Genomic DNA, 288358 nt, shown 5'->3' on the forward strand with positions numbered 1-288358 from the left:
TGAATTTCTATGTGTTTGCCATGGTACTAAGCAGGCTGAGGTCTCTGCTCCTTGTTTAACACCGGTGTTGGACAGTGACAGGGTCATGTTAACTCTCTGGGCCCATATATTCCATCTAAACTAATGGAACAGCGGAGAGAGAATTCTCATTCCTTGGAGGGTTGAAGTGCCCAACCGATCCTATACCTTTTCCTCCCCATTAAACAGGATCAGTCCGTGGTGCTGTCAAGCTAACATTTCATGAGCTCCAGATTATTTTTCATTTAAAAAGTTAGCCTGATGCTTTAAGGATGACCCAGCTGGTGACTGGAATGAGAAGCCTGGGCAATTTCTAGTAGAGGAATGGGGCATGGGACAGATTGGACACCTTGTTATGTTGATTTAAAAAATGGCACTTAATACTAAGCAATTGATTTGTTTTTAGAAACCTACCCACATAGGCGATGCATGGTGGTGGTGAGACATGTGGGTTCGCATGCCTGCCCCAGATTTCTGCCAGGGTAGGAGTCAAGAGGAGTGCGGCTGAGGGGATGTGCCTGGGAAAAGACACTGATACATGTGCTCCTCCTGAGTCCCACTAGGTGGCACCCAGAGCTGGGAAGAGGGATCAGGCTGACAGCAGGCTCAACAGGGGAGGCTGCAGAAAGGAGCTCAAGGCAATGGGGAGGGGGGAAAGCAGCAGGGACCAGCGGCAATGGGGGGGAATACAAGTGCAGTTCCCCTGAATTGTGACAATATTTTATTTCATTTTTTCTAAATGCCCTAGTCCAGCAGAGTACTTAAACGTGCTAAATCCAAGCATTTGAGCAGTTCCATTGATTTCAATGGGACTACTCCCATGCTTACAATTGAGCATATGCTTAAGAGTTTGCTCGACTGGGGCCTTAATGCTGGAATAGAATAAATAATTAAGAACCGGAGAGTCACACTATTAACTTTGTAAAGTTAATAGTAAAAGTGTGTGAGCTGTGAAGCTTTGATCTAAATTCAAGTTCCTAAACTTCAAATACAAACCCAAGCCAGTTCACAAGGGTGTTGGGATTTGGAGTTCTGAACTGGCCCATCATAAAAATAAACCTAAGCTGTGAAGTTGAAATCTGGACCTAGATCTGATCTGCCTCATGTTTCTTTCTGAGTGGTTTGAATTCTATGTCCTAGTTTTGGTCCATCTCTAGTTAAAAGTGAACTGTAAAGAGAAAATTGTAGGCAAGCTCAGAAACATGACTTGAATGTCTCTGTTAACTGGGCTGGGCACAGGAGGCTGGGCACAGGAATCTGTTTTAATTTACTTTCCAAAAATTCTTTCAAACCACTATCCTCCTGCCATGAAATCCGTTTTTACAGGTTTGCTAATGATGACCAATATTCAGCATTCTGTGGTACTACAGATACCAGCACAGACATCATAGCCACCAGTAGGGTTAGCATGAAATTTCTGGTACTTGTGATGCCCAAAAGATGTCTTCTTGTAAATCCAGCAGGGAGAGGGGATTCACATGGAGAGGGAAAATTTTATAGGGTTAAATTAGAACTGATTCTTGACATAATTATTGGGTACAGATATCACAAGAGCTCTAAAAGAGCATATCAACGAATTGGTTTGCAAATCTTTCTTCTTCAAATTGATATAGTACACCAGTGCAATCCAGAGCATCATGTGTAGCTCTCTTTTAGAACAGCCTCCATCTGGTATTACATACTATCATAAAACATGACATCAAAAATAGTTCTAGAAATTAAAACTCCTCGAGTACCTGTCCTGAAACCGCACTGCATGCTACCAGAAACTTTAAATTGTGCACCCCCACTATCAGCAGTTACTAGTCACCGCTGCTTACCCATGTGCTTAAATTACTCCTGGAGGCATTCTGCACCAAAAAAATTAAAAATTCTGCACACAGTATTTTAAAATTCTGCAAATTTTATTTGTCAAAATAACACTACATAATCACACCAGTTTCAATTATTTTGATAATTTATGTCAGCAAGTATGTCTGTCACAATTCAGACACAAACAAAAATGCCCCAGGAGTAGAGAGTTAAAGAAACATGACAACCCAGTTCCCGTTTCTCTGCCCCCTTCCCACCCCCAGAGCCCAGCTGGGGGGGCCAGATGCATGCACCCTTTCACCACCCGATACCTGCACCCTCCTCCCCTAGAGATCCAGAGGGACAAAAGGCTTGATGTTTGGTCCCAGGCTTGCATGGAGTTTCCTGTGCATCGCCCTCTCCTTCCCTCAGGACATACTGGGAACTGTAGCTGCGAGGAACCCTCTAGCTCAGTGATTCTCAAACTTTTGTAAAGGTGACCCCTTTCAAATAGAAAGCCTCTGAGTGCAACCCCCCTTATAAATTAAAAACACTTTTTTATATATTTAACACCATTATAAAGGCTGGATGCAAAGCAGGGTTTGGGGTGGAGACTGACAGCTCGCGATCCCCCCATGTAATAACTTCGCAACCCCCTGAGGGGTCCCGACCCCTAGTTTGAGAACCTCTCTAGCTCCCTCTCCCTCTCCCCAGCAGTGTCTTATGTGCAAACTGGGCTCTGCCAAGTCCAGTGGCCCCTAGCAGCACTGCAGGCCCATTTCTGGGGGGGACGGGAAATTCTGTGCACGTTAATTTTTGCAAAATTCTGCATTGTGCAGTGGCACAGATTTCCCCCAGAAGTATTACATTACATCCAAACCTCTGCTACTGCGTTTGAGTGCTGCAATTTAGCACTGTTATAATTAACAGAGTCACTGTTTCTATGCTAAGCCCTTGGAATGCAAAGAACAATCAGCCCAAGAGCAGTAGAAGTGTTTGACTTTTTTTAGAAGATAGGTTAGTGTCTGAATACTGCATTTAGAGTTTGTTATACTCCCTCTGGTCAGCAAATCTACACGCACCTCAAGGGAGATTCCTGGTACACCTTCCCCAAACTGGAGAGCCAGCTCAGTTGCACTGCTCTGCACTATCAGACAAGAGACCCACATAATCCTTTTGGCTGATTAGAGTGCAGCATTGTGAACTCAATTAAGAGGTCCATCCAGGCCTGCGTGGCTAGGAGGATAATGGTTGCTATGAGGGTGGTAATGATCAACAAGCAGGAAAAAATTGGAATCCTTGGGCGTGCGGGTGGAAATTCACATAAGAAGTATGTTAATCATCTAGAAGGGATAAAGTAGAAACTAGGTTTCTTCTAAACTTCAGCTGTAACCTGCCCCATTGTAGCCAAGTGCTGCAGCACATGGGGAATTTTAAAACAAAGGATTGTTCAAAATCCCTCAGTACAGTAGGCACAGTATGATGGGTTAAAACAATGGAACTTCAGCCTAGGCATTCAAATTCCCACGCTTTAACGTTTTCATAACAGTGTTTTTTTAGAACCACTGCATCTTCCCGACTTTCCTGCATCCACCACACCATTTAGAAGATGTTTGAACAGATATTGAAGTCCCTTCACCTACACCTCAATCCCCAAGAAATAATTGTTCTAAATATTTTAAAGATGCTAACATGAATCAGGGACTCAGAATGAAAATGATAATCCTTTCTCAGACGAAGGGAAGTTGCTGCAATTCCAGCAGCACTAGCAAAAGGTTTTTCTTTGCCATTAAACAAGTGCACAGAAATTCACATCTCTTTTGTAATGCTCATGAATGGCGTTTCAAAATATTTCTCATTCATTTTATATCTTAAGTTTTAACTGAACACAGTGAATTTATTATGAAACTAAATACAGTAAAGTATTTTCACATGTCAAGACAGACCACTATGAACTTTAAAACCTCCCTCTTCTGCTTTATTGACAGGTAAATTGTTCAAAAATGTTTTCACAATTCAATAATTACAAAGACTTAGACTTACATTAAAAAAAGTAAAAACCAGAAAACCCCCAAAGCAGTAGTGTCCAGCTCTAATTGAGCCCCCTTTACCAATAATCTGAGGAAAAAAGAGCAAGTACTGTCAAACACTTAATGTAACAGGATTAAATGTTGACTAGAACACTCAGTTTAAACTAAATATAAGTGCACGTCCTATACAGTGTTTCAGAAAAGAACATTAGCCATTGGTATATTATCATTAGCCCATTTAAACCAAATTTTAAATAAGTGACATCCAACTGTCATAAAATTGGCACAGAAGGCACACTAGTGTGACAATGACAAACTGGATATGCCAGCCACTGAATTAATTACAAGCTTTTAATGAAACATGGTCACAAATCTTTGATTACTAAATGTATAATACATGGAGGCATGAGATTAAATATACACGCAAGACCATCACCACTGCACGTGGGCCATAGCAAAATATACAGGAGTGTGTTGTGCATCTTTCTCCATGATCAATACTTGATTAATAATCATGGGGTCTTCATGCATGTGAGGATACAATTAATGAAAAAGCAGCACCCTCGCTTACACGTCCTTCATGTTCCACTTTGGTTACCAATAAAATAGACTGATGTTTTAGTATGATACAGTCCCTTAGTTCAAGCAGACTTTAAGGGTAGTGTTCCTGCAAGAATGCTTGCGAGCTTAAAAAAAAAAAAAAAAGTAGTGTATTTTACACTGAAAAACCAAGAGAAACTACATCTCAGAGGAGGATAGCAGGAACTAGAAGTAAAATTTGTTTTCACAGCATTATTTACTGATGTCTTAAAAGCCCTGACTAATGATCATGAATGATAAGGACTAAAAAGCAGGGTAAGAGTAAAACATTACTAGTAATAGTCCTATGTACAAGACTAAAAAGTTGGTAGAAAGATAGAAAGACAGTTATGCAGCTGAAATGTAATGGCTAAATGAGTTAAAAGGCCACAAAACTATCACCAACTTTCATTTGACTTCCTGATGATTCTGTTGATGCTGGGAACAACCTATAGCTTCCTATCATTCCCCTAAAGACTTAGGAAACAGTTACAGGAAAAAGGGAAAAGTATATTTATCTGAGGATGTAACTCAACCTGCTTGTATTTCCTATTCAGAGGTCCAAATTCTGTCTAAAAGGATTTCCTGCTAATGAGACATTACATCATTCTATAGAAAAATAAGATTTCTGATACTGTTTAGTAGTAACACTATCAGTACCTCTTCTCTATTTCTTTTTCAGCATAAGAATAAGACTATTTACTGGTGGCCTTTAATCCTACTATGCAATGAAACTGTGATAGCTGTGCAGAAATAAAACGAATGAATCAACCATAACTTAACAGTGAACAATTTTGCATAAAAAGCTTGATCACTATTGTAGTAAAGTATTTTTCTTCATTTCAATATTTTGTATCTACAATCTGGATATATAATTATTCTTGTGCAACACTAGATATTTAGCATCAGTCTTGGCACTAGCATCTGAGACAGCTTTGCCTTACTCTCGAATACTCCACGGAGTAGTGAATGATCGAAGCTGGAATGGTAGGAGCCGTAGTGTTACGCATCACAGGTTGACTGATCCAGTCCATCTAGTGTAAGCTGATTCCTATGTGGAGAATTGGGACTTGGGGGACCGCTTGGATTTGAGCTGTTAGAGGGAGTAGAGTGTTTGGTAGAATCTGAATCAGGCTGTTAAAGAGAAACAAAACGGATTCAATTTCTTATTTAAAATACTTTACACTCAGAAGCTTTCAAAGCACTTTACAAACATAATTAAAGTGCTACATTCATTTTTATATTAATTTACATTACACTCACGAAATGAGGCGGAGGTAGAAGGAATGAGCCAAAGCTAACAGAAGTTAACATGAATATTTCCATTAGTGCCAATAGGCTTTGGATCAGTCTCCTAAGTGACTTACCAATATCAACACAAGTAAGTGGTAAAGTCAGGAAAAGAACTCAGGAGTCCCTATTATTACTTTCCCCTCCTCTAGCCACTACAAAGCTTTTCCTGTTGGAAAACAAAGTTTATTTCTATTCAATGTAATTTAGGATTTTTCAGCAAATTTTTCCCAACTGATTTAAGTGGGCACAAAATAGGATTGGTTTGCACATATCATAAATGAACAATTTCATTCCAATTTTTTATCAACACACTGAAGAACAGAAATTATAAAATAGCTTACATATTGCATAAGCTTTTGGCAAACAATGGCCCTGGCAGCATGAGGAAACCTGTGGGAAGTGTTTTGACTGCATGACAAAATAATCAGAGAGTTGCCAAATAACAGGCTGGAAACCCACTGCAGAAACAACAAGTATTTACAGGAGACTCCTTCCACTCAATAACTCAGTTAAGACAGCTCTCTTCCATGGTCATTTTCCAGACACCCTACTGGTTGTTGGAACTCCGCCTCCAAATCTTGGTCTTCCCTCAGCTGGCCAGTTTCCCACTATTTTGGGGAGCTGTAACCCTTAACAGTACACAAATCTGTGGCTCATGAAAAGTTTCATAGGAAAACTGCTATCATTGCAGTCAGTTACTGCAGAAAAGGGAATTTAAATTTAGCTCATTGACTGAAAGGTGACATCCATGAGGACTGCTGTTCACAAGATTTTGCCACTTCTAGGATATACCACCGATAAGAAGATTATTCTAACAAGATACACAATTGAGTTCATGCTGTGATAAGGCAGCAAGCTATGGGAAAACAATGATATAAAGGTAGTGTTAGATCCTGATTTTGCATGTGTAATAATCTATTATATTGTAAATTAAAATTTCTAGGTAATAACCAATGTAAGATTTAACAAAAAAGTGAAAATTAAATACTTTTTAAAATTGGATATATTCCAGTATATGCATCTACAAGTAACAGCAAACAACTAGAATATGGAATGTGCAGGAGATCTAGGAAGAAGACTGAAATACATAATGAAGTCAACAAGAACTGTAGGTGGTCAGCACCTCTGAAAAATCAAGACGCTTATTTAGATGCCTAAACTTTAGCCACCCAATTAATATTTGTGTTTTGTTTTAGAGCGGCTCACCCAAGGCAACAGGAATCATAGAATCATAGAATATCAGGGTTGGAAGGGACCCCAGAAGGTCATCTAGTCCAACCCCCTGCTCGAAGCAGGACCAATTCCCAGTTAAATCATCCCAGCCAGGGCTTTGTCAAGCCTGACCTTAAAAACCTCTAAGGAAGGAGATTCTACCACCTCTCTAGGTAACGCATTCCAGTGTTTCACCACCCTCCTAGTGAAAAAGTTTTTCCTAATATCCAATCTAAACCTCCCCCATTGCAACTTGAGACCATTACTCCTCGTTCTGTCATCTGCTACCATTGAGAACAGTCTAGAGCCATCCTCTTTGGAACCCCCTTTCAGGTAGTTGAAAGCAGCTATCAAATCCCCCCTCATTCTTCTCTTCTGCAGACTAAACAATCCCAGCTCCCTCAGCCTCTCTTCATAAGTCATGTGCTCTAGACCCCTAATCATTTTTGTTGCCCTTCGCTGGACTCTCTCCAATTTATCCACATCCTTCTTGTAGTGTGGGGCCCAAAACTGGACACAGTACTCCAGATGAGGCCTCACCAGTGTCGAATAGAGGGGAACGATCACGTCCCTCGATCTGCTCGCTATGCCCCTACTTATACATCCCAAAATGCCATTGGCCTTCTTGGCAACAAGGGCACACTGTTGACTCATATCCAGCTTCTCGTCCACTGTCACCCCTAGGTCCTTTTCCACAGAACTGCTGCCTAGCCATTCGGTCCCTAGTCTGTAGCGGTGCATTGGATTCTTCCATCCTAAGTGCAGGACCCTGCACTTATCCTTATTGAACCTCATCAGATTTCTTTTGGCCCAATCCTCCAATTTGTCTAGGTCCTTCTGTATCCTATCCCTCCCCTCCAGCGTATCTACCACTCCTCCCAGTTTAGTATCATCTGCAAATTTGCTGAGAGTGCAATCCACACCATCCTCCAGATCATTTATGAAGATATTGAACAAAACCGGCCCCAGGACCGACCCCTGGGGCACTCCACTTGACACCGGCTGCCAACTAGACATGGAGCCATTGATCACTACCCGTTGAGCCCGACAATCTAGCCAGCTTTCTACCCACCTTATAGTGCATTCATCCAGCCCATACTTCCTTAACTTGCTGACAAGAATACTGTGGGAGACCGTGTCAAAAGCTTTGCTAAAGTCAAGAAACAATACATCCACTGCTTTCCCTTCATCCACAGAACCAGTAATCTCATCATAAAAAGCGATTAGATTAGTCAGGCATGACCTTCCCTTGGTGAATCCATGCTGACTGTTCCTGATCACTTTCCTCTCATGTAAGTGCTTCAGGATTGATTCTTTGAGGACCTGCTCCATGATTTTTCCAGGGACTGAGGTGAGGCTGACTGGCCTGTAGTTCCCAGGATCCTCCTCCTTCCCTTTTTTAAAGATTGGCACTACATTAGCCTTTTTCCAGTCATCCAGGACTTCCCCCGTTCGCCACGAGTTTTCAAAGATAATGGCCAAGGGCTCTGCAATCACAGCCGCCAATTCCTTCAGCACTCTCGGATGCAACTCGTCCGGCCCCATGGACTTGTGCACATCCAGCTTTTCTAAATAGTCCCTAACCACCTCTATCTCCACAGAGGGCTGGCCATCTCTTCCCCATTCTGTGATGCCCAGCGCAGCAGTCTGGGAGCTGACCTTGTTAGTGAAAATAGAGGCAAAAAAAGCATTGAGTACATTAGCTTTTTCCACATCCTCTGTCACTAGGTTGCTTCCCTCATTCAGTAAGGGGCCCACACTTTCCTTGGCTTTCTTCTTGTTGCCAACATACCTGAAGAAACCCTTCTTGTTACTCTTGACATCTCTTGCTAGCTGCAGCTCCAGGTGCGATTTGGCCCTCCTGATATCTTTCCTACATGCCCGAGCAATATTTTTATACTCTTCCCTGGTCATATGTCCAACCTTCCACTTCTTGTAAGCTTCTTTTTTATGTTTAAGATCCGCTAGGATTTCACCATTAAGCCAAGCTGGTCGCCTGCCATATTTACTATTCTTTCGACTCATCGGGATGGTTTCTCCCTGTAACCTCAACAGGGATTCCTTGAAATACAGCCAGCTCTCCTGGACTCCCTTCCCCTTCATGTTAGTCCCCCAGGGGATCCTGGCCATCTGTTCCCTGAGGGAGTCGAAGTCTGCTTTCCTGAAGTCTAGGGTCCGTATCCTGCTGCTTACCTTTCTTCCCTGCGTCAGGATCCTGAACTCAACCAACTCATGGTCACTGCCTCCCAGATTCCCATCCACTTTTGCTTCCCCCACTAATTCTACCCGGTTTGTGAGCAGCAGGTCAAGAAAAGCGCCCCCCCTAGTTGGCTCCCCTAGCACTTGCGCCAGGAAATTGTCCCCTATGCTTTCCAAAAACTTCCTGGATTGTCTATGCACCGCTGTATTGCTCTCCCAGCAGGTATCAGGAAAATTAAAGTCACCCATGAGAATCAGGGCATGCGATCTAGTAGCTTCCGTGAGTTGCCGGAAGAAAGCCTCATCCACCTCATCCCCCTGGTCCGGTGGTCTATAGCAGACTCCCACCACTACATCACTCTTGTTGCACACACTTCTAAACTTAATCCAGAGACACTCAGGTTTTTCCACAGTTTCGTACCGGAGCTCTGAGCAGTCATACTGCTCCCTTACATACAGTGCTACTCCCCCACCTTTTCTGCCAGGAGTCAGAGGGAGAGTTGGAATTAGAACTCAGGGCCAAGATCTTCAAAACTGACTGGTGATCTTGGGTGCACAACTTGAAACATCTTGAAGAGGCCTGATTTCAGAAAGCAGTGAGCACCTGAACTCTGAAAATCAAGTCTTTAAAAGATTTCTTAAATTGGACACCCAAAATCACTAGTCACTTTCAAAGATCTTGGCCCAGTCCCAGTCACATTTCCTAATATTTCACTTGCACAGGTCACATGAAAGTACCTGTACAAAGCTTGTAAAAAAACTGCACTGATGACAATACAGGTGAAAAATCCTATTTCACTAGCCTGGTGAAAGACACTTGATTTTCATGCAGTTTTATACTCCTGTGATGACAGGAAGTATCCACTTGCAATCTCTTTCACCTGCAGATAAAAACTGGCACATACTGCAAGACCTGCAAAAGAAATGGCATTACATATTTCAGTGAGTCAATGTATCACTTGTTTAAAAGGTTCTTGGCAACAGTCCCCCTGAACCAGTGTGGAAAACTGTTTAGTGTGGATGAGACCAATTGGTTTCAGCACTGTTAATGTGACTGAGTGGCTTCAGGAACACTTCAGCGATGGGTCAGCTTCTGACTGTAGACAAGACTTAACCATAGCCACTAGCACATCCTTGAAGCTTACTGTCAGAAACATCCCTTCAGTCCTCATAGCTGATACTGGCTTCACTAATTTGCCATTAGAGGCCTTGTGTGCTAGGAAGGCTCTTTGCAGAGGAAATGCAGAATGCAATCTTTATCAAAATGTTTCCTCAGTCACCATTTAATAAAAACTACGTTACCTCTTTGTCGAACTCCTGGTCAGTGTCGGACATACTTCTCAGAGGCACGGCTACTCCCAAATCACCGCCACCTGCAGAACAAAGGCATTTTATACCTCATGTTGAAACAATCTAAGCTTTAAGTTAGAACAGACCTGCTTGTTTTCAGTCTTACTTGATGAGGGCCATGAAATGTAGGTTTTGCTTCTCTGCTGCTGCCGTGAGAGGTTGGCTGTGGAGGGACATGCTTTTTCATCTTGGGAGGAAGGTAAGACACTCTGCAACACAAACCAAACATATCCTTAGTCAGGATCTTTCCAATTAAAGCTCCTCTCTCATGAAAATTCTAGCATAATTCAACACCCATGCGCTTGGAACCATTACACGGAATGGTTTGTAGAAACAAAAACTCAATGCTCCTACTTGATTGCATCCATACAGTATCAGAAATACACCCCTTTCAAACACCCTCAACGAAACACAAGGAAAGGACTGAGCCGCAAAGCAGCCAGCAGAAATTCCTTCCACCTGCTGGAGACAGGAGCCGGTGGAACTTGGCAGGCAGCAAACCCTTTACAGAGGGGCAGTGACATCACCAATTGCTGTTTTCCTGTCTCCTCCCGCTGGAAGGAAGCATATATTACCTTGCCTGGGCTAGCAGAGATGAATGAGAGAGGAAAGGTGGGAATTTCAAAACGGAAGGTATAAAAGATAAAGATGCATCTTCACATCTCATTCTCTTACCTTTGTTTTATTTTAGCCGTTGACATCACAGTACATTTGTTAAATCCAAGTACAAAAATAAAGCTGTGAACACTGACTTAGAAGCATGTTAGTAATTATCTTCCAACTGTGTTAGTTTTTGCTCTAGTATTGGCAAAGCGCCACAGCACACCATTCTAGTTCCTAAAGGTTTATAGCTACTCCTACCCTTGCCAAGGAGGCAGAGGAGGGACAGGAAGAGGAAGAAAGCAGAGGGGAGCCTTGCAATGAGGAATGGCCATTCTGGAGAAAGATTTCTGCAGAGATAGGACTCATGTGATAGACGTGCTCAAAGCTTGTTGGAGGGGATATCAGAGCAGAGTGACGAGAGGATGAGGGGGAAGGAAATTCATTCTGTTATTTTAACAAAACAAACAAGGAAGAGGAAGGGGGAAAGACTGATTATTTACAAAATACTATCAAACTCTTGGCAGTGATATTTCTTTCTTTCTTTCAGCTTTCCATTTTAAAGCCAGCTAACACTTCCTTGTATAAGACTGAGAAGCACTATGCATTGTAGGAGCACACATTTCTTGAAATCATAGCTTGAAAGTGTCTAACAGCTCTGAAAGATTTTAAAATATAATGCTGAAACCTTATACAGTCCATCTGCATAGGTTTTCAGTGCAAAACTGAACACATATGTATCCCTCCCCGTTATATTTATTTTACCAGTGGAAGATCCATGAGAACTTGCATTCCATCTCCTGGTCCCATATGAGCCACATGGTTGAAATTTGTTGGATTAGAAATCATTTTTGATCTTAGTTCAGGGTCTCTCAGCATCTCTCTGAAAGAGCAACACTTCATGATTAATATTGTTTCACATTCATAACCATTCCACTTCAATATGTACAAGCTGCTATGTACAGATATTAAACCCTTACCGTCTTTGTTGTAATCTCTCTTCCTCAGGAACCTTGAAGACAAATCTTCTTTTACTTCTGGTTCGAAGCATTTGCTTTTTGCTGTTATCAGAAGTTTCTGGCACACTGAGGACAGCTCCTACTGTAACAACACATAATGCAATTACACATACACACCTTCAAATAGTAGAATTTATTTTCCAAAGCATGTTGACTCTGTAAAGCACGCACTGCATGTTTGAAAGAAACTGGATTCTTACAGTCTTAAAAATTTTGTCTTGCTCACGAGTTTGTGATTGTTTCAAGCTGACTGGTCATCCCATCCTAATGTCATTACACCACTCCTGCCCTCCCTCAAGAAGACTAACCTGAAAACTTGTTCTTGAAATATATAAGCCGTGGGGGTTCACAATTAAGGAGATTCAGTGTGCCCTCCACATTTAATGGTCTGATCTGTTTTGGAGATAAAGGGGGGGAAAATTAACCCAGCTGCAGTGTACATTGTGAAGGAGCCTCCATTCCAAATCAGAGTTAATTAAATCGTGCAACAGAAGTGAACTACTTACCCTTCGTAGGCCAATTGTCTGAACCCATTCCATAGTGTTAACATCAAAGACATCAACGCCATATTCACTATACACTGTAACATAGGAAGGATTGCAACCTGGTACAGACAAAAACCAAAAGTCAAGGAGTGTTCAACAAGTTTGGAGTTAGCACACATTTGAGCATTGCTTTAACAGTGTTATATTTTTCAGCTATGTATGTTTAAGAGGAGATTAAAATATCCAGTTTTTAAAGCCATCTCTTAACACGTATCCCTGTCAAGTTCATGTTATTTTGGTGGAAATAGAGTTTTGCTGTGGCAAACAGCCACCAACCTGCAAATCTTATTATTATTAATTTTTGATACATTTACTACTTTTGACTTCAGATCTTGGTTTAATACTCTCAAGATGCTGTGTACAGTCTGGATAGTAAGTGTCAGGAATGTAAATGAGTTATTCTATAGGAAATGAACTGCACTTAACATCCTGTTTAAGGCTACCATGTCTAAGGAAGCAGCTTAGTGCATTTTGAAAGTGATGCACTGTCTATAACTCTACAGTAAGCACATGCAATGGAGTATTACTTGTGAGGTAAGTCATCAAGTTATGCTGCACAGCTTAATGTTCATTTCCTTCCTCCCTCTATTGGAATGGTTTACCTTTGGGTTTACATGTGCACGTTGCTCTACCCAGGTTAATGGAACATACTTCAAGAGCTTCAAACCTTGCCACTTGCTTTCTCTCTTTTTGAATCCTCTACATTAGGTGTGTCAAAGAACTTTATTTTAGCTCAGAAAAAAGAAAAAAAGCAATGATCAGGACATCTTAGCACCAACACGCCTGGGCCTGCTCCTGACAGAAGTTCCTCAGAAAGAACAGCCATTATAGATCACGTAGTATTTAGGAGAGAAAAAAAGATGTACTCAGCTGGCAGGATTGCCTCAATAAATTGCAGAGGGTAAAAACCCTAACAGGGACACAGAATTCAACGTGAGAGTAAATTCCTGCAAGGCAGTGATGTGTGCTCTTGTAGCTAAAAACTTGTTTTCTCTCAAAGGAAGCCTGGTATCATGGTATCATAAGCTAGCTATCATGAATCATGTCTTCAGAAGAAACCTCTTCCAGAAATGACTTATTCAGACAGACACCTGCTCCACTCAAATTAGTGTCTTCATGTCCCCAGCAATGACCTTTGGAAGATAAACATACTCCACCACAAGACATAATTTCTCTAGTAAACAATCCCTTAGGATTGAGTACATTGCTAAGGGAGAAAGTTATCCCATCATGAGATCATAAAACCAGAAAAGGTTCTAACAGGAAGGGATAGAAAGTCTTCACCGGTAACACATCAGGACTAAGGCAAGGGGAGTAGGCTGGTGAAAGTAACCAGGTTTCTTTAGGCAATCAAGCTTATGGTCTCTTCCCACAACAATCTGTGTCAATGCCAAACTGAAAATTGAATGTGCAAAAATCATTCTAAAAATGTTTATAATACTAAAAGTAAACAAAAAGAAAAGGAGTACTTGTCACAAGTACTCCTCTTCTTTTTGCGAATACAGACTAACACGGCTGTTACTCTGAAACCTAAAAGTAAACAAAAACCCTCCAACAAACCAGTGCATCTGGTTTGTTGAACCAGAGTTTTAAAGTAAATTTGCTGATGACATCCCATTCCTATGCCCTTTTCCAAACTGTTATATACAGAACGACGTCAGTAAGGCAAGCAAATAATTTCTATTCAGAATTAAAATAAAACAAACTATTAAGGTCTTGCAGTTTGAGGAATTTTACTATCAGCTGTAGCAGCTAGTGAACCGACTGGTTTAATTCATTATTTAAACAATGGCTTTTTTTGGTCTACAATCATTTGGCACATATAGTCATTGCTATTGAAACTCCAAATAATTTTAGGGCTTACTATAAGCAATCAATGGAATAATGCTTAAAAAAAGATTTCTAAGTCACTATATGTAGTTCACCAACTCACTTGTGCCTCTTTCAAACCAACAGACCTCAAAATTACAGCTGGTTGGAAAACATAATACAATTTTGCATATTTTTGTAAACTTCCTTTGGTTTCAGAAACAATTGATACAAGTTTTCTTACCAGCTCTGCCAAAAAGCAATATTTTTCCTGAACCGTGTCACCTTCTGTGTTAGTAGCTGAAAACTCTGATCTACAACTTTTGATAGGTACTGGATTTGAAATGCTATAGAAAGTGGCCTGAAGACAAAAGTACTTTTAAACCCATTGGCGGAGCAAAAAAGATTTTAGTAAAGAATTTTACAGTTTATGTGGTCTTTTGCTATCCTACATCCAGGTTACTCTCTTAGTTAATCAGACATGAACGTATTTAAAAGAAAGCGTCATCTTGCTTTATATTTTCGTTAATTTTCTGTCTCCTGTGACTAGTAAAAACGGCTTTCCTACAGTATCCAGGAGTTTTCCACAAAATGGTCCTTATGTGGAAGAATTACTATGCTGTTAACTCATCAAAACTTAAAGCTGTAAGAAATTGAAAGACAAACCAAAGCAAAATAGAATACATGCTGATTATTTTTAGACAAGTAAAGCAGCAACAGGGATATGGCAACAGAAAAACATATACATACTACAGGCAACAGGAGTTGCAGGCCACATTAGTTCCTGCATGCGTGACCTTCGACCTTGTGAATCGACGTACACTCCCATATGGCTGAAGCAAAGCAGGTATTCCTCATTACTGAGCTCCACAGCACAAAGGGCATCAAAAGACTGCTGTGAGAGGAACATAAGCGAGGGGTCATTAGGATTTACCAGGTTTATAGATTGTCCATCTCCCTGGATGTTCAACAGAGAGAACCCAGACTGGTAGCCAACACAAAGCTTGTCCTTGAACACTGCCATCCACTGTACATTTCCTGGAGCCTGAATTTCAGTGAATTTTTTATGGAAAGGTTTAGTTCTGTGAATTTCATAACAAAGAACCTGTCGTTTGACTGCCACAAACAAACAAGTCAAAGAGCTTTTCTTCAGTGTTCCAGTTATAATCAACTGGCAGCCTTTAGTTTCTGGAAGTTTCATGTCGAAGTTGCTTTCTGATCCATCCAGCGAGGCCCATGGATACAGGTGAACATGATGGTTCCTGCCACAGATGAGGATAATAATTTTCTCTTTGGGAGCAAGCTCAATCTGGTACACCTTCTTACAGTCAGCAACTCGGACTATCACTGCAATGATAACAAAAGCCACCATCAGTAAATGACAGCAGTATGTGTAAGCCTGGAAGTATTACACAGTAACGTACACATCAAAAATTTAGACTTATGCACACATCCACTAGAAAGGGACACCAGGCCCTGGCTCCAGGCTCTCCTTGCCAATTCTTAAACATACAACCAAGAAATAAACCACTCCAATAGTGCCTCCCACTTTTCAACCATGAAGTCGCATAGCTCCAGCAACCCTCAGCAGCAAAAAACACAGGTAAGATCTTTAAGATCTCCCTCCAGAGTTTTCACATTCCCTCACAGGTAGAGGAAAACAAACATGCCTTGTGAGAGACTGTATGAATGCCAGTTAATGACTCCACCCCCAGAGAAAAAACATTTACACCATTAATAAGTAAAGGAGAGAGATGGGAAAGGGGGGGGGGGAGGGAGAAAGACAAACAATTTTTTCTTTAAATGCCAAAGACAGGAAAACTCAAAGTACTGTGATATTAGACAACAGTTCTTTGACTGAAGTGCAGAAATGGGATGGTAGAGAGAACTAAAGAATATAAGAGAGTGATAAATAAGCATCTGCATAATAGTGACTGGCTCTAGCAAAGCATTCAGTATTTCATGAGGTTTGAATAGACAAGACCAAGCAATTATGAAATATGGAACATTAATATATTAACATTTCATAGTAATGTACATGTTATCTTACAAAACTTTAATCAACATCAGAGTTTTACTTTATTACTAGTGAAAACATTTAAGTAAATAATATTTAGAAATAATAAATACTGGTTAAAATAAAAAATAAAAATCCTCCTTTGGTGCTTGTACAGTGATTTGTAAAGTAGTCTGGCAAGGTATCCGGTTCTACAAATACCCCCCCACAAAAAACCCCTAGAATTTTGGACCACATGAAATTAAAAATCCTTGTAGATTTTGCTCCACTGGCACAGAAACACAATATATTTGCAGAAATGTTCTACGAGGTAAGTAGTAATTGCTCCGTTAACCATGTCTTGCCACAAACAAAATATAACTTTTGCTTGTTGTCCAAGCCTAGCAGTCAGATTTTAAGTTTAATGTACATGTAAGCGGTTTACAGGGATCTTGGTTAGAGCCATTAGATATAACCAGATTGCTAGAGGGATTTAAGAACTTCACTTACTGTATGATATTAACATTGGTGACCTACTTCTTGACACTGTAATTAAAGTACTATAAAAGGAGGTAATTAAAGATCTGTCCCTCAGGGAGTTTCAGGACACTACTCTGGCACACCCAGTGTTTACATTTTTCAAAACTATTGAAGTGTGCCCCTATTATATCTTTTAAATCTGCATAACTGCATATAACGGTCTCCAACACCACTTAATTCCTCCACAGCCTTTAGGCAACGGGCTTTGAATGGGTGGTTAGCTACTACGGTGAGATGAGATAGAAAAAGACCTACCATATAGTTCAGGCTGTAAGATCTTAATGGGCAAAAAAAGCCAGATGTAATATCACCTATCTTTCTGGTAGGAAAGTATCAGTCTTGTACCAGTTGTTTATAATGCCAGAGAAAACAAAAGGGCCTAAAAAATTACTTAGGGTGTTGTGGAAGATGGAAAAATGCAAGTGGCAGTAAATTAACTTTTAGCATGTATCCCTCCCCAGAAGGATAATTTGTCTAACACATATAATTCAATTTATTAACTAATCTGTTCTGAGCATAGACATCACTTGCAATACTTTACAGCATAATGAGGTGAATATAACACTGCCATGATTCTATCTTGCCACTGAACTATTTGTGCTTTGCAGTTTTATGGAAAAGGGGGCAGATATTAGGATTACTTACCACTGAGAAGTCAACATGTTCATGTCCATTAGTAACCCTCTCAGTTCACTTGCCTTCCCTGCTGGACTAAGGTACACTTTCCCCCCATGTTTGGTTTGTCTCTGGAAAATCAGGTTGCAGGGAAAAACACCTCCACTTCCTTAATATATGAGCTGTGATGGCTGGCAATTAAGGGCTAAACCCCAACACTGCCTGAAGTAAGGCTATGCAGGATCTCACTGAAGGGCTAAGTAGCAGTCTTCTTTCCACTATGTTGTCTGGGGCCTACTGTGTACGTGTGCTGCTGGCCCTGGCGACCAGTACTCAAGGAAAGGTCAGAAACAGCTGTGGCCAAATCCACGCACTGCTACCAATGTCAGAGGAAAGTGGAGGACAGCCCTTAGAATGAGAAGAGGGAGGAGTGGCAGAGAGAGGCTCTGAGTAGGAAGCTGTAGGGGAACCTCAGTGCAGGGAAGGAGAGGCAGATAAGAACAGTAGGCAAGGAGAGGTCCGCTACCTACAGATTCAACACTCTTTTTGACTGTCAGCTACCAGCATAGACTGGAATGGCAGCAGCAATCAAGTTTCTTTTATTGTGAGGCAGAAAAAAAATGGAAGAAAATGCAAAGGGCATGAATAATAGAAAGCCTCGCAAAGCTAACAACAGTATTCAACATGCTAGCAAAAATATAAACAGCACCATCCTAACATCCTATTATATTCCAGTCTAAGTTATGACTGTGCATGTTGGAACAAATCAGTCTCCAGGTTAACTTATTGAAGTTACCAGTTTTCTCTCTCAACTCATTCTAAATAAACCATGTATTTTTCTTCAATAAGTGCCTGGCTATTTATTGCACAAAAACTAGTGCTGTGCGCTTTGAATCCTGGAGCTTCAGTGAGGTTTGTGTCACCCAGTGAGTTGGCTCCTTAATTTTAGGCAGTCAGCTAAGTGTAATGGTAATGACCCAATTAGTGTTTATACGTCACATTCAAATGGCCATCTTTTGTCAGTTAACTGCATGCTGGTATAAGCGATACATGAAGGGCTATTATGTAATCTATATTAAAACAGCCCTAAAATTTATGGAGACCATTATTCATTATGCAATTGCTGTATACACTGAGATCTAACTTACCATCACGGGTCACCTCTATCACATACAGTCCTTCTTCTGAACCAATTGCTATTCTATCTCGATCTAAATGAGAGAGAGAGAGAAAGGAAAAAACAGAGCTATGAATCCAATTATGTATCAAGTTAACTTTAAAACTAGGCTTGTTCTCTTTGAAACACATTAGAAAATGTTTAAAACCCAGTAGTTGAAATAGCCTTGCAGAAAATAATTTTAAAATAGTTTTGTGTGATGTAAGTTTGTACTTTATTTTAGATAAAGAACACAATGTGTTAACTATTTTGCTCAAGAAAATAAGCAAAACAATAAGTACAACCAAATGGTTTAGGGCTTTTCTTTAACCACACTTTTTTTTCTAGTGAAATCAAAATTATATAAGTACTTCTTGCTGCACATAGAGTTAGTATTTTGAAGGGAAAATTAAGATTAGCATCTTAAAAAATGTTTCACACCATCAAACTTCTCTGGGAAGACGATTCAGCTGAGAAATTTATTTAAGGTATCAGCACATTCAAAATTGTAGTTCACCTTAAAGTTATAGCAGTGCACACAGTTAAATGTAAGGTTAAAGTGGACATACCTACAATAGCAGCAGCTAAACTTGTTTTAATAAGAGGCAGTGTACTGTCATAGGCTTCTTGTGTAATATGTACAACTTGGTTTTTAAGTTTGTTTTTGTGCAGGATAGATTGCAACCCTTCCAGGATTCCAACCCATTTTCTCTTTTCATTCTCATTTTCTGTCAAGATCAGTAGTGAACAGGTCTTTGAAGGGAAGCCTAAGAGAGAAGCTGTCACCTTAACAGCCAGAGAAAACAAAATTAACACCTATGCGACAAACACATGCTCTCTATATAGCAGGGGTAGCCAAACTGTGGCTCTTTTACAGTTAAAGTTTGGCTGACAGAGCCCCCCTCCCCATTCTCTGCCTACCAGACTGGGGGTGGGAGCTCAGGGCTTCCGTCCTGCGGCAGGGTGGTGGTGGTAGGGGCTTCTGCCAGAGATGACTGGCGCCTGCTGAGTGTGTGTGGGGGGGGAGGGGAGAGGGGGGCACAATTTAAAGGTCCCCCCTGCCCAACAGCCTCACCCTTCCTCTTACCCTCACCGGTCTCTACCAGCAGCTCCTAGGTGTTAGCTCCGAGGCAGTGGCAAACAGCTGCGAGTTGCAGGGAGCGGCTGCTGCTTTAGCTCTGTGGGGAGAAGCAGCCGCAGAAGCAGCTGCTCTCCATACAGCTCTCAGCTGTTTGCCACTGTGTCTCCCCACAAGCAACTCGCGGGCTCCAGCAGCCGCCATGCAGTGCGGGGGCCAACCACACCATGTGACCGAGCAGAGCCAGCAAACCCTGGGAAAAATCAGGGGGACGGAGGGCGAAACGTGACCCCTCCTCATGCCTGCAAAGGCTGAAGCCCTGAGCCCTGGCAGGCGCACCCCAACTCTCGAACTTCTGAAGATTGTCGTAGGTGACTTGGAGGATCACTAAGTTTGGCCACCCCTGATACTGTACAAAAACAGGACTTTACTTATAAGAGTTCTCAAAGTATCAGCTTCAGGATGTATTTTAAATGGTATATAACATAGTATGCATCTTAAATGTACATTGAGCACCATCGTACTTACTTTTTAAAAACAACGCAGTCTACAGTGATAATATTCAGGGCTTTCACACATTTAGTTAATGAATTTTGATCCACAGATATGAACAACAACAAAATTTACATTCTATTCCCCAAATGATCTATTTTAAGGCACGCTAGTAATGGAAACTTCTCTATCCTTTACTGGAATCACAGTAGCATACAATAATTCTTCCTGAAACACAAACCTTTAATTCTCAATTGATTTCTATAGAAAATGAAACCTTTTTGTATGTTGAGAAAGATGCATTTAAATTGCTACAAACTGTACTGAACTTCCACAGTTTTGTTGCTTACTAGTATATTTACAATATATTTAACTGGACAGAAGGAAGAAGTAACTCATTTCATAGAATCATAGAATATCAGGGTTGGAAGGGACAGGAGGTCATCTAGTCCAACCCCCTGCTCAAAGCAGGACCAATCCCCAATCTTTGCCCCAGATCCCTAAATGGCCCCCTCAAGGATTGAACTCACAACCCTGGGTTTAGCAGGCCAATGCTCAAACCACTGAGGTATCCCTCCCCCCATTTCTGGATGAAAAGTTACGGGAACCCACTCTGCAGCCCGGACATCTATACTGCAATTCTATAGCACCGCAGCTTGAGCCCTGTGAGCCCACGTCAGCTGACATGGGCCAGCTCTTTGTGTTTTATTGCAGTGTAGACATAACCTGAGGGGCGTGGCCAGGCCCTCTGTATTGTTGGCAGAAATGACCACACAGACTCAAATTTGTGTGGTTCCGAAATCATGCCCAAATTAGAACCTGGGTTAGAGATTTGTTTTCCTTTTGAGAATTTTCAGCCACTAGTTATCCAAAGTTTCCCCAAAAAACCCGCTATCCTGCAATTGCAAAGATGCTACTAATTGCTTTGCTTGTCAGGATCGTAAGTTGTCTTTCATCCACTACAATGGATGCCACAGACGTGGCAGAAAAAGAGGGTATTTACCAGTAACTTGAGGTTCTTAGACATATGCAGTCCCTATTTGTATTCCAAACATGGGTGTGCATGCATGCTACATGCCTGAGTCCGGAGTGTTTCTTAGCAGTGTTCATTGACCTGCATGTGTGCAGTGCATCCCCTCGTGCTCACAGCTGAGGGTATAGAAAGCAGTTTGGGTTGATGCCTCTCCAGTCTCCCTCTTACCATTGTGCAGTCCAGTCCACAGCAGAGGGGATAGAGGGCGGGTAGTGGAATACAAATAGGGACCACACATCTCAAATAACCTCCAGTTACTGGTAAGCAATCTCCTCTCCTTCTTCGAGTGATGGCCCCTATATGTATTCCACATGTGGGTGATTTGCGAGCAATGATCAGTGTGGAGGTGGGTGCAAGGATGTGACAGGAAGTGCAGTCTGCAGTACGGCTTGACTCACATCCGCTCTGTAGCTACTGCTTGTGAGATGGTGTAGTGGGTTGTGAACATGTGGACAGAGCGCCAGGTTGCTCCATGACAGATGTTTTGGCATGAGATGTTCGCAAGGCAGGCCAACGTGGCTGCTTGTGCTTGCATAGAGTGCGCTGTGACTATCAGGTGGGGTACGCTGGATTGTGTGTTGCATTCACAGATGCACCCAGAGACCCATCTGGAGATTCATTGGGAGGAGAGGGCTTGGCCCTTGGATCGTTTGGCGATGGTCACAAATAGCTTCAGTGATGCGTCAAATAAGCGAGTCCTGTGGAGGTAGAATGCCAGTGCATGGTGGACATCGAGGAAGTGCAGGACCCTGTCCATGTGGGAAGCATGTGGTCTGGGGCGGAAAAGAGGTAAGTGGATGCACTGATTTAGGTGGAACTCCGACCCTACCTTTGGGAGGAATTTAGCATGTAGTCATAAGGACGCTTTGTCCTTGTGGAATACAGTGTGAGTGTGTGTGTGGCGGGGGAGAGTCTGCCATCATGGCTGTCAGTCATGACTTTGGAAGGATCGGTCCACCAATTGAGGGAGGCCAGCGCACTCTAGGGAACTATGACCCTGACCTGCATATAGTCCATGTTGGGTCTGTAGACAGAGAGGAGCCACATCTGGAGGCAACGCATGTGCAGATGTGTGCGCGGTGTTATGTAGGCGCAGGCTGCCATATGGCCAAGGAGAGACAGACAATGGCAGACCGCTTGCGATAATGGTTGTCAGTGTTGCAAATCGGCCTGCCAGAAGAAAGGCCCTTGCCATGCTGGAGTTGAGTCGTACTCCAATAAAGTGGACCATCTGTGTAGGTATCAATACTGATTTTTCCTCATTGATGCAAATACCTAGAGATGCCAGAAGAATGTAAAGGGTGAGGATGACGGGGGTGACTTCTTATTGCGATAACACCACAAGGAGCCAGACATCTAGGCAGGAATATATCGAGTAGCCAAGGCGGTGCATTTGGACAGCCACCAGGGCAAAGACCTTTGTGAACACTTGCAGAGCCATTGCTATGCTGACAGGGAGGACCTGGAATTGATAGTGATGGTGCCCTATCAGAAAATGGAGAAACTTGCAGCGGGCTGGGACAATGTCCACGTGGAAGCAGGCATCCTTCATGTTGAGAGCCGCGAACCAGGCTCCCTAGGGGAAGGATGGGATAATCAATGCCAGAGTCACCATACAGAATTTGAACTTTCTGATATAGGGGTTTAGCACCTTAAGATTGAGAATGTGGTGGCACCTTCGTCCACTCTTCAGGATGAGGAAGTATGGGGAGTAGAAGCCTCGTCCTGTGTAGTGAGGTGGGATATGCTCGATGGCTCCCTTGAGGAGGACAGCATTTGCTTCTTGTTGGAGAATGCGTTGATGGAAAGGATTCCAAGGGGGGAATAATTGGGGGGGGGAGAGGGGATCAGATGCGGCAGGAATGAGAGAAATTCTATGCAGTATCCATGGTGGATAATCTCCAGTACCCAACTGTCTGTGGTGATCTTGCCCCAATTGTGGGCAAATAGGTCAAGATGGCTCCCAAAGACGGTATGGGGTGCCGCAAGTGGCATGGGGGGAGGTTCGTGGGTCTCGACTGCCACATCAAAACTGAGGTCTTGGTTGCTGTTGGGAGAGGGTCAAGGAGGTGATGGTGGCAGAGGTGGGGAAGCATGGTCGTTGAGAGCAGCGCAACCTACGTGGGGCCTCCTGCTGGCGTTGGTAGTAGGCCGAGCAGGGAGTGTGCGGGCACATATGGAATGACTGCCTCTGCTGTCTGTGTTGTGGGGTTGGTGTATGTATCCTGAAGGTCTGCAACGTGGCCCTGGAGTCCTTTCACAAGTGAAGGGATCTGTCCGTCTTGCTGTGGAAAAATCTTGTTCTTGTCAAAGATGAGGTCCTTGATCGTATTTTGGACCTTCCTGGGGAAGCCAGATGACTGGAGCCATGAGTCCTGGTGCAGGATGACCCCGGTTGGGAGAAAGTGAGAGGACGTGTCAGTCTCATCCACAGCCCCCCGGAGGCCCACCCTGGCGACCAGGTGCTCCTCGTCTACCTGCACCTGAATCTGCTGCTATTGGTCCAGTGGCAGCTTGCCCCTGAACTCTGCAGGTCTAGTGTAGTTATTACAATCATACTTGGCTAGCTGAGCCTGACCATTCACGATCTGGAACTGTATTGCTGCCGAGGAATATACTTTCCTCCCCAGCGGGTCCATGCACTTTGCTGCCCTATCCAGAGGGGTCGACTTCTGCGGGTGCTGGCGTGCCCATTCTGCTACTGCTTGGACAAGAGAGCTGGGGGGCGGATGAGAAAAAAGACAATCTCCCCCCACAGAGGTATGAAATACTTCCTCTCTACCTGCAGGCAGCACAGGAAGCAGGGGCGTACCACACTGCTTACACTGGTTGGAGGATGGCCTCGTTAATAGGCAGAGCTACCTTGAAGGCCCCTGAGGTTGAAGAATGTCCAGGAACTTATGTTGCTGGTCCTGAACCTCCTCCAAGGGAATCCCCAGCTCTGCTGCTACCCTCTGGAGCAAGTCCTGGTATTGGTGGTGGTTGTCCGGTGGAGAGAGGGTGGGGGAATAAGTACCTCATCCTGCTAAGAGGAAGTGGCTGTGGGGGCTGGCGGAATTGATAATACCGGTTCAATGTCTGCCTCTTCCTCAGACACTGACAGTGCTGGTGTGGGAATGGGAGAGGCGCGATAGGACGCCTGGGAGGGTGCATGGTGTTGACAGTATGGGTCTCAGGGTGCGAGTATGACCAAGGGGAAGGGTCCTGTGGATGCTGTGGGCCCCACGGGTAGCGGACGCTCACTGCTGGATAGTAAGCCGGGGAGCAAGGCGGTCAGGGATGCAAGTCCGAACTGTGGCATGACATCAGGGAGAACCAGGGTTCTGGCTCCAAAAACTCCTCAAACTCTGAAGACTATTCTGGCAACCGGGCAACTGGTGGTATGGGAGGACTAAGGTGTGGCAATGGGACGGGCCTGTCTGGCAACAACAGAAAAGGCTTGTCTTCCGAAGCGGGGACATCCCAGGTGAGCAGGGGTCCACATAGGAGTGGAGACAGTGGGTATGAAAGAAATCAGCTCCACTGCCAACAAGAGAGGCGACAAGCATCTGGGAGTTCTCGGTGTGCCTGTGGAGATGCGAGAGGGACCTGACGGCGTCTGTGGTGCCAGCTTGTCCAGGAGGTGTGGGGGTACCGGCAGGATGGGCAGCGTGGGCTGATGAGCATTCCAAACACACAGGTACCAGGTTACTGTCAGATCCTGTTTGTGCCAAGCTTTACCCTCCACAGGGGGAAGCTTGAGTGCTGGTCCGGTCGGATCCGTGTGCGACATCTTACCTGACCTGGCCCGGCTCAGGGAGGAAACGCTGCACTTGGAAGCAGTCTGCAGTAGGGATCTGTTCTTGTGCCTGTGAGAGTGTTTTTTACTCTCATGTCAGGACTTGTCCTTGGTCTCCAGTACTGACAGATCTGGAGCATGTGAGGTGCTCAGAGGGGAGCCTACCACTGGTGCTGGCTGCTGTACAGGGGGGTCCAACAGACTCAGATCCAAGTGTGCACCCGGTTGCATAGTTTCCTCCATTAAGAACGTACGGAGGTGGAGCTCCCACGTTTCCTCGGTTCAGGATGGCAAAGACTTGCAAATGGAGCAGCGAGCTGCGATATGAGCCTCACTGAGGTAGTAAAGGCACCTCTGGTGCTCGTCGCTCATGAAAAATGAGTGCAGGCAGGAGACACAGTTTTTAAATCTCCAAATCCAGGGCATAGTCCCCAGAGGGTGGGGATGTTCCCCAAATGGGGAAAGAACTTACTAACTCAACTATCTATAACTATATACAACTATTTACAACAAACGAACAACAAAAACTAAGTGCGAAGGAACAGCAGTTCCAGCTCAGGCCATGCAGCCGTCAGAGAGAACTGGAGAGGCACCGGCCTGCACTGCCGTTGGCTATGAGCACAAGGGGATGCACTATGCATGGGCAGGTCAATGGACATTGCTAAGGAACACTTTTGGACTCAGATGCATGGTGCATATACACATCCATCTGTGGAATACATATAGGGACCATCACTCAAAGAAGAATCCAAAGCACAGGATGTGGTGATAAGTATCTTTTTCAATGAAGACCTTGCTTCCTTATCCTGGTGTGGTGGTAATCCCGGAGCTTTAGGTGCCATACTAGAACACCACGAAGAGAGCAGGTAGCTGGCAGCAGCTTTGAAACCCTCTGGCAGAAGCCTCTGTTTTGTCTGAGGGCTGTATTGATTTTGTTGTCCACTTCAGCTGTAGAGAAGTCAACCTCAGTGTTTATGACAATGCTGCCGTTGTCTCAGCTGCATCTCTTCTCAGGAATGGAACTCTACGAATTTTGCCTATTTGCACTTCCCAGGGTGCATGACTGATGTGTGGAACTTCTCTTAGCTGGCACCTCCATCTCTCCCTTGACTGCATCTTTTCCTGAGCACTATTAGGGACAAATCTAGCTCCTAAAAATGTTTTCTAACTGGCCTGGGAAAGGAGTCTTTTTGGATATTGCCCTTGAACCAGAGAGTATAACTAACTGATTGGGGAAATCAAATAATTCAGAAAATAGCCTTTTTTTTAGGTCAAATTCCTCCTGGTCTTCCTTCCTGACTGAGGAATGAGGCATGTTCTTTTCTGCTCTTCTCCACTGTGACCAGAGAGCTTTACCATGTTCTTATTGGGAGACACTGTGATGGTAAGATTTTCCCCTTCTAGGCCAGACAGAGCCTTACGTTCAGGGGTGTGAGCACAGAGGTTACAGAGTCCAGACTCAGACAAGACCATTCTGTGTACTTTGCAAGTCTGGATCTCATGAAGCACTCTGCACAGCCTGACCGCCGTATTCAAAAGATCTCTCCTCATATCCCCCAAGAACCAGCTACTCAATGCACTGAGAAGAGGGGAGCAGGCAGAATATTAATTTTAAAAGTTGGAAGGAAGTGTAAGAAAAAAAAGTAAGAAAGGTGAAAAAACAGTAAATACAGGTACAAATTCTCACTGAAGAAAATATCCCCTCTAAGAGGCTAAAAAAGCTGCAGGCGCACTTAAGCTGCCTCTCCGATACAGAACATTTACAGCTTTGCTTAGGGGATGGGAACAAGTGATTGGGATTGCTCGCTCTTTTACTCCTGTGCTCCATGGATATGGGACTCCATCATATGGGACTCCATCTATGGGGATCCATCCAAGGATCACAGAGATATACTTGGAGAAATTAATGTTTTCAGATACAAAACTCAAGATATTAAAAGCAATGAATATTTTTTGTCTTTAAAAAGACACAATGTTCATCTTGTTCCAAATTAAAGATGATCTATAAAAAAATAAGACAATCTGTTTAGTACAAAGTCCTTAGATGACCAAATAAACACATTAAAGGTGAACTAAGAACCAAGGAAAGTTATTTCTTCCCTTTATTGATCTTCTAGAATATATAAATATGATTGTTAAATGGTTTTAAAAAGTATTCCTTATGTGGTTTTTACATTAGGTAATCAGAAATAGTGATGAGGAAGGGATGCTTCAAGTGGAAGTCTGGCAAGCCACAGCTCAGGTTTCACCCTGCGATGTCACCATCCAAGTCCCTAAGATTGTAGCCAGAGTTCTCCACAGCAAAGAGAGGAAAACCAGGATCTGATCATTCCAGTGTAAAAAGAAAAACCAAAACCACTTATTTTTAAAATAAAGGAAACTATTTAAACATGACAATTTTATAGATCATAAAGAGAACAAAAAATATTCTGCATTTCATGGTTCACCTTTAAGAAGAATGCCATAACCTTTTCTACCACCTTTAGAAACTCCTTTTAACTGGTTATTTGAGATACGTCTGCAAACTAATAAATATCATATTTTGCATTAAATGGTAATTGGTAACTGGAAACATCTATATGGATAACAATTAACGATGAAAATACAACATTAATATTTAACATGCATCTTTTCTAAGAAAGAGCAAATTAAAACAGTCATACCCTGAATATACAAGGGATGTCTTTACGGGTTGCATGTATTACATCTGATGCTAGGACAGAGCTCACACAAAAATCTTCATCTCTGGTAAGAAAATGAAAACTATAATCAGTAAGAGGCTAACATAATTTGTTAGAGAAACCTTCTCAACTGAGTGCCAACTATCATTAATATTTGTATTGTGGTAGCACCTACCGGCCACAATCAGGATTGGTGCTCCATTGTGCTAGGAACTGTATGCACACAAGACCAGACAAGTCCTTGTCCCAAAGAGTTTGCAATTTTAGGCCCAGATCCTGCAATTTACAGCAGGGCCTGCTGCATCTGTGAGGCCCACTGAAGTTAATGGGCTCCAGACATGCTCAACAGTCTATTGGGATGTCAGTGATTGATTAGGACTATTACCCTAATGATTTGGAGAGAGTTAGTTGTTCTTTGAAGCCAAAGACGACATTGGAAATATAAACAATTCACACCTAAGAGTGTACAAGGCAAGAACATTTGCAGAGCTTAGATTCAAAGGATTAAGCAACATATCTCACTTGTTTGTTGGATTAAAATAAGGGAATACTTAGATTTTCAAAACAGCTAGTTTCCCACTTTTTGTGATTGCAGAAACAGTGTAAATCACAACAAACTCATGTACTTTAGACGGTGTCCTTCTACAAAGGGATTGTCTATACTGGGATTTTTAATTGCATTGTAAATTTTCATGTAATCAGACACCATTACTTGCTCCTACCATAGTGAAACATAACCAGGAACAAACCTTGGTGTCCTGTCCACACAATAACTTACAATTGTATTGTTCAACTGGTGTTAAAACACAACTAAAAATTCCAGTGTAGACAAACCCAAAGAGGCAACCTTTCATCAATGGATAAAGCACAAGGCTGCTAGGAGTCATGTCTGGCTGAGCTGCCTCAGGCAATCTGCTAATGAGAATGCTGTTATTTGCAGTGCCTCCACATTTCTACTCTTGAACACTATGGATTGTCACATGCCCAGGAGATCATCAGTGTCAACTCTGAAACAGAATTACTGAGAGGAAAGAGCCAAGTATCTGTCACCCTATGGCACTAGGACTTATTAGAGGGGACTGTTCATCAAGGGAGTTGTGTAAGCAGATTCTACACTAAAGAAAGGCATAAAGGTGTTTAACATTACAGGATGTTCCACTTTTACTGCATCATAACCAAGAGAAATTTTATTTTTGTTTACTGGGTAAAAAATGGAGAGAAACAACTGGCCTGTTGTAGAAAAAAGTCTCCTGTGCTTAAAAAAAACAGTTAAATGTAAAAACATGATCCTTGTAAGCAATAAAGTCAGGGAGTGCTGGGGTAATCTACAGTCTAAATTGGCAAGCTCAAAGCTTCCTGGAGAACTGCTTTAATGTACTCAGTTTTTCCAAGGTTCCTGAAATTGCTAGCTATGTTTTACCTGCGATTTGCTTGTTTGGGATAGCTCTTTCCCTGTTCATAGCCTGCACATCCCCTGTGCCCTACTTTATCTTGATTAGTTTCCCCAAGACACACAGCAAACTCCAGGAGGGAACACACTAACATTATGTGATTTCAAAGAAAATGACGTGTCACACCACTTCTTACTGCTTAAATTAACCTTAAGTCCACATACAGGAGGCATAAATCATTTCAGAACAGAGTTCTTATGTTACAAGAGCTTCTTGTGTACTGATTACAGAGGCACTTGATGTAGGGAAAAATAATGGAAGTTTTCTAACTACCATGGCAACACAAACCTGAGATCCAACACCTGACTTGCAACAACTCCAGGCTGGGTGGATTTTCCTTCAGGCACATCATATAGAAATAGTTTGCAGTCACAGACAACTGCATAGGCCCTCTGCCACCCCTTCTTAACGCCTGTAGGCTTTGGAACCTGCATGTAAATAATGGATTGTTCATTATATGTAAAAATGGTTATATAGTCATAAAAGAGGAAATTTAGAAAGGCATGGAGACTCACATTTGAGCGAAGGGAACCAGAACACCAAATTTTGGTTATATTTAAAATTGGTGGAAAAGTGTCAGTGTACATGAAATTTCAAGAACAGAACAATTATTTATGAAGTTCCCCCATTCTCTGTCCAGGTTTAATAAATACGTTCAACTTTTCAAGTGGTAAACCCAGGACATGTATTTTCAGAGATTCCACAGATGCCAAATCGGTGACAGAGTTTACTTTTTAGCCTACATTTCTCTCTGAATTCTTTTTCCCTCAAAGGTGGTTTCTCTTTTTTATGTTTGTGGCAATTTCAGCAGCCAACTTCTAGTCCTCCAAGTAAAACCACCTGTTTCTCAAGGATTAGCATTAAGGGCATTAGTGTGAATTGTACACAATCCCAGGGCTTTAGCACAATCTGAGGATAGAGTTAAACATAGTTAGGGTTTCCAGCTACAATACAAGACCAAACAGCATCTGCAATTTAAGTTTGCAGTTATACTGGAGAAAAATACCACTCATGTCCAAGGTCAAATGATTCTTACCTTAACATAACCTTTGTATGCCATTCCTATCCCTCTTTGCACATCTACTCCAAGAGGCCTTTTGGCTTGCTCAGGGGGTATAGGACAGACCTGAGGCGCACTGTCCTTGCAGGAAACATGACATGCAAATGAACACACTGAGAACAAAAGAGAAAAACTATAATGAAATTATATTATGACGATGAATTCATCTTAATAGGCGGTGCATATTTTCTACTCTTGGAATCAGGAGACCAATGAGTTCAACTGAAATTGCCTGCAGAACATACATGTCAGCAGCACATTATTGTTTAATTATTTTGGCATAGATAAGCACTTGTTTTTTAAATACCATAAGAGGCCCCTAGCAAGCTCTTATTTCTTTTTTTCTGGCACCACATAGGGAAAGAGCCTTCTCACCACAATGCATGAGGTGGCTTATAAAATCTGCAGTTTTCTCAGGGAGATAAGGACTTTGGCATTCCCATTAATTTCAACACCACCAACCTCATTAATTCAGATAGAAATAAAGAGGGTTCAGCAGAGGGAAGGGGTAAAGATGACTTTTGGTAAGGAAGGTGGAAGATAGGAATGGGAGAACAGAGGATTAGATAAATCAATATAGGAAAGGGTTAATTTAATGAGTAAATATGTAGGGGATGGGATACAGTTAAAAATAAAAAGGGAAACCATCTTGTCCAGAAAACAGAAAAGGGTGATATGAAGAAAATGGGCTTAGATGTACAGTAAAATAGAGGCTAACAGACAATGGTTAAGATATCGTGCTATGAGAAAGGCATATGAAGAGTCAGTACTTAAAATAAGGAGTAAACACCTATAAAACTAAATTGTTGCCTCCTTTGTCTGTTGTCTATTTAGAGTGCAATACTTTAAGAGACAGAGACCTGTTATCTATAAAGCACCTAGCAAATTTTTGGGCACTGTAAATAATACTAAAAATACATGGTGCTTCACACGCTAAGGATACCTGGGGCTTCCCATACATACAGGAAGACAAGGTCTATGCACAGAGGAACGTACTCAGTTTGTAATATTGTAAAGCCATCAGCACTCTGAAGGTGTTGGGAGCTGGAGAGAACAAGACGACTAGAGCAGCTCTTGTTAAAGCAATTTGTTTTATGCACACATTTTACTATGCCATCTTCTCAATTCTTATATCCCTTTAGCTTATCTCTGGTTTCTTACGTCACTATCATGAGCTGGTGTCAGCCTGACAATGGGGAGATTAGTGGTTGAGTTCTTGCTGACAGACGTGAGGCAATAGGAGAACGAGGTTGTCAGACCACTGGAGACAGACTGTTCCAGGATTGAGGGAAAGGAAGGGAAGAAACAAAGTGCAGAGCTGCAAGAAGGAGACGACAAAGTATGACTACGGGTGGGTGCAGTTGGAGTAACAGGTGCTGCCTACAGAGAGGAAAGGGAGTGAGATTAGATTAGAAATAAATTATGACTGATGTGTGAAAATGTGCGAAGATGAGACTGAGGAGCCTGAATGTGATACAGAAGGTGTCAGTGGAGAGATGTTAAGTGGGGACTGAGCTGGGCATAGCGATCCAAGAGGACGCTTATTTCTACAGTGGTGTTTTGGACAGATCTGAGGAGAGATATGTGAAGTCAGAGGGGCCAAACAGGAGGAATGGCAGTAATCAAGGCAAAAGGTGATTAAGGCTCAGACAAGTATTTTCAGAGCGAAACTTCCCAATACTCATACTTCAGATGCAACCGTCAGGGTAGAAATTCCTATAAAAATTAAGTAACAGTGGAAAGGAAAGAAAAGAAAGGATTTCAGAGATACTGAACAGAAAACTGACATGATCTGATGACACCCTGGATCTAAAGGGTAAAACAGGAGGCAAATATGTTTCCAAATCTGTGGATTTTGGAGATGTGGACAGTGGAAATTTACAGCGTTAGATTAGTACAGCAATAGCATCGCTGCAATATGAGTTTCTCCATGTTCCAAAAAGAATGCTACTAAGGATTAATGGTTATACTAGTACGGAGAAATATTGCAGGAAGATAAACCTCTGAGCTTAAGAAAAACTTGAGAATTGCATTCCTTAACTGTTACAAGTCTGCATATGTAAAAAGGTAGGAGGAAAAGGCACAACAGTATTATTTTCCATTGAGTAAATTGTTGCTTTAAAATAAATGATTTTTAGGTTAGATGACTGAAAATTCAGAATGGTTTAACTGACTCACCATCGCAGGCATAGCCTTGTCGAACTAATCCCACCATGAGAGATGTGCAGTGACTGCACTGAGTAGGGCTTGAAAAGGACTTGATATTGAGTTGGTGAGCTTTAGGCTGCAAGATAAGTTCAGGATAAAATAAAGCTACATGATAAGGGAGATCAATCAACTCCTATCTCCGTACAATATGTTTATCGTTTCTTTATTTTATTAGCAGGAGGGAATTATAAAATACTGCTTTCTTGTAACTAACTGCCACTTGTCAGAAGTCCTGCAAGACAGAACTTTCTCTCAAAGTCATGTTGCATACTCTTTGATTTCTAATTTAAGAAAGACACACCCATGTTAGGAGCAGAACCAGACAGGTATTTCTAGTACAAAATAAAAAACCCTAATCTACTAACTAATCCAAAATAATTTTTTCTGATCTCTGACAAAACTAAACACTTAAATAATAATTACTTAGGAATATGAATTAAAAAACAGGCTTACAAACAAACAGCAAATAAAAGCCCAGACAGGACAAACCCAAACATATGGATAGCTAATTTATATAAAGCATCTCTTTTCTTTAGTTCTTACAAATAAGGTGAACAAGGTCCCCCTACCTTTGGTACAGCTAGAGAAATGGACTGAATGGTAGGGGAGGGAACAGCAGGCATCCTCTGAAGCCGTATTGGTTCCTGAATCACAAAAAACTACAGTTGAGCAAAATGAGGCTTCAATAATTTGTTTTACAATTGGGGTGTTATTAAAAATTTGTGAGGATCAGTAAGAGTTTAGATTTTAGAACGTATTGCCATTCCTGATTTACTGTGAATGAATTACATCTTAAAGCGCTCATAGGAAAGCCTGCATAACAAAAAACAAGCAGCAATACAAAAATGGGGTATGAAAATGGAGTACATCAACATACGTAGAGACTGGGGAAAGGTTCCACCTGCAACTGTTCTCAAAGCATGTGTGCTTATAACAATGACATGTCTGCAAATAAGCTAACACTCAAGGTTGGTTTAAGCCTCTTCATGGTGAGTAATGTCTGTGATATACATTTATAACAAACCAGAAGTGCTTAAAGACCTAAGTGAATTACTCTGACTAATAAAATACCAGCTGCCTTACTTCTTGCTGCTGTTCTGTAGTCATAACAGAAGTGGATGGTGAGACTTCTGGTTTGGGACCTTGTGTTTCCTGCTCGCTTATAGAACTTGTCTGCAAAAAATGTTAGCAAACAAATTAGATTAATACTATAGATCTGAAGTAGTGTTCTTGCATCAACATGAAATAAATCCTAGAATGGTTACAATTATTAACTCAGAGCAAAAATAATAGTTTGTGAAACACAACATTAAGAGCACTGCTAATGTCTATAAATGCTATGTAACATCTGTTTCTAAAAAAAAAAAATCAGATCCACTAAATGATAGCAAAAGTGTAGAAATGGAAGTATCATATTTTAAAAATTCCCAAATGGTAGGTGGCATAATAGCCATAAACATCAGCCTCCTTCTCCCTGAAATCCAAGAAGGACCCTTCATAACATGCTTGGACTTCACCAACCACATCTTTGAATGTTGCTCCTACATTCTTGTACGCTGGTATGAGAGGAAGCCAGGCTTCCTGGACAACCAACCATGAAATATTTACTACAATAGGATTTTTACAATGCAGAGCAGCCACCGATCCAAGCATAAGGTTTTTAAAGTGACTTCATCCAATTTATTTTTAGTATTTAAAAAAATATTTCAGGAATTTTATAGATAGAATTTTGTTACCATTTGGAATTCTAACAATAATTACAACACATTTCATTAATACTAGAAACTAATACCACACATCCTCTATTAATTAAATACATATTTACAATAACTACTACTAATTGCCAGCACAAGGGGTAGTGTGCTATAATTCTAGAGTTAAAACAGCTGGGTGGGGAATTAGGATATTATATTATTGTACTCTGTGGACATTGGGAAGATTATGATTAGCAAACATCAGATTAAACTTTCTAAAATATAATGTAATTAGTAGTAAAGGCCGTTGAGTAAGAGTCATACTCACTCCTCAGCTACTTTAGATTGGAAGATAACTCAACAGTTACACTAGATATGTGTCGACATTTTGTTATATGCTGACTGGTAGTGCTAGACTGAGGAATATCAAATAAACATGAAATTGTATCCTTGTGTAAAACAAAAGTATGTTACCATGATAAACAAGATTCATCTTTAGCCATGACTGTATTGTCAAAGTATCTTAAATTGTCAGCCTGTAAGGAGGTTTAAAAAAAAAAAAAATCAACTATTTCTATTTAGTGGGTTAATTTGTAGTAAAAAGTTATTAAGGAAGAAAAAAAATCCACTAGTTTTAGGATGCCAATCTTACAAATACAGGTCATAAATTAAGGAGACAAATGTATCAGCAAGAACTTACTTCTTCCCAAAAGGCTAGCAGAGAAGACGTAGACGAGGAAGAAAGAGAATCCTTTGTTGTAACAGATATGAGGGATAAAAATGATCACTTATCACCCATAAGAAACTTCAGAGGGATTATTTGTAGGCTAATTAAATGAATGTTTATGCAGCAAACGGATATTTACACAAACCAAAATAACCAGGAAGATCGGGGGAGGTATGTTATAAAATGTACCTTCAAAAAGTTAATGGAAATTTTGTTAATCAAAATATTCAGACTTCTAACAGTAATTCATTAGAAAATGATACTCAACTTTCCTTAGCACTTATTTATTTATGGTGGGATATATGACGTGGCCTTTTGGTTTATTATGCATTTAATTTTTTAAGCCCTACACTTTGTAATATTTGATTTCAATTATAAAAACAGTGATTCAATCCTTATTCAAACAAAGTGCTTTAAAATCTCATTTGTTGACTAAGTAATGTCAATTTGCTTTAAATGAGAAACTGTTGAGGTCAGTAGACCTAAGAACTCACACCATGGCAGCAGCACATTTCATACGCTTTTCATCTATTCCTTTTCTAAAGGAATGTCTAGGGAGTGGAAGTGGAATAGTATACACAATGACCTGCTGTGTTAATAGTAAATAAACTAGCAGACAGATACTCTAATAGGAAATAGCACACATTTATGGTTTATGTATTGCACATCTCACAGCATGTCCCTGTCTTCTTGGGAATAGCAACAATGTGAGAAATATATAGAAAGCACAGTAATCACATGGTAACACCACCTAGGTACAAATATCTATCTAGGTACACCAGGATTTAATCCCAACCAGTATAACTGCAGCCCTCTAGTTTATACTATCACAGTTCTTATGATTTTCATTCTTAACTGTCTGTTTTAAATGTTATACAAAACATGTCCAGAAACCCATCAAGGATCAAGAGTTCATAAAGTAAGGAAATGTGATTCACTGCAGTAATTAACAACTGTTTCCTCAGGGGATGTACAAACTTTATGCACCGAACCCACAATTTGTATGATTAACTTTCTAAAGAAAATCAGAGGGTGTGTCATGACAAAGCTGAGCTACAGTCCAACAAAAACCTTGAAAAAGTCTTATTTGGCCTACACCAACATGCTGGGTCTTCTGCATCTCTGAAGCTCTTCCCAGTTCCATCTACTCTAACCTCCACACTGAAGCCCAAGCTTGGAGACAACAATTTCACAGACTAGATGAGTCACCCTTTGGAGCTCATCAATGCATTTAAATCAGCCAGTCTGTCAGCAGATGCAACCATGTAACCAGCAGCTATACATGCTGCCCTTTAGTTTGTGAAGTGTGTTCAGAAAAAGTGAATGCATTATTTATCCAATAGAAGTTCTCAGATATTTTCCTATCCTGGTTCTTTTGCTTACCTTAAAGTGAGATTTTGCAACTATTTCAAAAAGTTATTGCTTTCTCTACTAGTGCCTAGCTACCTGACATCTATTATAGGGGCAATGTGCACTTGCTACATACTTTTAATTAGTCTTGCATATTTCATACTCATTTGTCAGAACCTAATTTACTGCATATTACCCATGCATAAACTTTAATTCAAAATCCTCATGACACATTTTTGTAGTCACTTGATGTTAAAAACTCACTCTAAAAGTCAGATCACGTGCAAGAGGTGAAGTGTTGAAATATTCAAAAATTGAATCTTGAAAGTCTGGAAGTTTGAGACCTGAAAGAAAATAATTACCTGATTTAGCTCAAAGAAAACACTACAGATAATAAACTCAAAATTAATTCTAAATACTAACTTTAGTTACCTGTATCTGTTCTGTATTTTTCTTCCAGCTTTTTCTTCAATCCCTCCATTTCTTCCAACAGTTCCTGATTTTTTGCTTCAGATTCCTTCAGCTTACTAGAACATGAAAACCATTAAATATTTGAAAGGCAAGAAATTTACTGCATAATTTTATATTCTTGTTTTTATTGGCAGTAGTCCCCCTTTTGCCTTTTAGCTTTGGCAAAACCTACCTTCTTTTTAAGGCAGATCATTTCCCCCAGCCCACCATTCCTGTGAATTACAATTTCACTACCATGCTAGATTGAGAGTCCTTTAGGTTATCTGCATCTCTCTCTGTGATGTTGCATGTGGTAGCTAACTGATGATAATCTCTTGGTAGGATGGTCTTCCCTTCCCCATACCACCATCCTCTTTCCAGCTGCTCTAAGAAAGGGGATTTCTGATGCTACTCCTAGTACCCATTTCTCCTGCATGGCAAAGACCCACATATTACAATCAATCCACTCACTTGGGCATGCTGCTTTATCTTAAAAATTACTTGAAGAAATCTTTAGAATTTTTAAATGGAGTTGGGGAAAAAACCTGTAATAGACCACATCATTTTCTGTCAGGGCGTAAGCTTCTTGGCATAAAGAAGGGTAAATTAATAAGTGTTTGTTATTTGAACAGGTAGCTAAGAGTGGCACATTAAGGATAACCCAGCATGTTAGAATGTTCAGATGAACAAGACTGTAGACTTCAGTAATTTATTACCTCTCAAAGGATATGTTTGCATCTTTAACCTTTCTTAACTCTTCTTGAATTAGCTGTTTGGCACGTATTTCTGCATCCAGAGCAGATTGCAGTTCCAGCCTTGCTGACATATCCAGCTTCTGACTTCGTCGCAGTTTCCAAAGTGGATCCTATTGCAGTAAGTTATTGTGCATTAACATCAACTCTCTAAAGTAATTTTCCTCCTTTGTTCACAAATACAAAGAGAACACAGAACCTCTGATCCCCCCAGATTTGCCCCAGAGATCTTAATTTAAAAATCACATACTAACACTTTTATTGTTATGATGAAACAGTTTAAATGGACCCTGTCAAAATTGGCCCAATATTTAAATTTTATAAAACAGGCTTTTATAAAAAGCTATGACCAATAAAAGTGTTCAGTCCATAGTTTTAAACCAATTAATGGGTCATCTGCAGTGGCTGAAACCCAAACCCTGCAACACTAAAAACTTGAAAATGAAAATGACTATGAACAAAGGTGAAAGTGACTTCACTGATTTTCATTTTCCGCGCTGAGAGAAAAGTAAAGAGTACAGTGAAACTGGAGTTTTAGAATGTTCACAATCAATCAAGGGTGTGTTATTACTGACATATGTACAAACTTCTGCTTGTTTACAACGAAAGGTTTTTAAGTTGTCAGCATCTCTTTGAGAAACCTAAAGACAGTATATATATATTTTTTAATCTTGTTGTACATTATACACCAATTTAAGATATGGATTAGTTCCTCTGCATTGTATTACCAGAAAACGGTATTTTTGATTTTTTAAGATAGATAATTTTTCAAGGTTTTTTTTTTTATTTTTCAAGGTTTTTTTTTATTTTAGGAGGTACTCAAACATTTTCATAATGTGGATTGTATCTTAACAGAGATTGTCTCGTGGACACCTATCCACCCACTCAAGATCATAACACTGTATAACATTCCCATGGCAACTGCAGCAATTTCTTGCACTGAAACAGAATATTAAAAATATATTTTTTGCTCGCCAATGAAGTTTAGCAGCTGAGACCAACGGAAGCAACACTATTTTAACATCCTGGTGACCTGGGGAGAGCTGAAAGTGTCCAAAGAATCGTAGTCGTCCAAGAACCACAATCTGAAAGGCAATGCCTTATTTCATTTCCATATATACACGAAGTCTGCTCCAATTACATGAGTATTAATTTAGAGCAAATTTGCTAAAGTCTATGAAACCTGCCTTGATATAGTATGTCATCTGCTTTTTATATTTTGACAGTAGGCAAAAAGCAAATGGTCACTGTCTGCCTTAAATTTGCCACTTCCTCCTCTTGCACTCGTCTTCACTTTCTACCCCAGTTCACTCTCTGCCCCAAGTAAGGGAGGGATGGTGCACAGCTGTACTGCCTTAGGAGTAGATCAGGAAGAAAATTACAAGCCACAATTTGCTCTCTTGCTCCCCACTTACTCTGAAGTGGGAAGGAAAAGGGAATGTAACATGTTACTAGCATGGGCGGAGACTGGGGAGCATGGGGGCACTGCCCCTCCAAATAGAGAAGTCAAACTATGCCTACGGTTACCAGTATAAACCAGTAGCAGGTTACTTTCCCCTTGTGTGCTGGTCAGTGTGTTGGATGAGTAGAGGCCCCATGAAGATTCTTGGACTTATCAGGTGCTAAGGACAAGAGAGAATTTTGCCCTTAGGACTGTAAGCTTTCCTTAGCAGGGGCTCCTTTCTTTAAGACCGCTAGACAAAATTATGAAATATAAATTAATATAACTTGCTGCTTAACATTTTTCTTCCTGATCCCAGATGTTGATCATCTTATGCCATGAAGCATGAAGAATGAAACCTCTTGTAGTTTTATTATTACTATCAGGGCAAATGGCTATTATTCATTTATGTGTCTAAACCTTTTGGGGTATGGTGTATTAAAAATATTCCCTTTTATTTCTTTTAGAAATGTTTATTTTATTGACTCTTTTCTTTAATCCTGTTTTAAGGCATAGTTTGCAATTAATGGCAGGTACTAGCAATAAGCAAAATACAGGATTTTATCAAATTTGGATTGTGTGACACAGAGACCCCTGGGCAAAGGTGCCCTGTTCTTTGCAATCAGCTCTCACCTCAGACCTGACAAACTCACTACAGCAAACATGTCTTTTTTATCCATAAAGAACAACATGTAAGGTATCTACAGAAAGTTCGTAACTTGTCATGACTCAGTCACTGAGAGATGTACGGATGGATATTATTAAAGGAACAATGAGTGTTGTAAGCAAGTCATGGGAAGTAATTCTTCTGCTCTACTCTGTGCTGATTAGGCCTCAACTGGAGTATTCTGTCTAGTTCTGGGCACCACATTAGGAAAAACTACTTAACCGTCAGGGTGGTTAAGCACTGGAATAAATTGCCTAGGGAGGTTGTGGAATCTGTGTCTTCGGAGGTTTTTAAAAGCAGGTTAGACAAACACCTGTCAGGGATGGTCAGCAATTCTCAAACTTATTTAATTGTGCCCCCCCCCCCCCCGTGTCTGTAGTAGTTTACATCCCCCTAGCACACAAGAACATATACCAATAAAAAATACCCCATGAAACTCATGAAATATTAAAAACAGTACGTCATTGATTCAAACCAAGCTAACGATCCACTGTAATAAGAGCTAAAGCAAAACTGTGATTGTGGTCAATGCTTACAATTAGATGTCCATACAACGTCATAGCAAACCGAGTAACATACAGATGGCAACAACTTTATATAACGCTATGCAAGCTTAACAGAAATCCATCAAAATGCACAGCATCATCTGAAGACCTGATACACCTAGAGGAATCAGCTTTGCTAGTTATTCACTGCTGCTAGTAAAATGTGGGCAGTGTTTTTTGTTTAACGCTTCTCATGACCACTCCCAGCCCCCAGTTTGAGAACCTCTTGTCTAGATAATACTTCGTCCTGCCATGAGTGCAGGGGACTGGACTAGAAGACCTCTTGAGGTCCCTTCCAGTCCTGTGATTCTATGATAAATCAGGTTTCAGAGTAGCAGTCGTGTTAGTCTGTATTCGCAAAAATAAAAGGAGTACTTGTGGCACCTTAGAGACTAACAAATTCATTTGAGCATAAGCTTTCGTGAGCTACAGCTCATTTCATCGGATGCATTCAGTGGAAAATACAGTGAGGAGATTTATATACACACAGAACATGAAAAAATGGGTGTTATCACACACACTGTAACCAGAGTGATCACTTAAGATGAGCTATTACCAGCAGGAGAGGGAAGAGAAAACCTTTTGTAGTGATAATCAAGGTGGGCCATTTCCAGCAGTTAACAGGAATGTCCGAGGAGCAGTTGGGGGTGGGGGTAAACATGGGAAAACAGTTTTACTTTGTGTAATGTCACATCCACTCCCAGTCTCTATTCAAGCCTAAGTTAATTGTATCCAGTTTGCACATTAATTCCAATTCAGCAGTCTCTCGGTGGAGTCAGCGGCACTGCTATGGGTACCCGCATGGCCCCACAGTATGCCAACATTTTTATGGCTGACTTAGAACAACACTTCCTCAGCTCTCGTCCCCTAATGCCCCAACTCTACTTGCACTACATTGATGACATCTTCATCATCTGGACCCATGGAAAAGCAGCCCTTGAAGAATTCCACCATGATTTCAACAATTTCCATACCACCATCAATCTCAGCCTGGACCAATCCACACAAGAGATCCACTTCCTGGACACTACGGTGCTAATAAGCGATGGTCACAAACACCACCCTATACCGGAAACCTACTGACCACTATTCCTACCTACATGACTCCAGCTTTCACCCAGACCACGCCACACGATCCATTGTCTACAGCCAAGCTCTACGATACAACCGCATTTGCTCCAACCCCTAAGACAGAGACAAACACCTACAAGATCTCTATCAAGCATTCTTAAAACTACAATACCCACCTGCTGAAGTGAAGAAACAGATTGACAGAGCCAGAAGAGTACCCAGAAGTTACCTACTACAGGACAGGCCCAACAAAGAAAATAACAGAACGCCACTAGCCATCACTTTCAGCCCCCAACTAAAACCTCTCCAATGCATCATCAAGGATCTACAACCTATCCTGAAGGACGACCCATCACTCTTACAGATCTTGGGAGACAGGCCAGTCCTTGCTTACAGACAGCCCCCCAACCTGAAGCAAATACTCACCAGCAACCACACACCACACAACAGAACCACTAACCCAGGAACCTATCCTTGCAACAAAGCCCGTTGTCAACTCTGTCCACATACCTATTCAGGGGACACCATCATAGGGCCTAATCACATCAGCCACTCTGTCAGAGGCTCGTTCACCTGCACATCTACCAATGTGATATATACCATCATGTGCCAGCAATGCCCCTCTGCCATGTACATTGGTCAAACTGGACAGTCTCTAAGTAAAAGAATAAATGGACACAAATCAGATGTCAAGAATTATAACATTCATAAACCAGTCGGAGAACACTTCAATCTCTTTGGTAACTCTATTACAGACCTAAAAGTTGCAATTCTTCAACAAAAAAACTTCAAAAACAGACTCCAACGAGAGACTGCTGAATTGGAATTAATTTGCAAACTGGATACGATTAACTTAGACTTGAATAGAGACTGGGAGTGGATGGGTCATTACACAAAGTAAAACTATTTCCCCATGTTTATTCCCCCCCATTGTTCCTCAGACGTTCTTGTCAACTGCTGGAAATGGCCCACCTTGATCATCACCACAAAAGGTCCCCCCCCACCCCCCGATACTGCTGGTAATAGCTCACCTTACCTGATCACTCTCGTTACAGTGTGTATGGTAACACCCATTGTTTCATGTTCTCTATGTATATAAATCTCCCCACTGTATTTTCCACTGAATGCATCCAATGAAGTGAGCTGTAGCTCCCGAAAGCTTATGCTCAAATAAATTTGTTAGTCTCTAAGGTGCCACAAGTACTCCTTTTCTTTTTATGATAAATCAGTCACCACAAGGTAATGTGTCTTAATGATGATCTATTCAAGCAAGTGGGAGTTGTCACTCCTCCCTAGTCAGTTGACAAGGTAATGCAGGGTTTCATTGTCTACCTTTACACATCCCGGAACAGTCAATGGGGAAAACACCAGACATTACAAACCACCAAAACCATTTAAAGGTAGAAAAGACACTCTACAACAAGGCAGGGATTTGCCTGGCCTGTGAGCAGAAATAAATGGCTGGTTTCAGTATACCAGAATAGGGAAAAGCACTAACCCCTCGCTGAGGAAAACCCCTGGCAGAGGTGGGTACTTTCATGAAAATTTGAATCCTGGTTCTTGAGAAACCAGCCAGCTCTGCAACAACTGGAACTTCGGTGAGAAAAATCTAGTTTATTATATGGGAAAGATAACTATTCATGTAAACTCAGGTTCACGTTTTATTATTTTGTTTTATACTGTAACCACTTGTTTCCATTGCGCTCTCTTGTTTCTAGTTAAATCTTTATTTAAATAAATAAATCCACCTTTATCATAAACGGTCACAAGTGCTGTGTGGTTCACAAGAGTGGTGGTTTAAGGTAAAACGAGTAAACTGGGGTACGCTGCACGTTTGGGTGCAGAGGATTTTGAATTTCTGTGAGTAGTCAGTGTCAGGGGCTGCATATCACAGGGGAATGATTCAAAGGGATTCGGTGCACCTATTGTTAACCTGCCTGGGGAAGGAAGGGCTGGCACAAGCCAGAGGAGAGAGTAGCTGAAAGGCTGACACTGTACTACGACAAGACTCCCTCTCTCTAGAGAAGATGGTAACAAGGTGACTCACAGGCCTGGGTATCCCAAGAACTGTCACAGTGGTGTAACAGATTCACACACAATGGGGCAAAGTAGACAGGATAATCAAAGCACACAGTCTTTATTAGAAAACACCTCTGGCTATTTGCATACTACACCCTTTCTTGATAAATAAGAGGATTTCTAAATGAACGTGGAAGTAAATGAAGCCAAGTATTAAGCATTTTAGGCATCCAGAATTAGAAAGCCTTCTGAATGCTTGCTGTTGACCTACCAATGTTCTTGAGCCCAGACTGGAGATTCTCAATGACTCTAATTCTTCTGTCATCTTGGAAGCTAAAGCCTGAAGATATCCACGTGCGTCCTTCTCATCACTTACCCTAGAGTGCAATTACAAAGCAGTTACTTAAACAAGATCTTGTTTAGAAGCTGGAGAAAATATAAAACTTTGATACTCAGGCTAATGCACCATGAAAGAAGTCATCTTGCTGCCAAATATCAACAGAGTATTTGTACTGAATTTAGGGTCACAAGCAGGGATAGAGCACTGGGGAAATTGCCAGGCCCAGGATGGAGCCTAGCTGTGCCTCCTTTAGGACCTACCTCCAGCTGGTTCCCCTATCCCTGGATGCTGCCAATTGTTTCATGATAGCTTCCTCTCTAGAACTCAACAGGAACCACACAGCATTTCACTACTACTGCATGGAGCCTGATCTGCTTGTTCCATGAATAGCCAGAAGCTGATTTCTATCGGCCTCCTCCAGGTCCCCTCCCTCTCAGTGCCCAGAAAAGCATATAAACATGCCCTCTGAGCCACTTTCCTCCCTACTTCACTACCTGAAAGATTCTTTTCAAGCCTATAGGTCACTCCAGGAACAAGAAACTCTTCTTTCTGAGAAGCACTGCTCTTTAGACCTAGGCTCCATCACCACCGAGTCTCAGGTGGAAGAAGAATGTGAGCACACCTTTATGAATGTGTGTATACATGCCTGCCTGTGTTCTTACACTCTTGAAACACTTGCACATACCCTGTCAAACCAGTAAGGTACTAATGAATAGAAACTGTGCGAGAGAGAGGCTGTCTTTCTGACTGCAAGTGCTTGTCTGGGTGAGGGTGGGAACACAAACTCAAAGGAGGAAATACAAGAGGCCCTAAGCCTTCTGGGGGCTGCAGGCAATGACAGTGGAGACTGAACTGCTACAAGGTAGTCTCCTGCTTTGAGTCTCCTGCTTGTCCTGAACCCTGTCAATTCTGGCAGTTGCCCTGAGTGAATTAGTCAGAAAATTCTATAGGAAATCAAGGATAGTGATTTCATGATTTAATAATCATTTTAAATTTTGACTTGAACTGACATTGAAATCGTCTTCTTGTGCATTTAATATTCTACGACAATAATTTGCTGCAAAATGAAAAAATCCTACTACTTAATCCACTGGTAAACAAAAGACAAAACAGATCGTCAGCAACCACATCCATGTATAGTTTTCCACTAATCTTCAAAATCCACAGAAGACTTGGTTATGTTAAAAAGGCCGTATCTGTATTTCAAAAGTTGAAGATTGCTATCTGGAATAGTACATACCACTGAATAATTTCTGCAATCTGAGCTTCCCAATGAGCAACCGATTCCTTCTTTGCTGCCAGGTCTTGGAGCTCATCTTCTAGCTGCCTGTTTTGTGCTGTTAATTTATCCACAAAGGAACAAAGCTGAAATGAAAAGTGATCAGTTGTTTTCATCTGCAATTTATGTCACTTTCAGACTCATTATGCATGTGGAATATACACAAACAAGACCACTAGAGGATATTAAGAAGCTCTGCCAAAACAATGTAGCCTTCAGAAACCATTTTTCTCAGGCTCTATGAGTGACTTCCAGGTCTAGTAGTACTCAGGTTCACGTGCCACTTCAAACAAGGGAAATGAGAAGAGGAGAAATGAATAGAAAAACCAATGAGTGTCAAAGACACTGTGCAGTCCAAGCTTGGGGATAGTTGGTATCACCCCTTTTATACTCTTGGAATACTCCATTGGGGGGGGAAAGGTGGAAAATCCCCAGTGGACAGCTTTTCATAAAATTCCACCACTCAGCATCAGGCGGCACCAATCCCACAAGTGTGAGTGGCCTCTGCATGCTACAAGAGGAAACTGATTTGCCCAGGTCCGTGGCATACATGTGTGACAGTCGGAATTACTCCTATCCATACTAATGAAAAAATCCCATTTTTAAAGCATGTTTATGGTTTCTTCTTTGGTCAGTGAATTTTATAGAGAACTAACAATATCAGAGTGACTTAAAAGGTAACAAGATTTAAGTGAAGAACAGAACACTAGTTTTCAAGAAGAGTAATTGAACTTTGTTCCAAAACAATGGCTCTACTAACTACCTTTTCATTTTCCGTTGTTAACTTTTTGTTATCTTCAAAGAACATGGTTCTTTCCCGTTCATATTTCTCTTTTATTGTTCCTACAGTCTCCTCCATCTCATTGTGCCTGAGGAAAAAAAATAGAGAATGTACAACTTTACAGACCACTGGGGGTGGCTGGGATTTTCAAGACGCTAGGGAGTTAGGTGCCCAAAATCTCACTACACAAGAGAAGCGGCGGCTGGTGGGGGGGGGATTTCTCCAGCAAAGTGGTTTCATACAGACCCTTACCTCTCTCGTTTTGCCTTCTCCAATTTATCTTTTAGCATCATGATCTCTTTCTGCAGTGCTAGCTGATGGCTTTCTGAATCATGCACCTCCTTTTTTATATTTTTTACTTCCAAGACATGGGATGCCTCTCGCCTGACTAACTCCTCTTCATAGAACAAGATTTTCTTTTCTAGCTCAGACTTCATTTTGGAAAGCTCCTGCTGATGTTCTAATGTGGCACCTGCTGCACGGCCTCCTTGCTTTAGCTGCAGAAGCAAGAGAGTGAAAACTATCAGGAAAAGACGACCCGAGATTTTTCTAGTGTTGCTTAAAAAGTTAGGAATAAATGTGGACAGGTAAAAGCCAAGAGATTAACATCAATAACATAGTTTGTGGGAAAACAATTTGAAAAAAGCAAGTAGATCTAACAGGCTGTGTCAGGTTTCTATGAAAACCTGATTTAGTTAAAAGACACAAAGTGCCACAAATGTACACGCTTAGATAAGCGAAGTTATTGGAGGCTTGGTCTTGTATCAGTAGTGAAAAGGGCATCTGTTTCCCCATATTTTGCATTTTTAAAATAATGGTACCTTTAGTGCTTCCAGTTCATTTTCCAGCTGCTTGGAGAAAATCTCACTGTGTTCACGAAGCTTGCGTTCCTTTGATGCTTCTGCAGTGGCATCCTCAAGTTGAGCTTCCAGCTGTGAAAAAGAAAACCTTAAATTATGTCAAAGCAGACAGACAGTTGTAGCTACCCTGCTCCTTTCCTCTCCTCTCAGGCTGCTTTTGGGTCCTTGGAAACAGCAGGACTCCCTTACCTCCCATCCTTATAACTCTTGCAGCCCACACTGTGACCATTATCTTTCTAGACAAGTCTTTCAGGCAAGATTTATTCCCTTTGTAGGCCAACCACCACCACTCTGTCAGCCAGTGGGGTAATAAAAAAGACAAGTTACCTTTTCCATAACTGGTGTTCTTCAAGATGTGTTGCTCATGTCCATTCCATATTAGGTGTGTGTGCGCTCGCCACATGCACCGGTGCCGGAAGTTTTTCTCTCAGCAGTATCCGTAGGGGACTGGCTCTGGCGCCCTCTGGAATGGCTCCCACATGGTGTGGTATAAGGGGCGCTGCCAGATCCCCCCACCCTCAGTTCCTTCTTCCCAGTGGGGAAGGAGGGGGGGGGAGTTGTGGAATGGACAGGAGCAACGCATCTCGAAGAACACCAGTTATAGAAAAGGTAACTTTCTTTTCTTCTTCAAGTGCTTGCTCATGTCCATTCCATATTAGGTGACTCCAAAGCAATGCCCCAGAAGTGGGTAGGAGTTTACGGACGTGTCGATTGCAACACAGCTCTGTCAAATCCAGCGTCATCTCTGGCTTGCTGAGTGACGGCATAATGAGCTGTGAATGTGTGGACAGAGGACACGTTGTGGCTCTACAGATGTACTGAATAGGGATGTGTGCCACGAAGGCCGCTGAAGACACCTGAACTCTCGAGTGGGCTCTGACAATTGGCAGCGGCGGAACTCCCGCCAGGTTGTAACAGTTCCTTATGCATGAGGTGATCCAACTGGAAATCTTTGTGAGGACACCAGAAGGCCCTTCATCCTATCTGCTGTAGCGATGAAGAGTTGAGTCGATTTATGGAGAGACTTGGTAAATTCTAAATAAAAAGCCAAGGCCCTTCGGACGTCTAGCGTGTGAAGACACCTCACTGGTCTTGTGCGGTTTGGGACAGAACACTGGGAGGAAGATGTCTTGGTTCATATAGAAGGTGGAGACCACCTTCAGCACAAAGGCCGGATGGGGCTGCAGATGAACCTTGTCTCTGTAGAAGACCATGTACGGCAGTTCTGAGGTCAAGGCTTTAATTTCAGAGACCTGTCTCGCTGATGTCACCACCACTAGGAACGCGACCTTCCATGAGAGGTGGGAAAAGGAGCAAGAACCCAGCAGCTCAAAGGGTGGGTCGGTGAGCCTAGAGAGGACCAAGTTAAAATCCCACTGAGAGACAGGAGCCCGCACCTGCAGGAAGAGTCTCTTGAGCCCTCTCAAGAATTCGACCGTCATGTCATGGGAAAACACTGTCTGTCCTTGGATTGGCGGGTGAAAAGTGGAGATGGCGGTGAGATGCACTCTAATGGAAGAGTGTGCCAGGTCCTGGTTCCTCAGATGGAGCAGGTAGTCCAGGACAGCCTGTATGGAAGAACGCGAGGGAGAGATGCCACGTTCGGACACTCAGAGGGAAAATCTCATCCACTTGGCCAGGTAAGTCAGTCTAGTTGAAGGCTTCCTACTCCCCAGGAGGACCTGTTGGACTCCTTCTGAACATGTCCGCTCCTCTGGGTTCAGCCACACTGCGTCCACCCCAAGAGGTGGAGGAACTCAAGGTTGGGATGTAGGAGCTGACCGTGGTCCTGTGACAGCAGGTCCTGGAGGTTGGGCAGGGGCCAGGGAGGGGCCGCTGACAAGTTCATGAGCATGCCAAACCAACGCTGGCGAGGCCATGCCGGGGCTATTACAACACCCTGCGCTTTGTCTCTCTTGATCTTTGCAAGGACCCGGCTGATGAGTGGAATCGGAGGGAACGTGTACATCAGGCTCCCTGATCGTGACAGGAGGAAGGCATCGGAGAGGGAGCCCTTGCTCAGAACAAAACTGGTGGTATTTCCTGTTTAGCCTGATGGTGAACAGGTCCACTTGGGGAGTTCCTCACCTTTGGAAGATCATGCAGGCTACCTCTGGATGGAGCGACCACTCATGGTGAGAGGAGAAGTCCCTGCTGAGCTGGTCCGCCAGAGTATTCTTGACACTGGGATGGTGACAAGCTTCCAGGTGGATTTCGTGGCTTCTGCAGAAGTACCATAGACGGAGTGCCTCTTGAATGAGAGCAGATGAGCGTGCTCCCCTTTGCCTGTTGATGCAGAACATCGAGGCTGTGTTGTCTGTCAGGACTCGTACCACCTTGCTTGACAGGAAGACTCCGCATGCCAGCTGGGCTGCTCAGAGCTCTTTGATGTTTATGTGCAACCTCGCCTCCTCTGGGGACCACCTCCCCTGTCTCTGGAGGTCGCAGAGGTGCTCACCCCACCCGAGGTCCAAGGCGTCCGATACCAACTCGATGGAGCGAGGGGGGTTGTTGAACAGAACCCCCTTCAGGACTGCCCTGTGGTTGGTTCAATATTGTAGCGATGTAAGTATCGCCTGGGGAATGGTAATGAGCTTTTCCAGGGGGTCTTGGGACTGGGAATAGACCATCCCCAGCCATTGTTGCAGGGGCCGCATCCGAAGCCTGGCACAGCAGATCACATGAGTGCACACTGCCATGTGACCCAGCAGGCGCAGACAGACCATGGCTGTAGTCAAAGGGAATATGGAGACTTCTGCGATGAGGTTTGCCATCATGTGGAAGCTTGCCAGCACAAGGAATGCTCTGGCGCAGGTAGAGTCGAGGACTGCTCTGATTAACTGTATCCTCTCCACAGGCAAAAATGTCGACTTTTTGTCGTTCACCAATAGGCCCTGAGACCGGTACGTGGCTTGAAGCACCGCGACATCCCTTTGGACTCAAGAACTGAAAAGTTGCCCTTGATGAGCCAGTCGTCAAGGTACGGGTAGATCCGGTGCCTGAGGTAAGCGGCTACCACTGCCATTCACTTGGTAAACACTCTCAGCGCTGTCGCCAGGCTGAACAGGAGGACCGCAAAGTGGTAGTGGTGGGGCCACACTGTAAACCGGAGGAAGCGTCTGTGTCCTTGAAAGATCGCTATGTTGAAGTATGTGTCCTTCAAGTCGAGGATGGCATACCAGCCTCCCGGATCCAGAGAGGGTATAACAGAAGCCAGGGAAACCATGCAGAACTTTAACATCTCACAGGTCCAGGATGGGCCATAGACTGCCCTTGGCCTTTAGAATTAAAAAGTACCAGGAATAGAATCTCTTGTTCCTATACTCGGGTGGAACTTCCTCCACCTCTCCCAGTTGTAGCAACCCCTTTACCTCCTGTGTCAGGAGATTCTCGTGAGAGAAGTCCCTGAAGAGGGACAGCAAAGTGGGGTTGAAAGGAACTGGATGGTATAACCCTGCTCCACCATACTGAGGACCCACTGGTCCAAGGTTATAGTGGTCCAAGTAGGGAGGAAAAGGAAAAGGCAGTTGGAGAACACTGGGACAGATGGATCTGGGGAACAGTCTGGTAGGTCGCCCTCGGGAGCGCCCTCAAAATGACTGTTTGGCCCCTTGCTTAGCACGAGTCGAGCCCAACTGGGCAGAGGGTGGAGGCAGGTGGCTCGGACGGCGCTTGTAGCCCTTGGCTCATTTGTGGGGGCTTGTCTGCCGAGGCTGGCTCCCCAGGCCCTGAAACTGCTGCGGTTTGAACCGCTTATGCACCGGAGCTGGGACGTAAAAACCCAGGGTTTTCAGGCTTTTTCAGCTTCTTGACTGGAGCTGTGACGGGGGACCAGAGCTGTGGCAAGCACACACCCCTAATATGGAATGGACATGAGTAAGCACTCGAAGAACCACCCATGTTAAAGTCATATATAATCAAGAATTTACAACATCTGTCTGGGAAAATCATGTAGCCCCCCCTTAACAATAATAGGAGGGGTGAGGTATGTACGTCACTCTGGCAATGACAATGGCACAGGATAAGCCCCTTAAGTTTATAGTTCAGTTGCATCTTAAAATACATACCAAACTCCAAATCAGCTTCCCCTAAAATGCTCACCTTTTATGCCAGTTAATTTGAAAGTAAAGTATTTGACTATTCTGTCTCATAAAATTGTGTTGTATAAAGTGATTATGCTATTTCTATGAATTATCTCTCTCTTATGAAGATATGGTCACTTTGAAATAACAGTAGAAGAGGGATTAGGAGGCGGAGGAAGGGGCAATGACTTTACAGCCTAGTTAAGGAAGAGCACTTGATGTGTTAAGGTGCCATGGAAGAGACTTGTTGGAGAGTGGATAAATGGGCAATCAACCACGGCAAAGGTGGTGGAGAGACAACTCTAAGTTACAAGCGCAGATAAGTCTATTACAGGAGCGGGTGGGTGAGGTTCTGTGGCCTGCAATGTGCAGGTCATCAGACTAGATGATCATGACGGTCTTTTCTGGCCTTAAAGTCTATAAGTAGGGGGCAGAGTTGTAAATAGCCTAAAATGTAGGATAAGCTTTAATTTGAAGAGAGCTAATAGAGACATTTTAAAAGGGATGTCACGTTCAAAATCATGGTGACTATTTTAGCTGCTGCACTTTGAATGGACTTGAGGGTCAGAAAACCAGAGTGGAAGTGTTTTGCAAGCACCTATATAGGACATTATGAGGGCCTGGATGGAAATGTTGTAAAGGAAAAAGCATCAACATTTGGACACAGCCAAGATGTTTGGGGGAAGACAGAGGGTGGGGTAAAAGAGGATAACAATGCCCTTCGACTTATCACCACCCAATCTTTTGCTCATGACTGAAATGTTTTCACAGAATCATAGAATATTAGGGTTGGAAGGGACCTCAGGAGGTCATCTAGTCCAACCCCCTGCTCAAAGCAGGACCAATCCCCAATTTTTGCCCCATATCCCTAAATGGCCCCCTCAAGGATTGAACTCACAACCCTGGGTTTAGCAGGCCAAAGCTCAAACCACTGAGCTATCCCTCCCCCCCCACAAGCCCAATTGGCCCACAATGCTCCAGCCTTCATAGCTCAACCTTTTAAATTTTCAAACAAGCACCTCTGTTTGGGAGGAGCTCCCCATGAACATCCACAAAGCTATCCCTCCTTAAAACTCCTTTGTCATGATGCGCTTAAAAAAAAAAAACCAACACCCCCCCCCAAAAAAAAACAAACAAAAAACCCCAGAGGCACTGATATTGTCCAGCATTCTGATCAGCACTGCCCCCATTGTTTCCTTATACTTCCCTTTGTGTCTGTATTTACCTGTTGTCTCTTATCTTATACTGTAAGCTCTTTGGTGCAGGGACTGTCTTTTTGTTTTGTGTTTGTACAGCACCCAGCACAACAGGATTTTGCTCCACAATTAGTGTTCCCAGGCCATATGGGAATACTAATAAAATGATGGTGGTTGTGTAGTGAACTTAAAAATGAACTGATTTTTTTAGCTACAGTTGTTACAAACACCTACTAAAATAGCTAATTGAAAATTATGAGGAAACTATGACTTCCAATTTGCTTACTTCCTGAATTTGAGAGCACTTTGCTTAGTCTGTTTTACTGTTTCCCCTCTCTTTCATACAGCCATGGAAAAGAAATACATTTAAAAGAGGAAATTGGCAAGGGTACTCAGAATAAACTGCTTGGACCTTTGGAATTTACTAGATTTCAAGCTGACTGCATCTCTTGACATTTTTAAAGAGAAGATGAGCATACAGCAAGAATATATTTTCACTGGATTACAAGCAATTCAAATACATGAGAAAAAACACAGAATTATTTCCTTCACAAATTACTAAATATTTAAGATGTACTCTGTAAATGAAATAAAATGAGCTAGAGATGTCAGGCCAATTTACAGACCCATTGGGTTTTTTTTTTTTTTTACTTTTATTAAGTATGACTTAAGTGAAGCATAAGAGCAGCTGAAACATGTTAGCCTTAAATATTTTGCCAAGTTACCTCTTTTCTGCCTCTCTCAGATTTACGAATTTCCTGTCTCATAGAATCAATTTTCTGCACGATCACTTCCATCTCTTCCTCTTTGTCACGAAGCTGTCGAGAGAACTTCTGTTTCTGAGAGCGCAAATCTACCATTCTCTCATTGAGCTCTGAAAACTCCTGCATAGCTAGCTTTCTTTGCTGATGGGCATCCTTCAGTTCTTTGGACTGTGCCTTCAATCTTTCTGAAGCTTCCACAAGTTGCTGGTAAAATTTAAAAAAGACATTAAAAATCCACCTCTCCTCTCCAAGGAAAAAGCACACTGAGTAAGACAAAGTCTTTAAATTAAAGTTAACCATTATATGTACTTTTCTAATTTACAAAAATCCTGTCTCACGCAGAGTTTAAATATTGTGCTACTTCTAATTTGGCATTCCTCTTTGTGTAGCTGTGTTATTCCACATGTCTCTCACGATTTGTACACACAAATTAGTCACTTCCTTCCATGCAACTGCTGATATTCTATCTCCATAATAGTCTCTGGCTGAAGAGAAGGCACAAAATGTACCCCCAGCCCAAGGCAGTTCTCATCTTAGTGCCATGTGCTTGCATAATAGCACCACGCTTAAAAAAAAACACCCCATAAATTCCAGCATATACAATGCCATCAAGATGAAGAGTCAAACTCTCAAACTATGGGTGTAAGCATTAAAAGCTCAGCAAAACGTGTGAAATTCTTTAAGAAAATCTTATGCAAGATTCCACAGACAAAATTATGAAGAAGATTCAATACTTTGGTGGAGAGCATTGTAAAAACCACACTTCCTTTGTGGGAAGAACCTAACCTAGACATGACAGCTTACAATACAAAACAGTGTATACTCCATAATACTTGGTAATGAACATACATGGGAAATGATAGAACTGTACACCAGCAGTTAGGAAAAAACACATTTGTAACTTGACTAGTTCCAGCTTCAAGTTTTTGCCATGATTACTGAAATTAAGATATTCAATGACCTGCAAAAGAGGTGTTCAAGTCAAGAGAAGCAGAACTGGCTAACTCTCTACTCACATCATTTGGTTTATAAGCTTTAGTAGTGGTTCAGAGAGACAGGGAGGAAGAAAATTTAAAAGAACTGCCTCCTATGGTGCAAAAAGTTTCTTCCAAAATAAAAACTTGAGGAATTCTGGTCAGTGAGTTGCTTTCACTAAACTGAAATGCCAACTGAAAAATATGGCTACTCAAACTTTCCAAACCCAATGCCTAGGGCCCTACCAAATTCACGGCCATGAAAAACACGTCACGAACCATGAAATCTGGTCTCCCACCATGAAATCTAGTTGTGTGCGCGCTTTTACCCTATACTACACAGATTTCACGGGGGAGACCAGCGTTTCTCAAATTGGGGGTCCTGACCCAAAAGGGAATTGCATGGGGGGGGGGGGGGAAGAGGTGTCACAAGGTTATTGGGAGAGGTGTCAAGGTATTGCAACCCTTACATCTGTGCTGCCTTCAGATCTGGGCGGCCGGAAAGCAGTGGCTGTTGGCCAGGTGCCCAGCTGTGGAGGCAGCACCCCGCCAGCAGCAGGAAGGGTGGCAATACCATACCATGCCATCCTTCCTACTGCAGTGCTGCCAATGGCAGCTCTGCCTTCAGAGCTGGGCTCCTGGCCAGCAGCCACCACTCTCCAGCTGCCCAGCTCTGAAGGCAGTGCCGCTGCCAGCAGCAGTCCAGAATTAAGGGTAGCAGTACTGCAATGCCCCCTACAGTAACCTTGCAACACCCCCTCCACACACACACACACACAATATTCCTTTTGGGGTCAGGACCCCTACAATTACAACGCTGAAATTGCAGAGTTAAATAGCTGAAATCATGAAATTTACAATTTTAAAAATCCTATGACTGTGAAATTGACCAGAATGGACCTTGAATTTGGTAGGGCCCTACCAATGCCCAACACTAACCATTTGAAAGCATATCAATGAAAATACAGAGTAACACTTTAAAAACACATCATGTATAATTAGTTACCTTGAAATAATTAAACTACTCTGGTGAAATAATAAGAAGAGTCTAAGTGCAACATTGTAAGATAATATACTCTACTATATTTTTAAAAGAACAGCATGAAAGGGTTGAATTATGCGTATAATATATGTAGTATTGCACACTAAAGCAGGACAACAATTTTAAAAAAAATTCCTTTAGATGCTATAGCCGTGGCATATTGTTCCTTTATCAAAAAAAGTTACATTTTAATTTACTGCAAACAGTGGCAGTGGGCTCAGTGAGGAAAAGTTATCCAGCTAAACTTACTGAATTAAATATTTGTATAAAATACGTTTCAGTAAGTCTGGAATTTATTATTAGCCATAGATTTACAATTTGAAAACTTCAGTGGATATTCCAACATCTTGAGAGTAAAAAAACAGCCAAACTGATTCTGCTTTAGAAAGCAATTTTTTTTTTAACAGTTAGAAAACTAACCTCCACACTCCTGGATACATCAAGTCTTTATAAATTATACATGGATTGGCCAAGGCAAACTAGGCTGTTTTCCCTGACTATCTGGCTTTTCAACGTTCCACTATTTCATGAGAAGTATCATGAACATACTAAAAAAAGGAAGAACAGACGAATGCCTTAAATACTAATAAGAAAGCATGTTTTTTTAAACTACTTGAATACCTACCAACATTCGATGTAGAACACATATGTCTCCTCGGACAGCTATTTCTCATCTTGCCACTCTATTACTCATTAAATGAATGGGTGGAAAAGCATTGTTTCAAACATTAAGGGAATACTGCCAGTTGGACAAATCTATCCTTGAGCTACCTGACGTGAGTATTAAGGGTATGCACTTTGGACCATTACCTTATGAAGGTCCTCCTTCTCTTGCCTTATTGTTCTGTACTGCTTTTCAAGTCCTTTTAGCCTGTGTGTGTAGTCTTCATTTTCTTGGTGAAGCTGTCGTTCTATCCTATTTAAATCTGTACAGAAATTCAAACTAAGTATACTTGGCTCCCAGATTTACACCAATTACACCATAAGCAGCAATGTTACATGAACAAACCACTAACTTTTGCTAGGAACTTGTTAGAGAGTTTAAATATTTCTTCTCCATCTCCCCACTCAGGAGAGCCTTCTAGCCAACCTCTGTTCACCGAGGATTCACCCTCTTTTTTACTTTTACTCTTCTGTTTCTACCAAGAGCCCTGATGTCATGGAGACAGACATTTCTCCAGATTAAAAAGTTTGAACAGTGGTTTTTGGGGGTCAATTAATGCTATCCTGCAAAATACAGGAATGGGTTTTTAAGCAGGGCACTATACTCAAATTAGGATAGATTTTAGGATGGCTAAATCTAGAGAAAGACTGTTAAGGAAATGACCATTGCTACTGAAGTAATAAATGTTGTAGGAAGGAAGATTAGTCATGGCTAGGATAAGGACTTCCCCATGAATCAGAGTGGGGTGAAGCCAATGAGTCAAGATGACGACAGAAATTGGAGGCCAGAAAATTGCGTGCTACATCAACATGGATGTTCACATCTTCAGTGAGGAGGATGTCTGAAGAGGAAAAAATTTGATTTGAGCTAAGAAATCTGGAAGAAAGGCAGAGAGGAGGCTTTTATGAAGTGGAAGATGACAAGATTGAGGGCTGTGGAAATTTGAGAGTGATTGCTCAAACAAACCTACATCTCTGCTCTTCCTTTCTTTATAGTAATAGCAACTGAGAGTCTCTCTTTAGTAAAGCTTCATTAAGACTAAGTCTGAAAGTTTAGCTAGCACTAATTCAAAAGTAGCTCTCATTCCCTTTTTTAAAAGTCTTCTAAAACTGATCTCATGTTTTCTGGGAGATGTTTACATGGATGAACAAAATAGGGTGGTCAAACAGCATAGTTTCATATAACTGATTTGGATCCAACAGTTGTCTCTCTCAGGTAAGACTTGAGTAGTTGCCTTTTTCAACTTGTCAGTTTTAGACACTGCTAGATGAAGATTGAGGGCTTCAAAACAACCATACAATTTCTTTTTAATTCTCCCCTTAAATGTACCTAAGACCAGAAAAATGCCCCTTCTTCCCATGAGAAAAAAGCAAGATTAAAAGTACAAGATCACATTCAGAACATATCAAACTGGACCTATCTATCCCATTCCTTCTACTCTTGGCTCCCAGTGGAATATATGCTATCGGGCTCAGCACGGACGTTGAGGGGAAAGATTAAGAGTTTATTTGTAAATACTGAAATCCTGCTTAATATAAGCATTCCAGTAGCTATCCTTTCCTTTTATTAGCATTCATCAGTAACTATTTGTACTGAATTAAATTTAAATTGATAAAGTCAAGCATTACCACTACTGAGATATTAATATTAGAATTAAGTTATTACTTGAAGCATACCAGTCAGAATATCTGCCAGTCATACCAGACACTTACCTGCTATTTTTTTGTTCAAACGTTCAATTTCTTCAGTTAGCTTCTTGATTTCTTTGTTAGGATCTGGACCCAGCACGGGCGGCACAGGAGATTCTTAAGTTGAATAAGAAAAAATATCAGTCAAACTAAGAGCATTCTGCTGCTTTTCATCATCTGAATTGCAAATCCTAGTAAATGTCCACAACTAACCTTGCAGTTTTCTGTACAAATCCAGTTTTTCTTCCTCCAGTTTTCGTATTCTCCTTTCATAAGCTTCTTCTTTGTCGTGTTGCACATCCATCTCTTTGGTTACAGCACCAGACTGCATTACACTCCTTAAAGAGCCTCTATCAGAAAATAAGCTGCAACCAAAACATGAGTTAAAAAATACATCACTGAATATCTTACAACAATATTTACAACAAAAAGCAGATAAACAATATTATCATTCTTCATACAAAGATGAATTCATCTTATCCTATTTTACATTTGCATTCCAACGCTACTCTGAACTGGAGCAGACTCTCTTCCTGATATATCCACAATTCAGAGCTCTAAGTACATACCACATTCTTCAGCATGGCACAAAATCTTGAGGTCAACTCCATTCTTCAAAATGTTCCAGTTTCATGTTGGAATTCAACAGTTACACCTAAATTTCTGAGCACAACACTTAATGTAGTGTTACTGTATATACTGCTGCCAAGATTTTGCAATTTCTCTCATGCTTTTCTATTCCATGCAGAAAAACAGTGCCTTCACCATTGCCTTCCATCTTTGCCAGTCTCCTGCTGCAGTCAGCTTCTTCCTACGCCATTTTGATAGTTTTCAATTCTGTTTCTATTACGCATTTCCACACTATCCTTGGTCTACCTTGTCACCTCTTGTTCTAGACATTCAAGTCCAATACTCGTCTTATGTTACTCAGGTCATTCCTACATATATGTACTAGCCATCTCCATTTTCATTCTGTAATTTCCAGTTTAGTTTGGAGGGCAAGATTTCTGTTTCTCCAGATCAGCTTCAAAGTTACAAAAGGTATGTTATCCGGCTATTGCTATTCTAGCTTTAATGTCTTGGTCTGTTCCACCCGTAGTACTTACAATGCTGCCAAGACACGTGAAGTATCAGACCTCTTCTATGTTTATACCAGACAGTGTTATTGGCATTTCTTGTTGTGTGTTGACTCCCATAGTTTTAGTTTTCTCAATGTTGATTTTCAACCCTACTAATTCTGCATATGCCTGGAGATCATTTGTTTTGGCTGGTATATCTCTATGCGTAAGGGATAGTGAGTTGATGTTATCTGCAAAGTCAAGGTCCTCATAACTTGTGAGTGAAAGGCTACTATACATCTCTTGCTTGCTCTGTGATCTCGTTACCCAGTAATGATGCACGTAGTGGCCAGGAATGGCTTAATCACTTCACTATTATGTATTATTTGGCATGTCATACTTCCATAGAAGCTTTGAATGATGTTCACAAATTTCTGAGGGATTCTATAGTGGTGTAACAACTTCCATTAAACTGTTTTATCTACTATATCAAAGGCTGTTTGGAAATCTAAAAAATTCATATAAAGTGGTGAATGCCATTCGATCAACAGGTCTGAAGATATGCAGGATTACTATTTGATCTATACATGATTTCTCCTGTCTGTTCTTTTTGTAACCTGGAACTATCACTTTTATTATTATTATTATAGACAAAAAGAAAGTAAAAATGTTACTTGGGATAGACATCAATCAAATACCCCTCCAATTTTTACAAGATCTCTTTTCTTTGGCAGCTTCACCATATGACTCTCTTCCCACTCAGTTGGTACTTTTTCTTCTTCCCATATCTTTTGTAAGAGTCCTACCAAAATGTCTAGTGTGTTCTTCAAGTCTGCCTTAAGAACCTCCATTAATGTTATCTGGACCTGGTGCCTTTCTACTTTTTAAACTGACTGACTGCCCTTTCTACTTTTACTCTGGTGATAGGAGAAGATCTGGATGTCAACCTAGGACCTCTCTCTGTATCTGGAGGATTGGCCACTGTTTCACCATTCAGAAGTTGATTAGCATACTGCCTCTGTATATTTAATTGTTCTGATTTTTATTTTATTTTATTTTTTGTTAAGTTGCCCTCATTGTCTTGATCTCATTGATTGGTATTTGTTTTTCTGACAACCGTCTAATGAGTTGTACTGTGTCTTCATGTCATTTTGTGCTGCAACAGTCTGTGCATCTATTTTGTCTATGAAGTCTTGTTTGTCTTTCCTAACATTCTTTTTGGCCACATTGTTCTTTACAATATATTCCTCCTAGAGTCACTGTCTGTGTTCTTGCTTGATTTAATTTCAGTTCAACTGTGTGGGTCTCTTCTATTTTCTGCTAGGTATTCACAGATAACCATTAGTTGTGATGTTTCTTGCTGACTCCCAGCACTTCTTCACAAGTTTTAGTGAAATTTTCCTTTACTCATTTCCATTTACCTTCTAGTATTCCATTATCTCAATCTTCAAGCACCTAGTACCTATTTGCTAGCACAATTCTAAACTCTTGTTTTGTCGTCATCTGTTTTAGTTTGGTGATGTTGTAACATAGGCATCTCTGCTGTTCAGGTCTCTTCTTTGTTTTTGTTTTACTCCTCAATATTGCTACCATTAGGGCATGGTCTGTTCCCACATCTGCCCCATTCCTGCTACAAACATCTTCTAAAGTTCTTCTCCATTTGTATTGCATTGTAATGTGATCGATTTAGTTCCTTGTTCTGTGACCTGGTGACCTCCATTTTATCTTATGAACAGTGCAGTGAGAAGATCGTTCCTCCAGTAACCAGGTTGTTCATGCCAAAAAATCAGCAAACATTTCACCATTTTTATTTGTTTCACTGAGGCCTTGTTTCCCCATAACTACCTCCCTTCCAGGGTAGTTGCTCCCAGATTAGCATTCATATCTCCAGTTAATAGGAGGGCATAACTTTTCGGGACCTCGTCTATTAAGTTGTGTAGATGCTCACAGAAGTTTTCTTTTTCCCTTTGGCTAGCTTGATTTGCTGGAATATAACATTCAATAATGGACACTTTCTGGAACTTTGATGTAAACTGTGCTGTTATAATCCTTTCTGAAACTTGTACCCAATCTGTCAGACCCAGGCCATCTTGGTGTACATCACTGGCACTCGACAGCCCAGAATATAGCAGGATGACGAACTGAAAGTTCTTTGTCCTGGTGTTACCCATCTCATTCCTCTTAGGCCTAGTATATCTAATTTATATCTGTACATTTCTTTTGTTACTTGGGCCATTTTACCAGGCTCAATATTGTCCATCCATTCCATGTACAATTTTGGTGAGGGATTTAGAAGAAAGCAAATTTATCAGTGGAGTACTTTCCTTTGGGGTTTGGCCACTTTGCATCATCATCTCTCTTCTAAGGTCTGTTTGAACTGGGTTGAGTTGGATAGACTTTGTTGAACTGATCAGTAAGTATAGGTTTTCATAACGACTTTTTTTTTTTTTTTTTAATAGAAGCAGATCATTAGTTCACTCCCAACCTTTTACCAGGAGGGCTGGTGAACTGCCTTTAGTCAGGCTCCTTCTCCAGGTTACGCAATAGATACCCTTATTTGACTTGGCTGTGGAGTGAAGAATAAAATTTCGAAAAAGCACCAAGGTACCTTGGAGCCTAATTCCAATTTGCTCTAAATGGGACTGAGGAATCTAAGTGACTGAAGTGCTTTTGAAAATCTTGGCTCATCATATTCTTAGAATGAGGAAACTCTCAAACAGTCATTGCTAAAAGGTAAACTATCTGAATAGTTACTTGCTTACTGCTGCGCAGCCACACTTTCCTAAGTTGGTATTAGGAAAGATGACCTATTCATAACTGTGCACCAAATACCTACGCAAGAACAAACAAACAATCAAAATAGATGTTGGCAGGATTTGGATATTTTCCGCACATAAAAATTGCTGCTTTGATTCCATTAATAAAAATCAGGTGCACTGCAATTTTGATATTGCTACAGCTTCTCTTTGAAATTAGACATTTTTAAAAGAGCTATCACAAGCCAAAAACACTGCTGAAAATATGTTTTCTAGGTCTAACTGAAAACTAAAAAATTTTACCAAACAAAATTTAATCCACTGTCTCAAATGTAGGGGAAGTTACATCCCAAAGAGGGACTTTTTAAAGAGAAGTTCAATAGTGATTATATCAACTGTAACTACTTCATGTGATGGTACAATAAAAAAATCCAAAATACCAACATTTCTTTTGGTCCCCCAGAAAGCAATGTTTATATTCTGTTGCTCCCAAAATTATTGCTGCAGCAGGTAAACACTATTCCAACATCTAACACCACAGCAACCATACAAATACCACAAAAAAAAGCCACAAGCATTGTAAGCTCTATTTCAAATACATGAAGAAAGATTAAATATCAATAAAAAACACCTTTAATTCTTGTACAGTCAAAGCAAAAATTTTCATGTACAGTAAAAAAAATTTTTTATCTACACACATTCTTCAGTGTGCTTGTGAAGGTAAACCTTCTAGCCCTACTTGAGCGATACATGTAAGAAGCAACTGTTTCTTTTGCCTACCTGTCAGTTGTATATGTAAACCCGACAAAAGGTAAATGTAATCCAGAAAAGCCAGTATGAGATCCTGGTGGCACGATTTCCTGCATAAAAAGAACATGAGTGAAAACCAAACAATGTTTAAAAATCTTAAATGCTTTTTTGTGCCTTAATGCTCAGGAGGTCAGACTAGATTATCATAATGGTCCCTCCTAGCCTTAGAATCTATGAGTGTGGTATCAGAAGTGAACTTTTCTTAGAATGTATCAGCACACAATATGTAGTTATTCGTTGAGTACAACAATTTCCCACAGTTCCAAAATCCCTTATCCCAAATATGGTCATTCACAATGCATCATACACATTGAAAACCCTCTTCTTATTCACACTCCATTTAAAGGACAATTCTGTATGACAAATCGAAAACGCAATACATTCGTAATAAGTTTTGGTTTTGCTTTTAAAAGACATTAAAAGTGAAAAGCGATTGGCCACCAAAATGAATGGTGTTAATATTCTAGCTCTTGTGCCGGACAACCCATCAAAATCAAACCCAGTGCTCCTGTGTGTTATGACTGCATACTTGCATGAGATAAGCTCATGTGAACATGGCATACCCTCCCTCTGCTCTTCTTGCAAATTCATTCTTGTAAGCTATCAGGAGACTGAAATGGGGAAAAAATTCTATTCTCAAGTATTCAAAAAGCAGAAATCTTGTTAACTACAACCCAAAGCTGGCTCAAGAGGCAGAGATAAGTGAAACATGATCTCATGTGAACTGGATACTTGTGATCATCAACTCAGAGCTTTAGGTGTGGCTTTGATGAGCAGCATATCATCTTACTCAGTGTTACATAACATTGCAATGCATATGCACAAGTGGGTGGACTTAAAAGTTGCAGGAGAAATGTAACTCAATTTCATGGCTTTTGTGGGTTAAAAAGCTTAACTTTGTTGCATTAGCATAGTTTATCAACTGTTATGCTTTAGATATTTTTATTAGAACAAAGTAGAAACAAGTTGCTCACATCTGAACTAGTAGTTTTTACTGTTACTATACATACAGAAAGGCCATAATTTAATGTTTAAATGAAAGACTCACAGGATTCCTCAATACATCATCATCTACATCAAAGTTTGATGTGTCAGAAGGACTGCTAACATCTGGAATATAAGGTGCTTCTAGGTTTCGAATATTATCCCAATTAAGTCCTTTAAAAAATGCATGCGACTTGAAATCCTCTATTCCATTCTGTCCTAGTCGACATTCCCTACTACAGATAAGTCGCTGAATAAGGTCTTTTGCTTCTTCAGAAACATCTGTCACATGGGATGGAAACTGAAATCGTTCCTAGAAAAACAAAAATAAACCTCATTTGAGAATTTTATACTGGAAAATTCCTGTAAAAAAGAAAAATACAATTTTTACAAGCTTTTTGGTAAAAAAGTTAAGTTCTAGACTATAGATATGACACTGGAAAGTAATCGTTATAGCTACCATTTTCAAGTCTATTATGAGCAACAGAAGTCTCATCATGATGAACCACAGAATCAAAGAAATGTAGGACTGGAAGGGACCTCAAGACCATCAAATCCAGCCCCCTGCACTGAGGCAGGACCAAGTATACCTATAACGTCCCCACCAGGTGTTTGTCTAACCTGTTCTTAAAAACCTCCGATGATGGGGATTCCACAACCTCTCTTGGAAACCTATTCCAGTGATTAACTATCCTTATAGTTAGAAAGTTTCTCCTAATAGCTAACCTAAATCTCCCTTGCTGTAGATTAAGACAATTACTTCTTGTCCTACCTTCACAGGAGTTACTGTGCTCTTTATAACAGCCCTTGACATATTTGAAGGCCTATCAGATCCCTCCTCAATCTTTTGTCAAGACTAAACATGCTCAGTTTTTTAAACCTTTCCTCACAGGTCAGACTTGCTAAACCTTTTATCATTTTTGTTGCTCTACTCTGACAATTTGTCCACATATTTCTTAAAGCGTGGTGTCCAAAACTGAACATAGTACACCAGCTGAGCCTCCCCAGTAGAGTGGGACAATTACCTCTTGTGTCTGATGTATGTTCATACACCCCGGAATAATATTAGCCTTGTTTGCAACTGTGTTACACTGTTGGTTTATACTTAATTTGTGATCTACTATAACCCCCCAGATCCTTTTCAGCAGTACTATAACCTACCCAGTTATTCCCCACTTTGTACTTGTGCATTTGATTTTTCTTTCCTAAGTGTAGCACTTAGCACTTGTCTTTACTGAATTTCATCTTTTTGATTTCAAACCAATTCTCCAATATGTCCAGGTTATTTTGAATTCCAATCCTGCCCTCCAAAGTGCTTGCACCCCGTCCCAGTTTGGTGTCATCCACAAACTTTATAACTTTATAAGCATATTCTTCACTTCATTAAAGTTTTTCTAACTTTATAAGCATATTCTTCACTTCATTAGCCAAGTCGTTAATGAAAATATTCAATACTGGACCCAAGACAGACCCCTGCAGGACCCCTACATAAGTCCTCCCAGTTTGATAGCAAACCATAGATAACTACTCTGAGTACAGTCTTTCAAACAGTTGTGCACGCAACCTTATAGTAACCTCTATACCACATTTTCCTAGTTTGCTGATATTCTAGTCTATGATTCTAATCCCTTATTAATATGAAGATATATCACATCTATAGCTTTCCCCCAACCCACGAGGCCAGTAACCCAGTCAAAGAAGGAAATTAGATTGGTATGGCATGATTTGTTCTCAACAAATTCATGTTGGCTATTATTTATTACGTTATCGTCCTCAAGGTGCTTACAAATTGGGTTTTTAACAATTTTTCCTGTACCTTCCAGATATCAAAGTTAGGTTGACTGGTTTATGATTCCCCAGGTCCTCTTTGTTACTGTGTTTAAAAATTGGTATTATATTTGTCCTTCTCCAATCATCTGAAACCTCACCTATCCTCCGTGAATTCTCAAGGACAGTTGTTAATGATTGCTTCAGCTATTTCCTTAAGTACTCAAGGATGAATTTCATCAGGCCCTGCTGACTTGAAAAATCTAATTTATCTAAATAGTCATTAACCTGTTTTCCTTATTCCAGTTTATGTTCCTTCCTCCTTGTTGTTAATATTGTGATAAGCATCTGGTCACTTTTAACCTTTTTAGTCAAGCCTGAAGCAAAACCTCAGCCCTTCTTGGTGTCAACCACTATCAGCATTCCTTCCCTGTAAAGTAAAGGACCTACACATACCTCCATCTTTCTCTTGCTCCTACTGTATTTAAAGAATTTCTTCTTATAGCCTTTTATGTCCTTTGCTAAGGGTAACTCATTTTAAGTGGAACTTTATCCAATTTGCAGCTTTTTCAAATCTATTTTATCCATTCCCCCTCTGCTTTAATACATTATCAACTGGTTTTAATACATTGATTGTAAATACATTAACTGTAGGGTGAAAACTGAAGCTTTTAACTTTTAAATTTTATTTTAATTCTGTATAGCACACTAATAGAATATGAGGCACTAGGAGCAGATCTTCATTGGTATACATTGTCACAGCTTCATTGGCCTATTAAGACTCTAACCCTTGATGTTTCCATTGCTTGCCAGAAACATGCATGATCAGGGTCTTAGAACTGTGGTTCTTTAGCTGACACCACTCTTTTAAAAATGTATTTTTATGATATTTTAAGTTTTTCCCCTTGATCCCCCAGTAAAAATTTTTAGACTATATAATGACAAAAATCTGACTAAAATGTTTTGGCATGTATTAACATTCTGTGGTGGTTCTAAAGATTAAGAAATCTTATACAGAAAACGAAGCTGACTTCACAAGCACCAATAGCCTTTCTGAAAGCAAGTGATATTTGCCTTGAAATCTGATAAGCTAATAAAAAATTAGTTCCTAAAATATTAAATTTTGTTTTAGCTCTTTTCATTGTGGAGTGTTTTGGGAACTTTGTATTTAAACTGGCTTCACTTTAATAACTTTTGCTATTGAAATGGCTAGGAAAAGTAAGGTTGTCCAATAATTTTAAAGGTCAATAGTTCAGTACCAACAACATTAAGCCATTTAAAGCAAGCTATTTATTTATTTGTATTGTGTATTATTTATTGCAAAAAACAAACAAAAAACTATCAATCCTATTCTCAGATCTGAGATTTATTAATAAAAAATAATGTAATAGTAGGCTATGTCAACAGTAAACATGTAAGAAAAATTTTGATTTCAGTATTTTTGGCATCTGTACTAATTCCATTTGACTCTTTATATAATAATTTGCATTATACATTATTTATGACAGCATATTTTAATCTTTGTCAAATATGAAGTTAAAGTCAACTTAAAAAAATCACACCTAAAATGTACCTACTATTTACAAATTCACATTTGAAATTACTGTAAATAAACGATGAGGTGAAAATGTTTTTCTATTTTTAGTTTATTTATTTTATATATTTGACACTGTCTATGAACAGTAAGATTTCACTGTTTACCCTGCCCAGTCTGTTAGTTTCCCCTTCAGTTTCTGTGGATCTTTTACTGTAACAACGAAGAAATTTAAATAAAAAAAGTTAAGTGGGATTGTCAAACCACAAAAATTGGCAAAGTGTTCTGAGATAGCAAGACTTAGCTAATAGAATTTCAAGTTTAATTTTTAAATGGAAATTTTCAGTATAATCACATCTATGAACAAAACCCAAGACAGACTGCATTATTAAGACAGCAAGACCACAGAAACTACAAAAGCATTTAGAGGTATAAATGCCACAAAAATATCACAAAACTAACAAATGAGACAAGTTTCCAAGACTAGTTAAGATAGGACATGCCTCAATATACATATACTCAACTTAGAGACATTTTAAAAACAGAAATGAAACACTCATTGGCTGTATCAGCTATAGGAAAACTGCTAGCTGTTTTGCATCAGCACTACCAACACTGTGAGCTCTAGTATAGGCAGGGCATGTCATATCATTTAACTCTTCTGAGGAAGTCCCATTAGTAACAATTGCAGCTGTACCAATGCTGAAAAAAACAGCAACGAATTTCCTATTATGGAGGCACCCAAAATGCATCACCCTCTGCATAACTTTTCTAAAAAGGACACCAACCATGAGCTGTTTACGGTTTTGCTCTTCACTGTTTAAAATGCACTCAAAAGTTTACAAACAAAAATTTCCCTACCAGTTTTGCAGCTAACAGTGGGCAAAAATCAATCTCTTATCACGCACATTTTCTTATTTGTACTGATTATCAGTGTAACAGAAAATGTGCCACCTGTGTAAACAATGTATTACTTAACTGCTACTGCAGGCTCCAGAGTAAACATTTTATAGTGGGCCCCATAAACAGGGTGGCTGGTTTAGTTCTCATTTTTTTATTTTGCAAAGATTAACAAGTGTTTAAAAATAAAAATCATAATTTGGAGGCCATCTTCAAATTACAACAGTAGTGATGGTTTTTCCATTTTTGTAAACTCAGAAAAGCTAACAGATTCCTTAACGCAAGCGGATAAACCTATAAAACTACATTAATGTAAATAGAAACATATCAAGGAATTATAACTACAGAATTATTGTCACCAAAAAAATCATGTTTTCTTTAAAGGTTGTCTACTTCTGCATAAATATTTTAATAATTATGTATGGTTTGATTATACTCCTTACTTCATGATTCATAATCTTCCCATAGGTTTCCACTAATGATTCTGCATAAAAGGGTGTTTCACCATACAGCATTTCGTACATACAGACACCCAGAGACCACCAGTCACATTCAGGTCCATATTTTCCCATCCCATCTTCCATTGCTTGCAGTATCTCAGGGGAGATGTAGTCAGGCGTACCCACTGCCACAGAAGATTGTACCTTAAAAATAAACAAGCGTCATTCTGGAAGGCTTCCAGGCTTCCTCAAGACAGCATTCTTAATCATATCTTGTATTTTTGGCAGATGAAGACATTAGGAAATGCTTGTTTTTATAAAAAGGAAAAGAATTATCAATCATAACACTAAAAAGAACTAATGAATATGTACAGAAAATTCAAAACAAAAAGAGGCTTCAATAAAGTGGACTCCAATGCAACTTCATTTAATACATTTTTGGCAAAACATATAAGTTATCAAAGGCAAATTTTGATTTCCCAGTGCTCTAACCGTGAAATGTATACTCTGTGCAGTAGGAAACTCAGAACCACCAAACCTGATGGAGTGAAAAAGGGAAGGGCAAGAGAAGACTGATGTAAACACCATTAAGACATGAAGAGAAAATGTTTTGCCTCAGTGTGTGTGCATGTTTAAGGATGGAAATGGCTGTCAAAGATTGGGGTAGAAAGCGGGGAGAGCAGGGGGCTACCAAGCTCCCATTCCATTTCCCATGCTCATTTGTGTGATTTGATTTGGAGGTACTGGAGGGAGTGTCTACTCTGAGTCTAGAGCTTGCTTTTTTGTGCGTCACGTGTTGGGGTGGATGGAAAATGGCTTAACGTGGTAGATTACAGGATAGGTGAATTGGATGGGATAAGGAGATGAGCTACTAAGCTTCAATATATCCACATAAAAAGCAAGTCTTGGGGATGGTGGCAGGTGTTTAGTTTTGTGCTCCTTTGGCAAATTCCATTGAGATATCTTGCAGCCAAATTGCAAATTGGCATGGCTCATTCAAATCCCTTCTGCATATTATTTTGGATAACGCCAAGACAGATGCTTTAGGGTTGTGGAATGTCACCAGGCTCTTGAATGTTTCAGTGACAGCGGATGATGTTACAAGCATTATTTTGCCATGACTGGTTCCACTGGATACTCATCACACCACCAGCATTGCACAAAACAGAGATGGGGCATTAGCTGTGATATTTGTATCAAATTTGCAGTGTACCAGATGGCCAGCTAGCATATCCTGGTTCTCTCTTTTGTTCAGAGGCACTTTCACAGTGATTCCCAGGAGCTCAAACAGCTTGGGTGCAGACTGGAGGAGAGCTGGGAGACATCTGAAGTCTGATTTAATGCCTGAGGATTTTATGCCAAGTCTATAAAGATTTCTGAATGGGGCCAAGAAATGTTATTTGTTCTGAGCTGTAGACATTGTGAGCAACTGTACAACTCAACTCTTGGGTGGGACATAGCCCGATTAATATAGGCTGCCTCAATTCACCTGCTGTTACAAGTTTGTTTCAACCTTTACACATAAGACAAACCGGCTCACAGTGAGGGGGGCTTTGAATCTTTTAAATCTAAGAGCTGTGGGCTCCTGATGAATTCCCTCTTCCCTGCTAGTTTGATTGCCTTGATTTCTGATTAGTTTTTCCCAGGATTTCAAGGTTACCTGAAGGTTGTAGCCTGTGGCTCTAATTCATATAATCAATAATCATTAACAATACTTTTAATGTTTAGATATTCCATAACACCAACAAGAAATTCAACAGCTAGCAATGGAATGGTTGATGAGCAGATGGGTATAACTAATGCATATATACACTTTCATGTAGTCTCTATAAAATACTATATATACACAAAATGTATGTAAAAATGTACATATTTTGATTTTACCTCTTTCCCCCTCCCTTGGAATGCTGAAAGTCTTCCTAAGGTATATCTACACTGCAGCCAGGGGTGGGAATGGCAGCTCATGTAGAAGTACCTGTGCTAGTCTAATTAGTTCACTAAGAATAGAAGTGAGGACACTACGACTTCTGCACCAGCTGCACAAGTGAGTATGTACCTGGGGAAAGCAGTGCAGGAGTGTCAGATGGGCTTGTGTAGCTGGTGCTGAAGCCTGCAGCACAGCATCCTCACGTCTATTTTTAGCAAGCTAGCTAGAGAGTACAGCTAGCACGGTAACTTCTACACAAGTTGCCATTCACATCCCCAGCTGCAATGCAGATGTGCTCTTAGGCTGCAGGCTCTTAAAGAGCAAGGCACCTACTACAAAGACCCTGAATAAAATTTTACTTTATACATACAGTGCCATCTTCACTCATCTTCAAGCATGATCCAAAGTCTGCCAGGCGTATATGGCCATTCATGTCCAAAAGAACGTTATCAGGCTTTATGTCCCTGTTGTATTAAAAGAAATAAAGTGATGTCAATACAGTACAAACATGACGCCAATGTTCTCACTGAAGTATTGGCTCCGCTGAGAAAACGCCAATATAAATTAATGTAGAAGTTAGTCACCTATTGAAAGAAAAATTATTTACTACATTGATGGTGTTCAGTTTATGTTTGGCTATCAGTTAAGTGCAGGGTATGTAGCAAGTTCAGAGAAACTTAATACTATGCCTGCAGCTGTACTACCCAGGTCTTTGATTCTGTCAAACCTGCAATGGTCAGTATTTGAACTGGAGAATTATGATAAAACCAAGTGATGCAGAAAGTCAGTATGAAGAGGTGATTCATATACTGTCTTGAAGAGCACCAATGTCTCAGCATAGTATTCTACAGGGGAAGTAGAATCTTTTGTATTTTCCAACTATCCTGACCAAGTTCTAATCTGGGTACAGTTTTTCTGCCTCCCTAATCCCTCTGTTATTTCAATTCAAGACCATATTCTTCACTTCCTGTCCTCTGCTTGTCTAGTACTGCTGTGCTCTATTAAAACAGCTGCTCTGTTATAGCCCAGAAGTGAGGTGTGTTTTAGGAGGTTGTAAAGTGATTCCTGCGTGTATATAGCATCTGAAGTGCTTTACACGCCTACATGAGCAAAGAGGCTATAAACAAGTTTAAGAAATGTATTAATAATAAGAGTATCGAGAGACGGCCAAAAACCAATAACAAGTCTCCTAAACTACACAATACCACAACTTGCTAGGTAACAGGTGTATAGTTGTGTATAATATGCTGTTGTTACTAAAGGAAATGAACTACAAGTTCACTTTTGCTCTAGCTCATAAATCGGATATTCTTTGACCGGTAATGTGGTCAAAATATTAATGAATGGGCATAATGTAAATTTAATTTCATTTAGTCTCAAAATTAATCATGTTTTCCTTCATCATTTTGTACTCACTCATCTTCACATCCACTTAAAAGTATTGGCAAATAAAATGGCTGTAGCACCGAAGAAACAGAAGGTAGTGCTGAAACTTAGTGGTTAAGGCAGGCAGACATTCTCTACAGATATTTCCTTATAAGTTCTCTCAAAGAATCTTAAAAGAGCAACAAGCCAGTGTGCAAGGGGAAACACAAAACCTAACAGTTTTTAAATGATTTTCTGAATTTAGCAGTATAAAGAACATCTAACAGATGTACAAGTTAAAATGCACCGCCTTCCTCCCTTTATGTCAGTGTCATCCGAATCAATTCAGCGATATACCCCAATGTGCACTCTGCTAGTACATCATGGAACATCCCCCCTCCATAGAATTTAGCTGGGTATGTGAGCTAGGCTATAAAATTAAGTTAACTTTAAATAATGAGGCACAGTTTTCTTTAAAAAAAAACCCAAACACCTTTCTATATTGGGATATATATTTAAAGAAAACTGCACATTATCACAAAACAAAATGCTTTACTGCTGTAAATTAGTCCCAGCTACCTCAGCTGTGCCCCAGTTCCACCCAATCCTCCTCTCCTCCAAACAAAGTCCTGTACCCTCTATCCACTCTGGCCAGCTCCACCACCCCACACGGGTGACGTATAGCGTAACTATTCATTTTGTGATTTAATGTTTAAATTTGTGATACCTTAATTCCCCTCACTCCAGCTCACATGGAGGGACAGGGAGAGGGGCTCAGACCCCACAAAAGAAGCAGAGTCCCCCAGACCCTAGAACACACAGCAGACTGGGAGAACTCAGATCCCTGCAGAGGGGTAGGGTTTCTCCAGATCCCAGGCGCGCACACACAGAAAGGGAGAATTCAGGGCTGTCAGGCTCCCCACCCCTTAACCCCCAACCTCCTCTCCTACCTCTCACATTCTCCAACCCCTCGTCTTCTCTCCTCCCATTCCCTCAATCCCTACATCCTTCCCCTTACCTGAACCACCCCAACACCTTTTCCCTCCGCAGGCACCCATTCATCCCACTCCCCAGCCTGGAACAACAGCTTTGAGAAATGTATCTCATTCCTGTCAGTTCCCGTGCCCCTTCCCCAGTGCCGGAGATTTTCTGATGTGTCAAACATACCTCTTCTCAGTTCCTCACCCATGTGTTCTAAGCTCCCCACACCCAGAGGGGCAGGACTTCCCAGATCCTGGCTCACAGAAGTGGAGTTAGGGAGGCAGGTTAGACCCCCAACTGATGGGCAGGGGCCCTCAGATCCTAGCACACACGAGGAGGGACATAGAGCAGGGCTCAGACATCGCACGGGGGCAGTGATCTCCTCACATTCCAGGAGGGGATTAGGGAGTGGGGCTCGGAACCCCTCCAGAACCTGGCTTACATGAGGGGGGCAGGGAAAGAGGGGTCACCCAACCCTGCAGATGGGTTGTGGCCCCCAGATCATGGCACACACAGAAGGGGAATGTGGGGCAGACAGGCATCCCAGCCCTATTCTCCCCTAGTTCCTCTTTCCTGTGTCTCACACCTTCCCATAGACCCCTCCCCTGAGCATCCTTGATCCCCCAACCCCTCTGCCACTATGCTCACCTACTCTTACACCCCTACTCACCATCCCCTCCCAGTAAGCATTTGCTTATCTCATTTTCTTTTCAAAACAATTTCAGTGCCTTCTGAATATTCTGCTGTACTCAGATTACACTTCCCAAAACAAAAATCCCCCTTTCATCGGAGGTGGATTGGAGTAACATGCCTATTTAACTCAAATTTCTGCCCCGGGTTGGATTTGAACTCTCAGTGCCCTGGGTGTTCTTGGTTTCGATGACTAACACTCTCAGAGCCACCCAAATCCTGCAATGTGCAAGTAGTTTTTCAGATAGTTAGTCTGTCTCTCTGCACATGCTCTGTATAATCCACTTGCTGCATGAGCAGGCCTGTGAGCCTTAGTGTGCCTAACTAGAAAAGCAATCTATTTTTCAAACACTGAAATCTGAATGCTCCCAAAGGGCTGGTGGATGTCTCACACTCTGCTGGAGTAACCCTCAAATGTTTGAGGCCCTGATGAAATATCTGAGCCTTCACTGGATCTCTATTTATGAGCAAAACATTTGCTAGAACGTGTCAACTTTAAGAAAAATCTGTTTTTTTTCCAGGGGCTGCCTTGGGAACTTTGATCAAATGACCCCAACATTGAATCACTGACTGTACCCTCACATCCCCATGAGGCACACCAAAATACAAGGCAATCTGATTAACTGCACGGATTTTTAGAGCACTTAAGACAGTCAAGGTTTAAACAGAAAGCTAGTCTTAACTAAACACTTTTGTTTTGTTTTAAAACAAACATTCTTACTTTAGAGCCTATAGGACTAAGAAGTTTAAAAACGCAATATTAAAACCCTTCCTCTATCTCAAAGTAGGACATACTTTACAGTTTCATTGGCTTGCTCCAGAGGGCCAAGTAGATTCAAGCAATCTTTATGGCTAACAGAGAGCATACATTCTCTAGAAATGATATACAATGTACATATCAATTCAAAACAGCATCACAGAAGATTATTTTTCACATGCATGGTTTTATTTTCAGCTTTCAATAATGACAACTTTGGTGTATATCATTTCAAGGGAATTAAATGACTGACTGTGGCTAAAGGCCTGATGGTTATGCCTACAATATTATCGCTTAAATATACACTGTTGATAGTTCAAAAGTGCAGTATTTTCTGTTAGAACTCTCTAGATCCCTTATGTGTATCTATACACACAGCTAACTGAATGATATCATTGCCTTACAACACTCCATACTTTACAACTTCACATTTATCAGAAACAAAGTACAAGGTCAGAACATAAAAACAATGGCAAAGGTTTTCTGTACTAATGTCACTGCTTTTTCATGACTAACATACTAAATGTTAAGTCTGAAAGCAAGTGTCAAGAAGAGCAATTCTCCTTTGAACAAGATTCTCACTATGCTGAACAAAACATTTATCATGTGCTTCTTCCTAACAGCACTCCTGTTTACCAAAGGCTTTTCTGGAACCTGCATTTCTCAGAGTAACCTAACAATAAGGAAGTGTACAAAGTGTTCTTTGCTTTCCTGACTAATTTCCTCCCACAGTCAGAGGAAGGAAGGTTATTTTCTTAACCATTTCAGAGTGTGAACTAAAAACTGATAACTCAACCTTTTTACATTTTCCGCATTGCTAAATGTTAGAATAGGTTGACTTGGAATATACACCTATACGTAAGACACACAGACACCAACATCATAACATTTTACAAACAGTTAATACAGATAATACAGACAGGTAGCCAACAGTTATTATAAAGGGTCCATTCTAAATATTTTCCTGCATGATACATCTACTGAATTTATTTATTCAGAGAAGCTTCACTAAGATGCATCTGATTTTGCCTGAATTTTCTAGCTGGGTTGAACTGAGGCATTAAGTCATCAAGTGAATTGCCCAAAGTAAACTACAGGTGTGGCTAACTGCTCATTAAACCCCTTATTATTTTAAATTCTTTAACTACTAAGCCAACTATTTTTAATCAAATTACATTTCACCACCTCTAAAATTGGTCATTTATAAACTTGATGTATTGAGTTAAAAGTTTAAATAGGAATAATTAGCAAGCAGCCCTATAAATTTGCCTGATATGACCACTGTATGTGCAGTTAATTCTGCGTTGACACTTTCAAAATTGGGCATATGCATAATGAAGTGGATATTTTACCTGTGCACATAATGCAGCTGATGAATGGAATGTATAGCAAGCACCATTTCACCAATGTAGAATTTGGCCATATCTTCAGGAAGCTTGTCTTCAAACTTACTGAGAAGTGTCAGCAAATCACCACCCACATAGTAGTCCATTACTAAATACTAAAAAACAAGAGAAATATGATTAATGCATGCTTGAGTCAGAATGGATAAATACAGCAATTAAATACAAGTAGCTCATTGTGGAACAAGACGGATGTAAAAAGAGGTTGTGGAAAAGGTGTGTCTGTGAAGAAGGGTCAAAATGGGCACTTTTTATGAACAAGTTACTATGAATTGTCTATTTTGCTGCAAGTATTTCTGATTTTCTTTAATATAATCATAGTAAAAACATTAGCTCAACACATTCTAAACTATCTCAGATATGGTCATTATCATAAAAATGAGCAGAGAGAATATACAGCAGAGGGCAACCAAGACAATGATTTATGACTATCTAGCTTAGTTATAAAGAGAAGTGACAGAAACAAGGCCCATTTTCTTTAGGGAATTGGTTTTTGTGAGGTTCTGCACTAATTTAACAAAACAAAACCAAACCAAAATCACGACCAAATCTAGCATATTAAGTTTCAAAGTGTGAGGATTCATATGGCATGAAAAAGAGGAAACTAGTTTAAAAACTATTTATGTATTGGAGAATTAATTTTAAATCTCTTTACACATCACAACATTAAATCCCTGTGTAGTCTGAACAGGAAACACTGGATTCTTCTAGTGGAATATGAAACTTTTGGAATGAGGAACAAATAACATTTGCAATTAAATTCTTGTTTAGACAAGAAGTATGTTTGGATAATAGGCATATTTTGTGGTGTTGATAAGCCTGTGAGCAACAACAAAAATATGAGCCTGGAATATTCATTTTATTCTACTAAGCATTTGAGGCAGAAAACCAACTTTCTCCACAAATACTACTTTGACTGATAATGAAGGGAGCTCAATTTGCGTGAAATAAGTAAGTTAGTGGAGTAAAAGATGCTTTTCTAAACAAATACTTTCAATGAATTTAGTGCTCATTAAATAGATTGAAAGCCCTTGGCCTTGTGTATGCTAACATTTTTCTTAAAATTTCTTACCACTGTATTACCGTGGTTGGTAGCAAGAGGAGGGGCTTGCTAGAGCACAGGCCAGCATTTTAGCCACTCTGAACTAGAGTCACAAAAGTGCTCTAAACACCAAGCTACAGAGTCATTCTCATGCTTGCTCTCTCTCCCACGTCCCGTCCCTCCCCGCAATGATTCGTTCATTATTTATCCACAGTGGACCACAGACATTATTTTAAGTTATTTTTTGACACTCTCCCCACCTGAATTAGAATCTAACCCATGACCTAGGGACTGATGTCTATATTTCCCATTCCCAATTCAGAGCCATTCTGTCTGACCCTTCTTCCCACCCAGTGACAAAGTGTTAGCAATGATCTTGCTTATCCTCAGTAACAGACTTTTACTAAAGTAAATACTTAATTCTGTTGCTCATGGTAGAGCAATCTGAATTCCATTCAGTTCCTGAAGGAGGGAAAAACAGACTCCCTTCCTGCAAGGGAAACTGATTAAGTCAGCAAGACCATAAAGTAAAAGGGAAGGCAAAGGGTAATTGCCCTTTTATTTACTCAAAACTTTTGTTGGAGACAAAAGGACACCCCAAAAGGTGTACACAGTGTTGTAGTTCTGTTGGTCCCAGGATATTAGAGGGACAAGGAGGATGAGGTCATATTTTATTGGACCAACCTCTGTTGGTGAGTGACAAACTTTTGAGTTTACACAGAGCTCTTCTTCAGGTCCTGTATCTCTCAGCAACAGAAGCTGGTCCAATAAAAGGTATTACCTCATCTACCTTGACATCCCAAAAGGTGTCTGTCTTGACATTGCCCTCCACACAATTGTTCATGTATAGCTTAACCCTAGGGCAAATATTTGCTTATGCTGACAATGGAGTGTGTGTGTAACTTGGCAATTTTTGAATGTACATTGGGAAAAGTGTGTTCAACACAAAGATAAATTTACATATGAATGTACATCCTACTCTGTGTATTCAATGTCCAGATTCCCACTGTCTTTCTGCAAGGTAGTTTTATTTATAAGTTCATATGTGCTTGAATCTGGAACATGGAGTGTTCGTCTCGAGAGAATTAACTGTTTGAATTTTCTTTTTCAAATTGTGTGTGTTTCATAAACCATTATGTGATGTTTCACCTACCCAAAATATACTTCATAAAGTAAACAAAGGGGGTACTTACAAGTGACCTTTGTTCCTAAAACTGTGTCTATGAAAAGCAATCAGAACCACCATAAAACCATTATAAATCTAACATTCCAGGTAAGACCATCTCAGAGTTTGTAGTAGGGAAACATTCTGAGTATCTGTCCTAGAATACTTAGAAATTGCAGCAATGGAATGTGTGGACATCTGGCATGGGCATTCCTGTTCATACAGTCCATGCTAGTGTGAGAAAAAGCTGGAGGAATTCAATTTTTGCAAACTGAGGAACTAGTAGGAAAAACTTCCTGCTATTTTAAAGGTTTATGAATATTTCCATGACAAGCACATTTTTTTCAAGTTTCATAAAGTATATGCAAACAATTTGCTGCATGCAAGCTAAATGTACTAGAAGATGAGATCAGTGTAAACAATAAACAGGATCTCAAGACCTGAAGAGTCACTGTTGATTAAAAAAAACTATTTTAGTAAGTAAATACTCTAGAGATTAACACACTGTTCAATATTTATTTCACCAATCCTTAAATGAACATTGGGAATACTTTAGTCAATTTAAAAGTAGTCTTATAAAGTTCTACTCCTCTCATCAGCTGAAATACTAGGTTGTAATTTCCTACAGCAAAAGAGATGTTCCTTCTCCTTTTCCTAATATTGGAATTACTCCAGTATCACATAAAGCAGGGGTCTCAAACTCAATTAACCTTAGGGCCAGTGCCAGTGCTCAAATCCTCCCAACAGGCCAATAGTGTCACTCATGCCACACAGAAACCCCCTCCAACCCCCCCCCCCCACACACAACTGCCTAAGGCTCTGGGAGGGAGTTTGGGTGGGAGGAGGTCTGGGGTAGGGGATTGGGGTGCAGGCTCTGGGAGGGAGTTTGGGTGCAGAAGGGGTGAGAGGTTGGGCTCTGGGAGGGCATCTGGGGTGGGAGAGGGGGTCTGGAGTGCGGGCTCTGGGAGGGAGTTTGGGTGCAGGCTCTGGACTGGGGCAGGAGTGCAGGGGGAGGGGGTTGGGTTGCAGGCTCTGGGAGGGAGTTTGGGAGCAGGAGGAGGGTGTGGGAAGGGGGAGGGGGTGCAGGCTCTGGGAGAGGATGGGGGGGGGTGTAGCGCTTACCTGGGGCTCCAAGGTGGGGTGGGCCGGTGGGGCCTCCGCACGCTGCTGCCCCCAGGCACCGCCCCCACAGCTTCCCATTGGCCACAGGGGTGCTCGGAGCAGGGGCAGCGCACAGAGGCACAGCCCCATCCCGGGGTCGCAGGGAGAGGCCAGCAGACACATGAAGCAAGCAGGCAGAAGCCATTCAGCTCTGCTGCGCTGCTGGTGGTGGGCTGGGCCCCGGGCCACTGTAAATCACCTGAGGGACGTGTGGGGGCAGAGCGCCTGGGGGCGGCAAGCGGGGCTAAGAGAGAGACCTGGCTCCAAAATTGCTGGAGCCCCACGGGCCACATTGGGGAGGTTCTCGGGTCGCAGATGGCCCGCAGGCTGGGAGTTTGAGACCCCTGACAAAGTCTGCTTTATATCATTAACAGAACCAATAGATACTAATAGGTTCTGTATTTAATGCAAAACTGAAAGTACAACACTGTAGGTTAAATTATTAGAGTGCATCAGAGCAGGTTTCATGGGTCTTATCTAAACTAGAAAAACTGCCAACAATAGAGTAGCTGCCTGGTGCCAGCAATAATGTAACAATTAGCTTAGACAAACACTCAAACACACTTATCACCATGTCACAATAACCTGCTCTGAGTATGACCGTAGAAAAAGTGTCTGAGCCCCACCTTCACTGGTTCAACTGCACCATTACTTGCTGTTGCTGTAATATGTGTACTAATTTTTCAGTGTAGACGCACCCTTTGAGGCAGCACAGTAGAACGTTACCCAGAAGCACTACAGTTTGGAAAGGCTTCAGGTGTAGTTAAAGGAACAATTCTGTAAAAATGCATGGGTTTGAAGGCCGGGTGCAGACTGGTCAAGACTGAACACTGAGCCTCAGCTCAGAGAAGCTGTGCTAGAGTGCCATTTAATTTATGGTACATCTACACTTATGGCAGAGTACAAAGTACAGACACTGCACGCCCACTAGCATGGCTATCAATAGCAGCGTAGACTGAGGCACAGCTTAGCTGAGTAGACTGCCTTATGCACCTGAACCTGAGGGTACAGACCCTACATGTCTCTCTACATGCCCGAGCAATGCCTCCCGTGTCTACACTGCTGTTTTTAGTTGTATAGTGTCCTGCTGCTTCCCCATTGCCAGAGCCTTTCCTTACCATAGTGAAAGGCCCGCTGCTGGAGCTTTTTCCCCACTGCCTCCCCATGCCAGAGCCTTCCATTGCTGCAGCGAAAGGCTCCAACAGCGAGCCTTTCCCTGCGGCCTCAGCCTTTCCCTGCTGCATATAGCTAGCTATGTGTACCCCACACATAATGCCAGTATGTGTAGACAAGGCTTTAGAGAGGTAGAATTCTGTTCTTCATCTACAAAGGATGAAGGCTTGAATCAGGAGTCTCACTTCTCAGAGAAGCACCCTAACCATTGGGCTAAAAGTTACAGAGAAAGCTGCATCATTACCAATTGCTCCACCTCCCATTTTGTAAAAAAAAATCTCAGTCCCAAAAAAGTGTTTTTGGGGGTTGAAATTATCCAGTGAATTCACGTAACATTTCATGAATAATTTTGGTTAGCCAAAAAATGTGTGTTTTTTGGTGAATTTACTATTCACTGAAACACCCCACCCAGCTCTACTGTCTTCATGTTTCAATCTATTGTAATTGGTCACGGCCCAACCAGCAGTCCATGACAGAATACAAAATGATAACTGTGAATGTCTACTGTATAATCCTCAATTTGGCTAAAAATTTCTAATGTGAATACATTTTTTTTTCTTCAATGAATCATTGCAGGTAATACACAAAAAAACTGAAGATGTAATCCACTGAAATACTGATGCATAATATCTGCTACTTAATATTTTTAGGGCATGGAGGTAATGTTTTTCATCATTTTTATTGACTTTTTCCCCCAATATAAAGCTAAGCAAAATATTTCAAATAAAATTAACTGATTTATGACTATGTTAGTGGAATAAAACTGACCTCTCATTTATAAAATGCTATGAAGAAAGTCTCAGCTCAAAAAACAAATTTTTGCACATTTTAAACTGTAGAATAAAGTAAAATTAAACTTCATAGCAACTCTCACGGAGTCACTGTCAAGGTAAAGAATATCTACAGAATCAATATATCATTTTATTAACAAGTTATTCACAAATTAAATTTATATCTAATATATTGTATTTCATAGTAGATCAGCATATTTTAGATGATTTACATGGGACAATTAAGTATACTCTAAAACTACATTAATTTTGTTTTCAGTGTCCTACAGTTACATTAAGTCTTCTGAAGTGTTTTTATATAAGGGAAGAACAAAGATGTGAACTGCTGCAGCAAGAAACAGAGAGAACTGATTTATTGCTCTAAAACCCTCAGACTTATCAGAAATAAGTTTGTTTTTAACATAAGTAACAAAACTTTTGTATTTAATGGCGAAGCAAACATACCAAATAGTTCTCATCCTGAAAGGCATAGTGCAATGTAGTAATCCACTGACAATCTCCATTCACCAAAACATTTCTCTCTTCTCGAAAACAAGCTGTCTAAAGAAACGAGGAAAAAAGGCATTGTCACAGTCCATAAGTCGTCTTTGCAGGATTCATACATATGCATGTTTTATGGGATTATTTAAAATTTCTACACAGAGGTCTCTAGTCATTGGAATTTAGTCTGCACAAGTGATAAGCCAGGAAAGCTCTGCAGTATGCTTCTGTGGTTAGGCATCCACTCTTAATCCAGAGTGCTACCTTTTTAAAAACAATTTAGCTTGAGCCACTCAAGTCCTTTCTTCCCTCATGTACTAAAAAATGTTTTCACCCCACCACAATCTGTAGCAAAAGGACAACTGCATATGAGGATAAAACCTGTGTGAAAATATACCTATGCAGCCACAGTTTAGTGGGTCAGTTTCTAACAGTACCTCTAGTGAGGGCCTCAGATAATATAAACCAGGCAGGAAATCTACAAAAATCCATATAGTTTCCCACACTAATATTCTGCATAAAATACTGCACTTTTCAGGAGTCTCCCAGTATTTCAGAGTAACATTTACAAAATAATTTGCATGAAAGATTATCACAGCTCAGCTCCATATACGTTTACATACAACAAATCTCATTACATTTTTAGGAAGAAGACTCACCTTGAGTTTATTAATGGCTTTCTTGGCCCAAAACACTGGTCAAGACTGAGTCCCTGGGGTTGTTTTACCACGATAAATTGAGGCTGCCACTATCCATATATTCTTTTTATTTCCATTCCCCATCATTAAGCACTTGCGCTCTGGATAAGAGTGTTTCTACTGGTTCTGATCTATGAATTGTCCAACAACGTGCACTGAGGGAACACCTAGGAATCCCACACTTCACCACCCTCACCCTAGAGGCCTCGCTATTACAATGTTTGAATTTGAGTTTTCCAAGAGAAAAGTCTTAAATGTTTTTTTGAGTGGAGAAACTTTCCAGCGGAAGTGGAATATACTACGGTCAAGTTGGAACAATTAAGTTACACAGTGGGCATATAAAAAGAACCACTCACGTGCAAGGTGAATCATTATATGTCTATATTATGCTGTGAATTAGAATGTCATTTATGCTAATACTTTCACATATAAACACTTATTTGGTGAAATTCTCTGGCCCATGTAATTCAGGAAGTCAGACTAGATGATAAATAGTGGTCGCATCTGGTCTGAAGGTCTATGAGTCTATGAGTACATTGCTATTTTCCCAGTTTCCAGAATTAGATATTTCCATATTTTAACATTCTTAAAACAATATACTTGAAATACACAACTGAGTCCACCCAAGTAACAGTCAGACCCACTTAATTGAAACAATTGCTAGGAACAGATTTAAGACAATGCAATTTGTTGACTAAACAATGGATAAAAAGGCACACCTTGTCTATGTAAGAGCATACCTAGTCTTGCCTACCAGCCTATCTACAAGTGTTTGCTAACAATTTTCCCCATGTTGCCCTTTGTTCACTTCAGACCATCTTGCTCCTTTTACAGTTGATATAAAAACTGGATTTAACCAGATGCACTTTGCTATGTTTAATGAATTATACAATGTTTCTACAATTCATAAAATAAATCAACATACAACCAGCACAATGCATTCATTGAACCTCTGATAACTGAATGAAAAATTACCTAATGTCTGTTTTGCAGTAAGGTGTGTCAGTTAAGAGGCTATCTATTGTGTACTTAAAGGTTTCATTTTAAAGTTGAAGGGGCTTACAACAAATAAAAATGAAAGCTTCCCACATGCTTTATGAACTTGATATGCAGGTTTTGAGAAATCGACTTATCTGCTTGCCTTGTGCAGCAGGTGGTAATCAGAGGCAGGCAAAAAGAAAAAAGGTGCTGAGTGACCTTGCTGTACGCACTGCTCCATTTCCCAAGGGGAAATCAGTGAGCACAGAACCTAGCTGGAATGGCTACAGCTTTCCCTAGAAAGGAATAGCGACACATAGGAGGAGATGGCAGAATTACTGCTCAGATTCTGGTTCCTATGCAGATTCCACATCTTCACCTCTTGCCTGCCCCAGAGGCCACTCTACCAGATGCTCCTGACTGGGGCGGAGGTAAGTCAGCCAGGTAGTGTGTGCAGGTCATATATTGCTTCCTATATTTTCCTCCTCTTCTCCCACTTAGGACATGTCTACATGAGAAAATTACAACCATTTAATTCAACTGGTGTAGAAACTGATTAAATTGGTGCAACCCTGTATGTGGACACTAATTTTGGATTAAAAATGCCTCACAGTGATTTAGTTTAAATTAGGGATGTCGATTAATCGCAGTTAACTCACGCGATTAACTCAAAAAAATTAACAGCACTGTTAAACAATAGAATACCAATTGAAATTTATTAAATATTTTTTGATGTTTTCTACATTTTCCAAATGTAATCAATTTCAATTACAACACAGAATACAAAGTATACAGTGTTCACTTTATATTATATTTTATTACAAATATTTGCACTGTAAAAATGATTAACGAAAGAAATAGTATTTTTCAATTCACCTCATACAATTACTGTAGTGCAATCTCTTGATCATGAAAGTGCAACTTACAAATGTAGTTTTTTTGGTTACATAACTGCACTCAAACCAAAACAATGGAAAACTTTAGAAGCTACAAGTCCACTCAGTCCTACTTGTTCAGGCAATCGCTAAGACAAACAAGTTTGTTTACATTTATGGGATATAATACTGCCTGCTTCTTCATTACAATGTCACTTAAATGTGAGAACAGGCATTCGCATGGCACTGTTGCAGCTGGTGTTGCAAGATATTTACATGCCAGATGCGCTAAAGATTCATATGCCTCTTCATGCTTCGGCCATCGTTCCAGAGGACATGCTTCCATGCTGATGACGTTCGTTAAAAAATAATGCGTTAATAAAATTTGTGACTGAACTCCTTGGGGGAAGAATTGTATGTCTCCTGCTCTGTTTTACCCACATTCTGCATATATTTCATGTTATAGCAGTCTTGGATGGTGACCCTGCACATGTTCGTTTTAAGAACACTTTCACTGCAAATTTGACAAAATGCAAAGATGATATCAGTATGAAATTTCTAAAGATAGCTACAGCACTCGACCCAAGATTTAAGAATCTGAAGTGCCTTCCAAAATCTGAGAGCGATGAGATGTGAAGCATGCTTTCAGAAGCCTTAAAAGAGCAACACTGATGCGGAAACTGCGGAAACTACAGAACCCAAACCACCAAAAAAGAAAATTAACTTTCTGCTGGTGGCATCTGACTCAGATGACGAAAATGAACAGGCGTCGTCCTGCACTACTTTGGATCATTATCGAGCAGAACCCGTCATCAGCATGGTCGCATGTCCTCTGGAATAGTGGTTGAAGCATCAAGGGACATATGAATCTTTAGCGCATCTGGCATATAAATATCTTGCAATGCCGGCTACAACAGTGCCATGCAAACGCCTGTTCTCACTTTCAGGCGACATTGTAAACAAGAAGCATGCAGCATTATCTTCTGCAAATGTAAACTAACTTGTTTGTCTGAGCAATTGGCTGAACAAGAAATAGGACTGATTGGACTTGTAGACTCTAAAGTTTTACATTGTTTTATTTTTGAATGCAGGGGTTTTTTGTATATAATGCAAATATTTGTAATCACAATAAATATAAAGTGAGCACTGTACACTTTGTATTGTGTTGTAATTGAAATCAATATATTTGAAAATGTAGAAAACATCCAAAAATATTTAAATAAATGATATTCTATTATTGTTTAACAGCGTGACTAATCACACAATTAATCGTGATTAATTTTTGTAATTGCTTGACAGCCCTAGTTTAAATTCATTCCTTACTACATAAGAAATTAGTACTTCTAAACTAATGTAGTTAGATCGGTACAATTTCACTGTGAAACTGGTGGTGCTGAAAAGTTATGAGAAAAGTCAGGAGAATAGCAACAGCCATCTCCCCCTCAAGGGAGTCTGTGAAGAGGAGCCTGCATGGACTGCTGGAAGGAGGTGAGTTTATCAGGCAACCATTATCACATGCAGCGGTGAAGAGGTGTCTAAGAGGGGTGGGGAACTTGTTCACTGGGGATGGATGGAATATTAACATGTGGTGGGCCATGTATTTTCTCCTGCGCTAGTAGGCTCAGGCCTGGTCTATGCTTAAATTAGATCATCCTAGCTACATTGCTCAGGACTGTGAAAAATGTCATGCCCTGAGAGACGTAGTTAGATCAACCTAACCCCCACTGTAGATGCAGCAAAGTCTATAAAGATTCTACCACTGACGTAGCTACTGCCTCTCAAAGAGATGGATTAACTACATCTATAGAAAAACCCCTTCCATCAATGTAGGAAGCATCTATACTATAGCGCTGCAGCAGCTGTAGTGTAGACATGACCTTAGCCCTCAGCAAGGTGGAGTCGGGAAAGCTTTCAAGCCCTCTTGTTGCTGTGTAAGTATTTACATAGTTAGACCTCTTTCCTCAACAGTGCCCTGCGCTGTTCGTGAGCTGCATTTTACTTTACACAGATTTATGTAACATTATAAGATACTGTGACTTGCATTTTGCCAATATAATAGCAATTACTCTAAGTAGGCCAGAGCATATGTTATTTTGGATAATTCCTCTCAGTAGGACCTCTAACCACTATTTATTAATTTATAAAGTTCCTATTAGATTAGCACATGTATGTGCTTTTTGGAAACAAATGAATAACTTCTAAAGAAAACTACTAACATCTTTCAAATGCTTTGTTTACACAGCTATCTACTCACCTACTTTTATTTCTGTGTTTCCAGAATATTAGTTAATTGTCTTTAGTAATGCAAATCCCAATACAAATTGTAGGATACACTTCCTGAAGGCTTGTTTTTCAAATATAAGAACAAGTTCATTTTCAATCATTTTTTTTTCACATAGTCATAGCAACAGAAATCTGAGGCTTCCATGTAGTCTTTAACTTGCTTTTACAGTAAACAAAAATCTGGCCAATATAATTCAGGGTAAAAACTAGGGCAGACTGTCTGGTAAACGAATACACAGTAATGCGGAGAACAACAGATGCCTGGAAGGGATTGTCAGACTTGATTGCATTAAAGCAGCTCACTTTCTTAAAAAAAAAAAAGAAAGAAAAGAAGCAGCACCTCCTATACTCATGAAATAATTCTTTCTAATCTGGAAGAGCTTCAATGTAATTTTCCCTAATGCCATTTTTAAAAATTCTCTGTATTAGAAAACATAGTCCTTACCTCTGCCCTTTTAAGCATTTCCCATTTATTTAGAATTTTCATTGCATAAATGCGTTCCGTGCTCTTCATTTTAACAACCGCAACCTGGAATAATAATAATTTTGTTTAACAAAAACAAAAGGAATTTAACAATTTCAATACTTTTTTTTCCCCAACAGCTGATAAATGATGCAAAATATTGCTTAATAAAATCATGATTACTGAAGAGTAAGTAATTAATGAACAAGAGTCTGTGAACAACTCACTGAATATATTGGTAAGTTATTTTTCCCTTCTAAGAATTGAGTTGTAAAAGCACATTACTACTCATTTACTTGACACACAGTATGGTGGTGTATATGGCTGTATAATGGAGAGTGTGTGGAAGAGAACTTTCTCCAGTACTGTACTTTACTAATGGCAAAGTATACACTGAGGCTATGTCTACACTAGAGAGCTTACAGTGGCACAGCTGTACAGATGCAGGGAGCTCTTCCATCGACATAGCGCTGTGCACACTACCACTTATGCCAGTGAAATCTATGTTGCTTAGGGGGGTGTTTTTTTCACACCCCCGAGTGACAGAAGTTTTGCCAACATAAGCAGGAGTGTAGACATGGCCTAAGGTAAAGCAGCATGCTGTCTTTAAATTGCAGTGAAGGAATATAGTTCTATTTTGGAACTGTGAAGGCCACATTTTAGGCAGGGCTTGAAAAATCCACTTGCCCAAAGCTAATAAGAATCTTTCCTGGGCAAAAGCCACCAACTTCTAAAAAACTTAAGGTTTCATTTCGATGAAGAAAAAGTTTTAATTCTTATGGTTGCAAAGAAAATGTGATCCAAATGTCTAGTAATGCAGTGCCATCTTAAGTCTGCAGCCAGACTGCTTGAGTGTCTCTGCTGTTGCTGATCGCTTTCCTAGATTTCAGCAGCCTAAAGACTGACTTGTCAGTTTTCACTGTTGCTTTTCAGAACTCTGCAGGCAGCAGTGAAACTGGCAAGAATCAGATCAAATACACCTCCACTGTTACTTGAAAAGACTGAGTAGCAGTAGAGGCAGGCACTGATGCCATTCACAGAGGAGGCTGAGTGGAAAATGAGGCTGGAGTAGAGCAGCTGAGAGAGACACTCCCTCCAAAACAGGAAACTGGAGGAGGGAGACTGAGTAGCAGAGAATCCCACTCACCATTCTAGCCGGAAGCTCTGGGCCGGGGGAGGAGTGGAGGGGGGAAGAATACTCCTCCCATCCAGTAGCCAGAAAGGGGTGGAGTGGGGGTCTTCAAGATTATTAGTCAGCAATTAGGCAGAGGTGACATGGAAGATGAAGACCCTAAACAGAGTTCAGTGACACACTGTTCTCTAAATGTCTCCAAAGACAACTGACTTGCCTAAATTCTAATTCTTATGCTACTGAACAATAAAAAAAATTATCTAGGTTTATGCCTCTTACTTGGACTTCTAGCCACCACCAAATTGTGGAGTGACTCACCCACTTTGCATTGCTGTGTGCACCTGTCTCTTATAAAGAATAGGGATTTCATACCTTTAAGTAGATAGTCACATCAAATTAGTTTTCTTTCATTTTCTTTCATAATTGCTACTATGGGAGTACACTATCTTCTGCTCTCTCCCCTTCCCATAAACTGCATGGATATCTGGAACCTATCCATTTCAGCACTACTATGTAAACAATGAATTAATCTTCACATCACCCTCCCATGAATACGTAAGTAATATTCTCATTTTATGGATAAGGAAGCTGAAGCACAGAGTCTAAGCAAGTTTCCCAAGTTCACATCGGAATCACAGCCAGGAACAAACTCTAAACCTCACAAAACTCAGCCCTATACATCAACCAACAAGCCATGTTTGAGCGTATTTTTTTTTGGTATTTTGTCTCTCAAGAATGCACGAAAACAGGATCTCTGAGGCACACATGTAAGCCAACTGTACAGTTGCACTGTGAGCTAGCACTCTGATATTATTTGTACTCATTTTGTAGTACATTTTCGTTCAAAATGGTTTTATCTGAAACAAAGCTCTGTTTCACTTGTACTGGAATAAAGAACAAGATAAATCTATACAGCTGAGAGAATGTTTTCAGACTTCAGTAAGAGCAGACACTTTGCTTCCAAAATCCTAGCTAAAAAAACCTCATTTTGGGACTCCATCTTCAAGAAGCAATTTGAGCTTTGAGGATTTCAGGTCTGAAATGAAAATAAGGTAGACTATTAAGCCAAGTTCCATGCTGACTTCCACCCTGTTTCATCCCATTTAATTAAATGGGCTGTAAATCAAAGCAAAATTTGGCTCTAAGCACATTGCAGAACCCTCCCCATTAGTGAACTCTATCAATTACTGTCTAAGGTTGAGCATGTGTCGTCGTAGCTGTGTTGGTCTCAGGATATTGAAGAGGTAAAGTAATATCTTTTATTGGACCAACTTCTGTTGGTGAAAGAGAAGCTTTCGAGCTATAGAGAGCTATTCTTCAGATAAAAAAAGATTAGCTCTTTCACCAACAGAAGTTGTTCCAACAAAAGATATTACCTTACCCATCTTGTCTCTCTAAGGTTGAGCATATCAGGTAAAACAAGGTATGGATTTGCAAGTAATCCTCTTGTAAACTGTTTTAATGTCATTTTTACAGTCTAGATAAAAGTGTAAGAAATGAGCAGTGACTTCACTGAAAGTAAGTAAAGAGTTACAAATTTGATTTACTGGGCTTCCAGAGAATCTAGAGATAGATGATAAAGACACTCTGTTGGATAGCTTATGGGTCTTTGGATGTTCAACTTTTTGTAAAGCATGCTGGCATTATGTCAATGCAAAGGCAAAAAGACAATCTGCTACACCATCTACAGTACTTACTGTATATCAAACCTTCAGAAAAAAAATGTAAGCAACCAGAGTTTTAGGAAACCAGAGTTCTAAGGGACAAAAACTGCAATTTACTCAGATATCACTTCCCTGATGTTAAGGAGAAGACTGTAAAATTATCTAGAAGGCCTTGGTACGTAACACCAAATCTGGTGATTTTTATATCAAGCACAGCTATTGGTAATTGTGTTAGTTAAAAGTTCATCTTCAGGTTTCAAATAGAAACTTTTTTTTCTTTGAGCAAAATCGAGGGACACTTGGGCGTAACTGATGTTTGTTAGAGAAGGAAGGTGCAAGAGAGTCCATATGTCATGCAGTGCGTGTGTGCTGCATATTTTCCTTTTAAAAGTGTACAAGTTATACACCACTTTTACCTATCAGAACCAAACATGAGATATTATAAACATGCTGTTAGAGTCTTAATTTATTCAGTTATGAATTTGATAACTCTTATTGTTCTAGTTACAGATGCTGTAAGTAAGGTAAACTTGATAGTAGTTTGTGCGCTTCATTATGTTGGTAGGGCTATCCTAGATATTGATTACTGAAACAAACTTGCATTATGAACTAGAACTGCCCTAGTACTCTCAGAAGTGGAGTTTCTGTGAGTTAATGCTAAACTGAGTGCCAGTGCTCCACCTGGACAAAGGTCTGTCTACTTAGACCAGCTTTTATCTATTCATATAAGTTGTTAATTAGGTATATTTTAAAATTAAAGTAGAGTTACTAAAAATGGCTTTGTTGTCTTTTGTTGTCTTTGTCTTTTTATTGTCTCAGTTTACATAGCAAAAATTAAGTTAGATTTTTTTTTAAACTATCCACCCTTTACGTTTCCTTGGGATCTGAAGCTCACAGTAAGTTCTTTCCATTTTGCACATCACTACCAGCAATAAAGTTTGTTCAGCCCTCAACAATACCTAAGTTATCCAATAAACCAGTTCGGCCCTCAACAATACCTAAGTTATCCAGTTGCCTTCAGGGGGGTTGCACATACACAGATGACTAAGTGGAACTACAAAGAATTGTCTATTTAAGCTCTTATAACATGCCTATCACCACAGTAACTTCACACTTAGATCCAACAGTAACAGGCACTGCAGAAAACCCTAAAACAGTATTAAGTTCCTTAGAAATATTTTCAAATTGAAACACTGTCTCCATTCCCATGTAAGAGTAAACTGCTTGTTTTGATATTTTTGTGACGAACGTATTGTGGGCAAGCAAAGTCAATTAAATGTTTTGCATTATATTCTGAATTCAGTGAAGTTAATGACCATTCATAGCTCTTATGGTACTCAACTCCACAGTCTTGACCGAGCCCCTGAAGAAGTTCAGTCTCTCGTGCTAATGATTTTTCTCCCTATTGCCCTATAGTTCAGGAGGGAAGGTAGCTCCTGCAGGTAGCGAGGTCCAATCCCATGGAAACTTCTGAACAGACCTTTAATAGAATCCTGTACCTTTTTTCAGGATGTATGACTTTATTTTTAGATACGATACACAAAGAAACAGAATCTAGCTCACTCTTTCCTGATTGTGTTGACAATGCACTACCAACAGGCACAAGAAGTGTTAGCTCTTATTTGTCCTTGAAGTGGCCAGACATGATTGAATACTCACAAGAAACAAAATGTGTTCACATACTATGCAGTTTTCAGAGTATAACTTCCCGCTTAGTCAACATATCCCTGATTCTGAATCATGTTAGTGCCTGGAACTCTATGTTTAATCATAAAGTGGACACAATGGACTCCTTTTGTTTTCTCTCTCCTTATAGCTTGGTAGTAATTCACAAATATGTTCCATTCTGAGGACAATAACAGTGTATGTTGGAGTGAGAGGTTAAATGTATTGATTAGATTGATTGCCAGAGCATAATAAGCAGAGGGATAGGTCTTACTATAAATTACTAATAAAATTCTCTCTGTGTTGTAATAGTATTGCTATGAAAAGGTGTTTCTAAAGCATCTATCATAATATCTAGACAGGGCACATGATTAAGGATTTTAGCTATTCTTGTGCAAAGCAGGCCCAAACTGTTCCACCCTTCCGTTCTATCCACAGTTACTATTTCCCAGAAAACTAGAGCATTGCGTTTGCATGCAAAAATCCTTAGTAATGAACAAGGGAAGGAAAATAATTGTTTCTAAACTGTATTTGCAAGCTTTCCATGAGATGTCAACTGCCAAACATCCTCTTCTCTTGAGAGAGTTACCCAACACCCATATTTAAAGAGTTATTCTTTAAAAATAATTGTTTATACTGTTAATTGAGTATATATTTTTGCACACTGAAACATACAAATTCAATGTAATATGCTCTTTATAGCAAATAAGAAACTCACTAAGGGATTCTTGGGGAAAAACATAAGAAAATTACATAGTTGTGTAAGCAAGTTCAGAATGCTGAAGAGTTCAAATTTTTAGTCACCTAACAGGAATCTGTAAAACTCATGTTTGTTCAGTTCTATGAAGAAAAAATTCCAAATGTACAAATTCACAACTGGATTGAAAAAGCTATTCTGGGTAAAATTTTAAAGAATGCTTAAATCCCACTGACTTTCAATGAGGCTTACATTTCTAAGTACTTAGGTTACTTCCAGTAATGGGACTTGGTGTCAGCAGAACACCTGGCTCCAGGCCTGGTTGCTAGGCAACCCAACAAGCTCAGCTGGTCCCAATGAGCCTTCTCCAAATGACCATGCTTCCTAATTGGGCAGGAGATAAAACAGTTACTCACTTTCTCGTAACTGTTGTTCTTCGCGATGTGTTGCTCATGTCCATTCCAAACAGGTGTGAGCGCGCCGCGTGCACGCCAGCCGGAAGATTTTTCCCCTAGCAGCGTCCGTAGGGTCAGCCTGGGAGCCCCCTGGTGTGGCGCCTTCACGGCACCCAATATCGGGCCCCGCCAACCCCCCCACCCCCTCAGTTCCTTCTTGCCGACTATTCCGACAGAGGGGTAGGAGGGTGGGTATTGGAATGGACATGAACACCACATCTCGAAGAACAACAGTTACGAGAAAGTGAGTAACCATTTTTTCTTCTTCGAGTGATTGTCCATGTCCATTCCAAGCAGGTGATTCACAAGCTAGAGCTCCGAGGTGGGGTCAGAGTTATACACAGAAAAGAGCACGGCTCGCCCAAAAGCCACATCATCCCTGGACCGTTGTGTAATTGCATAGTGCAACGTAAACGTATGCACAGAGGACCACATGGCTGCCCTGCAAATTTCCTGAATAGGGACTTGTACCAGGAACACCGCAGAGGAGGCCTGGGCCCTGGTAGAGTGAGCGGTTATCTGCGGAGCAAGCTCCTTTGCCAGGGTATAGTACTCCCTAATGAAGGACTTTATCCATGACGATATGCGTTGAGAGGATTCCGGGAGGCCCTTCATTCTGTCCACCATGGCTACAAAGAGTTGGACGGATTTCCGGAAAGACTTAGTTCTCTCTATATAGAAGGCTAAGGCCCTACGCATGTCCAGTGAGTGCAGCCTGCACTCCCTATTGGAGGAGTGTGGCTTGAGATAAAACACTGGGAGAAAGATGTCCTGGGTCATGTGAAAATGGGAGACGACCTTCGGGAGAAAAGCCGGATGAGGCCTGAGCTGGACCTTATCCTTATGAAAAACTGTGTAAGGGGGCTCAGACGTGAGGGCCCTGAGCTCCAAAACCTGTTGAGCCAAGGTAATTGCCACGAGGAACGCGACCTTGAATGAGAGATATAACAGGGAGCAGGTGGCCAGAGGTTCAAATGGCGGGCCTGTAAGCCTGGAGAGGACTAAATTGAGGTCCCAGGCAGGGACAGGCTGACATGTGTTTGGGAAGAGCCTGTCCAAACCTTTGAGAAAATGGCTGACCATAGGGTTTGCAAAGACTGAGAGACCATCTGAGCCCGGATGGAAAGCGGAGATAGCGGCCAAGTGGACCCTTATTGATGATCAGGACAAGTCTTGATGCTTTATAGATTCATAGATATTAAGGTCAGAAAGAACCATTATGATCATCTAGTCTGACCCAGATCCTCTAGGTGAAGGAGGTAGTCCAGTATAAACAGTATGGAAGTGAGGAGTGGCGACTGACTACGTTGCTCCGCCCAGATGGAAAACCTTTTCCACTTGGCCAGGTAAGTAGCCCTGGTGGAGGGCTTTCTACTACCCAGGAGGACTTGTCTGACCTGGTCTGAACAAGACAGCTCTGTGGCACTTAGCCATAGAGCATCCAGTGCAGCAACTCCAGATTTGGGTACCGGAGTCGGCCCTGGGCCTGCGTGATCAGGTCGGGGATCAGCGGTAAGGTGAGTGGGGCCGCTATGGACATTTCCAGGAGCGAGGTGAACCAGTGCTGATGCAGCCACGCCAGCGCTATTAGTATGACTTGGGCCCGGTCCCTGCGGATCTTGAGGAGCACCCTGTGGACTACGGGGATGGGTGGGAAAGCATATAGCAGGCAACCCTCCCATGAGAGAAAGAAGGCGTCCCCGATGGACCCTGAGCCGTGGCTCCCGAGGGAACAAAATGACATTGCCCGGAGTGGTGAACCGATCTATCTGGGGATAGCCCCAGAACTGGAAGATTGAGCTCACCACGTCTGGCCGAAGGGACCACTTGTGGCCATTGAAGGTCCGACTGAGGCTGTCCGCCAGCGTGTTTCGCACCCCTGTGAGGTATGAAGCCTGCAGGTGGATCGAGTGCTCTATGCAGAAGTCCCACAGCACAAGGGCTTCTCGGCACAGGGGAGAGGAGCGCACACCCCCCGTTTGTTGATATAAAACATTGCCGAGGTGTTGTCCGTGAGGATTGAAACATCTGCCCATTACGTGCATTTTGAAAGCATAGCATGCCAGACGCACTGCCTTCAGCTCTTTGACATTGATGTGAAGAGCGAGGTCCACCGAAGACCAGACGCCTTGGGTCTTGAGGTCCCCTAGGTGAGCCCCCCAACCCAGATCTGAGGCGTCTGACACCAAGGTGAGCGAGGGCTGAGGGCTGGCAAAAGGCACCCCTGCGCAAACCATTCGAGGGTCTAGCCACCATAGGAGGGAGTCCAGTACCAGGCGAGGCAGGGTTATAACCCTGTCCAAAGCATCTCTGGCTGGTCGGTACACTGATACCAGCCAAGACTGGAGTGGGCGCAGCCTGAGCCTGGCATGCTGCACCATGTATGTACAGGAGGCCATGTGTCCCAGCAGCTATAGACAGTTTCTTGCCAACATCGTGGGGAACCGTCTGAGGCTCTGTATGATGTCCTGAAGTGAGTGAAACCTGGCCTCTGGGAGGAACGCCCTGGCTTGGGTAGAGTCCAGGACCGCGCCTATGAACTCTATCCTCTGCACCGGGGACAGAGTAGATTTCTCCTCATTCAGGAGAAGACCTAAGTCAAGGAAGGTCCTCCTTATAAACTCGACCTGAGCCTCCACCTGGGCTCTCGAGCGACCTTTGATCAGCCAGTCGTTGAGGTATGGAAAAACCTGTATCTGGTGCTTGCGCAGGAATGCCGCGACGACTGCCATGCATTTTGTGAATACTCGGGGGGCAGTCAACAGTCCGAACGGGAGGACGGCAAACTGGTAGTGGCCTCTGTTCACCATGAACCTGCGATAGCATCTGTGATGTGGGACTATTGCGATATGAAAACATGCGTCCTTCAAGTCGAAGGCGGCGTACCAGTCTCCTGGATCCAGTGAGCGGATAATGGAGGTTAGTCAGACCATGCGAAACTTGAGTTTCTTTACGTATTTGTTGAGCTGTCGCAGGTCCAGTATAAGTCTGAGGCCCCCCCGGCCTTCGGCATGAGGAAATACCGGGAGTAGAAATCCTTGCCACTTAGCTCCTGAGGAACCTCCTCCACTGCCCCTACCAAGAGGAGGGACTGCACCTCTTGAATTAGAAGTTGCTCGTGAGAGGGGTCCCTGAAGAGGGACGGGAAAGGGAGTTGGGCGGGGGGTGAGGGGGGGGCGGGAGGGTACAGAATTGGATGGAATATCCCCTCTCTACCGTGCAGAACACCCATCGGTCTGAAGTAATTCGAGACCAGGCACGGCAGAAAGGGGATAGACAGGACGAGAAAGTAAGATGGGAAGGATCCAAAGGTCATACTGGCAAGCCATCCTCGACCGTACCCTCAAAAGGGTGGTCTAGAGCCTGGTGGGGCCCTGGGCTGGCCCGAGCTTTGTCCAGAGGGAGGGCGTTGCCTCCGAGTGCTCCTGTTCCGCCTAAACGGAGCGTCCTGGCGGTCTGGGGGTTGGTAAGGACGAGGGGCAGGTTGAGGCCTAAAATGTCTGCGCTGGGTAGCAGGCATGTGAAGCCCCAGCGAACGAAGGGTAGCCCTCGAGTCCTTCAAGCTGTGAAGTCTCTTATCCGTCTTCTCGAAGAGAGCTACACCCTCAAAGGGAAGGTCTTGAACTGTCTGCTGAACCTCGTGGGGAAGACCAGAGATCTGTAGCCAGGAGCCTCTCCTCATAACTACCCCTGTGGCTGAAGTGCGGGAGGCCGCATCCACCGCGTCCAAGTTTCCCCTCCTCCACGAGCACAGAGAAAACCCCCCGAGCTTCCTGGGGCAGAAGTTCTGTAAACTTAGCCATAGACGAGCAGGTGTTATGCCCATAGCGGCTTAGTATGGCCAGCTGGTTGGCTATACGAAGTTGCAGGCCTCCTGTCAAGTAGGCTTTCCAGCCAAACAGGTCCAGTTTCTTGGCATCCCTGTTTTTAGGGGTGGATCCTTGAAACCCTTGTTGTTCTCTCTGATTGGCCACGTTGACCAAAGAGTCCAGAGGAGGGTGGGTGTGAAGACATTCATACCCTCTAGAGGGAACAAAGTAGCTGCACTCGGATTTCTTGGCCATAGGTGCCAGAGAAGCAGGATTTTGCCACAAGTTCTTAGATGTTTCGGTTATCGACTTGATAAATGGCAATGCAACCCTGGATGGGCCGGAGGGAGCCAGGATGTGTATGACAGGGTCTAAATCCTCTTCCACTTCCTCAGCCTGAATCCCCAGGCTTTGGGCGGCCCCCCTCAAAAGAGAAGAGCCCGGCTGTCCTCCAAAGGACGAGGAAGACAGAACAGGAGGTGGGCCCAGTTCACTGCCTTCGGCCCCCCTGGGGTCCCTCAGCATGCAGTACTCGGGCTGTGGAGCCGGTACCAATGAAGAACTCTGCACCACAGCTGGTGCCGGGGCAGATAAAACCGCTGGGACCGAGACAGTCGGGGTCGGTAGGGACGGAGCTAAGGCTTCCACCAGTGCCATCACCTGGAGAGCCGGTGCCAGAGCTGGCTGAGGTATTGGTGCCGAAACCATGTGAGTCGGCAGGGCCACTCCAACTGAGGGCGCCGCCGTCATAGGCGGTACTGGCGCTGACTGTGGCACGAATGACGCCAAGGACACCGACACCGTTCTGGAGCATGGACCATGGACTTTACCCTGGCTCTGATGGTACGCCCAGGGTGTCCAGAAGGGCCATTGGGCAGGTGGTTGCCACTGTTGCTGCCATGGTGCTGGGTATGGTTGGTGACTGCGCCGGGACCTGGACCTTCTGCTCCACGATCTGCTAGATTGAGCTGTGTCCACCTCCGACTCAGAAGTCTCCGAATAAGACGACCACAGAGGAGCAGTCCCCTGGGTCGCCAACAAACGACTACTCGAATCCGGGGAGCGGTGCGCTTCCTGCGTCTGTCCAGGCGGTGCCGGAGATGGAGACTGACGGGCCATCATGGTTGGCTTACCCCTGGAGTGGAACAGGGGGTGTGCGGTCGCCGGAGATTTGTCCCTCCTTTGGGGGGAGGACAGCACCTGGAGGCGCATCAGATCTGTTGCCGCCTCGAACGCCTCCAGCATCAATGGTGGTTGTATGTCCACCAGATGGTCCGGGGACCGAGGAGCGTTCGGACTCTACTGGACCCCAGCCGGGGCAGGAGTCGACGAAACCCTGGGTGGAAACGAGGCGGAGGCAGTCTGTCCTGAGCCACTCGTGGACAGCGCCAGCCCCTTAGGTTTCAAGGGGGGAGATCGGTCCCTCACCAGCCTCCTCTTCTTTACCGGCACCGGAGATGGAGAATGGTGCCGAACTGAGGCCGACGCCCTATGGCCCAAGTAGCGGCAGTGCCGGTGGGCTTTAGAGTCCTTAGCCGGGCCCGTTTCGCGTGCCGTTGGCACCAGAGCGCTGCACACTAAAGAGGATGTGCTCGGTGCCGGGTCGTTGAGTCGGATTGCAGTCTCAGAGCCGCCTCCACGAGCAGGAGTTTTAGTCTCTGCTCTCTGTCCTTAAGGGTTCTTGGGCAGAAACCCTTGCAAATGCGGCACTTGTCCTTTTGGTGAGTCTCACCAAGGCACTGCAGGCAAGACGAATAAGGATCACTCTTGGGCATAAACTTTCCACAGGACTCACTGAGTTTAAACCCCGGAGACTCGGGCATACCCCCGAAGGGGAAATGAACTATCTAACAAACCACTACTAACTATATGAAAAAGTATAACTCTAGCGAATAACTATTGAACTATGTACAGTAAGAAGAAAGACACTGCTAAGGCACTTGCTGTAAGAGCGAGCAAAGTTCCAACTAGCCGTCATGGGCGGTAAGAGGGAACTGAGGGCTGGGGGGGTCGGTGGGGCCCGATATCGGGCGCCGTGAAGGCACCACTCCAGGGGGCGCCCAGGCTGACCCTAAGGACACTGCTAGGGGAAAAATCTTCCGGCTGGCATGCACGCGGCGCGCGTACACCTGCTTGGAATGGACATGAACAAACACTCGAAGAATCTACAGCTGCTATGTGAGCCTTCCAGTGGCAGCAGCAGCACAGCGGCTGCTCCACACATACCCTGTCCCTGCTTCCAACCCTTGTTTCAGCCCCACTCTGGCCTGCCTCCAGCCCTTGCTCCAGCCTTGCCTCCTCTCCACTCCAGTCTAGTCTTTGTCATTCCCTTAACATTCCTCCTCAATAAGGGAGCCAGATTCGCCCGGTCAGCCAATGTGCAGACTGCGTTTTATCACCTGAAAGGAGTCTTCACATCCACTCCTATCCTAAACCACCCAGACCCCACTTGGGCCTTCATCACTGAAACGGATGCCTCACACTTTGCAATGGGTGCAGTCTTTTCTCGATTCACAGGTCCCCACCAGCTACTTCACCTCTGTGCCCTTTTCTCCCAGAAACTGATGCCCACAGAGAAAAAATATGACACTAGGACAAGAACTCCTGACTATAAGGGCTGCCTTTGAGGAGTTGCACACCTCCTTGAAGCGGCCCATGCCCCTGTGCAGACCAATCACAAAAACCTAGAGCACTTACAGACAGCTTAACGGTTAAGCAAATGCCAGATCCATTGGGTGTCTTTTCTATCCAGATTCAATTTTACAATCCCGTACCACTCATGGACTAAGAATGGGAAAGCAGACCTGTCCCACAAGGGTGAGCACCACAAAGTAGAGGAAGAAGCTCTTTCAACTGTTATCAAACCCTCCCAGTTTATCAGAAGAACAGGCGAGGGCCATCTGATGATCACCATCTGCTCTCTGCTCCCCAGCAACCCATTGGCAGCGCCAATCTGCCAGTCCCTGGAAAACTTGGGCACCTCCCTTGAGTCAAGCTTCCTTCTACAGCAAGGCCTTCTCTACTATGGGGATAGCCTTTACATTCCTGAAGGAAAGCCCCAACTCCAAGTATTGAGGTTATGCCACAACTCCCCCATGACAGGACATTTTCGGGCAATTTAAGACCGGAAACCTGATTTCCAGGTATTTCTGGTGGCCAACCTTATGAAAAGACATCAAGGACTACATTAGGATGTGTGATCTCTGTGCCCACACTAAAAGACCACACAAGACCAGTGGGCTTTCTCCATTCTCTTCCCACACCTACATGTCCATAGTCCCTCCTCTCAATTGACTTCATTGTGGAGCTGCCCCACTACCAAGGGCACTCGATATTCCCGACAGTTGTGGAATTCCTGACAAAAACGGCCCATTTGAACCCTGCTGTATGCTTCCATCAGCCTGTGAAACAGCACAGCAATTCTTGGAACATGCCCGCATACCTAAACACATCATTTCTGATCAGGGTGCCCAATTTGTTTCCTGGTTCTGACAGGACTTCCTCCACCTTCCTGGCATCAAGATCCTCATTTCAACTGCCTACCACCCTCAGACTTACTCTGAACTGAAGTGTCAACCAGACACTGAAACAGTCTCTCTCATGTTTTTTGAATTTCCACCAACATGACTGGGTTCTCCTATTGCCAGGCCGAATTCGCTTACAATATTGCAACCCACGTCTCCACCCGGCAAAGCCCATTCTCCGTGAACTCTGATTTTCTACCTTGGTTTCAGCCTAAACTATGAGAAGGCTCCCCTGTTCCAGCAGCCACACACTGGGTCTTCCCTCTCCAACAAATTCATCAGGAGCTCATGGAGTATTTGGTGGCTGCCAACGAGTCTCATAACAGCTATGCTGATAGACATCAGCAAGTAACCCCGGACTTAAACATAGGTGACACGATGGGGCTTCCCGTCCAGAACTTGGTCAACCCATCCCTCTGCCAACCTCGACCATAAGTGCTTCAACCCCTTTCAGATGACCCAGAAAATAAATCCAGGGAGTTCAAACTCCAGCTCCCAAAGCCCGTCAAGAGCTACCCAGTCTTTCATGTCGTCTTTCCCAAACCATTCCTTAACAACCCCTTCCTCAGACAGATGGATCCACTGCCATCACCAATAATGGCCAGTGGGGAGGAAGAATGTGAGGTCCATCAAATCCTTGATTCCCAACAGGTCAGAGGTAAGATCCAGTACTTAGTTGACTGCAAGGAATACATGCCAGAGGAGCAATCCTGGGAGACCACAGAAAACATCCATGCCCACATCCTGTTACAGGAATTTCACCAACAGTACCATGACAAACCAGGGCCAAGGGCCCCTAGAAGTAGCTAGGGGAGAGGGTACTATCAGGAGAACAGCTAGCTCCCAGCATGGTTGCTAGGCAACCCAGCAAGTTCTGTTTGGCCCAGTGAGCCTGCTCCAAAGAGTCAAACTTCCTGATTGGGCAGGAGAGCCTGCGGCCTGCTACTTGAGCTTGCAGGGGCAGCTGCACAGCTGCTGCTCCATGTGTACCACATCCACAGCTGTGCTTGCCTGCTCCTGCTTCCAGCCCTAGCTCCGGTCCCGTTCCAGCCATGCCTCCTGTCTGCTCCAGTCCAGTCTTTGCCTCCCAGTTCTGCCCCGGTCCTGAATCCAGTTTAAACCTTTGGCTTGGCTTCTCAACCCCGACTTCAGCTTCAATCTCAGCCTGGTACCTAACTCCTGGATATACACTTGCCACTTCTATGGTTGTTGCAGTGGCCGTTCAGAGAAGGTCCAGCTGCACCTATTAAGTAGGCTGCCCAAACTCTGGTAGCTTACACTTGGGTTCCTAAATTGGGCACTTTTGAAACTTTTATCCTCTGTTATTATGAGAGTGATTCTTTCTCCTTTAAAGTCAATAGCAAAATTCCTATTGGCTGCAGTGGTGCAGGATCAGACTATTTCTTCATTGCTAAAAATATCACAAAACAAAGTTTAGTTGTACATCCGCCTCAGTACTAATATGTGACCTGCATTAACTTTAAGGAGAGTCACAAGTACAGCCAGAGAAGAAAAGTTCCTAAAGAGATACACAAACACACTACCGAAAAGAAAGTCAGATATGAAGCATACACAGGACTGGCTTAAGGATATTTGGAGCCATAGACACCCCTCAAAGGGCTGCCACATATGCCATCTAAGGGGTGAGTGTCAGGCCCTTCATGCAGGCTGGGACCACACTCCTCTCTAAAGCACTGCTTCCTGTTTCAAGTGGTCTGAGGTCTGTCCCACAGAAGCCTCAGCCCCATGCATCCCTCTGTGCAGGGTTGTCTGCCAGTGGGAATTACTGAAAGCTTGTTTCTTATTTCTAAAAATTTTCAACTTTCTATTAGCTTTAACCATCCTCTCACTTTCCCATTTCTCATTCATTACATGAATTTTCAACCTGGGTCCCATGAACAGGTGTCAGTAGATGACAACCACCCTGGGCCTTTCTATGTTGTTAGAAAGATCTTTCTAAATTGACAGGAAGATCTTGGCTACATGGGAAGAAGGGAAAAGGGATGTCAATATAGTACAAGTTGAGAACCACTGATTTATTACATCAGCTTGTTGCATCATGTCTTAAATTAGGCACCAATTCTGTATCTGTGCAGGCAAACCCATGTGGAGTCTCATTTAGCCTGAATACACTCTGAAGCAGGGGCCATGGCTTCCTTTCTTTGCATAATGTCTAGCAAACTGCCTGACTGAGACCTCCAGGCATTATCGTAATAGAAATAATATTAAGACAAACAGTATAAAATCAGCAGCTTTGAAGCAAATGCACAAACGTTCCTGTGTAAAACTATAGCAACTGATGGTTTTCAGAAGTGTTCTGAAAAATTTTAAAAGTGGATATATCCATATTTTATATTCAACAGTGGAATTCAATATTCAGCCAGTTTTTTAATTTTAAGTCCAGCTTGTTTAGCTATTCAGCTTTTTTAATGTAAACATCTTTTCCTTCCTGATTAGTGTCATGTCCAGTAACTGCTGACAAAAATATAGATCAGAGCATGGTTTTAATTAGATTCTTTTTACACTCTTACATGCCTTTATATATGTGTAAGAAGAATCTATATCATTCTACAGTATCAATCTAGGATTTTCTTATTTTAACACTAACTAGTTATTTATACTGATGTCAGAGGAATTAACTCTGTGTATTCCCTAGATTCCAATCCACTCATTTCTAATAAAGTTCCTATAGTATGTATGTAGTTTATAAGAGCAATAATATTAATGTGCAGTAATTCAGTTAAAATTAAGATTTCCAGTATGTTGCTTTACACAGGACTTGGGTACTGTGGCATCTGAGCTATCTTAGCAAACAAGAGAGTCTATTTACGCTTGCATGGAGCTCCAACTTCCGTCTTTGACTACATTCCTGTTTTATGATGGTCATCATAATACCTCGCACTTACTTAATAGTACACAGGGCTGAAGGATGCTTTCACCAGTGACAAAAATGAAGTATTCCATAGAAACTGGGGAGAGCTTAAGCCTTCAATTTTGCACATAAAAAATTCAACTTTTCATTTAAAAAAGTTTCTGTAATTGTGAAGGCAACCTTCCAAATACAAGAATATAAACCCACTGCAGTATTGTCTTCCTGAGTTTGTAGACCGATACCTAACTCCACTGCCTCTGTGGTTCTCATAGCTCTAACAAGCAGCTAAATTGTCATTGCTGCTACCCAGGAACTTGTGGGCAGTAGCATGAAAAACTATACAGATGCATACAGTCCAGTTTCACATTCTTATTGTTTAGGAAGGCTCTAAGTGACAGCATAGGCAGGTATTGTAGTCTACATTAATGGAGACTAAAAACCCAAAATATGAGGCTGGAAAAACAGAGTAGCAAAAAAGCTCTGTCCTATCCTTTCTCACAGGAGACTTTAGAGAGGGAAAAGAAAGCTCCTTTGCCCCTACCTGAGCTAGATGGGGATAGAGATTCAAAGGTATCTGACACTTACTAGCCAGGAGCTAATGGAATCCCCAACCAGAAATTTGAAACAATCCTTTGGCAGGACTGGTAGCACCCTTCCTAGCAGCTGGGGAGAATGGACAACTTATGTTGACAAATGGCTGCTCCTAACAAGAGTCTTTAGACTTAAGCTACACATAATGGGCTTCAGTAGACCTATAATCTATTTCTTCTCTCGTGGCCATGATCTACCCAGGATTAAATGAGCACTCCATACAGTCACATTTGCTTATGTTGTGACCATTACACAACTGATGGAGGTACTCAAGACATTGTAGGTGAAAATCTCCTCCAGAATTTGTCTTTTTTGATACTTGTTTAAGACTTGGGACCCAGAACTAAACAATTTCAACCAATTTTTCTGAGCATATACGTGTGTGCACACACACACAAAACTCAAGATGAGTTATCTTCCTCACACTTGGTATATTTTATCAGCTACTACAGTAAAAGACTACCACTGAAATAATTCTCTCTTCTACAACCAAGTCAAGAGAGGTTACAAGATTCTTTTTTAACAAATACACTGGAAAACATTTTGTGTACTCATGACACAGCCTAAGACTTTTAGATCATCATATCAAATATCATTACAGTCATAGCCCTTTAAACTTGAACTGAAAAGTTCCTCATCTAATGCAGAACAAGAATCTGATCGATAGACTTATCCCACTTCCAACGCCCTTCTTTCTGAAAGCATCAGAAGAGCCGGCAACCAATTTATCAGATTAATCTGGTATATGTTTTCAAAGTTTCCTTATCGATTAATGCACTAGCTCTCTCTCTATCCATTTCCCTAAGGCAGACTTCTTGTTGCAATGCCTGTTTAGCCTGTAATAAATAAGAATGATTGAGGAGAAAGACTAGGTGGACCTTCTAGAATTGTCAGAGGGAAGCATACTGGTTTCCCTTCCTAATGTGAAAAGCAGCCAATTAATCAACTATGGTACAGCCATCACATATGAAACATTAGAAGTGTTTTTGTAAGCATTTCCAGGAAACAGATGATTTACTAATGCATTCTCTTTCACAAAAGTATTGTCTCATTCCCAACAGTGTTCTACCGGAGCAGTGGATTCTGTCTGTTCTGACTTAGCTACGTTGTCTGACCCCATAAATATACTGGAGGACACAGTCTTTCCCCAAGGCTTACCTTCTGAAACAGATTTTTTAAATTCTCCAGATTGAGAGATGCTAAAAGGCATACGTTCAATATATGGCTGAAGGAGCTGTAGTTTGTTTCAAAATAGAATTAGCATGGTATTTCTTCTCTCCACTATAGAGAAAATCCGCCAAACATTGTGGTGAATTTGTCAACCAGCAGGTACTGTTCCCTGATGGACAGAATTGGTTGTATCTCTAGTCTCTTCAGACTGACATAATTCTGGAGCAAAAACTGATTTAGCTTTTAATTGACATCAGTTTCATAGAATAGGAAAACATATCCCTGGGCAGCTTCTTCCATAGTTTAAGTAATCCAATATTGTTAGAAAGTAAGTTGTCTAAAAAACCAAAGTATTATTAGCTGGTATGTCTTGGTTCCCAAGATCCCTATCACTACTGCTTAGCTAATATTCCTCCATTAGATTTTTTTGTAAATCATACCTTTCTACATTAACCCTTTTTCCTTATTATGACAGATACAGACCAGTTGCAGAAAAACAAATCCAACACACACATATTATACAATATATTTTACCAATAACTAACATTGTTCAGAGTATCTAACTATGAATTGCAGACATCTTACCTCGCCAAATGCACCTCTTCCAATTACTTTTATAATTTCAAAGTCATCTCGATGAAGTTGCATTTCCTTCACCAATTGTGTAAATGGTTTTGCTGTTAAAAAAGTAAAAATTAAAATTATAACACATAGAAGTATAACAAATTAAAAATGAAATATCTACAGCTCTATGTCAAAGTTACATTTAGAACTTTGGCTTTTCATCAAGAACATATGTTTAAAATATAAATATAAGCAACCCAAGAAAGATCTAGAAAATTAAGATGTAAAATACTGATTAAACAGTGTATATTTACAGAATAATTTCAAACCTTTTTTTAATAGAGATTATTTTTGCATTCCCCCTCTATCAACCCTACACATACAAGGACATTTATTTAGTTCTCTAAAAATTATACGAAAATGTTGGAAATTTTTGCTTATGTTGACAGCTGATCGTAGGAGTAATAATGGAATTAGTCGGGCACTTAAATATCATCATAAAGCAGTCTATTGCCCTGTTGATAAACAGCAGCCAGCACAAACACCCGAAAGTGCTCTGTAGGTTACTGTTTAAGTACTGACATAGAATACACATGCATACGAGGTTAGTTCACTGAAGATTTTATAATTTGATTCATCAACCAAGGATAAGCAAGTATATATAAGGCATGAGTTTTCTTAAATATTTCAGGAATTACATATTGTTTCAGTGGGGAAGGTTAACGTTAAAGTTAAGTCAACTCTACTGGTAAACCAAGAAGAAAATTCAGTACACTATTTAGTCATCACACGGAAAGGAACCTTATTCAAAATGGTCTAACTTCATTTGCAATGATCAACTCAACCTCCACAAGCTAAATTTTTATAACCCATTTTCAGAGGACAGGTGCATACTGCACTCAAGAACAATAAAGTAATCTTCTCCCAGAATGCATGTGTCTGCTTTAGAACTTAGGCTTTTTTTGAGCTTTTGGCTCTTTTCTTCTATCAACAGTTATGGTGACTTGATTGGGGTCCCTGTTGGGATCTAGCTTTGAAGTCTGTAGCTTAGGAGTTAACCTGTGATCCCTAGACATACTCCCTTGATTTTTCTTACTTGTCCTCCATGAACACTGAAACATTCAGCTACACCAGGGGTTCTCAAACTGGGGGTCAGGACCACACAGGGGGTCCCGAGGTTATTACATGGGGGGGGGGTCATGAACTGTCAGCCTCCACCCCAAACCCCACTTTTTAACCAGCATTTATAATGGTGTTAAATATATAAAAAATGTTTTTAATTTATAGGGGGGGGGGTCGCACTCAGAGGCTTGCTATGTGAAAGGGGTCACCAGTACAAAAGTTTGAGAACTACTGAGCTACACTATATGTAGGAAATCCCCCCCCCACCCTGTAACGTAGAATACCGATATTAAAGGGATTCCTTGCATTGTGCATACATGAGGATCCAGGTTCCAGATAATAGGCTCTGTATTTTCACCATTTAACCTGGTAAGTATTAAGAAAAGAAAGACAAAGAAAGGAGAGAAAAAGTTTAACTTCGTGCTGACTGGACTATGAAAGAACTACTTGAGGTCGTCTAGAGATTTTATTACTGTCTCCGCTTTAATTTGTAAAAGATAAAATTTCCCTTCTTTCTACCATACCATAAAACACACTTTATTGGTAATTATTAGACATAGAAATTTCAACCCCAACAAAACTTATTTTCACCTGTAACAGGGTGAAGCACCACACATCAACTATCACTGGTTTTGACTGAGCCCAGACTCAGATTTAGCTGTAAAAAGCTGACACCATAGCATAAGTAATGAGCTAATAACCCACATAGAATTCCTTAGAGGAAAAGGTGGCTGCAGTATGAGATATTTGTCAGATTTCAGATTCTGGACACAAAACTATGTAGGATGAGCACAGATCTGAAAGTCCCAATTGCAGATTATAGTACTGTAGTTAGGTTTAACCAAGGAAAACCAAATTCTCAAACCAAAAATTGATCTACTGTTTAATAAAATAAGAGAAAAATCTCTCTATTGGAGAACTGCTAAATTCCCCTGTTGGTACCTGGGACAACTCTGTGTAGAAAAGTTGGATGTTTTTGTCCATAGCCACCACCTCCATTCAGTTTGATGGTACTACCCCTTCTTCCAAACAAGGAAACTGAGGATCAGAACCTTCAATTCACAATTCTACTGATATGTACCTCCGCATGAGACAAATATCTAGAACAACACATCCTGATCTCAATTGGGGCTGGTAGACACTACCGTAAATACAGTTCAAGGGGCAATTCCTCAGCAAAACTCCACTGAAGTCAATGGAGCTAAACCAATTCACATCAGCTGAGGATCTGAACCAATAAGTAGTAGTACTGATAATTTTAAAAACTGTAGCAAGCTGGAGATCTAATGCATGAAGGTTCTTCTGCAAGACTCTTCACTGACTATTTGCCTCTCCTGCTGAAAAATGAACCTCCACTTATTTAAATAATACATCCTGGAGCTCTGGTCTAAGGTTATTATTTGGTACCAGCAGAACTCAGATCACTGTGGGAAGACAGTTATATTTTTTACTATGGACACTATTCAGTTTGAGAACATATTACAATGGCTGGTAAAGAATTTGGACAAACATACTCCAGCAGCAGACTAACCAACGTAAGAAAAGCTGTCTGTAACGTCATTAAGAATTTTCTTGGAAAGTTATTTTATTGCTTTATTTTGGACTAGAAAGTTGTTTATATCTGCATGTATCTTTGCTTTTCTGTTGAATTGCACACTAGTTATTTCTTTATGATATTAAATTGAAATATCTTCCAATTTTCTTGTCTTGGTTCTACTTTTACATGTTTTTAGTGCCCCATCGCCCCAGGGATGTGATTTAGTAGCATGCATATGCCTGGTAAGATTAGGAGATGAGTAGGAACTTGTTCTGTAATGTATGGTTAGGTTGCCTCCACCGTACTCATCAGGATGATGCATTGTGACATACCAACCACTGTGCTATTTTTATTAAAGAAAAGATCTTTAAGCTTTTTCAGTCATAGGCCACAACGCATGTTACAAAGGAAGACAAGTGTCAATCTCCATTCTATAAATAGGGAAACCGATAAGAGTTCTCTCTATAGATCTGGTATCAGTTAAGTGCACTGTTCTACTTTTTTATATCTAATTTTGATTACGTAAATTGGAAATGGGCTTATGATAAATATTGAAATAAAGGTAATACATTATGAAGCATTTCATATCATTAAATGGTAGCATGAATTATGGTGGTGGCATTTACTAACTTTTGTTACTCATATTGCTGTCAGGGTGGCATTATCTGGACTGTTTATGCATGAATGTATTTTTAAGGCTTTGTAAAGGGTGACCAGAACTTGAGATGTGCACTCTGTATGCTATAAAGTTTGAATAAATATATTTCTTCCCTCCCTCAAACTGTTGCCCAATTATTTTATTTTATTTATATAAATGTGTGTGTGTGTGTGTGTATGTATCACCTAGGAGGCCTAGCTGTGGATCAGGATCCCACTGTGCTAGGTGCTGTACAAACACAGAATAAAAAAAAAAGAGTCCCCACCCCAAGGAGTTCACAATCTAAGAACAGAGACAGATGGATATTTATTCAGAGAGATGGGGGGAGCACAAAAGATGTACCTATGTAATAAGTAAGTAATAGGTGTCTTTTATGAGGTCTTGTAGGAGAAGGAGTTAAATTTCAGAAAATAAGGCATATATGCTTTCAGACCATAACACATACTACATATTTTTATTGATATTGTCATAAATGTATGAGTATGATAATCCTAACATACCCTACTTTCAAGTTAAACAACTTTTCCATCACACATACCATTATCCACTTTCCCCCCCACACCAGAGAATTTCAAGGAATTTTCCTTCCTTCTTAGAATTATAGGAGATTAGGATTAGAAGAGACCTCAGGAGGTCATCTAGTCCAACCCCTGCTCAAAGCAGGACCAACCCCAGCTAAATCATCCCAACCAGGGCTTTGTCAAGCCGGGCCTTAAAAACCTCTAAGGAAGGAGATTCCACCACCTCCCTAAGTAACTCATTCCAGTGCTTCGCCACCTTCCTAGTGAAATAGTTTTTCCTAATATCCAACCTAGACCTCCCGCACAGCAACTTGAGACCATTGCTCCTTGTTCTGTAATCACTCAGAACAGCCTAGCTCCATCCTGTTTGGAACCCCCCTTCAGGTAGCTGAAGGCTGCTATCAAATCCTCCCTCACTCTTCTCTTCCATTAGGGGTTGTCTACACTTACCAGAGATCAATGCATTGCTGGCCGCTTTAGCGGGTCTAGTGAAGACCCGCTAAATCGACCGCAGATCGCTCTCCCGTCAACTCCTGTATTCCACCTGAATGAGAAGCGCAAGGGGAGTCGACGGGAGAGCATCTCCCGTTGACATAGCATAGTTTGGACCCCGTGGTAAGTAGATCTAAGAATGTCGGCGTCAGCTATGTAGCTGAAGTTGCATAACTAGACTGATCTCCACCCGTAGCGTAGACAAGGCCTCAGCCTCTCCTCGTAAGTCATATGCCCCAGCCCCCTAATCATTTTCATTGCCCTCCACTGGACTCTCTCCCTTTTTGTCCACATCCCTTCTGTAGTGAGGAGGGGGCAAAACTGGATGCAATACTCTGGATGTGGCATCATCAGTGTCGAATATAAGGGAATAATCATTTCCCTCGATCTGCTGGCAATGCTCCTACTAATGCAGCCCAATATGCCGTTAGCCTTCTGGGCAACAAGGGCACACTGTTGACTCATATCCAGCTTCTCGTCCACCGTAATCCCCAGGTCCTTTTCTGCAGAACTACTGCTTAGCCAGTCCATCCCCAGCCTGTAGCAGTGCATGGGATTCTTCCATCTTAAGTGCAGGATTCTGCACTTGTCCTTGTTGAACCTGATACGATTTCTTTTGGCCCAAACCTCCAATTTGTCTAGGTCACTCTGGACCCTATCGCTCCCCTCCAGTATATCTACCTCTTCCCCAAGCTTAGTGTCATCTGCAAGCTTGCTGAGGGTTCAATCCATCCCATCATCCAGATCATTAATGAAGACGTTGAACAAAACTGGACCCAGGACTGACCCCTGGGGCACTCCACTTGATACTGGCTGCCAACTAGACATCAAGCCATTGATTACTTCCCATTGAGCTCGACGATCTAGCCAGCTTTCTATCTACCTTATAGTCCATTCATCCAGTCCATACTTCTTTAACTTGCTGGCAAGAATACTATGGGAGATCGCATCAAAAGCTTTGCTAAAGTCAAGGTATATCACGTCCACCACTTTCCCCATATCCACAGAACCAGTTATCTCATCATAGAAGGCAATCAGGTTGGTCAGGCATGACTTGCCCTTGGTGAATCCATGCTGACTGTTCCTGACCACCTTCCTCTCCTCCAAGTGCTTCAAAATGGATTCCTTGAGGACTTGCTCCATGATTTTTCCAGGGACTGAGGTGAGGCTGACCGGTCTGTAGTTCCCCGGATTCTCCTCCTCCCTTCCTTCCTTTTTTTTTTAAAAAAAAGAAGATGGGCACTGTATTTGCCTTTTTCCAATTGTCCCAGACCTCCCCGACCACCACAAGTTTTCAAAGATAATGGCCAATGGCTCTGCAATCTCAGACAACTCTTTCAGCACCCTTGGATGTATTGCATCCGGCCCCATGGACTTGTGCATGTCCAGCTTTTCTAAATAGTCCTTAACCTGTTCTTTCACCACTGAGGGCTCCTCACCCCCTCCCGATACTGTGCTGCCCAATGTAGCACTCTGGGAGCTGACTTTGTCTGTGAAGACCAAACACAAAAAAAGCATTGAGTACTTCAGCTTTTTCCACACCATCTGTCACTAGGTTGCCTCCCCCACTCAGTAAGGGTCCCGCAATTTCCCTGACCTCCTTGTTGCTAACATACCTTGCCCTACTATAACCATTTAACCGGCTATTTCTTGTTTGTGCAAAAAGGAAATGTAGCTTGAGTAAATGAAATGCACTTTCAGATGCTGTGAACATGGGGGTGTGGTTTAAGTTATTCAGAGTTGATAAATTCTTAAGTAGATTCAAAGTAGCAACTTTTGAGAACTGTTTCGGCAAAGTACACCACACAAAATTAGCAGCAAACTAAAAAAGGTAAAGTCTTTTTTTTTTATTATACTAATCTAATTTTAACAATCCCAGCAAATCCATCTAAAGAATTTTTCAACCTTTTCAGTTATAGAAGAATATATTTTCATCTTCTCCTTTACACAAAGTATGGTGGAGTATTGTAAGAAAATCAAAATTCATGTCAAAGTATACGGTTGACACAGAAAGTAGGTGCATATCTAAAACAAGGATCTTGTAACAAAGTTTCAGAAGCCATATTCAACTTACAATAGTAACACCCCACAATCTGATTTGTCTGAACTTAAGCTCACCTGCCTGCTTCTTCACCACACTCCTTATACCATCTACCTAGAGAAATAAACCTAAGTGTGCTCGGCACTGTGAACGACAAGTAGAATGCCCTTTTCCAGAGGAGTTTATAGCCTAAAGAAATAGGACACAAATCAGAGATACACACCAGGCAATATAAAGGATGTTTCCGTCTTTGGGCCTTTCACTGATATATGGTAGAGGCAGAGAGGGGGGTGTTTTTGAAGGGGAAGGATGAAGAGGATATGGAAACATTTTTACTTAAACTCCCTTAACTTTTCTTCATTCTTGACTTCAAGAATGTAGGTTCCTGTTTGCCCTCACTGCACCCTTTCAAAAGGGACAACAACGTTCCTGTGATATTGCTATTAGTACAATACTCAGACAGGTTTAACAAGTTACTGTATGTATACATGTATCCCGGGCTTGAAAAATGTATCCACCACTTGGGAGCCCAAGACCAGCTTACTATTCAGGGTGAAAAATACCTGCTGCTCCTCCTCATTCCCTCTCACCAATCTACTCCTTCTGCAATTTAAAGAAATAAACCTGTACTGTATTTAATTGCATAGTGTCAATCAGAGCTCCAATATATTTTACAAAGTGTAACCGTTTCTTTTATTTCTTAGCTGACTTTACTCTATTATTGGAAAGGGGAAAAAAAACCCAAAAAGTAATGTGGTATATCTTTTTCTGTGATTTTATCTTGTGCTCTCTTTTCTCTCTCTTCCTCTGCACCATATATCACTTTTTCCCCTATACTGTATTGTGTCCTCTGCTGCCTCCTCCCATATCCTCCTGTTATTTGCTGACTGTCCCACGTACCCCTCAACCCACTTGTCATATACACAAACACTCTATTCTAATTTTCTGGTTGATCCCACAATGTTTTTCATACACCATGCCCTGTCCTCTATCCACTCAAACATATACAGTATAAGTCTTGAAAAAATGTATCAGACAGCTAGAGCTAAAGCATTAGTCTAAGGGGCCTTACTGTCCAAGAGCAATGCCCATTTTTTAACTGTCTATTGCAGAAGCACCTGGAGACCCTGGTCCCATGGTGCTAGGCACCATACAAACAAAGACATGGTTCCTCATGCCCTTTTCTCAGCAGTAGTGGATAAGAGGACTGTAACTTTGGGGTATGTTTGGATTTCTAACACAACTTTTATAGCCTTCTTTTAGTAAGTGTCTGATAAATTAGAAGCCCTGCCCCTCTGGCTGACAGAGAGAAAGAGACACAGATCCTGTCTTCTCGCAGAATTTTCTTCCCTCCAGCCACAAAGCCTCCAGGCTGCTGCACAGGGTCTTTATTAATCTACTCCTCCACTGACCTTTCCTTAAGAAAGAAATGGAAAAACAAGAGAAGTAGTGCCTGCCTCTGATTTCCCATCATTTTCCAAAGCTGCAGCAGAGTCAAACCGACTAGACTCTGCCTACAGGGTTCTGAAGAACTGCGGTGAAGATTATCCATTTCCACCCTCCGATTTCCAGAGCCCGAGTAATAGCCATGGCTCTGAAAGGACATTTTAATACAACTTGCTTATATCAAAAAGTATATTGCAATTCATCTCTGAATTGGGAATTTCACTGACTACTTATTTATGTTAATCACATTGATTGAAATTCAAACAAAATACTCCATTGACAGCAGAAATGATTACGTTCCTCTGGATATCAATTAGTAGCACTTCCTGCAATCACCTAGAATATTTACTAGATTATCAGAAGTAATCAACTACTAAATGAATTTATAAAGTCACTGGTTATTTCTGGAATATAATTTTCTGATTGAAATAGCGTGGGCAGGAAAAATTGTTTAAGTTTCCATTAGGATGTGTTAAGGAAAGATTTGTTTTGAGTCCTGCCCAGTTTCAGGAAAGTCTTTTGAACGAGATGTAAAATGAAGTTCCTCACCATTTATGATCAAACATCCCATGGCACTTTTCATAACCCCAATCACCTGATCAAATCACATTTGTGTTATTACATTCTGCTTACATGAAAACCCCATACAGATTCAAGTGGATATAGGATCATTCTTCACTTTTTGACCTAAACCATTATGTAATTTGCGGTGGGTTATTAAACAGATGCTGTATTTTACCTCAGAAGTGGCTGTGTGTCAGTGATGAGAGAAACTATTCTGTATTTAAAGTCTGTATACCAGTTTACAGAAGAACTCTGGAATGAAAGATGCTATGTACACAAGATATAGTTATGGCCATGCTGGAGCAGAAGGCCATGTTATTAAAAAGTGGTCCGAAACAAAAAGTATGGCAATCATGGCAGTAATCTCATTAGCAAAACTAATCAGATATGCTGGCAGAATCTCAAAGGTCAACAGACATTAAGTTTTCTTTCACCTTGACACAGCAACTATGTTCATTGCTATCTACTGAGTGCACTTTTTTGCACAATAAACCTGTAATATCCATACACTGTAGCACCATGCAGAAGAAATTAATCTGCAGCAGTATCCTGGTATCTGCCAGCTTGCTAATGAACGATACTGCTGAACACTAACAGTTGGCTGGTTGCCTGCCTGACTGTCCCATTCACTGCCTTCTACACCCAAAATGAAAAGAAATCGAGAAAGATCAAGAGTTATATTGGCAAGTACTAAAGAATTTAAAGATGGTTCTAAACAGTCAATGTAACAATATGCCAATTTAATTCCAGCCAAATCAATCTAGCTTCTTTTGGAGAATTGGACAGTAGCAGTATCAAAAGAAGGGGGAGGAAATAAGAACAACATTTTTGGCTTACTATACATAAGGACAAATGTCAATTGACTACTTGCTATATTCTTTAAATGCACTAAATAGCAGATCACGTAAGAAAAAAATAATTGTTAGGGGACAAATAAATCACATGGAAGCCAGAAACACAACAGTATGTGGGAAAATAGCACATACATCAGATTTTTTTTTTTACCTGGGGTTGGCTCATGGAGTTTCACAGATAAAGTGCACTGCATAAGAAGCTTTTCATCGCGTTCACTTTATTCCATGGCAGTGGTGCTCAATGGAGAAATGCATAAATTTAAAAAGGATTTATCTTCTTCTCTGTCTCAGACCCCAAGTTTTTAGATTTAAGTTTGTTTTGGAAAAAGGAACAATTATAACAGGACCAGGAACAAGATGCTGTATAGTGGTCTGAGACTATAGGAAGCAATATGTCATTCCTGGCTGCACTAAACTAAGGCTATGGCTACACTACGAGGCTTTCAGCAACACAGCTGAGCTGCTAAAAGGCGCGCAATGTAGCTGCTGTTTGTCGGCAGGAGAGCGCTCCTGCCGACAAAAATTTCCACACCCCACAAGCAGCAGCGGCTGACAAAGTGCTGTGCACACCAGTGCTTTTCATCAGTAAAACTTTTATAATTCAGGCCGTGTGTTTTTTTAACACCCCTGAACGACAAAAGTTTTGCTGACGAAGTGCCAGTGTAGACAAACCCTAGGAAAACCTGAAGGGCATAAAGACCCTTCTTGTGAGTTTGATGCAACCTCACAATGCTTAATCAATATGGATACTTCACACACACACTTCAGTTTGTGAGCATATAACTTAACACAAGAAGAAAGACTGAACAAGAAAGTCTACATTATTCTAATTAAGTGCTTGACAGAGAAAATTGACACCTACTAGGTTGAGGCAACTATAGAAGGAAGAAACTTCCACCCCAACCCTGATCAGATTCTAGACATCCGCTCTCTCCAACATGGCTGCTGAAGAATGGTGGCAGGGTGTTCCATTTCTCATATCTGCTTTTGGCTAGTCAACATCCAATGCCTTTGGAACTCACCATCAATTGCTGGAGAATAGGGAAGCTCCCTAGTTCTCCAGTCTCCACACCTCATTAAAATAAAGAGCCTCCCCATTCGCCTCAATCCTTGCCTGGCTGCTTGTAAAAAACGGCCTTGCTCCACACTTAGTCTTCTATACTATCCATATTTTGGGGAGAAAAGATGTGGGGGAGGGAAAAATGTGTCCTCCATGAGAGTTCTACCCACTTGAACTGCTGACAGTTTTTCCAAACAGCACAAGTATGAAGTTTAGAAGGATTCTCAGTCGTCTTCCCATAAGATACTGAGCAGCAATTATAGAGCCAGAAAAGATTTCCAAGCATATAGTGGGGAGCACCTTCCAAAGGTACAGTGACAGTATGATCAGCTATTAGAGTTTCATGTCTACCTGTTCTATTCCGCACAGCATTTGTGAAAGCAAGGTGCTTAACAGACTGAACTGAGGCAGCCTGCGAGCCTTGCTGCAAACCACATAGTGATGCTGTGATTGTTGGGGATGCTGCCTGTATCAAGTGTGCAAGACAAATCAAAGATGCTTTGTATTCAGATTTCACAAACACAGAGCAGAATGGAGGTTGACTGAAGCTTGAAAGAGGCACAGTAAAATATTAGCATTTGATGCTCATTGTTTCTTGTGGTGGTGGTGGCGGTTGGAAGCAGCGAAATGGATCTGCCCTCCTATAACAGTGTTTACATTTATCATGGCTTTACATTTGTGATTTTTGGTGCAGACATTATGAGCAGAACTATTAGCTTTTTAATAATTTTTTAAAATATACAGAGATAAAATAAAGTATACATCAGCTTCCCATAGTATATTAACCATTTGCTACCGAACTTTAGTAATACTTGAAACATGGATATAACATGGTTAAATATAAATCTATTTGTATGAACTGTATTACACAATTTACAAAGACAGAATTTATCAAAATCTAACTAATTCAAGTAAAATGTTAAAATAAATAGATGCAAAATTAAGGAGGGGCGTAGAGACAGGAAAGGAAGGAAGTGGTCAGAGAGGAGGGAGAGACAAGAAGGGGTCCCCTGGATTTAATAGGATCATTCAGATACTTCCAGGAAAGCATGCCATACCTGAGAATTTCTCTTTGGTATTTCTGTTACAGTATACAATTTGTTCCATGGTGACCAAGCTTACAAGGTCTACAGTCCTAAATTGTTGATCATTTTTTGGATTACCATTTTTATAGTACTAGTCTTTTAGCAATTAGTGCTCTGGTAAGCCAAAGATTTTCAAATTTATTCAACTTCCAATTAACATCCATTAGGTTTAAAATTACATGTTTAGCTTGTAACACAATTTTATTTGATAGGAAAAAATTAACTGCAGTTAAGTTCTAACCAAAACATACTGTCATAGGAGATTTCCCAGAGCATATGGGTTAAGCTGGCGCTGTGACTCAGCAGGTGCTAGCATTTGGCTGATTTAGTTTTGAACAGTCAGAGAGGGGTCCAATGATTTTCTGCTGAATTAATCTTAAATGGAGGCCCAAGGAACAGGACGGATCTTGAGGGTAAACCCAAGCATGCCTGATCTGTAAACATGCAGAAAAATGCTAAAAAACAACTTTATTTAAACACTCCAAACATACAGGTCTGCTGAAATAGGTAATGATGTAAAACCCCACATAAAAACAAGACATGGTTTCTGAGCCACAGGGACAGGAAGAAACTGGCCTAGGATTTCTTTGTCTGGCTGTTCGACAGGGTTAGAGTGCGTCACGGGAATACATAAGAGGAAGCAGGTGAGTATCAGGCAGTCCATTACGGGCTACTACGATCACACCACTATGCTGAGGAGCTGGTAACTGATGAACAGGGGCCTATGAATAGGATAATACAAGTTGCTTCTGGCCCTGCACATACTTCCTCAGAAGTTTACAGTGAACTCTTGTTCTTGCTGCTCTATTCGGCTACCATGATCGATATAGTCGGCCATTGCTTGAGTCTTCTTCACTAAGCTGACATTCAAAAAAAGTTCAGTTTGTTCGTCACAAAGTAACTGTTAGAATCCCTTTGCAGTTTGTCTGAAAGCGGACACACAGATCTTCTCTTATTCTTCCAGTTTCAGGCTGGTTAAGCATTCTGTGCTCCAGCACATCTACTCCCTCTCCTGCTTTATGATACTGAAGTATTTCCTAGTCATAACCCTCTTGCAGAAGCAGTCACTGAAATGTAAAATAAGGGGTTAATAGGCTTACTTATGGTACAGGCATCCATATCACAGAATATGGTAAAAGTTATTTAATTTTGAATTTTAGTGGCTTATTAGGCACTCTGTCCTTAGATGTGATGTAGTAAGGATATAAATCTAAATATCTTCCAAGTTTTAAACTGACTTTTGGTGAAACTGGTTCAGAGGGGAATAGGAGCAACATGCATTCAGTACAAAGGATCTAACAGGTGAAAGATTTATGTCCAAGACTCCAATCAAGGGAAAGGAAGGACCTAATGAAGTGAGCAGGGCAAGGATAATAAGTCTGCAGTTGAGCGACTCTCACAGATGGTAACAGTGAACACTTAGGGACTGGAAAAGTATAGGGTATGTCTACACAGGGATAAAAGCCCCTTGGTGTGGCCACAGCTGGCTCAGGTCAGCTCATTCTGGCTTGTGGAGCTAAAATTGCTGTGTAGACATTCAGGCTTGGGCTGGAACCTGAACTCTGGGACCCTCCATCCTCACAAGGTACCAGAAAATGTCTACACAGTAGTTTTCAGCCCCAAAGCCTGAGCCCCATGAGCTGAGTCAGCTGAACTGGGCCAGTCACAGGTTTTTTTGTCCCCCATGTAGATATATCCATAGTGAGCTTCGGGGGGGGTGGGGGGGAGCGCAGATGAGGAAGTTAGCATTACCCAATAAATCTGATTGCCAACTAGAGCACTGGCTTTACCTAAGATGATATGAGATCACTCAAGAGAACCAGGGAAAAATTATAGCTCAAGTAGTATGCTCTCTGCTAGACTGACGACACAGCCTTGTTGGCTGGCAGCGAGTTTGGACAAAACCATTATTCCACCCCTCTCTGCCTGTGGCTGATGCGGAGCAGCGTGCTATCAAGGAATGCTTATGCCTGTGTTTCCAGCAGAATGACATGTAATCACAACTAGATATGAGCAGACAGCCAAACAGATGCACTAGTCTGGTGTACAGGCTGACAGCTTCAGTGTAGTATACCTGCCTGGGGGAGGGGAGACATGGCACCTAATATGTATCTTATTGCAATTAAATACCCTTATTTTGACTTTTTCTATACTTAATCATAGATAAGTACGGTCTGTAATCTGGGGGAAGAAGGGGGAGGGGAAGAAGGGCAAACGAGAAAGCTGCCACACCCGAAGTGTCAGAGAGAAAAAAAACGTTGCCACATGTACTGTTGCAGCGCCATGAATCTGGAGGGGGAGGATGCTTATGTCCTCTTACGAGGATGCATCCCCCAGTCATGGTGACATTCTTTAGGACGTCCAGCACACAAGCATGAAAGAACATCAGTAATAATGAGAATAGAGAATATACCTTGTGTAGCAGTCCTCATCTTCTCCTTAGCTTGCTCATCCATAATCTCTAGAGTCCAAGATCCTATGAGGAGGTCTTGTGATGCTGGAAGAGTCAAAAGGCATCTCCAGGTCCTGGTTCACCTCTGTGCTTCACATGGTTCTGAAAGGCAGCATTCTCCTCCCTCTATCTTGGTTCCTCAACAACCCGGTGCCAGATGCCTCCAAGAACCTGTGACCCTAAGAACCCATCAATGCCAGCTGGCAAAGGGTATATTGTTCTGTAACAGCAACTCTTGGCAGGCCTGATAAACTCATTACAGCCAGCACACCACTTTCACAATATTTATCCATAAAGAAAATAATGTAAGGTCTCTAATAAAAGCTTATGTCATAGTGATCTTCAATCATTGCATGCTGTATGTACGGATAATATTTAAGGAGTTGTGTATATGCACTGAAAGTACATTTTAAAGTCAGTCCTCAACCAAAGAGAAAAAACAGGTTTATTCCAGATAGGAGTAAGAATGTATCTTGGTTCACATGTAAAGTAAGCATGGTAAATCAACACAATAGGAGCCCAATTCACTTATTTAGTTAACAAGGGGATGGGAGGACATCAAAAATTAAACCACAGGGGGTTTCCTGTCTCGGGGGGGGGGGGGGGGGAGAGAAGAGCTTTGAAGAATATAGAGAGACTAAAAAGAGACGTTTTAGTATCCATTCACAGAGGAAAATTCCTGATGGAGGGGCGTGCTTCAAGAACACTTGGATCCCAGGTTGTCTGAAACCAGCTAGTTCTGCAAAAGACTGACCCTTTGGGGGGGGGGGTCTACTTTATTATAACAGGAAAAATAGCCATTGATAAGTATAGATCCAGCTTTGCATTTTATTATTTTGTTTATATGTAATCATTTGTTTTCATTACTATCCTGACTCTGTATCTCTTCATCTTAAACTTTAATAAACTTATGATTGTTTTCACTATTAATATATCTCAGTGCTGTGATGTTCTACAGAAGCAGACCCCCAACTGAGTCAAACAAACTTGTGTGTATGCCCTCCCGTTGCGTGAGTGTCTTGTGATTAAGGTATGGACACTACAGGTGGAATTCTTCTATGGGACGTGGGATGCACCTACTGGGACGCACCTACTGGTAAACTGCAAGACAAAGTTAGGACTGGCAGAGCCCTGACATTGTTTGGGTGGCCAACAGATCAGTTAAACACCAGCAAGTCCTCCTCTCATTGGAGGCAAGGGGTAACAATTGATTCTCAGTCCTGGGCATGGCAAGAAAGCATTGCAGAAGGCTCTTCATTGATAGAAGAGCTAACAATGCAGTCCTAATCCAACAGAAAGGGGCAGATTTTCCTCCCCATCCCAAAGCAAATGATGGCATCCAATGAGTTATTATATTTCACATTCAGTCCTTTTACTTTCTCCTAGCATTTTTTCCCTGATAGAGTAATTCCCAGCTGACAACGGCATTTGCAAATCAAGTCAGAGACCAGGATGTTCTGGAATACAGATCTGAACTGGGACTAAGTCTCTGCCATCTCACATATGGGCAAACAGCTTAACGTCTGCCTGTAGCCAACTTATGCCACATTTGAAAAAGTGGTTTCTTGTCATGTTTCTTTGTGATTAGAAGCAGCATGCAATACAATCTAAGATAACATACCATTATTTGTACAGGTCAGGGATTTCTGGAAAACTTGGCCCTGTGTCAGAAGTGTAGACAAATTCAACCTGAAAGGTCTCCTACACAGTGGCAAATGCACTGTGGGGCACTAGTAAGTTCACAATATGTCAATTAAAGTACAACAATCTTTCAAAGACTAGTCCATGCATCTGGATGAATCTGTAGAACTCCAAATAGCAGAATATCAATGATTCAACCCCTTTCATTCTGTTAAAAGGAAGCTGCCAATAGGACTAAAAATCCTGCAACTTCACAAAATTACATGATAATGTTCTAAAAAAGCAAGGTGAATTATAGCTTTCTGTTCTGTAGTATTAAGAGTTATGAATTGTTTAAAAATAAATTTGGAGTTTTCATTCTTTTTCAGGTGGACTCAAAATTGAGTGATTTTCTAAATTTGGCCATTTCTGACTCAGGACAATTTAAATTTAAATGTCTACAACTTTAAAATTACTGAACTGATTTTCTTTGAGCTTTGGTTGATTTGTAGGTCTTACTGCAAGCTAAAAATTTTGCCTACTCTGATGACCATATGCTGTAACTCAATGTACAACACTTCACTTTATAGTCTATACCAAACTGACAAATTTATATTTAAGCAACTATATTCCCAGCATACCTACAAAGGGACAGAGTTTGTGCTTGATTTCTCAACCTTAAAACCACAAAATAATCTATTAAAAACAAAGCAATCACTTGTCTGCATCACAGCAGCACCCACAATGTGTAAGGCTATGTCTAGACTGGACTTCCGTCGGTAAAACTTTTGTCGGTAAGGGATGTGAAAAAACACGCCCTGGACCGACAAACATTTTGCTGATGAAAAGCGCCGGTGTGGACAGCTCTTCATCAGCAGGAGACACCTTTCCATCAACAAAGCTACCACCACTTGTTGGGGTGGTTTTATTTTGCCAGCAGGAGAGCTACACGGAAGACCTTACATCAGCACAGCTAGAGCGGCACAGCTGTGCTGCTTAAGGTGCACAGCATAGACATAGCCTTAGTTTTTCCAGATATAGATCAAACCCAGCCACTGTCCCACAAGTTAAGACAAACAACAAGTAAAGGGTGGTTGAAAGGAATAAAATATGCAATATGTACTTTCAAAAATCTTACCACCAACCACCTCTCTACTTAGCCATTATTAATTGAAAATAACCAGTATTATTATACAGAATGAGCATCTAGGAAAGGTTCTCTTTTCTAGTGACTCTGTAATTCAGTTTTAGAACTCTTTGTTGAAGCAGAGCAGGGGCGCACACAATTTGAGAGAAATCTAGTTTATCAGGTGTCAAATATTTCTTTGGCAACTCTGTCAAGAGCTAAAGTAAACTAAGTTGTGTTTCACTGCACCAAGACAGGGGCATTTAAAATATTATACATATATTGTACTTTCATCTGAAGAGGGTCAGACAGCAATGAGCACATTAAGTACAGATGTGGCACATCTTTCTGTTCATCCCACTTCCCCTTAAAAGGCATTATACAACAGAATTTTCTACGGTGTAACACACCCAGTTTCAGAATTTCCTTACAGCTGGAGCTCTAATTAAAAAGGTCAGTAAAAGTAAAACCTCTGCCCCAGGCAAAAGTCCATGGAGGCATGTGACAGGCAACTACTGCAGCCAGTACCTAGACTATTTGCAGTAGCTCAAGTTGTTCAGAGGCTCATAATAAAGAATTTTAACTTTATGGAGAACGTTAGTAAAATCCACTACAGAACTTCTCAAAATTCACAAGGATTTTTGTGAAATGCACAGATTTCAGGGAGAAGGAATATATAATAGATTTGTTTAGTTTATTTCTACACTTCATCCTATTCTTCCATTCATCACCTCACGTCAATATAAAACGAAGTTATTCAAAACTGTAAAATGAACTTTTGTTGCCCAACCAGTTGTTACAGAAAAACCAAAGTCACACTACTACAGCCAAACACTACTGCTGACAACTGTAAAAAAAAAAAAAAAAAAAAAAAAAAAAATCACTCTAAAGGTACAGTTACAAATGTCAATATTTGACTAATCAAAACATTAATGGCTGGTCTGGTTGCATTACTACACAGAAACCTAGGCTCTATCCCCTGGACCAGCCTCCCACTGTGTCTGCCTGGAAGCACTGCAGGGAAAGGGTGCTCAGTTTGTGCACAGCAACGGCGCTCAGTGAGGTCATTAGGGAACCAAGCTGCTGCAAAGTGTTACTCCTGAGGGAATTCTGTGCTAAAAAAAATTAAAAATTATGTGCACAATATTTTAAAATTCTGCAAGTTTTGTCAATAAATAAATATCGCTCCAGCATGGCACTGGGGAGCACAGGCCACTGGCTGCATTGAGGTGGGAGATCACCCTGAAGCCCCCTCTTCCCCCCCGTACAGGGACTCGGCAGTGAGGCTGCACCTGACTTTGACACAGAGCAAGGGCCAGGCCTCCCACAGAAACACCCTGGGGCCCTCCCCTATATGCCAGGCACACCAGGTGTGGGTGGGCAGGCTCAGCCCAGCAGGATCCCCAAGTGTGGAGGTGCTTGGTGTGGGGTGAGAGGTTTCGGTGTGGGGCAATCTGGGTGTGGGTGGCTCAGTGGGAGATCGGGGTACACAGGGGCTCACTGGGGGGGTCCGAGTGCAGGGGCAATAGGACTCTGCAGGGTATCCAGGTGAAGGTGGTTGGGGCTCAGCGTGGGGGGTCCAGGTGTGGGGGGGGGTAGGGCTTGTCAGGGTGAGGGTCTGATGGGAATCATCTCAGCAAGTTTCCTTTACATCCACAATATATTCTTTATAACTGAATGAATTCTAGTTTTATAATTTTAACATGACTTGTTAATTTTCCATGCTTATTGCATTTGTATTGATAATGCAGTATGTTAATGTGTTCATCTTTTCTTTCAAAACTCCATCTGTTGACTTGGAAATGCATGTCAGATGATTAAAGTGAAAGCTTCCTTCTTCCTACTTAGTTTAAAGCCCGCCTACCCATTTTGACCATCAGAAGTCAGAATCCCTTCAGTTTAAGTAGAACCTCCTATAATCCAAGCAGGCGTGTGTCAGACTCTCAGTTCCAAATCCTCCTCTACACTGATCTGTTGGCCTCCAGTCTCCTTCCCTTTTACTTGTATAAGAAGCAGAAAAATTTAAGACAACTTAAGCTGGAAATGGTAATCTTCCCAGGGTCTGATAGTGAATCAAGATTCATTCATTTCCTTCCAGCAATCATCTGCCACATGGAGACAGTATGGCCTTCGAGGCAGCTGGGACAGGGCATTCCTGTCAACCCAACCAGTCCGGGGGGGGGGGGGGGCGCAGGGAGGGGGAGAAGAGAGAGAAAAAAAAAGAGTGCAGGGAGACAACACTAAAAAGTCCTAAATTTAAAATAAACCTCGGTATACTTGCTAAAGCCATCTCTATCTGCACCGGGGGGGGGGGGGGGGGGGGGGACGACACAAATTTAAACTCCCTGCTATTTCTTTATGGTCTATCTCTAATCTCTTCTCTCCCCCCGCATTAAGATTTATCTCCCATACCACTTAAAGAAACCTTAGCTACGTTTCCCATTTGGTCACTGTTTTAGCTCTTAAGCATTCTACTTGCATATAAAAGTCTATTCAGTCCCACATCGCATTCATTTAAAAGAGTCAGATTACTCATTCTTCATATCCTAGTTTAGGCTCACAGTTTTATTTTTGATACCTGAGTAATACGGAATTGAGTTTACGTAATTCTTTTCTCCAATGTACATACTTCCAGTTTTCCACTAAGTTTTTGGGAAGAAATTTTATCAACTTATTCTAGTCACCTTATTCTCTCCTTAAGATTACAATATTTAGATTGTTTTATTCTACACATTAACCCATATCCAGTGGTATATAGGGACTGAAGAATTCAACAATACAGCCTTCCACCTGTAGGTTGCCAATGCAAATGTAATTCAAGTCAACAATGTGGCCAGAAATGACAACCGGGGATCCTAGAAATCCATTTGCCACAGGGAAAAAAAAACAGAAAGACATGGAATTTGCATTTTTACAAAGAGTAAGTTTTTACATTTTGTGAAAAAATAAAAACAAAGTAAAACCCTGTTTATCTCCGCCTCCATTATCCGACTAGCCGTGTCAACTGAACTGGGGCTGTCAGCCCTGGACAGCAGGGCTTGGGCTGTCAGCCTTGGTCAGCCCAAGCCACCACCTGGGCTTGATAGCGAAAAGTTTTAGCAAACTTGGGGTCCTTTTCTGTGCACAGTGCCCAATGTCTGAAAGATGAAAATGTGGCTGGAATGCTGCAACTCTATTTTAACAACCAGTACTAACTCAAAGTGAGGAATATTAATATGAAAGCAATTTTTGCTTAATTTTTTGTGCATTTTAAAAAAAATCAATTTTTGTAAATATAGAATACTGAGATGTATTTAGTATATGTAAGAAATACAAACTGAAATTCTATTAATTTTATTATAATGATTGATGACACTGGTAGGCTTTGAACTTGCTTAAAAATTTTAAATATATGAATAAAACATTATGTTCAACTGATACCTACATATATTGTGGCTAGGAAAAATAAGTTCAGCATTTCATTTTAATCGCAGAAAAGCACAGATTTTATGTTTTCTTATAAGAGAATTTTGGTTTTATTATGGAAAATTTAATATCCTATGTGACATGAGATGTAGATTTTGGTCTAGTTCTTGTGGACCAGTGACCACATGACACAGATTTTCATGACAACTAGCACTAACAGATCTTCTCATAAGTAGTTTCAGCAGAGAATGAGATGGGCCTAAAGCCAGAACTACCCCTTAAAGATCAGAGCTGAGGCAAACTGGTGCTGGAATGAAGGTAAATGTCCATTTTTGTTGTCCAAACTCTCTCTTTATTGTAGATAAAGGACGTCAGTCTCTAAGGTTGCCATTGCAGCACCTCTACCAATATGAAATCCATAACATTTAAATGAGGTTGGATAATGGACTTCAAGTTTTAAAAAATTATAGAACTGTAGCATTGTCTTACTCAATTTACATTCTAGAACCAAGCTCATAATATACTGCTAATTAATCTAAAAAGCCAGTTCCGTACAACCTTTAAAATTAAGGACTGGAAACTTCTACACATTACTTCCATAGTGAAGAAACAGTGCAATGACAAAGACTGCTCAATGGTAACTTTGTTATGGCTTCTCTTCTAGCACTCAAGTTTAACATTACCAAATGGTGACGTTACCAAGCTGCTGAAAACTATTCACCAACTGTAAACTAAGACCATAAGAACAGCCATACTGGGTCAGACCAATGACCCATCCAGCCCAGTATCCTGTCTTCAGACAGTGGCCAATGCCAGGTGCTTCAGAGAGAATGAACAGAACTGGTAATCAAGTGATCCATCCCACTGCCCATTCCCAGTTTCTGGCGGAGAGGCTAGGGACACTTCAGAGTATGGTTTTTGCATCCCTGCCCATTCTGGCTAACAGCCATTGATGCACCTATACTCCATGGACTTATCTAGTTCTTTTTTGAACCCTGTGACTACAGTTACTTGCGTTTCCCTCAAATACCCCCCTCCCTCCGCCCCCAAAAGGGGGGAATCCAAGTGTTTATGATGTTTTCAATTTATATACACATATAAATTGACCTCCTTTGAAGATCCAAACTCCAAGACAGCTTGGAAAATATTTAGAATTCAGACCTCTCTCATGGACAGATTTCAGCACTTCCAAACAAATAGTAGGAATGAGGTACTTCTGGAGCATAGTTTATACTTTTTTTAAAAACCTTTGAGTTTAAAATCTGAAATCCTAATCATGATAGCTTAGTAGCTGCTCCCAGTGCATGCCCTGCAAAGATCCAAATAAACTGCTCTCTTGTTGATATTTCACTCTTTTATCCCTCGTTTCACAACAGGCCAATTTCCTAGATTAGAACACAAGTGATCATATTTTCTCCAACAGTTTTGAAAGTAGTTTTGCCCTAACTACATTCTAACCTAAACTATTTTGCATCAGTTGATGGGTGCAAGGAGAACTTATTCCTTATTGTCATTTTCCTGATAATGTAATGGAAAAGTTGCAGCAGTAGTCCAGGTGTATTCAGTAAGGGATTATTCCATCTGCAGGAAAGACTGATGGAATGCTGAGCTGGCAGGCTCCCTTTACAAGGAAGTGTCGTCGTTCTAAATTCTTTATTGCCCCAGCTTGGTATGGAGGAACAGCATATAAGTGAAAAGACTGATTTACAGTAGAAAAATCCACCAACCACCCTGCTTTTAAAAAACAAAAAAACAAAACAAAACAAAAAAGCACTTGCAGAAGTTTCAATATACAATTTGAGACTAAACTGAGAATCACAATAATGCAAGGATGGAAGGGATCTCAAGATGTTCTCTCATCCAGCCCCTGAGCTGAGACAGGATCAAGTAAAAATACACCATTCTTGACAGGTGTTTGTCCAATTTGGTCTTAAAAACCTTCAATGATGGGGATTCCACAACCTCCCTTGGAAGCCTATTCCAGAACTTAACTACCCTTATAGCTGGAAAGATTTTCCTAACATCTAATCTAAATCTCCTTTGTTGCAGATTAAGCCCCTTTCTTCTTGTCCTAACTTTGGCAGACGTGGAGAACAATTGATCACAGTTCTCTTCCTAATAGCCCTTGACATAACTGAAGGCTTACCAGATTCCCCCTCAGTCTTCTTTACCCAAGACTAAACACACACGGATTTCATTTTTAAACCTTTACTCAGGTTTTCTTAATCTTCTATCATTTTTGTTGCTCTCCTCTGGACTCTCCATTTTTCATCTTTTTGTTATTTAAAATGCTTGCTTACAAGGCAAGTTAGTGTACAATCTTATTTTAAGTTCTCCCTCTTGGATATATTTGACAGGTTTTTTTAGATGTGACAAACAGCATAGTTGAATTTTTAGTGTAAATTATATCAGTTAGTCTCCAATTAAGCACTTGGAAGTACTACATTTCCCAGTACTCTTAACTGATGTACTTGCAGCCTCTTAACTCATATACTGATAGGTCTCTCTCCAGATTTGTAGTATTTCTGGATAAGTGCAAAAGATCAGAAGTAGATTTAGTGAGGATTTCCTCTTCCGTGAATTATCTCCAGTTAGACTTCTTTCACCGATAATGAAGCTTTAAAAGAAAAGTGGTATAACACATTTATCACATCCTTTGCTCTTAAGAACCAGGAATTTGTCCACTTGGTTTCTAAGTGCTGGAGAAAGGGGAGGTTGAAGTTAAAAGTAGGCCTTGTCCACTCCTCTCTCCCACAAAGGGATAATCCATTATCTTCCACCAGCTGTCACGCATTTTCGTCTCCAATAAATGAGTGTTTTCATAGGATCCCCACAGAGTTCTAAAGGTAAATTACTCAAGCACATTTTCCAATAAAACCTTTATAGTCCTATTTATTTTGCAACTACCGAGCATACATTTGAAGTAACAGCTAATACAAATATTTAAAGTGATGCATTAGATTTCATGATTTACAAAATATGAAAAGTTCTTACAATTAAAATTGTTCTACTCTACACATCTGATAGAAGTGACAGTCTATCTTTCCTTAAAATACAATATGGTTCTATGAAAAAACCAATAGACTATCAGGGTTGGAAGGGACCTCAGGAGCTCATCTAGTCCAAACCCCTGTTCAAAGCAGGACCAATCCCCCAAATCCCTAAATGGCCCCCTCAAGGACTGAACTAACAACCCTGGGTTTAGCAGGCCAATGCTCAAACCACTGAGCTATCCCTCCCCCCAACAGTATTTCCCAATCACAGAGACTCAAGTGACAAGGCAGACAAGCTTCTCACAGAAATATAGCACATATAATACCAGGGTTGGAAGGGACCCTCAGGAGGTCATCTAGTCCAACCCCCTGCTCAAAGCAGGGCCAATCCCCAAAAGGCCCCCTCAGGGATTGAACTCACAACCCTGGGTTTAGCAGGCCAATACTCAAACCACTGAGCTATCCTTCCGCCCCACTGAGCTATGCCTCCCTCCCCGCCCATGGATAAGGTGTTACCTCGCTAATTAAATGGAGATATAAAAATGGTTACAAATATTTTGAATAATTAAAGGCCAGAAGAAACTGAGGGTGTGAGAAGGACCAAAACAGTTATACTGATGTAAATTTATAATGTAGACCTGGCCTAAGTAATACACAGCTCATGGTATCACAAGGATATTCAAAGAACAAACATTTTTATTCTGGTAGCACCTACGGCATGTTATCCACACACAAACAGACACATTCTTTGCCCCTAAGAGTGAACACTAAGAACATAGTGGCACTCGCTAACAAAAGAATATTTCACCTAAAGTACACAGCATATTCTATTAATATTTCTGAGCAAGAATTAAATTTACAGCAATGTGAAGTGAGGAGCCCTCAAAAAGTTTTTCAGAAATTGCAATTTAAACATCTGTGGATTTAGAGAGATACACGTTTCCTATTTGAGCACTAAAGAGGACTATTTTTTTAATCGCACTCATGTCCCACAATACCCTCTCCCACCCACATTGTTTCTTGAATTTTTATCCTGCTCCCACTATTATGGCAGTAGGTCCTGCAGAACCCATGGGATCCCAGTCCCACTGCAGGGCTCTATTTTCTACTGTGTTGGGAATGGCCAAGGAAAACCTTCCCCAAATTCAAGTTTACCAATTCTGGGAATCCACTGCTACAGGCCCAGAATTTATGTATGTCCATTGCTACTGGGTTCTCAGTTGCAAATGACAATCTGACCAAAAGGAAATTAGATATAAAGTTGCATCTGATAATTAGTTGGCAGCTATTACAGGTGTCTCCCAGAAGCTGCCAACCTTGCATACCCTATTTGTAACAGGGCAAGAAACGTCCACCTTGGCAACTCAGGAATTTGTCAGTTGTTACCTGAAAGTAGTTCAAACAGTTCCCACTGCATATAATTTAAAAAACAAATACTACAATCTGAATTATGTTTAACATGTGCTACAGCAGAAATGCATACGTTAAATGAAAAATGAAAATTTTAGTTCCTATGAAAAGATCTGCATTCACTGGAACAGGAAGTGGCAACAAAGGATACATTCAAGTTTTAGGCCTTCATTCATGACATTCAAGCTAGACGATAACCAAAGAAACAAAAATTATAACAATACCTGACTCCTATATTTTTTTCTTGATTTTGGATCTGTTTTCTTATTTCACAGCTATCAAAATTTTTAGATGCTTTAGCATGTCATTAAGAAGGCAGTTTGCTTCAGAAACAAAGCTCTGTGGTAGCTCAGTGACATTTTAAATATCTGATTACCAATGCTTTTAAAAAAACATACATACTGAGAAAGTTAGCATTGCTCAATTTCCCCAACTCTCATTTCCAAGGACAAAAAGTTGGTCATGGTATAAGTTCCCTCTAAGCTCGCTGCTGCCAGCGTGGGCTCCTCCCAGAGCTTGCTGCTGCCAGTAGAGAGAGGGCTGTGGGGAGTCCTCTGGCTCCAGCCCCAGGGCAGCCTGCCTGCACCCCCAGGGGGAGCCCGCACCCCAATGCTCTACCCCAGCCCTTGAGTCCCCTCCTACACCCTGAACCCTCATTCCCAGCCCCACCCCAGAGCTCTCACCCCCCGCACCCTAACCCTCTGCCCCAGCCCTGAGCCCCTCATCCCTGGCCCCACCCCAGAGCCCACACCCCCAGACTGAGCCCTCATCCCAAGCCCCCTCCCACACTCTGAAACCCTCGGCCCCTTACCCCATTTATTTTGTTATGTGCAGCAATATGGAGGTGATTTGTCACATGAGTGGGAAAAATGAGAGAGAACACACTGGTCATGGTGTCTATAATGCTCAGCTCAAACATGTTTCTTTTATATTTCCGGTCTAACCTTTAAACACTACTAATACAGTAGTTTCTGAAAGACCTTAAATTTAAGTAAATGCAATATTAAATAGGACAATCTCAGCAACTCTGATAAATAAATATTGTAGCAATACAACAAAAAAGGACATTTTGGTTAGATCATAAGATAAAGTTTAGCATAAAATGTTTACATTTGTGGGAATCATGGAAGAGATTTATGGCCTGATATTCAGAGGGGCTGAGCACAGGAAGCATGCTCTAGTGGTCGGGACACTAACCTGAGACATAGGAGACCTGGGTTCAATTCTCAACTCTGTAATTCCATGCTACCTTGGACAAGTCATTTAGGGTACATCTACACAGCAATGTAACCCCAGACTTGAGCTTGGGCTCAAGTCTAAACCCTCTTGCATCCATGCAACAACTGTGCCAACCTAGGGTCCCAGAACCCTACAGGGCTGGAGGGTCTGAGCCCATATTAAGATGGGATCTAGGGTCCGAACCCTAGTGCTTTGCTTGATTCAGGTCCCAGAAGTCCTCCAGATGCATCTCAGAGTTCCTTGGGGCAACTTCCTTAGTCCCCTCTCTATGCAGACTCTGTGGTGCAGCCTATTGCACTCTGTTGCAAATGGAAGCCACATCTGCCCTTGTAAACAGCAGAAGCTCAGGTCATCATTAACCTATTGTGTGCTGAACACTGGTCTGCAAGCACATTATCAGAAAACCTGCAGAATTTTCAATGGAGACCAATCAGAAGCTTTTTACAAAGAGCAAGGCCAGATTTTGGTGCACACAGCCCAGACTTCCCTGCATATGCAGGCCCCGGCCCCCGCCCCCACCCCTGAATGTGGAGTGAGGACCAAATGACTGTCTGGTGAGGGGGGGACGCAGAGCCCCCGGCTCAGCACAGGTAGGGGAGGATGACACCCAACACCCTTGCCGCTCCCCCTCCCTGCAGGGCAGCCGCTTGGTCTCCACTCTGCTCTGCGCCCCCTCCTTCCCACACCTTGGGTCTGCATGTGCAGAGCTGCCCTAGCAATGTGCACCGTGAGGGTGGTGAGTAGGACCCAGCCCCAAAACTGAACATCCCATTTTAAAAATTAAGAATTTCAAAGTTTCATTTTAATAGTTTGATAGCCCTTGAGACTGATATTCTAATTATGCTCAGAACAGGTGCACATGGGGCATTTTCCTGCCAATGCGACTCAGCCTAGAGATGGAGGGCCCAATTCTCAGATGGTAGTTTAGTATAAAGCCTTCTCAAACTGCAGTCATTCTATTGAGACAGCTACCAAAGGAGCTAATTATGCAGTTTGTGTGCTCCTTATGGGTACCTGAGTCCCATCAGCAGCACCATCACAGTTAGGAAACCGGGTGAGCAGTATAGTTTTCTCACAGTGCAATACATTCATAGGGCTAGAGTGTCAAAACAGGGGTGGGGCAGAGGTGCAACGCTAGACACTCTGACACATCCAACTGACAAGCTAACCCTATATTTTCCACAAGAAACTGCATGACTAGACTCTCCATATAAGGCTCTCGGGAACGCTATACAATAGTGTTATGAATTTAAAAACATTTAACTACCACCAAGACAAAAAGGTAATCCTACTCAGGAAAAAGGATGAATCCTACAAAGTTAAACCATGTTAGGCTAAGAGGATTTGCAAACAGTACAGGTAATACTGTCCTATTGCCAAGAAAAGAAGTGCCACCACTTCTTAACATATGGTTCAATGGATCACTTATCAAGCAAAAACATTAACAAGGAATAGTTCAATTTTCCCTCAACCAGAAGCATGAAGTTAAAGTTATAAGCTTGTCAATATTTACATTCTCACCATATAAAAAGGGAACGCCCACAAAAACTTGATGCCTGAAAAATACATGATATGGCTGATACTTACATATATCAAACTCAAAATATTCAACTTATTTCAGTAGTATAGACTACTTTATCTTCAAGAAAAAAAAATGATTTTCTTATAAATTTAAAGAAATGTGCATGAAACAGATCAGGAAGAGCAACCCTACTGTAAAAAAAAAAAAAAAAAATCTGTTGATACCACACAAACACTAACATCAAGCTTTTTACATAATAAACTATTTGAAATGGCAATACAGTGACATGGGGCCAGGCCATTCTGGGGTGGCTGTATGAAAATTTTTAAAGAAAAATGACCAAGTAGTCTTGCGTTTGTCCTGATTTACAAATTTTGAAGTGTAAAAACATTTGCAGGATAGGAAAAACATTTCCCACCCAGCAGTACATATGGGCAGCAATGAAATTGACAAGAAATCAGGCCAGTTTCATGCTGCTACTGCTTAGGAAAATTATGACAGCAGCAGACACAGCCACTGGAGTTTTTCCACTGGGGAGGATGAATGAAGAACAGAGGCAGGAGAAGTAGCAGAGACAACCACAACAGCAGGTGGGAAGCTCGGGAAGAAGCAGAGTAGTGAGACTCCCCCTTCTATCCTCACAGTACTCCACACTGAGAGGAGTAAGAGAAGGCAGCAAATTTGCTAATATCCAGAGAGAAGGGGCCTTCAAATTTATCAAACAGGTTTTACTGTACAATTCCTACAACATCCCTCTTCCTTAGCAGATAAGATCAGGGGATTGGCTTTTCACCTGGCATTGCTCCTAGACATCAGGCTTCCTTATCATTCATGACACACTGATGCAAGTAGCCTTCTGGTTATGTGTTTAGTAGAATTGCCAACTGTAATGGGCAAGTGTGGAGTGGGAAGGGTCAAGAGACATGCAAATGGGGGAGAAAGATTTACGAGATGAGTTAGAAGAGAGTACTACAGTATAATATGAAACATTTAAATGATTCAGATCTGCACATTGTTAAGACCTTGTAACCATATGATCTTGTTATCATTACCTTTGTCCTCCCTGCCCTCCTTTTGACAGTTATACTCACTTGTATTTTGTCTTTAATTATGTTAAAAGTTCAATGGCTGGGACCCTCTCTACCTGTGTTTGGTGAGCTCCTAGCACTATGTGGTCATGACCTTAATTCAGTACTTTAGGTACTACTCTAAAGGCTTGTCTACCCACAAAATTTGTGCAGCTTTAATAATACTGGTATACCTAAAGTGGTACAACACCCTTGGTGTGTATACAGATATACCAGTACAAAGATGCTTATACTCCCACACAGAAAGAGGAAGAAGATATACCAATATAAAGGTGCCTTATACCAGTCTAACTGCTTCCACACTGGGGGAATTGTACTGATATAACTTAAGGAAAAAAAGTCACTCTCCTAACCAGAATTGTTACAGTGGTGAAGAAACTGTGACCATGTCTACACTACCATGCATGTTAGCAAAACTTACGTTGCTCAGGTGTGTGAAAAAAAAAAAACACCCCATAGCGATATAAATTAAGCCAGCATAAGTGGTAGTATGCACAGTGCTATGTTGGTAAGAGATATTACAGCAGCGCAGCTGCATCAGTACAGCTGTGCTGCTGTAAGGTCTCTAGCGTGGACACAGCCTGTGCATAGACCAGGCCTTATACAAATGAAATTTTGGAGAGACGTGAGAGACGAAAGGAGACAAAACAGGGAAGGAGGTACAGAACATAATGCAGGGGAATGAGACAATGGGCTGGAGCAAATGACTGAAAAATAGTAAACAGACTTGAAAGATAATGCAGGAAAAAGATATACCAACTTTATAGGAAAGGAAACAGTGCATCCAGGAAGGAGAAGAAGGTAGAACAAAGCAGAAGAGATGTACATTACATCAAAGTGATAATACGCTATAATAAAACAGTTGTGTATTGTATTTAATTCCTTTAAATTACAAGATGAATAGCCTCAGGGCTGGGAGGGGTTCAACGGTACAGGAGCAAAACATCTTTTTCACTCTTGCCAGTTGGCACTGGATACACATATCAAGCACTGCATATAAAAAAACAAACCTTTTACTTAGGCCTCATCCACACAGAAGTTGCATCAGTTTTATTAAGAGCATTTTTAAACTTATTTAATTAAACTAGTACAAATCTGTGTGTAAACATTATCAGTTTAAAACTGGATTTCATCAGTTTAGCTTGCACTGGTAAATTAAGTAATGATGCAAGTTGAACCAATATAAAACAGATTTAAACTAAATTAAGTGTCCACACAGAGTTTTGCAATGGGTTGACTAAGTTAGTTTAAAAATGGGAACAACTGTGTTTAGACCAAGTCTTAGCAAAGTAACTGTATGCATTTAGCATCACTGTGGGCAAGAGGAGAGAATATACAGAGCACATTTAGGATGAATGTTATTTTTGCTGTTTGTTCATTTGGCTATGTGCATATACAATTAGCTAAGATGTGCACACAACTAAGGTAACTGTATATAAATTTTCAGAATCTCTGCCTAGGTCTTCCATAGCAACTAGTGATTTCGGGTACCCAACTAGGGTATGATATTCAGAGAATGGTTGCTCAGCATTTTCCAAAAGTTTGGCCCCTTTCAAGGTGTCTCAAATTGGGCACCCAAAAAACACTAATCATGTTTGAAAGTTTAGTCCCTGGTAAGTATTATTAGGTTTCAAAGATCAGACCCTTATGACCTGAACAGTGGAAGTTCACAACTCGGAACCACTTCAGGATGCCAATGGCCCTGTTCTGCAGACTTACGCACATGCTTACCTTTGTGTATTACAAGTACTTCCACTGACTTCCATGGGATTACTCAAAGTGGATAAACATGCCTAAATCTTTGCAAGATCAAGGTCTAAAACAGCACCATACATTTTCACATTCAGGAAGTTACCTTCAACAATCATTAGGACTAAAAACTTGTCTTTAATTATGTCTTGCATTTGGATAATCTGAATCTGTCAGAGAAACTGTATAAATATATTGAATGGATCAGGAGTTTGACATCTTGGGATTAAGAACATTAGGATATTGCTTATTCCACTATCAGGACCGAAGGGAGCCAATATGTGTAACAATGAAATAGCAATGGATTGTAGATATTTCAGTTACCTGTCACATGTTGGGAGTCAGTTACAAGGATAATTAATCTTGTATCACAATCTTAACTGCACTTAAAGAAATTCACAGACTGAGAATGTCTACCAGATCACCTATGATACTCATACATTATTATTTTCAAAAGAAAGTATTCAGGTGCTCAGTTCCCATGGTCGCAAGGTGTGGTATAAACAACTAGATAGCTATGTCTACATTAAGTGTATATTCCCACATGAAATCTGTGGACGGCTTAAAAACCTCAGTCTTGAGTCTGTGCAAATCTTTGACGAACTGGTACTTTTACATTGTCATGGACAAATACCAAATAGAAAACATCAACAAACCCACCTGATTTTTACAAACTAAGATTTACTTGTGGCAGAGCATTTCAATCCTTTTGCTGGAATGAATAAGTCAGTCACATCCACTAGATTTCATCAAGATTCTTTTTTGTGATAAATTTGGATTTGAGAAAGCAAGCATTATTAGGCTTTTCAAAGCCTGAATTATACCTTGTTTCCTTAAAACTCATCTCAGAAACTGCTTGTCTGAATGACCTCAAATTATGCCAGTTCTCCTCTTGCAACAAACTACACTTACAAAGTGTGAAGTGCACAAGTTTGAAGAATCTAGATAGGACCAAAAACACCAGTAAAGGAAATATTACTAACTTAACTCTGGACTAGCATTTCTCCACATTAAACATACATACTGAAAATAAATCTAAAATTAAAATTAGTTTCCATGTAGGAATCTAACGAGACAATTAGTCACTTCAGTTCTGGGACTCTTGTAGTTAAGCCATTTATTTCCAAGAGATATACAACAATTCCATCACTACCAAACCAGAAAGAAGCATATTTGTAAAAAAGAGCTAGTTTAACTTCACCTGGTGAAGAGATTCAGTGCATTGAAGTTCATTAACTAAACTGACATCCACTCAGTTTTCTTATACTGATGAGACTTCACTGGCATCAACTGGAAGTTGTGGTGACAAAAGTAATTTCTTGGCAAAACTCAACTTAAAGTAATATTTCACATGAAAAAGCTATGTTGAAAGAAGGTTATTTAGGTTCCAAGTTTAATTAAAAGTTCGGAAACATTAGCTTTATGATTGCAACCACAATTGTGCCCCCTTATGCATCCATCCTATGCATTGAATAAGACAGAAGTCCTCTTAGAAAAATAGTATGCGATCATGCATTTAAAAACAGTATAGGGGAAAGAATTTAGGTTTCTTAATTTATAACTGACAGTACATTTCCTAACTTGCAAGTTCTAAACTTTCAAGTCACAAGCAAAACAACATTATTTTAAATGTAGTTATGTAGGCAATTTCTTGGCAAAGTTCTCCTTAATATAAACAAACAGTGATTTTCAGCAGCTTCTTTTTCAGCAAAACATGAGCAGAATTTCATGGTACAAAGAAAAGGTACCTCTCTAGCCTAAGAACTTTCTCCTTGCTTAATTTCCAAAGCCTGTGGCAAACAACAGAGGTATGGGGGGCCTCAAAAAAAAACAAACAAACAAACAAAAAAAAAACCTAGAAATTTTTAAAGTGGGAAATATTAGGCAACATAAATACAGAGCTTGCTGCTATCTTCACCATAATACCACACATTTTGTCAAAACAAAGCAAGATTGTATTCAGAGACCATAATCTTTTTGCTGATTAACCAAACATTATTTGAACTACCGTATATACTAGTTCACAAGCCAAATTTTTTTTAGTAAAAAAGGGAAGCATCAGAGAAGAGGGTTGGCTTATGAATGGGTATAGAGGTGGGACACAGCTCCCCCCCCCCCCCCCACAACAGAGGGGGCAGGAGGGGCAGCACAGCCTGCAGAGCCAGGAGGGAAGAGTCGGGGCCAGAGTCTCTCCACTTCTGGCCACGCTGCTCTCCCCCCAACCTCCAAAGCAGCTGCAGCTCTCGGGCTGGCAGGCTGCGGCCACACCGCCCAGCCTGCCAGAGCAGCTCCGGCCAGGCCACAGACATTGTGTCCCCTGGCCTGCCCCACCTAAGGTGGGAAGGGATGGGATGGGGAGAGTGTGGAGGTCCCGGGCTAGGCGTGGGGTCATGTGTGGGGTGGTCGCAGGGGTTACTCCCCTGACCCCCCGCTTCTCCTCCCCCCAAAATTTCCCCACCAGTTGTTGTCCCGGCCCATCAGGGTAAGCAGCTGGCAGGCCAGGACACTTTGTTTACTTAGGTTTACCTCCATGCCTGCAGACGCTCGAGGTAAACAAACCATCTCGGCCCGCCAGCAGCTTATCCTGATGGCCGGGAGCCAAAGTTTGACGACCCCTGAATTATAGGGTCGGCTTATGAATGGGTGATAAAAATTTTCCATTTTTACTTACCAATCTGGGGGCCGGGGGGGGGGGGGGGGGGCTTATAAACTAACCGGCTTATGATCAAGTATATATGGTAATCTGAATTTAATTATTCTATAAAAGATTAAGATAAGGAATATAACTTGTTTCTTGTGGCAAGATTATGTCCTCTACTATAGATTTATAGATTCCAAAGCCATTTATAGATTCCATGATCCACAGAAGGGACCATTGTGATCATCTAGTCTGACTTCCTGTATAACACAGGCCAGAGAACTTCCCAAAAATCATTCCTAGAGCAGATCTTACAGAAAAGCAGTCAGTCAATCTTGATTTAAAAATAGTCAGTGACAGAGAATCCATCACAACCCTTGGTAAATTGTTCCAGTGGTTAATTACGCTAAGCATTAGGAATTTAGGCCTTATATCCAGTCTGAACTTGACTAGCTTCAACTTCCAGCCATTGAATTATGTTATACCTTTTTCTGCTAGATTAAAGAGCACATTATTAAATATTTGCTCCCCATATAGATACTTATAGACTAATCAAGCCACCGCTTAACCTTCTCTTTGTTAAGCTAAATAGACCGAGCTCTTTGAGTCTTTCACTATAAGGCATGTTTTCTAATCCTTCTCATGGTTCTTTTCTGAACCCTCTCTAAACTATCTATATTGAGTTGTGGGCATCTGGACTAGACAATAGTTCAGCAGCGGTCGCACCAGTGCCAAATACAGAGGTAAAATAACCTCTCTACTCCTGCTTGAGATTCCCCTATTTGTGCATCCCAGGATCACATTAGCTCTTTTACCCAGTGTCACGCTACCAATAGTTGAGAATCCCACTATTCGTACTTGATGCATTAAAATGGGTGTTCAAAGCTAGGAGAAACACTAAGTAAAATCTGAAAATGGGAAGTAGACATTCTTGAAGGAGTGATAAGCTTCCTATATGACAAAGTTACTTTTAAAAATGTTATCCTAAATAATTAATTTGACAACTCCACCAATTTGGAATATGAAAACATATTATAAAGGCTTGGTCACATGTCAATGTTAAGATTCAGGTAAGATTTCCTCTTAAAGCAGAGATTTAGCCTTTAAAAAAATGCCAAAAATTTACAGCAAAATTTACAGCACAATGTTAGTATAGATGGAATTTTCTTGGACTGCCACTGAATTGGCTACTTAGTTTGAATTAAATTTAAAAATGAATTTTTGAAACATCCCAGTGATTGACTTTTTGCAGACCCCTTTTGATAACAAGTGGCTGGTTTGACACCCTTCAATCCTTCCAAATAGTTAAGACTCATTACCAGCTACCTTTGAATGTATATTAGATTTTAATTAAGCAAAATTATCAATGATTGTCAAGACAGCAGGGAAAACAGGAAAAAAAAAACAGACTCGATATAGCTGTCACGTCCTATACTTACAATGGAGCTCTTTATGCCTTCATTAAAAGTTGCCACCACATCACCAGTGGATGATGCCACTAGTAAAGATAATCACTATTTTCCACAGGACTGAAGCTACACGCTGCCCTCAAAGATGACTGCCATTTCACTAAAACCTCCCACTGGTTGACATAAATGAAATGTAGAACATCTATGTTTTGTTGGATGCTGTGCCATAACTTACATACTGTAATGTTTTTTCACTCTGATGTTTCTTTCAAAGGATATTTTCTCACTACGTGAATTAAATAAGCTATTTTTTTAAAAAGAAAACAAACCAACCATAAGAATCCCAGTACATACACATCATCAGCAGGATTTGAACCCACAAACCTTCAGATCCCCAACTCTAACCTCTATACTATTTGGGCTACTGAAATAACTTTTTTTTTAAATGTGGGCTAAGACCTAACACACACTTTGTCAGATAATTACAACTATTTACTAGATCAGTGGTTCTCAACCAGGGATGTGTGTACCTCTGGGGGCACACAGAGATCTTCCGAGGGTACATCAACTCATCTAGATATTTGCCTAGTTTTACAACAGGCTACATAAAAAGCACTAGCAAACTCAGTACAAATTAAATTTCATACAGACAATGACTTGTTTATACTGTTCTATATACTATATGCTGAAGTGTAAGTACAATATTTATATTTTAATTGATTTATTTTATAATTATATGGTAAAAAGGAGAAAGTTAGCAATTTTTCAGTAATAGTGCTGTGACACTTTTGTATTTTTATGTCTGATTTTGTAAGCAAGTAGTTTTTAAGTGAGATGAAACTTGGGGGTATGCAAGACAAATCAGACTCCTGAAAGGGGTACAGTAGTCTGGAAAGGCTGAGAACCACTGTAGTAGATGGTAGGAGGCGGCTTGAGATTTCTCCCACAGCCATCAGCAGAGTGTTACCTATAGTCAGAGCAAGGGGACTAGTAATCAGGACTCCTAGATTCTATTCCTGGCTGTGGGAAAGGAGTGTTGTCTAGGGGCTAAAGCAACAGCTTAGGCAACATCACCAAGAACTGATATCTAACAAATTCTTTCTAACTGTAGGAGACTGGGGTATGTAATATTAAGAACTTGGCTTCTACTCCTAGTGAGGGCATTCTTAAATAAGATAACTCACAGATTGTGCAAACTGTGTGATTGATACTTGCCTACCTTCTAAGGAGGTGGTGGTGGGAAAAATGAGCCCTTTTTCAATAAAAAGTTAAAAAGTGAAAAGAAATGTGAACAGCTAAAAGCAAAAGAGAGATCTGAACTCCTTTCCTGGCTTCCAGTTCAGCTCACCTTCCCCTACTGAAGGTCTTTTTATGGAACCTCTCACCCTCTCTTCCCTTCCCCAGACTCGGAGCCTGATTCAACTGAAATAGCACACACTGCTTGCCATGGGAAAATTAGACTATTCTGACTCAAGAAGGCAGACTCAATGGGACTGAAGCCACGAGGAAGATGACCAACCCCTACATTCTAATAGTTAGGAAACAGTGAGGAGATGAGCAGAAGCTTTTGGCACAGACAATCAGGAAGCAGCAATCAGAGTTCCAGGGAGAGAGAAGCTATAGGCTCCAGTGTTAGGGGCTCAGCAGCTTCTGTAAAGTTCTGCAATTCTGAGATAGTCATCCTCTGTAAGGAGCTATAGCCAGCCTGGTGGAGTAATTCACATTTTCTACTGCCCCAGGAACATGAGCTCCCTTGTGCCAGGCTTAGGAAGGGTAGCTCCTCCCCCTTTCCCCTCACCTCAAACATTTTTGCTTCCTCCATATCCCTACAAGACATAGGAAACACTAAGATGAATCCCTGCCTGTCCTTCCATGCCCAAAGCCTCCTTTCACTCGCCAAATTAAGAACCTATGAAAATCCATAAACATAAAGTTTCCCTTAGAAGTGGTTAAGTTAGGCTTTGTCTACACTGGAAACTGGACGACAGTTCTCTCATTCAGAGGTGGGGGCGGGGGGAACAACAACAAAAAACACACACCCCAACAACAAAAGTTTTGCCGATGAAAAGCGCCAGTGTGAACAGCACTTTGTTGGCAGAAGAGCTCTCCTGCTGACAAAGCTACTGCCTCTCATTGGGGGTGGAAGTTTTTTTTGTTGGCGGAAGAGCTCTCTCCTGCTGACAAACAGCGGCTATACTGTGTGCCTTTTAGTGCCATGGCTGGAGTGGCACAGCTGTGTCACTAAACGGTGCGTAGTGTAGACAAAGCCTTAGGTTATGTGTAATATCCCCCTTAGGTTCAAAACCCAAACAAAAATGCCAATTATAGGTCCCCTCTTACACAGCACATTTCCGTTGACAGTGACAAACTCCATGTTGTCAGAAGGAAGATCCTTCTGCCTCCAACTGACAAGAAGACACATTGATCTCCCTCAAAGTATAACTACAATCTCATACTTCCCCCACAAACATAACAGGTTACATTCAACTTGTGCACGTCAACTTTGAATATTTGCTAATACTGATGAGGCTGTAATTAAGATTTTGCATTCTACCACAAGGAAGATTTGTGTGTTGTGCGTTGTGTTTCTTTATTAGTTGGAGGCAGAAGCAAGTTCCTTATGATGAGGAGTCCATCAGTGGAAATATGCTGTGAGGGCATTAGGGTACAGATAAAAGGTGTCCCATAATTGGTATTTCTTTGCTTTATAAGGCTTGCACAGTTGGGGGGTGTGGGAGAACATATTAATCAACCTGAATCATTTTTAAAGCTAGTTTTTTGTATATGGAGTATACATAGACAGGACTACATTTTTAGACCAGTTTCCTTTCCATCAAACTGTTTTGATTACAAACTTTTATCCCTACTTATAAATCCTATGGCACCAGATGGTCGCTTACATGCATTATTAAATAGCTACTTTGTTACATTAAGATGGCCTACAATTACTGATTTGATAGCACCACAATGCAATAAATATGCTACTGTTATTACTAGTTATATTTCCCATCAAGCCAAAAAGCTTTTCATATTTATTCAGTGAGTATGATGCATAAGAATAGGAAAAGCAATTTTACAAGAAGTAACAGATTAGTATGTCATTAGCATACTGGATGACAATATGGTGGTTGTCCAATAAAAGATGATCACCAAACAACTATAGAGAAAGTACCTTCTCCTCCAGAAATCAGCCTGCCCTAACCTCTCTTCTTAATCTCGGAGCTAGACTATAAACAGTCTGTTACAATCATATTCGATAACTTGTCTACATGTAAATTCAAAAAGTGAAATGATCATACACAATTGGTTACAAGAACATGGAAACAGAATCCACTTTGCAAATGACATACATAAAGCTCCCACCACAAAACAAATGAGCAATGCACCCATAGCTGCAGACTTGCAAGGCAGAAGCAATAAAGTGGTTAATTATTCAGTTAACAATCACATTACTGACATCAACAGAAGACTGCAGGAAGTGAATCCCCTTAGTTTGTTAACATATAACAAAGAGTGATGATCCCCACAGAAATTAAGGAGAACCAATTATCCCAATGCATCTGATGAAGTGAGCTGTAGCTCACCAAAGCTTATGCTCAAATAAATTGGTTAGTCTAAGGTGCCACTAGTACTCTTTTTTTTTTTTTTTGCGAATACAGACTAACACGGCTGCTACTCCAGAACCCAATATTTTAGAACACTAATCTAATATTAAGGCATTTATTAAGATAAAGGAGTTGACTTCCTTACAGTCCCCTCCCCAAGGAAATCCTTTTTTAAAAAGTGTTTCTTTAAAAATCCACTTCACACGTGCGTGACAAAGAGAATAATGCAAGGTGCCCATGGTCTTGCAAGTGTTACTTCCCCCCCACCAGCTTTTTATCCCATGAAGAAAGTTAGTCACCTTCACCAGTCAGTATTATTTATTTCAACAACCCAAACAAGTCACCTACCATCACCAATTTAACATAAATCAGGGCAGTAGTTCCAATCCAGTCTGACAACACTATGTCAAATGAGTATGTAGTCACACACCTTTACAAGAAAATGCTTTTATTCTATGTGCCACCACCTGCACCTGCCTTTCCTTTGTCAGTAGGTCTGTGGATTTTCTGTGATCAGGTAGGTTAGTACACCATGAAACTAACACAAATAATGATACTATCACAGGGATAGTACGGAATTGCCACTTTCCTTCAGATGTGTGTTAAGACTAAAAAGAGTGCACCCTAAATGTCAAGCGCCCTCCCCACAAAACACCCTCCCCTCCTTCAACTGATTATAAGGAATCTGCCACGAACAGGACACAAAGCCTTGCTAAATAATCAATTTTACTGGCCTGCCCCTGCTGCCCCCACCCCTTCCAGGTAGGCACCGGATTAGCCTGACATTTCAGGCCAAAGCAAGCAGGGTTTCAGGCCAAGGGCACTCCGGGGCCACTCCTTTTACTTGCTGCCAGGCGGCTCTTTTGGAAAGAAGGCAGAGCTGGGAGGCGGCGGTTATCGGGCGTCAAGGGTCACATCCTGGCGACTAGGGTGTTACCAAGGGAGGCGTCACACCCAGTGGGCGGCCTCTCCCCTCCATGCAAAGCACGGGGTTTAAACCCAGGGTGTGGGGGGATGACTAGCCGGCGCTGCCCCTCCCCAGACTGCTCTCACTGGTCCAGAGGCCCAGGGCTGCTCCCGGCTCCGGGGCTTTCCTCCCCGTCCCGCTGGGAGATGCCCGAACCGCCCCCCACCGCCGATCCCTCCATCGCCCGCCCTCCCCCGCCAGGCCTCACCCCACTCGAGGAAGTCGGAGACGTATCGGTCCCTGCGGAGCGGCGAGTCGCGGCAGCACTCGGTGTAGAGCCCGACCAGCAGGTCCAGCAGGGTCTCCACGCTCAGCGCGCTCTCGTTGCGCCGCGGCCCGTCCAGCAGCAGCTGCTCCAGCTTCTTCAGCCGCACCTTGGCCGACATGGTGCCGCCGGGCGGAGCCGGGGCGCGCCGGCCCGGGCAGGGGGACGGGGACGTACAGAGGCCCGAGGCGCCGCCGCTTCAGCGTCCCCGCAGCAGCACCATCCGCTCCGCGGCACTCGGCTCGGCGGCCCGGACCCGGCAGCGGCGGGGTCTTCTCCCGCCCCTCACGCCGACATCTTGGGAGCCCCCCCGGGGGCCGGGCAGCTGCTTCCACAGGTTCTGCCCCAGGCCCGGCTGGTCCATTGACCGGTCCGCCCGGACCCGGCCTCCTGCGCCCGCCTGCCCGCCGCGCCCGGCTGCTCTCAGCGCCCTGGTGTCCGGTGCGAGGAACGGGCGTCCGCCACGGCTGCTCCTCCTAACGGGACCAGAGGCCTCAGGTAGCCCGAGACAGTAGCGGCTCCTCAGCAGCGGCGAACACGGCTCTGTCCGCAGGAGGCACCAAGCGTCCCCAGCCGGGACCCAGAGCTACGCCCACCACGCTAGCGTCCCCACGCACGGATGTGCGGGGCGGGGCGAAGCCGTTCTGAGGAGTTTTGGGGAAAGCCGCTTGCCGTAGCGTGAAATGAGGGAGGGCAGCTATCAAGTGTCTTTGGAATGAACTCAGCAGATTCGTCATCCGTGAGCGGAGGCGAAACCATTCGTTTCAGCAAATTCGTTCCCTGGCCATGGAGGGGAAGGGGAGGCTTTGGCGTCTCCTCAGCAGATTCGCATCGGCTCCTCCCTTGTTTGTGATCTGCCCCTAGGACAATCGCGGCCGCTGCTCTGGGGGGTTTCGGGGAGGGCCAGTGGGTGAGGTAACCGCAGGGCAGGTGCGGGACCGCTGTGTTTCACTGCAGCCGCCCGCGCAGAGCGCAGCACCCGGCCGCCCGCAGGGCAGGTCGCAGACCGGAGCCGGGCGCCGTGGCAGGGGCTGGCTGAGCGGCTCATCAAGGCCGCCAGGGGCAGGGCCGGAGGGGAGCCGTGGCTGGAGCAAGGCTGTTCGTCCGGGGCCCAGGACCGCTCGGAGTCGCGTTACTCTGTTACGATTTGAAATCCCTCTGAGGGTCACTCCATCCCAAAACCAGCGCCCAGGCTTTAGTAATCGTCCAGCGGGGTGCTACACTCTGATGCAAGGTAATTTAGTGGTAGCCAAGCTAATACAGTAGGTTGTCAAAAAATAACATACAGGGTATTTTATTTAACCCAGAACAAATGGAACTGGATTCCACCTACCTACAAAAACATTAAATAAATGAATATATATAATAAAGTATCTATAAGGGTTTGCCTATATATATATATACACACACTATAACTTACTATTAAGTCTACTTAACTACATATATCTCTCTAAATGAAGAAAGATATCTGTACTTATCTCAGTCTGCACAGGCTATTATAGGGTTGTTTATTATATCTAGTTCAAAGTTCCCCTTTCCCTAAATATCTCACTGGGCACTATCTACTATCCAAGTCAATCTCTGAGCCTCAAGTACCTCTCATGACTTCCTGAAGGAGAGGGACTCAACCCAGTGATGCTTGCTTGCGGTGGTGCACATTAGACCAGACCCACTGGAACTGCAGGACTTTTGGTGCTCCTGTTCTGCATCTCTGGGACAATATGAATCAATGACAGGAGATGACCAGAACTAATGCTCAGGAAAAAACAGGCGCTTGATACTCAAGAACATGCCATCAAATGTGGACTGTCTTGACTGGCCAGCTTTAAACTAAGGGACCTTCATCTGCATGTCCATCTGTCCTGCTCAATCTCCATCTCTCAGCTTACTCTTGGCTTCCCCCTGTTCCTCTGGCTGCCCTCTCTCGCTCTGTCCCACAACTGTCTCCCCTCTTCTCCTCTGTCACTTCCCCTCACTTATAGGTGAGGGGACACCTCCTGTCACTTTCTCAGAGGGAGGGGCTACCTCCTCTCTCTGGAAAAATTAGTGCTTTCACCCTGAACACACCATAAATCCTATGTCCCCATACAGTATGAAGTCAGGGCCAGATGAGTATTACATGCTGGAAGCTATCTCCAGGCATCACGGCCACTTGGGGTCCAATGGAGCATTACATGCAGGAAGCTCTTGTTTTAGGGGACATTGCCCCTCAGGCATGATGTCTTTTCTAGAACACAATCACTGTGGACCATGGATTGTGATAACATGCTGGGGATGTTAGTTGGTTCCATGGTTTGTGACCACCCAGAGACGGTGTCTGGCATGTTGGGACCTATTATCTCCATTGCCTACTCAGATCCTGATCTAGAACTGTATGCTGGTACCTGTCAGCTGCATGCACTGGGACCACTTAGACTGAGACCTGACTTGCTGAGACCACAACTTGTCTAGTGGTCAAATTGATTATACTAAAAATCTGCACTTCTAAAGTGTAGGGAAGCTACTAGGGAATTTCTCTACCTTTGTTGTCCCATTCCCTTGCAAAAAACATTATTTTACACAGAATATATAGGTATTTTTATCATTCTAACTCTCCATTACTTCCTGGTTATAGAGAGATCACTCTTCCTAAAGCTGCTAACTCTATTATCCCATCTGGCTGTACTCCCCTAAGCATTGTAACTATCGGAATTGCTGCTGCTGAACTTGAATGGAGCTCTTGGCATTTTCCACTTGTTACTTCTGTTGTAGATCTTCCTTGGAATGAGTTGATCAGAACAAAGGGTTGAGAAGGGCAGAGGTTGAAAGACATTGAAACAGAATCCATCCTTCCACTTCTTGTCTGCTGCTGCAGGTGAAGGTAATCTCAGCCTCCCTCAGTAGGGAAGAAGGTGTACAGGGAACTGCAATTGGATGCAGTAATATGTACCCATTATTTGTAAATTGTGTCTGCCTCATGTTATTGGTGACTCCAAAGTCAAGGGGTCTGATTCTTTTGGACCCATTTACACCACTTTCACTGTGACACTTTTCAGACTTACCTGAGGTGTCTGGGTTACAGGAACTCCATTGACTTCAGTAGTTACTTCTGGCTTGCTACAGTGTGAGTGGAGAATCAGGTCCAAGACTTGGAAAGATGGAGGATGGGCCAAAAGATAATATTGGAGCCTGCCTTAAAAGGTATAGGATTTCACATGTCAGACCAGTGCATATAAGGTCATTTATTAGAGTGGGTATACTGTAGGTGCTCCATGAGAAATTAGATTTAAAACACACAGGGATAAGAGTTTTGTATTTTTAGAATAGTGCTGGGTTTTGACACTAAGGACTGCAGGTACAAAAAACCTACCTAGTTTACAAATGACATCCTGTGTACACATTCAAACACATTTTTAAGCTTGACTTTGTAGCGTAAGGTATACTGATTCTGTTACGCTTGTGTGCCAATTCCACATACTAAAAATAGACATGATTTGGCTAGAATAAATGAAATGATGCATCTTACCTATTATTTTTCCTGTTACATATTTTGGTGGAAGAGTACTAAATTAGCTGCTACCACCCAAGACAGACACAGGCCTTGTCTACACTACTGGGGAAAGTTGATCTAAGCTATGCAATTTGAGTTATGTTAGTAGCATAACTCAAGCCGACGTAGCTTAGATCTACTTACCACAAAGTCCACACTATGCTATGTTCATGGGAGACGCTGTCCGATTGACTCCCCTTACTCTTTGTTAGAGAGCTTATTCCTTCACTCTCCCACTTCCCTGGTCCTTCTCGCATGAACAGAGAGCAACAATACCCTAAGTCTGAAGGTGCAAACAATTCGATGTTTATTGGGATGAACTTTCAGCAAGCTTAAATTCAAGTTCCTTTTTCCTTATTTTCAAATCCCAACTTACTTCCTGTTTGCCCCTAATTTATATAGTAATATTCTTAGCTATACCTTAACCAATCATTCTACTGAAATTTAACTAACCAATTCTAACATATTGTAACATGATTAGCTAACCAATTATATCCCACCACCTTAATTAGTTTACACCCAGCAAAATTAATTATACAGCAGACAGAAACATAGAACCAGACAGAGACTATGCCAATAAACAATAGCAAAGTGGGAACTATAATGACAAAACAATACAGAAGTGAGGATTTCACAACTACATCTATAAAGACATACGGGTTTCCCAGCTGTATCTATTGATAAGTGAGTTCTTACTAGACAGAAAACTATCAACCTAAATTTCCTTTTACATCTTCTAGGCTCTTCCCTTTCTCTGGAGGTGATAGATCGGTTCACCTTCCTAACAGCCCCATATTAACTAGTTTGGAATGTGAGGATGTGACCGTTCACTTCCCAGCTTATGGCTGCCTCTGCTGCTTAGCCAAAGGCATTGGCCTAAGAACAGGGCCTCAGACTGTCACAGTGAGAGAAGTCCCTTACACAGATTCTTTCTTGTATACCTCTATTACTAGCTAAATGATAAACATATACCTACATTCTTAGAGTACAGGCCTTTACAGACAGGCCTGAATATCTATATCCTAACAATCTTCTTGTTCTGGTGGAGTACTGGAGTCAGCGGGAGAGCGATCTGCAATCAATTTAGCAGGTCTGAATCAATCCCCGGTGCATTGATCATCACAGCGTGGATCCTTCGGTAAGTGTACACAAGCCCTTAGAGTCACCCTGGATAGTTCTCTTAAATCTTCAGCTCATTGCACAGCAGCACTCAAAAAGGCTAACAGTAGGTTAGGAACTTTTAGGAAAGGGATAGAAAATAAGACAAAATATCATAATGCCGCTATATAAATCCATGGTACCACCCACACCTTGAATATTGTATGTGGTTCTGATCGTCCCATCTCCAGAAGGATATAGTGGAACTGGAAAAGTTTCAGAGAAGGGTAACAAATATGTTTGAGAGTATGCAACAGCTTCTGTATGAGGAGAGACTAAAAAGATTAGGACTATTCAGCTTAGAAGAGGGATGACTAAGGGAGGGGATATGATAGAGGTCTATAAAATTGTGTGGAAAAATGTGTTATTTACCCTTTCACACAATACAAAAAATACAGGGTCTTCCCATGACATTAATAGGCAGCAGGTTTAATATGAGAAAAAGAAAGTACTTTTTTCACATACCACCCAATTAACCTGTGGAACTCATTGCCATGAGATGTTGCGATGGCCAAAAGTATAACTGGGTTCAAAAAAGAAATAGATAAATTCATGTTATCTGTGATAACATAGGGATAGGTTCTGTGACGTTGCATCCTATAATGCGTTATGGGAATATGCTTATGAATGTACATATGACATAACTGGAATATGTTTTATGCTACATATGCCATGTAACATATCTATGTAAAGGTTTTGATCTACTGAATATATTCATCTTATTTGTATGTATGTGTTGTTGTATTCAAAGTTATGAATATTGGCTGTATACTTGTTTGATTTTAAATAGCCTTAGTACAGCATTTGGTCAGCTTCTTTAGAAAGGAATTTGCAAGTTAAGTGCCCAATCAGGAAGCACTTAACAGACAATGGATCTTGGAAGGCTCCAATCCACATAAGAAGTTGACACGAGGATGTTCAAGGTAGCATGTGAACCATGGCTGCTACCTGTAAGTTCTGAGTCATGCATGGACATGTGACTTGCTCATGTGACTCCAAAACTCCATCTTGTAGCTGGAATTCTACACAGCGGGAGGGAGGGGTATCCATCCGCAAGAGATGGACTATTTAAACCCCTGGGAGAGCCCTCCATTTGTTCTTCAGGTGGCTCAAGAGATAGCCTCTCCACCCCCCAGGATACTTGAAAGAAACTGGAACAAAGGACAGTAACTACAGGGGGTGTAAGTGATTGCTGGACCCAGATTAGAAGGAGACTAGTCTGTAAAAGGAAGTTTACTGGAACTCCTCTGAGGGTGAGGTTTTTTCTGTATCAGTTTTCTTACTGTATTAGACATAGACTTTTGTGTTCTATTTTGTTTGGTAATTCACTTTGTTCTGTCTGTTACTATTTGGAACCACTTAAATCCTACTTTCTGTGTTTAATAAAATCACTTTTTACTTATTAATTAACCCAGAGTATGTATTAATACTTGGGGTGGGGGAGGGAACAGCTGTGCATATCTCTCTATCAGTGTTATAGAGGGCGAACAGTTTATAAGTTTGCCCTGTATAACCTTTATACAGGGTAAAACGGATTTATTTGGAGTTTGGAGCCCATTGGGAGTTGAGCATCTGAGCGTTAAAGACAGGAACACTTCTCAAGCTGCTTTCAATTAAGCCTACAGCTGTTAGGGGACATGGTTCAGACCTGGGTCTGGGTTTGCAGCTGGCTAGCGGGTCTGGCTCAAACCAGGCAGGGCACTTGTCAAGGTTCCTCCCCCACTCTGAACTCTAGGGTACAGATGTGGGGACCTGCATGAAAACCTCCTAAGCTTACTTTTACCAGCTTAGGTTAAAACTTCCCCAAGGTACAAATTAATTTTATCCTTTGTCCTTGGAATAACCACTGCCACAACCAAACTCTAACTGGGTTTACTGGGAAACGTAGTCTGGACACATCTTTTCCCCCCAAAATCCTCCCAACCCTTGCACCCCACTTCCTGGGAAAGGTTTGTTAAAAATCCTCACCAATTTGCATAGGTGACCACAGTCCCAAGCCCTTGGATCTGAGAACAATGAAAAAGCATTCAGTTTTCTTACAAGAAGACTTTTAATAGAAATAGAAGTAAAGGAATCACCCCTGTAAAATCAGGATGGTAGATACCTTACAGGGTAATTAGATTGAAAACATAGAGAACCCCTCTAGGCAAAACCTTAAGTTACAAAAAAGTCACACAGAGAGAAATAGTCATTCTATTCAGCACAATTCTTTTCTCAGCCATTTAAAGAAATCATAATCTAACACATACCTAGCTAGATTACTTACTAAAGTTCTAAGACTCCATTCCTGGTCTATCCCCGGCAAAAGCAGCATATAGACAGACAGACCGACCCTTTGTTTCTCTCCCTCCTCCCAGCTTTTGAAAGTATCTTGTCTCCTCATTGGTCATTTTGGTCAGGTGCTAGCAAGGTTACCTTTAGCTTCTTAACCCTTTACAGGTGAGAGGATTTTTCCTCTGGCCAGGAGAGATTTTAAAGGGGTTTACCCTTCCCTTTATATTTGTGACAGCACTGAAGTCCCAAGCTGCCAGGGCAGGAAAGCAGGGACAGTAGTAGTCTTGGCACATCAGTTGGGAGCCCCCAGGGGGTTTCTGTGATCCAACCTGTCACAGGTTCATCAATGGCTCCTAGCCAAGATGGTCAGGGATGCAACCCTATGTGTGGGGTGACCCTAAGCTTCTGACTACCAGAAGCCGGGAGGGGAAGACAGGCAGATCACTTCATAATTGCCTTGTTCTGTACACTCCTCTTTAAGCTCTGGTATGGGTCACTGTCTACCTGTCATGGTCAGAAACGGGATACTGGGCAAGATGGACCATGCTCTGACCCAGTACGGCAGTTCTTATGTTCTAACCTCCTTTTTTATTGTTTTTTTCTTACTATAATCTTTAAAATTCTCTTTTATTTCTGATGCAAGCAGAGGGGTTCTCATTCATATGTTTTCTGTAATTGTCTTTGACTTGCAAAACTGTAAACATAAATCCTTACAGCTACTGTAAATGTCTTTCAAATCCAATCCAACTCAGGCCTCTGCTTTTTGTTCTTGGCTGAACTCCATGTAACGTGGCAACCAGTAAAGAGAGAAATTCTGATGGCAACAGGAAATAGCTGTGTCACCACTTTGTGACTTTATGAAAATCCACCCACAGATCAGTTTTGGATTGAGGAGAATATTGTACAGAAATGGGAGAGACTACGGCAGACTGAGATTACAAATGTATTTTGTATCCTCTCTGCCCTAGCCTTTCATGCTAAAAAGGAGAGAAGAGGGGTGCTGCAGGCTTCTCCTCCGTGACAGAGTCCAGCCATATAAAGGTAATTCTTAAAAGCAGAAGAAATTGGGTCTGTGCCCTTGTCAAGGTTCCTTCCCCACTCTGAACTCTAGGGTACAGATGTGGGGACCTGCTTGAAAACCCCCCTAAGCTTATTTTTACCAGCTTAGGTTAAAACTTCCCCAAGGTACAAACTATTTTACCTTTTGCCCTTGGACTTTATTGTTGCCACCACCAAGCGTCTAACAAATATATAACAGGGAAAGAGCCTGCTTGGAAACGTCTTTCCCCCCAAAATCCTCCCCAAACCCTACACCCCCTTTCCTGGGGAAGGCTTGATAAAAATCCTCACCAATTTGCATAGGTGAACACAGACCCAAACCCTTGGATCTTAAGAACAATGGAAAAGCAATCAGGTTCTTAAAAGAAGAATTTTAATTGAAAAAAAAAAAAAAGTAAAAGAATCACCTCTGTAAAATCAGGATGGTAAATACCTTACAGGGTAATCAGATTCAAAACAGAGAGAATCCCTCTAGGCAAAACCTTAAGTGACAAAAAGACACAAAAACAGGAATATACATTCCATTCAGCACAGCTTATTTTATCAGCCATTTTAAACAAAACAGAATCTAATGCATATCTAGCTAGATTACTTACTAAGTTCTAAGACTCCATTCCTTTTCTGTTCCCGGCAAAAGCATCACACAGACAGAGAGAACCTTTGTTTCTCCCCCCTCCAGCTTTGAAAGTATCTTGTCTCCTCATTGGTCATTTTGGTCAGGTGCCAGTGAGGTTATCCTAGCTTCTTAACCCTTTACAGGTGAAAGGGTTTTTCCTCTGGCCAGGAGGGATTTTAAAGATGTTTACCCTTCTCTTTATATTTATGACAGCCCTATTATGCTTCTCTATGGTGTATACAGAGAAACAGAAATGTTTGTTTATTTTTACTTCTGCTTGTTTTTACATTAAAAAAATTAATGGAAGACTATGAATTGGAGAACGTAACAGATGTATGATGTTTAAAAAAATCCAAGCAAGTGAAACCTTTAGTTGAGAGGAGAAGTGACTGACTTAGGAGAAAGACTCTTTTCTAAGGTCCAACTTCCCCTCCCTTTTTGAATTAGGGTCTGAGAAAGTTCTGACTCAGAATCCAAGCCATCTAAAGAATCTTCCAGCTAAAGCAAGGAAGACAAGACTTCACCTCTCTTATATTTTGAAGCAAAATAAAAATAAAGACTTTTGATTTATTTATGATAATTAAAAACAGACATTCAGGCCTTCTTTATATATAAAACAACTAAAAGGTATAACCCATATATTTCCTTTGCAGGTCATCTTGAAAAGATTGTAAAAATTTGCACTGCCTCCATCCATCCTTTAAGTCCCACTCCTCAAAAAAAAAAAAAAACAAACAAAAAAAAAACACATCACTTATGGATGTGCTTAACTTTATGCACTGAGTCACAGCATCATGTAAGCCAGCTCTTGTAACTGGTGGTCTTACCCGGGGTTCTTTCAACCCAAAGCTCTTGGTAACTTTTACTCTGTGCGAGGTGGTGTCAGAAAATAAATCAGGGGAGACACGGCCGTCCGACCGATAGATGGCTGGCACAAACAGGACAATACAAGAGTGCTTTCACTTAAAGCTAAACTTTACTTAGTCTCAAGCACTTATACACACGTCCACAACAGGTTAGTAAAACACCCCCAACCCTTGATAATTACCAAAGCAGAGTGTGGCTCTTGAGTGGCACAGCGGCAGCCCGTCTGCCAGTGGGGAACACAAGATGCATCCAGAGGGAGAGTCTAGTCCTGAAGAGTCCCACCACCTCAAACTTTTTCCCCTTATTTATACATTAGTAATAGAATGACATGTCCCTTAAAGCAAACTTATTAAGTAAGCAGTTTCAATGGTCAAGCGAGAGGTTCCTTCTGATTATCGATTAACCAGGTGTGGGTTTTTCCAGAGTTTGCAGCCTTGAGTCCCCAGTAGACATTCCTGGGGCACATCCTGCTCTTCTAAAATGCATGTATCAGCAACTTCAACACAATTCTTATCAGGAAGGATACGGGGTCAAGCTGCCCTCTCTGTGGCACCCAAAAACCCCCCTCCCCTCCTGCCTTGGTTAAACCGAGACTGTTGAATGGCCAATTTACAGCCTGCTGACTTGGCTGCTTTTAGCAATAAGCCATAGTGGTTTCAGGCACTTTACTGGTTTGCCAAAGTCTCCCCATACAGTGTAATCAACATAACATTAAAACACCTGCAGCACCTGGTGAGCCATCTGCACTAAGAATTCTGCCATTGCTATCACTATCGGAGCTGAGCTGGTGATAACACTGGTGGGAAATTCTTAGAAAATTTCCCTAGTGTAAACAGGACCTCCATGGCTTCAGTAGGGATGGTGGATGCTAGAACTCTGCTTCTTTGTCCAAGAAATTGTCCGTTCCAGCTTCCAACTGACGTGCTGCTTTAGGAAGGGGATCTCCCAAGTGTTTTTGTCTTTGTACATGATGGTAAATCAAACAGCTTCTGAGGAAGGGAAGTTTCTCATAGAGAGGAAGTGGGAGGGGCTAAGGAATCTGTTCATGTGTTTTCCAGTTTTAAATAAATGCTTCCTTATCACCACAACAAGGACACAGGCAAAAATCACTTGGAAAACTCCTATTAAGTGCATTTGCTAGCAGTGTTTATACTTTGTTCCAGTAAATAACCTGAATGTACATCTCTCAAAGTTTAACTTGAAAAGTTTGAAGTGGATGTTAAAGTAAAGACCTCATAGGGCAGTCCACCGATATCCTCCCCTGGGAAATATTTTGAACATTTCTGTCATTTACATATTATGTATGTAAAGACAAATGTTCAAAATATTTCCATATATTAGTTTTTAGATGTATTTGTATTAAGCCCCAGGAGTCTGTCCCCTCTGGCAGGTTTGTGCAGAATCCAGAGAATAGGTGAACTCCATCATAGGCAGAGAAATCATCCAACCTTGTCCTTGAATGTGGTGAGAGAACTTCCACAATGGCTTGAGTCCCTCCAGCACAATGCAGTGGCTCCACCAAGGCTCCTTTCAAACTGCATCTTCTCAAAATGATTTGTATTAATTTAAAATCCCCCATGAAATGTTGGAGCCTAGCTCCCTGCTGTTATCTCAGCAACCCTCCAATGTCATTGATCCAAATGCTCCATGGCTGCAGGCAGCTCTAACATAAAGACCACAAGATTGATCTCTTCAATTTTAACTTATTTCCTATTCCATTAACATTTGAAGAACAGCATTAACCAAGGAGGACAGTTGCTGCCATGAAATCCATTATGGAACTGTCATAGACCAAACTTGCCTCATTTCCCCCTTTCAGAGTCCCCAGAAAATCCACTGCAGGGTTTCTTGCTTAAATAACACCCCTCATTGGGGCCAGTTTATTACCAAAACACAGCTTATTGAATCCCCTACAAAAGTCCCAACATCATACATCTGTTAGGTTCTCCAGTTCATAGTCTTCCATTAAATTTTTTTAATGTAAAAACAAGCAGACATAAAATCAACAAACATCTCTGTATAGATCAGAGAAGCATAATATGGCACAAACCCAATTTCTTCTGCTTTGCAGGTCATTTTCAAGAATTACCTTTACATGGCTGGACTGTCACAGAGGAGAAGCCTCCATTTCCCAAACCAAGTGCAGGAAACTCCTGCTCTTCCCAGCAGGCGTCTCCATCAGCCTCTCTGTCCTTCCAGACCACGCTCAGGTGTCATCCGCCACACCTAGGCCCCTTGGTGGTCTTCTTCTGACCCTCTGCCAGGACAGCCACCCCAACCCTACCAGCTGAGGTACAACCCTGCTCTGCCCAGTAGGAATCCCTACAGCCTGTGCTGGGAGTTCATCTTTACCAGGGAGCAACCCTCACTGCCACGGCCCTCTCACAGTTCCTTGGGGTCCAGCTCTCCAGCTGGATGTCAGCAGGTAAGCCCTTCCAGTGCTTCCCATTCTTTCAGCCCTCTCTGGCCCCCAGGTCTGGCCCCCTGGCTTAGAGCCAGCAGGTACCTCCCTCTGCTGCTACCGCTACCACTGCGGCTTCTTTCAGTCCCCTCAAACCCTCTGGCCCTAGCTCTATGGCTTGGGGAAGCCAGCTAGGAATCCTTTCTCGTTACTCTCCTTGCATTCAGCCTTCCCCCAGGAAACACTTTCTGGCTCTGGCAGCTCTCTCCTGCCCTTCCTGATTGACCAGGCTGCACTGATTCACCAGCTCCCTCCCCTTAGTTTCTCCCTAGTCCTGGATAACCCCCAGGTGCTGCCCAGTCCTTTTAACTGGCCAAATGGAAGTGCATGTGCTGACACAGGTGAGCTGAACCTACTTCACTTACTGTGGCTGGCCCCCCGTGACAGGAACCACCTGGCTTTTCTAGAATTTGTGTTAAAATGAACTTTTTCAGTGATAGGAGAAACGGTGTTTCATATTTAAGCCATTTCTTTTAAGATGTGATAGTCATGGTGGTGTTTAGATCACACAACTGCTTCACTTACCCCATTTCCAGTTCTGTTCATTCCAGCAAGTCCACCATGGGAAAAACTTTGGTTCAGCTGATCCCGTGCGTTCAGATGGGGGAAACTGGTGAAATGCTGCCTCTTAGCAAAACAAAAAGGAACTCTGTTGAATCATCAGCTAGGGTAGCAAGTGTGACTCTGAAGCAGAGCTCTGGAGGAGACATTAAAAAAAGAGACTGATACTTGTTGATAATTATGGACATCCTATAATGGCACCACCAGCCCTTAATATCTGTAGAGTATTTGATGTTCACTCAGTTAATGATACTTCATTATGGCAACTTAACAGCTGCCAGACTCAGTAAAATCAATCCTAATCTAAGGTGTGAAAAGTGCCACATTTCTAGAGGGGATTTTTTTGCACATGATTTGGTGTGGTACCAAAATCTTTCATTTGTTTTTCTATTTTTCTTAGTACGGTGCTTTGGCTTATCAGAGATTAAAACGGCAATGTGTATGTAGCAAAGAATTAAAAGGAGAGAGTTAGCTGATAGTTATGAAAAAAACGGATCTGAACTTTCCTCGTTTCTGTTCTCCAATCTGTAGCAGTATTCGTTGTTCTGGGATGTTGGGGATAATGCTTATTAGTATAAAATATTAGGAAAATGTGGTGTTTTAGGGAGGGGACTGGAGATGAAAGCATTATATGTCCAATCCTTCTCCTATTGAATCACTGAAAAAACTGCCACTAACTTCAGTGGGAGAGTGGTCCCAAGGAGTTTAGCACAAGAAGATCTAACTCGGCTACAGGAAGAAAAATTAGTTTGCTTTAAAAATAAAGGTATTTTTGCATTAGGATAATGTTAAGCTTACATCAGAAATGTTACTACGGTACTATTAAGTTCCATTAGCATCCTGGAAAATGTAATTGTATTTTGGCCAAAAAGCAGTGGGACACACTGAAAATCACTATTAGTTGTTCAACAGTGAACTGGCAAATGGCCACCTATGGTTGCTTAAGGCACTTAAATTCATTATGAAGTTACAGGAAATGCAGCAGTGGGACCTGTTTGCAGTGTTGTTGTAGCTGTGTTAGTCCCAGAATATTAGAGAAACAAGGTGGGTGAGGTAATATTTTTTTGTGGGCCAACTTCTGTGGGTGCAAGAGACAAGCAGTCAGGCTCCATCAAGCTCTTTTCTTCGGGTCTGGGAACGGTAATCAGAGTGTCACAATTAAATACAAGATAGAACAGACTATTAAGCATAAGGAGTTAACACAGGGGTGGGCAAACTTTTTGGCGCAAGGGCCACATCGGGGTTGCGAAACGGTATGGAGGGCCGGGTAGGGAAGGCTGTGCCCCCGCCTCCTCACCCAACTCCCATATAAACAGACTGAATACTTCATATTTGGGGGGGGGAGTGAGTAGTTAAGCATGTTGATGTTTGTTTATACAAAGGAGGGTATCAGAGGGGATGGGGAGAGTGCGGGGGCCCCAGACTAAGGCCGGGGCAGAGTCACATGGAGGCTCATGTGGGGAGGTCACGTACCCCCTCGTGTCCCTTCCATGAGTGCAGTACCAGCAAGAAATGTTTTCTACTTGCACCACTGAATACCATTGACAACAAAATTCATGCTACTAGCTGTATTCATCACAGTTTATTTTGTATTCCAGCACTAGGCACTGTTTATTTAATACAGAGTAGTATTAACGCTTTATGCATTTTTACATAGGCTACAATTCAGGAAATTAAAATAGTCATTTGCTATTTGGAATTTGAGACAAAATGAAATGTTGGAACAAATTAATCCCTGATGTAAATTGCTGCAACTTCTATTGAAGCCACTTATGCCGGGATTGAAGGTGTCCCATTATGCTGTGTTTATTCACATCTTTTCATCAATGTTACACTTTCAGTGGAAAAAAATGTAGTAATCTAGCAACTGTCATTAGTCTCAGGCTATTTGCATACCTCGGAGAATGGAGTCAGAATATCAGAAAGGTCCCAAACAAGGTCAGATCACAAGCAAGAATGAGCTGTAAGGATTCACAAGATGGGAGTAAGTTCATACAGAGCACTCCTTCCCTGATGCATGGGAGGTTATACAATAAACATGTAATTTAAGATGAAGCAGTTGATATTATTGTTTATCATGTGGTTCTGTGTTTGTGTGAGCTATTTATTGGATTGCAGCAGGGGATGGGAACTTCTCTGTAAGCAAAAATGACGACATTTCAAATACCATTGATGCAAAACTGAGTGCACAGTGACACACAGCTGGACAACCCAGAAAAGCACAACAAAACTTTGTGTGGGTGAATAGTACCTGAGAAGAAGATTAAGAGCTAATTAGTCTGCTTCTTCTGCCTTGAAGTTAATTGAGGGGCAGATCCACAGCTGGTGTAAATGGTCACAGCTCCATTGAAGTTAATAGCAAATAGCACAGCCCCTTAATGTCAATAGCCAAACTCCCAGAGGCAGATCTTCAGCTTGTCTAAATCATGATATCTCCAGTGAAGTCCACCTACCCCTGGGAGTTTTGCTATTGAGGTCAAAGGGAGCAGGGCAAGGCTGTCTCTTGTCTATTAAAGTGCAGTATACTTTGGAGTAATTTGCCCTTTGGTTGTAAAACCCCACTGGCATAAAGTACGTAAAGCAGGAGGGGTTAGGCTATTTCAATTTTTACTTTATCTAATGTAGCCTAGCCCTAGAGTAGCCTTTGGTAACATTGGGTAGCTTGTGGTAACATGATAAAGAAAAAAGAAAAGGAGTACTTGTGGCACCTTAGAGACTAACAAATTTATTTGAGCATAAGCTTTCGTGAGCTACAGCTCACTTCATCCGATGCGTTCAGTGGAAAATACAGTGGGGAGATTTATATACATAGAGAACACGAAACAATGGGTGTTAACATACACACTGTAACGAGAGTGATCACTTAAGGTGAGCTATTACCAGCAGGAGAGCCGGGGGGAAAGGGGCAGAACCTTTTGTAGTGATAATCAAAGTGGGCCATTTCCAGCAGTTGACAAGAACATCTGAGGAACAGTGGGGAGTGGAGGGGGGTAATAAACATGGGGAAATAGTTTTACTTTGTGTAATGACCCATCCACTCCCAGTCTTTATTCAAGCCTAAGTTAATTGTATCCAGTTTGCAAATTAATTCCAATTCAGCAGTCTCTCATTGGAATCTGTTTTTGAAGTTTTTTTGGCGAAGAATTGCAACTTTTAGGTCTGTAATAGAGTGACCAAAGAGATTGAAGTGTTCTCCAACTGGTTTTTGAATGTTATAATTCTTGACGTCTGATTTGTGTCCATTTATTCTTTTACATAGAGACTGTCCAGTTTGACCAATGTACATGGCAGAGAGGCATTGCTGGCACATGATGGCATATATCACATTGGTATATGTGCACGTGAACGAGCCTCTGATAGTGTGGCTGATGTGATTAGGCCCTATGATGGTGTCCCCTGAATAGATATGGGGACACAACTGGCAACAGGCTTTGTTGCAAGGATAGGTTCCTGGGTTAGTGGTTCTGTTGTGTGGTTTGCTTCAGGTTGGGGCGCTGTCTGTAAGCAAGGACTGGCCTTTCTCCCAAGATCTGTGAGAGTGATGGGTCATCCTTCAGGATAGGTTGTAGATCCTTGATGATGCATTGGAGAGGTTTTAGTTGGGGGGTGAAGGTGATGGCTAGTGGCGTTCTGTTATTTTCTTTGTTGGGCCTGTCCTTAGTCTCTAAGGTGCCACAGGTACTCCTTTTCTTTTTGCGAATACAGACTAACACGGCTGCTATTCTGAAACATGATAAAGAAACAAATCCATGTGGTTAATTTTAATAAGTCCTTGCTCTGAACCTTGGAAACATTTGCAGTTTGTAAGGGGAAAGGCAAAATATTGAGAGCAGCATTAGGTTCAAACAGAACGTCACAGACTGCTTCCAATTTCAGTTGCTCATGGTCAGACTAGAAAGCCGAGGTCACCTCTGGTGAAAATGCTGTGAATATAGAGATTTATTACTCTATGCATGATTCTTCTCTGTTCATGTTGGACCAAGTTCTCCCTCCTCTGCAGGGCGTGAGGAAAAAGTGCAGAATTTATGTCCTCCGCAGATTTCTTTGCTTCCTTGCAGGAAAATGACTTTGACAGGGAAGCAAAGGGAAGCCACAAGAGCAGTCACGCAACCCTCTCCAGCAATATATTTTGGGTGCCCAGGACAGCCGACAGAGAGGTAAATCACTGTGGGGCAGGGGGTGGGACTGGGAAAGACTGGTGGCTCCTAGCCTGTGGTGGGCTCAGCTGCTAGTCCTGGCTGGGCTGGGGAGCACAGGACTTCCTCTTCCTGGCACAGCATCCAGGGCCAGGTCAGTCCCACCCCAAGACTTCTCCCCCAGCTGCAGGAAGCTCTGCAAATCCTCCCCCATCCCGCTTCTTGTGCCCATCACCCCTCAGCCGCAGGAGGAGGGATCCCTGTGCAGGGGGCTGCTCCCCCATCTGCCCAATCCCCATGCATCCAGACCCTCCTCATACCCAGATCCTCCTGCTGAGCCTCACCCCTTTGTACTCAGAACCCCCCCCATGAGCCCTACTCACCCTGCAATTGGACTACTCTGACTAGCCACCACACCAAGCCCCAACCCACTGACCCCCACTCCCCCAGCATCTGGACACCTCCTCCCCCAGCATTGAGCTCCTCACAGTCAGACCCCCCGCTAAGCTCTATTTCCCTCCACACCCAGACCTCCCTGCTGAGCCTCAATCACCGGGATCTCCCTGCAGAGTCCCATTACCGTTGCACCCAGAAACGCCCCCCGCAACAAGCTCCCACACCCAATCCCCCACTGAGCTGCCTGCACCCAGATTGCCCCACAAAGAACTCTCTCAACGCACACCTGAATCCCCCCACTAAGCCCCTCCACACTTGGATCCTGCCTTGCTAAGCCTGCCTACCACACCTGGTGCACCTTGCATGAAGAGGCAGGGCCCTGGGGTGTTTCTGGGGCAGGCCCAGTCCTTGCACTGTGTGAGGTTTGGGTGCAGCATCACTGCTGAGTCCATGTCCTGGGGTGGGGGCAGGGGGAAGAGAGGGAGCTGCACAGTGATCTCCCACTTCTGTGCAGACAGTGGCCTGTGCACCCAAATGCCATGCTGGAGTCTCCACATTTATGTGCCAAAGTTTGCAGAATTTTAAAATATTGTGCACAGAATTTTTTAATTTTTGGCACAGAATGCCATCAGGAGTAACATTGGTCTGCTGCCTGCATTTGCTGCAACAGCATGCAGGAGGGGGAAGTGGCAGGGCAGGATTTAGTGTAGTACAAACAAAATGAACCGGTGCAGCGGAGGTTTGGAATTTTATCCTTAAAGTTTGTCATGAGGACAGCCCACTGTGCTGAATCTGCTTCGTGAACATCCTCCCAGAGATCCCCTCCCATTATGCCCGGTTCTCCTCCCACTTCCAGCAGTTTTCCATCTGTGTAACTCCAATGACTTTAGTGAAAATAAGGTGTACTTCTAATGGAGTAAGGGAGAGGAGAATCACTCCCCCTTTTGTAGGAAGTTTGTTGTGATTTGTTACATATTTTATGTAGCTGATTGTGTTCATTGCAAATTATAAACTGTAATTATGCTTCAGTGCAGATTGTGTCCTGCACACTGTATTTATGAAAATATAGGATTCTGTTCCCACAGTAAAATTACCATTCTGCACAGGTCCCATAACTCAGATGGTACAGTGTCTGCATTTGCCCACTGTGTTTTACAGCTGTGGTCATATATTTATTTTCCCCTATTTTTTATAGCCACATCCTAGGCTGCAGGGCTCAACGATTATCTGACTAGGACTTCCAAATACTTGGTGGTGCATCACATGACTGTGCCATTCTCAGTTTGGGTCACACCATGGTTTACATTAGTCAATACATTAAAGCACATTTCCCATTTAGTGGCTTAGTCACACAGAGAGGTACCTTACTCCAGAAGTATTCCCACTGATTTCCTATGACCCTAGGTTAAGTTTACAGAGCAGACACTTACCAAACCATCTGTTTACTTGTACACTGAATACATTTGACATGACAGCAAACATGGACCACCACAATGCAATTTTTCCAGCTGCTTTTCAGAATAGAGCTGTGGTTTTTTTAAAAGAGTTCAGCTCCCTCTAAATATGGTTGCATTTTTCCTTATTATTTTCTATAGCTCCAGTGTTGGCATTATCAGCAAACTTTGGTAATTCCACTTGACACTCCTATCCCAACCATTTAAATAATAGACAGTACAAACAATAAAAGTCTTAATGTTCCAGCAAGTTTCTGTGATGTCTATTATATCCCCTTCACATAACACACAAGAACCAAGGATCACTCAATGAAATTAATAGGCAGCAGTTTAGAACAAACAAAAGGAAGTTCTTCTTCACACAACACACCGTCAACCTGCACAACTTATTGCCAGGAGACGTTGTGAAGGCCGAAAGTATAACTGGGTTCAAAAAAGAATTAGATAAATTCACAGAGAATAGGTCCAATGGCTATTAGCCAAGATAATCAGGGACACAACCCCATGTTTTGGGTATCCCTAAGCTGGGACTGGATCACTCATTAATTGTCCTGTTCTGTTCATTCCCTCAGAAGCAACTGGCATTGGCCACTGTTGGAAGATGGACCATTGGTCTGACCAAGCATAGCCATTCTTATGGTCTCAAAAACTCTCTCATATTGCATACTTCAGAAAAAAAAACCTCACTTTATTCCATCTAATGCACATTTAAGAACATAAGAACGGCCATACTGGGTCAGACCAAAGGTCCATCTAGCCCAGTATCCTGTCTTCTGACAGTGGCCAATGCCAGGTGCCCCAGAGGGAATGAACGGAACAGGTAATCATCAAGTGATCCATCCCATCGCCCATTCCCAGCTACTGGCAAACAGAGGTGAGGAAAACCATCCTTGCACATCCTGGCTAATAGTCATTGATGGACCTATCCTCCATGAATTTATCTAGTTCTTTTTTGAACTCTGTTATAGTCGTGGCCTTCACAACATCCTCTGGCAAGGAGTTCCACAGGTTGACTGTGCGTTGTGTGAAAAAATACTTCCTTTTGTTTGTTTTAAACCTGCTACCTATTAATTTCATTTGGTGACCCCTAGTTCTTGTGTTATGAGAAGCAGTAAATAACACTTCCTTATTTACTTTCTCCACACCAGTCAGGATTTTATAGACCTCTATCATATCCCCCCTTAGTCATCCTTTTTCCATGCTGAAAAGTCCCAGTCTTATTAATCTCTCCTCATATGGGAGATGCTCCATACTCCTAATCATTTGTGTTGCCCTTTTCTGAACCTTTTCCAATTCCAATACATCTTTTTTGAGATGGGGCAACCACATATGCACACAGTATTCAAGATGTGGGCATACCATGGATTTATATAGAGGCAATATGATATTTTCTGTCTTATTATCTATCCCTTTCTTAATGATTCCCATTTCTTAATTATTCCCCTTTTCCAGATCATTTATGATTATGTTGAATAGGACTAGTCCCAGTACAGACCCCTGGGGGACACCACTATTTACCTCTCCCCATTCTGAAAACTGACCATTTATTCCTACCCTTTGTTTCCTATCTTTTAGCCAGTTACCAATCCATAAGAGCACCTTCCCTCTTATCCCATGACTGCTTACTTTGCTGAAGAGCCTTTGGTGAGGGACCTTGTAAAAGGCTTTCTAAAAATCTAAATACCCTATTATCCACTGGATCCCCCTTGTCCACATGCTTGTTGACCCCCTCAAAGAATTCTAGTAGCTTGGTGAGGCATGATTTCCCTTTACAAAAACCATGTTGACTCTTCCCCAACAAATTATGTCCATTTATGTGTCTGACAATATTGTTCTTTACTATAGTTTCAACCAGTTTGCCCGGTACTGAAGTCAGGCTTACCAGCCTGTAATTTCCAGGGTCACCTCTGGAGCCCTTTTTAAAAATTGGCATCACATTAGCTATCCTCCAGCCATTTGGTACAGAAGCTGATTTAAATGATAGGTTACACACTGCAGTTAGTAGTTCTGCAATTTCACATTTGAGTTCCTCTTGGGTGAATACCATCTGGTCCTGGTGACTGATTACTCTCTAGTTTATCAATTTGTTCCAAAACCTCCTCTAATGGCACCCCAATCTGGAACAGTTCCTCAGATTTGTCACCTAAAAAGAATGGCTCAGTTGGGGAATCTCCCTCACATCCTCAACCATGAAGACCAATGCAAAGAATTCATTTAATTTCTCCGCAATGGCCTTATTGTCCTTGAGTACTCCTTTAAGCATCCCCATTGTCCAGTGACCCCACTGGTTGTTTAACAGGCTTCCTGCTTCTTATGTACTTAAAATTTTTTTGCTATTACTTTGAGTCTTTGGCTAGCTGTTCTTCAAATTCTTTTTTGTCCATCCTAATTATATTTTTACATTTCATTTGCCAGAGTTTATGCTCCTTTCTATTTTCCTCACTAGGATTTAACTTCCACTTTTTAAAGGATGCTTTTTGCCTCTCACTGCTTCTTTTACTTTGTTGTTTAGCTACAGTGGCTCTTTTTTGGTTCTCTTACTATGTTTTTTAATTTGGGGTATACATTTAAGTTAAGCCTCTATTATGGTGTCTTTAAAAGGTTTCCATGCAGCTTGCAGGGATTTCACTCTAGTCACTGTACCTTTTAATTTCTGTTTAACTAACCTCCTCATTTTTGCGTAGTTCCCCTTTCTGAAATTAAATGCTACAGTGTTGGGCCGCTGTGGTGTTTTCCCCCACCACGGGGATGTTAAATTTAATTATATTATGGTAACTATTACCAAGTGGGCCAGCTATATTCACCTCCTGGACCTGATCCTGTGCTCCACCTAGGATTACATCAAGCATTGCCTCTCCTCATGTGGGTTCCAGGACTAGCTGCTCCAAGAAGCAGTCATTTCAGGAATCAAGAAACTTTATCTCTCCATCCTATCCAGGGCCGGCTCCAGGCACCAGCCAAGGAAGCAGGTGCCTGGGGCGGCCAATAGAAAGGGGCGGCACTCCGTGTGTGATTGGGACGGCATGTCCCGGTCTTCGGCAGCAATTCCTTCATTCCCTCTCTTCCCATTCGGCGGCAATTCGGCGGCGGCTCAATCGGGTTGGTTTGTTTTTTCTTCGCCCGCTTGGGGTGGCAAAAAAGCTGGATCCAGCCCTGATCCTATCCAGTCAATATGGGGATAGTTGAAATCCCCCATTATTATTGAGTTTTTGCTTTTAATAGCCTCTCTAATCTCCTGAGCATTTTGCAGTCACTATCACCATCCTGGTCAGGTAGTTGGTAATTTATCCCTACTGCTATATTCTTATTCGTGCATGGAATTACTGTCCATAAAGATTCTACGGTACAGTTTTGGTTCATTTAAGATTTTTACTTCATTTGATTCTACCCTTTCTTTCACATATAGTGCTACTCCCCCACCAGCAAGACCTGTTCTGTCCTTCCAATATATTTTGTACGTTGGTATTACTGTATCCTATTGATTATCCTCATTCCACCAAGTTTCTGTGATGCCTATTATATCAATGTCCTCATTTAATACGAGGCACTCTAGTTCACCCATCTTATTATTTAGACGTCAAGCATTCGTATATAAGCACTTTTTAGGTGTCTCCCATTACATGATGTAATTGAATGAGACTTTTTCATTTGACTGTTTCTCATCAGATCCTACCTGTATTTTATCATCTTCCATCCTCTTCACCTTACTATACTCTCCTCTATACTTAGATACATTTTTCTTTAGGAAATATTCTATCACTAAATTCTACATGTTTCAGAGTAGCAGCCGTGTTAGTCTGTATTCGCAAAAAGAAAAGGAGGACTTGTGGCACCTTAGAGACTAACAAATTTATTTGAGCGTAAGCTTTCGTGAGCTACAGCTCACTTCATCGGATGCATTCAGTGGAAAATACAATGGGGAGATTTATATACATAGAGAACACGAAACAATGGGTGTTACCATACACACTGTAACGAGAGTGATCACTTAAGGTGAACTATTCTACGTGATTGCCTCAAATATTTTCCACCTCTACTAATTCTACACTGACTTGTCTCTACTTGCAATGTCTTTTGCTTTTTTCTGGCAAGCTAAACTAAACTCGATGATGTCCCAAGGATTAGAAAAGTCAAGACACTTTTTGCTTCTGTAATTGTGCCCCTACTTCCACCCCCCACTCCAGCTGCTGAAATGTTGGTGTACCCCACTCTTTGTGCTGGTACGGTACCACTACTCAAGTAAACACAATAGGCATTTCAGCTGCGAGGAAGGCTCTATCACAGGGGTGGGCAAACTTTTTGGCCCAAGGGCCACATCAGGGTTGCAAAACAGTATGGAGGGCCAGGTAGGGAAGTCTGTGCCTCTGCAAACAGCCTGGCCCCCACCCCCTATCTGCTCCCTCCCACTTCCCGCCTCCTGACTGCCCCCCTCAGAACCCCTGACCCATCCAACCCCCACTGCTCCTTGTCCCCTGACCGCCCCCTCCCAGGACCCGCCGCCCCTAACTGACCCCTATCCAACCCCCCCCCCCGCTCCCTGTCCCCTATCCACACCCCCAACCCTCAACAGGCCCCTGACCCATCCAACCCCCCTCCCCCGCTCCTTGTCCCCTGACCGCCACCTCCCAGGACCTCCTGCCCCTAACCACCCCCCCGGGACCCCACCCCCTAACCAACTGCCCCCTGCTCCCTGTCCCCTGATTGCCCTGACCCTATCCACACCCCCACCTCCCAACAGGCCCCTGACCCATCCAACCTCCCCCCCCTTGTCCCCGACTGCTCCCTCCCGGGACCCCCATCCCTAACTGCCCCCCCAAGACCTCATCCCCTATCCAATCCCCCCTGCTCCCTTTCTCCTAACTTCCCCCCCAGAACGTCTGCCCCATCTAACCACCCCCTGTCCCCTGACTGCCCCCTGGGACCCTCTGCCCCTCCCTCCCCCCGCCCCCTTATTGGAAAGTCTGGAGGTGGGCGGGCACAAACCGTGCTGCCCGCGCGACGGCGTAGCTGCAGGGGAGGGGGAACAGCAGGGGAGGGTCCAGGGGCCAGCCTCCCCGGCCAGGAGCTCAGGTATGCTGTATGCCTGTCATACCAGTCACCACGAAAGAAATGCAAAAAAATTGTTTAAGGGCAATTTTAATAATAGAACGTATTCTTCAGTGAAATGAGGTAACAGCTCCTGTAAAATCTTTGAATGTTAATTGTTTTTGTTGAATAAATATGGAAGTTATCCCCAGTAAAACAATTTTCCCACAAATTCTTTGATAATCAAGTTGATGATTTTTTGTTCTAACAAAAGCAATATATTTAGGAAAGCAGGAAAATTCATTATGTCATGCTTTACAGTGAGGAGGCTATAAATGGATCCAAAACAGCTCAAGAGCAATTGAGCTGCAAGGCAAGGAGAACAATTTAAATGTTATTTTCAGAAAGCTATAGATTCAATTAACTAGCTGTTCTGAAACGGCTTTCACATTCTGGACACAACTGGGGCTTCTAACTAGCCCTTCATGGCATTCTAAGCATGCCCAGCATCTGATCCAGCTGTATTCAAGTCAAAGGGAATTTCTCCATTGAGGGTTGGGGCTGGGCCCATAATATCCAATAAATTAGAGGCCTGTTTTCCTTATTTTGCCATGTGTAAGATCAGTTACCAGGTACCTGAAGCAACGGATTTCTGGGTGATTACTGCACTTCTTGCGTGGTTAAAGGTGTTTAGCCTTCAGCTTTAGGCTTTCGTACACTAACTGAGGTGTTACACAACATGGCTGGCATGAAGGATCTGCTGTGTCTTGTTTAACCAGACAGTAGGATTCCTTCACTAGTTTTCTAAGACTGTTGCTTCTGGAGTAGCATTATGTTCATGGCAACATCTCCTCTTCTAAGCAAAGCTTTTCCAAAATACAGAAGAGCGCATCCAATCCAACGCTGCCTCTTTCAGTTTATTTCTCATTTGTTGAGCAACCACTGTGTTTTGGCACTGTACAAAATGGCCTACGCCCCAAAGAGCTTACAGTCGAGTCACCTGATCCTGAAAGGTGTTGAGTGGTAAGATTTCCACCCGCAGCCAAACACGTGCTTTCCTTCGGGATGCCTTTTACCTCAGAGTAGGGATGCCTTTTACCTCAGAGTAAGGAGAGCCACAAATAAACAAACGTAACTCTTCACAAGCAAGGGAGAATGCACAAAGTCTACCTCTAACAACCACCTGCTTGTGATTCCTCCTGCGACAGACACCTGGACCTGGCTTGCACTCCTGACCCTCAGCAGACAAGCAAGGAGATTTTACACTTCTTACCAGGTAGTACCCGGAATGCAGAATCATATCCTTGCCCCTACACTTACATAGACGTCACACTGAGCACCCATAATTCCTACTGAAGTCACTCTAAGAGAAATGTTCAGGAGACGTAGGTGCCCAGCAATTCACAGGACCAGACCCAATGCTGACAATACTATGAAAATTATTAATTACTATAGTGTCTAGGTGCTTTAGTTATGGACCAGGACCCCCCTCTCTCCCCGTATTATGCTAGGCGCTGTACAAACGCAGAACAAAGCTGATCCCTGCCCCTGAGAGTTTATCTAGAATGCACCTAATGAGCAGAAGGTGAATTTAGCACTGTGTGGTACAGTGGGGCAGATGTCTGATTCCTCCCTCTTTCCTCCCCCCTTTTTTTAAAAAAAAATAAGAATAGCAATGCTTCCTTGTTTAGCAGCTCATAGTCACCAGACTTCATGGAAGCTGTGTATTTTAAGGACGGGATGCAAGAACTGAACTGATCCTCAAGGGTATCAGTGGAAGTCTCAGAAAGACTGATCTGTTCATTCATCTACAAGTGGCATGTCATTTTCTCCCATTTGAGTCTGGATGCAAATCTATGTCTCTTCTTTTCTCTAGTGGCCTAGAGATCTAGTCTTCTCTTGATGTGAATGTTAATGGAAATTACTGTATGTATGCATGTCAAGAGGAAAATAAAGGCCATACAAATCAGGGGCAACACGTGAAAAGTTGTGGTGAAGGATTAAAATCTGGGAGCGCTGTAAAAAAACAGCAAGCAGAGAAAGCTAGAGCAAGTGATTTTGAGTAAACAGAATTTTTTTTTAAAAAACACAGTTAGTTCAGCAAGGAACAGCACTAGGCAGAAGAGGGACAGAGAATTTGTTATGCTGTTTCAACGACATGCTTGACCCTGAGGAACACTTGAGCGATGTTGGGGTGAGTGTATATATAATGGCTGAACCACACAGAGACTGATGTTCCACCCTCAGTGGGACAGTTGTCTAAAGAAATGGGATATAAGCTAGAGGAACATATCTGGGGTTCCCCCTCAGTGACACAGTTGCTTGATTAAATGAAAGGAATTAGTTCAATGAACATAGATAGCACTTAATGGCAATGGTTGGGCAGCAGGTATGCTGTGACTGCTGTTTACTAAGCTCACCTGAGCTGAATGAGGACCAAAGGGAGGGCAGAACAACAAGGCCAAGTGCAGAGTCCTGCACTTAGGATGGAAGAATCCCATGCACCACTACAGACTAGGGACCGAATGTCTAGGCAGCAGTTCTGCAGAAAAGGACCTAGGGTTACAGTGCAGGAGAAGCTGGATATGAGTCAACAGTGTGCCCTTGTTGCCAAGAAGGCTAACGGCATTTGGGGCTGTATAAGTAGGGGCATTGCCAGCAGATCGAGGGATGTGATTGTTCCCCTCTATTTGACATTGGTGAGGCCTCATCTGGAGTACGGTGTCCAGTTTTGGGCCCCACACTACAAGAAGGATGTGGAAAAATTGGAAAATGTCCAGTGGAGGGCAACCAAAATGATTAGGGGACTGGAACACATGACGTATGAGGAGAGGCTGAGGGAACTGGGATTGTTTAGTCTGCAGAAGAGAAGAATGAGGGGGGATTTGATAGCTGCTTTCGACTATCTGAAAGGGGGTTCCAAAGAGGATGGATCTAGACTATTCTCAGTGGTAGCATATGACAGAACGAGGAGTAATGGTCTCAAGTTGCAGTGGGGGAGGTTTAGGTTGGATATTAGGAAAAACTTTCACTAGGAGGGTGGTGAAGCACTGGAATGCATTACCTAGGGAGGTGGTGGAATCTCCTTCCTTTGAGGTTTTTAAGGTTAGGCTTGACAAAGCCCTGACTGGGATGATTTAGTTGGGAATCGGTCTTGCTTTGAGCTGGGGGTTGGACTAGATGACCTCCTGAGGTCCCTTCCAACCCTGATATTCTATGATTCTATTAAGCCAGTGAACAGTTAGCTCAAAAGCTATTTCAATAATTAGAAAAATATACTGTTGTATAATTGTCTCTGTTACCTTGTGGGGCCCCCCTACCCCATCTGTCTCCTGTATCCATCTGTTGTCCCTTGTCATAATTAGACTGTAAGCTCTTTGGGGCAGGGACCATCTTTTGTTATGTATGTGTATGGTGCCTAGCACTGTGGGGCCCTGACAGGGGCATCTAGGTGCTTTAGCAATAAACATGAATAATGGAAAATATGTTACACATGTTGTCTTTGAATCCCAATTAGTGCTCAACAAGCATTAAAGTTAATGTGATACAGTATGTGAGAGAAACATGTTTAACGGAGAGATGGGGGGGGCACTCCTTTTGCTCATGGCAAAGGCTTGAAAATTCATAGGGTAAGGAGCACCTCTTAACACATTATTAATTATTCACTGAGCTCTGACATTGTACAGAACATGATGAAATCCTGGCCCTGTTGTATTCAATGAGAGTTTTGTCACTGACTTCAAAGGGACCAATATTTCATTTGCAGATGGCATGAAGGATCACATTTTGTGTTTTGTTATGGTGGCATAAATCCAGAGGCTTGCATCTCAGGTCAGGAGAGTCGGGGAGGCCATCACAGTTCCCTCATTCTTTGGGTTAGGGCCAGGACCAGCCTAGAGCAGCCCAGAGAACAGAGGAACCATAATCAGCTCGCTGATGCCCCTCCCTCCCTACCCAACCTTCTCTCCTAGGGGGTTTTCTATTTTATGCCAGCTGCGGCTATTGTTCCCCAGAGCAATGAGGGACTGCAAGAACACTCCACACTCTCTGTGCTGGGAAGTGATGGGGAGAGGAAGAGGATGTGCTACAGGAGGAGATGGCATAGGCAATCCCCACATGAGAAGGCACAGGGTCAGGAAAAGGAAATGGAGTAGAGCAGGAAAATGTGGCCCAGAGTAACTCCATTGAAGTCAATGCAGTTGATCTAGATCAACAGTGGTATAAGAACAGAACTTGGCCTCTAGCCCTAATCCCTGGACTATTTAATGGAAGAAGAGCAAATTCCACCCTTAACTCCCAGCCTCCTTTGGCAGAGCTGAATGAGGACCAAAGGGAGGACAGGACAACAAGCCAGTGAACAGTTAGCTCTAAAGCTATTTCAGCAATTAGAAAAATATACTGTTTGACAGTGAAACGGGTGGAACGGATGCAACTGGCTTTTACTGTTTAAACAGGAATCTTCTTTAGAGGCTAACAAGGATTGTATTTTAAAAGTTGAAGCTGCTGTTAAGATACTGAATTAAACCCATATTTCTGGTTAGTCTGTAAATTAATATAGGGCTGCTCAACTCTTTATTTTATTCAAAGACCCATAGGTGAAAATTAGCCCTCAGACTGAGACTGTTTCATTTACCAGCTTTTGGGGAAGTCTTATGGCCTATGCTCTACAGGAGGTCAGAGGGGATGAATCTAACGGTCCCGTCTTGCCTTGGAATCTCTGAACCATACTTAGATTGTAAGCTGTTCAGGGGATGGGCGGTCTTTTGGTCTGGGTCTGTACAGCGCCTGCTAATAATGGGACTCCTAGGCACTACTGCAATACAAATAATACACCACTTTCAATCTGGAGCATTTTTTTTTTAAAGCTGATATAAACCCTTCTCACTCCCATCCCCCCAAGTGTGTGCTGTCTTGATGACTACTTCAGTTCCCACCAGCTCTGAAAAGGCCCTGGTATCCAAGGGAACAACATATCCAATTATTAACTAAAAGAGCAAATAGCACGTTTTGAATGCTATAGTGCCTGCTGACTTTGAAAACATCATTGGAGTGCCCTCTAGTGACAGAATCAAAAAGCCGGTCTGAGCCATAGTGTATGCCAAGTAGAAATAATAGATCATCCCTATGAAGTTTGATGAGCACCATCATCTGCACATCCTCCCTTCACTTAGTTCCCATTCCTGGTGGCAGGGAGGACAACATGTCTATTAGCCTGCCTACAGTATGGATGGAGCACTCATCACTGTAGTATCTAGTTCATTCTTTAGTCCACACAGCTTCCACCAGAAACTGCACTGGGGGAGACTGGTGGCAGAAAGTGGCCAAAAACTTTTCTGTGCTGAGAACCTTGCAGGGGATGAGACATCCCTGCACCATAACTAGTGTTGAGTCTTTACCGGATCTTCTTTAAACTGAATTTGGCCACCATTTTAGAAACTGTTCTACTTGGCGGTAAAGCAGTAGGAGCTCTGCAGATACAACAGGCAGGCAGGCAGCTTGGCAGTCCTGATCATGCAGTCCATACACAAAGCATTAACATACAGTGCCTTCTGCAAGTCTCTTTACTCACTCTTTATTATTTGGTTTATTTGCCCAACAACAGGATCTTTGCTTTTTCAGTTGTCCCGGTTCTGCTGCTTATTCCTGACATATTTCTGTGGGACCATACAACTGGTTTCCATGGCAGAGAGTAAGGTCACCAAGTTCCAGACAGTTCTATCCCTGAGGCATCCACTACTCTTTAAAATAAAGTAAGATGCCCATAGGACAGGCTGGGATATGTTTATTCAGTGCATTTCCAGAGTGGGGCTCCAGTGGAGATCCTGGCAGAACTTAACGCTATTCCACCAGAGCCCCAGAGGGAAACACAGTGACACAGACACATTCTAACCATCCTGCACAAACAGAAGCAGTATGAAAAATTTCCACCCCTCTCAAATAGTATCTCCCTATATCAGTGGGAGTGCATCTGGCCTAGAATATCATTCAGTTTCTCCCTGAGGTGTCAGCAGTTCTTTACGTTCATTCCTGTACAGAAAGGAAACTGATGAATACACCTTCCTAGTGGCACCCAGGAATCACCAGCACAAATCTAATTTGTTGACTGGCCTTCTGGATGGAAATCCATTTTGTAACACACCAAGTGGGGAAATGAATGATTGAACAAATCAAGTCAACTCCTCACCTGAAAAAGCCTCATTCTGCATGCAGGTTGGAGTGGCATTGCCGTTTATATGATTATGCAGTCAATCAAAATTGATGGCTGGACTGCAAACATGTCTTCCTAGGAACTGGGGATAGAGACATGCTGAAGCACTGTAATGGCAGAGTTTAAAAAAAGAGGGAGAGAGAGAGAGGACAATAGGCTGTGTAAGGTTAAATTAACAATATGAATGTTACCTATGGCACGGTACCTTATTACAAATTACTAAAATTGCAAATATTGGGTCACACGAGGGCACCCTCATTTTTCAAATAGCTCTTCCTACTTTGATCTTAAAACAGCTATCCTTTGAGCCTCTTATAAATCAAGTACTTCTACCCTGAATCTTCGCTGAACCCCATGGCTCTGGTCATTGGCTACTCCGTGCATGTTACATTCTCTAGTCTTCATCATCCAAGAGAGGAAATTACAGAAACCCTGTGGCTTAGGTACTAGTGTTTCAAATTCTGAATTAGGCCCAAAGTACTGATAATATAACTTTTCACCTGGCCATCTGCTGGTTAGACATCAGCAGCCCTTTTTACTTCACAGCCATCCTAGAATAAGCACCAGCATTTGCATCATAAGTTGACCTCTGATCAGATGCTGGCTGCCGCAAGTCTTCATAACTACACATTTAAGGAGGAGGCTGTCAGTTAACATTGAATGCACACCCTTAAAACAGGGTCATTAAACATCTGGGTGACAGCCCAGCAAGAGAACAGAAGCTTGAAACCATGAAGGAAATAGTATTGTCAGCCCAATCTCCTTATGCATTTAGATCCAAACCCTGCTCCGTGGAGGTCAATGGGAGCTTTACAACTGGTTTCAAGAGGATCATAATTTGCCCTTTTCTATATTTCACCAAGGAGAGTCCTAATGCATGGTTTTATGAGTCTCTAAGCTACATCTACCCTAGGGCCCAGATTCACAAAGGTGTTTAGGCTTCTAATTTCTATTTATTTTAATGGAAGCTAGGAGCCTAAATACCTTTGTGGAGCCAGGCATAGCCATTTTCCCCTAAAATTTCCCACCTTGCTAATGCCTGGGCAGCACTACCAGGCAGGGCTGTCCCTAGGGGGGCGCAGGGTGCCGGCCGGAAGTGACATCACTTCTGGGACCGACAGCGCTGGGTAGGGGAGGCAGATCCTCCCCAAACAGCCAGGTGTGGCCCCACGCACACTCCGCTCCCCACAAGGCCCCGCTTCAGCAGCACTGCTGGGCTCCAGGGGCCACGCTGCCCGCCTTCCCGGGCCTGGGGAGGCTGCAACGGCACTGCCGCACGCTCTCCCTCCGGGTGCTCCAGGACTAGGGAGGCTGCAGCAGTGCCGCGGCACTCTCTCCTTCCCGGTGCTCCAGGACGGGGGAGGGGCTATTATTCCCGGCGCTGGGGAGGCTCCCAGCGCGCTCTCCCTCGGGTGGAAGGGGCGAGGCTGGAGGTAGCCTCCCCCAGCCGGCAGTTCACCTGCTGCCCACGCAGCGCTGGCCAATCAAGGCGGCAAAGCACAGGGCCCGGAACAGTAGCCCTGATTCGCTGTCCCCTAGGGACGGCTCTGCTACCAGATCTAGCAACAATGGGTGGGCTACGGTGCAGACAGTCACCCGTGTTTTTGATGCTGTACTGCCTAACTCTGCTCAGAACGAGTCTAGATGATATAATAGTCAAAATGCCAGCAATGGATGGTGCCTTATCCGCACTCCCTGTGCTGGTTATAGCAATGGTAGGAAATTCTAGGGGAAAGAGGATAATATAAACAAAGCTTAGTCCACTTCTAGCCTTGTCAATATCAAAGGTGTGATGGGTTCCCCCGGGGTGCCACCTGGAACTGGGGTACCACTGAGCCACCCTCACCCACCAGCCTGGACTCCCTTTACACTGTACTGCTGTGACCAGGCTGCCAAGCCCTCGCCCAGGCTGCAGCAGACATACAGGTAGGGACACACCCTACACACAGACACTAAGATCAGTTCTGCATGGGGAGGCTTCAGCTAAGGAACTGCCCAGCCACTCAAGTGCACACCCCCTTCTGGAGTGTAAACCTAAAATTATACCATCTTGCACTGCACAGAGAACTGTACAGCATAAATTCATGAAATTTGCCCCCTCCCTCAACGTGGAGAAGGATGTGCAACAGCTTTTGCCCCAAGTTATGACTCCCACACACTGGTTTTAGACAAAGCAAAAATAAGTTTAACTACAAAAGATAGATTGTAAATGATTATAAGGGATAGCAAACAGATTACCTAGCAAACAAAACACACAAACTAAGCTTAACATACTAAAGAGATTGGATAGGAGTAGAAAATTTTCACCCTAAATGATGACTCAAGCAGGCTGCAGATAGTCTTAAGGGGGCCAGCTGCATTTGCTTACAGCTTAAAACCCCATGTGTTGCTTTCACAGGCTAAAAATCCCTTCAGCCTGGGTCCAGCACTCATCCCCATCCCCCGCCCCCCCTCCCCCCCCAACTCAGTCCTTGTTCCTCAGGTGTTTCCAAGAGTCCGTTTGGGGCAGGGAGTCAGTGAAGAACCTTGATGATGTCACTCCCCTGCCTTATACAGCTTTTGCATAAGCGGGGAATCCTTTGTTTCAAAGCTTCGTTCCTACACCAGTCAGTGGAAAAACACTGGTATCCCAAGATGGTGTCCAGTACCAGGTGACCTGGTCACATGTGCCTGTAGTGTCATAGCAGCCATGAGTCAAAGGCTGTTTGTAGTGTCCTCAGGAAGCCTCCCCATGACCCTCCAGTGGGAGATAAGCTGCTTCTAAAGCCTACTGTTTTCTTCTAATGGCCCTTTAAACTGAATGGGCCCTTCCCAGCCAGCCATCTAGACAGAGTGCATTCTGCCTAGGGGGCACTCTCCAGGTATAAACACATGTGTAATACAGATATATAGTCAATATTCCTAACTTCGGGTACAAAAATGATCATGCACACCAATAGGACAATCATATTCAGTAAATCATAACCTTTCCAATGATATCACATGACCTATCTTGCATAAAATACATCATAGTTATGCCATAATCATATCATAATATCTCTGTGAAAACTATGGGTGCAGTGTCACACAAGTCTTATGTTTTTAAAATTCCAAGACAGACTTGTGAGGATTGATCATTTTTGTGGGACAGCTATGAATGAGATAAACAAGTTTAGCACTAGGATGACACATTGAGTACAGGGGACTGGACTTGATGACTTCTCGAGGTCCCTTCCAGTTCTATGATTCTCTGATTATGGACTATGAGCAAAGTTTTCAAACCTGACTGTCTGTGTGTATGTGTGCGGATATATTTCCCCTCTGAAAAATACTAATAAAAACATCAGTTACAAAGGAGTAATAGGAAATACTAATTTGGGGCTGGAAATTACTATTGCCATTTTCCTTTAGGTACCATAAAATGTTATAGAACAGCTGGTTACATTTGTTGATCTATAATACTTCTCACCTCTAAAGACCTTCCCAAAGTTCTGCCCCACGCTATTTCTTTTCTCCTGTGGTGTCCCTGTTCAGCCTCTCCAGTGCTCCCATAATGCCAGTCTTGATGCCCCATTTTTGTCTTTTCCCTCCTTTAGTCCCCTATGCATAGAATGCCCTTCCCAAGCCAGTTTGCCAAGCCAACATCCTCTTTATTCAAATCCCTTCTACATTCATACAGCACAGAATTGCACATCCTGGGTGACATCCTGGCCCTGTTGAAGTCAATGGGAGTTTTGCCATTGACTACAATGGAGTCAGGATTTCACCCCCTGTATTTTAGCTACCTTTTCCTCCCTCTGCCCTTGCTTGTTTGTCTCATTCACCTGACATGTCTTGTCTTAAACGGCAAATTCTTTGCGGTGGGGACTGTCATTAACTATGTTTGTACAGCACCTAGCACAAAAGGATCCAACCTGATTGAGGCCCCTAGGTGCTACCCAAACATAAATGTTAAATACAATAGGAAAAAATGCTTCTTTTACAATGGTCACAAAATGTGAATTTTCTAGCAGAGTAAAAAAACCCAAACCCTTCCCCCAAAACCCCAACTATGAACTTTAATGGAAGCATCAAGAAATGTACATGCCTTCCTGAGGAAGATCATTGTTGCCATTTCTCTTCCTGGCTCATTTCCTCTCCTGATCAGTTTAAATAGTATGCTCTTCAGGGCAGAGCCTGTGTCTTTGTTTCTGTGAAGCACCCAGCATGCATGTGGGTGCTCAAAAAGAAATAAATACCATTAAAAAAAAAGCCAAGTTGTAACACATGCCCCCAAGGGCTGCTAGTTGCAATGCTAAGAGATGGACATTAAATTATTCACTGGTAATCATTTCTGCTAAAGACAAAAAAAAAAGGGGGGGCGGAGGGGATAGAAGAGAAAAAGGCAGACTGAGAACACGTGACATTTCTTTGAACAGCACATTCTGAGTTCAAAATCCTACAGAGCAGCCAAACCACAAGCCAGCATTCATTCCCCTGATGAAAGAACTCAGTTGAAAGTGGATTCCAAGCTGTAGAGGCCCCGAAGCATTGGAGATGTGAACTGTCGCTCTTTCTGGCAAACACCGGGCTATTGACAATCAAGAGCTATTCACTGACTGGTGGGTAGCACAAATGTCACACTCCTTCTATTATGTGCTAGCCCCACAGCACTGGTGTCAGGGATTTGCGAGCGACAGGAGTTATTGCAAGAAGAGGGGGTTCAGCAGCTGAAGGATTTGCAACTTGCCAAAGCTCAGCAGCCAGGAGGCCGAGCCATTATTTACAGTCAAATCCTGTGCGCACTGAAGTCAATGGGGAATTTAGCCATTAACTTCAATGGGAGCAGAACTGATCTCTCAAAACTATTAAACTCTGTGCCATTCCCCATTCCCTCAGCTGGCATGGAACTGCCAGACCCTGGGATCAATCCAATGCTGCTAAAATCAAAAGAAAGACTCTCATTGATTTCAATGAGAAGTGAATCAGGCCCCCTCTTTCTAATTGCCCTAGATCAAATGTGCCTCATCATTGCTTAAAGCTTTGGATGAATTCACAGTTTAATCAGTATAGCCAGTTTGTGGGCTGTGCTATGTATTGCAGCTGGGTGAGGGCCATGTTCTGCTGGCTAATTTAGAGCTGTTTATGATTCTGGGAAGATCCATGAGAGAGGCTAGAGCAGAAGGAAGATGCAAAGCCAATTCTTTTTTTGGGCCCTCGTTTTTTTTTCCTCCACTACTCTAGCCTCTTCTTTTTGTGGGAGTAGCCTGGCCTCCCCCATACACATTGAGCCCAAGTCCTCTTCTCCCTTTCCCCTGCTGGAGAGGGGAGGAGGCCATGGGTAGACTTCAGGTCTATTGCTAGAGAAGGTGAGGAGGAGCTTTCCATAAGAGGGAGAAGGGTAGCCAAGAGAAGATGAAGGAATCCAAGTTCACACCCACTCCAGATCCATGTAAGAATCCTGGACAATTTCCTCCCCCGTTCAGGAGGTCCTGGCCATCCTCCCAGAGCTGGGCTATACTTTGGACGATCCCTGTCCCTCTCCTTAAGACTAGAGCCTGCTAGCTCTTCTCTTTGGAGCTGGAGTTGTACTTTAGACCAGTTGTAGAACCTCAGGCAGCTTCTCCTCCAGCTAGCCCTTTTCCCAATCAGTCCTTCCATCCCTAGGTTGGGAGAGTTAACATAGGCAGACCTTCCCCTGTTGCTTTCTTCTCCCTACAACATTTACAGACATCTACCCTACTATGAAGGAGGCGGGAGCATTTGACCCCTACTCCCAGCTCATTCCTTAGTCCTTATTGGCTGGGTGAGAGAGGAGCCCTGCCCCACCTTCTCTGCAAGGCTTCAAGTCCCAGGTCCTTAAAGATACAGTAACAGAATTCCTTCTAAATGCCACTTCTTCTTAGGACCCATTTCCTGTCTTCCCGTGTCTCCTCAGGCTTTGTGTATCGAATTACCCCATACTTTTCAAGGGCTGCGCCACATGTTGTGGAGGACTACATGTCCTACAGTATGGCCTACAGTCTTTGTTCCTAGATCTATACTTTTACATTTAGCTGTATTAAAAATACATATTGCTTGCTTGCACCCAAATGCAGAGTTGCCAGAATAGGGCAGGGGGGCCAGGGCCCTCCCACTTTTTGAAAGTGAATGGGTCTGGTCTGTCCACTTTTCAGCAGGGGTCCCTCCCCCGCCCCTCCTGGCCAGGCCGGCAGCTGAAGCCGTAGCCCGGGCAGCTGTGGGGTACCGCAGACCCTCCACCTGCCCAGGGTGAGGTGGTTGAGAGCACACCCCAGCACATGTCACCGTTCCACGGGCCCTCACCCCTGCACCCAGAGCGGGAGGGTCCGTGGCTGCCCCAGCTGCCCACCCGCCACTCTTACTTGGACTCGGCTCTGGCTGGGGGGGGGCCGCAGCTCGGCCATGGTAAGAGCCACGTGGGCAGCAGCACCACGGACCCTCCACCTCCTCTGGGTGGGGAGCCCACAGGGAGGGGACACGGGCTGGGGGCTGCTCTTGACGCCCTCACCCAGGCAGGGAGGGTCCGCGGCGCAGCTCCCCCTGTGGCTCTTACCATGGCCAGACTGTGGCCCCCCAGTCAGAGCCAGATACAGTTGAAGTAAGAGCCACGCACGGGCAGCTCTGGGGAGCTGCAGACCCTCCTGCCCTGGGTCCGCAGCTCTGGGCCTCGGGCAGAAGAGGAGGGGTTGGGGCAGGAGGCTTTGACCCCTGGCCCCCCACTTTTCAGCAAGCTCTGCTACCCTTGCCCAGTTTACCAAGCAATCCAGAGGACTCAATCAGTGACCTATCCTTTGCATTATTTACCATTCCTCCAAATTTCTCTATCTGAAAACTTTATCAGTGAGGATTTTATGTTTTCTTAAGGGTCATTGTTAAAAATGTTAACAGTGTAGGGCCAAGAACCGATCCCTGTGGGACCCCACTAGAAACACACCCACTTGATAATGATTCTCCATTTACAATTACATTTTTATATAAGTTAGCCAATTTTTAATCCATTTAATGTGTGCCATGTTAATTTTATATTATTCTAGTTTGTTAATCAAATCAAACTTGGTCTTATGGTACCAAGTTAAATGCTTTACAGAATAAATCTAAGAATATCACATTAACACTATTACCTTTAAGAACTAAACTTGTAATCTCATCCAAAAAAAAAAAATCCCAATAGAGTTACATAGCTGCCAAGTTTTCTTCAGCTCCATGTCAGATTTTATGCAAATTATTTAATAAGATATTTGCATACTCTCAGATAATTTGCATATAAACATCATTTGTAAAGCTGTGTGAGTGTACTGCTAGTGAAACGTGTCTGCCTACTTGATATCCTGTGACAACAAGTCACTGATTTCCCACTCAGGGTTTTACTGAACACAGAGTAGATGTGGGGAAGCAGGACCTTCCTTGCACCTCTTAAGTTAGAGAAGAGGGTTTGTGGGGAACTAGAGGGGAAGGCAAAGGTATCTGGGAGCCCAAGAGGGTTCAGTTGCTGAGTGGAAAGGAGGCAGGGGAGTTACTAGAGGGATTAGTGGGGGGTGTTGTTATAGGGTGGCATTAGGTAGTCCTTCCATCAGACCTTCTCCCTACCCTGCCCCCCTTAGTTCTTCTCCCACTCTGTTTCCTCCCTCACTAGCACCTGCTTTTCCTTCCGTCTCTGTTACCCCCTCTCAGTGCTGGTCCCCCATTAACTCCTAATGCCAACAACAGCTCTTGAACCCCTCCTACGTCCCCCTCCCCAGGTAGTTCTCCCTACTAGCCCCTCACGTGGGGCACTGACTCCCATGGACACCTCCTCTTTCCCTCTCCGCTGCACCATGTGGGCTGGGAACTGGCCAGGGACAGAGGCAGAGAAACTACCAGACTGCTTTCAGTGGCTGTGAGGATCAACTTGCTGCTCCCCCCAAGCCCATATGAATGTGTGGAGCTGTCTGGGCTTCCGAGTACACAAGGGGGCCTCATAGATGTGCATGTCACACAAGCTGCCTGGCACTGACAGATCTGAAGTTAACAAGCTGCACCTGCCACGATGAGTCAACGACATCTCCCCCCTGAGTTCCAACACCTGCTAACAGGGCAGGACAAGAGGGGAGTGCTGCTACCCACTCATGGTTTGTCTCACTGCATCCTGATGTAGTAACAGTGTCTGCATTTAGATCTCTGCATCGTGAGCGCTGTGGTGTGTTGTTCTCGCCAGCTCCATCCCTGCATTCAGGCTAATTTTGGTGCTGTCAGTTCTTACTAGTCTCAAAAGGACGGACACCAGCAGGGCACAGGGATGATTGAGTGAAGAGTTCACTTGATTTGGCACCAATTTCTAGCTGTCACAGTCAAGGTTTGGGCCATCACAGACCAGTGCACTGGCCCTTGATTGGCTTGATTTTACCCACTCATTCACCGACAGCTTTCCTCAACTCTCCTATTGCCATCCTTCCTTAACCTTCTCCTCAGGTCCCTCTGGCACCGGTGTTACTGGCAGATTCCCATTGTTATCTAAACTTCAACAAGCATGATGCTGATCTTATCACATGTCAAACCGTCGCCCAAATTCAGGCCCCGGCGTGTGTGTGTAGAACTCCCACCAGTTTGTATCTGAGAATCCAGCAGAAGCGTGACAGGATACCGGGGCCCTAGCAATGTGGGGAGAAGCTTCTAGAAGAGCATGGCCATTACTGGGGCTGAAGAGGCTGAGTGGCAGGGAATGCATTCCTCAGACTGTATAGTCAGGAAGTGCAGCCTGAAACCTCCACTACTTGATAGCTGGAAATCTGGGCCCACTTAAGGGAACTGTTGATTTTAAACCTTTCCTGTGACCTGCCAGTGTCATTTCTGCAGCTGAACCAAGCAATAATTGGCAGTGCTCAAATCTGCCTGAATGCTGGGACAGAGTTGGTGAGAAGAACAGTACTCTAGAGAGATGATGGAAGAGAGAGCCAAGCCTGAGAGACCAGGGCCATACAAGCATTTCACTCATTGTTAGCTTGACTTACTTCTATTATTTAGTGCTGTTACTCCTCACAGTATCTATTCTGTAACTCAAAGCAGAGAGGCCAATATAACAGTATATTAGAGACCAATGACCAGATTTTGCCTGGCACCATTGTGGGTGCACAAGAGGGTAAGGGCTCAAGAAGACCTCAACTTCCCTCTGATCCTCATGCAGCATTCAAATGCAACTACTGTCCCTGTGCTCCTCCAAGCTCAGGGCCTGCTCCTTCCTAATGCTTCCAAGGGTACAAAACACCCCAATGGGTGCAGGGATGAGGTGAGGCCATCGCAGAGCTGGATGAGTGCAAAGTGGGGTTGCCACTTTTGGTTGGACATATTCCTGGAGGTTTCATCACAACATAATCCCTAATTAAAGATTAATCTTCAATTCCTGGAGACTCCAGGACAATCCTAGAGGGTTGAAAACCCTAGATGAGGAATGGTGCAACAGGCTTGCTTCCTGACAACATGATTTGACTGGTTTTGAGGAGGAACTTTTCTAAACCTGAGTCACTTCCAGAGGTACAGCTCCTCATTGGCCTCAGCTGAAAATAATTTGTAGCCCAAAACATAGCATAGTTCAACCCAAATTTGCAAAGCTGGGAGTACACAGAAATATGCCTTCCTATGGAGCTCTCCTGCTGACCCAACAACACCTTTGTTTTACATTAACATTTTTCTGCAACGAAGACTTGTTTCCTCACCCCATGAGAGAGACTCCAGGCCAAATCCTGTCCTGTGTCCGAGGGCAAAACTGGATTCAGTTTTTTTCCTAGGCAGCATCCTTGCAATGGTTAAAGTATGAGCTCCTCACTGGAGATTTATTTTTTACATTAAATACAGTTCATTTGCGTGTCAAAGTGAATGGAGGTCAAGTTGGCCTTTCCCCTAGGGAGGCTCAAACAGCCTTCTGGATTCTCAACCAGGGAAAGAGAAGACAATTTCCTTCAGCTTCTATGCAGTGTATTCCTATTTAAAGGCCAAATTATGCCCTGACTGTGAAAGGCCCTTGACTTGAGTGGGGTGTATAGGAGGCTGCTCAAGAAAGACTTTTCCCTGATGTGGCCTTTTTATGTTTGCAAAAGGCTGGAGTCAGTTTAGACATGCACAACTGTTAATAAGTTTCCTGACAAAGTGACATGTAAACAGTGTGGACTGCACAAAAAGGAGCCTATATTTTCCACTTCATTGATACCCTTTGCACCACCACAACAATTAGCTCTTCTGAAAGCTCTGGGTGGAGTGTGCCAGGTGCAGGGGTGGTCCGACATGCTGGTTGTTCTCTAAATAGAGAAGTGAGCCTATTCAATGAGAGAGTGGGAAGCAGAAATATAGCAAAATGGCATCTCCTCTGTGAACCTGCAGTACCTCTCAGTAACTATTGTTTTTGAAAGAAAAACACATCACATATATTGGACTGCCAGGTGAATGTTCTGCAGTACAATACCTCATAGCTCCTTCTTCATATACTGTGTATCACACATTGTCACAAAATCTTGTGGAGTGAGCTCCCATGCTCAGGGTCTAACTGATTGCCATACATGGGGACAGGAAGGAATTTCCCCCCAGGTCAGACTGGCAGTGACTTTGGAGGGGGTGGGGGGTTCCACCTTCCTCTGCAGCGTGGGGTGCAGGTCACTTGCCAGGTCCCTGAGTGAATCTCACTTAATCATTTTCCTGCCATTGCCAGGGTCTCAGGCACTGTTGCAATGTGGTTCCTCCTGTTTTCTGCCTGTGGCATGTAATAGCCGAGGCTTCTGTGGGTTGTATTGCTTTGGTCTCATTTCACTTGTTGAGTTAGTGGGTGGGTTCTGGATGGTGGCGGTGGCCTGTGATATACAGGAGGTCAGGCTAGATGATCAGGGGATCCTTTCTGATCTTAAACATTCTGACTCTATGAGTATCTCAAGTAGAAAATGAGATAGCACTGAAATAAATTGGACTAGAACAGTGGTCCCCAAACTGTGGGGCACAGCCCCCCTACAGCAGAGCAGAGGAATATTCAGGGGGTGCAGTGGGCCACAGACCAGCCTCCATGGGGGGCAGGGAGGGAGGGCCACACTCAGCCCCGCTCTGCCCCCAACCCCAGCAGCAGCTCCAGCCCCAGCCTCAATCACCAGCTCCTGGCCAAGTAAGGGTGGGGGCGTGACCGAAAAAGTTTGGGGACCACCAGCCTTCATGGGATGCATAATGTGTGCCACACTAGTGAGCTGCACTTCAATGCTATGTGCATTTGATAAAAATATTTTTTAAAGATCTAGAAACAATATTATTATTAGTAGGCCTAGAAGTTTACTGGAAGTCAGGGCTCCATTGTGTCTGGCACCACACAATAAGAGACAGGAGCACTAGAACGGCAGGGTCAGGGGGCCATGGTCCTCCCATTTTTTGGAAGTGGACAGACCTGGCCCATCCACTTTTCACCACGGGTCTGCCCCTGCCTGTCCTCTTCCCCCCCAAGGCCCGGCCCTCCAGCCAGGCCAGCAACTGGAGCCCGGTCAGGAAGCGTGGGCCACTGCAGACCCTCCACCTGCCCAGGGAAGGGGAGCCCCCAAAAGCAGCCCCCGGCCTGTGTCCTCACCCCCAAACCTCCCACCCAGAGCTGATGGAGGGTCTGCAACTCCATATATCTGCCTGGGCGGCTCTTACCATGGCCAGGCTGTGGCTCCAAGGCCCGCTCCCTGGCCAGAGCTGGGTCAGGGTCAGAGCTGCACAAGCAGCTGTGGGGAGCCATGGATCCTCCACCTGCCCTGCGCGGGGAGCCCAGGAGTTGGGGACATGGGCTGGGAGCTGCTCTCTGTCCCCCCTGCCCTGGGCAGATGGAGGGGCTCAGGCTCCTCAGCCCTGATCCAGGTTGGCTGTAGGTGAGGCCTCGGGAGGAAAGAGGAGGGGCGGGGCAGGGCCATGGAGGGCCCTGCCCCCCCACTTTTGGGAAGGCTCCACCACCCCTGCTAAGAGAACGTCCCTATCCCAAAGAGCTTGCAAACTAAACCAGCAAAGGATGGGAGGGGAAAAATAGAGGTAAAGAGACTTATCCAAGGTCACCAAGCAAGTCAGGAACAGACCCTGGAATAGCCAGTCCCCAACCACTAGACCACACCAGCTCCTTCTCACAATGCCATTTTATTTGGCACAACATATTTCATTCCAATTGCATCCCAAAACGATATACAGATGTAAATAACAGTTACAGAATTAAAGTAAAACCTGATGGCACATAGGGAGAGAGAGAGAGATCTTGGCAAGGGAGGAAATACACATTTTCATGAGATTTGAAGAAAAAAAGAAGTGAAAGAATCCATAAGGTGCAGCGCTACAGAAAAGCTGTTCCAGGTGGCAGGCGCTATGGCAGCAGCAATGAGATTGTTTGATGTATTGTCGTGCAGGTTAGTGCTTCTTTAGCAGAGAGAGAGAGGCGGCCTGTCGGATAAGCTGGAGCAAGGCCATGGAGCATTTTAAAACAAGGAGAACGAATCTGAACTGGTTCTGGAAATGGATGAGGAGCTAGCAGCATTGACCGAGCATGGACTATGAAGGAGAAGGAAGGCAGCAGCATTCTACACATGCTGCAGTCTAGAGCACCGGCACTTTGGAAGAGAGCTGTGAAAGTCAAGGCCTCAGGATAAAGAAGAGATGAGGATTGAAGCAGGAGTACACCAGGGACAGCGGCAATAGGCAGAGCTGATGGGCAGACTGAGCTACAGAAGAGGAAAGAAAACAGAGGAGAGGATACGTTAAAGTTGCAAACGGTGGAAGTGAGTGGGATGTGTATAAGGGAGATGATCCCCTGGCCCAAGGGAAAACATTTCAGCCTTTAAAATGCTTTGATTAAGGAAGCCAAGCTGGAACCATGAGTTTACTTGGTCAGACAAGCAAAGAGGATGAACACAGAAGAGTCATTTAGGCCTGATCCAATGTCCATTGAAGTCAGTGGAAGGATTCCCATTGACTTTAATGGGCTTTGGATCAGGCCTTAATGGGCTTTGGATCAGTTGGTTATGTACAGTTGTAATGCTAGTGTGCACAGATAACTTCAGAAAAATGTCACAGTGATCATGTAGCCTTTTGATAAGATCCACAAGAGGGAGCTAAAAGTAAATTAAAACATTTGTACAGTCACTGCAACATTCTGGAGACGAGAAGAAAGCTTCAGGCAATACTCTGTCTCCTCTGCCTAGTTAGCGTGCTGAAGGGGTTGCTAAGGTCCCAGAACAGGGCTCTGCATGCATGCAGCAGCCCACTCTTGTGTTGCAAACTGCAGAATCAGGACCTAAAATTTGACAATAAGTTGGAGTGACTAGAAGAGATATTAGGCCAAATGAACCCTGATGTAAACCCACTAGCTTCAGCAGAGCTCCCCATAGAACACCTGTCCCAGAGAGCCAAATTCAGACTTGGTGTAAATGGATGCAGCTCCAATAAAATCCAAATTTGGCCATAACTTACTTTAAGAAAAGTTAAATAAGTGATTAAGTCATAATGATTTAGCATGAAATAAAAGAGATTGTAGACATATCTACTGACTTCCTTGGGGCTATATAGCGATGAATTTGGCCCATAATCTTTACTATCAAAGCTTAAAATGGATATGGGGCACTGATCACTTATAGTGTTAGTTGGAAATACCCTTCATTCCCCACTTAAAGCCCTTATTCCTGCTCCCATAATACTCAGATTTATCTTCATATCTTAAAGAAACGAGACATCACAATAAAAACAATTTCAGCATTAAGTAGTACAGGTGCGTTTTCATGTTATTAATTTGTGAGATTGGTCAGAGACATAAATGTTCCATCAAATTCACAGCATAGCAGCTGGATTGAGTGATGGAAAGAACATGGCACTGTCCAGTGCTTTCTGAGACAGAATTGTTAGGACTATAAGGAGGACCTTTAGTAGGCCATTGAATCCAATCTTTCCCTCTCTGTGTGTGGATGATGAAGAAATTGTGATGAGTGTGACTTGAGAAGGAATGATGGGTGTGAGACGGTCCCAGATTTCCTGTGCAGATTAAAGCTGCTTTTCGAGAGCACATTAAAACCAATGGGAGTTTCCATTGACTTCACTGGGCGTTAAATCGGAATCCAGGTAATGAACCCTCAAGAGCCTATCCAGTGAAGAAATTAAGCACATGCTTAAAGCTATGTATATGAATAGTCCCACTGAAGTCAGGGGGATTATTCATGTGCTGAAATTAAGCATGTGCTAAAGTGCTTTGTTGAATTATGGCCAGACTGCTTAGCACTTTGCAGGACAGGGTCCTATATGTACAGTAGGTAAGGCTTCTCACTTAGGGCCCAGTCCTGTTCCCACTGAAATCCACAGAAGATTTGCTATTGACTTAAATGGCAGGAAGATCATTAGCCATTATGGATCTGATCCTGTAAGGTGCTTAGCCCCTTCTGTGAAATAAATAGGAGCAGATGGCACTTAAGTCTTTGTAGGATCAAGGGCCTGTGGAGATGTTTCCCTCTGCATCTAGGTTGAGCCTGAACTGTTACAAATATAATCTGCATTTTTGAAATGTATAAAAAAAGAGAAATTCTTATTTGAAGGTAGATATCTGACTTGCCTTTTTCTGCCAAGTGTTGAATCACCCGTATACACGGTACCTTTTGCTAGTAGTCTGCTGCCGCTCCCTAACATACAGTGACAGACTGGATAAATGAATCATCATCATTTTTCAAACCACTGTGAGGCTCCTTCTCTCTCTTACTAAGGTTGGGATCAATCTAGATAGCTCACCCACTACAAAAATAAAATAAATAAATAAATCTCATTATGTTGAAAAATATTTTGTAGTCCAGTGATTGTCAACCTTTTTTCATTTGCAAACCCCGAAAAATATTTAAAATAGTGATATGGACCCCTTTGGAAATCTTGCAGAGTCTGCGGATTCCAAGGGGTCCCCGAACCATGGGTTGAAAAACCACTGTTGTAGACAAACATAGCAATTTGGATGATTAATTCAGGCCAGCAGGAATGATAGCTGCTGGCTAGAGAAGGCTTGGACACCAATTACTGCTTCCATGGATGGGGACTGGGAGAACACCTGCTATGCATGAATAATTCTCCCTGAGCTAATATGCTTTCATTCGGAGCCGATTAACTCTATACGACATATGGGGTGATGATAACAATGTGATTAATTCCTTTATTTCTGCAACTCTCTGATAAACTACATTTATTTTTCACCTTTGACCTCCTCCCTTGCACTCTGCCTATTAATCCTTCTCAGTCAGGACTGCTGTTAATATTCCAACCCCCCTCTCAGCAGCCATCAAACAGTTGCCTCTCATTTTCTTTTACAGACAACCTGCCACAAAAATTCAGGACACGTGAAAGAACAGATTGCAAATTACAGCTGGAGGACCTTTTTGTAATATGTGCACACAGTGTCCAACACACTGGGGGCCCAATTCTTGATCGGGGACTCTAGGTGTTACCACAATATGTAATAATTAATATATATGCTTGTCCTATTCAGTCCTCGATCAATAATAGTTGTAAGGTATATCATCTTGCAGACAATCAGGGCTGCAAACACAGGGCCAGACAAACCACTTAAAGAAACAAATATAACCATCGGAATCACTAGATATTAGTGTCATGGAATGGGGGTATTAACCTTTATTTCCAGCTCCAGATACCTGACAGGGCTCTGGGTTGCAAAGGTTAATGAGTCAGTGTTTATTCTTACACCAGGCCAATTTGAATTGACTGTGGCTATGGGCTGTGATCTTGTCAGCTCTCCTAAGATGAGCAGGATGAGACTTGGTCTGTGCATGGATGGGAGACCTTCAAGGAAAACCTGAATCTGCTGCAGAAAATGTTGCTTGTGACTAATCTGGTGGCATTTCTTCCTCCCAATCTGCACAGAATCAATGTGTTAAAGGCTGGAGGGATCAGCTCTGGGTGAGATGTAAGATTGAGAAACTGCCCACTAGTGATTGTTAATGATACCATGACACTTTCCACCTGGGTAAGCGTATTGATCCAGGAGTTCTGATCAGATTCCAATTTGACTAACTATGTATAATCCCCTGAAAATTATAAACATTTCATTTACTTGTATGCCCTGTATCCTGTTTAGTTTTTACAGTTCTTTCCCCTTGGACAGTGAAAGTAGAGAAGTCAATTTTACTTTTCTGTTTATAGGCAGCATTGCTTTCCAATTCCCATGTTTTAGCACAAATATTGTTGTGTTTGGATTTCCAGCACTGTAGGCAAAACTTTAAAAAATTCATTTTACGGGATTCTCTCTTAATGGTGAGAACCTAGTTTAGGACCAAAACTATTTGCCATAAAATCAGTAAGAAACCTATTCTTTGTATGTTTGTTAAGTCTTCTAAGCATTCTCTATCCAGTATTAGTTCATATTCATCCAGTTCTTATGGTCTGATATAACAGATTCCCTGATCTAGACAGACATCCATCTTTTAATTCCTATCCCTTCCCCACACCATCAGCTGTGAATTTTTTTTTTCCTTTCCATGTTTGTACTACACACAATCTTGGTCTTCTGTGTACTCACCCTAAGGGTAAACTCCTTCTCTGAGTTCTCCTCTGACCATTGTTTGAAAATCTCTAGGGGGTTCAGCAATAGTCTCTATCTTGATATCCTTTCTTCTCATTCAAGGTTTCTGAAAATCTTCTCTAGGAATGAGATGAAAAAAATTACACTGAGATACTGACACTTATCTAACTCCCCAGTCAACTGATTTTCCTCATTAACCTTGTCAGGCTTAAATGCCATTGTACTCTTCATGTAGATGTTTCAAGGTAGCTTGTAGTCCTCCCTCTTCCAGTACTTCAAACAATATGTCTATTTCCAGGATGTCCTGGGTCTTTTCATATTCTTAGTAAGAAGCTGTATTCAGCAGCTTGCTCTATTCATCTTACTTCTTCAGAACCGGAATTACTTTGGATGAGCCAGGGTTGAAGAAATAATTTGGTAAACTGCCAGTTGCCATGCTTGATTACAGTTCAGACACTTCTGTGGCCTCTTCACCAGTACTTCAGTGATCAACTTGTATCAGTCTAATAATAAAGGGCTGTCTGTCAGGGCTTGTTGCACCCCAGCATGCAGGGAAGTTTGGGGAGGGGTTGGGGAAAGAACAAGGATGCAAGAATTCAGAAGGAACAAGGGGTTGGGGAAAGGTGCAAGTAGATCTGTAAGTGTTCGGATCCACTGATCATTCTCCACAGTGGAGGTGAAATGTGCCAGCTGCAAGGGTTACTGGAGCCCAGAGATTCTTCTATCAGTGCCATTCCCTCTTTGCAGGCTAGGGGCAAAGATTCCTTTCCCTCAGGCCCGAGGAAAGTCCCTAGAACACAATCTAAAACACTAGGGAGTGAACGCTCGGTTCCCCAATTTGGCCCTAATGGCCTTTGCCTTGTTGGTTTGTCACATCGCTACGCGATGCCCATCTTTTATTGCTCGACAGGTTGGGCATTACAAATTGCCAACTTTTCTTTTCTTATTTTCAGTCAGTTCATCTCCTTTTCCAGTGTTGACCCCTTTGCCTGGAATGACCTCCCCATCCTAGTTTGCAAAGCCAATATCCTCCCCCTTCATTCAAAACCCACCCCCAAAACCCATCCCTTCTGCAATGCCTATATCGTGCAGGACATAAGTTACCAATAACATTCAGTTATTCCCTCCTCTGGAATCCCCAGTGCACCCTGCCTTTAGACTGGTCTTTGAGATTGTATGCTCTGCAGCACAGTTTGAACCAGATCCTCGGCTGGTGCAAATCAGCAGGGTTCAATTCAATATACCAGCTGAGGATCTTGCCTACGGTTTTTATCTTTCGGTCTTGAACAGCACAAAATCCATTAGTGTTGAACAGCCAACCAGTAAAATAATAGCATACAGCAGTTGGAACAGTTCTGCTCTCTAGATCAAGAGTCAGTAAAAAGATATGGATTTAAATACAAGCGCAAAAGGCCCTTAAAGTGGATTTTATATCATCCATCAATGGCAGAAACGGTATGACTGAGAAAATTTTTAGGTAGGGACCATATATAATGTTAGCTAACTGATCAAAGTGGCCTGCAGCATGAATCCATTCAGATTAAACAGCATGTGGCTAATATAAAGCTAAAAGCCTGGCAGGACAAGACGACATCAAAATGTGTTGAGATTTTCACTTTAGAAAAATAACGTCATTCACCAAATATTTTTGTGAAAGGTGGGTTGGCTTTCCCGTGCACTAATGCTTGTGTTGAAAGAAAGTTGTCAGTTCTGAAAAACATTTACATTTGAGAGGAAACAACTGTCAGTGGAGACAACAGAGCAATCAGGCCCATCTGGGTGGTAATTACTGAGAGTTCAGAAAATATTAAGAGGATAAAACAGCATCTTTGGGGAGAGGACACCCACTCTTCTTTCTCAAATCAACCTGCATATTGGTGGGTTTTTTCCCCTATTCCTCCTTTTTCTGATTGTGAGTTTGTGATACACGTTAAATATGGTTTCAGAATTTGTCTAAGTGGATTTGTCTACTGCAGCGTTACACAGTGTGCTACTGTGGGCGTTACAAATTGCTAAGCAGATTTAAAGTGTTCTTTTGAGTTGCAAACTGCAGAATTTCTGCACATACTGATTATTATTCATGTCTTCCAAGACACTCAGGGCCTGATCCTGCAATCTGCTGCACTCCTATTAAAGTCAGTGTTAGGGGAGTTTTGCCTGAGTAAAGTCAACATGATTAACACCCAATTAGTAGAGCTGTAGAGTATAATTCCATGAATCCTGGGAGGTTCATGCACCTCCTCTTGTTTTTATAGGACTCTGGAATGGGTTTACAAAGACAGACAACATAGATTGCATTTACAATGGCAACATGGCACAAGACTAAAAATGTTGGACTAAACTGTGCCTTCAAGCGCAGAGATGCGCTATGGGACGTGGTCTCAGTGGGGGTACCTCTAGGCATTCTGACTGCACTTGACAGAGGTCGATTGAATGCCTCAGGAGCCACATTTACTGCCCATATAAACCCATCTCCTCCTAGTGCGCTGTCTGCACAGGTGCAAGGGGTGAATGGCTCTGGCCCCACTTCTCAGTCACTCCCCTTTTGAGGCGTGCCTCTCAGCCACCCACACTAATGCAGATGGCACTACCTGAGCTACCTAGCTAATCTGATTGATCTCGCTGTCTAGGTTCTTCTATCACCCCCATCACTGCAGTATCTAAGTGCCTCTCAGTTACGAACCGCCCCACAAATATCAGTCTCTCTCCCCCTTCCCCTGCAGGAAGGAGTAGATTGCTCGCTTTGATTCTAGGGTTGGAAATTAGGTTGGTTTTTGTTGGTTGATTATTCAATTTTGAAAAAATGGAGGGGAAGCTAATTCAAAGGGATGAGTTTCATACGGAGTCCTGATTGGGGTGAGGTCCGTGGTCCTTTTCATCTCCAGGGGGAGGGGGAAAGAGAGCAAGTTCCATAGTCTGACCATGTGAAAGTTCTGTCTCCTGCACTTATGAGACTCCCCCGCTGGTCAACAGTTTCATTGTTACAGTGGAATGCAGCTGTTGTGAAAGGTCATGGTTGCAGAGGAGGAAGCTAGGGACAGTTCCATGGAGGGCTTTGAATCATAGAACAAAGACCTTGAACTAGATTCGGTATTGAATGGTGAGCCACTCCAGATAGAGGGGCGCTAGCATGTGTTCATGGAAACCTGTGTTGCTAAGCAGAGAGGATGCTATGCTTTGTACTAACTTAGATTGTGAGGTTTCATTCTTTGAGAGGAGTTCCAATAACGGAGCATGGAAGTCACAGATATGTGGATCCTATGGCCAGGTCTGAGTATGACAGGATGGGATGCAGTTCTCTGGCCAGCTGGGGATGGAAAAGGGTTTTCCCCCCAGCTAGGGCTGCATCCAATAGCAGGAGGAGTCTGAAAGAGCCTAAGCTACACCCTTAGGGTGTGTCTACATTGCAGTTGGGAGGTGTAACTGCAGCACATAGAGATATCTGAGCTAGCTTTGATCTAGGTAGGTCAACACTAGCTCAAAGTAATATATATCCAGGGTCCTGGGTGGACGGGGCTAGGTTGTGTCGCCAGCCATGCTGAGGTGGCTTCCTGGCTATTGTTACTCACTATTGTTACTTCCTAGTAGAACAAAGCTAACTGGGGTATGTCTACACCTGCTGCAGCCACACCTCCCCACTGCAGAGTAGACATGGAGTCTGAACTCAGGGTGTGCTAACAGTGGCAGTTGCATACCTGCTGACTCCTGTGTGGGGGCACTGGGGCCAGAGCAGATCCCTGCAGCATCCAGGTCTCCCCCCAGCCCAGTATGCCTGCATGGAAGAGAGCCTTGATTTCTACCTAATAATCACTTATTCAGAGAACATGTTGGGTGAAATGTTGGCTCCAGTGAAATCAGTGACAAATCTCCCATTGACTTTAATTGGGCCAGGATTTCACCCATTGTGTCAGCAAACACCTGTGAGTGAAAAATGCTCAGTCAAAAATGTAAGCAAAGAAGCAACTTTTAAAAGGTCACAATTAGTTACTTTTCTACCATGGGAGTGTTTAATAATGAAAATTGGGAGCGAGGCCATGTTAGCCCTAATTATAGCTCATTAATATTTATAGAGCTTAATCTTTCCTAACCTGGCTAATTTTTGTTGCCATATGATGCGTCTGTGCTGCTGACCTATTCCTTCCAACTCACCTGTGTCTGTTCACATTATAGGGTTTTGATCAGCCATCACTCTTGTTTTGAAATGCAAAGGGTGGGAATGCAGCACTGAGAGGAAACCCAAAGAAGTGAGAATACACTGTCTAAAGAAAAACCAAGAGAGTTTATGAAAATTAGTCACCAGCTGTCCCCTTAGGAATCAACTGGGACAACCCAACTCCATTTTCACTGGTGACCTCAGCTAGATTGGACGTGACATGTCCAGAGGTAACAGGCTAGTGCGCTAACACTCTCTGCCACCTCACCCTTTTTGTTGTTTGTTTTGAACAACTATATTAAATGTACTAGAACTGGCTGGAAGAGAGATAAGGTACACATGACAGGTTTCAGAGTTCCATATGGTTGCTGATACAGAGTTAAAACTGAAGTCCCTTTCCTTAACTCTTCTTTTTCAAGTCCCTTCTTCAAATACCTATCTTTCAAGAGACCTAGAAACCCTAGTCCTCCTTCCAGAGAATTGCTAACAAGTTAAAGGACTGAAAATCCAAAACAAAAACAAAAACTGAAGTAGTAATATAATGAATGCTAAACTCCACTCTTCAGTCACACTGTACATGGACCACTTAGTTTGTGCGCTCTCTAGGACATAGAGCTTGTATTAAACAAGCCTGAAAAGCACTTAGCAAATCATGAATGGTATATAAATAAAAACCAAGAAAGAACAGCTAATATTCACAGCAGAGGGTGGGAAGCCCTGTGGTAGTCTTGAGTTGGTCACATTGAAGGCTAACAGCATATTGGGCTGTATTAATAGGAGCATTGCAAGCAGATCGAGGGAAGTGATTATTCCCCTCTATTCGGCACTGGTGAGGCCACACCTGGAGTATTAAGCCCAGTTTTGGGCCCCCCACTACAGAAAGGATGTGGACAAATTGCAGAGTCCAGTGGAGAGCAACGAAGATGATCAGGGGGCTGGGCAACATGACTTATGAGGAGAGGCTGAGGGAACTGGGCTTATTTAGTCTGCAGAAGAGAAAAGAGTGAGGGGGGGATTTGATAACAGCCTTCAACTACCTGAAGGGGGGTCCAAAGAGGATGGAGCTCAGTGGTGGCAGATGACAGAACAAGGAGCAATGGTCTCAAGTTGCAGTGGGGGAGGCCTAGGTTGGATATTAGGAAACACTATTTCACTAGGAAGGTGGCGAAGCACTGGAATGGGTTACCTAGGGAGGTGGTGGAATCTCCATCCTTAGAGGTTTTTAAGGACCAGCTAGACAAAGCCCTGGCAGGGATGATTTAGTTGGTGTTGGTCCTGCTTTGAGCAGGGGGTTGGACTAGATGACCTCCTGAGGTCCCTTCCAACCCTAATCTTCTATGATTCTAATATTTTATGTTTCCTGACTGGTTGTTAGCACTCATATTCCTGAACCTGTTATACGGTCAAAGAAATACATCTGTATTACAGGATGCTTCCAACATATTAATCAGTGCTAAGTTGAAAGGGAGATCTGTACCTTCTCTGGCTGGCTCATGAACTTCCCAGGGAAGTGGGGAGAAAAGAATATAGAGAAGGACTGCAAAATGAAAGCTACTACAATAGCTCAGAAAATGGATCCAACCAGTATTTGTTTTTCACCACTGGATTTCTATATATTTATAGTTTTTCCTTTTGAATTGGCTTTCATACTGGGGAAAAAAAATGATCTTCTCTCCTATCAGTTTTATGTAAGAATAAATGACTTCTCTTTTATGATAACAGGTTGCTATTTAATATGCATAGTGGCATCACCAGCAATCATGCTGTTAGCTGAAGGTCTATAGAGAAATAATATTTTCTCTAAAAGCTTGTTCTTTGCCTGACACAGCACATGGATGAATGAGCCGTTGTTAAGTTGAATTCTTTACTTGTTACTAAGCAGCTATCCCAGTAATGCATGCTAAGATAAGGGGGATCAGATCTCATACTTCAGGGTGAAAGCTAATCACTAGACACATGATGAACATGTTTTCCTTCCTCTGATGCATCACGTATTGGCCACTGCTAAAGGATACCATTGCCCCTTTTCAACTTGAGGAGTGAGTCAGATTTCAGGGCCCTGTAGATGTTCCAGTTGAGAGGCAAAATTATTGATAGGTATTTCTTTGATGCACTTTGTTTATTTACAAAGACATGCAGTCCTGTGTCTCTGCATTCCGAGATAACCAAGAACAAAAGGAGATGCATTTCAGCTTTTAGCCCCAAGCCTCTTTAGCCAACAGACCCAAAGCCCTCTAACTTTTTCCAAGGTCATACTGGGCTTACAGACTCCTGCTTGGAGTTTTTGTTTTGCCTCTTATCAGAGGGGAAGCCATGTTAGTCTGGATCTGTAAAAGCAGCAAAGAGTCCTGTGGCACCTTATAGACTAACAGAAGTAATTGGAGCATAAGCTTTTGTGGGTGAATACCCACTTCATTGGATGCTCTGCCTCTCTGTTCTTATCTGTTCAGTTTCTGTGCATTCCCTCACACACCAACACACAACCCCTACCCAAAACACAATACTGAGCCCAAAGCTCCTATGTTTCACACACATCTTTTGTCTTAGGTGGGGGCTTATGCTTAGTTATGTTAATTGAAGGGTGAGTTCACATCTCGCAATCTCTTTGGGGATTTAAGTTAACCCATAACAAGGTTTCTCCCAACTCCTAACAATGCCATATTGGTTTAATGCAATATAGCAAATCTGACTCTCCTCTGTTCCTAATAATGGGATTTTCTTCACTCTAATAATATGCCCTACTCCTTCCTTATGTTTATTATTTGGATTTTGAACTGGACTCTTTGGTATGTATCATTCATTAAGCAAAGAAATGAAATGACTTTGGATCACCTTTGTTTAAGGGTGAGTAACAATTGAATTACTTGTTGCCATTTGCCCATGGTTTGCATCCAGTCAACATCTAGCAGCTTCTACCTTGTGAAGCTGAAGTTTCCCCACTTAAATCATGTTGCTTCAGAACAGAGCTGGGTGAATCCTATAAATGCCATTTCTGTGACTGTTCATCTGAATTTTTTTAATGGCTATGCTTCAACGATGTTCCTGCCCCTTGTGTTTGCTTTCCACAAATGTCCTAGTAAATGAGTTTGCTGGTAGGAATAGTTACCAAGAGTGATTTTCATGTGACTATTTGAAGAGAAAAACTGAATTTATAATCAAAAGTACATGCACCAGAAAAACCAATTCCAAGAGTTAAATTTCTGTTCCCTAACTGACAGTGTATCATGTGATCTACAGTGAAACAGCTTGAATATCAAATACTCCCAAGGTACTGCTTGCAAATTGCTAAAATAAAGAGTTATTCTCTAAAATTACTTAGCAAGTAATTAGGGCCCTACCAAATTCACGGTCCATTTTGGTCAATTTCACAGTCATAGGATTAAAAAAATTATAAGTTTTATGATTTCAGCTATTTAAATCTGAAATTTCACAGTGTTGTAATTGTAGGGATCCTGACCCAAAAAGGACATGTGTGGTGGTCACAAGGTTATTGTAGGGGTGTGTGATAGGGTGCTGGCTAAGGAAATCTGAGCCAGGTCTCTGTCACGTCAGCGCCAATCAAGAAAGGGGAACTGGAGCTGGCTGAGTAAGCCCAAGCCCGATTGACAAATGGGGAACAACTGCCGGCCTCGTTAGTGAGGGGCTACATAAAGGCTGGCAGGAAAGAAGTCGGGGGGAGAAGAACAGGGAGGCGGTAGAGAATTAGAGGGAGTACTTCTCTGCTGGCTCCAGGAGCTAGCAGTCCCTGAGGCTGTAATACTGAAGCTGTTTGTAGTTAGAAGGTGGTTGGAAAGTATACTGTAAATAAAGAGCATGGGTGATTGCACCAACACAGAGGTCTCTGGCTGGTTTGTGGGTACAGCAGGGGCCCAGTGACACCCTGTTACAGGGAGGTTATAGTACTGCTACTCTTACTTCTGCGTTGCTGCTGACGGTGGCGCTGCCTTCAGAGCTGGAGAGCAGAGGCTGCTGGCCGGGAGCCCAGCTCTGAAGGCAGAACTGCTGCCAGCAGCAGCGCCAAAGTAAGGATGGCATAGTATGGTATGGTCAGCCTTACTTCTGCACTGCTCCCTCCAGAGCTGGGCCCTTGGTCAGCAGCCACCGCTTTCCGGCTGCCCAGCTCTGAAGGCAGCAGTGCAGAGGTAAGGGTGGCATGGTATGGTATTGCCACCCTTACTTTGGCACTGCTGCTGGTGGGGTGCTGCCTTCAGAGCTGGCCACCACTCTGAGAAATGCTGGTCTCCCCCATGAAATCTGTATAGTATAGGGCAGTGGTTCTCAGACTGTGGGTCAGAACCCCAGAGTGGGCCATGACCTCATTTTAATGGGGTCACCAAGGCTGGCTTAGACTTGCTGGGGCCTAGGGCCAAAGCCTGAAGGCTTCAGCCCTGGGGAGCAGGGCTCAGGTTATAGGCCCCCTGCCCGGGGCTGAAGCCCTTGTGCTTGGGCCCACCCACCTGGGGTGGTGGGGCTCGGGCAGCCTCAGGTTTCATTGCCCCCGCCTTGGGTTCATGTAGTAATTTTTGTTGTCAGAAGGCGGTTGCAGTGCAATGAAATTTGAGAACCCCTGGTATAGGGTAAGAGCACACAGAAGACCAGATTTCACTCTCCATGAGGCTTTTTTCATAGCCGTGAATTTGGTAGAGTCCTACAAATAATCCTCAACACATGAATCTGAGAAAATTGTGATCTGTTCACATATAATCCATGAACAGAAAGAGAAGCAAAATCAAATACAATATTTGATATGTCAATAAGTCACAGGAGTACTCAGAAAATAACAAAGATGCAAAACAATTGGTCTTGGAGAAATTCACCCTTTTAGATGGATTTCTTAGGTTAGGTAGCTTCTTATAGGGAAACTGGAAGAAAAAAAAAAAAAAAAACCAGAATAGCTACTTCCTATTGCTCACTGAAAAATTAAAGATATTCAGACAACATCCTTGGTTTGAATTTTGGAGTGAAGGAGTAGCAAAGAGTCTCTGATAAACAATAACGATCTCAAATCTTAACTCTATTAATCCAGGCAAAGGGTATGTCATAGTCTAAGGCAGGGGTGGGCAAACTTTTTGGCCGGAGGGTCACATCGAGGTTCCAAAACTGTATGGAGGGCCGGGTAGGGAAGGCTGTGCCCCCCCACCCTACCCACCCCCTCCCAGTTCCTGCCCCCTGACTGCCCCCTCAAAATCCCTGACCCATCCAACCCCCCTTCTCCTTGTCCCCTGACCACCCCCTCCTGGTACCCCCTGCCCCTAATGGCCCCCTGGGACCCCACCCTCTATATAGCCCCGCCTACTCCCTGACTGCCCCGATCCATATCCACACCCCTGCCCCCTGACAGGCCCCCCTCTAAAGCCCCTTTCAGAATGCAGCCCTGCGAACATGGGCGGAGGACTCAGGAGGAGCAGGGGCAGCCAGAGAGAAGTGGCGGTTTCCCCTTCAAAGTGGTGCTTCTCTCTGGCCAGCTGCGTGGCTGCCCGGTGCTCCTCCCGAGTCCTCCGCCCTCATTCACTGTGCTCTCGCCACCTGCACCGCCCGCCTGCTCCCCTGTGGCTTCAGGGGAGCCTTCCTCCCTGCTCTCCCCTGCCCCCGCAGTGCAGCCCCCTCCTGCACTGGCAGCACAGCAAGCTGAGGCTGCGGGGGAGGGGCTGGGGGCTAGTCTCCCGACTGGGAGCTCAAGGGCCGGGCAGGACGGTCCTGCGGGCCATAGTTTGCCCACCTCTGGTCTAAGGTATACTGAGGCACTGGATGGCAAGTGACTAAGGACGTAATCCAAACACTGTTGCCCAAAATTTCTGAAGAGATGCCCAAGACGACAGTTACGGTGGTTTTTTTTCCTAGCACACTTAAGCAGTATTCTTGTGCTTCTTCATTTGTTCTCTTGTTGAGCCATGAACTAAATTTCCCTTCTCTTGTATCTCTGCTTGAAGTTAGATCACAGCACCCCACTAAAAGATTAACGTGTTCACTGGTTCTCTCTTTCAAACCTCCATTCAAAAGCCTCTGCATGAAAGGCAGAGCGCATCCCCCAGGGCAACTAAGTCTGCCATCTGGTAGGCTTGTTTTTTATAGAGTCATTTGGAAGATATTAAATCTTCTTTTGTGTGCAGTGAATTAGGTGGTAGAGGGACTTAAAGTTCTATTGAAGAAAAAAAGACATTGTGTCCAGAGTACAAATTATAGAGGCATTAGTGGAAAGACAAAAGGCAAGCTAGCATGAGTCCCTTTGAAAGCTGTAAATCACAAATGCCTCGGGTTGTTGGTTAAGTTCATAGTTTGCTGGGTAATCATTGTCCTGCGTTAGAACCTAAGCTTCCAAATAGTTTCTTTTGAAACTAAATCATTCAAAATGAGCAGCCAGAAAGTCCTAATGGTGTCAAAGGGGAATCATGGAGAAAATAAAGAAAACCTTTAAGCGAGCCCATATATTCTACTTATGATGCTAAATTGTTTAGCATTAGAAAATTAGAATTGTTTCAGGCTGTTCTCTTTGGCCACTGAACGTGATGCTGAGGATAGTTGGTTTCCTCAGGGGGAAAAAAGCCTGTTGGTAACTTACCTCGTCACTTGCAGTAACTCCATGGACTGACGCTGAAGAGGTTTCCAAGTCAACAGTCATTCCAACAGATGCCAGCAGCTATGTTCTTGGTGTGGTGCCCCTCCAGTTACAACGAAATGATTGGAAGCTTCTCGCAGGTTGTTCCAGAGGCCAAAACCAGGAGACCCAACTAGAGAAAGAACATTTGGCAAGTTTGTTACAGGAAGTTCAGAAAACTTTGTGATGTGCCACTTGCTCAAAACTGAGACCCTGCCAATCCATCCATACTATTAATATATAGCAAAGACCTAGACAAGGTGCCTCTTCATGCAAGAGTTCTCTCATAATATGCACTAGGGAAGTAGTCTCATTGATTCTCCAGGGACTTAGGGTGATACAGTAGCACTCCTGGGTGCTATTTTGAGTGGCCTACCAGCCTGAAACTGCAAAGTTATTCAAGTTTATAAGCATGGGTGGCTCAGTTACTTACACAGGACTGTATACAGCTTGTAACCTCTGCATCATGAGAGGGAAAGTCTCCAAAAAGGAAGGTCTGATTACCCCATGGCAAATCATATTGTAGTCCCACAATTGTTGCAGGACAACAACTTAGTAAAGATACAAGAGGCCTCACAAAATGCTGGGAGTGAGCCTGACAGTTGGTCTGCTGGCTCAGCATAGGGCAGAGCTTAAAATGCAAGAGGGAATCAGGCAAGTCATGCAAAATGACCAGAAAAAGTAAACACAAAGAACCTCTGAGACCCACAGCATTAGCGGATAGAACAGCACTAGAATTAGCAGCAGTACAGCACTCTGAAGAAAAAGGCCACATCTATCTGGCAGTCATGGACTATTTTTTCTAGACCACCTGATTCTCACCAGATCCATGTCAACAGGTCAGAGAAAAGTTTAAAGCCACTGTTTCGCCCTTTGGCATTCTAAAGAGGAACAGTCACTGACGGTGAGCTACCATTGGCCAACTCTGAATTCTAAGCTCTTGGGATACACAGTAGGACTTTAAACATATTGCCTCCAGCCCCCACCACCCACAGAGAATGGACAGTATCAATTGCTAAGAGAAGTCTACAACACGGAGATTCCATATTAGCTCTACTGCGCTATCGGGCAGTGCCCACATCAGTCACAAGATTAGGCCCAACTCAGCTGCTTGAGGGCCAACAGATCAAATTGGCCATAGTTATAGAATGTGGCTTGAGAGATGCCAGATCTAAGAGGTCTCAGGCTGTCTTCCCTTAATCATCAGAACGCAGCCCAAAATTTATCCAGGGTTAACCCAGGAGACCTATTTCTGATAACGCTGAATGAAGAAACATATGGGAAATCCCCAGCTTTTGTCACTGCACTGTTGATTTGTTAATGACTCCAATCTGCGGATGTGATTGCAGAGCCATTGGCCATTATCTTTGAAAACTCATGGCAATCGGGGGAGGTCCCAGATGACTGGAAAAAGGCTAATGTAGTGCCCATCTTTAAAAAAGGGAAGGAGGAGGATTCTGGGAACTACAGGCCAGTCAGCCTCACCTCAGTCCCTGGAAAAATCATGGAGCAGCTCCTCAAGGAATCAATTCTGAAGCACTTAGAGGAGAGGAAAGTGATCAGAAACAGTCAGCATGGATTCACCAAGGTCAAGTCATGCCTGACTAATCTAATTGCCTTCTATGACGAGATAACTGGCTCTGTGGATGAAAGGAAAGCAGTGGACGTGTTGTTCCTTGACTTTAGCAAAGCTTTTCACACGGTCTCCCACAGTATTCTTGCCAGCAAGTTAAAGAAGTATGGGCTGGATGAATGGACTATAAGGTGGATAGAAAGCTGGCTAGATTGTCGGGCTCAATGGGTACTGATCAATGGCTCCATGTCTAGCTGGCAGCTGGTATCAAGTGGAGTGCCCCAGGGGTCGGTCCTGGGGCCGGTTTTGTTCAATATCTTCATAAATGATCTGGAGGATGGTGTGGATTGCACCCTCAGCAAGTTTGCAGATGACACGAAACTGGGAGGAGAGGTAGATATGCTGAAGGGTAGGGATAGGATACAGAGGGACCTAGACAAATTAGAGGATTGGGCCAAAAGAAATCTGATGAGGTTCAACAAGGACAAGTGCAGAGTCCTGCACTTAGGATAGAAGAATCCCATGCACCTCTACAGACTAGGGACCGAATGGCTCGGCAGCAGTTCTGCAGAAAAGGACCTAGGGGTTACAGTGGACGAGAAGCTGGATATGAATCAACAGTGTGCCCTTGTTGCCAAGAAGGCCAATGGCATTTTGGGATGTATAAGTAGGAGCAGTGCCAGCAGATCGAGGGACGTGATCGTTCCCCTCTATTCGACATTGGTGAGGCCTCATCTGGAGTACTGTGTCCAGTTTTGGGCCCCACACTACAAGAAGGATGTGAAAAAATTGGAAAACATCCAGCGGAGGGCAACCAAAATGATTAGGGGACTGGAACACATGACTTATGAGGAGAGGCTGAGGAAACTGGGGATGTTTAGTCTTCAGAAGAGAAGAATGAGGGGGGATTTGATAGCTGCTTTCAACTACCTGAAAGGGGGTTCCAAAGAGGATGGCTCTAGACTGTTCTCAGTGGTAGCAGGTGACAGAACAAGGAGTAATGGTCTCAAGTTGTCAGTGGGGGAGATTTAGGTCGGATATTAGGAAAAATTCTCTCACTATGAGGGTGGTGAAACACTTAAATGCGTTACCTAGGGAGGTGGTGGAATCTCCTTCCCTAGAAGTTTTTAAGGTCAGGCTTGACAAGGCCCTGGCTGGGATGATTTAGTCGGGGATCGGTCCTGCTTTGAGCAGGGGGTTGGACTAGATGACCTCCTGAGGTCCCTTCCAACCCTGATATTCTATGATTCTATGAACAGAGGATTGAAAAATGGAAAAACCCCAAGGGTAGGATGGGGAGAGACAAAGGTGTTAGAATCTGCTGTTAATAGGGAGACTCTCTCTAGCAAGGAGGGATCAGAGCAGAACCAGAAGAGAAGGCTGTGAAGGAGGTGAAGAAAGAGGGGTGAGGAAACTGAGACAGGGTATTCCATACAGGCATGTAGGAGTGTGCAGTCATCCATTCGCATCAGTCTCTGAGGGAGACCACACCCCTTCACTGTCAGGCCCCTGTTCAGGCAAGGGTTACTGGAGAATTAGCAATCTCAGAAGTGCTGGCTCTCTAAGCAGGGCCAGACAGCAAGCAGTTCAGGGCTTGGGCCCTCAGGCAGGGCAGGGCTCCAAACAGTCTTGTGACCTAGCTCTGGCAGACAAACGCAGAACTTCTGACTGAAGGTGGGGAGGAAGCCACCCCAGGTGTGGGGATGGCAGCAGGGGGTAGCAGGACCCAGGCCCACCCTACTCCACTGAGTGCCAGCCCAGGGACTAACAGTTGCAGATGGTTCTGCTACTGGGTCAGCAGGGATCCAGCCAAACCACACTGACCTGGATTCAAGCAATAACGCAACTGGACTAAAGTCTGGTGTCCCTCGGCTACTTCCTACACTCCCCTGACTGTGTACCCGGGTCTTGGGGTTGTCTCCCTAGGGTATGTTGCCAGCAACAATCACAGCAGCCTCCTCAGCATCCTGGTTGGCTGGCAGTTCTGACGATCCTTGTGAGTACTCAGCACGGTGGAGGTCCATCCTCTTCAGGTTCCTGCTCTAGCAGCAGGTAGAAGGCTTCTGTGTCCCTCAGAGTCAGTGGCTCCAGCCCAGCTGAGCTACAGGACTCACCTTTTATACTTCCTGTCCCACCCTCTGCTTCTAGAGGGGCAGGTGTGGGTGTCCTGGCTCCACCCACCAAGGGGTGGGTGGGGGTTCCTTCCTGTCTGTCTCAGAGGGAGGCCGTGCCCCCTTGCTACAAGAGACCTGTATATCTCATGCTTTGTGTATGAGTAAAGTGTGTGTGTTTTAGAAGAGCCTGTGCAAAGTGTCTGTGTTACTTACCTTAATTTAACTCTTTGATGACTTTTTGACATTTAAAGTATCTCCATGGGTGGAGCTCTGGAGAGGGCATATATCAGCTACTGGGGAGATTTGGAGGGTTCTCACTGGTCTTGGGACCTAGGGCAGCTGAGGCGTGTGTCCCACATCCCAAAGGGTACCAGCATTGGCATCTTTATCCCAGGAGTGGGCCTGAATGATCAGACACAGATCCAGTGTCTGGATGCTGCTCAGACTCAGTAAACTTTTGTCGGGTGCAAGATTTGGGTCTGATACAACAGCATGAGGAGCATCCACAAGGGGAAACTCAGCCAAGGCTGTAACACACATATCTTGATGGCATTATTAGTTATTATTTATAATAATTGATTTTGATGATTCATTTGTGGCAATGATAAAAGAGGTGATTTAAGCAGGACTGAAGGAAGAAAGGGTAGCTGGGGTTTGGTGACCAGACCTGGATAAGTATCTCCTAGAGCTGTATTATGAAAACAAGGCAGTTTGTTACAAACTTGGGTTTGCAATTTTTTCCAGGGATGCATTTAATAAATAAATCTAATAAAACAAACAGCAACTTACATTATCCATTAAGGGAAGGAAAATCACTGGGGATAGAAAGATTATTTTATGGTTAAAACACAGGAGTGGAAGTTCAGAGAAGAGGTTTTGTTCCACCCTGTGACCTTGGGCAAATCACTTTATCTCTGTGCCTTGATTTTCTTAGGTGTATTCCTTCACAAGATTGTGAGAGGTTTAAGGCATTATTGTTTGGAAAGCATTTTGAAAGTTTAACCAGGGTAAAGCAGATCACAAACAGCTAGATACTATGAAAGTTGTTTAACCACCACAACCTTCTCCATACTCCGATTTGAAAAGGGAAGATGTGATACTGGCTGATAATTAGCAAGATTAATACTAAAGCCCTCACTGTTGCTTCCTGCAAAGCAATAGGCAGCCTGTTCTGTCTAAGAGATGCATTGACAATCTCCACAAGTAAGGAACCCAAGACTTCTATACTGGCCTTCAGCAGCCAAGGAGGACATGGCTCCAAAGCACAAGTTGTGGGACAAAATTCTCAAAGCACCTCAGGGAGCATCACTGGCTGAAACTCCAGCCAAGACAACAAAGCTCTTGTTCCCTCAAGACCTTGCTTTGTCACCACAGAAGTGGACAGGGCATCCCCAATCTGATCAATTTGGATTGTAAAATAGCAAGTAATTTCCTTAGAACGGAAGGGACTCAGACAAGCTAGTGAACTGAGACAGACTGCATTTACCAGACTACCATACAAAACAAATCTGCTCTCTGAGATCTTGCAGATGCTACGGTAGAGGAAAAGAACTTTTTCCTTGCTTCCTACAAAGCCACAGAATAAGAGTTTTAAAAAATCTCTATGTTGCAGTCAATCAGGCTTGGCATAAGTCTTCTGCTATTGGCACTCTAATCATCTTCCTTCTCGTTTCATTTATCACAGATAATCAGTAAACCAAAGTGACCATCAAGAACAAAGCCAGTGAAGAGGATGGCTAGGGGACACCTTATCAATAGTACAGAGTATTATAATCACCTACCAACCCTCAAAGGAGCAGTCTGTCAATGTTCTCAGACAGGGCCGGATTTCCAATTAGGCACAGTAGGCATGTGGCTAGGGGTGCCGGCATTCTAGAGGTGCCTAGAAGTTAAAAAAGGGTTAAAAGTTTCATTTTTTACAGAAAACACGAAAGTCAGCTGTAGGCCAGGGTGGGGCACTGAAGATGCTGTGGCTAGGGGCGCGTAAGGTTTAAATTCGGCCCTGTTCTCAGAGCTCTCTGGAACATTTCTTGTTTCCTTTAATCTTTAAGGACGGACCACCAAAACAGGTCTCTCACCCTGGCAGGAGAGATGAGCCCGAACCATATGTGGTAATGGTAGGTCCATGACACCAAGTTTAAAGTCCAATTTACTAATTGCCAACTCCAGTCAAAAACCATATCCAAACTGTGACCAGCTGTATGAATTGAGCAAATAACTACCTGGGATACACCCATAAACTGCTTCTGAAGATTCATCATCTACATGCAGACTGAAATTGCCAAGAACAGTCAGTCTCTGTATTTCCAATGCCACTGCAATGACGAATTTAGTCAACTCATGAAGCGATTTGGCAGTGCAAGCTTTTCAGTATGACCGGTCCCATTTTAGTCCCATCCCAGGACTCAGATATTAATGGACAGAACTCTATAAGATCCAGGTTTGGAGAGGGCAGTGCCATGCTGAGGGTGTTTCAGGCATGGTTCAAAGACTCAAATCTGGATCCCCTTTCCCCCACCACAAAAACAAAACAAAAAAAACCCCACCACCAACAGTGCAATCACCACTAAGTAATACTTTTACAAAGGGGCCTTCCTAGCTTTCTCTAAAGCAGTAGTTCTCAACCAGGTGTCCAGGGCCACGTGAGGGCCATTAGCCTCGCTAGGGCCCAGGGCAGAAAGCTGAAGCCCCGCCATGTGGGACTTCAGCCTGGGGACCCGAGTCCCACCACCCAGAGCTGAAGCCTGAGCAACTTAGCTTTCTGGTGCCCCCTATAGCATGGGGCCTTGGGCAATTACTCTCCTTGCTACCCCCTAACACCGGCCCTGGCTTTTATATGCAGAAAAACAGTTGTTGTGGCACAGCTGGGCCATGGAGTTTTTACAGCATGTTGGTGTGGGGGGAGGGGCTCAGAAAGAAAAAGATTGAGAAGCCCTGCTCCAAAGCACCCCCATTAATTAGCTCATCTCAGTCTATCTGCCTTGCTTCCAAGTCCTCCATAGAAATAACTGCCACAGCCATCGGTGGCGGGTATAATGGGCAAGGGGAGGAACGCCTCTCCTAGCACAGCTGTCCCAGCCCCCCACCCCCAGCCCACCTCTTCCCCTCCCTGCTCTGACCCTTCTGTGAGGCTCCCACAGCTTGCTGCTGCTGCCTGGAGTGAATCTTCCTTCTCTCTTCCACCCCATCCCCTTCCACCCTCGGAGGTCCAGGCAGCTGCCGCATCTCCTCAGCCCCTGCCCCCAGCGGGGCATGGGTATGTGTGAGAATGCAAGCGGGGAGTCAGTGGCAGATGGTGGGGGGGGGGGGCACAGTTTGAGGAGGCAAGTGGAGGGGATCCTTGAGTATCTTTACACATTGACAGGTTTCAGAGTGGCAGCCGTGTCAGTCTGTATCAGCAAAAAGAATGAGGAGTACTTGTGGCACCTTAGAGGCTAACATTTATTTGAGCATAAGCTTTCATGGGCTAAAACCCACTCCATCAGATGCATGCAGTAGAAAGATATATATACACACATACACACACAGAAATATCTAGGAAGTGGACCTATTGTGTGGACCAGTCCACACTGAGGTTGATAGTAGGGTGGAAATCAGGTGGTAGAGGAGGGAAGTGGGGGAGGGGTCTGAGTTTGCTTCTTGCTCTGAGTCCCAGCCCCTCTCAACCCCTGTGGGTTTCTTACCCTCAGTCCTTAGATCATGGGAGGAAGGGAGTCTCCCTTACTCCAATTCTCAGGTCTTCTAAATCTCTTAACACACCATAAAGGTAAGTCTCAGTCCTCCTCTACCTGCCTGATGCAGGGGGTTTTATTAGGTTCCTAACAGGGCCTTAATTGACTGCAGGCGCTCCAATTAACCTGCAGCCACCTTCCCTAGTCTCCAGGGAACCACACCTTAATTAGCCTTGAGTTTATATGTCTAGCACTCTCCCACTGCTCCCTGGCCCTCCTGTATTATAAAACCTAGTGTAAGTAAATGAGTCTGGCAGGGAATTCTGTGTAAGAAAGGTGATTAAACTTAATGCAGGCTGTCAATGGCAAGCACTTTTTCCAAAGGAGAGATTAGGCTTCAGGTCTCTCTATACAGCACACATGGAACTCCCTGCCACGCAGAGGAGACTCTATCTGGCAACTGACCTATACCTGTTGTCTTTTCAGTTCCCTTGGGGAATGTTATTAGTGCTTTAAGGTGAAAAGGGGAGAGGGTGTCATGGGGGGAGGGGGGGTGCAGCAGCAGGGTGAGGAGGTGAGCGTTGAGCCAGCTGCACAGCAGGTGGTGGTGGTGGGTTCTCGTGGCGGTTGGGGAAAGGGTCTCGGGGGGAGGGGAGTTGTGAGGTCAGCAAGCGGGTAGGGGAGGAGGTGGGGAGTGGAGGGGGGAATCTCAGGGAGGGTGAAGAGATGAGTGGCGAGTCAGTGGTGGGGCCTGGGGCAGAGCAGGGGTAGAGTGTGGGTAGGGCTGTGGGTAGAAGAGGCAGGACAAGGTGCTTGCCTCCCCCAGGGGAAGTTTCACCCACCACCCAGGGCCACATCACTTAACTTTTCCTGCCTGTGGGGGGTTGGGGCTCTCCTGAGTCTCCAGCAAACCCCTATCCAAGTTGTTCATAATGTCCTTCCTCTGTCTGTAATACACAAGGGGTTCTCCAAACAAACCAAAGAACGGTCCTTTTCTCTCTCTTTCCATTGAGAGAGAGGAGAATCAGAGTAAAAGAAAAGAGAGGCAAAGGTGGTCTGTCTCTTAGGCAGTCTTTTGGGATTGGCTTATCAGCTGATAGACCCTAATTAAATACACTATCCCCAGCCGTCCTCTTCGTGGGATACCCTGTTTTATAGGTTTCAGAGTAGCAGCCGTGTTAGTCTGTATTCACAAAAAGAAAAGGAGTACTTGTGGCACCTTAGAGACTAACATTTATTTGAGCATAAGCTTTCGTGAGCTACAGCTCACTTCATCAGATGCATTCAATGGAAAATACAGTGGGGAGATTTATATACATAGAGAACATGAAACAATGGCTGTTACCATACACACTGTAACGAGAGTGATCACTTAAGGGTGAGCTATTACCAGCAGAAAAGCCGGGGTAGGGGGGTGGTGGAAACCTTTTATAGTGATAATCAAGGTGGGCCATTTCCTGCAGTTGACAAGAATGTCTGAGGAATGGGGGGGGGGGGAATAAACATGGGGAAATAGTTTTACTTTGTGCAATGACCCATCCACTCCTAGTCTTTATTCAAGCCTAAGTTAATTGTCTTCAGTTTGCAAATTAATTCCAATTCAGCAGTCTCTCGTTGGAGTCTGTTTTTGAAGTTTTGTTGTTGAAGAATTGCAACTTTTAGGTCTGTAATCAAGTGACCAAAGACCACTCCGACTGGTTTTATAGCTGGTCCATGCAGTTTCAGTGGCTATGAAGCCTGCTACTGTCTCCCTCTTGGCTGATCTGACAGTCTCTGAGGTACGGCAGTCTTTTTCCTGTTCACCACTCCTTCCTGTGACAGGTTTTCCCTTTAAAGTGTCTTCCCCCCTCCTTTCCAGGCAAACCAAGCCTTACTGGTACACGTTGGTAGTGGTGAACAAGCCCAGAAAAGCTTGATAGTCTCCTCTCTGAGTGAGCATGTGCCCCTTCACACTGCCCCATGGACATTCTTAGATAGGTCTTGATTAATTTTAGCTTGGTGAAATTCCTTTCATTAGCAGCCACGGTTACAGGAAGACAGCAAAAAATATGCAGTGCTGTTTTTATGTTAGGGAAACTCGCATCTAAAGAGCTTTTGTGAATGTAGCTAAGGTGATCAATGGGCACCTTTGTTTTTAAGTCATCCTTAAAAATATGCTTGCAAAAACTGGCAAAGAGTTCAGTATTCTTAATACTCTCAGAGTTTAAACCCTCAGGGTAGGTGCTTGCTAAGTTTCGAGGATGCCTCTTTAGGTCTTCCCTGTTGAGAAAGACAGCAGGTTTGTATACCTTTGTCAATTGTGCAACCCTTTTCCAACCATTCTGCAAGTTCAATCCAGCGAGAGACTGCCTCCATGTGGTCCTTCGAATGTTCGTGCTGGCATACTCACTCGCTAAATTGGAAATAGTCAGTGAACCCATTTTTATGGTTCACAAAGGAAGATGAGGAATTTGGCTAGAAAAGCAAACAAGTGAAACAGAACAAGAAGGCAGGAGTCAAACCGTATATCAACCAAAATCTCTGGCAAAACTCCCTATTAGGAGTTTTGACAAAGAATCACAATTTTAATAATTGTCTTCCTCTGCATTTGTTAGATATGTCTTGTTGTAAATGAACAACAAGACTGTTTTCTACCAAAAAAACAGTGAACGGAAACCGTCACTTGTGGCCAAGTAGTCGTATCTGCCTTGTCCAAGTCAAAATTCTGCCCCACGCTTTCAGTAATCAGATCACTTTGTGTCTAAATCCATAACAGTACTAGCAACCAACAGACAACTTTCTATCCCAGAATCAGACTCTAGGACCAAACAATTTAATGCCAAGCTCTATGCTGGAATCAGGGACTCCGACACCCAAGAAGCCTGACAAACCGAAATCAATGTCCTCATGAGATAAGGAAGGCTCAGAAATGCGAATAGCAGAACTGTCTGTGGCTTGTTCACCAGGAACATGCTTGTATTTCACACATTTCAAGAAACTTTGTAGACCATTCACATTTTTCTGATCTTTTACACAGGCCTGCTGCAGCTTGTGCTTTTGACCACCACTTTTGTGCTTGTCGGTACTCATGGAAGGAATCATGGTTAACTGTAAGAATTCACCCACCAAGCCCTTCACAAATGAATTGCTAGGTTTGGCATGACTGCGGCAGTGTGTGAAAGAACTACTATCTCTGTGAAACTCAGAGAAATCAGGTGAAAGTTCATAATATCTCTGGTTTCAGAGTAGCAGCCGTGTTAGTCTGTATCCGCAAAAAGAAAAGGAGTACTTGTGGCACCTTAGAGACTAACAAATTTATTTGAGCATAAGCTTTCATGAGCTACAGCTCACTTCATCGGATGCATACAGTGGAAAATACAGTGGGGAGATTTTATATACACAGAGAACATGAAACAATGGGTGTTACCATACACACTGTAACTAGAGTGATCAGGACAGGTGAGCTATTACCAGCAGGAGAGCGGGGGGGGGGGGGGGAAGGGAGGGGAACCTTTTGTAGTGAATAATCAAGGTGGGCCATTTCCAGCAGTTTACAAGAATGTGTGAGGAACAGTGGCGGGGGGCGGGGGGGGGGGAATAAACATGGGGAAATAGTTTTACTTTGTGTAGGTTTCAGAGTAGCAGCCGTGTTAGTCTGTATTCGCAAAAAGAAAAGGAGTACTTGTGGCACCTTAGAGACTAACAAATTTATTTGAGCATAAGCTTTCGTGAGCTACAGCTCACTTCATCGGATGCATTCAGTGGAAAATACAGTGGGGAGATCTCCCCACTGTATTTTCCACTGAATGCATCCGATGAAGTGAGTGGGGAGATCTCCCCACTGTATTTTTCACTGAATGCATCCGATGAAGTGAGCTGTAGCTCACAAAAGCTTATGCTCAAATAAATTTGTTAGTCTCTAAGGTGCCACAAGTACTCCTTTTATTTTTACTTTGTGTAATGACACAGCCACTCCCAGTCTTTACTCAAGCCTAAGTTAATTGTATCCAGTTTGCAAATTAATTCCAATTCAGCAGTCTCTCGTTGGAGTCTGTTTTTGAAGTTTTTTTGTTGAAGAATTGCCACTTTTAGGTCTGTAATCGAGTGACCAAAGAGATTGAAGTGGTCTCCGACTCATTTTTGAATGTATGAATGGATGTAGAAGCCCTCTACACCAACATTCCACACAAAGATGGACTATAAGCCGTCAGGAACAGTATCCCCGATAATGTCACAGCAAACCTGGTGACTGAACTTTGTGACTTTGTCCTCACCCATAACTATTTCACATTTGGGGACAATGTATACCTTCAAATCAGCAGCACTGCTATGGATACCCGCATGGCCCCACGGTATGCCAATATTTTTATGGCTGACTTAGAACAATGCTTCCTCAGCTCTCGTCCCCTAATGCCCCAACTCTACTTGCCTACATTGATGACATCTTCATCATCTGGACCCACGGAAAAGAAGCCCTTGAGGAATTCCACCGTGATTTCAACAATTTCCATCCCACCATCAACCTCAGCCTGGACCAGTCCACACAACAGATCCACTTCCTGGACACTACGGTACTAATAAGCGATGGTCACATAAACACCACCCTATACCGGAAACCTACTGACCGCTATACTTACCTACATGCCTCCAGCTTTCATCCAGACCACACCACACGATCCATTGTCTACAGCCAAGCTCTTCGATACAACCGCATTTGCTCCAACCCCACAGACAGAGACAAACACCTACAAGATCTCTATCAAGCGTTCTTACAACTACAATACCCATTTGCTGAAGTGAAGAAACAGATGGACAGAGCCAGAAGAGTACCCAGAAGTTACCTACTACAGGCCAGGCCCAACAAAGAAAATAACAGAACGCCACTAGCCATCACCTTCAGCCCCCAACTAAAACCTCCCCAATGCATCATCAAGGATCTACAATCTATCCTGAAGGACGACCCATCACTCTCACAGATCTTGGGAGACAGGCCAGTCCTTGCTTACAGACAGCCCCCCAACCTGAAGCAAATAGTCACCAGCAACCACACACCACACAACAAAAACACTAACCCAGGAACCTATCCTTGCAACAAAGCCCGTTGCCAATTGTGTCCACATATCTATTCAGGGGACACCATCATAGGGCCTAATCACATCAGCCACACCATAAGAGGCTCGTTCAGCTGCACATCTACCAATGTGATATATGCCATCATGTGCCACTCTTGTTACAGTGTGTATGGTAACACCCATTGTTTCATGTTCTCTGTGTATATAAAATCTCCCCCCTGTATTTTCCACTGTATGCATCCGATCAAGTGAGCTGTAGCTCACGAAAGCTTATGCTCAAATAAATTTGTTAGTCTCTAAGGTGACACAAGTACTCCTTTTCTTTTTGCATAATATCTCTGTGAAACTCGGCACTATTCCAGGTGAAACTAATAGCCAGAGCTCAGGAATGCGAATAAAATAAATAAAGGTGAAGAGAAAAGAGAAGTTACAGAGAAGACTAAGGCCCCATGGTGGAAGAAAAAAGTGAGAAGTAAAAAGGGGACCCTTTGTGGGCCCCTAATGGTCCCGGGCCCACTTTCATGGAACCATTCAAACCCTCCTTTGCACAGCTGTAGGAGAGAGACCTACACTTTGGGCAGGATGCACTCAATACAGCTGTACCTCCTCTCCGCTGATGCCTCTGTTGGTTCATGATGTACCAAATACCCAGCTGACAGCAACTATGCCAAAACTGGCCCAGCAGCAGCATCCAAGAGGTGTCAGTAATAAGTGTGTAAGCCCTGTGGCCTGAAGCCTTAGAGAGAAGGGAGCTCGTCATTGTCACCTGTTTTTGAAATGGGAGAAAAGCGGCCCAGAGCTGCTTAAGAACAGCAGATGGGCAGGGGCTTCACTGGGGATGGAGTTCTCTGCCAGCTTCTGCTGGAGAGCAAGGAGAACTGACTGAATGGGTCTGACTTATTTGCATGTTAGTTATGTGACAGATTGGGGGCATTTGGGCTAAAAAACAGTTAAATTTTGAGTTTGGGGGCAACAAAATGCTTTTGACCTTGGCAGGAAATACGAGGACAAGACATCGACATCAAATGCGACTGGGGCCACTCTGACTGGACTGCTGTCAGGCACAGTTTGGTGAGGGTGCCAGAAGACAGCAGGGGAGGGATGGCTGTGGGGAGTGCCTCTCTGATCGTGAGGACTCTGTTAAGGATCCATCAGTGCCCCGATGCCTCTCTAAAGAGCTGAACGGAGACAGAGGATGATGCAGACTGGCAGTGGCAACTTTGAAGCGACAGACAGCATAAACTAGCTGTGGTGGCGGGCAGCAGCTCTGAGGTGATGGTTGACCCAGTGCAGCAAAGGCAAATTGGAGGCAATGGATGGAGCAGAACAGCAGGGGCTGGGATAGACCTGGGGCAGCTTGGCCTGAAGGCACAGACAGAGCAGCAGCCTAAGAATTGTGGCCACCCTACCCAGCAGTTAAAGCTGAAATCATCTCAGCTGGGCCAGGTGGTAGAGCCTTCAGAGGAGCCTGGGCCTGCCAGGATCTTTGAACTTTTCCTGTTCAGGACAGCTAACTGAGAGTGGACAGCTGGGAAGGAGGGAACCGCCTGGCACACCAACCAGACAAACCGCCAGGAGCACTGAGGTTGATTGTTATGGGCCCCTGGGAGGAGGGAGTTTTACCTCAGATAATTTCTCAATTTATTAATTGCTAGTTTTCCCAAGTTTATTCTGTTATCATCCCCCACCCCCGGTGCCTCCTTTAATATAGTTTTCTTTATTTTAAACCCCCAGACTCAATGCTTGCAAGTGGGGAAGTATTGCTCATCAGGGTGCCCTTGGGACTTGATATAGTTTCCCAGGATTCTGGATGCGAGTTCCAGCTGGTGTTAGTTAAGTCTTTACAGAAACCCCTAGAAAATGGAACCCAGCCCTTTTTGCTGCTGTCAGCACCTGGCACAGTCAGGTGTTTCACCTTTTAACAAATCATAGAAAGTTGATGTTTTATTTCTCACTGACTGAGCCTTAATCATCATGAACGGAAGACCAGGATCCTTATCTCTTGACAACTAGACCTCCTGAGAGACCAAAGGAACAGAAATTAAACCTTTTGTTCCTGGTTTAGAGTCTCCTTACAAATGTATTATCATCTAGTCTCCCACTGCCAGCTACCACAGGGATTGAGGACTCCAAGCCCCCACACCCACACCCCATGCTGGGCCTCCATAGTCCCAGTATTGTTCCATTCTCTTGGCCATTTGACAGTGGCCACTGTGGCCAAATGGAGAGGAACATCAAGACAACCACCCACATGCTGCATGCTATCCACATTTCTGACGCCACCATCACCTATAGCCATAATCCCTGCCACAGAAGCTAGCCCATAAATTCCATCCTACAGGAGTCTCATTTTAATGATTTCTTACCCTGCTGGCCTTTCGTCCCACCATTGGAAACCCTCTCAATCACAACAAACTACTCCCAGATCTAAATCTCTCAACACGAAGAATACACCATAAAAAAACAACAACCCACAAACAGGCCACCACCCAGAAGGTCTGAAGTTTGCTCCCAGCCCTCTGCTGAGTTCCTGGTGGCTGAGAAGAGGCCCCTGTTGCCCTTCAGTAGCAGTCTGCTCAAATGGGCCATCAAAACCAAAACTCCCTCCTTAGCAGTGGTCCATCCCGTTAAAATGCAAGGCACACTGGGATGATGCTGGACTATAAGGTGGATAGAAAGCTGGCTAGATCATCGGGCTCAACAGGCAGTGATCAATGGCTCCATGTCTAATTGGCAGCCAGTATCAAGCAGAATGCCCCAAGGGTCAGTCCTGGCACCGGTTTTGTTCAATATCTTCATTAATCATCTGGAGGATGGTGTGGATTGCAGCCTCAGCAAGTTTGCAGATGACACTAAACTGGGAGGAGTGGTAGATACGCTGGAGGGTAGGAATAGGATACAGAGGGACCTAGACAAATTAGAGGATTGGGCCAAAAGAAATCTGATGAGGTTCAACAAGGACAAGTGCAGAGTCCTGCACTTAGGATGGAAGAATCCCATGCACCGCTACAGACTAGGGACCGAATGGCTAGGCAGCAGTTCTGCAGAAAAGGTCCTAGGGGTTACGGTGGATGAGAAGCTGGATATGAGTCAACAATGTGCCCTTGTTGCCAGGAAGGCTAATGGCATTTTGGGCTGTATAAGTAGGAGCATTACCAGCAGATAGAGGGACGTGATCATTCCCCTCTATTCAGCATTGGTGAGACCTCATCTGGAGTACTGTGTCCAGTTTTGGGCCCCACACTACAAGAAGGATGTGGAAAAATTGGAAAGCGTCCAGCGGAGGGCAACAAAAATGATTAGGGGACTGGAACACATGACGTATGAGGAGAGGCTGAGGGAACTGGGATTGTTTAGTCTGTGGAAGAGAAGAATGAGGGGGGATTTGATAGCTGCTTTCAACTACCTGAAAGGGGGTTCCAAAGAGGATGGATCTAGACTGTTCTCAGTGGTAGCAGATGACAGAGCGAGGAGTAATGGTCTCAAGTTGCAGTGGGGGAGGTTTAGGTTGGATATTAGGAAAAACTTTTTCACTAGGAGGATGGTGAAGCACTGGAATGGGTCACTTAGGGAGGTGGTGGAATCTCCTTCCTTAGATATTTTTAAGGTCAGGCTTGACAAAGCCCTGGCTGGGATGATTTAGTTGGGGATTGGTCCTGCTTTGAGCAGGGGGTTGGACTAGATGACCTTCTGAGGTCCCTTCGAACCCTGATATTCTATGATTCTATGATGTATAGAATTTTGCACTGTATCTGTTTGCATGCTGTCATGTTTTAGCCCTGGGCAGATGAGTTCAAGCCATGGAATTCAGATCTGAAAGTTTAATGTGAACATCTCAAAGTTTATGGGTGTTTGTACTATGGTTTTTCATCCTGTTTATGATAAAGGTCGTTTGCAGGGTAAGATGACAAAACTCCCTCCAGCCCCAAATCTGGAAGTGTTTGGTCAGTGTCATCTCTAATGTATTAGTAATATAATTTCTCCTCCGCACAGAGGTGGGTAGAAATAGCTTTGCTGCTTCCTTTATGGAAAAGTCCTGTAAAATGTAAAAGATGTTTAAATCGAGAGGGTTCGGTACAAATAGCGGATTTTATTAAAGTTACGTTAAATATCCTATAGAATTTCACAGAGCATGATCTTCTGCTTATGTCTCTCTAAAACCCTGGCACCAACAGGCTACAACAACGTCTGCCTGTAGGCATTTTCAAAAACCATCCCACAAATTTCTATAGCAAAAATATATATATTTTCCCTGTTAAAGTCGACAGGACGGTTTAACACAAACCTGTAGCAAAGCAGCCACGTGCTGCTCAGTGTGCTATGTAGGACTTTTCCATGGGGCCTGCAGTTTGAAAATCACTTCGCTCAGTACCCTCCTGCCTGCTTTCCAAACTCAGGAGCTTCGACACGAAGCCTGGGGGTGGGGGGGGAGGACGTGGGGAGCTGAGGCGGCTCAGCCCCACTGTTGCCGGGGCCCGTGGCTCCCGCGCCGCTCCCGCACCGCCCAGTCACGAACTCTGCCGGCACTCAGCCTAGGGGAGGGGTTTCTCGGCCCCGGGAGCGGCAGAGCTCGTTTGCATGCGAGGAGGTGCGGCAGCGGCAGCAGCAGCGTGGTGCCAGCCCCTGGTCACTGATGATGTGGATGTGCTGAGGAGCTGAGGCTCCCTCTGTTCCTGTGCATGGGAGGTAGAGGGCTGCCTGCCTGCCTGGAGCTCTGCCTCTCTCCTAGCGGCACAAAGCGGCAGCTGCTGGCCATTTCCTCGCAGCTTCCCTGCTGCACCGGGCAGCCCGGGCTGGGACACGCGGAGGCGACCGGGCGCCTCGCACCGCAGCAGCAGGTGAGCCGCCAGCCGCGCCCTCCCCCCCCCCCCCCGCCGCGGGAGCCGCTGCGCTTTCGGGGCTCACTGGGGCAGCGGAGTGGCGCGGTCCCGGGCAGCGCTGGAGGGCGGGGGGGAGAAGGTGGGTGGCTGCGGGAGGGCTGGGGCCGCTCTGCCCGGGCAAGGAGCCGGACTCCGGAGCTTCTCGTGCGCTGGGGAACCCCGACTAGGGCTGGGGCAGGAACTGGAGTAGGAGGCGCAGGCAGGGAAGGCGCTTGGGGCAGGAAGCCAAGGCAGGGCAAGGGGGCCGAAGCAAGGACAGGACGCAGCCGGGGCGTGGAGGCAGCCCAGAGCAACCTCACTGGAGGGAAAATTCGATTCGATTTCTTGGCAACCCAAAAGGCTATTTTTATTCAAGATAAGGGCACAAAGTGGTATGGTATAAACAGAAAGGGGCAGGCAGCAGTGTTACGCTCTCTTTATTTTCATTCTGTGTAGGAATGATCATGCACAAGACACTTGTGGCTGCGGTCTGCTACCCATCAGTTCACACGGACCTATAATTAAATACATCGGCCACACTTCCCCTCAGTGTATGGTAGATTTATATCTCAAACTCCCATTAATGGGAGTTGTAGTCATAGGTCCCAAATACTTCAAAGGAAGGAGATTACACTTCTAACAGCTCTCTGCAGAGGATATTCTGCACCACCTGGAAATAGAACCCCCCCTAGAAATCATAGAATCTGACAACACTGATAATGGCATCAACAACATTCAAAAGTTTATACCTACAATTTCTGGGCAAAAACCACTTAAGGAATAACTGTAACCTATCACTGTTCGCAACCGTATGTGGTCTTCTTTAGCTCCAACTACTTAGGAGTTATGCAGTGAAATTTAAGAAGTGTGTATATAGATGAGTGCATATAATATACTGGAACATCTTAGAAAATGTCTTTTACTGCTTGTAAATAGTTACATGCATCGTAAGTTGTGTGTGAAGGAAGGAATAACAATTGCATGTGCATTGCTTTCCCCCCTTTTAAATATAGTTCTTTTACCCAGCAAAGGAGGTTAAGCAGGATTAACTAAAGAATGGTTATTGTCAGTGCATACTTTTAAAAAAATCCCATTTGGTAGCTGGATGGCCTAGGTTTGAAGGAACCATGATGAATAACAATAGCATCAAGACAGGTTTCAGAGTAGCAGCCGTATTAATCTGTATCCGCAAAAAGAAAAGGAGTATCTGTGGCACCTTAGAGACTAACGAATTTATTTGAGCATAAGCTTTCGTGAGCTACAGCTCACTTCATCGGATGCATCCGATGAAGTGAGCTGTAGCTCACGAAAGCTTATGCTCAAATAAATTCGTTAGTCTCTAAGGTGCCACAAGTACTCCTTTTCTAATAGCATCAAGAGACTTTGGTTGGTGATTATCTTAGCTACTCATTTATTTCACCATTTGCAAGATGAATTTTGAAAGGTAACAAAATGTAACTTTTAAAAGACTAGGCTTTTACTTGTAGTTTGGATATTCTGATTAAAAGTATCCTGAGTTCTGGTGCTTTCCATTAAATTAGCAAATATCACAATTATAATTTCATTTATAGAAATAATGAGTCTACTATTCCATGTAAGCAGGGATAATGATTACTCTGAGCATGAAGTGTGAATGTTTTCATATGATCCCAGAGATTGCCAAAGGAAAAATACCACAAAAATTTTCATTTATTTGGTACAGAGATCTGTTTGTATTTTTCTGAGTATGGCCTCAGTCACTGGGGGAGAGTTAGGCTAAAAGTGTGATAGAATAAACCTTCTAGCTAAAAAAAGCAAGTTGTACTGGACATACGCCTTCAGGGCAGCTTTCTCTTTTTAGTAGGTTTTGTTGGCTGACATCTTTACTAAAATACTACGAACTAGCTGATGTAGTGGATTGGGACACAGCAGAGTGTACTCACATCATAGCCTTAATTTGTCTGCATTACAAATCCGCCCTATAGTTTGGCACTATAAGCAATCTTGAAAGAAGCCCAAGAACAAAATAGCCGTTTTCTGGACTGAAGCGTACTTGGCAGAGCTGGAGAGGGGGAAGCTTGCACGCTGCATGCCTGCACAAAACCCCTTCCAAAGCCTGTGTTTTATGTCCCTTAGCTTTATGAGCAATACATTTGGTCCCCAGAAAAGAATGCAGCACGTAGCTCAATATTCTAATAATTATTATTCCATTTTAAATGCAAGAGTCAATCTTACGATTACAAAGAAGAAAAACAAGGAACTATTTGACACGGTTTCCTTGCTTTCCTGATGTGGCTTGACAATATGTCAATCATGTGGTATTTTCTCCAACTTCTCTGGTACATTACTTTAGTAGAATAATGAATGTGCAAATACAGTTACTACCTTCTCTCTTCCTCACAACGATCTCTTTGTATTGAGCAACATGTTTCTGCATAGATCAGCTATCAGATCTGCCGAGTATCATACACAGTGAAATGACTTCCTTGTTCTTTCTAAAAGTATGTGCATGCACATATGTGTGAATAAATCCACCACCCTTTCCTTTTTCAAATCCCTCCCCAAGACTCCCTTCTACTAGGAGGCCTATAGAAACTGGCAACTAATAATGACTAAATACAAGGAAAGTGGGGTAATTGACGCAACCATTTTTTAATTTGAACAGAAGTATGTCTTATCCCTCTCCCTCATCCTTTGTTTGTTCTTTCTTTGATTGTGAACACTTTGGGGAAGGGATTGCATCTTATTATATGTTTGGAAAGCGCCTAGCATATTGTGTGTGCCACCATAATCCAAATAATAACAACAGGAGATCTCTTGTCAGCAGTGTGGGCCAAATTTTGCTGTGCTACAACTTTGCAAGCCTGTTGCTGTCAATGGTGTTGTCTGGGTGTACTGACAAAGAATCCGCAGTCACATTATGTTAGAAGTCAGTAAAGTTTTGAAAGTACAGCACATCTGTTCAAACCTCTGTAATATTTGTAACAAATTGCCTGAATTTCCAACTAATGTCTGTCAGTGTGCCCACAGTCTTGAGTGGGCATGTGCATTTGCCCATGCTGACTGAGTGACTAATGTACGTCAAACAGATCTGCAGATCTTTCAGGTGCATGTTTAGAAACTGGTTGGAAGGGTGGCCCTTTGCAGTGTTTAAGCATGTGTGCTTTTAGATTTCATGGCTTATTTCAAGACTCAGGCAGTGTTGTTTTTTAAAAAAAAATAGTTTCCCTTCTTTATTTTTTCCATGTGTTGCCTGCTATATGCAACTGGACTACCCCTTCTGGGACAGCACATTGCATTCTCACGTTAGCCGACTCAGAATGTGGCAATGTTTAGTACTTTGGAAATTCAATTTAATTCTTGTTGCTGAGCTTTCGATTTTTAAATCAGAAAGAAAAAACTCCTCCATCCCTAGTGCTAAGAGATGGTATCGTGACACCTTCCATTCTTCTGTTAATTACATTAAGAGTCGAGTCTGTATCTTTGTTCTTGCATAAGTGTCTCTTTTTTAAGGCCAGTCTTTTACATTTCTGTTCAAATACTTTGGCTATATTAAACTCTGAACTAAAAGGCTCATGGTTACAAGATCGTAGTGTAGTGTCTATCGTACCTCATTGCATATATCAGAGATTATATAGGGAATTATACGGAAATACCTAGTTTTCATCTTTTAGGTAACTGCAATTCCATATGTCTAACCTGCTCTTGTCCTAATTCTGTTACTATAAATCTGCACTTTGTGTGATGGACAAACTGGAACATTCTTTCATGATGCCTTCCAAAAAGAGAACAGACAATTTGGAATCCATCTCAGACTACTTTTCCTTCTACTAATTGCCTAGTCTGTGCTGATGCTCTGACATGCATACATTCTTCTGCTAGTGGAAATGCTATCTAATACTGGGACAATCCAGAAGAATTGACAAGTAGTGAAGAACAGGAATCCAATTTTCATGCTCTAAAGAACAGAAGAGTCAGCCAGCACAACCACCTGTTCTATTGATCAGAAGCACTAAAATTAGGACCCTGTTAAGTAGAGGAGGCGGAACAGAATCTTGTCTGCCGTCAACTCCCAAAGCTACTACAGGGTGTGGGACAGCCCTAATGCGAGTCCAGTATCCTGCCTCAAACAGTGTCAAAAAAAAGAAGTACCAGCTTCATTCAAGGAAGGTGCAAGAAACCCCATCGTGGATAATTATGGAATTATTGGAAGTTTCTCCCTAACCCCATTTAATGACCAGTTGGCTTGTGCTTTGAATTAGGAGGGTTTATATGCTCATTTGTAAAGTGTTTGGTGTGTGATACTTCTTGAACAAACCAGGAAGCCCACAGTGTTCTCTGCAATGACAAGTGAAGTGTAGGAACATGCTGCTCATTAAGGGCATTTTCAGATTCCAAAAGTAAGTTCTCAACAGAGATGTTATTTGTACAGCAAGTAACAGAACACATATCTGTAAAAATGTATCAACAGCTTGTTGAGGCTTATCTTTAGTATCTATGGGGTTGATTTTTAATGAGGTCCTCTCGCGTCAACCAGTTCCTGTATTGAATGGCAAAAATCCTTCCGTTGGCACAGATCCACAGTTCTGTGTGGAGTCTGTGGAGATTTCCATGATACTGAGGCCTACTAGCATTCAGAGAAATTCATTTAGTCACTCTTCCCATCTGCTCCATTTCTCTCTCCCTCTGCTCCTCTGCATATTGCTTCCCTGCTGCCTGGCCCTCCTCCTGCCTCTGCTCATGCTGGCTTGCTGCCCTTGCTTCCTCTCTTCCTGCCCCTGCCCCTGTGGAGTACCTTCTTCAGAAAGCTCCTGTAATTAAGTGTTGAGATCAAGCGTTCACAAACTTAAGTGCCTGTAAAACATCTGGAAAAGAGGAGTATCAAGCGGTATTGCCAATCCTATATGTTCAAAAACCATGAGTCAGGCCACCCCCAGAGGCCATGAGGTTTTTTAAAATACATTTTGAATTTTCCTTCTGTTTTATTTATTATTATTTTTGAGTGGTTAGGATTCACTTTTCCAGCTTTACTCTGCAACCGGGAGAGCTAGACACTTACTAAAAAAAAAGAAAAGAAAAGAAAGCTCAGATTCTCATGTAATCCCAGGACTCCAGGAGCTGAGGCTTTAAGAAAAACACTAAATATCATTAGACTCACAATACAACCACAAAAACTAGTGAGACTGAATAGAGTGACTTGCCAGCTCTTTGGAGGCCCCAAACCAATACTTTGTAGATCAACAGTGGCAAAACTCTAACCGAGTTGATCTTACACTGCTAGCTGATCTGGAGACTAGTACAGAAAAAAGTAAAAACTAGCTCTTCATGAAGTTAGCAAAGAGAGAGCAGCACACTTCAGAAATAGAAGCCTCCTACCCCTTTCACTTTCTAGAACTCCATGCTATGTCTCATTCCGAAGTGCTGCTCCTCCACATCGAGTCATTTTAGCTTGCTGCTGCTTTTTCAGAGAAATCAACTCTTATACCTAACACAGGAAGCTGTGAAGAGGAAGGCAGCTCTGGACTTGTGGAGAGGAGAACTCAAGTACAGTGTGGGAGGGAAGAGACCAGAGCACCTTCTGAAATGAAAGAATAGAACAGATATCTAACCTCCAGACTCTGACACATATTTCACTTGTCTCGGTTGCTTAGGAAAAATATTTGCATCCAAACAGAAGTGGGAGGTTTAAGCAAGATCTCACACATGTGTAAATCTCAATTCAGTGGTCCATGTTATAAGATTAAGTTACATTTACATAGCTCCTTGGATCCCAAAGAACTTTATAAAATGCACATCCATCTATCACAGAAGTACAGCCAGAGGAAACAAGAAAGCTGTCTAATGTTTCCCACTGTTTAACAGCTTAGGATAGGTGGAGAAGAAGGAAGTGGTCTCCATCAAAGCTGTAGGGTGCAGGATCAAAGGTAGGTACTGATTCAACTTGGAAGTTTTCCAGGACACTGAAGCTAGTCCTCCAGCTCCTGCAGAAGTGCCATGAGTTTCTAATAACCACAAGTGGTCAGGAGTTTTTACATCTCATCCACAAGGTGATATCTTAGGCATCCAAGTGCCTAAGATACAGTTCAGTACAAATATATAATCAGCGTTGATATAGGGGGGAAAAAACGTATATCCACACTAAACACACAGTACCACTTCCTGCAGAATACCTTGGCGATCTTCCATCCAAATACTACTGCCTAGCCCATCCCAGTCAACCTTATGAGATCAGACAAACTCCCTGCCCAAAGCGGCATGGTTGCAACTGCAAATAGCTTTCTTTGCACCTGTAGTACATCTCCTGAACAACCTCATAGTGAGGATTCTAAAAGACCTTGCAATCAAATACTGTATCTATCTACAAGCAATACTTGAACAGAAGTGGTGGAATGGTGTCCTAAGCTTGGGGTAGAAACCATTGATCCCAGAAGGGACACATGATAGTGGTGGGAAGCGCCCTGCTTGCACAGCTCAAAAGATTTTAAATTAAAATAAGTAAACAAGTTGCAAATGGAGAAATTCTCCATCTGCAAGAACCAAACCATTGAGTAGGCTGAATTAATAATCTGTTTAGTGATTACAGTACTTACTTACAATGAATACTAAGGAAAAGGGGAGCATTGTTCAAGATTTTAAACAGTGGCAAGGTGTGGGGGAAGAGAGTACAAACACCTGGAAATACAAAGAGCATAATTTGAAAGTATAAAACTGCATTTAGTGCTGAGAGGGGTGGAGATCAGAAACTAGCCCAAAGAAGAAATAGTTAAGTTTTTCCAGAGTTCACCAGAGGGGGAATTATCTACTGGTTTCTTTCTTGACATCTATAGTACACTGTCTGCATTTCTTCTTCCTTTCAAAGCCATGATTTAACATAATCTTCTTGTTTGATGAGACTTAAGAGAGAACTTGAATATTTAAAGATCATCAGTTAAGATAATGATGGATGGGAAGACAAGAGTGAATGGAAGTTAAAATACTGTTAATAATATTAAGCTTACATTCACATTCAGCTGTCGCTAACACGTGTCAACTGAAGTTTTTAGACCTTAGAGGTGGTCTGACAACAACCACTTTTTGTTTCCTGGTCGGTATTGAGATTTTATAATAAATACATTAAGAAAGATGAACTGGGGGAAAAAATCTTGTATAGCTGATAATGGAAACAATGCTAATGGGAAAAGATCAGTAAACCCAGAAGCTATCTAGGATAATAACGTAGGATGAATCAGTCTTAAACAAGGCACAAAAGAACTGGCTATGCAGAAACACCTGGCACTAGAAAACTGAATGTACCCTCCTTCTCCTGGATGAGCATCTCATGGGTTTTTTTTGTTCTTCATTTCTTCGTTTGCCACAACAATTGCAGTTCAGCCAGGGATCACTCCCAGGCTTTGCAAAATTGACAGACTTTACCTTCTGCAGAGAAATCTGCCAAAAATAATGCATCTCCTTCCTTCTTCTATTGAGTAAATTGGTTGATACCCAAATACCCATTTTCAGTCACTGTCCAAAATTCCCTGTTGTTTACTGAGGCTCTCCAGTTTGGACACACTTAGCAGCAAATCATGGCTTCTCCGCTTTAATGTTATATTTCCACATCTTTATTTCAGTTTTCTTCTCAGTCAGTAGCTTTTTTGTAATGAAAATGAAGAGAACACCCTGTTGGCCAGAGAAATGCTTGCCGTTCTACAGAGCTGTTAAGTGGGGTAAGGAAGTGGGAGGCAAAGGGCCTAGTCTTGAAATCATTGTGCACTCAAAACTCCGTTGAAAGTCAGTGGCAGCTTTGTGTACAAGATAGCAGGATTGAGCTCCAAGATTACATTGTTTACAGTTAAACCATATATGGAGCTACTGTGCACCTTTACAGAGGGGAGAGGGTGTGGAACCCCTGAGTACTATTTAAATAGTCAGTAAAGCTCATGGTATGGCAGCACAGTTCCTGCGGTAACTTTTTAAATTATAAAATAAATTTGCATGTCAAATAACTCCATACGGCCAATTTACAGCTATTTATAACAAGGTGAAACTTCAATGCAATATTGTTAGGCTGTTAATATTTCCATTACTGTTATATGGAAGATTTATTTACTTGAGAACCATAAAGAGGACGGAGAAGATGAAGGGAAATACCTGTCCTGTAAAACAGCTGTTAATCTGATGTTAAACTTTTATTTATTATTATTAAATTTGTTGGATGATAGGTCTTGCTAATATTCTTACAGGTCACTTCTGTAATAATCATTTTTCTATTGTCTAGTATACCTGGGAAGCTTTTGGTGAGCAGGCTAACAGTTTTGTACTGAGTTGGCTGAGGTGTGGCTGTTACGTGCATATCTAGGTGCCTAAATAAAGGTGGACTGACTTTTAGACATGTCAAGAATCCACAGCTCTCATTGAAATTAGTAGGAGTTGCAGGTGCTTAGCACCTGGCAAACAAGGGCACTTTTACTTAGGATTCCAACTTTAGGCACCGGAACTTAAAAAAGTTCACCACCTTTTATTTCAATTGCATTGATAGAACATGTGTATTAGGAATTTCAGTTTTGCAATTTTCAATTAATTTACACATGAAATTTCAAGCCCAATAGCACAGATTTTTAATGAATCCATAAACTTTGGGGTCACACACTGTGACTGGAGAATTGTAAATATAGTACCAATATTTAAGAAAGGGGGCGGGGAGGAAAGTGACCTGAGAAACTACAGGCCCATTACTTTGGCATTAATTGTATTCAGGGTCTTAGAACAAATTTTGAAAGACAGAGTAAAGCACAGAGGTAAATGGTAATTGGGATAAAATACAGAATGGTTTTATGAAAGGTAAATCATGTCAGACAAACCTGATCTCTTTCTTTGAGAAGTTAACTGATTTTCGAGACAAAGGAAATGCAGTAGATCTAATCTACCTGGATTTTAGTAAAGCATTTGATACAGCTCCACATGGGAAATTATTAGTTAAATGGGAGAATATGGGGATTAATACAAGAATTGAAAGGTGGATAAGGTACTGGTTAAAGGGGAGACTATAACGGATCATACAGAAAGGTGAACTCTCAGGCTTGAGGCAGGTTACTAGTGGACTTCCTCAGGGATTGTTCTTGGAACTCATCCTATTTAATCTTTTCATTCATGATCTTGGCACAAAAAGTGGGAGTGTGCTAATAAAATTTGCAGATGACACAAAATTGGGAGGTATTGCCAATATGGAGGAGGACACAAGAAGATCTGAAGGACCTTGACAACTGGAGTAATAGAAGTTGGATGAAATTTAATAGTGCAAAGTGAAGGGTCATGCATTTGCAGACAAACAACAAGAACTTTTGCTATAAACTATGGATGTATCAGTCGGAAATGACAGAGGAGGAGAAAGACCTGGAGGAATGGGTCAGTCACAGGATGACTATGAACTGCCAATGTGATGCGACTGTGAAAAAGGTTCATGCAATCCTAAGATGCATCTGTAGAGATAGGGAAGTACTATACAAGGTGCTGGTGAGACCTCATCTGGAATACTGTGTGCAGTTCTGGTCTCCTATGTTTAAAAAGATTAATTCAAACTGGAACAGGTACAGAGAAGGTCTGCTAGGATGGTCTCAGTAATGGAGAACTTACATTACGGGAGGAAACTTAAGGGGCTTGGCTTGTTTAGCTTAACAAAGGGAAGCATGAGGGGAGCTATGATCGCTCGCTATAAATACATCTGAGGGATCAACACCAGTGAGAGAGAGGAGTTATTTCAGTTAAGGGCCAGTGCTGGATCAAGAACAAATGGATATAAATTGGCAATCAATAAGTTTAGGCTTGAAATTAGACAAAGGTTTATAATAATCAAAGGAGTGAAGTTCTGGAACAGCCTTCCAAGGGGAGTAGTGGGGGCAAAAAAACCTAGCTTATTTTATGACTGAGGTTGATAAATTTATGGAGGGGATGGCATGATGGCATATGGGCCATCCACGACTGCTGTTAGCAAGTATCTCCAGTGGCCAAAGACGAGACACTAGATGGGGAGGGCTCTGAGTTGCTACAGTGAATTCTTTCCCAGGTGGGCTGATGGGTCTTGCCCACATGCTCAGGGTCTAACTAATCACCATATTTGGGGTCAGGAAGGAATTTCCCCCCGGTCAGATTGGTGGGACCCTGGGGGTTTTTTTCGCCTTCTTCTGCAGCATGGGGCATGAATCACTTGCTGGTTTGAACTAGTGTAAATGGTGGATTCTGTAACTTCAAGTCCTAAATCAGGATTTTAGGATTTCAGTAACTCAGCCAGAGGTTATAGGCCTTCTGCAGCAGAGGATGGGTGAGGATTTGTGGCCTGCAATCTGCAGGTCAGACTAGATGATCATGATGGTCCCTTCTGGCCTTAAAGTTTATGAGTCTGTGAGTGTTGCCAACTCTCACGATTTTTTCATGAGTCATGGAATCTCAGCCGGCAGTCTCATGATGACATGAGAGGCTCCTGCCCCCTTGTGAATTTCAGCCTGGCCGTCTCCACTTACCTGCCTCCTGGGGAAGAGCAGCCAATCAGAGCTGCTGCAGGATGCAGGCTGTGGTCTCTTCCTCTCCTCAGGAGCTGATGCTATTCTCCCAGAAGGGGAGAGAGTGAACAGAAAGAGCCCAGCATCTCCACACTCTCCTCATCTTCTGTGTGCAACAGGGCGGCTCCTTTGCTCCTGCTTCCCTGCAATGCCTGGCCTGAGAAGGGGGATGGGACCCTCTGCAGCTCCCCCATCCATGGGCCCAGGAGAGTGGAGTGAAAAACCTGTGAAACTGCAGGATAAGCAGATGTGAGGCAACAGGGGTGTCAGAACTGATTGGAGGAGTTGGGGGAAAAGGTGGGGGCAGAAATGATCGGGAGCTAGTGGACAGACAGATGTGGGGGGATTAGGGGGAGCAGGATTGATTTAGGGATTGGGGCAGAATTAGTTGCTGGGTAGGGGGATGAGCAGATGTGGGGGTGAGATAGGGTGAGCCACTTTGCTGAATGGAAATAAGGGAAAACCACATGAAAAATAAGGGAGAATGCTTTTATTTTAAGGAAACACCATTTCCTTTAGCATAGCATGTATTTTTCTCTCAAGTGTAAATTTCTACTGCCCTCAAGTATACAATGCAATTATCATAAGCTTCAATTTACTGTTTGAAATGGTACTTACCAGGTTTAATACATTTCAGTTCATCTTAAATAAGGGATGGGTGGTCACCCTCGGGGGAAAATCAATGAAATAAGGAACAATCTCTTGAAATAAGGGATGGATGGATGATCGCCCTTGGGGGGGCCAAAATCACCTTAATAAACCTGGGAAAGTTCGCAACACTAAGTTACCCACGCTCTGGGGATGTGCAGGGGGAGTTCAAGAATCAAAAGACGGCCCCAAAAGCACAGTATAATCTGTTGTAAAGACTGAATGATTTTTGGCCAATCTCATGGCATTTTGGGGTCCGACTCATGACTTTTTGAACCTTCGGGGTTGCCAATACTGTAGTTAATCTGCCACGGACCATCACGGAGCCGCCTGCTCCCCCACATGGGAAGGCCAGCCCTGCCCCCACAGCTCTGACTGGTTAGGGGCGGAGCCCAAAGGAGCAACTGGCTTCCCCAATCCACCTGGGGAGGCTAGAGAGCTGGTTGCAAATCCCACCCCTGCTTCCTGCTGCCAGCTCTTTTCCCACTGGAGGATGGAAATGCCATGCTAGAAAGCACCATTTGGGACAGCAGGCCCAGAGGCTGAGCTTTGGACCGGGAGACAGGCCCAGCCAGCTGCCTTGGTGTGTGACCAGAGATGCTTGCTGGGCATTGGACGTACAAATCAGTCATGGCCCGAAGGGAAGGTGGTGACCTAATCTGGGCTAATGAACCAAGGCTGAAGGGCAGAGATGACCCATACCTGCTGATTGGGGGGAGGGGGGAAGAGGGGGAGGAAGAGTGAGGGCAGTGGCTTCAGCAGATGTTACTGAGCATGCGCAGTACAAGCCAAGCAGCAAATCTGGTGGGGGGACATGTGACCCCCACATACTCCCCCATGCGTCGCCTCTGCTGAAGGGGCTGTTTGGGCCGTTTGTTACTGAGGGAATCAGGGCTCTTTTGTTAAGCATCCTGGATTGATGCCATTGCACTCTCAGTCACAGTGCCCCTCGGGGACACTGTGGTTCAGCTCGCCACGCTGAGAAGGGTGTGTGAATAGATCTGTGCATTGGAGTGGTTCCAATGCTGTAGGCATCATTCATATATTTATTATGTGTCTTGCAGTAGTGCCCTAAAGGCCCCAATCAGAATTCAGGCTCCATTGTGCTAGGCACGGTACAACACACAATCCCTGCTCCAGAAATCTTACAATCGCATCTAAGACCCGGCACATGAGTATGACAAACTGTTGACGAGAAAGGGAGGTTGGCGGTAAGGATTCCAGGCTCACCCAGTGACATAGCTCAGTTGCTGCACAACTTGGTGGTTTCAGATCAACTGAATTTTTTGGTTTCTCGTGACATAAATAAAATAAAATAGGAGCTATCCCAGACAGCTGCCTAGCTAAGTCATCATCCTTTGGCTGATCCCTTACAGGCATCACAGCAGAAGTTGTCTTGAGGAGGGGCATCAGAAGGGGACGGGAAATGGGTCTGCAGATTAATGCAGGGAGGGCATTCCATGTGCAAGGGGTAGCGTGGAAGAAAGTGCACACTTATTTGTGACAAATATAGACAAATTGGCACTCAAGGCTGGCATCAGTGGCACAGCAAAGGAGGTGCGGTAGTGTAATAAGAGACAAGAGCAAATCAACAGGGAGGGGTTTTACTGGAGTAATTTTCAGGCAGTGCTTCCACATTATTAAAGCTCACCATGTGGCCTCAATAGCTGTGCCTTGTTTTAAAAGATTAAGCAATATTGCTGAAGGAAGGGTATTAGTTAATGTTTCCTTTAATGTCAACCAAAGAAGATAATCATGTCTATTAACTGGATGAAGTGAGTATATCTCCACGCAGAGAATAACGGCATTCTGATTGCTTTGTACTTTGGAAGAATTTCCCTCTAAGACTTCTAGACTGAAAAAGTTTTTTTTTTTTTTTGTTTTAAATATGGCTTTGCTGGAGGGTTTGGGTCTCTTTCCACTGGACATTTTTTAGGTTGATTCTTTCTCATTATAATTTTCATGTGACTTAACATCAGAGGCTAAAGCTCCCTCAGAGAGCAGATGCTGCACGGGCAGGTGTTATGTAGCCAAGGGGGCTCAACCTTGTTCTGGGCAGAAGTTCAGTGTCCCAGTCAGTTCAATCACTGGCTTCTCTGCCGAGACTGGACAGGTGGTAGTAATGATGGTGTTTTGGGTGAATTGTTCCACAGGGAGTGGACTGAAGCTACTGGATTCTTATATGCCACTGAACAGCTATCAGATGATGATAATTTCATGGAGCTGCTGTCCTGGGCTGGATTCATAGCAATTACCTAGAGGAAAGCAATTCTATAACCATTTAATAATCTCGTACATCATTTACTCTGTCACTGATAGCTGACTCAGGGTATAATAACTGTCCTTACAACATCTAATCTTTTCTAAAGGAGAGATTTAACATAGGTCAGTTCTTGCTGCATTTTCATGGGTTTTACTAATAGCAGTATTATAGTGGTCAGTGGGATTAAAATCTTCCTACCGGTGTATTGGATCACTAGGTTTTGAATGCTGTCCAGTTTCCAAATAAGAGTAAAATATTGAGTACAGTCATGAATTTCTTAAGGGACAGAGTAACAGATTCTCTCAAGTTGATCTGATAATTGGAGAGGAGTGAAAAATCACCTGACAAGAATTAAACAGTTTTGAACTGAATTCTGGGGATATGAGAGGACTGTGTTGACTTGGAGAGAAATGCTAAGGTTCGTGGCTTGCACCAGAAGCACACTGAGACTGTCTCCTTCTTTAAAGGCAATAGCCATGGGCTCTAGCAAGAGAAGAAGCTTTAGAACACAAGAGGCAATTTTGCCTAGCCACTCTTTTTGAATAAAATCAGTGTGCAGTTAATGCAGGAATATAAATTCTGGCAGAGAGGCCTCCAGAACAGGTAGGTTTGTTTATTCACTTGGGTCAGAATCCAAACCACTGGAGGGTATAAAATGTATACACTACTGCCATTCACGTCAGGGAAAATGTCTTTTTCACGTCCAAAGAAATAGCTGTGGCTGGCATAAAAGTAGCTTTGGCAAATCATAGGGCTAAATGTATTTCTCAAAGTCTGTTTAGTTCAGCTATGTACTGTTTTTCATCACTGTAACTTTTCAAGCTATTTAGCTAATATTTTACACCCAAAACTAAGTAGAAAAATGGGTGATGCATGTTACTATAGTGGGAGCCCTATCTCAGTTCACCAAGCAGCCACTCTGTCATTGTTCAGGGCATCACCTTCTCCTCATTCAGATTCCTCCTAAAAATCACTTCTTCTGTGATGCCCATAAGAATACAGTAATATAGATCTGCCCCCTAAATTATCCCCTTCTCTGGGTTTCCCAGTATGTATCTTCTATGTTTCTTGATTGATGGCTCTTTGGGCAGGGAATGTCTTTACTTTATGTTTTGTACTGCACCAAGCACATTGTCAATACTAAACTAAATGACTTACACTATTGTTACTACTTATTAGCTGTTTTCCCTCATAAAACCAAAATTCCTATGTGTAAGAATCAAAGCTTGTCCCAGTTTCAATAATGAGCATGTGGCTTTGCTTCTGATTAGGGACTAAGGTTCCCTAGTCATGAAGAGTCAAATGCCAAGCTATTTGAACCAACAGCCTTTGGGGGGCTCTAGAGTATGAACTGCCTCAGTAATTCACTAGGATTTGCTAATAGCTGTTTCCTAATCAAGACTGATTTCCATTTGGCATAGAAAATTATACAAGCCTCCAAAGTAGGAGTTTCTGCCTCCTCCCTCTGAAGCATGAAGTTTACAGTAGTAATCTTTCATACCGGGCTCTGCCAGCTTTGTCATTTTCATTGCATTTTTTGATTTTCTCTAATGTTGTCTCTTTCAGATACATTTAGGATTTGACTCTGAGAGACACTTCATCACCAAAGTGAACATTGGCAGCAAAGACAGTTTTTGGAAACGACATCCATTCATGTGATTAAAGGTAATATACTACTCATTTCATTGTCCTGTGTTTATTATTTATCACTCCAGTTTAGAAGCTGTTGCTGTTATCTTGCTCTCCCTTCCTTTCCTGTTTTTTTCTAAGAATCAAAAGACCTTGCTGGCATTTATCTCAGGGTCATATTTGCTGCTATCCTGACACTCTGAAAGCCTTTGCTCTCAATTTCAGTCTTAGCTTTTTGTTTAAAAAAAAAAAAAGAAGAAAAAGAAAAGAAAAAAAACCTCATTGAGTCAGAGAGTGAACTATATGGTTCTGTCTGTCAACTGTAAAAATTTGGCAGTATCATACAGGGTCTCTTCCTGAAGCACAATGAAATATCTGAAACAGATGACTGTTCACCCTCGAGTTTGTCTGAGTGCTGCAAACAAATGCTTCCAGTGTCGGTACTGTAATATTCTGGAATGGCTGTGCCGCATCATGGTCCCTCTCTTGAAACGTGTTCTGGTGGCACTGGTTTACAAACCGATAGTGGGTCTAATGCTGCTCTTGCACTCTGGTGTAAATCTGGATTAACTTCTTCGAAATCAACGGAGGAAGTGTTGATGCCAACGAGAGGAGCATGAAGTCTGAGAACTCTACAGTTATTTGAAGATTCACTGGACTGTGACACCCTACATGATACCAGAGAGCCAGATACTCACAGAGTCATGAAATGCAGCTGGGAATTGCAAGGGGAGGCCAAAGCTGATTGATGACAGGTTTATAGAGGGGAACTAAAACCGCCATTTCAGTTCTTCTATCAAAGTACATGCAAATACAAGTATCTAGCTTTCATTCATCTTTAATAGAAACGTATAGTATACGTACATCCAATTTAAGAGCAAGGTTCCTGGCAAGTTGCCAGCGATACTGAGCTATTTCTATCCCTGCCCTAGCTGCAGCCTCCATTAAACCAAGTGTACAACCATTTCAGAGTTGTTTAGATTAGATCAGAGCAGCGGCCCATCCAGTCTGGTATCATATATCCAACAGTGACAGGTACCAGATGCTTCAGAAGAAGGTGCAAGAAATCCTGGAATGGACAATACCTGCTCGTGGGGAGATTTAGTCCTAATTTGTGGTGGTTTTTGCCCTGAAGTGTGTTTACCCTGTTTATGAAATATTAACATGTCTTATGTGACTGTGGATGTTCTTATTAGCCATATAAGTGTCTAACGTTTTTGAAGCTGAAGCTCTTCTTGGCCTGAGTGCTATCTTTTGAAAGTGAGTTCCATAGGTTAACGCCTGTGTAAAAAAACAATTTCTTATATTGTTTTTACACATAGTTATGACATTCTCTCTATGTATTCTCTCATGTGATAAGAGGCTCATCATTTGTCAAACAGTTTAGTGCTCTTTACCCCACTGACCGTTTTAAGTAGCATCACCAGGAGAAAGACAAAGCTTGTTTGTTTGCTAGTGCCTCCAAAACGAAATTGGGACGGGATTATACCAACAGAGCATGGAATTGTTGCTGTGTCTTCATCACATTTAATTTAAAATTTGACTGATTGCATTTGAGAGAATGTTCTCTGCATCTAGGTTTTTCACAGAAAAGCAAGAATAGATTCTGCTACTTTTTTAATTAGTACACTCTAGCTCAATTAAAGCCAAGGGAATGTAAATGTGTCTCTTAATTCATCGCTAAAAGAATTTTAAGGCTCAGAGTAGGTGACTCATCCATTAGAACAGAATTTATTCCCTTTGTTTGTAAAATGCTATTTATCGCCTTGCTTTGCATTGCTATGGCTACTGTATGTCATTGGTGATGTCAGCACATAGAGTACTGTACATAAAATGAAATCAAGACCCTGTTTAAAAGAGTATGCAGTTCTTATGATAAATGATAAATTTTACGTTAATTACCTGCCATTGTGGTTTAGAGCTACTTATATAAAAGCAGCAATAAAACCCACCAAGATCACCTCAAGAATAAAAAATTATTTTCTGTTAATATCATGTCACAGCCACAAAAGGTATTTCAGATTCAGCAGTGCTAGAAATCATTCTCCAGTGTCCTGCAAGCGATTTCCATCTTTCAGCTGAATTGATGTGCAGCTGCATTTTCAGTTCTCTTATTGCTAGCTATTAATATTAAATACTTAGTTAAATGTGTTACAAACATCACTGCATTCCCTAGACTATAGAGACAGCTCTTGCTCTCCTTCAGTGTTTATAACCAGAGCTTGTGAACAATTAATCTATTTCAGTTAAAACCTAATTCCTTGCCAGTTCTATGGCCCTACATTCTTTTCTGAAATGCATGAAGTACAATTACTTCTGCCATCCTATTCAACCAAACGCTGAAGGTCCATAGATTTTTTTTGAAGGGAATGAACTGGACTTCAACAGCTTGAGTGCTGATTCACTAAGGCATCTTTTGTGACACTGGCACGACAGTCTCCACTTTCCCAGCCAGAATCATTTATCTTAGTCATTTAGAAACAATGTGCAGGGCTTACCATGGTCTCAGGGAAGTACCAAGTCAGTTATTGACCAATAATGAGATTTCATTATGTTGCAGTGACATTTTTTTGCTTAGACAACTCGTTTAAATATATGCATAAGGCTATTGCTCTGTGGAACAAGGGCAGGGAAGTGTTTTCAATACTGGATAGCAGAAGCAGAGTGAATAGCAAGGTGAAATGTCTGTCAATCTTCCTATCTCCTTAGGATGGGTCCAAGTCCCAGATTAGAGCCCTCATCTTGAACCTCTATCTATAACGGGCAGAATCTGAAGATTCTTGAAAAAACTTGAAGATTTTGATGTGGATTTAGAACATCTAAGCTTAGGAATGCTCAGATTCAGGCTTTTGGTTCTGCCCACTGCAGAGATGATGGGCTTGATTCTGCTCTCATTTACTCTGTTGTCTATCAGAATAAACACCATTGAATTCAACTGAGCTAATAGCATGTATTAGATCGAATCTGGCCAAAGAAATTTTTGAAGCCAGAGAATGCTTCTGCGATTTTGGTTCCGGCCCATGTCTAATCTCAAGTTTGTAGCAGATCTGTGGTTTGGTTTTGTTTTAAAAACATGATTCAGTGGGATTTTACAATCCCAATGATACCATGCTGTTCTGCGCTGCTGATGATATAAAACTCTTCACAATTACTTTAATTAACTCCAGAGACTGTATGTTTTAGATTCATGGGGCAGTTGGTCACATGGGCCTGAAAAATGTTCTCCTTAAGATGTGTTAGTTTGTTGTTTTGTGTGGAAATAGTCTTAACAATGTAGGCCTCAGTTTGAGAGATGAGACCAATAGGACTAGTGGCATTTCAGGATGCATCAAACAGTCTCTGCTGTGGCAAATAGCAGAACTGTGTAACTGATAGTGCCGGCATTACATATTCTAAAGGAGTCTCACATAGTGAGTAGCTTTTCATTTGCTGAACTCTTAGTAGATAGAACTAAACACACTGGGCCCAATTCATCGAGGGCATAACTCCACTAAAGATAATGGAGTTACACCCAAGATGATTTTAGCCCATTTTGTCGGTAGATCATACATTTAGATAATTAATTGGGAGATTGATTTATCTTTTGATGGCTGCAGTTTTCCTAATAATTTGTGTCATTTTCAGTCACTACCATAATTTTTTTCAGTAGAAGGACAAATATTTTATTTATAAAGCTCAAGTATGGGGAAAATCCTAATTGTATGGAAGTAAGTATAAATAATAGACATGCAGTAGACTAAGTAACTCACTGCAGTGAAGATCATTGTGTGACCATCTCCTTGCCAGTGTCTGGTCCCTCTTAGATCCCTCTATTTTCAGTTATATGTGTGATAGACAGGATCAGAAGAAAGCTAGGGCCAGATTTGCAAAGGTATTTACGTGCCTAGAGATGCAGATAGGTGCTAGTGGGATTTATAGCCACACTTAAGCAGGTTAAGCACCTAACACCCATTGGTTTAATAAGATTTGGGGGATCGATTTGTCAAGGTGTTTAGGTAGCTAACTCCCATTGATTTCAACAGGAGCTAGGTGCCCAGATACTACCTTTAAAATCTGGTCCTACAGGCCTAACCAGCTTAGGTGCTTTTGAAAATCCACTAGGTGCCTATCTACACCTTTGAAAGTCTGGCCCCTAGACATCAAAACAATTTGGTTGTATGCAGTTAATGGTTTAGTAGGAATTATTGTGTCATTAATAAATGGGAAAGACATCTTGTCATTGTAAGCGTCTGTCATTATAAAATATCACAAGTTAGTTTAGTTCAAGTTTGTTTAGTATTTCTTTGGGTACATATTTGCCTATAGATACAATCTATATGACCACATATTAATAATTAACAGGTCACTGTCAAGGTTGGGAGGCCCCAAACTAGCCTTGATTTCTTGTTATATGTTTCTCCTTCTCTGTTTTCCCCCAACACAAATACTTTGGTACTTCTGCTTTGCAAAATACTGCCCTAATGCCAATTTTTCTATCAAGGAGAGTGGGAATTTGGAGTTTCTTCTCTAATCTCCCATTCAGAGGCAGAAGGGGGTTGACCACATAAACCCAGAGATGTCAGGACTAACCAGTAATAAACAGCTTGTAGATTTCTGCTTGGAATTCTGCTCACACTGAAAAGGACCATGTCATGTCTAGCAGCTGTTCTGCCAGCTCTTCCCTTTCCTATCTATCTAGAATCTGATACAATACCTCTCCCCACCTCTGACTGTACCTCCAAGAGCCATAAGTGCCAACCAGATGGACAGACCTCCAGGGAGTCTGTGGCGTACAAGAGGGCATATTGCAGCCCCCCCGTCCCCCTATGGATTTGGCTCCTAATTTGGCAGTTTAGCAACTTCCTGCACCATATAGCAGAGTGTAGCATGTGGCCCAATCTTAGTAGTCCTGTGACTATGAGCAATAATTGTGTGTACTAAGGAGTTGTCATAAATATAAAGGGAAGGGTAAACACTTTTAAATCCCTCCTGGCCAGAGGAAAAACCCTTTCACCTGTAAAGGGTTAAGAAGCTAAGATGACCTCGCCGGCACCTGACCAAAATGACCAATGAGGAGACAAGATACTTTCAAAGCTGAGGGGGGAAGAAACAAAGGGTTCTCTCTGTCTGTGTGATGCTTTTGCTGGGAACAAAAAAGGAATGGAGTCTTAGAATTTAGTAAGTAATCTAGCTAGATATGCGTTAGATTCTGTTTTGTTTAAATGGCTGATAAAATAGCTGTGCTGAATGGAATGTATATTCCTGTTTTTGTGTCTTTTTGTCACTTAAGGTTTTGCCTAGAGGGATTCTCTATGTTTTGAATCTGATTACCCTGTAAGGTATTTACCATCCTGATTTTAAAGAGGTGATTCTTTTACTTCTATTAAAATTCTTCTTTTAAGAACCTGATTGCTTTTTTCATTGTTCTTAAGATTCAAGGGTTTGGGTCTGTGTTCACCTATGCAAATTGGTGAGGATTTTTATCAAGCCTTCCCCAGGAAAGGGGGTGTAGGGTTTGGGGAGGATTTGGGGGGGAAAGACATTTCCAAGCAGGCTCTTTCCCGGTTACATATCTGTTAGATGCTTGGTGGTGGCAGCAAATAAAGTCCAAGGGCAAAAGGTAAAATAGTTTGTACCTTGGGGAAGTTTTAACCTAAGCTTTTAACCTAAGTAAAAATAAGCTTAGGGGGGTTTTCGTGCAGGTCCCCACATCTGTACCCTAGAGTTCAGAGTGGGGAAGGAACTTTAACAAGAGGAAAAACACTGTTAATAAGTAAACAGATTTCAAGAGGTTATGTTAAAAGACAGCCTGTAACAAAATTATTTTAACGAGTGCAAAGCTGAATTTATCCAATTTGATTTTAATACTTTCAGCATGACAGAGGTGATGAACACACGGGAACCTGTTATGGAAGAAGGCGGCCCTTCCACCCAGGTAAGTTCAGCTGAATCAGAAAGTATTTTGTATTGCTTTACAAAAAACATATGCAACGTAATACAACTGGTAGCTTTTATACGTTAACCAGCAATCTAGATCAACTGACAGTATGGGACACAGAAAAACAATGTCTAAAATATACTTGTAATCCTATTCAGTTTTAATTTAAAAAATGTAAAGTCTGTGAGCCTGATCATTCTCCTAGTGAAGCCAATTGCAAAATTGCTATTGACTTGAATGGGAGGAAGCCTTGTTTCATGCAATAATAAATGTTCAGACGCTGACAGGGCTACAGTACGGACAAAGAGTGAAGTTTATCAACAAGGCATAACATACTGTTTTTTAAAAAAAGTAGATTTTGCAAGTATGCGTATAATCTATTTCAGGATTAAATTAGGATTAAAGTCCTAGTCTCATCACGCCTGACTCTCTGTCCCGATCTCTCCTGTCTCATTCCTACTCTCCTTGCCCAGTCATTCCCATTTTCTTGTCCCTAGTCTCCTTGCCCAGCCAGTCCCAGTTCATCCCCTCCTGGTTCCTCATCTGATCTCCCTCTCTCCCCGCATACCCTGGCCTCCAGTTACCCCGCCATCCCACCCACATTCCCTGTCCCCACTGGCTCCCAATCCCAATCTCTTTCACCAAGCTCCTTGTCTAATCTCAGCCTTCCTCCTGCCCTCCAGGATTCCTTGACCCAATCTCTTTGCCCAGCCAGGCCCAGTTCTCCTCCTGCATGCTGGCTTTCAGTCACATCTGTCTCTCCTCACCACCTTTTCCCTGCTCCAACGGCTCTTAGTTTCTATATCCTCACCCAACCAGTATCACTTTTTCCCCAGCTGCCAGTCTCCTTGCCCAGCCAGGACTAGACCCCCCCCATCCCAACTCCCACTCTTTCCCTCCAGCCAGCCTTTAGTCCAGTCTCCGTCCCCCCCACCCTTTGTCCCAATCTACTTTCCCAACCCCCGCCACTCTGACTCTTGTCTGCTCTGCATGCAAATCCGACAGCTTCCTTCTCCACTTTGGCTGGCCCAAGAAGGGGTCATTGAGAGTACACGAGAGAGACGCATTCTTCCTGCTCCCAGTTCAGGTGATCAGACCCAGAGCCAGCACTGCTCACAGGAGCCCAGAACTGCAATTGCAGGGAAAGTTTTGCTCGGCCCCAGGCAGGAGCATGCTCAGTGAAGATGGAATTTAGCAGCTAAAATCCTAAGTCTCTACTAAGCATGTACAAACTGCAGTTTTTCAAAGGTTTAATACTTGGGCAGATTTGGACAGGTTTTCACATAGAAGGTAAAAGGCATATGCCTCACACAGATTTCAAGTCCCTGCTCCAACCCATTTATAATTTTTCCCTAGCCCTATTCCCATGTACAGCTGAACAATTTTGGCTGAAAATTTTCCAGAAAAATTCAGTGTGAGGCAGACATCTGAGATGGAGAATTTCAAACCAAGTGGTTAAAGTTTGGCAAAGTTATAAGCAGCTGAAAATATGCTCATATAATGGGAGGTGTCAGGCAACCTTAGTACTAGGTGTGCTACCAACCCTGATTATATTAAGGAAGGGTCCAGCCATTTAAAGTGCATCTATTTTAGGGGTGGAAAGGTTTAACTAGAACAATTATTAAACTGTTGAGCTAAAACAGTGGAATTTTCTAGTATACTGAAGGCCTTAGTTAATAATTTCTTTAGCAGTCTGTCACATTAAGCATGCTGTGTAACACTGCATCTTCAGGGAGCTTTAAAACACTAATTAATCCTCACAACACCACTGTGAGATAGCAAATTATCATCCTTCCCATTTTACAGATGGGGAGACCTGTACAGAGGTTACAGTTACATATTTTATCTATCATGGCAGTGCCAAAAATGGTGCTTTCCTGACATACAGGAATAGACATTGCCTTCCCCAAAGAGCTTACATTCTAATAGAAGACATGATACGACACATGACAGCTACCGCAATGTGGGGTAACTAGGAGCCTGAGTGGATGAGGGTTACAAAAATAAGGTCATGTGGCTACTTAGTTATGCCCACTTTCTGAGTCAAGGCACCTGGTAAAATGCAGTTGTCTTGTGATTCATTTCCAGTTTGTCATGTAGACAGGACCTGAACCACGTGTTCAATGTTTTAGCCTCGTTGGGGAACATGGTAAAGGTCCTGTTTCTACTTCTAACTGGAAATGGGTTATAGCTGGGTCAGATAACAACCATGATGTAACTGGGTTCCCTGATTTAGTTATAACTCTAGTGTAGATGGAGGTGCGGGAGTGGGAGTGGAATTTGTGAGTTGCCCAGCATCACACAGTGAATCAGTGGCAGAGCCTGGAGTTGAATTTGAGAGTTCCTGGCCCCCAGTCCTTTGCTTCGTCCACTAGTCTCCAACTCTCCTCTAGTGTTATAAAGAGAAATTTAAATGTTGAGAAGAAAATAACACAATACACCTGTACTGACTTGAACATAGAAAAGCTGGGGAAGATCCAAGTGTAAGGCTTCAGCAAAGTGGCAACAATATTAACGTTGCATTAGCATGCTGGAAGCGTTTGTATTTAATTTTCTTGCTTTCCTAAGAAAACAAAGGATTCAAAAATACTATATGATCTACAAATGTTGAAAAGCAAAAGACAATTGTTGACAAGTTGTAATATATCCTTTGCTAAAAATATCTAGTGAGCTGTAGTTTTCAATTTAATATATGAAGCTTCTTACCTTTAAAAAAAAAAAAAAAAAAAAAGTTCTGTTTCTAGCTTTGATCGCTATATAGTGTGTGACCTGGAGATTTAATGGGTCAACTAAAAATAATAACTTGAGCTGTTCTTTGGTTTATGATGGTCTCCATGGATGCCTGTTTTGCATGAATGTGCTATTAAATATTGAATTGTACCTTTTACAAAATAGCTCATCGAAATATTGGCTTCTAAATAAACTTTCATGGCAAGAAATCATGAATAAATCACATCTGAGCAATAGTAGTGAAGGGCAAAGGATTGAAGATGTGTGATTTAGTAACACAGATGTGGTCTTGTGTCTTACAGTTCCTCCAGTGATTACATATGAATGTTAGACTAGTAGGCGACCTATATTGAAATGGAATTTTTTGCTAAACTCTTTTAATATTTTTATTAAATATGTTGGGTCACCCTAGTGATCACTAATTGCTTGCACAGCATGCTGGAGAAGTGTTGGATTCCTGGGCCCAATCTCTTACTCTTCAGACAATCAAGGATTGTCAGTGCATAGGACAATGCACATAGCACTAGCCAGAGGGAATGCTTCTGTGAATCCCCAACAGTGATTCCATCAGTCAGTTAAGGAGCTGTGTCAATGGCATGCTATCCAGTACCTCTTGACTGGAGGTAGGGTGGATAGGACACAGACTCTTTAAAGTATGATGGATATTAAAGTAGAGTGGCAAATGGGGAGGATACCCTGGAGTTAGTTAGGAAGGAGGAGGACCTCTTCCCTATGAAGGCCTTCTGCTGTACTCACCATCACAGCCCGAATACAAAAAATATCAGTGTGTTCTATTCTGACTCACATATAACCCAGTATTTTATTAGGCTTTTCCAGATTCATGTGAGAAGTACCCCAAGCTGTCAAAAAGGTTGCCATCAATTGTGGTAGAGCCAACTGAGTCAGGGGAAGTTGAAAGTGGAGAGCTACGCTGGCCACCTGATGACCTGAAATCCATGGAAGACAAGAATCCCCTTGCTGACCAAAGAGTCTGTGTTCAACAGCAGCAAATGGATCTGGAAAGTATGAATTCATGATCTTCACCCTCCACTATACAAAAATGACATTTCCAGACAGGGTAACATGTTAGAATTCATTGCTGATCTACAGAAGCCACTAAATGTGGAGTTAGATACTACAGGGACAGGTGCCTTCGAAATACCCGAGATGAATATAGATCTGTTTAAGGAACGAACAATCAAGGTTAGCTGCTGAGCATCTGAAATGCCTAAAACTCAAGTTTACCACTGGTCATACAGCTGGCTAACAGCCAGCTTATTGCACGTTATTAGCACTTCACTCTGAACTGGGAAACAAATGTTGTCAACAGTCATAATCCCCTTCTATTTATATATATATAAAAGCCTAGAAGCAAAGTATTTAATAACTGTATGTTTTCAAAGCATCACTATGTCACTGAAACATGCATTAGTTCAACATACACGCTAACACATACATCTGTTAGGACTATTATGACTATGGGTGGTAAATATCTGGCTAAAAGATATAAACGTGTAAGGGCATAGTTCTTACATGAAGTCCTACATTCTGTAGATTATTATAGATAGTAGAATGCTTGAGGCCAAGAAAAAAGGATTGTCTTCTTAAACCTTTATGGAGTTTGCATTTAAATGCATCAACATTGGAATCCCAAACTGCATGCCCTTCTTACCCCAAACTCCTGTTGACTTCAGTAGGACTGCCTGTGAGAAAAATGGTTGCAGGATGGGGCTGCAAAATCTTTCTTCAGTGCACGCAACCCCCCTTATCTCCAAAAATTGAGGAAGGACAAATAGTTCTGTTCTTGAAATCAATCAAACCATTCACCATGTCAGTCAATATGTTGGGATTTTAGGCTGGAGGCAATAGAAGAATATAATCCTTCTGTCTGCTCCAAGAGGAAATGTGAACATGATCTGTATTCAAAAATCTGGTCTGCACATCATGACCACAACATTTTTCTGACACTTGTACCTGAGGTCCTTAAGTAGTGGAAGGCCTAATACATTGGATTTATAAGGAATGCTCCTGTAGTCCTTACTCAGCCAATACACTGCCATGACTTCAGTGGGCATTATATCTCAAACAAGAGGACTCAGTACTTCCCCATTTGCATAATATCAATCTTCGGTTTCTGAAGTCACCTGTAAAGTCAAGTCGCTGTGTAGTTAGTGTTTCTTATTTTGGATTTCACAGCTGGTTTGCAAGTACAGTTAATTACTAATTGCAAGTCTGAGCCCATAAATACACATCATCTGCTTCAGTGAACACAGTGAATCAAGTAAGGTTATCATAGTCATATGGGGAAATAAACACCAATGAACTGTTTCTTTACAGATATTTTAGCACATCCAGCTCCAGAAGTGGAAGGCAATACAGATAACACTGAAAGCAGAACTGAAAAGGATGACTAGGAACTCCACAGCCTCAGAAGTGAAACTTCATTGTGAATGTTGTTGAAAAGCTAACACATTCTGAAGACATGTTAAAGTAATCTGTATTTAAATCTGCAAAGGTTTTATTTAGTTAGTACATGGTAAGAAGTGTATGGGCTTTAGAACTGTTCTTTTGAACATTTAATTTTTCAGGCTGGGATTCATATTATTTGTTTAAATTTTCCTTAGGAAACAATGGGACACATTAGGAAATACATTCCAGTTACTGTGAGATCACAAAGTGAAAATGCTCACAATTTCAATTAGCACATTTTAGTGGATTCGCCTTATTAGAACCAAGCTGCTTTCAACAGCAGCACAAAGGGTTTGCATTTCTACAGAAGGAACATCCTAAAATCTAAAACCTTTCTTTGTTTTTAGCCATTTAAAACTAGCACTGTGATATTATGGACAATAGATGTAATATAATGTCACCCTTTGACTTTGTAACTTTTTGTATAGAGACACAAGTATAACATTTACATACATGGCTACACAGAAATTGAAGACGACCTTTACAGGTGAAGAAAAGAGCAGTTCTCTCCCTTTGACCAATCTGTGCAAATTCAAATGAACCAGCCTCTTATTAACAGTGCTTTAAACAAGGAGCAAAAGTTTTAGAAATGCTTTGTTGATGTACAATTCTTGAACCGGAATAGCTAGTCACTGGTGTTTGTGACGTGAGACTGTTTATTGTAGATTTGATGGGGTGGACTGTGCTGTTTGTGCACACGCTGCAGGGTCCAGATTCAGCCCTGGTGTAACTGAGTGTCATCGCCACCAACACCAGTAGAAATGGCCCCTGCTTACACCAAGGCTGAATTTGCCCCAAGATGTTAATAGGAACTGTGTGATTATTCTTTCATTATGTTTAGTGTATCAAAAATAAGTAGAGAGGCCCAAACCATTCCGTGTCGACCTGCAAAAGTGGGGGACCGCAATGGTATCACCTTCCTCTGGACTCTTTGAGGCCTTGCCACATGGTGTGAGGTCTGCGCCAGGGGAGGGAGTGAAGATAGGGCAGTTTCTGGTAGGAATGGGTGGGATAGTGCTGGGTAAATGCATATCATCCCCCATCCCGCCCTGTCATCAATCAGCAAAAGTAATATGGGCTGGACCTGCATTAATCTCTTCTGCTAAGCTCTTGGGTGCAGGTGCAGCCAGGGTGAGGCTGGAGGGTGAGCACAGCTCCAGTGGAGCCATCTTCTGGAGGCCAGAGCTGGTGTTGGGACACAGGATCTCCAGGGATGACCCTGGGCTCCCCTGGATTCTCCATATCAGCCATGTCTGAGGATGGGCCCTACAGCCTTCTCTGGGCTTTGCCCCCAACAGAGAGGAGCCTTACAGAGATTCCCTGTCCTTGGGCCCCATCCCATGGGAGGTGATGATCTGGGCCAGAAATATTACCCAGTGGATGGTGTTTGATGGAGAATATGCATACATTCAGCAGGATTCCACTCTTCAACTGACAAACGCCTTGTAAACTATGGAATTAGAAATGTCCACATCTCGGTCCTTTTCAGGACTGGATGGGTCCTGTATTTCCAGTTAATGTCTCAGACGGAAAAAGCAGCTTGTTACAGATTTAAAGAAATAATACAATTTCTTCCAGCATTTACTCTGTTTACTTTCAAGTGCATTCTTTTGTCCAGTAATAATTTTCTCTAGAGGAAGCTTTTCAGTGTGTGATGATCAATAAAATTTACTGGCCAGATGTGTTAATAAGATAATTTTATACATTCTTAGCCATCAAATTTAATATATTTACGTACAAAGAAGTCTGTGGAATGAATGTTTATTAGTACAAAGGAAAGAGACTATTTTACTTCAAAGCAACATTAATGTATGTATATGTATATATTTCACTATTTGGGGTGTTTGGGATTTGTGACCATTTTATAAGCAGCGTAGTATAGTTATAATGTAATATTTGGTTGAACTTTGCTCTTCAAACCTTTATAACAGTCTGTTTTGCCTTTTGCCGTAGACTTTCATATCTTTTCTTTCACAAAATGAAATTGTTGGCTGGATGGGATTCTGGCTAAAGACTGTCCAAAATTCACAACAGTACCTGAAGCTTTGAGGAGGGCCTCATAGCCCTCTGCAGCGCCTGGCTGCTGACTCTTGTCAGCCCCTTCTGCCTGGTGGTCTTAGTGGCACTGCTCTTACCAAAAAAAAGTGAGAACAAACTCAAGATTTTTGTTTGAGTAACACATTGAGTACCCAGGGACCAGGCATGGAGGCAGTGAGAACACAGCACTGACAGGAGCAGGGCAGTGGGGCCTAACTTGGTATGATCTACATCACTTCCACTATGACAGAAAAAACAAACAGGTAGCCAACCACAGCAGTGAGGCAACTGAGTGGGTGTGTGGCATGCTCTAAAACACTGGACTTTTGCTTTCCTTGTCAAGAATTTTCACAACAGTCTGGAAAAACCCTGAGTTTAGCTCTGAGAATTCACTGAAGTAATAACCTGCAGCTTTGCCCAACTGAACTTGGGGTGACTTGAAACATGCCACCTCATTTATTTTTCTTTTCAAAATGGAAAAACTTGATTATTCCCCAATATTCTCTTTCTGCTTTTGGACAACTTACCCTTTCTTACCCCATAGGGGCCGTATCCTGTTTCCAGCTGAAGACAAAGGGACTTTCCCAGGAAGCACAAAAAAAACAAAACAAAACAAAAAACCCTAGGCATAAATTGGCAAGATAGCCACACAGTATTACTTTTTTCATTGAATTACATAGGACTACAGCCCATACAGAGTTGCTGTACTTTCTCATCCGTTCAACCTAATCATTTTCCTCTTCCCTGCTTCCTCTTTCATATTACTCTTTTTAAGCATTTTAATGGAAGTGAATGGATTCTTAAAATTAAAGCTTTCCACTAAAGCCAAATGGCCTCAGTTTAACAAAACTCACAGATCAAAAAAAAAAAAAAAAAAAAAGTTTGTATTTTCCTGAAAGTAGGCCAGAGACTCTAAAGAAAAGAGCAAGGTGGAAAGAGAGAACATTGTTTTTAAAAAGCAAGCCCTATTTCTTCAATTTGCAGGTCTATGTGTCAAATTATTTTGTCTCTGTACAACAGTGTTGTCTATCTGAAACTCAATGGTTATTTTGTATTTTTTCTGGATGAAAAAACTTTGTAGAAACTAAAAAAAGACCTTGTCATATTTTTCTAGTCTAGCTTGTAGTATAATATTTCATGTAGTGTGGAAAAAAAGTTTTATGGAATAAGACATTGTTAGATTTTGCTTTATTTCAGTTCTTTCCAATTTTGTAAAATGTCATCTGTACATAACATTCAACTACTGTATGTCCCATAGATGTATTACACAATTTATTAAAAGCCTATAATAGACCTATTTGAAGACCTGGTACATCAAAGACTTGCTTGAAAAATACAAAATGGCATCTGGGGGGGGTCTCATTTCCCATTCCGCATATAATACAGAAGCCATTTTAGTTAGTTAAGCAAACTCATGCCCTGCAAACTGAATGTTCTCACATTGTTTTTTATGCAGTTAATGGCCACTTTCCTCTGTATAAACTATTCTAAATTCAATTCCAGTTCCTTATATACAGTATTGACCATTTCCCCTCTTTTTAAGAGAGCTGTTCCCAGACAAGGGAACTCACAATTCATGGGTTATGTCTTGTCTTTAAAATTATTAAGGTTTGAATTTCTCTTATTCAAACAACCTTCTTAGTTCTGTTGCCCTGTGTTGCATGAAACACTAGCAATAGGCCAGCTGGCTCATTTTCATTCATCTTTTAATACAGTGCACATTTTAAACACTTGTTTGAAAGATGGTTGTAGAGCCCAATAGGGACTAACATTACTGGAAGCTCTGTGCTTATGCTGGAAAAGCAGCATCATACAGCAGAAAAGATGAAAGACTGGGATAATCCATCATGGAACAATGTTTTCCAAAAATGTCATGTTACCAAAAGGATAAAGATCATGAAACTTGAGCGCTGGACTCTCTGTCAATCATGCTTACAATTATCGAGAGATTCTATTTAAAAAGGAAGCAGGAGAGGTTGTAACATTTTGTGGTATGTAGGTCAGTGAAGCGGAAGATATATAGATATCCTGCAAATGATAGCTTTTCCTTAGAAAAGACTGGGATTTACTTTCTGGCTGTTTTATGCTAGCTTGTGGCATAGCACTGGGGAGGCTGCCTGCCATCTATTTACATGCTTATGTGGCCCCCATCGTGGTAGTACTTCAGCAACTCACAAACTATCTAATTTAGGCTCCAAACAGCCCCCCACACACGCCATATTCTCTCCAGTTTATAGATAGAAAACTGAAGAACAACATCTATTAAGTGACTTTCCCAAATTCATCCAAGAAGCCTGTGGCTGAGCCAGGAATTGAACCCAGTTTTTTGAAACCCAGTCTATCACCCAGTGCACTAGACCATCCTTCCTACTGCAACACCTGAAAAGCAGGTACCTGAAATGACTCAGCATTGGAGAGCGCGCTCTCTCACTCACTCACTCACTCATACACTTGAGAAAACCCTATAACCTAGCTTGCTTATCCTAGAAGTATCCGATTTCAGCAGGTGCCCCCAAATGAACTTTATGCAGGTACAAGTAGATTTGTGCTGTGCCATGATTCTTATTGTTACATTTCAATGTGTTGGTCTAAGGACAATGAGTAGTTTACCTTTAATTAGGATGAAGCATGAGGACAGCATTATACTTTTACCAACCTACCCAATAGATATATTTAAAAAAATAACTAAAATCCAGCTCCAAGTCTCAAATCTGAAAAAGATTTGGGGGGTCACGTGGATAATCAACTGAACATGAGCTTCCAGTGTGACACTGTGACCAAAAGCGATCCTGGGATGCATGAACAGGGGAATCTCAAGTAGCAGTAAAGAGATTATTTTACTTCTGTATTTGTCACGCGTGTGACTGGTGCTAGAATCCTGTGCCAGTTCTGGTGCCCACAATTCAAGAAGGATGTTGATAAATTGGAGAAGATTCAGAGAAAAGCGATAAAGGATTAGAACACATGCCTTATAGTGACAGACCCAAAGAGCTCAAGCTATTTGGCTTTAACAAAGAGAATTAAGGAGTGACTTGATTATAGTATATGTGTGTCTACATGGGGAACAAATATTTAATAGTGGGCTCTTCAGTCTCACAGAAAAAGGTGTGGCATGATCCAGAGGCTGGAAGTTGAAGACTGGAAATAGGGTGTAAATTTTTGACAGGGTAATAAACCACTGGAACAATTTACCAAGGGTTGTGGATCACTGACAATTTTTGAGTCCAGATTAAGTGTTTTCTAAAAGCTATGCTCTTGGAATTATTTTGGGGAAGTTCTATGGCCTGCGTTATGCACAAGGTCAGACTAGATCAGTGGTTTCCAAACTGGGGTTTGCAAAATGTTACAGGGGGTTCTCGGGAAAAAATTCCATAATGGCGGACGGAGCTGTCCCTAGGGACCCTGGGCAGCATGGGGCCAGCAGCCTGGAGCTCCTGGACTTCCAAGAGCTAAGCAGATCAAAGCAAGCATATCTATCACACTGAGGAGATTTAAACTTCAAGACTCCTTATAAGAAATGGAAAGGGAGGTGGATATTTTTTGCTGTTTTTAAAATTAAATAGGCAGCTAGTATTGGTTTTAAAATTATTATGAAGAACAAGTTTAAGCTTTGTTGTAATTTGTGTTGTTTGCCTGGACTGCTCAAGACCTGAATACTTATGTAGGAGGAACTCTTTGAGTTGGCTTCTTAAATACTTTCATGCTGTTTCACATCTGATACTCCTTGATGAAACATAGAAGCCTTGTCTTATAACAGTCTTATTCAAAGTGATACAAGCTACAAAAGTGAGAGCTTGGAAGAGTGTTGCCGTTTTCATAATGTAATAAAAATAATGATAAATAATAATTTATAATAAATAGTGTGTAATAAGCATGTCATAAAAACAAATGTTATATTTCCAAGATCACTGCTTTTATAATTTATACTCAGGTAAAGGAGAAAATCCCTGGAAATATTCATTTTTAGGAGGGGGGTTCACGAGACATATATTAGGAGGGGGGTTTTGACATTTTAGTGAAAGAGGTTCACAGGTTGTTAAAGTTTGGGGACTAGATGATCACAGTGGTCTCTTCTGGATTTAGAATCTATGAAATTCATGTAATGTTAAGTGCTACCATTTTCATGAATATTTATTCAGCCTTCTACTTATTGGTGTCTCCTCTATGATGCATGCTTCTTGACATTTTTATGTGAAGGCTAAAACACCTCTTTCAAATGAAGTGGCCTTTATATAAGGCACTGTCAGGAATGGATAATCTGATTGTTGTGGTGCATTGTGCTAAAAGGTGCCACTTGTGTATCAAACCACATCCTATTAACCCCAATACAGAAGAGATCTGGCATAAAACATTTGGAAGTATGGGAGAATCCTATGTATCTACAGTCATACATTTTAGCCCAATGTATTTCACATGAGCAACACATCTGACATCCCCTATTTGTTAGAAATTGGTCCCGAGTTTAATGAAAGTTTTTTATCCTATATCATCAGAACCTCATTTGGTGCTTACGATCTTTCAGTCTACAATCCAGCATAAAAGTCAATTTTCTACTGTATGAAAACTCTTATCTTATATTTGTTCAGAGGAGTGACTCCCATGATAAACAGCATATTCCTCAGGTTCACAGTATAGAGCTGCTGCTCATATCCTTCTTGCCTGCTACAGCATAGATTGGAAGAACGCTCTTCTTTATACTTTGGGAATATACAATCATTTCTTACATCCCAGGTACAGTATCTAGATTCCAATGAGCTCACTTGTGCCAACAGGGACTCACTCTGGGGTATGTTAAATGGGCTTCCTTGTTTGGTTTTTTTTTTAAGCTCACTCAGTTCTGGATGTTTGGATTTTCAATGAGGGCTTATCTACACTACCAGCCAGATCGACAGGCAGCGATAGATCCAGCAGGGGTCGATTTACCATGTTTAGTATAGACGTGATAAATCGACCGCCGATCGCTCTAGCATTGACTCCGGTACTCCACCTCAACAAGAAGCGCGAGGGGAATCGACGGGAGAGCTAAGTACGTTATTCATGTAGTTGAAGTTGCTTAACTTAGATTGATCTCCCCCATAGTGTAGACCAGCCCTAAATGTCTCCAATTGTCAATTTTTTGTTGAAAAACAAAAAGCTGAAAATGTTTCAGTTTTTCAATAAAAAGTTGAAATTTTCTTAAAATCTTGACAAAAACAAAATTTGTGGCAGAAAAAAAAATACCCAATATTTTCCAACTAGCTCTATCAAAAATCTTTGTGATCTAAGAAAACTCCGGCCTGTCTTATATCACATAACTAAGACTGATGAATAGGAATCCAATTACATGGAATCTTCAGCCAAGCAGAATTATTATCCCTCACCCCAGTCTCTCTTATACCGTCATGCTCACTTTGAGGCTCTGGACCTTCCATTACAAGGGACATGTGTACGTTTTCACGCCCTCTGACAATTCACACACATAAAGCATGGGATTTGTTTAAAATGCAAGCAATTGTATTAATTCCAACAATTGATCAGAGATATGAAATCAAGCCAAAGCTCAAGATTGTTTTTGTTAATGGATTGTGACAACCTTTTTGTATGCACTGATGATTTAATTTATAAATAACATAAAATACCAAGGACTCTTCATGTTTTCTAACATACCTGATGCATTCGAATACTATACAGTACATGTTACTTTTTTAATATGTAGTGTTGGCAGGAGAGCTCATGTTCAGCCAAATGAGGTAAATTCAATATGGGCCTGAATGCTGCCCTCAGCTTCTATGGGTGGAGAAGAGCAGAACCCAGCAGATCTTGACTGGGCAGAACGGGTGACAGAGGGGAATTGCCTCCATGGCATGGTCTCCACCTTGCCTGCACTTGCAGGTTTTCAGATGCGATGAGTGTCCACAGCTCCCATTTATTTCAATTGAAGTTTCATGGTCTCAGGACGAAGGAAAATAGACTCAGAGGGCAACTTCCACTATCAGCGTGGCTGCAGCCAGCAAGGTGGCTGCCATTTGCCTACAGTCTATCTGCATATGGGAGCGAGGCTGCTCTTGATAAACCATCTCTCATTGTTTTCAATGAGATTGAAGCCATGCCAATAGGCAAAATGGCTGCCACTCTATAGTTTGTTTGGACAGGATGCAGGGATTGTGAGGAGCAGCAGAGACACTGTGAAAGGTGCATGGGGAAAATGAGGGGGAGCAGGAGGTAGATTTAGGAGGAATGGGGTGCAGGGTGTTGAGGGGTACAGAGGATAGTGATGGGCAGTTGGATAGCAGCTCCCACAGCCTGGAGGTAGTGGTGGGGAAGGGAAGTCTCCTCTGAGCAGCCAGGGAAGGCAGTATTGCCACTCTCACAAACTGAGCGTGAATCGCAGGATTTTGGTGCCTGCTACAAACCTGCCCTGCGACTCAACACTGACTTCATGTGCAGCCTTAGAACAGACAGAGTGTCCTGGGGTAGTGGGAGGCAGGAGAGTGGGGCTGTTGGGTGAAGACAGTAAAAGGAAGTGGAGGGAATTTCCACTAGCTTAAGGATGAAAAGCAGGTAAGTAGAGTCTCCATATGAGCAGCCATTTTTGTGTGCATTATAGGTTATTTTTTCAGCCTGAAACAGGCTCATGGGCAGAGGAACAGAGGGGAATTAAAAAGTCAAGAGACAAACTAAAAAATGTGATTTGATTTTTTTTAAAATCATTAATTTGGGGGCCAATCACATTTTTTGAAGGTCTGACTCATGATATCTGATTAGGTTGGCAATATTGTGTTTGTGAGGTGCCCAAATGCTATAATGATGAGTCCCGTAGAAAAGCCTATTAATACATAACGTTTTTTCCAGTGCCTCATGATATACAGTGTAAGTTGTTCCAATAACATAAGTTGCCTTGGGGCTGCAGGATATTCCCTCTTTATCAAGGGCCTGGCTGCAGGGGTTGAATTGGGATGTTGAATTGGTATGACTAATGGTGATCAGTGAACCAGTACTTTTGCACATCAGCTACTATCTTGTATTCCACAATCTATTCTTCATTTTTACAAAAACTAAGGTTCTCTCTAAACTTATGGCTAGAACAGCACTGCTGCGATCAATACGACGGTGTTGATTTAGCAGGTCTGGTGAAGACCCATTAAGTCTATGGCAGAGTGCTCTCCCATTGACTCCTGTACTCCAGCTCCCCGAGAAGAATAAGGTAAGTTGGTGGGAGAATGTCTCCTATCAACACAGCACAGTGTAGACACCGCTGTAAGTCAACCTAAGTTACGTCGACTTCAGTTACATAACTGAAGTAGCATAACTAAGATTGACTTACAGCTGTAGTGTAGACAAGCCCTAAGTCTCTAGTCCTTGTAGTTGTGACAAAATGTGAAGTGCATGTAACAAATACACAAATGTCTGTCTGAATCAGCAGAGAGCCTGAAACAACACCTCTGAGAGATATGAACTGGCGTGTTATCATTGGGTTTGAGTTAATTTTCAATATCAGTGTTAATTCTAGCAGAAACAACCAGTAAAGGTGCTTATCCCTCCATCGCAGACATCCTTCCAATTTCCTCAGGTGCCAGGAAACCCAGCTGTCCCCTACACAGCTGCCCAAATCTCAAGCTTCCTCCCTGATAAGTTCTACAAGGCAGTTAGGCCTCGGTAATAGAAAAATGTTGACATGTTAAATACTGAAAATATGGAGCTAGCATAAAATAAACTGTATTTAATATCAACAACAACAACAGAGGCTACTGAACTTACTCTGGTCTTCATTTTTAGAAATCAGTCCGTGAAAACCTCTTTAGTGAATTTGCCACAAAATTTAGTCCCACTTGCCATGAAATACATTGGCCCATCACAACAGCATAGGTTTCCTCTTCTTCCTGCTTAACAGGAGAGCTCCATCCTCTACCCTCCTAATTCCTTCCCCAAACACATACTCCCCAGATCTGAACACAACTACTCAACACCCTTTACTCATTGGACTGAGGTTTTGGGCGCAGGTGGAGGTGGAAAGAAAGTTATGAAATCTAGGACCTTGCCTTCAAGAGGCCACAACCACACAGTCGGTCCCAGATTTGCTTGAACTGGCCCTGGTAGTGCGGACTTGATCAGCAGCACAAAAAGATAGGCCCTCTTTCCCTGCAGGTCCCTCAGGTTAGGAGATCATACTTCCTGCCTCCTTTACAGCCAAGAATCTCAAGACGACATCGTGGGTATCTCTACACTGCAATCAAAGGTGTGGTTACAGCACTGATTGGCACACCTACACTAGATTATGCCTGATTGCAGGGTAGACAGACTCCATAAGGCAAATGTGAGGTTCCAGGTTGCTATGGATATCTGCGAAAGATACTGTTTATTAAGAGGTCAAATGTCAAGGAAATGAGGCTTGTTTTCATACTATCTTCATGTAAGATAACATGGGGATGGTCTCAGTTCTGCTGCAGCAGACTTGGGCATGGAAACTCCCTCTCTTGGGGGAAAACAACCCATCAGTTTGTATGACACTCCAATTTTCCCCCGACTCTGTGTTGTAGCATGTACAGTGTTTGCCCAGTGGTAGCACTCCAACAGCATTATTCACATACCCTATGCCATGCCTCCCGGCATGCCATTGAAATAATGGACCTGATCCTGCATGTATTGAAACCAATGGGAATTTTGCTCACAGTTTCAATGGGAGCAAGATTAGGCCCAACTGAAGCCTGGGGTACAGCCCCTCGGGAGAATTCAGTGCTTCGTAGAAAAGTGATAGAACTAGGGTGACCAGATGTCCTGATTTTATAGGGACAGTCCCGATATTCGGGCCTTTTTCTTATATAGGCGCCTATTACCCCTCACCCCCATCCCGATTTTTCATACTTGCTATCTGGGCACCCTAGATAGAACAGGAGAAAAAACAAAACAAAGCACTAAAAACAGCACCCCCACCAGACTTGAGGCCAAATCCTCCTGTCCATCTCACCAACATAAATCCAGAGTAACTGTTGACTCAAATGGAATGACTGGAGCAGAATCCGACCCTAGGTTTTTACATGCTATTTACAAAAAAAAAAAAAAAGAAGACATTATGGGGTTTCCCCTCCCCCTCACTACCAATCTCAATTTAAACCTTTTTCCTGCCCCATGTTAGCTGCCATTTTAACACTACAGCTACATTCAGAGTCCTCTGTTACTTTTAACAGCCCAGTTGCATATGCTCTATACGCACCTCAATTTAAAGCAAAGACTCTGAAGTGTGATTGCAACTGAGGAGACGCAGCTGACTCCAGTAGTTTACATAAAGGCTAAGGTGGTGCTACCTATTTTTAGTAAGGCTGGGTTAAATAAAGTGGCTTATTCATCTGTGAGGTTTTAAATGAATTCCAAAGAGGACAAAGAGACTTGTGTCTTTTCTCCCACCCATTTTTTCAGCCTAGTTTCTGCATGCAGAGCTAAATCCATCCTGTCTTGTTCCAAGAGCGAGTCAAAGTAAGACTAGAAAATGATTTGCTAGATCAGCAGGAGCCACCATTCTGCTGGAAATTATCTATGTATTTTCATATTCATTATGAGGAGAGAGGAAGTAATTAAAATAATACAAAGCATCAACACACAGGACCAAATGACTTCAGTGGAATTACTTTGGACTTAATGCAGTGTAGCCAAGATACAAATTTGGCCCATTGGGTCCCAAGGAAATAAAAAATGAATAACATTTTATAAGGTTATTTCAAACCCTGCTTTACATAAATGTTGAAATAAGCACAGCACATGACTACTGTTAGCATGGTAAGCCCCTGTCCCACGGAAGGCAACTCTCTGATAAAGTACAGAGCTACTGCATTTTTTTAAAGCTTTATTTGTTTGTATTAGCAGAGCATTTGCTTGTTCATGCAAAAATAAAATACGTTTGGTAAGAAGTTCAGCCTGCTGGAGGGTTTTATTGTGCTGAATACTAGATAAACAACATTAGATGTGTAAAATTCATTTCAGTTCATAAGAACTGGTTTCACTCTCAATTTAACCAGATCACATGTTCTTAATGATTAAAATCAATTATGAAAATCTAAAAGGAATCCTACATAAAGTGGAAACATGGACAAATTGCTATGGATGAGTACAAAAGAATAGCATGAATATGTAGGGGCAAGAGCAGAAAGGGTAAGGCACAAAATGAATTACACCGAGCAAGGGATACAAAAGACAAAAGGTTCTGTAAATACATTAAAAGCAAGAGAAGAAAGAAAGTGTAGGTCCACCACTTAACAGGAAGGAGAGCTAATACCAGATACCACCAAGAAGGCTGAGCCTGGTGTTTAATGCCTATTGTGCTTAAGTCTTCTCTAAAAAAAGGTTTTTTGTGACCAGATGCTTAACACAATATTAACAAGGGGGAAGGAACACAAGCCAGAATATGGAAAGAACAGATTAAAGTATATTAGGTAACTTAGATATATTCGAGTCGGCAGGGCCTGATGAAATTCACCCGAGAATACTTAAGGAACTAGCTGATGCAAGCTCGGAACCATTAACGAGAACTCATGCAACAAACTAAGGAAATGTGGTCTATATAAAAGTACTATAAACTGTGTGCATAACTGGTTGAAAAACTTTACTCAAAGAGTTATCATCAATGGTTTGCCCTCAAATTTGGAAGACATATCTAGTGGGGTCCTCCAGAGGTCCACCCTGGGCCTGGTACTATTCAGTATTTTCATTAATTACTTAATAATGGGGTGGAGAATATGCTTAAAAAAACCTGTGGATGACATCAAACTGGGAGAGGTTGCAAGTGATTTAGAGAATAGAATTAGAATTGAAAGTGAGCTTGATGAATTTGAAAATTGGTCCGAAATCAACAAGATGAAATTCAAGTACACTCTGCTGCATTTAGGAAGGAAAAAATCAAATGCACAAATACAAAATGAGGAATAACTGTCTAGGCAGTAGAACTGCAGAAAAGGATCTCTGGTTTATAGTGGATCACAAATTGAATATGAGTCAATGATGTGATGCAGTTGTGAAAAAGGCTAATATCATTCTGGGGTGTATTAACAGAAGTGTTGTATGTAAGACCTGGGAGGGAACTGTCCTGCTCTACTCAGCACTGGTGAGGCCTCAGCTGAAGTACTGTCTCCAGTTTTGGGCACCACATTTTAAGAAAGATGTGGACAAACTGGAGACAGCAGGCCTGCCGACAGCAATTCTGGGCCCCAGGGCAGAAGAGTCAATGGGGCCCCATGCATGCACAAGCCGTGCCCGCGCGGACGCAGTCCGCCTTACATTTGGGCCGTGCTGCACCTGTGCTGGCTGGTGCCCAGCGAGCTGCCAGCTGTGCTGTTGGACGCACTCTTCCGGCACGTCCAGGGCATCCACATGCCCACCCAGTCGGGTTGCCTACTGCCTAATTGTGCAAACCCAAAGACCTTTGCCCAACCCCTGCCCTGCCCCTTCCCTGAGGCCACGCCCCTGTCCTGCCCCTTCTCTGAGGCCCCACATCCTGCTCACTCCATCCCCCCCCTCTGACATTCACTCTCCCTCATTTTCACCGGGCTGGGGCAGGAGGTTGGGGTGCAGGAGGGAATTTGGGTGCGGGGTGTGGGTTCTAGCCTGGGGCAGGGGGGTCGGCGCTTACCTCGGGTGGCTCCCGAAAGCGACCGGCACACGCCTCTGGCAGCGACTCCCAGGTGGGGGGCCCAGGAAGATCTCCGTGCGCTGCTGCATGCAAGCACCAGCCCTGCAGCTCCCATTGGCTGCAGTTCCTGGCCAATGGAAGCTGTGGAGTCAGCGCTTGGGGTGGGGGCAGTGTGGAGCCTGCCCTCCCAGGCGCTGTAGGACCGTTCTGGAGGCTTCCGGGAGTGGCACAGAGAGAGGTTGGGCAGGAAGCCTGCTTTAGCTCTGCTGTGCTGCCAGCCGTGGCAGTGGCCGGAGGCCCCTGGGCCCTTTTAAATTGTCCAGGCCCCTGGGCAATTGCCCCCTTTGCTTCCTCTCCTCCCCCCGCCATCAGCAGGCCTGGGAGACGGTGCAGAAGAGAGCTACAAAAATGATAAAAGATTTAGAAAACCTGACCTATGTGAAAAGGTTAAAAAAACTGGGCATGCTTAGTCCTGAGAAAGAAGATTGAGGGAGGAACATATGTCTTCAGGTGTGTTAGCGGCTGTTGTACAGAGAACAGTGATCAGTTCTCCAGATCCACTGAATGCAGGACAAGAAGTAATTGGCTTAATCTGCTGCAAGGGAGATTTACGTTAGATATTAGGAAATACTTCAAAACTGTAAGGATAGTTAAGCACTGAAACTGGCTTCCAACAGAGGTTGTGGAATCCCCGTCATTGGACGATTTTTAAGAACAGGTTAGACAAATACCTGAGATGGTCTAAATATACATGGTCTTGCTTCAACACAGGGGGATAGACTAGATGACCTCTTAAGGTTCCTTCCAGCGCTACATTTCTATGATTAAGCAATTTATATGTGATCAGAATACCCACTAACATCGGGCCTCGGTCACCATAATAGTTTAGTACTTACAGGTAACACAGCTGAACCTTTACGTCAAGTGATTTAGACTCTAAGCTTCTTGGGGCAAGGGCTGTCTTTGTTTATGTTTGCACAGTGCATGTACAATGGAGTCCTGGTCTATCACTAGGGCCCTTACCAATTGCTCTGAAGGCAGCACAAAAGTGAGGGTGGCAATCTTGGGACCCCTCTACAACAACTTTGCAACCCCACCCCACCCCCTATGATCCCATTTTGGGTCAGGACCCTCAGGGTTACACCACCGTATAATTTCAGATGTAAATATCTGAAAACGTGAAATTGACCAATTTTAAAACCCTCTGGCCAGGACATTGACCAGAATGGACTGTGAATTTGGTAGCGCCCTATCTATCGCTATCCTTAGGCAAATAAATAACTAAGTGGTAGAGTGTATATTTGGGGATGAGCATCCTGGGTTTTAACCCTGTTGATGGCTATAGTGTCTGGATGTACTGGACCAGGCTGGGGTTTAGTACAGGAACACAGCACTAGAGAGCAGAATACCCATTGCAGGAAATTCCATTCTTTTAGTATTAAATTGGCGCAACAATTTTCCAATAAACTAAACTGTCAGACTAACTCCCGGCCAGCCCAAGGGAGGAATGTCAGATCAGGGTCTGCAGTCTCTGGGGGGGAGAGTGCACTCCCCCATAAAGCAGAGAGCTGCGCCCAGTCCTCCTAAGCCACAGGATGGGTTAGCCCACTGGCGGAACTCTGAGGGGAAAGAAAAAAAAAAAGAAAAACAATCAGGAGAAGGCCCATGCTCACCATCAGCAGGAACCAAGCTGTGGAGAATGAAGCTCAGGCCAGGAGTTGCCTTCTGATCCATCTCCCAGAAGTGTTTCCTCCCTCTCTGGTCCTGCTGCCAGAGAGGGAACTGGAGCCGGTCTGTGAATTGCAGTGCTTGCAGGAGATACAGGCCCCTCCAATGAGTGGTAGTCCTGGCTAGCTGGTGCTTAAAGGCAACCCTGAATGAGGGACACCTTCCATAAATACTAATGACATTTCTAGTAAAAACTCTGCTCCCTGGACCCTACAAAGGCCTCTCCTCTAAGCAGGGCCAGCCTTAGGGGTGGGCCACCCGGCTCCATGGTCAAGGGGGTGCCATGCGGCAGTGCGCCCTGCCAGTGTAAAGTCAGAAACTGCTCCAGGTTGCCAAGGAGCACTGTGTGGGAGGGCACCCAGATTTTTCCCTGCTTCCTCCTCACAAAGGAACATGGGGTGGGATGGCAGGGGGTTGGGAGGAGGTGTGGGGTGTAGGCTCCGGGTGGCAGGTACTTCAGGTGGCTCTCTGGAAGCGATGACATGTTCCTCAGCTCCTAGGTGCAGGGGCGGCCAGGTGGCTCTGCGCTGTGCGCGCTGCCTCTGCCCACAGGCACCGCCCCCGCAGCTCCCATTGGCTGCAGTTACTGGTCAATGGGAGCTGCAGAGCCAGTGCTTGGGGCAAGGCAGCACACAGGGTCCCCTTGGCTGCACCTCGGCCTAGGAGCCGAGGGACATGTCACCGCTTCCAGGGAGCCGCATGGAGCCAAGTAAGGAGCCTGCCTTAGCCCCGCTACACCGCGGACCAGACTTTTAACGGCCCAGTCAGAATTGCTAACCAGAGCCACCAGGGTCCCTTTTTGACCGGGTGTTCTGGTTGAAACCTGGACACCTGGCAACCCTAGGCGAGACAGGTAATGGGCTGGCCTGTATGTTAACAGGCACCTAGCACTCCCCACCCCACCCCACCCCCAAGATGACTGCAAGAACAAGGCCAAGGTGCACTTTGCTTCTATTACTAAAAGGAGCAACAAAATATGTTGCACATCACAACTAACCCCTAGCCCTCCCAGTAGACTCCAGCCATGGCCTTTGGCACAGGATACTCTGAGTAGTCTCTTTGCTCCTTCTCCTGCTGCAGCAGACAGAAGTGAGTTCTAGTTAGGCAGATGCTGAAGGAGGCCAGTATAAACTCAAGTTGTTGGATGTGTTTGCATGAAAGAGGATTAAAAATCAGCAGCCTGGAATATCTTAAACCTCCTTGCCACATTCTCCTTGTGCTGGTAGGAAACACTTGGACAATATTTCCTACATGAAAGCTTACATGCATATATCTTAAAACGGAAATGTTTTTGCCACAGAATTCTGCCAAGAGCAGTGCTTATTATTCTAGATTTACAATGAAAATTGTTTTACAACTGATCTAGATACATAGAGTACAGCCCTGAAATGGGGATTTGGCTAAATCCAGCACATACATCAAATAAGAAAATATATACAGGCTTGGGAAAACACCATGTTGTGTTCATAAAAGGCCTTAATATCTAGGTGTACGGAGGATATATCAGACCAGACAGGCAGTACTGGATTGATGCTATAAAGAGATACAAAATGAAGGCTATAAAATCTAGTGGCTAAAGAAAAGAATTGATAGCAAGGAAGATATTGGGCTCTAATCTAGCGTGGGCCACTGAATTATGTCTGAATTTAAATATGTCATTTGACCTTTTGTTTTTCAGTCACATAACATGGAATATTGGATAAACTGTGGCTCCTCAGTGAGAACTAGATGCTATGTTTGCGTCAAACTTCCCTGCTTAAATGAATTACCCATAACTATTCTTACTTATATAGCAATTTACCTCCAATTACACTTCTCCGCCACACACCATTCTGTATATACTATATATATATATATATATATATATATATATAGTCTCAAATATGAGAAGACCTGATCCTGCAGCTTTTAATGGGATTTCATCAGAAAGTCACAAAAGTATGGAATGCAGGATTGGGCCCATAATTTGCATCACATGAGTAAATTACCAGTACAATATGATCTCACCATATAATATATATTCATGTACAACAGATACATTGTAGTAAATGTATACTGAATATGCATTGTTGTAGATATATTTTTACATACTGTACACTTCTACATACTGTATATTTTATATATGTCCATACAAAGTACATCACATATAAAGTTTTTCTAGAATCACAGCTAACTCTGCTCAGAAGAACTCAAAAGAGAACTGAGGCTACTTCCACTCCTGTAGCTTCCTGTGATTCCTACTGCACCCTAGCTGCTTGTGTTGGTAAATAATGCTTTTTATGGACTTGCCTTTTATTTTGTTTTATCCCACCACTTTTCTTTTTAATGCATTTTAATAAAGTTTAACGCCGTGATTAAAATTCTCATGTTGAATTCTATCAGGACTGTGCATGCTGGCAGTAAATCAGAAAAGCTGTATATGCCAGCATTTCTACAAGTTGCCAGGAAAACATAGTACTCCGTAGACCAACTTATCCTGTAAGTAGCTGTAGCTCCTACTTTTGGATCTATATTTTCTAGCACGACACCATCCCCTGAGTAACACACCAGTAGTGCTTTATTTTACCAGTTCAAAGCAAAGAGCTCTCGACACGGAATTTATAAAGGAATAGGAATATCAGATTCTCTCTTTCCATACTACAGTCCTGAGATCCACAATTCATACAACACAGGCATAACACTACAGTACTTTTATTTATGCTATTGCAGTGCTGAGCATTTGATGAATATGCTCATCAGCCTAGGATTCTCCTCTCAGATCAGGTTTACACTGACTTCAAAGGACTTACTCTTGCTGAAAGCAGAGGAAAGCCCCTAGACTCCAAACTGAATTTACCATTACACGTTCTCAGCCTGATCAACCTAATATCAGCTGTTTATTTGGAGAAGTCCCTGTTTACATCACATCCACACTACAGGCCATATAGAACATTCCCACTCACCTTTTTCAGGGCATTTGTCTCTTCCAGATGCACAATCCTAAATCATAATCTTTACACTGTTCCCAGAAAAACAAAAAACAACCTCTCTCTTGAGTTCAAGCTGTTATTTCTACTTAATTTTAAATAGCTGAATGGTTGTGGCCCAATGCGTCCAACATTCTGTGTTAACCTTCTTGCTGATCTTTCACAGAGGTCAGAAGCAGCATGTTACTTAAGCCTGCCCTGTTCGTCATTAAGTTCTCAGGGCCTAAGACTTTCACCAAAAGCCATTCATTGCTTGGTCTTCTCAACATTTAAAACTACAGCTGTGTATTTATGCTGATGCTTTTGACAGTTTTATAAAAATAAAACTTCAGACAATTTAAAGATGTGTGTTGCAAAAGGAAGGCCACTGTCTCCTAGATCATCATCTTACCATTTTCAGGCCTGCTCACTTTTTCCACCCCCCTTTGTTTAGAAATGTATAATGGCACCCACCACCTATGTCCCACACAATGCTGGGATCAAAATCCAAAATGCTGTGGGTGAAGTCAGAGCTCACGAAACAGAGACTAGAGGGATGGAAGTAGTGTGACCAAAGTTGTGCATGGTTCTCTTAATACACCTACAGGCCCTGCCTACACTAAGATAATGATGATATACGTCTACCATATATCTCCATGGTCACCCCTCGACAAGGGCTGAAAACTCTTTGGCTGTTAAGATAGACAGGGACAAACCTAGATAGGAACAAACCATTTGCAACATCCATTGCAGAAAACACCCTACATTCTTTGATGGAAAACAAATTCCAGGGATTAATGAGACCACCATATTTTTTCAAGGTTCCTAGAATTTGAACTTGAAAGGCTAGCGAACTAACTTTGTACCACAACTGTCTACCAGCACTCATTACATAAGCTGTCTATCTAATCCCTTTGATGAGAGCTGAGGAACAGGAAGGGTTAAAAACAAACAGGCATTGGGGAGACATCTGCAACATGCCAGTACAGCACTTCAATTTAGCAGGGAAAAATCTACACCTCTTTGGGGAATTTTTGTATATGGGTGGTTAGGTCTACTCAGCCTCTTGTATAGTAGAGGCTGGAGAACTTGTCCTAAGATTTGGAGTAAGAGTCAACAGCATTGCACCATTTTGGCACAAAGCTCATTTTCAGTCGATTAATGCATACTTTCAAACACAAGACGTGTAAAAAAAGCACATTAAAGTTTAATGCACATGGTCCTAAACAGTGGAGCTGTCTGAAAGGCTTTGCACAGCATGACATGGCTGTCTTCATTAACTCACGAGAGCAGACAGACACCACTGGGAGCCTAACAGTGCAGGGAACTTTCTTTGGCATTTCCTTTTCCAGTCAAATTCGTGTGAACTCTGTAAACAAACTGAATATGTCCATAAATGTTTCAAAGGATGACTCATTAACCATTGAGAGGAAGCATGCTCTCATGGCTACAGCACACCTCTGGGAGCCAGCAGGCCTATGTTCTGTTCCTAGCTCGGACACAAACTTGCTGCATGACCTCAGTCAAGCAAGTTACCCTCCCTAGGCCTCATTTTCTCCATGTTAAAATGGGGACAATGTTTCCTTCTCTCACAGAGTGAGTGTTAGACTTCATTCATTCATGGGTGTAAAGTACTTTAAAATCTTCAGATGTGAGTGAGATAGGAGTGAAAAGTATTATATTTCCAAGTACTCTGTCAGCCTAGTGTAATGGTTCTCAAACTTATTTGATCGGGGCCCCCTTCTTTGTCCTAGTCATTTATGCCTCCCCTGCCCCGCCCCCCCCGGTACATATACTACCACCCAGATCTGAAGGCAGAGCAGAGAGCAGTGGCTGCTGGCCAGGCACCCAGCTCTGAAGGCAGCACCACACCAGCAGCAGTGCAGAAGAGTGGCTGGCAATATGAAAAGTGATATTTGTAAACACTTTACACAGCAGACGTAGCACTTCATTGCCACCCTTACTTCTGCACTGCTTCTGCTGCCCCAGGGCTGACAGCTGGAGCCCCACCGCTGCCAGGTGAGAGACTGGGAAGGAATGCCTGAGCCAAGGCTGCCTCCCAGTAAGGGATTGGGAGGAGGGGTTAGGAGACTCTTCATGTGGAATATGGTTGACATAGCAGGCTGTACATCACCCTTTTCCAATCCCCTCAGTATAGAGGGTGTGTTCAGAGCACAATTCTGCTCCAGTGATCTCCAGCTACTAAAATGACTCCAGGGGCTGCTGCAGCTGAGCACAAACTTGAGCAGCCCAAAGACTGCACTGTTATAGACTGGGATGGTGGTGGTCAGGTGTAGTGGGTGGAGCAGGCATACAGGTTGGGAAACAAAGCCAAGTGTCAGCACCAGAGTCAACTGCCGATTACCAGAGCAAGGGGGTCAAACCAGAGTCAGAACCAAGAATTGAATCTGAGTCAGAGCCAAGGGCAGATCCCAAATGCCAGAGCCAAAGGTCAAGGTAGGGTCAGAAGTCAGGGTCAGAGCCAGGACTGGTCACTGAGGATTGGAGGCAAGTCATAAAGGCAGGAAGAGAGGCAAAGATCAAGCATGGTGGGAACAGGAGCAAAGGCAGGGGTAAGGCAGGAGCCGAGCAGAAACCAGACTGAGTGCAGGAAGCAGACACAACAGAAAAACCATCTTGCTGCTCAGACAAACTTCCTTTTCCTCCTCCTGGCTTAAATAGTGTAGCTGGACCAATCAGTGGAGCTGGGTGATCCTCCAGCCAGAGTTCCTGTGTGTGATGCCTTGGCTATAGCCCTAGTAGCTTCTCAGCCCAGTTAATTTCAGCAGCCATTGGGTGGAGACCAGGAAGTGGCAGCTATCTGGGGGATGCCCAGGCCTGGGTTTAAAACCTAGGACATTGCATGCCCTAGCTTGTGCTACGGACTGAACTAGCTCCAGGACTGGGAGGCCATAAATGTGGCATACAACCCTTGCAGCTTAACTAGGTCTGAGAATATTGCCTTGATGCACTAGGAAAGTTGTGTATTCAGTCACCATGGATTGTGAAGACCAACCATTTTGCTCTCTACATCCACTACCTCCTCTTCCCAGACAGAACCGAGAGAGATCCCTACCCCAGAATAGTCACTCACCTGGGCTATGGAAGACCAACATACAAACTCTCCCATGTCCCAGGTGAATGATGTAACCAATGCACTATTGGCTATTCTGGATTGGGTCTCTCTCTCCCTGTTTTTTGGGTCAAATATGCATTGTGGTGTGGAACAAAAGGAGACGTTGAAACCTCAAAAATGTCATGAAACTGCATTTTTATTTTCCAGCCAACCCTACTGCTGACTGCTGTGGAGAGGGGAGATGTTGGGCTAGAACATAAAAATAGCCATATTGGGTCAGAGCAATGGTCCATCTAGCCCAGTACTTAGTATTCTGATAGTGGCCAATACCAGGTGCTTCAGAGGGAATGAACAGAACAGGGCAATCACCCAGTGATCCATCCCCTGTCATCCACTCCCAGCTTCTAGCAATCAAAGGCCAATGAGGGACAGAGGAAAAGAATCAAAAGGCAAATTACAAGATTTCCACCTCCTAGGGATTAGCAAAAGTTACTATGACCTCTCCTCACTGACTTATTTAAAAGCCTAAATATATATTACATGGCAAACTTCAAATGCCCAGTTCCTCACACTTGCTCTAATACTGCCTTCATCCCATTCCTGTGGTACTGATGCAATTACACAGCACTTCCTGTTCCTGTCCATTCGCATGTCATGACAGGCCTAGAATGTTTTCCTGCTTTGTATAGCTGTAGGTGGGGGAACTCTGATGGCAAACTCTTCCTGTCTTTCACATGGAGATTCAGGCTGGCTCCTGCTTATGTGGCCAGAGCAATGGTATAGAGTGATTGTTAAGAAGACTGTGAAGAACACAAGATGCTATATTGTTTAATTGCAGTGATACTCCTTTCATTTTTCTCCTTTTTACCCAATGCTTAAAAGCAGCAATTTATATGCCTGGCATTTCAGAAATGTTTAAAATTAAAGACTACAAAGTAATCCTTATAATGCCTACATAATGTGACATGGAACATTGCCACTTAGCAAATTAAACAAGAGTCATTAAAGGTGATGCAAGAATATGGATACAATAGCAGTATTATTACCTGTGTTCCTGGAGACAGTTAAGGCTTGAATAAAACATACTGGAGAGGTTGGCATGATTTAGGATTTACATTTTCATATTAAGAGGCGTAGACTTACATATGGCTTAATTAACACTTAGGAGCAGTTATAATTCACAATCATTGATTTCTCTCTCCATTTGGTGTTTGCTTTTGTGTTGTTTCAGGTGCCAAGACTGCATTTTCAACATTGATTCCAAAACATTTCAAATATTTTAAATTCAAATCAGTGTTAACAGATGCCTTGTGCTGAAACTCCCCCATTTCTTGTCTCTGGGACACAGCTGCCCTAGCATGGGCCTAGCTAATGGCTTATCTACACTTAAAACGCCACAGCTCCCCTGCTTTAGTGCTTCAGTGGAGACATTCCCTATGCCAACTGGAGGGATTCTCTCATCAGTGGGGATCTTCCACCTCCCCGGGAGACAGTAGCGAGATCAACAGAAGAATTCGGTCAACCAAGTGTTGTCTACACGGGGACTTGGGTCAGCTTAACTACACCGCTCAGGAGGGTGGATTTTTCACAGTCCTGATTGATGTCCTTAAAATGACCTAATTTTCTAGTGTAGATCAAGCTTAAGAGGGAGTTTTGGAATCACACTAGTAATGAGTCAAATCCTGACCCTTGATTAAGCCTGAACAAAGAAGCAGATTCCCTGCTCCCCTATCCCAGACCACTAGCACAGCTGTCTGAGTTATAGCAGCGTCCACCTGCCCTCCCATACTCTCCACATGGAGCATCGGCCAGTAGATCCACATAACTGCGGAGCTACTAGTCACATTTGTGCCCCTTTCACAGCGTACTCCTAGACTTACTTGGTATATCCACAAAGGTATTTAGGCTCCTTAACTTCCATTTAAAATCAATGTAAGTTAAGAGCCTATATACCTTTGTGGATCTGGGCCCTGGTGTTTTTCCCTTCTACATGAGCTCCCCACCCTCACAGGCACCAGTGAGCTTGCCATTTTTAAAAAGGGCTCCAGAGGTGATCCTGGTAATTACAGGCTGGTAAGCCTGACTTCAGTACTGAGCAAACTGGTTGAAACTACAGTAAAGAACAAAATTGTCAGACACATAGATGAACATAATTTGTTTGGGAAGAGTCTACATGGTTTTTGTAACGGAAAATCATGCCTCACCAATCTACTAGAATTTTTTTGAGGGGGTCAACAAGCACGTGGACAATGGGGAATCCAGTGGATATAGTGTACTTAGATTTTCAGAAAGCCTTTTACAAGGTCCCTCACCAAAGGCTCCTAAGCAAAGTAAGTTGTCATGGGATAAGAGGGAAGGTGCTCTCATGGATTGGTTACTGGTTAAAAGATAGGAAACAAAAGGTAGGAATAAATGGTCAGTTTTCAGAATGGAGAGAGGTAAATAGTGGTGTCCCCCAGAGGTCTGTACTGGGCCCAGTCCTATTCAATATATTCATAAATGATCTGGAAAAAGGAGTAAAAACAGTGAGGTGGCAAAATTTGCAGATGATACAAAATTGCTCAAGATAGTTAAGTCCCAGGCAGACTGCGAAGAGTTACAAAAGGATCTCTCAAAACTGGGTGACTAGGCAACAAAATGGCAGATGAAATTCAGTGGTGATAAATGCAAAGTAATGCACATTGGAGAACAATCCCAACTATGCATATAAAATGATGGGGGCCAAATTGCCTGTTACCATTCAAGAAAGATCTTGGAATCATTGTGGATAGTTCTCTGAAAACATCCACTCAATGTGCAGTGGCAGTCAAAACAGCAAACAGAATGTTGGGAATCATTAAGAAAGGGATAGATAATAAAACATACACTGAATACTGCAGCTTCTGTGTAGCTGCATGTGTAGATGTGGTAGCCCCATCTCAAAAAAGATATATTGGAATTGGAAAAAGAAGTTCAGAAAAGGGCAACAAAAATTATTAGGGGTATGGAATGGCTGCCATATGAAGAGAGATTAATAAGACTGGGACTTTTCAGTTTGGAAGAGAGATGACTAAGGGGGGATAAGATAGATGTCTATAAAATCCTTACTGGTGTGGAGAAAGTAAATAAGGAAGTGTTATTTACTCCTTCTCATAACACAAGAACTGGGGGTCATCAAATGAAATTAATAGGCAGCAGATTTGAAACAAACAAAAGTATTTTTTCACACAACGTACAGTCAACCTGTGGAACTCCTTGCTACAGGATGTTGTGAAGGCCAAGACTATAACAGGGTTCAGAAAAGAACTAGATAAATTCATGGAGGATAGGTCCATCAATGGCTGTTAGCCAGGATGGGCAGGGATGATGTCCCTAGCCTTTGTTTGCCAGAAGCTGGGAAAGGGCAACAGGGGATGGATCACTTGATGATTACCTGGTCTGTTCATTCCCTCTGGGGCACCTGGCATTGGCCACTGTCAGAAGACAGGATACTGGGCTAGATGGACCTTTGGTCTGACCCAGTATGGCCGTTCTTATATTCTGCCATTCCACAAACTGCTGGATTTGTCTCAGTAACTTGCACCTTATAGTACCTTCCATGTGAGGAGGTCAAAGTGCTTTACAGACATAAGTAAATTAACCCTCATGCTGACCCTGTGAGCTAGATAGGTAAAGTATCCCTACAGCTTCCCAATGATGAAACAAAGACACAGAGATCAGAACGCAAGTCTGTGGCAGCTCCAAGTCCTCTGCTTTACTCACTAGAAATGCTTCCTGTCATATACAACAAAACTGCATCATCCTCTTGTGTAACAAAGTGAGTTGTGTGTCACACACTGGTTTGCAAGTGAAATTTTGCAAAACAACCAAGTTTTCCTTGTTACTTAGAAATTCAAACTACTTTCTTTAAAGTTACACCTCTAGCTCTCTGGGAGTTAAAATTTATATCCTGTTGAACAATCTCTAACTAAGGCAATTTAAGCCACATCCTGCTGCGTTACTCAAATTGTTTTGTATTGTAAAACATTCCAAATGTAATAGTCCTGCAGAAGCAATGACCGTCTCTAAACTGTTTTGACTAGCTCTAATCAAGGCTCAGTCTCTTTACTACAGCACAGAAATAAAAATACCCAGCCTACCTACCAAAAATATACCACTCTATAAATTGTGAGCCAAAATAATCCTGATACTGATTATGCTGCAGTAAAACATTATTGCTGATTATTTGCTTCAGTAATAAGGATACTGGCAAGACATCAATAGGGTCTTAATCCTACAATTTATGCATGGGCAGTTCCTGACTGAAATAAATGGGACTCCACCCACAAAGAATCAATTGCAAGGTTAGGGTTTTTAAACATACCTTATTCCTCTGTAGCAGTTTAGCTTTTACACCCTCCTGTATGCATCATCATAACCTCAGAAGATCTGCTTGATAGACCCCTCTTCAGGTATGTCTTCATGGAAGCAACCAGTACCAGAGTCTGAGCACTAAGGTTAGCCTAAGCCTGGGGTGAGCAACCACACTGCAAAGACCTACACTAGCTACTGCGTCCTCGCTGATGTTGCACTCACCTTCATGTGCTGCTGGGACATCTCACGGCATATCCTATGATGCTTTGTGCTGCAGTAAGCTGAGCCACTCTATGGTTCTTTCCCAGTGAATTGTAAGAGAACTTGTTTGTCCTTCCAAGCACATGGGGAGAATTGTGGGAAGGCACTGGAGGACTAGCAGCACATAAGTAATTTAGCCTGTATTTTCACTGCAGAGGGGGTGAATTGCCAGCCCAGGTGAACACATCACATAAGCTCTAACACAAACCCCTGCCTGGGCCAGTTTTAAAGCACCACCAACCTCAGGTAGGAGGTTTTTGTGTATGAACAGGAAGAGAGTTAGAGGCAACAACTGAGTAAGAGTCCAGGCTACCTCTGCAGTGAAGACATATCCTTTTAACTAGACTTTTGTGTCAGAAATGTTAGGCATTCCTTTTACAGTAGTTTGATTTCTATCTATTCCTATTCAGTTTCCCATGAAAGAGCAGAAGCTGCATGTTAGAAGCAAAGTATTCAGTCAATTTATAGTGGACATCCCTTCCCTCATCTTAAAAGAAGTTAAACTATAAATTCCACTCCAAATGGACATGATTATCTTTGCAGAGCTTAGAATACTTTCCCTTCGCTGATTCACTTCTCTTCCTATGTTTCTCTTCTGAGCCAGAAAATTTAGTATCTGTTTGGGATACCAGCTTTCAAAGTATTAACTAATCAGAAATGTATCACAGACAGCCTTTAGGAATCAGAGTAACAGCCATGTTAGTCTGTATTCGCAAAAAGAAAAGGAGTACTTGTGCATATGCATCCGATGAAGTGAGCTGTAGCTCACGAAAGCTTATGCTCAAATAAATTGGTTAGTCTCTAAGGTGCCACAAGTCCTCCTTTTCTTTTAGCCTTTAGGAAGTGTACCCAGCAGATGAGCTACCCACATTTGCAACTATACTTACTGTAGAACCTCAGAGTTACAAACACCGAGTTAAAAACTGACCCGTCAACCACACACCTCATTTGGAAATGGAAGTATGCAATCCAGCAGCAGAGACCAAAAATAAAAAGGCAAATACAGCACAGAACGGTGTTAAACTACTAAAAAAATAAAGGGAAAGTTTAAAAAAAAGATTTGACAAGATAAGAAAACTGTTTGTGCTTGTTTCATTAAAATTAAGATGGTTAAAATTAGCATTTTCTTCTGCATAGTAAGGTTTCAAAGCTGCATTAAGTCAATGTTCAGTTGGAAACTTTTGAACGAACAACCATGATGTTTTATTACGAGTTATGAACATTTCAGGGTTATGAACAACCTCCATTCCCGATGTGTTCGTAACTCTGAGGTTCTGCTGTACTATTCTTGCTATGTGTTCGTAAAGTTGGTCCCAACTAATGTTCCAAAAAAAGACACTCACCTTTGGGCCAGCCCAAACTCTATTTTTCTCCTCAGGAAAAGGAAACAAGCTAATAAAGAGGAAAATCATCTTGTGGTTCAGACTCAGGAGGCCTGGGCTCAGTCATTGCTTCTGGCACAGGCTTCCTGTGTGACCTTGGGCAAAAGTATAATTGGGTTAAAAAAAGAATGCCTAAAGAATTAGATAAATTCATGGAGGATAGGTCCATCAATGGCTATTAGCCAAGATGGGCAAGGACACAATCCCATGCTCTGGATGTCCACAAACCTCTGACTGTCAGAAATAGGGAGTGGATGACAGGTGATAGATTAATCAATTGCCCTGCTCAGTTCATTCCCTGTGAAGTATCTGGCACTGGCCACAGTCAGAAGACAGGATAGTGGGCTAGATGGGCCATTGGTCTGATCCAGTATGGCTGTTCTTATGTTCAAGTCCAATGGGACTAGATTTTGAAGTGCTCAGCATCAGCACCCAGAATAAGGGCTAGATTTTCAGAAGCGCTCAGGTCTTAGAAACAGCCAGTGTGACACTTCTGGCCAGATTTTTAAGAGATCAGCCCCCTCACCATGCTCAGTTTGTTTGAAAATGTGGCCATTTATTCTGGTGCCTAAGTGGGAGGTGAGCTCCTCTGAAAATTTGGCCCTGATCATGGGTACTGAGCACTTGTGAAAATCTGGCCCTTAATCTCTCTCTCTTATTCTGGCCTTTCTTAGCTATTTCACTTTATCAGCTCTTTGGGGCAGGGACCATCTTTTGCTATGTACAGGTAGTGCTAAAACACAAGCCCCAGTCTCGCTTGAGGCATATGTAATATAGATCATGATATACACAAAGAATGGTATTGCCTCAACAGTTGTCACTGTAGCAATGCCACTCAGGTTCAAGAGCAACATATTTCAGCCCTGTCTTTTTGATGTGTAAAGGGGATGTTTCCCCCCATCCCTGGGCACACATATGCTGCACGCCAGAATGCAGCAATGCATGGCCTCTGTTTTTTCTGAAGAATATTTATAAATATTCCATTACCTTTGTTAAGACTCTTTTGAAGGTTCCCTCCCACATACATCTGATAATAAGGGATGTAGCAGCAACTTTGTTCCTCTTGCAAGGTTTAGGTTATTATACATTGTACTGAGAAAGTGATCAGAGAAGTCCTGGTGGCACATGTGTTTGTGGTATATGTAAAATAAGGGCCAGAAATAGCTATTGGATAGTCAGCTTCAAATGGTGCCGACCTTTCATTTGCACCCAGTGGAAACCTCCAGCACAGAAATACTTTAGCACAGGGCACATTGTGTGTACTGCATTCCCCAGTCATCCATAAGGAATACAGATATCTTTCAGCTCTAACCTCTTATTAATCTTTGCAGTCAATCTAATTCAGCTTTAGTCACATTAGCTAATGTGCTGAGGAAGGAAGCCAGCTTATCCAGACCTGGGAAGACTTTTCCAAGGAGAGAGACAGGAGAAGCAACAGCATTGTAATAAGGTGGTTACTTGCTATCCTCTTTCTTCGATCATTTTAACTGAGCTATGGCTGAAGCACTGGTGGGAAGCCACAGCTGAGTGGGAATGTGCGTGTGTGAGAGAATGGGGCAGCCAGGGAAGGGCCATTGGTGCTGGGTGATCCAGATGCTTGGCAAGAACACCCACCCAGATGTGAGGAGGCTTACCCAAGCATTCTGAATCACCCCCCAACCCCTACACACACACACACACACACACGAGGCAGTGTGGTCTAGTACACAGGACAATGAATGGGGGTCAAAAGACCAATTCCCCTAACCTTGTGCAAGTCTCTTCTTCTCTCGGAGTGTTTCCCTTCCCTCCTTTGTCAGTCTTGTTTAGACTGTTAGATCTTTGGGGCTGCAAAAGGACGGTGGCCCATCGCTGGGCACTGGCTGGAGAGGTCTCAGCCCGCACAAAGCTCCGACAGAAAAACATTTTGGTTTCCCAGAATAAACCAAGTTCTCCTTGAACAGCTGAGTCTTGTGATTAAGGGGGTAACATATGCAGTATGAGAGTCTAATCATATCATGTACTGTATTTCCTCTGGGACCCCTGCCTTATTCGGTGCACAGAATGAATGGTGCTCAATTAATGAGCAGCTATTCAACATTTTGTTTTATTCCCATTGTTCAGTGGGTGGCTCCATGCCCCATTTACTGCATGCTATTTAAACCCTGCTCGAGAGACAGGGCTCTTAACGCCCTCCTGGGCTTATCTAGGGGGCTCAGCACTATCGTACCTGAGTGCTTCACAAACATTAATAGACTGATTTTCACAGCACCCCTACAAGGGAAGGGGGTGGTGAGGCACAGAGAGTTTACAGTCAAAAATATCCCCTAATTCTGTAATCACCAATCTGAGATGCCTAGGACCTGATTTTTCAGAGTACTCAGCATTATACAGCACTTTGACATCAGTGGACTTTGAACATCTCATTACAGTTGTGAGTGCTCAGCACTTCTGCAGCTCAGACCCAGGGTCTCAAGTCAGGCGCTCAGGAAATGAAGGACACACAGTTAGGGCTTGTCTACACTGGCACTTTACAGTGCTGCAACTGTTTTGTTCCGGGGTGTGAAAAAACACCCCCGAGTGCTGCAAGTTTCAGCGCTGTAAAGTGCCAGTGTAGACAGTACACCAGCACTGGGAGCCGCCTGTGAAAAGTCTGGTTGAAGTGACTTGCCCAGCATCACACAGGAACTCTGGGGCAGAGGTAGAGATGGAATCCAGTTCAACTTTCAGCTGCCTTAGCCATGAGACCCTCCTTTCTCTTCCTGCCATCCCCTGCCTCTTTCATTACACACCTTCCAAGATCTGCAACAAATAAATCAGGGGTCCTACAGACAACAATTTCCTTTACTCCACAACCCTGATTCACCCCAGCCTAAGTTCATCTTGTGCACTGAATGAGACAGGGAGGCCTGTGGAAAAATACAGCATGTGGTCATGTAAACTAGGGGGCTGCACGCTTCATAGCTTCTGTAGGCTAAGCTCAATGCACACACCAGGGTCTCCTTGCATCCCTCCGTTCCCCACACAAGCTCACTGTGTGCCACCCTCCCATCCTCTATTTCAGGGACTCCCTGCAACTCCCCCCAGTCTTCCTTGGATAGGGGCTCTGTTTGCCCCCCATTTTCCCCTCCTCCCATACCATGGTCCCCCATTCCTCCTCCCCCACACCCCCCACATGCCAGGGTCCCATATTCTTCCCCACCAGAGGTTCTGTTCAACCCAGATTCCAGGGTCCCCCAAGCCAGTAGTTGTGTGCCCCCCATTCCTCCTTTCCCTGTCATGCCAGGGTCTCCCATTCCCCACCATGTACCAGGAGTTCTATCTGCCCCCTATTTTCCCCTCCTAAGAATATAGCTGCAATGCTCTAGGAAGTCTCCACTAAGCATGTGCAAACTATGATTTTTCAAAGGCTTATCACTTGGCCAAATCTGGTGGATTTTCACAGGAACAGCAAAAGGCACAGCCCTGACAAAAAGACTTACAAAAGTCCCAGTACAAAATTTCGAGTCCCTACTCCAAAGCATGGGGATGCTAGAGCTTCTCACAGAAAAGATCACTGGAATTATTATTATTTTTTTTTAACATGAGCAAAACATTTTTTCCTGGCCTTGTTCTCAGAAACAGCAGAGCCATTTTGGCTGAAATTGAAAGAAGAAAAAAAAGAGAGAGGCGGGGGGAAGCACCTGAGACAGACACCCAGGATGGACAATTTCAGTCTCAACAGTTAAAGTTTAGCTAAGTTATAAGGACTCAAAACCTTAATAATGGGGGTGCTAGCTGCCTTACCTCTGATAATAGATTAGCGATGGAAGCTTTTCAAAAAGAATGTTATCTGCAGAACCATTTCTAAACTTGCAGTCTGGCGAAGAAGTGCAAGTGTAACAAACAACAGAGGGAAACAATTACATCCAAATGGATTTTCCTCTGCAGTCTTTGATTACACTTACACCTCCAAGCATATCTATCATATCCAAGCAAAATTCCCCACTCCGATTCCAATGTTTAAGGTGCCCTCTAGGAAGTGACCAATCATGGAATTTAATTAGTACATAGCAAAATTCTCCAGGTCAGAGACAGATTTTTGAAATAATTCCCCTTGCCAGCAACCAACCTGCCCCAAACCCATCTCAGGGATTGAATGTATGAGCTCATAAGACCCAGCCAGTTTAAAGCCCTTTGTGATTCACCCTGTTGATGTGGAGTGCTTTTGCAGTCTTCGCTCTCCCCACAGAGCTCCTACTGACATCAGCGGGAACTCTGCCTGCAGAATATAAACAAAAATATGCACTAGGTAGTGCATTATAGATTAGAGAAATTAAGACCTCCCCCTCCTTAATCTTTTAATCAAATAGGGCCAAATTTTGCCTTAATTTATATCTTTGACTTCAACTTCAATTCAGTGGGGTAGCCCAGGTGGCAAAATTTGGCCCAAACAGTGTTAGCATCAGATTTGAATGACTTGACTTTTGTTGGTTCATGTCCCAGTTTCAGCATTATTTAAATATAATTTCATTTTCTATGTAATGAGACAATCTTGCAGAGAGTTAGCATACAAAGGGTAGATTATGGAGGATCAAGAGCTAAGCCTTTTGGGACACTTGTGCAAATTGCAGCTGAGGCAGATAGTATTTAAATAGAAAGTCTAGGCACAATTAGAAATAGAAGAGGGAAGCCACAGAGGAATAGGAATCTAGACTGACAAGATTTTGTAACCTTGGCAACAACTTCTTGTGATTGCCAGTATCAAATGCAGAGGATACAGCAAGAAATAAGTAGCTCATTCAGAGCCATCTTTGCTGATCTGCTTCTTGCAAATTTATCTGTCACTCTGCTCTGAAAAGGTACTTTGATTTCCCTGAGCCCATGAAGAGTCAGTGTAAAATTATGTGGAGAAAGATATTTAATGAGCAGAAAAATATCTTAATACTGCAAAGGAGTTGCAGGAAAATGTGCCAAGTACAGGACAAAAATGAAAGGGACACTCAAAACTAAGTTTTCAAACAGAACTGTGGTCTGGTCTTTTTCTTTGGAAACTTTGTTTGCCTCCACAAAGTTTATAATCCTTCCCAGTTTGTGAGTGCAGGAGCAGAACTCAGGTTACACCACTTGGCAGTACGATGTGCCCTAGAGGCCATCAGGTAATCTATAACCATTACTATTAAGAAATGACAGAATGGTACAAAACCAGAGGCAGTCATTTGCAGGTGAGAGAATATTGCCAGATGCACTGCTCTGGAAATGACTTACTGTACACAGAAAGCTTAAAATAACTAAATAGAGTGAAACCTGTCTTAAGCTACCACCTAAGGGCAGACAGAAAGAGACTGCTGAAAAGCTACAGTCTTATTACGTATATGTAGTAGCTTCCAAAACATTTTGGCAATTTCCAGAAAATGGAGAACAGATCCTGCCTGCAGATTAGTCCAGGTGGTGTCAGCTTGCACTCAGTACATTTGGGAACACTTTGGGGCAGTCTGGAGGTTGCTTAAAAAAGAAACCCTTTGCAAAGGTTTCATTGCTTTTCCAGAGTCATAGTTATAACCATCTACAGGTGTTTGAAAGGTGCATAGCAACCTCAAAGAGGGAGAGGAGGTCCCTAAAGCAGTCCAGGCAAGCATATCTTGAGCTCATTGTTAGGAAATTTATGAGTGCCTGATCGTGCAAGTCGACTTAGTTTGCAAGTACTCAACGCTGAAAATCAGGTCATTTTGTTAAGTGCCTAACTATAGATTTCGGTATCTAACTTTAGGCACTCAAGTTTGAAAAAAATAAGTGCTCCTGATGATTTCTGGTTTTACAAATTCTAGTTTCCATTTAAGAAAAAGAAAGAAAGAAAGAAAAAAAACCTCTCTCCACTGTTGCTTAGCAAAAAACACACACAAACAAGGCAAATGGTTGACAATACAGAAGAAACAGAAAAACTGCCTGTAAACAAAGTGATGTCAAAAAGCACACAGCAAAAAAACGGGAAACAATAAAGAAATACTTTCTGTCTAATCTCTCAGGTATAGACGTGTAGGCATTATCTGGACCCCAACAGGTTAAAAAATGCCAGAGAAGTGTAGAGAGCATCCCTTTAATTTTCAGAATATTACTGTATATCTCAGGATCAGCTAACCTCGGTATGTAAAATTCACAATTTTACTTTAATTCAAAGTGTTTTCTTAAAGCTTTCCCTCTTGAAGAACCTAATGAACCAGCAGGTTAACATGCTAGTATAAGCTAAGCTCATATGACCATGGGATTCTTGGATGAGTAAACAAAGAGGAAAGTATTACTGCTAAAATAAATTCTCAGGCACAGTGTACAAATGGGGCTGGAATGAAGCTCAGCAATGTGGGAAAAGGGTTTGTCTCTCTTCAGAACCATCTTTAGCTTACGTGGGTCCAAATCAGTGTGACAAGGGGGAGGGACTGACTCAGATCATGATAGCTTGGACAGTTGTACTCATAGAATCGTAAGACTGGAAGGGAACACAAGAGACTATTTAGTCCAGCCCCCAGGTTAAGGCAGGATTAAGTATACCTAACCCATCTCTGACAAGTGTTTGTCTGACTCGTTCTTTAAAACCTCCAGTGATGGGGATTCCACAACCTCCTTAGATAACCTGTTCCAGTACTTACTAGCCATATAGTTAGAAGGTTTCTCCTAATATCTAACCTAAATTTCTCTTGCTGCAAACTAAGGGCTTGCCTACACTGGCAATTTACAGTGCAGCAACTTTCTCACTCGGGGTATAAAAAAAACAACAACTCACACCACCCTCCTGAGCACAGCAAGTTTCACAGCTGTAAAGCGCCAGTGTAAACAGTGCACCAGTGCTGGGAGCCACACTTCCAGTGCTGGTAGCTACACCTCTCATGGAGGTGGTTTTTATTTTTGTTGTTGTTTGTTTTTTTTTAAGAGCACTGGGAGAGCTCTCTTCCAGCACTCTGCTGTGACTACACAAGCCCCATTAAAGCTTTAGCACAGTCAGCATAGACTAGCCCTAAGCCAATTACTTCTTGTCCTATCTTCAGTGGCCCTGGAGAACAATTGATCACCATCCTCTTTATAACAACCTTATATGTCCCCCCACCATGTTCTGTTCCATTCTCTGTTCACTAATCCAATACATCACACCAAGCTGTCTATCTCTGTACCTCTGCCCTTGCTACATTCCACCATGTCCTGGATGGGGGGGGGGGAAGAACCCCAACCTCATTGCTTTAGCTTTACCTATTGTTTGTGTCACCTACTGTGATTGAAGCTGTACTTATCTGCCTTTTCCCCCCATTGAAAGCTGAATTCTGTTATCAGCAGAGTGAATGAATGAGTTCAGTGTTCTATAGCAAGTCCCAAACCGGGAGTCCTTGTTAGCATCTGAGGTAGCGCTCAGCCACAGTCTCTGATGTTCGGTCTCTCTTTGTACTAACCTTTCTGTACCTCCTCAGGAGCCTCCTGCAGTTTTGAGTTTCACAGGTGCCTAAAGTGATTTTGGGAAGCTCATATTGGTAATAACCCCTGCAGAGAAACAGTCCCACTTTAATCTTAGAGCCATGCTGGCTTCAAACAAGCCCTTTAAATCTTTGTCAAGAGCCAACGTGGCTGTAAACAACCTTTTTGCCTTTACAGACTGTTGACACAGCTGTGCTGTCATGTTGTGGCCTATGCAATTGAAAAATCATTTAAATATGAAAAGAATGTTCATTAGCTATCTTTCCCCCTCACTCGCCTGTTATGCACATTTTAATTATCTCCAGCATTAGAATTTAACAAGGGCTAGCTCCCTGTGTCTGGAGATCAGAAGAAGCACTTTAGGTGAGGAAGATGGCAAGTAGGAAAATCAGCTGAAGAGGAATCTCTTGGAGGGACCAGGGCTGGGAAGCACCCTACTGTGCTTTAAGGCTTCATCTACATACAGCTGTGTGATGTTGTGCAGACCAGCTATATGTGGGGATACTCTTAAATCCATTTAAACCTGGCTTAGAGCAGTTTAGCTTGGCTCTGTTATGGGGCAAGCTGCGGCTTTGCCTACATGGAAACTGGAACCATGACTTAATGCATATTGAAATAGAGTGCTCTTATTGAAAAAATAAGAGTGTCCACACAGGTTTGCACTGAAATAACTAGAGAGGGGAATTACAATTGATTCAGTTATTTCTGTCCCTGTTTTCATACATATCAGTTTGTGTGTAGACAAGTCCCAAGTGGAAAAGTAAGAAGTTTATGAGGCAGCAGGGGAGGGTGATGATCAGACTTTCGTCAGATCTCCATAGAGCAAAGACCTGTTCCACCTATTTCTATTCCTCCTTTTCCTTTCCTATTAGTTTACTCTTCTCAAGCCACCATCATGCCCAGTAACCTTCAGTCACATCTCCCCAGCCATGCATACCTTTTTCTTCAATTGCACATCCATTCTGTCAGTATGGCTAGGAGATTTTGGATTGATGCACCTCATGAGATGGTATATGTGTGCATGTATGTACAACCTATGGTGAGCAAAACAAAAATCTAAGTTCCTTGCAGTTGATGGAAAACAAAAGATTCAACCAACAAACGCCTTTATTGAACGATTTAGGCATCCAGCTTTAGTTTAATGTTTAGACCATATTTCCATAATAATACCCAGCTGTTATATCACACTTTTCACCAGTAGCTCTCCAAGCATGTTACAAAGGTAAACATAATTATCCGCATTTTACAGATGAGGATACTGAGGCATGGGCCCGTGAAGTAACTTGCTCAAAGACACACAGCAGGGTAGGGGCCAAGGTGGGAATAGAACCTAGATCCTTAGACTCAGTCTAGTGCACTAGTCACTAGGCAACACTGCCATCCCAAAGAGTGCATACTAACAAAAGACATTTTCTTAATACCTTTTGGATCATCATCATTTGTCCAGAGAATGTATTTTATTTTGCATAGGTCTGAAATATTCTTGGTGGAAATTCATATTTCCTGGAGATAATCCAACGTATGTTATAGTGTTTAGAAAGGGTGGATCCACCTACACTATGCTTCCTTCAAGTAGATAACATTGGCAACACAAGAAGCATCAGGGAAGGCCCATGTGGCCTGAGATACCTGCTCTCCTGTGGTTGATATTGATTCCACCATATTTTTTTTCCACACGATCCCCTCCTTCAAGAACAAATCTAGGTTTGTCTCCAATTGTTTCACTCCCTTTGCTTTCACCATCTGTCTATCAGAACTGCCTGGAGCCTTAATTGACGATTTGGCCTTTGTTTTCAAAGCAAAGGCCAAATTAGGCACATAAATTGAAGCTGCAAAGGAAACTCACACCCATTATAGTGGTTTCATCCCTGCCCAGGCTCCCGCTGCAGCCAAGAGCCTCCTTCCTGCTTTTATCAGCCTTCTGCTCAGCCTCAGAGCTGAGAGAGGTTATGTCTCACAACAGAGATGTAGCCTGGAGCCAGTGGCGGATTAATGATTTTGCCGCCCCTAGGCTCAGAAATAATTGCCGCCCCCGCCCCAGCTCACCTCCGCTCTGCCTCCACCTCCTCCCCTGAGCGCACCGCCAGGGCCTGCTTCTCCCCGCCAGTGATTGTGCGCAAAACAGCTTTGCGAAGGAGGGGGGAAGGGGGGTGGAACGCGGCACGCTCAGGAGAGGAGGCGGGGCTGGGGCGGGGATTTGGGGAAGGGGACCAATAGGGACAGGGAGGGGGCGGGGAATGAAGGCGGGGAAGGGGTGGAGCTGGGGCAGGGCTGGAGGCTGCGAACCGGCACCAGGGGAAGCAGCCTCTGGCTGCTGTTATAAATTTGCCACCCCTGCAAATTTGCCACCCTAGGCCTAGGCATTAATACGCCGCTGCCTAGAGCACAGTCTTCCCGGTGCACCCATGGCCAGAGACTTGGACCTATGGCTGAAGTGGTATAGGGCAGTACAGTAGTCATCTCTCCCTGGCCATAGAGGTTTGTAAGTAGTAACCAGGGTGCAGCAGCCAGGGCCCCCATAGCAAGGGAGGAAAGAACAGGGAGCAACCACACTAAACACTCAGGTAGGACCTGGCAGCCAGAGCACCCCAAAGTGATGGCTGGAAGCAGCCAGATCCTACTCTGAGCCCAAGGCAAGCAGCAGCCAACTCCAGAGCCTCTGCCCTCCATTCAGCCCAGGACAAAGAGCACAGGACAGTCCCTAGAGGATGGTTCAAGGGGAGGTTCTGAGAGAGCCATGCTCCCAGGAAGCTAGGCTGCAGTGCAGAGGAACAGGGCCTCTGAGGGTGTATCTACATTGCATTTTAAAAGCCCACAGCAGGAAGTCTCAGAGCTAAGGTCTGTGGGCTCACGCTACGGCACTAAAAACAGCAGTGTAGACATTGTGGCTCAGGCTGGCGCTTGGGCTCTGAAACCCACCCCTCTCTGCCGGCTTCAGAGCCCAAGCTCCAGCCCAAGCCCAAACATCTGCACAGCTCCTTTTTAGTGCCATAGCCCAAGCCCCGCATCTGTAGATCCAGGCTCTGAGCTTTGCTGCTGCAGGTTTTAAAACGTAGTGCAGGCTTTCCGTGAGGGGATAACCCTGTGTGTCAATGGCTCTTCAGGGAGCCATACACACCATAGGAATGTAAACTTCCTGCTTGTTCCACCGGGCTAAACTCCAGTGCCCAATGTTAGTAGGCTAAAGAAAACACCTGGGGAGAAGAGATGCTTGCCAGTGACCTAGGTTTGTTATTCTTGCACAGGGGATAGTCAACCCTTTCATCCCCATGTCATTGAAACCTTTCAGCGGTGCATTAACTTCAATAGATTTATTACATTATTTTGAGAACTATGAGGACACCCTGCTGACCTCCCTTTCCTGAGGGGAATAAGCCCAATTCCCTTAACCATCCCTTTTAAATTTAGCCTAAAACAAACCAGCGACAGTAAAATGTATTCCAACCTGGTGATATCACCACTGTTGTGCCCCCAGCCCCATTGGCTTCAGTCTGTCCGCCAGACCACAGGACCCTTTTTCAAATTTGCCTCTCTTGGTGTCATCACAGCCACTCTTGACAATTTAGTACTTGTTGATACCCACTACTGCTTCCCATACTCAGGGTGGGCCAGGGGGCCATGGCTCCATCACTTTTTACTAGCCTTAAAGGCGAGCAACGGGGGAGGGGTGGAGAAGAGTGAGCAGGGACAGGGTCTTGAGGGTAAGAGGCGGCGTGGGAGCAGGGCTTCAGGGGAAGAGGTTGCGCGGGGGGCAGGGCCTTGGAGGAAGGTGCAGCGTGGAGGCAGGGGCTTCAGGAGAAGGGGCAGTGTGAGAGGGGCAAGGCCACAGTCTGAGCACCCATGGTCCTCCCACTTTTAGAGAGCTTCCAGTGCTCCGGTCCCATACAGCAGGTTTTATGGTATTGCCAACCACAAGCTTTCAAAAATCATGTCAGGCCCCACAAAATCATGAGACTGGCTTAAAAGTAATGACATTTTAAAAACATAAATTTGGGTTTATTTTTATTTTCTCAGCAGTTATGGGGGCTAGAAATAAAGCTCAGATTCTCAGCTCCAGGAGCTGGAACTTAAAAACAAACTATCATAAGCGTCACAATAAAATCATGAGTGTTGTCATAAGGACACCATAAATACATGTGTAGTCAAAGGGACAGATTCTGATCTCAGTTACACAAAGTGTAAGGAAGGAGTAACTTCACTGACTTCAATGCAACTTACCCAAAGAGTCTTCCAGATGCACTGTTTATGGCTCAGTGGGGAGGAAGGATGGTTTTGTGCTCAAAAACACTAGACTGGGGAGGTCAGGAAATCTGGGTCCAGTACCTGGCTCTGGCACAGAAATTCGGGAAAGTCACTCTCACCCTGTTTGTGAGTCAGTTTCTGCATCTGAAAATTAAGGTGATCAGCTACCTCACAGAGGGGCTGTGAAGCTTACTCTGTTCATGTTTCCACAATGCTTTGAGATGGCTATAGAAGTGCAAAGCATTTTTATTTACCGCAGCCCTTTCGTGAACCAAACATTACAGTTCTTCTCATGTTATCACTGATTGTCTCTGACATGTTATTCCCTCCCCCCCCCACTCTTTTTTTCAGAAAACAGCCTCAAAATTCTGCAACCGAGCGACTCAAAATGTAATTAAGATGTACATTAAGTAATATCCTGCAGGAAGATTGCAATTATAACTCCCTTATTGTCTAGTATTACATCCCCTGGTACCAATAGGTCTGTGCAACAGGTGAGCCAGTTAAAGATAAGAAAGGCATCCACAAAAAACACTTAACTTTGCAGTCTGTTAGGTTATTTAATGGACTTTGCTTTGTATAATTATTAGACAAACACCCAGTCCCAAGCTACATTGCAGTTATTATGCAATCAGAGAAATTCAGTCAGCTCCACAACCACCCCCCGCCACCCAATAAAAATCCCCCACAGATAAATCTTTAAGAAGAAGTTTCCACAAGCTAAACAGATTGTTGGCATGATAGTTAAATGAGGCAGTAACTTTATGAACTGTAGCTCACGAAAGCTTATGCTCAAATAAATTGGTTAGTCGCTAAGGTGCCACAAGTACTCCTTTTCTTTTTGCAAATACAGACTAACACGGCTGCTACTCTGAATCCTACCTTATCACTGTTTTTTAACAACTCTGGTTAAGAACAGAGCAGCCTTCCCATTATAAATCCCCAGTTAGAGGGGTCAGAATTCTACATTAAAAATGGGCTCTAGGCTGAAAATTACATACAAGGTATTTTTTAAAAAAATCTTAATAATTAACTTGATTGCATTGAATTAAAAAAAAGAAAAAGTAAAGAGAAGGTAGGTGGCTTCAGATGACTTCTCAAGTTATCTAGAAATAAAAATAAAGAGCTTTTTTTAAAAAAAATGAAGAAAGCATTAAGGCATAATGTGGATCTGGGCTAGTTTTGAATCATGCCATACATGCAAAGTAATAATCGTTGCTGCTACTAATAAAAAATGACAAGGTCCTTTTGTAAAGGAAGGTGACAGCTCTGTATGCAAAGTCACTTTGTCAACAAATTTCATAGCTATTTTTAGCACCCGCCCTTCACTTGCTGGCAGATGGCCTTGTGTACTAGAAAGGGTGGAGCAATACTGGTCAACCCTCCAAGTGGGGAGACAGCTTATACCAGGAAAGGGGTTCTTTTGTGGGTATAGCTTATACCAGTTCCCCGAACAAAATAAGCTCTGGGTACTTTTTTTCTGGTATAACTTACCTACACAAGGTCTTTTGCCCACACAGCTATGTCAGTTTGGGGAGGGTGATATTTTTCACACTTCTAACCAACATAGCTATGCTGGCAAAACTTCTAAATGTAGCCCAGGTGGAGCCAAACAGACCAGAGAGTCACCAAAGGAGCCTTTACAATCTAAGGAATGAATCAGTCTCCACAAGTTAAGTAGTCTTTAAGTACACTTATCACAAAACGTGTAATGGCCCTGTAGTGCTGCTACAGTCCCTATTTTAAAAATGCCTTGAAAGTGGACTTCTAGAAATGTTTGCAGTGTTGTGATAGCTGTGTTGGTCCCAAGATATTCTAGAGATAAGCTCAAAAGCTTGTCTCTCTCACCAACAGAAGTTGGTCCAATAAAAGATATTAACATTTCTATAAGTCCAGGTGGGTGAGGTATTTGCCCAACAGACTTAACGTCTCTGTGTTTTAAAAAATGAAAACCAAAGGAACACATTTAAGAAAAGTTAACATACATGAGAGAAGAGAAACTGAGATTGTTCTACTTTATATATTATGGGCTCAGAGATCAATGCATGTTACCTACCTTGGGTCAAATTCTGTACCATGTAGGCCTCATTCAGACCCTGGAATTCCACCTCCCAAAATCCCATGGAAGTTAGGTCTCCAGAAGGAGTCAGTCAATGGCTGCATGCAGCGTAAATCAGAATTCGACGCATTGGAACTGGTGTGCATCCAAAAGCAGAATACTGTTGGTGGTTTTGTTTAGTTAATTTAACATCATTTACACACAAACATACATGCTCCTGAGACAAGAGGAGATTTGTGTGTTTATGGGCTTTGAGCTTCAAGGGACCCTCTATTTGTGTGAGTGAAAGGCAGCAGAGCCCAGCAGGCCTGGCCTGTGTTTTGGGGCAAAGAGGGGAGTATCAGCTCTGACACATGCTCTTGTGTGAAAGCCCCTACTGAGGTGTCCATGGTGCAGCTCTGAAGTGGTTGGGCCAGAGTGGGGGAAGGCCACCCTTCATGTCATTGGTCTCCCACAAAACCTGGGGGTCAACCTGAGGCAAGTTAATAAGGGACAGAGACTGCACTATCTTGAGTGCTGTGAATCCTTCTGGGTGGCGGGGGAGGCAGCTGGAGTCCCCCAAAGCACAGCTCCCTAGAAATAAGGCTGCCATGCTGCTGGAAAAGCTGATGGTGTGTGTGTGAAGCGATCTGGTAGCACTGCAGAGGCACCGGACCTCTGGGCAAAAGGGCACATCCCTCCAGCTCCTTCCCATTCCCCTCAAGATCTGCAAGGGGGGGAGGGGAGTGCAAACCTCCTTCCACTTCCAGCCGGGGCAAATTCTGCTTTGCCAGGGGAAGAATAAGAAGGAAATTGTGAGAGTATCTCTGTGGCCCCCTAAATGGGAATAAGATTTATATGTAGATCAGGCATAAAACAACCCACAGAGAAAGAAAATACCTGTTAGCCAGAGTAAGATACTCTGGTGGCATGCACGGACTTCCAGAGCCTGCATCAATATATGCTATTCAATAACAGAGTTGGAGCGATAGCACTCTTAGAAAAAATCAAAGGTTGTAATTTTTAGTATTGTCTATATTGCGATACAGCCCAGAGGCCCCAGTCAGAGATCATAGCTCCACTGTGCTATGCACTGAACACACATGATAAGACAGTTGTCACCCCCACAGAGTTTACAATTTAAGTATGCAGTGGGAGAGGGCAGGTGAATACAGGAGAAGTGGGGATTGCAGTGTAATAGCAAGACGATTAGTGTAATGAGTAATGGTCATAGCATTCAGCTGCCCAGCCACTGGCAAGAGCTTTGTAGGCATCACGGCCTAAGGAAGGAGAGATCTGGAGGAGGATAATTCAGTGGCTTTATGGATTTTCACAGGGAGCTGCTCCTATGCTTAAGGATTATTTTTTTGTAACCTCACAGTGTGCTCAGTTAAATGCTACAGGATGAACACAATGGGTTAAATTCTGCAGTCTGTTACACCAGTGTAAAACTGGAGTGGCTCTTCTGGAGCCAACAGACTGACTCTGATTTACATCAGTGTAATGACTGCAGAATTTAACTCACTAGTCTGAGTTTTACCATCTTTTCTCTCTTTATTATTATTTTTTGCTATGACTGGGAATAGCTTTGATATAAGGAGCTTCCCTGATCTCTTATTGCTGTACTGTGGAAAGGGACTGAAGATGAAAGTATAAGAAGGAGCATAAAACAATCTAGCAGTGAGACTAAAATAAATAAATAAATAGTTAGCTGCTGTGGGTGACAAGCCTCACACATCCTAAAACAGGTGTATTCGCCACTTTGGCACTGAGCTGATAGTGACATGAGAGTGCTAGACCACTGCCTTTCGTTCCACTGCCCATGTGTTACAGATGACCAAAAATGCTCCATTTCAAAAGGAGTTTGCAGGCAGACACAGTATTTTAGCAGCAGTGCTCTGCAATACTGGATTACTGTTAATTATCTTAAAGGGCCGACATTGTGGAAAACACTATCCAAGACACAAATAAAACTGCTGCTCCAAGGAACTTAAAAATCTTACAGATACTGGAGAACACCAAGAATCATGGAAGGGCAGTTCCAGCCCCCACTTCTGCAGCTCTGGGAGTGCCTCATGGTAGAGCATATTAGGGTCTGCTGTGTAGGAGGCCGAGCACACTGAGAAAGGGGTGGGGTTCAAGATTAGCTCAGTGATCCTCCAATCTTCCCCTCTATGACAGGGGTGCACTGGAGTAACCGAGATGTTAGAACCTGCAGAGCTGGAACCTGGGGGTTGTGGGCTGCTGATGCCTCCGCATCACCATGGGAGTCTTAGGCTGGATTCCCACGGGAGGACCCTCTGAGTCTAGGCTCAGCAGGAAGTACCATCCAGCAGGACCTGGTGGCAGTCTCTCACAGCCTGCTGATTGGATAGTACCAGTACTTAAACCAGGAAGCCATGAAGGGCAGCTGTCTGAACAATCTCTGCTCCACACCAGCTTGCAGTAGATCCTAGACTCCGGCTTTTGACCCTGGTTTGTCCTCGCCTTTGCTATTCAGTTGCTGTCTGTAACCTGGTGCCTAACCCTGATCTTCTAGTAACCCGACCCTGCCTGCCTGCTAACACCTGACTCTCAGTTCACCCAGAGCCTGGCTTGGACTCTGACCTCCCAGTAACTTGACTCAGCCTGACTCCTGCTCCAACCTTTAGGTCTGGCCACCCACATCCCGGTTGTGATAGGAGAGCTACGTCTACCTCTCTATGTTTTTTATAGCACACACTGTAGTATCTGAGCACCATGGGTTCTCTAGAGACAGAGACTCCAGCTGGGCCCTAATTGAGCTGGCCACACCTGTGGTCAGCTACTCCCTCAGCTGCCCTCACTTCCTGTATCCCAGCCGCAGCCCTCTCCTGGGCTGCTTTTAACTCTGATTCTACTGGAGTGGGGCAGGAATAAGGTGTACTGAGGAATAAGCTATACTGAGACAAAATTTGCCTGTGTGTACTAGGGGTTTGCATCAGTGCAGTAATATGAGTGGCTAGCTACTGATTTCCCAATGTAGACAAGGTCCAAGTTCCAGTCTGTCTTGAAGTGAACGTTGGGCATTTGAATTTTTGCCAAATCGTTTTAACAGCCTTTTCAATTTCCTTTTGTGCTTGATAACAAGGTTTGTCGTTTCAGAGTTCTTTTGGCCACACGTGTATTCACAGCATCCTAGTGAATAGAACCGCATACAAAATTAGTTAGCCTTGCCAACAGCAAAGGATTAGGACCACATTTTCATTGGCCTCCAAAAATAAGCTTGCAATATTTACAGGTGCATCCATTTGTGGGAGTGAAATCAGTGTTTGCGCCTCATAAGTACCCAGTCGTGCATGTAATTATCCAGTTTATGCATGTTGGCAGACTATTTTTGTCTGCCTGCTGGAAATTTGGCCCTTAATTACCACCTTTGATAGCAAGTGGGATTGTTTAGTGGATGAAATTAGCAGCCCTTTGCTTTTTGGTAGTTAAGGCTGACCGAGGGGATTCCATGGTCAACAATCCTTTTCTGAACCATATCTTGTGACCTCTCCAGGAGTAACAGTACTGTTTTTTTTACATTTACAGAAGAACTTATCCCTTCTATGTTGCAGCCCTTTCTTGGCTCTTTTCCTGTAATGGTAAATAATAAAAAATTGTTTTTAAGATTGGCATTTATACAGGGAACGTGTTTAGGCCTCTGGAGAAGGAAGGAGAGACACATTTAGGTCATGCAGTGGCAGGCCAGTTCAAGGATTTCAGGCCTCTGTGTTAAGCAGAGCTGGTTGAAAAATGGAAAAAAGTTCATGAAAAATTTTCAAAATGGAAACAAATTCACAATTGGAAGGCTTCAAAATGGGGGGAGGGGATCCTTTTTGTCAGCATTTCCAAAAAATCTGGGAACTTTCCAGGTTTTTCTTTGCCCTTTCTCCTTTGCTTTTTGCCACTGAAGGTGATAACAAGCATAAGGTCCAGTGTTGTGTGTGTACATGGTTTGCACACAGATGCTTCCAAAAATATTTTTATGTTTTTTCCTTTTCCTACTCTGTAACTTGTCCAAAGTTACACAGTGGAAAATGGAGGAATCCCGCCCCCACCCCCACCCCCCCAAAATTAGAAATTAAACCCAGCCCTTGTTCTTTCTTTAGTGGGAAATGGGAGGGACAGGGGAGAAGAAAAGGGAAAAACAAAAATCCAATTTTTTTTCAGTTTTCAAAACACTAACTGGAATATTGGAAACATTTTTGTTCTGTTTTGAAGTTTTCAATCACATTAACAAAAGTTGAAAAATGACATTTTCTTGTGACTTTTTCCCCGCATTTCTCAGCGGGATAGTTTTTAAGCTGAAAAATTTAGATCAGTTCTGGTGTGTAGTGTTTGTGCTCAGCCTGTGCAAAAAGACTAAATACAACTTAGATGGAGCTACTATAAGGTGGGTGCATAACTGGTTGGAAAACTGTTCCCAGAGAGTAGTTATCAGTGGGTCAGAGTCAAGTTGG

General features: G+C 42.8%; 1 protein-coding gene and 1 long non-coding RNA gene across 9 annotated transcripts; one reads left to right on the forward strand and one right to left on the reverse strand.

The window, feature by feature from the left end:
- Nucleotides 1-1995: 1995 nt before the first annotated feature.
- CDC42BPB (CDC42 binding protein kinase beta) lies at nt 1996-142655 on the reverse strand. 7 transcript variants are annotated; one of them, XM_074956277.1, is made up of 38 exons: nt 142355-142655; nt 103565-103656; nt 85383-85466; nt 80068-80163; nt 74241-74389; nt 69466-69559; nt 67172-67372; nt 62592-62840; nt 61514-61593; nt 57133-57284; nt 56944-57036; nt 55378-55493; nt 52513-52755; nt 46471-46581; nt 45902-46146; nt 45632-45737; nt 44830-44954; nt 43521-43626; nt 37471-37619; nt 36737-36831; nt 36569-36648; nt 34928-34978; nt 33617-33706; nt 33103-33177; nt 32504-32609; nt 30302-30438; nt 29554-29693; nt 27797-27878; nt 19322-19538; nt 18745-18807; nt 15196-15792; nt 12598-12695; nt 12400-12484; nt 12053-12170; nt 11838-11955; nt 10579-10681; nt 10425-10495; nt 1996-5552 (listed from the first exon to the last, which is right to left on the reverse strand). In XM_074956277.1, exons 1-38 carry the CDS (start codon nt 142530-142532, stop codon nt 5421-5423), a joined length of 5127 nt encoding a protein of 1708 aa, XP_074812378.1. In that variant the 5' UTR covers nt 142533-142655; the 3' UTR covers nt 1996-5420. The 7 variants fall into 7 exon arrangements, with proteins under 7 accessions (XP_074812378.1, XP_074812376.1, XP_074812380.1 ...); XM_074956275.1 differs by having other exon boundaries at nt 1997-5552; nt 12053-12173; XM_074956279.1 differs by lacking the exon at nt 34928-34978 and having other exon boundaries at nt 1997-5552.
- Nucleotides 142656-216334: 73679 nt separating this feature from the next.
- Nucleotides 216335-241324, forward strand: LOC141989513 (uncharacterized). 2 transcript variants are annotated; one of them, XR_012640003.1, is made up of 5 exons: nt 216335-216651; nt 231664-231762; nt 236996-237070; nt 237580-237640; nt 241190-241324. It is a non-coding gene; the product is annotated as an uncharacterized LOC141989513 (long non-coding RNA). The 2 variants fall into 2 exon arrangements; XR_012640004.1 differs by lacking the exon at nt 236996-237070 and having other exon boundaries at nt 216339-216651.
- Nucleotides 241325-288358: the final 47034 nt, after the last annotated feature.

Source organism: Natator depressus, chromosome 6, assembly GCF_965152275.1.
Source record: "Natator depressus isolate rNatDep1 chromosome 6, rNatDep2.hap1, whole genome shotgun sequence".
In the NCBI taxonomy this organism is placed as follows: Eukaryota; Metazoa; Chordata; order Testudines; family Cheloniidae; genus Natator; species Natator depressus.

What these genes read in the sequence shown, in the direction of transcription:
- CDC42BPB (XM_074956275.1), bottom strand. Translation starts at nt 142,532, where the DNA reads ATGTCGGCCAAGGTGCGGCTGAAGAAGCTGGAGCAGCTGCTGCTGGAC. An exon ending in AAATGCTTAAAAGGGCAGAG is followed by an intron (nt 80,164 to 85,382) that starts GTAAGGACTATG and finishes TCGTTTCTTTAG; the next exon opens with ACAGCTTGTTTTCGAGAAGA. An exon ending in TTTGAACAAAAAAATAGCAG is followed by an intron (nt 55,494 to 56,943) that starts GTAAGTGTCTGG and finishes ATTTCTGTACAG; the next exon opens with ATTTAAATAGGATAGAACGA.